The 273,441-nt window shown below is 49.1% G+C and overlaps 12 protein-coding genes across 13 annotated transcripts; 5 read left to right on the top strand and 7 right to left on the bottom strand.

Moving 5' to 3' along the window:
- Positions 1 to 6,265: 6,265 nt before the first annotated feature.
- On the bottom strand, positions 6,266 to 11,260 carry ALDH4A1 (aldehyde dehydrogenase 4 family member A1). The gene is made up of 15 exons (XM_088529602.1): positions 11,227 to 11,260; positions 10,724 to 10,820; positions 10,553 to 10,645; positions 10,428 to 10,475; positions 10,193 to 10,348; positions 9,940 to 10,089; positions 9,783 to 9,857; positions 9,330 to 9,517; positions 8,778 to 8,851; positions 8,467 to 8,663; positions 8,056 to 8,103; positions 7,363 to 7,515; positions 7,124 to 7,245; positions 6,494 to 6,612; positions 6,266 to 6,402 (listed from the first exon to the last, which is right to left on the bottom strand). Exons 1-15 carry the CDS (start codon positions 11,250 to 11,252, stop codon positions 6,290 to 6,292), a joined length of 1,659 nt encoding a protein of 552 aa, XP_088385728.1. The 5' UTR covers positions 11,253 to 11,260; the 3' UTR covers positions 6,266 to 6,289.
- A 4,895-nt stretch (positions 11,261 to 16,155) lies between these two features.
- Positions 16,156 to 47,324, bottom strand: IFFO2 (intermediate filament family orphan 2). The gene is made up of 9 exons (XM_010213904.2): positions 46,672 to 47,324; positions 27,029 to 27,089; positions 26,624 to 26,719; positions 24,214 to 24,354; positions 22,335 to 22,477; positions 19,572 to 19,692; positions 17,723 to 17,812; positions 17,008 to 17,138; positions 16,156 to 16,779 (listed from the first exon to the last, which is right to left on the bottom strand). Exons 1-9 carry the CDS (start codon positions 47,274 to 47,276, stop codon positions 16,674 to 16,676), a joined length of 1,494 nt encoding a protein of 497 aa, XP_010212206.2. The 5' UTR covers positions 47,277 to 47,324; the 3' UTR covers positions 16,156 to 16,673.
- A 3,053-nt stretch (positions 47,325 to 50,377) lies between these two features.
- UBR4 (ubiquitin protein ligase E3 component n-recognin 4) lies at positions 50,378 to 121,424 on the bottom strand. 2 transcript variants are annotated; one of them, XM_088529603.1, is made up of 106 exons: positions 121,283 to 121,424; positions 118,139 to 118,236; positions 117,300 to 117,403; positions 116,609 to 116,738; positions 116,374 to 116,513; positions 115,921 to 116,023; positions 115,172 to 115,313; positions 114,892 to 115,016; positions 114,046 to 114,170; positions 113,697 to 113,756; positions 113,385 to 113,575; positions 113,064 to 113,163; positions 112,840 to 112,977; positions 112,250 to 112,367; positions 111,618 to 111,805; positions 110,934 to 111,093; positions 110,748 to 110,833; positions 109,336 to 109,505; positions 108,538 to 108,820; positions 107,794 to 107,926; positions 107,593 to 107,672; positions 106,982 to 107,110; positions 106,260 to 106,442; positions 105,907 to 106,029; positions 105,591 to 105,820; positions 104,919 to 105,043; positions 104,219 to 104,316; positions 103,929 to 104,086; positions 103,063 to 103,275; positions 101,984 to 102,085; positions 101,707 to 101,807; positions 100,965 to 101,163; positions 100,594 to 100,782; positions 100,360 to 100,423; positions 99,964 to 100,155; positions 99,273 to 99,343; positions 98,989 to 99,136; positions 98,214 to 98,441; positions 97,769 to 97,939; positions 97,481 to 97,663; positions 97,018 to 97,176; positions 96,327 to 96,479; positions 95,851 to 96,078; positions 94,801 to 94,958; positions 93,971 to 94,142; positions 93,413 to 93,614; positions 92,959 to 93,122; positions 92,268 to 92,484; positions 91,680 to 91,896; positions 89,138 to 89,201; positions 88,482 to 88,616; positions 87,642 to 87,816; positions 86,953 to 87,090; positions 86,445 to 86,566; positions 86,079 to 86,190; positions 85,224 to 85,354; positions 84,905 to 85,082; positions 84,603 to 84,707; positions 83,533 to 83,670; positions 82,892 to 83,060; positions 82,091 to 82,187; positions 81,758 to 81,865; positions 81,250 to 81,366; positions 79,841 to 80,050; positions 78,932 to 79,081; positions 78,440 to 78,667; positions 78,258 to 78,336; positions 77,582 to 77,824; positions 76,698 to 76,866; positions 75,953 to 76,097; positions 75,175 to 75,260; positions 74,681 to 74,768; positions 74,365 to 74,558; positions 73,026 to 73,265; positions 72,143 to 72,281; positions 71,604 to 71,729; positions 71,302 to 71,430; positions 70,484 to 70,827; positions 70,205 to 70,295; positions 69,734 to 69,818; positions 69,236 to 69,363; positions 68,536 to 68,665; positions 67,875 to 68,032; positions 67,643 to 67,752; positions 67,294 to 67,435; positions 66,392 to 66,473; positions 65,628 to 65,801; positions 65,127 to 65,248; positions 64,535 to 64,732; positions 64,338 to 64,418; positions 62,514 to 62,601; positions 62,018 to 62,145; positions 61,467 to 61,574; positions 60,867 to 60,986; positions 60,269 to 60,459; positions 59,749 to 59,922; positions 59,128 to 59,227; positions 58,464 to 58,682; positions 58,081 to 58,194; positions 57,322 to 57,464; positions 56,867 to 56,992; positions 56,498 to 56,692; positions 54,881 to 55,105; positions 51,932 to 52,022; positions 51,458 to 51,620; positions 50,378 to 50,769 (listed from the first exon to the last, which is right to left on the bottom strand). In XM_088529603.1, the coding sequence occupies exons 1-106, from the start codon at positions 121,414 to 121,416 to the stop codon at positions 50,705 to 50,707; spliced, it is 15,495 nt and encodes a 5,164-aa protein (XP_088385729.1). In that variant the 5' UTR covers positions 121,417 to 121,424; the 3' UTR covers positions 50,378 to 50,704. The 2 variants fall into 2 exon arrangements, with proteins under 2 accessions (XP_088385729.1, XP_088385730.1); XM_088529604.1 differs by having other exon boundaries at positions 103,066 to 103,275.
- A 1,367-nt stretch (positions 121,425 to 122,791) lies between these two features.
- Positions 122,792 to 133,463, bottom strand: EMC1 (ER membrane protein complex subunit 1). Its single transcript, XM_088529605.1, has 23 exons — positions 133,378 to 133,463; positions 133,019 to 133,143; positions 132,682 to 132,747; positions 132,431 to 132,524; positions 131,911 to 132,039; positions 131,228 to 131,354; positions 130,715 to 130,864; positions 130,315 to 130,482; positions 129,598 to 129,669; positions 129,065 to 129,124; positions 128,726 to 128,848; positions 128,412 to 128,508; positions 127,698 to 127,814; positions 126,505 to 126,704; positions 126,123 to 126,272; positions 125,706 to 125,867; positions 125,376 to 125,495; positions 124,980 to 125,117; positions 124,417 to 124,590; positions 124,044 to 124,254; positions 123,719 to 123,803; positions 123,092 to 123,221; positions 122,792 to 122,971 (listed from the first exon to the last, which is right to left on the bottom strand). The coding sequence occupies exons 1-23, from the start codon at positions 133,461 to 133,463 to the stop codon at positions 122,792 to 122,794; spliced, it is 2,964 nt and encodes a 987-aa protein (XP_088385731.1).
- A 94-nt stretch (positions 133,464 to 133,557) lies between these two features.
- MRTO4 (MRT4 homolog, ribosome maturation factor) lies at positions 133,558 to 135,600 on the top strand. The gene is made up of 8 exons (XM_088529511.1): positions 133,558 to 133,622; positions 133,850 to 133,908; positions 134,008 to 134,111; positions 134,185 to 134,266; positions 134,395 to 134,462; positions 134,540 to 134,691; positions 134,960 to 135,036; positions 135,374 to 135,600. Exons 1-8 carry the CDS (start codon positions 133,595 to 133,597, stop codon positions 135,527 to 135,529), a joined length of 726 nt encoding a protein of 241 aa, XP_088385637.1. The 5' UTR covers positions 133,558 to 133,594; the 3' UTR covers positions 135,530 to 135,600.
- Positions 135,601 to 136,192: 592 nt separating this feature from the next.
- On the bottom strand, positions 136,193 to 139,818 carry LOC104576213 (aflatoxin B1 aldehyde reductase member 2). The gene is made up of 7 exons (XM_088529601.1): positions 139,605 to 139,818; positions 138,908 to 139,095; positions 138,368 to 138,472; positions 137,355 to 137,451; positions 137,001 to 137,100; positions 136,474 to 136,603; positions 136,193 to 136,359 (listed from the first exon to the last, which is right to left on the bottom strand). The coding sequence occupies exons 1-7, from the start codon at positions 139,813 to 139,815 to the stop codon at positions 136,198 to 136,200; spliced, it is 993 nt and encodes a 330-aa protein (XP_088385727.1). The 5' UTR covers positions 139,816 to 139,818; the 3' UTR covers positions 136,193 to 136,197.
- A 121-nt stretch (positions 139,819 to 139,939) lies between these two features.
- On the top strand, positions 139,940 to 143,687 carry SLC66A1 (solute carrier family 66 member 1). The gene is made up of 7 exons (XM_088529510.1): positions 139,940 to 140,115; positions 140,743 to 140,872; positions 141,152 to 141,239; positions 142,440 to 142,588; positions 142,861 to 142,953; positions 143,176 to 143,361; positions 143,554 to 143,687. Exons 1-7 carry the CDS (start codon positions 139,940 to 139,942, stop codon positions 143,650 to 143,652), a joined length of 921 nt encoding a protein of 306 aa, XP_088385636.1. The 3' UTR covers positions 143,653 to 143,687.
- Positions 143,688 to 147,617: 3,930 nt separating this feature from the next.
- On the bottom strand, positions 147,618 to 206,261 carry CAPZB (capping actin protein of muscle Z-line subunit beta). Its single transcript, XM_088529495.1, has 9 exons — positions 206,175 to 206,261; positions 183,557 to 183,646; positions 172,228 to 172,349; positions 168,134 to 168,247; positions 157,929 to 158,070; positions 157,269 to 157,385; positions 150,417 to 150,482; positions 149,415 to 149,491; positions 147,618 to 148,215 (listed from the first exon to the last, which is right to left on the bottom strand). Exons 1-9 carry the CDS (start codon positions 206,259 to 206,261, stop codon positions 148,113 to 148,115), a joined length of 918 nt encoding a protein of 305 aa, XP_088385621.1. The 3' UTR covers positions 147,618 to 148,112.
- Positions 206,262 to 206,410: 149 nt separating this feature from the next.
- Positions 206,411 to 220,451, top strand: MICOS10 (mitochondrial contact site and cristae organizing system subunit 10). The gene is made up of 4 exons (XM_088529600.1): positions 206,411 to 206,497; positions 216,618 to 216,665; positions 217,249 to 217,357; positions 220,209 to 220,451. Exons 1-4 carry the CDS (start codon positions 206,431 to 206,433, stop codon positions 220,219 to 220,221), a joined length of 237 nt encoding a protein of 78 aa, XP_088385726.1. The 5' UTR covers positions 206,411 to 206,430; the 3' UTR covers positions 220,222 to 220,451.
- Positions 220,452 to 228,460: 8,009 nt separating this feature from the next.
- NBL1 (NBL1, DAN family BMP antagonist) lies at positions 228,461 to 234,822 on the top strand. The gene is made up of 4 exons (XM_088529509.1): positions 228,461 to 228,541; positions 233,968 to 234,156; positions 234,269 to 234,380; positions 234,535 to 234,822. Exons 1-4 carry the CDS (start codon positions 228,465 to 228,467, stop codon positions 234,787 to 234,789), a joined length of 633 nt encoding a protein of 210 aa, XP_088385635.1. The 5' UTR covers positions 228,461 to 228,464; the 3' UTR covers positions 234,790 to 234,822.
- A 3,110-nt stretch (positions 234,823 to 237,932) lies between these two features.
- On the top strand, positions 237,933 to 239,887 carry HTR6 (5-hydroxytryptamine receptor 6). Its single transcript, XM_088529494.1, has 3 exons — positions 237,933 to 238,634; positions 239,315 to 239,491; positions 239,561 to 239,887. The coding sequence occupies exons 1-3, from the start codon at positions 237,933 to 237,935 to the stop codon at positions 239,885 to 239,887; spliced, it is 1,206 nt and encodes a 401-aa protein (XP_088385620.1).
- Positions 239,888 to 241,551: 1,664 nt separating this feature from the next.
- TMCO4 (transmembrane and coiled-coil domains 4) lies at positions 241,552 to 269,482 on the bottom strand. The gene is made up of 13 exons (XM_088529493.1): positions 269,243 to 269,482; positions 268,105 to 268,279; positions 264,602 to 264,629; positions 262,959 to 263,091; positions 258,554 to 258,651; positions 257,719 to 257,862; positions 257,472 to 257,591; positions 254,945 to 255,109; positions 254,285 to 254,421; positions 252,933 to 253,017; positions 249,899 to 250,016; positions 247,692 to 247,809; positions 241,552 to 241,788 (listed from the first exon to the last, which is right to left on the bottom strand). The coding sequence occupies exons 1-13, from the start codon at positions 269,419 to 269,421 to the stop codon at positions 241,552 to 241,554; spliced, it is 1,737 nt and encodes a 578-aa protein (XP_088385619.1). The 5' UTR covers positions 269,422 to 269,482.
- Positions 269,483 to 273,441: the final 3,959 nt, after the last annotated feature.

Genomic DNA, 273,441 nt, shown 5'->3' with positions numbered 1-273,441 from the left:
GCAGCATCCGAGACCTGTCGCTTCTTTCCAGCCATAAAGTCAAACTGCCCCTGATAGGGAGGCTTTGCTCATTGCCCAGGGGAGAATAAAAAGCTGGTGAGATTGGCCAGGAAATATGTATATAAATATATATGTATATAAAATATATACTTTTCCCTCCTGCCATTTTTATTTAATAAATATATTATTTTAATTTATCCCCATTTGCTTCTAGAAAAATCTAGCCACTCGTCCAGCTTAATACTGAAACATATATATATATATATATATATCCACTGTAGGATATCAGAAGAAAAATATGCATCAGTGGCTAAAGAAAGTCCTGAATATTATTCTTTATGAAGATTGCAATGGTAACTGTATTTTTTTTTCCAGGTTTTTGCTTTGGCAAGGCAAATAATTGGTTTAACCAAAGCAGAAACTGGGGGCCCAGCCCGTATCTGCTCCAGAGGTGCTGGAGAGGCCCCGGAGATGCCGGACAAGGAGCTGGGAAGGGGATCCCAGCACCGTCTGGTGGAGGAGACGTTGCTGGTGGGACAGGCTGGGGCCTGCAGAAGGTTCGGCCCCAATTTGCTCCCTGCTCGTGTTCAACAGGCGGTTTTGCTCCAAGAGGGAATCCTTCCTCCCCAGCAGCAACCGCTTAACGTGACTGTTACACAACCTGGGAGCCCCGCGGCCCAGAGGGACGGCGGGCGAAGAGCCCAGAGCAGGAGAATTAGTATTATTCATTATTATTATTATTATTAAAATTGCAAAGGAATTCATTATAATTGCAAAGATACAACTGAAGAAGGGGAAACGTAGCAATTTGGCTGATTTCATGCCAAATTGCACAGGCAGCGGGACGAGGCCAAAAGAGGGATGTTTTTGCCCCAAAAAGCACGAGCGCAGGGAAGCGGCCGCCCCGCGCGTGGGGCCGGCGGCCCCAGCTGCGGCTGCCGCATTAAGCGCCGTGCGGCCAAAGCAGATGCGCCCGAAAGCGGCCTCTTTATGCATTCATGAGCTGTGTGGAAGGGAAATAAAAGGATTCATTACCACGCAAACTGTTACTAATGACATGTACCTGGTGCCGAGCACCTCTGGAAATGCAATGCGACACAGCAGAGGGGAAAATGTATTCGCTCGCGCCGGGGCCGGGGCCGAATGGAAAATTTCCCCTCCTTGGCCCCGGCTCATTCGGCATTCGCTAAAAGCGGCGTTGACAATTCTTCTGCCATTATGTCCTACCAGGGCCTCTGCGCTCGCTGTCACGACCTTGATATTAGCTGAAAATTGGAAATTCGCTGGCGGAGCGGAGGCAGGGAGGGCGGCGGAGCGCCTGGCTTTGCTGTGCATGGGAGAGAAAGAGAGAAGGAGAGAAAGGGAGAAGGAAAGAGAGAACGGAGGGAGGGAGGGAGGAAAGGAGGGAAGGAGGAAGGAAGGGAGGGAGGAAGGGAAGAAGGAAGGGAGGGAGGAAGGGAGGAAGGGAGGAAGGAAGGAAGGAAGGAAGGAAGGAAGGAAGGAAGGAAGGAAGGAAGGAAGGAAGGAAGGAAGGAAGGAAGGAAGGAAGGAAGGAAGGAAGGAAGGAAGGAAGGAAGGAAGGAAGGAAGGAAGGAAGGAAGGAAGGAAGGAAGGAAGGAAGGAAGGAAGGCGGGCAATGGCACTGGTGCAGAGTGAGGCTGCACCTTGGCCATGAGCTCCCCTGCACTTTTGAGCTCTTTCAGCCCTGCCCTCACCAGCGCCTTTCCACTGCCTGGCTCTTGTTTAACAGGAAAGAGCCTCTTCCTTGGCACGTTGGCCAAGCCTTGGCTCCTTGCGCCCTCCATCCCGCCTTTCCCTGCCCCGCGTCCCCTCTTCTCCCGGCTCCGTCCTGGGACCGGCTTCGCTCCCGCTCTCCTGGCAGCCCCATCACTTGTCAGGTTGCTTCGTAGCCACTTCATTAGCCCCCGCTCCCTCGTTTACTGAGGGCCGCTTGTCTTTGTCGGAGAGCTTTCTAATTTAATCAAGGTTAGAGACACAATCCCGGGCCGTGTTTGCCCAGCACGCCGGCCCTGCTCTCTGATTAATTCCCAGGACGTCACATGTGCTGTTCTGGTTTGTTCATCATGGCTTTTTCCCCATGGCATCCGATTCTGGAGGCTGTGCACCAGGTGTCTGCAATGGCCTCGTTTCTCTCTTCCCTTCAAGGACTGCGCGTGGGCTGAGGGAGTCTGGCTGGAGGGCCGTGGTCCTTGAGCACCGCATGGATTTAGGAGCGTCGTTCTTGGCAAAGATGCTGCATAGAGCAAGGTTGTCCTGCTGAGGATGATATGAGAAAAAGCAGGATAAAAATGGGAGCAAAAAAGGGGAAATTCTGTTAGAAATGTTTAAGAAATAATGAATTTCTGAAACCCAGGGGGTTAGCCATCTCTTCACCTCTTTCCCTTTGGCGATGTTGTTGGATTCACCCTTCTCTGCTCTTCCATACCCAGATCTACAGTAGGCCACATCAAAAAAGCGCCCACTTCCCTCCATAGCAGGATCGTAGCAGTGCTGCCCTCCCTTCCTCAGTGTTAGGAGGCTGAGATTGGGCTGAGAAAGAGCAAGAGGTTTCTGCCTGGTCAACACGACCTGGTTGCGGGTTGACCACATGGCCCACTCGGGGGGCAGCTTCCGCCTTCGCTTCCCTGCGGATCACGCTCGGCTGCAAGGAACAGCGGACCTTGATGCTCTTCAGCAACAGGAACATCAGGGCTGTTCACTTCGGAAGGAGCAGGTTCTGTGGGAGGTTTCCATGGGATATTCGGCATCGATGAGCTTCCCATTGGAGCTGTGCAAGAAACCCAACCCTCGTGTGGCCTGGGCTCTTCTCGAGGCCTTGGAGACCTCCCGGGGCCGCCTCACGTGGGGGCTCCACGCTCCTCTCCCCACCCGGCGCTTTGCCCCGGGCGGCCACACGCCAGGGTATCGGCTACGGCTGCTGCAGGGTCAATTCAATTACCCACCCAGTGTGAAGAGGACCATAAACCCCCTCCAAAGCGTTGGCCTTCACAGCCCCCTGCCCCATTTTTCACACCGCCTTGGTAGGGAGGGGAGGAGGCCAAGGGAGGGTGCAAATTGGGCACAAATTGCACAAATCTGAGGTCTGGGGCATGTCAAACATATCAAACATGAGCAGGGACCTCCTTTCCATAGTGACTCGATGCCACTCAATAGCCCCTCCATCCATCCCCTCTAGCCCCAATGATCCAGGATGATCCAAACAGGGAGACAGGGAAGGTGTGGGAGAAGTCAATGCATAAACAGCGAGTGCCGGGCTGGGAGGAGGAGCGGGAGCATCCGCACGGATCCCTGTGGCAGTTCACAGCTGCCTCCTCCTATTGCCATGATTAGGCCCTGATTAACGAGCGTCTTTCAGCCATCAGCCTTCATTACCGCCGCCTTTCCGGAAGCCTCCGGCTCCTGCCGCCTCGCCGGAGCGGACAGGCTGGGTCCAGCGGAGCCGCCGGTCCCTCCGGATGCCGCCCGTGTCCTGGGTTCAGCTGTTTTCAGGAGGGGGAAACGCTGGACCCAAATGAGGAGCCCCCTATATCCAAACACCCCCCCTTGGGCAGCATCCGTGCACAACCACTGGCTGGTGATATTGGAAAGCTGGGAAATCTCACAGTTCATCTATGAAACAGGGATAGTGCCTTTTTTCTGGGAGGCTAAATTCCTTGGAAGATCTTGGAACTTCCTCCTCGTGGCTCTTTACCAGGCCTTGCAGATCATATCCCCTAAGACCTGTAGGAACATATAGGAACGTGTCCAGGAATGGCCCCCTGCTCAAACGGCACAGGAGCGTGTTTGTTAGGGCCTGTCTTGGAGCCACTGGAATTGCTGTCCGAAGGAATGGCAGGACGGAGAAGGAATGGGTTAATATTCCTGGGGAAAATGGGAGAGGGAAGAATACGGCGCTGAGGCTCCAATGGGTGCCCTAATGTCGCCTCTACCAAGGGAGGGAAAAATGCTTAATTTTTAAATGCGGCTCTGGATGAGGAGGGAAGAGTGAAAGGGAGAAGAGGGAGAAGGCGGGGGGGGAGCCAGAGCCTGCGGGTGCTCAAGTTTCAGGGCTCCCAGGGAACCGCAGAGCCCTGAGCTGTTTTCCCAGGCTGCGGGAGGCGGCGCAGCTGGATCCCCCCGGCCGGGAAGGGGAGGGAGCCTGAAGCGGAGCCAAGGCCCCGGCGGCGGCTGCGGCCCCGAGCCCAGCGCGGCCCCGCGCGCAGCTGCTCCCCGCGATCCGCACGGGTTATCCGCAGCCGCCGACGGGTTATCCGCTGCGGATACAGGTCCCGGCTTGGCCAACGTTCCTTCCTCGCTCAGAACCCTGCACCTTAGAGTAAACCTTGTATTAAACCACTCGCTTCACCCTGATTCACTCAGCCGCTCCCTGGTTTTGACAGTGTGGAAAGCGCCTGCTCCTCTCCTTGGCCGGGTGCTCAATTTATGCCTGCAACGGGTTTATTCATTTCTAAACGCTCCATTTGCTGACATGGGCTGCGTAAGCAACCGCATCGGGCAGCCTGGGACAGAGTTTGGAAATGGGAGCAGCCTTGAACCTCTCGAGAGGAGCATTTAGGATTATGCCAAGAGACCCTTGTACCCTAGAGCATCACCCCTCTGCCCCGGGAGTAACTCATTAACCAGGGATGTGGCTGTTAATTAATCCTTCCTTGGCCTCCTCCAAATTCTGCTTCCAAAGTTTCTTGGGAACAAGTTTCCCAAGGTGCCTGGGGGTGTTCTTCAAAGAGCAGTGGAGGTCCAAGGTCTTTGGTGTCACTCCAAGCATCCCTAGAGAGCCTTTTCCATAGGCAAAATGAACCCCCCCGCCATGGGGCGGGATGTTAGAGCCATGATCACGTTGTGCCTGCTCCTTTTTGGGAAGGTTTTAGACCATTTCCAAGACCAACAAAGACAGAGAGGGAGAAAAGGGAAGGATGGGACTGTTGCTTGGGTCGGGGGTTGGCAGACAGCCCCATGGCCATCACTTCCCTTGGTCCCCAGGCCCCCTGTGCCCCTTTTCCCCCCTGAATTCCCTTGTGGGGCTGGGCTGGTGGGGAACAGTCTCCCTCAGACCTCCCCATCCTGCAGCATCATCTATGTAGTGAGCTTTGCCCAGCCTCTGCAGGGCAAATGGGGCAGCAGCCCCATCCCGAAGCAGAAACACCCTCCCACGGAGAACCGCGCACCGCGGCGGGACCCCGTTTAACTAAGGGCCCGTTCGCTGCCCCGCTCCTCGTGCCTCTGACACCCAACGTGGCCGCGCGCCTCCTGGTGCCCATGGTTTAATGGCTGCATTCGATTCCACGAGAGCAACGCGCCCGCGGCGGGCGCCGGGCCGCCCGCGTGCAGCCGTCCCCCTGCACAAGCTCAGGTTCCGCTGAGAAAATAAAAACAGGGGTGGGATGCGATGGAGCGGGGCCGTTTCCGGGAGCCCTGTGGGCCCTTGTTCACACCCGCGGCCTCCGCCCGCCGCCACGTGCATCGCGTTAGCGCCCGGAGCGCCCGGGCCGGCCCCGCGGCGCCGCGCGAGCCGCTAACGGGAAGCAGATGGGGCTGCCGGCCCCGCTCCCGTCCGCGCTTTCTCCCTGTCCCTGCTTGCGTTAAAGGATGGTGAGATGATGGTGATGATGATGATGATGATGACACTGCAGTACCCAGCAAAGGGACCCCAAGGTGGGACTGAAGCTGGTGGCAGTGCTGGCCCTTGCGCTACAGCAGAGCCTGTTGCAACCCCCTGAGCCCCAAACTGCTCCTGGGGAGAAGGGAGGCTGCATCCCCCCATGACGGGCACAGAAATGGTTTGGGTGCCAAAACCTCTTTCCTCTTCCCCTCTCACCAGGAACAAGTGTGAGCCTGGAGGCACGCTGCTATTAAGCCTGGAGATGATAATATTAAATGTGAATCCTCTTGCCTAGTAGGGGATTAAAGCTTCCTTCCACATGCATTTCCCCTCTTAACTAGAGGGAAAAATCACATGGCAGTGGTCTCACTCCCTTGCAGATTTAGGGCAGAGCAATTGGGAGGGATCCAGCCGCTGGGATCCAGCCTTTGCCCCCAGAGCCAGGGTTTTCCTGAGCGTGAGGACAGTGCGCAGCTCCCCAGGACGCTCCCACAAACAAGAAATCAGAGACTTACTTTTTTTTTTTTGAGTTATCCATTTAATACAGATTTTTTTCTAAAATAAAAATCTCCGTTCCTTGCAGTGCAGCTGAGTGGCTGTAAGTGCTTTCCCGAGGCTGCGGCGGGGAGGCCGCAGGTTGTGCGCGGGGCGGCGCGGCGGGCGCGCGCCTCAGCCCATGTAGCCGTAGCGCCAGTGGGGCAGCGCCGCGTGCGTCTCCTTGACGGCCTGCGGCGACGTCCAGCGCAGGATGTAGTGGGGGCCGCCGGGTTTGTCGTTGGTTCCTGCGGCGGGAGCAAAAGCGGCCGCCGTGAGCGCGCGGCGGAGGCCGGGGCGGCCGCTCTCGTCTCCTGTGCAGGAGTTTTCCCCTCTCACCTGAGACGCGGGAGCCCCCGAAGGGCTGCTGGGCCACGACGGCGCCCGTCGACTTGTCGTTGATGTAGAAGTTGCCGGCGGCGTTCCGCAGGCGCCTCCGCGCTTCCTCGATGGCGCTCCTGCGAGGAACAAAAACAGCTGGGTCAGCAAGGTGCATGGAGCACCTCATGCAAAGTGCCTCCCAAAGACGTTCCAAAGATGGCCCAGAAAACAGCTTAAATAATTGCAACTGCATATTTTTTTTCCAGTTACTCTCCTGCATTTAAGTGTTTTGCTACGAGGTAAAGCTAACTCTATGTACATGCAAAAGCCAAGCTAACTTAAAAATCATCAAGTCTAACAAGTTTTATTCCTCTTAACCACTTGTTTCTTTAAAAAGAAGAAATTAAAGCCTCATCATGAATTTCTGCTTCACACTCAGCCGAGGTTTTTCCCCAAAAAAAGCAGCACAAAAGACTGCCCTGGCTCTGGGCAGCACTCAGGAGGGCCAGCAGCTGGAGGTGCATCCTCCCAGCCGCTCTGGCCCTGGTTTCCCATCCCAAAAAAGCCCATTGGGAGCAGGCAGCCCTCTCCTTCCCACTGGAGCTGCAGGAGAGCAGCAGGGAAAGGGCGAGCGGATTTGGGACTCACTTCTCCCGAGCAAAGACTGCCCCCGTGAGGCCGTAGGGCGTCGTGGTGTCGACGAGCTCCAGCACGTCCTGGAAGCGCTTCTCGGGGTACACGAACACCGTGAGGATGGGCCCAAAGATCTCCTGAGGATGCGGAGGAGTCAGAGCGCGGCCCCGCGCACCCAGGGCTGCAGCGAGGGGGACGCAGCGGCGCCCCGGCCGCCCCGTCGCGCGCGCGGACACCGCGGGCGCCGCTCGCACCTCCCGCATGATGGGGTCCCGGGGGTCCTTGCTCTCCACGATGCACGGCTCCACGAAATAGCCCACGCTGTCGTCGCAGCCGCCTCCCGCCAGCACCGTGAGGCTGGCGGACGTCTTGGCGTGTTCCAGCCACTTCTTGATGCGGGCAAAGGCCTGGAAGAGGGAACCAGGAGGGAGCGGGGCCGGGGGGACGCGGCGGTCGCTACCCGGCTCTCAGCTCTCTCCTAGCTCGAGAGGGCCAAGCGCTCCAAATACAGTCCCGGAACACCAGATTCTACGTCTAGGACACTTTCTCAGCAAAAATAAAATAAATAAGGCACTTTTCACTGTTTGAAACTGCCATAAGAGGAGCAGTCGCTGCACTATAGATGCCAGGCCAGGTATGAAGGATTCCATGGTGAGGGACACGGGAATACAGTGAGGAGGAGTGTGGTGTTCGGGCAGCCCTTCACACTTGCACTGCTCTCCCTGCTGCTCTTGCAGGGCTGGGAGCCAGAGCTGCAGTCCTGGATGCTCCAAACCTTAGGCAGATGATGCTTTCCCACCAGGAAAAGTATTTTTCAAGAGGGGTAGTGCCAAAGGGATGCAGCACTTTGGGAATGCGACATGCCCCGTGTCGCCAGTGCCAAGATCCGGACTAATCATTGACCATGAGGGCGCTGCTCCTCAGCAGAGGCAGGACACGGCGCTCACCTTGTCATCGATCACCGCTGAGAAGAAGGTCCCGAAGTCCTGGGCAGGCTGTGGGAGGAGGAGAGGAGACCCCGCTGATGGCAGCTCCCAAACGGGGGCGCCGGGACTCCCGGACGGCCCCTTCCCGCTCCGCGCGCAGCCCTCGGCAGGGACACCCCCACCTTTTCAATTACCCCGCGCTATTCAGCCGCTTGCACAATCCTTCCTGCGGACCAGGCTACAAGTTAATTTCTAATCACTAAAAAAAAGATGACGAGGCTGGGGGTGGGGGGGCCGGCAGAGGGGCGAGGGGGGAGCAGTGGATAAAAAGCTCCCTTCAATGGGAATTAGTAGCCAGTTACCGCAGTCTCTAATCCCATCAGCCACCCGCTGAGCCGCAAAGCCCTTCAGCAGCCCAGCAGCTCCACTCACGTCTCCCACTTTGATCTTCCCGTGCTCCTCCAGCAGCTTCTCTTTGATCTGGGGCCACAGCGAGTCCGGGGCGTAGAGGCGGGAGCAAGCGGAGCATTTCTGGCCGCCGTACTCGAAGGCCGAGCGCAGGGTCCCGTTCACCACGCTGGCCACGTCGGCCGAGCTGTGCACCAGGTGGAAGTTCTTCCCGCCGCACTCTGCTCTCCACGGGAGGAGGAAGCGGCGAGTGGGGAAGCGTCCCGGGCACAACCGCCTTTCGGCACCTTGGAGCGCCCGCGGCTCCTCCCCGGGGCTCCGTGTCCTCCACCTACCTCCGGCCAGACGCGGGAAGTTGCGGTACCGGTCCAGGTTTTCAGCCACCTGCTTCCAGAGACGCTTGAAAGTCCTGGAAGAGAAGACAGGAGCTGGATGGGAGCTCCTTGGACACAAGGGAAGCATGGAAAAGGCAAGTCCAGGTCTCGGAGCCTGTGCTAAACCCGCAGACCCAGCCCCGAAGGAAGGGCCACGCTGCAAGGAGAGGAGAGGCCCCCCGACACCAAGGTGATGGGCACTGCCAAACAACCGAGAGTTTGCCAGCGGTGTCAGGGTCGCAGGGAAGAAAGAGTCCAGCAGAAGTTTCCCCTTCTCCTCCTTCCCCCCCTTCTTTTTTTCATTCTTACTGTGACAAAACCCTTGGCTGCAAAACAATAAAAATGCTAATAAAGTCCCGCCAGGAGGCCCAGCTGCTAATACTAATTTATGAGCTTCCCACCTTCAGAGCACGACGCTCATCGGACCGTGGCATTTGCCACTCGAGACGGGTTTGACAGCGGCAGCGCGGCGGTGCCGCCGGGAAGGGACGGGTGGATCCCGTCCGCACTTACGGCACGCTGCCGGTGAAGTTGAGGCCGCAGAGGTGCTCGGAGGAGGTGACGGCGTCGCCGAAGACGGGCCCGTCGGCCGGCACGAACTGGATGACGTTGGGTGGGAGCCCGGCCTCCAGGAGCACCTGGTACACGGCGTAGCTGGCCAGCATGGCCGCGTCGCTCGGCTTCCACAGCACCACGTTGCCCTGCGGCGGCGGGAGGCAGCCAGGGCAGCGAGAAAGCCACCCAGGCCACCAAGAGCCCCGAGGAGCCCAAGAGTCGCAAGGAGGAATAGGGAGGAAAGAGCCCATTAATTGTATCAATCCATGCAGTTATCCCGGCAAGCAAAACGTTCAAACACCCCTTGCCCGGGCACTGACTTCCACCCAGTACCGCGAGCTTTCCGCACACATCTGCCGCCTGCTGCCCCTGGGATTTCCCAGGATTTCCCAGCTCCCCGTCCCAGCTCACCATCAAAGCCGGAGCGCCCGCCAGGTTCCCGCCGATGGCCGTGAAGTTGAAGGGCGACACGGCTGCCACGAAGCCCTGTGGACGGGCACGGGGAGCGGCGTCGTGGCGCTCCTGGGGTCCCAAAGGGAGCTCCGGGGTGCCGGACCCCCGCGCTCACCTCCAGCCCCCGGTACACCAGGCTGTTGGTGCTGTCGTCCGCGCTGAGCGGCTGCGCCTGCTCCAGCTCCATGGCGTACTTGGCGTTGAAGCGGAAGAAGTCGATGAGCTCGGCGGCTGCGTCGATCTCCGCCTGGATGACGGTCTTGCCCTGCGCGGGAGGGGGACACGAGAGGGGACGGGGGGACGGACCGCGGGGCTCGTGGGCACCGGGGGGGTCCCGCCGCCACCGTCCGCGTCGCTGCCCCGCTCACCTGCCCCACCATGGTCTTGGCCAGCACCTGGGCTCTCCGCGGGCCGCTCAGCAGGTCGGCCGCCTTGAGGAAGATCTGGGCCCGGTCAGCGACGGGCTTGAGGTCCCACTCCGTGCGGGCGGCCAGGGCAGCGGCGATGGCCTCGTCGATGAGCGCCTGCGGGGCAGGCGGGAGAGCTGCGGGCCCCGCTCGGCCGCAGGGACGGGGGGCGCGGGGCGGCCCGCGCGGCGCTCACCTTGTCAGCGTAGCAGAACTTGGCCACCTTGTGCGCGTGGTTGAAGGGCTGCGGGGACGAGAGGCGCCGCCGTGAGCGCCCCGCGGGGCCGGCGCCGCGGCCGCCCGCGGCCTCCCCGCACTCACCGAGAGCTGGTAGCGCACGGCCGCGGTCCAGACCTCGCGGCCCGCCACCACGCAGGGCACGGGCTCCGTGCGGCCGCGCAGCTCCGCCAGCGCCTGCGGGCGGCGGCGGCGGCGTCAGCGGGGCCGGGCGGGCGCCCCCGGGAGCCCCGGGAGCCCCGGCCGCCCCGTCACCTGCTGCAGCGCGGCGCGCTCGGGGCTGCCCGCGCCGAACTCCAGGATGGGCTCGTTGCTCACGTCCAGCGCGGCCGCGCGGTGCCGCCATCGCCGCCTGCGGGGGAGGAGAGCGGTGCCGGCGGCCCCGCCGGAGCCGAGCCCCGAGCCCCGAACCCCGAGCACCGGGAGCCCCGAACCCCGAGCCCCGAGCCCCGAGCCCCGAGCCCCGAGCGCGGCGCCGGCCCGGCCGCCCGAACCGCCGCCGCGGCCTCCCCGCGCCCGCACGTGGCCGCGGGGAGCGGCGGAACCGCGCGCGGGGGTCCCGGCTCGGCCCGCGTCGCCGCTCCGGGGCGGAGCGCGCGGGGGCTACGGCCCCCGAGGCCGAAAAACACCCGAAACGGGAAACAAACAAATAAAATAAAACAAAATAAAACAAAACAAAATAAAATAAAACAAAACAAAATAAAACAAAATAAAATAAAATAAAGAGCCCCGGGGGGGGGTCCCGGGCCCGCACTCACCCCGCGCCGCGCAGCGCCCGCCACATCGCGCCCCAGCAGACCACAGCCCCGCCCCGCCCACCCGCGCAGCCAATGGGAGCGCGCGGCTCCGCCCCTCCCCTCTCGCGCAGCCAATGGGAGCGCGCGGCGCCCGCACCGCCCCCCCCCGCGCCGCTCCGCGCGGCCGGGCGCGCACAACAGGAAGGGCGAGGCGATGAGAAAAAAAAAAAAAAAAAAAATCGCGTGGTTGCGGCGGCGGCGGCGCGGGCGGGCGCGGAGCCGCGCGCCGCCCTCCGGGAGAAGCGAGGTGCAGGGGACCGCGGTCTTTTGCCATAATGATTAAAAATACATGAGAAATAAAGCGAGCAGGTGGCACTCAGGGTATAGGTGTACAGCGCAGCAATGCTAACCCCGGACGGCGCTTGCTGCCTCAGCAGCGCTGTTAAATAGGAAGGTCGCTCGTTTTCAGAGCGCACGGGCACCCCGAGGCTCCCCGGGCCTCCCCCCGGGATGGTCCCGCTCCCGCAGCCCTTCCCGGCCGCAGGGGAGGGCGGCCAGCGGCCCCAGTCAACGCACGCACACAAGAAGCGGGAGTTTGGCATTTATTGTGATTCTTTTTCCTTTTTCCTTACCACCAGAGCGTCCCCGCGGCCCCTTCCCCTCGGGCGGCTGCGGCAGCCCGGCCTCGGCCCCGAGGATGAACCAGCGCCCGGCGCCTCTCCTGAGCAGCCGAACGAGGGACGGGGTGGGAGTTTTGGCACTACGAGGAAAAGGGAGCTGCATCCAGCGCCGATCCCGACGCCCCCGGCTCCGAGACGAGCGGGGTCGTGGCAGGAAGGACTCTGCAACGGAGGAGGCGGATTTAACCCGGAGCTCAGTGGAACGTGGGCCCTGGTTCATCCTCGGAGCCCTTTCCTTATCGGAGACCGAGCAACATCATTGCTTACATTTTCTTTAAAAGAAGCTAATATACAGAATATAAAGCACAATATTTACAACAGGACGGTAAACAGTTTCATTTCCACACCAATCAGTAGTCTGGTTTCAGGTGTATAAAACAAATTTTTTACATGAGCTAAGAGAAACGGAGAGGAGAAGTGACACAGCATGGGGAGAGAGGCATCAATATCCTCCATTTAAACACTTTAAATAATAAATAATCTCTTTTTTTTTGGCAGAACCGAGCTACGTACACTTTAGCCACAGGCAATGTGTTTCCGAGACTAAACGGCGTGTTTCTTCTGGTGAAACCACATTATGCAGCGAGCGTGTCTGGTGACCAAGCTTTTCATCACCCGAAACACTTTCTAATAAATAAATTCAAAAAAAAAAAAAAAAAGGTAAAAGACACTTTTAGGACTTTTCATTTAAATCTGCTTAGGGATTGTCAGTTTGGCCACCCGTTCCTCCACAGACTGATCCCACGTGCGGATCAGGCAGAGGCACCTCCACTTCCAGCAGCAAACAGCCATTTCTGGCAGCCCAAGATCTGCTTTGTCAAAAAAGCAGCAGCTCGAGAGGCTTCTGCAAACGCAGAAGAGTCTCCAGGACCCCGAGATACACGCGAAAACAGACGCAAAAAAGCACGGGGCTTCTCCCAGCACTCGACCGAGAGGCATTTCCAGCTCACCTTTAAACCCAGCGTTTTTAACGCAAGGATATTACACCTTAATGTTGATAAGGCTTCAAGTCAAGCGTTCAGGCGACTTAACACTGACAGAAAAAAAAACATCTCAAAGCCGGCGCGTTGCCCTCCAACCCAAGTCCTGAATCAGTGCAAAGGAATCCCAAATCCCAAAGTGAAATGTGGAAAATCCTCCGCAGGGCATTCCTGCCCCGGCAGCGCAATGGGAAAGGATCTTGTTCGCCAGGTTCGCAGAGTTAAGCGGTGATTTAATGTTCGTTATCGCTTCTCCTGGCCGGCTGTTTTTGTGCTGTCGCTCAAAACCGCTCATGAATCTGGAGTCTCCTCAAAGCAGAAGCTGTTTTTCCAAGGGAATAACTATTTGCTAACAGAAATCCATTTGCTCTTTAAAAACCTCTAATAAAAATAGAATATATACTGTGGTATTTATAAATACATTACACATTTAGCTTAGTTCAATTCCATTACATCCCACCCCCCCCCCGCAAACTTTTTAAAACAATTTTGATTTTTTTCTGTCTGAACTAATGTGATAATTACTAAATCCTTGAAAAAAAAAAAGTTTGTATCATGTGGTTCTTTGGACGGTTTTGAACAACATGCATCCACAAAAGCGATTGCCATTTGTGTACTGAAAACATTTTTGTACAAATCCATTTTAGTAATTTGATCTATTATTACACTGCTAACAAGCAAAAAAATTTGCTTCCTTGAAATCCCCCTTTTAAAAAATGAGAAACAATGAAGAGGGATTTTTCTGATTTGAAGTCTAAAAAAGTGTCAATGTGACACCACATTAAGAATAGAAAACGAAAATAAAGTATTTACAGCTTTACAAAGGAAAAACAAAAAGAAATCAAAGAGGTCATCAAAATAATTTCCAGCATTTTTCACAATTTTTTTTTTTCTGGCAAGCTTTCGATCTGGTTGCTACAGAACAGCTGAACACAAACAGACCTGGACCGCTGTTGGATCCATCAGCAGCATCACTGGAAACTCAACTAACCAGAAACTTGCTAGGAAACTCCTGAGGACCGACCCTCCTCATTGACCACCAGCTGTGAAGTCCTGTACAGCCTACATGAAAATAACAGCCCCCCATCCCAGGTATAAAAGCTTTTCTCTTTAAGTGGATTACATATGGATATAACAAATAGAGACACCAACAACCATGGTAAACCTACTATCGTACACGTCACCCTCATACACCTGATTTCTATACTCCTGACTACAGTCCCACACCCCCTATACGTACGAACAACCCTCTTACAGATGCTCCTCGTAATTATGGCTACGAGACGAGCGCAGGTCGCGGCTGAGCGGCCGCTTCCTCCTTTGGCTCGCGCTGTCAGACCGAGGTTTTCCTTCCCTATCCCACCGTAGCAGCTCCTGGTTTCAGGAAGGCTCATCCGTAACCTCCACCAAAAGCCCCTGAAGCGTTTACAGATGCTCTGCTTTGGCAGAAGGTTTCTCAGCCTTGGGAGAAACCACATGTTTAGCAGCTGAAGTTCAGACCTGCTTGAGGACCTTAGGAATACTTGAAGGAAAAAAAAAAAGCTTTTTTTTTTTTTTCCAGTCCTCTCAGAGAAAAAGTTAATATCTCAACACCTATTTCTCACCCATTGCCCACCCACCCCAAACTTGCAGCCTTAATGAATGCAACGCTTACCACTTTGGCCATAAGAAAAATGATAGGAATGAGCACTTTGGAATAAGGTTTCTTTTTCAGAGAAACATTATATATGTCTATGCAATGAAACAGGCTTTGAGAAAGCCACTAACTCACTAACAATACAAGAACCCAGGGATCACTAGCTACTCTACAAATACCTATGCTATTTCAAACATCAAGGAAACCCCAGGAATACCCCTGGGATATTTATATGGACGGAAATCACTGGTGGATCCCCATGGATCCGGCTGGATCATTGCGGTTCGCTCCGAACAAGCAAACGGAGCCCACCTGATCGGCACGGCCTAAAAGCGCCGAGCGTTGTGTCCAAGCAGAGGATGGATCTAAGCAGAGATGGAAACTCCACGAGGGAACGAGCAAAACCTTTTCTGTGCCTGCAGAAACCCTCTGGCAGGAATTGCACCTAGAAATGCAGCGTCTGCTGAAACGCTGCGGCTGGCTGCTTGCTTGCAAAGCAATCCCATGGATTTCCGATCAATAGGAGAGGATTGCAAACAAATACCTGAAGGCTAAAAGCTTGGCCGTCTTCACTGACCCCCGGGAAGGCGCCTTGCCCTGGTGTTGCCCTGTCCAGCCTTAGCACTGCTCCTCCGGGACAGCTGCCAAGTGTTCTGGCAGGAAAAAGGTACATTTGGTATTTCAACTCACATCTTGCAAGTGCTAGTTAGCTGTACAGTAACTTCTAGGCAGTATTAACCGTACTTTGAATCTTGCCTAAAATAAAGTGTATTGGCTTAGGTTTACACCCTGTTTTTACCTGGTTGAGGTGCTACAACTCCCCTGAATAACCATCATGCCAGAGCTTCCTTCCTTACCAAGAAATCAGACTTTCAATGCTGCTTTCCCACGTATCCAAACTGGCAAATAATGCCTAGGTCTTCTCACAGAGAAAGCACTGGATTCGTCTTCCCTGACTCTTAACAGCAGCAGCTTGGGATTGGTTTTCCTATGCCCTCGAAAGGACTACAGTATTTTCCAACGCTCAGCTTCATGGAATAGCAGTGGCCTGGCCCTCTCCCTGCGTCTTGTCTTGAGCCTGCAGCATGTCAGTTTATCCTGATTCTCTCACTATCCCATCTAGACATCCTAAAAGCAGGGAAAAAAACAAACAAACAAACATAGTTATCTCCCAGTCAGCAAAGTAAAATCAGCAAACGCTACAGTAAAAATAAGGAAAGACAGCGGGGAACTGAAGGGCTGATTCCTTTCCTAATCCAGTCGCTGGGAACAAAGGTGTTGCAACAAGCCCTTCCTCCTCCAAGGAAGCTCTGCAGGTAACGAACAAATGTGCAAACGTGGGTTTAGCTTCCCTTCCCCAAGAGATAACGGCAGCCCAGCAAGGACCGAACATTCCATATAAATAAGGCGAGCTTTTTTGTTTGTTTTGCATAGTAGTTTATCAGAGATACTCCCACCCCGCCGAACCCTCCTCCTGCCACCCGCTTTGCCACCGAGCTGAGACCTGCGTCGGGTCCTCGAGTTTAGCAGAGAGCTCGGGCAGGGCTCCAAAGCTCCTTCACCCGGAAAGGTGGAATGAAGAAATTCCTTTAAATACTCTGTAACTGCTTAATCCTAAAAGCTCTCTCTAAACCCACTATTATTTTTTTAAAGTGTTTACGGTTCAATTTGGAGGCATTCTCTTTTTCTTTATTTTAATGCCAGACATTTTTAATTGTACCTGAATTGTCCTGGATTCACTTCTCAATCTGCCAGTGCTCCTTTTGCCAATCAGTGCAGCAATTCAATAAAACCATAAGCTTATTGAAATACCCAGAGTCTTTGCAGCACCAATCTCTGCTGCTGCCAGATTTTTTTTATAGTATTTTTTTTTAATATAAAAACACCTGCTAATAATATTCCACTGGAGCTCAAAGTGGCTCAGCTTGGGGCAAAGGCACAATTAAAACACCGTGTTTTCTTACAGGACTCTGCAGTTATGATTTGTATAACAGTAGAAATTTACAGCACCAATCCTTGGGTGGGGTGGGGATGCGTGTAGGAATGAGTCCTCAGAAACCCTGTGCATGGGCTTAAAAGTTTTTTTTTTTTTTTCTTTTTTTCCTCCATCCATGTGTCACTTTTTAAGCTTTTCTTCGTTATTCCCTTTTGCTGGAACGCGTCTACCCCGTATCAGCTGACCATGGGTTCCACATCCGCCTCTCTGTCCAACTCGTCCTGAATTTCATCTGTGTTTCCTGAGTCGCTGCTGGCTACGGAGCTGGGAGACGGGGAATTCCTGTAGAGGAGATTCAGAGAGAGGCTGAGACAGAAAAACTAAATGCCAGTAACAAAGAAGTAAAGAAGAAGTCCTTAAAGAAAAGGCTCTCTTGGTTGAACAAAGTTTCTTTTAAGACTGTCACTTGTCCCTGAGCAAGACCAGATCACCCAAAGAGCAAACCTTTAGGCAAAATGATTCTGTAAAATGACAATGTCGACACGAGCAAGCACAGTAGCTGCATCCTACCTGTCCGCAGAGCCTTTGATAAGTCTACGGCAGGTCTCCATTTGCACATCCAGGCCCCGTTTCATGCTGCACATTTCCATGTATTCGTGAAGGTGGCGATTCATGTCACTCTTTGCCGTAGCCAGTTCCAGCTGTGCAAAAGAAGAGAGAGGGAGGAACCTCAGAATGCTCCTTGGTGCTTCTCCTGGTCTGATTCACAACTGGAGAGGCTAAAACTGCCCAGAAACCAATCCAGAAACACCTGCAACCCCCGAATACCCCACTGCAGTCTGCAGTGAAGGGCTTTTTGGAGCTCAACACTGTTTTTAGACACCTCTTGACCTGTTTGCCACCTGGTATCTTTTTTGTTGATGCTCAATAACCAAAGAAAGAAAAATCTAGGAAGAATAAAGCTGTTTATTCTAGCAATCTCATTGGGCATTTCTTAAAAAGTGTTTTCCAGTGAGATGCCGGATAGATAAGTCAGTGGGGAAAAAGGATTAGAGCATTTTTTGTTCCTTGTCCTGAAGGTTACAGATTTATGCTTACTCACTAATAGTGCTATGGAAAGAGTTGTATTTAGAAAAAATCCCAAGGGTAAGAAAGAGGAAACCGCTTTTGCCCTTTTACATATATATGCACACACTCCACTGTGTGCGCGTGTGAACCTGAATAACCTCACAGGATTTTCTTCCATGTAAAACAATATGCATTTTCTCACAAATCATTTCCTTACCTCTATTTGTCCTATTGTTTCTTGGTATTCTTTGTCTCTTGTTTTAAAGAAAGATTCTGTTTCGTGGATCAAGTTTCCCAGATTCTCCTCCTGCAAGAGAAAGAAGGATACAGACTAATTAGGGAGAAATCACAAAAGGGCCCATGCATCAAACGATCTTTTTTTTTTTCTTTTTTCCCCAGGTATTGTGCCGTTTTTCCCACAACAACACAACCTTTCAGCATTATTTTCTAGCAATATTATTTCCTGTTGTTCCTTTGTATCCAAAGCATATAATTTGCAGTCTGTGCTACAAAAGTCAGGCATACAGCAGTGTTTCACACAGTCGGACTGAATCAACTGCTTTCTAGTTTAACAATGTCACAATTCTTCCTTTCATGTTATTACCTACCTCACTCTTTTCAGAAAAAAAAAATGTTATCGTCAGTTTGATGCCACCACCCTGCCAAGCATTAATTATGTCACCAGCCTCTGGACACATCTGTAGCAGCTTTATCAGGATCCTACCTGGGATCAACGTCAGGCTAACCAGCCTATGGTAACAAGAATCATTCCGCTTATCCTTTTATATGCAGAAGAGCTTTAAGGAAGAAGGTCATAAAAGAAGGTGGCTAGGGCACTTGCAATAAGAACTTGAAAGGAATAAAGCTAGTAGAAGACTCAAGCATGTAAAGCACTGTGTTAAAAACCAGGCACAGACTGAGCAGTCTTTATTCTGAATCTCCATCTACAAGACAAATCTACCCTTTCCTTGTATAATTTTCATTTAGAAGGATTTAAGCTTCTTAAAACCTTTAGAGTTTTTGCAGGGAAGGGCTGAATTCTGCAATATTCCTCTGATAGCGGTGCTTATACATGCACACAGGGGTATATGCAAATGGATGTGTCACTAATTCCGGCGCGGAGCTCCGTGTTATCCCTCCGCCCGGCTCAGGCACCGCTCTGCTCTCCCGGCACTTCCGAATAATCTCGGCAGTTTCGCTCCGCGGCAGCCGATAAACAACGGCACGACGTGCACCCACGCCGGGGCTCGCTGCCTCCGCGTCCTTGCGCTGCAGCCACGGTGGAAGGAGGCAGGATTATTTCTCACCTGCTGCTGTCAGGCTACTCAGTGATCAAATAATAACATCACGTTTAAAATTGCCCGCACAAAGCCAGATCTTGCCATTCAAATTTCTCTTTAGGACTGTTTAAAAAGGCTCGGGAGTCACTGCATGTGGCCCTTGGTTTACTTTGCATGGGATCCCAGGGATTAAAAGGAGGCTCTTTATTATCCACCAAAGCCAAGAGATGCCTACTGGCAGGGAAGATGGAAGCACAGGATTCATGGGTGCAGAAGGTCCCTGAGTTTTTCTGCAGTAACAGCTTCTTTGTTTCTGACAGGCTGTATTTTAATATCACTCAGGGACGAGACTGAATTTATTTTTCTCCCCACTAAAAAAAAAAAACATGTGGGATGGTGCTGCCCTATGTGCATCATTTCTGCACCAGTAAAGGTGCGAATGACAATCCACAGGGAAAGCGAGATGTTGTGCAAAGGATACAGGGCTCTATGTACATGGTGGGGGTGACAGATTGCTTCTGCAACAGTTCCTACATACCGGATCCCTTGACAGTCGCTTGTTATTTTAAAACTCGTTTTGAGAGGGCAGCAGAAGAAATGAAGTTTAGCAAATAAACTGATTGGACAGACTGCAAAGCAACCATAGAGAGGAAGCACTAAGAGGATTGGAAATCAAAGCAAGTTTGCCTGGCAGTCTAGACCACCAGCCAAATACCCGAAGGCTGAAACGGCTAAAAGAGCAGCTGGAGGATTCACTCCTATGGAGAAGAGCCTAAGAAAACTCACCTCTCCCTGGAGGTCGATGGACGGATTGCAATTTGTGAAGTCTTCCCAGAGAAGCAGTGTTTCCTCGTTCTCCTCCCATGTTAAACTATCGCAGTCATCATCAAAATCAAAGGTCTCACGTCTGTTGAGATGACAGTGGGGGAAAAAAATTAGGAAAAACAACTCCCCAGGCTTCAATGATCTTCTACAGCAAGAGGCTATGAGAACCGAGCGAAGGAGACAACAGGACTGTGGAAAACCTTGGAAGTTTTTAAAGACAGGCTGTGCCGCTGCCTAAAAGCCCCTGGGCTCTCTGCCACCGCCCTGCACAATAAAGGGACCTTGGGAACATTCCCAGGCCATGGACACACTCCCAGCTTCCTCCTCCAGATGGTGCTGCAAGTTAGGCTCCCCTCCTTGCAAAACCACACACAAAGAACTGAGTCACTTAAAATATGCTTTTTTTTTTTTTATATGTGGGAAAAGGAACCAAAAGGCAGTTTGAGAAGTTGTACAAGAAACGGCCACTGGAAGACTCCCTGCTGGTTTTCATGCTGAAACGTGGCCAACGTTGTCCCCGCGGCACTTATAAAAGTTCCCTCCAAGGCAGCTATGCAAAAAAACCCCAAAACAATGCACAAAAGAACATAAATATTTATCGCTGAATTGAACAACAAGGTACTAGTAAAGCCACTTAAGGCTAAGAACAAACACAGACAGCAGCAGCCTGTAGCACCGTTAGGAGGTTAGGCGGGTTGTGCAACTAAGGAAAGTTTCTGGAGACGCTGGATCCGCTTGTGGTTCCAGCAGAAGCGGAGCCAAGCCCCAGTAGCCGCTTCTTGTCCTCGTTAAGGAGGTCCCACAGCAACCTCCAAACATTCACACAGCAGCCTGCGCATTCCAGAGCGAGGCATTTTTGTTTCCTTAGTTCACTTCCGCTGGAGCAGATAACATCTGAAGCCAGAAGCTGAGCACAGCTCTGTCTTTCGGAGACTGAAGAGCTTCCCAAAAGCAGCAGTCTGTGACTTCACTCAATCTGACCAGAAACAAACAAATAAACCCCCCAAATATGCTTGGATATAAGTGATTCAACCTTGTGCAACACAAGTTGTTCAAATCAGCCTCTTTTTGCAAGAGTTATCTCTCTCAGAGAGCACAAGGTCTCCCAGTTTCAATGACAGTTTACTTCGGTCATGCAAATTGTTCCAAAATGATTGCATTCTGACCGAGTTTTGCTAAACTCTTAGTTCTTCATTGGGTAACAAGAAAGTTGTTTTGATTTTCTGCTAGAGGCAAGTAGTGCCTGAACATTCCTCCCTTCTATGCAAAGTCCCCAAGCCTGCGTCAGAAGGTACCATCTACAGCAAGCCATGAACATCCACTGATGATTCCTGAGGCATTGCAAGACTTTTTTTTCCTCTTGCTGCAATCAAGAAGTACATGAAAGTGTCCGTGTCTTAGTAACAGAGTTATTTTATTGGCAACTTAAGGTAAGTTGCCTCTCCTATCTCATTGAAAAGACATCTGGTATTGCAACTGTGTATCTGTAGCACAAGTAAAAATTGCAAGTTTAGGGATGTTGTAAAATATTCATGTGGTCTATAATTATTGGCCAACTAGGATAGGGCAGGGACGTAAACATTTCATCAATAAAATCAATAAAACCTGAATAGCAGAGGCCAGGTTTAACAACGACACTAAAACCTACGTGTGTTACTAACCCAGGGACTGAGCTGGAGCCTCTTGATTTCCTGTCTAAATTGAACCCACTATTCGTTGTCATCTGGAATTGGAGGGAAGAGATGGAAAATCTACATTTACTACACTGAAATCCAGATGCCTGACTTGTGAAAAAGAGAAATTGGCCCGAGGAAGAAATATTAGTAAGTGCTTAAAAACACCTAAAACCAGAGTCCTAATAAGAGGGGTTTGGGCAAAGAGTGCCTTCCTCCACACATGAAACTGAGGAGGAAAGGAAGACACACGTACCCTCAAAATAGCTCTTTTGGCAACAGCTGACAGCAGAAGAGGAGCTCGCGATCCTCAGAGAATATCTCATTTACTTGGATGCAATAAACAATGTCCCGCTTTCCCATGTGCCCACCAGCTTCCTGAACTGCTCTGCGTAGCGCCAAGGCACGGAGTTGCCTTCATTTTGGTTTAAATTTTAGGAAAAATCAAACAGGATTCTTCCAATCTGGGAATTGCAGCACTGATACTCTCGGAATCTATAGATTGTTGTCTACTGCTAAAGTGATCGTTCTTCTGGACACGTCCACCACTACTATTTTCATACAACTCAACCAAGAAATCATGTGAAATAGTATAGGAGTTGGTTTTCGTTTTGAACTGAGCTTTTAGTGACGATGTTCTCAATTTCTATCCACCCAAATCAGCTGTGAAGTTCTAGAGATCTCATATTAAGCCAAACACTCGGACAAATGCTTCATACTTTTCCCGTGCTTCTTTCTCTTGCTACTGGTACAAGCTGTAACAAGGGGAAGGATATACATGTAAAGAAGTGTCCGACTATACTCTTACATTCTCTATAGTCACCTCCTTGTTTAATGGAGAAATAAATTAAGTTTAAGGAAAAAAGTTTTGTTAATCTTGTTTGAATTTCCTGCAAACCTCTGAAAAAGCACAAGGCTGGCAGTTCAGATTCAACTCAGAGTGGAAGGAAAAAAGACACCCGGATTGGAAGCCCATAGAAATATCTCAGTGCTTGAGTTCTGGAATTATATTTCAGAATAAGTTTTCCCCCGTGTCGCCCAGGATACTCACAGCTGATTAAACATACGCTTCATTTCGTCCGTGATGTTCAAAGAGCAGCTGACCTCATCGTCAGAGAACCTGCTGTTCTCCCCATCCTGTTCGGAGAGGTCGTCGTCAGACGTTAGCTTGCGCTCCTTCTTCTTGGAAGCCACCTGAATTGGAGAGAAGGGCAATAACTGGAAGGTTCAGCTGAGGCACAGGGTAAGAAAGATGGGGAGTCTCAGTGCATGTAACTGCTCATCAGCTCCCAGGTGGTTCAATGATTGCACGTATTAAAGACAGAACTGCATCTGTTAATGAGTGGTGAACAGAGAGCACGAGAAAGCCGTTCAAAATGGCAAAGAGCAAAGCAAGCTGCAGGCTACCAGCGCTCTCCGCGTGTTCGTACGGTCATCGACAACAGCCTGTGACCTCCCGGAGAACATGCAGAGGTTAGAATGAGAGAGGGAAAAGCAGAAGCTGGCGAGAGTGCCCAGGCAGCAGGCTCGGGAGCGGTGACAGAACTCTCCCCCTCCTGCCAGCACCACCAGCCCGATGCTTCCACCGTCCAGCCACCACCAAAGGGCACAGAAGAAACCTTTCTAGATAGTCTTCACTGCAGGGTCGTTCCCACCCCGTAACCAGAGGCATAGGCTGCTAGGCTTCTATTTGAGAGAAGAAGGGTTAAACTGAACCTTGGGAGTTCCTGGACAGCCCCAAAGAAGTCAGGTTTACAGACGGGTGGAGAGAACTCAAGTAATATTGCAGAAAAGAACATAGAGGCTCGTGCCTTCATCTGAGGGTTGCAAACGTAACAGTATTCGCCGAGGTTTACAGATGGAGCCACGTACACACAGCCCTTCCCAAAGCCACTCTAGTTTTTCATTAATTGGCAAGTCAGCCATCCCTTATAGGTATTAAGCTCCACAACAATCATTTTAACCGCTGCATGCTTGACCAAAAGTTTGCTTTGCAGTTACCATTGTGCAGAAAGACACAGCAATTCCAGTCAAGGAGAAGAAAGAACCGCTAGAAAAACACAGTGGCTCAACATGCAAGAAAAAATAATTGTCTCCAAGTATGACATCTGGATCTATTTCTGGATATAAAACCCAGGAAACATTTAGGTAACTTCACAAGAGCCAAAAAGCACAACCAGCAGAGAGACCACAACCATATTTACAGTGCTTTTGTGTACAGTGTTTAGCACAACACACCCTACATGGCACCATTACACAGAAAAACAAAAAATATTCGGACTTATTCAAAGACTGAGCAAGACACATTCAGATCAAAGTGGAAAGAAGCTGGGTTAATCACAACTGAAAGTGCAGTCAGGACACAGCAGCCACTGCATTAGGAGTTACAGGTTTGTTCTGTATAGAGCTGCTTTTGGAGCAAATTATATGACTTTCTCCACCTAGTGCTAAGGAACAAAAATAGCTAAAGGAAAGCCAACTGTGAGACTTTATTGTAGTCTCACAAAGTAATCACAGTTCTCCACCACAGAAGCGTTATTTCTGGTCATGGAGCCCAAGCCAGAAATAAGAACTTTTGGATGACAGCTCTACAGGCTTAAAACCTCTCGGCTCTGAAGAAAATAGATGTGATGAAGCCACTTAAACAAACACAGAACCTTATATATTTTTTTCCCCTGCATTCATTGTAGACTAGCATCAGTCGTCTCGAAGATCATCTTGAGGCTTAGTTTAAACTCTCTGAATTTTGAGATCTCAGTGCTGCAGCAGCGCCTGCAGATCAGAGCTACACGCGGGAACTGAAGAAGCAAATGCACCTACTTAGAAACACCTCCAAAAGTCGTGAACAACCTGGACCACCTTCCTCAATGCTGCTCCCTCTTGTCCCCTCACACTTGTACTACCCTGGGGAAAATTCACGGCCTAATCACCTGGAATATCTTGGAAACGTCTTCCGAGTTGCGCTGCTGCGCTACATCGCACAGCTTGGCTGTGATATCGATTCGCCGACAGATGTCCATGTCCACCTTCATGGCCTTTTCTTGGATCTTTGTGTCCAGGTCTGTCATGGGCTGCAGGAAGGACAGTAGTGATTATCTTCTATTATTATACAGTTCAGGAAAGAAGAGATACCCCACAGTATCTCTCTAACCCCAGGCTATACCATTCTTAACCAATATTAAACCTTGTTCTGCAGGAAAGGCCCATGGACGGCCTTGACAAGCAGACTTGACAGTTGAGAATTAACACTTGCATCCGACTCCAATGAAATTTCTATTCTGAGAATGATGTCACACAGAAAAACTTATACTCACCCCCCAAAAAACTCCTGGATTTGATAAAAATGATCTTTTATAGGTCAGTAAAATAAAATTTTAAAATTTAAGGAAAAACAGAACAAAACAAACAAACAAACTTGTTGAGCGAGTACAGAATTAAATCCAAAAACCTGATGAAAACTCATCGCTTCCCTATTCCAAGCAGGAAAAAGATGTGCCTGCAAGGAGAAGCTGCTCTCAAAACAGAATCCGGGGTACACAGTAACTACTTAGTAGTTGCCATAAGGAAGTTAAAACAAGGTATAATCAAAAGAGGTCCATGAAAGCCTGTAGCACAAAAAATAATACTCGTATTGACATTAAACTGCCTTCCAACCTAGCAAAAAACAATCAAACAAACAAGAACTACACAAAAAATACTTTGTACTGCTTCACGCGGAGCAGCAATTATAAGCGTTAATTATAAGAGATATTACCCCCTCACAGACAGTACTGTTCTCCTTACAAATAAACATTGTCATGTAAAAAGGATATTTTCCAGCCTAGAAAAAAACGCTCCCTCAGGAAACACCACCTCAATGACTAGGCACTGCTTCCACTTTGACAAAAAAAGCAGAAAAACCCTCTGCAGAGCAGAGGATTCTTTTAAGTACCAAATCCTCTTATGAAGAAAGAAAAAGGGGTTTTGTTTGTTTGTTTTATTTTATTAAGTTTTTGACAGGGTTCTTCTCCAGCTCATGTCAAGCACCTTTGGACAAGTCTGGGGGATTTTTGTCTTTCAGACCCTGCGGAAAAGGCATTCCTAACCACTGAAACACTCATCCCAACCCTGAAGCACCATCTCATTGACTGATTAGGTAATAACGATTATTAACGGGGAGGAAGGAATCATGTGCCAGTGTTTGCCATTTCTCCACCCTAAATATTTAGGCAGTGGGATTAGGAACAAGCATCATCACTGCTTCCCGTAGGTGCCCTTCTACCTTGCAGAGTCTGCAAAACCCAAAGTACTTTCTCAGGTTGAGGAGGGTGTTTGCATTCACCACCCCGCCTTTTGTACACACTAAATAACATTTCTTCCTCAATGAAATAAAAAAACCTATGAGGGTTGTAGCCCTGACGTGTTTCTCCCTTGCACGCTGCCTCCGAGCAGGCAAGCTGCCCGCTCTGAAACACCCAAGGAAGAGACAGCTTCTACACGAGCAGATCCAGCGGCCCCATGAGACCGCATGGGAAACCAGGGTGCACGTTCTGCAAGCTGGTATCAAACAGAAGGAAACAGCTCTGATTAAATAAAATAAAATCACAGACTAAATAAGCATAGTAAAAGATCTTCATCAGACAACTGGCAGGAGCAGTGCTTCCATCTTACAGGGAAAGGCACCTTCCTGAACACTCACCTGGCTTCCTTTTCTATATATCTGCCTGAGCAGATTTGCTCAAGCACAAGACTGTTCTCCTGTCGTATTGTAACAGATCCCCAAGTTTTGAAGGAAAGCTGATATGTGATATGAGTGAACTCCCAAGAAAACAGGGGTTTGTTGTTTTCTTTATTATTATTATTATTTAAGGCAGAAGCAGGCCTGGAAACCAAGCCAGAGCCTGAACTACTGACACTTTGTTCAATTCTTCAGAGCTTTCAGAGTTGCGAATTCTTTTTTTGACATCAGTTTCTTGTGCAATTCAGAGCAAACCCTCCATCAGAAGTACCAATGGCTGCACGGTGCCCAAGCCTTTTATCCTAACGTGCTGGGTCTCCAATATTTCTTTTCCCATGGCTGCAGATGTGAAGGCCAGCACTGCCAGCTGTGGCAAACGGGGAGGGAGGGCAGAGTCCAGGTTATGGGCTAAGCAGCAAGTTAATGCATCTCTGCACAGAGCGCACAGGAAGCAGGGGGAAGGGAGATCTGTCTGATGCATTAGATCAGAAAGGCAGCCATAAAACTAACTACCAAGCAGCGCTCACTAAGACCATAACCTTCTTATGAATGAAGCCGTCTGCATGACGCATACATCGCACAGGGGTGGCGGGAGCCGGCCTCTCTGCTCTCTGTGTACTTACATCACTCATCAGACCCTTAAACACGACGAGTTCGGCTTTCAGGCGCTCGATCTTTTCATTGAGCTCCTCCTGGAGCGCTTCCGCTTCCTGCGCCTCCTGCGAGAGAAAGCAGGGAGAGAGCTAAGAGGCGACGGGCTGACACGACACTTGGCTCAGAACGGCTGATAGGGCCTGTCACCACCCCCTCCCTTTCACTTTGTCAGGAATTTCAGCACCTTCCCGCTCCGATTGGCGAGCGTTAACGCTGTCCCCCAGCGCGCAGCAGTGCATCCAGCTGCCGCAAGGGCCACAAAATGACAAGCTTTGTTACAAAGGCTACCAGCATGTTAAAAGGTGAGAGCAGAAAATCCGTGACGTCCAACACCCCGGCTCAAAAGACACGGTCCACGTGCTGGTCAAACCTACCTCCCGCAAGGTTTCCACCAAAGATTCCAGGCTCATCCTTCTAGTCACTTCCTCTTCCCACCTGAAAGAGGAAATTTGCAATTAAAGCATTAACCGTGGGGGAAAGAAGAGGGAGGAAAAGATTTCTCCAGTCACCAGTCCTGCCACAGCTGCAGGATGATGACAGCTGTTTCAGAGGCCAAGCGGATGGCCTCCCTTGCTCCTCCATCCTCGAGCATGTAACAAGGGTCTGGTAGAGAAACTAGATCAGCTCTATCAAGGATCAGCTCCCTTCCTGCTCTTTGGGGCATTACAGGGTTGCAAATCACAAATGGGATGCATTTGGTACAACAGAGCGTTGTAAAGTCTGCAAATCTTACTGTTCTGATATATCCAGGCCTCACTATTGACTCGTTTGGTCCGATCGATTCGTACCTCTAGCTGCCTCTCGTGTCTAAGCCCTCAGGCCCCCGCGTGCCCGGCCGTTTCCCAGCACTGCTGCGAGCGGAGCGCTCAGACAGGCGCTACCGGACGTGGGGTGCTCCCGCCTCCCGCGGAACCGAAACTGCAAAGCGTTCCCGAGTCCAAAACTGTATAATTAAACATCATAATAAAGCGTTATTGTGTTGGCGTTCATTATTGGATTAAGTGTACGAGTCGCTGGCAGCTCATCCTTTCGTGCGTGGAGAGTCTTTGAAGAGCACAAAACAGCACTTGACAAAACTAACTCGAGAGCTTCGACAACTCGCTTCGTACGCACACAGAGCGCGTCTTGGCGCTGCCGGAAAGTGAAGCGTGTGCCAGGGGGTTTGAAGGGGCCGTAGTGCCACGGGAGACTTGCTCAGCCTATTCAGAGCAGGAATGTTTAAAAAGAAAAACAAAAAAGCAAACAAAACCATTGCCTGAAGCATTTAACACACCAGACAACCAAGAAACAAACCCCAAAACAGCAGCTTCAGCAAGCAATAAGGGATCCTCCCAACAAGGCCCTCATATATTTCTAGAGTTGAGCAGCAGCCTGAATTTGGCACCTGCAGTGCCAAGGAACCAGCCTCTGCTGACTTAGTAAAGCATTGAAGGTTTCTGTTCAGCAGAAGTGGCAAAATATGGGTCTGGAAACGCATGAAACCATAACATTCTTGAAAATGCATGGTTAAATCTGCCAAAACCATCATCATCTGCCATCAGAGGCACCTGGGCGATCCACATCCTCACGCTGATCCAGCCGCTCTTTCCTGCTATTGTGGCACAGGAACAGCCAGCGCCACAGAACAGGAATTTGTCACCCCACAGCTGCATTGGGATTTATGCAGGGCGACTCGTTCAACATTTTTTTTCCCAGCAATGATTTACTGCCAAGCAGAGTAAAATATTTGGGCTCAAATTTGCATTTGTCATCAAACGTTCGAGCCTGAATTTCAATAGCCTGTTTGTATGTTGCCTACTAATTACCTTGCGTTCCTGTAAAAATAGTAACTCCATTTCTCAGACTTTAATATTGAAGCCAAGAAGGTGAAATTAATTAAAGCCATCAATTATATTCGCAATCTGTGAGATGGTCTCCTTCTGTTGCAGGAGGAGTGTTGCATGGCTTTAATCATTCCTTCTGCTCTTCCTTGGCAGCAGGCTGTCGCTTATGGATTTAAGTCAAAGCAGACATTGCAAAAATTGATATGCGGCTTCTCAAGATTTTAGCTGTTGAAATGAGGCACGCTGGTGGCACTCAGGTCATCCTGCTTTTCTGTGCACCCTTGCAGGGCGCTGGGCATTCTGCAGAGAGGGATGTGTTTTTGGAAGACATCGCATCTGCATTATTTGTACTGACTACGCCAGAAAGCTAGCAAATGGATTTGCATTCCTCCCCGGCAGTTCAGCCGCTCTGGGCAGCCGCCAAAATCCTGCATCTCAGAGTCTGCTGCGACTAACCTTCCTCATCCAGCAAGAATTTCAGTAGTTTCATTTCTTCTGCTCGTGCCAGTTAAAACGAATTTCACAGAGCGGTGATTTACAGCCTTAATTTCTTCCTGTCAGACTCGACATGGGATCTTGGTGAGAGCGGGGAAAGGACGCCTTCTTCTTTGAAGAAACTGATTTTCTCTGTTTCTCTTAATTATGGGGACAATAAAACAATCAGGCCATTTTTAATCAAAAAGTTGACATGTGACAGAGGTTGGACCAATAAAAAGGGTCCCGGTCATCTTGAGCATCACATCCTCAAACCTCAGACTGCATTATGCCCACCTACCCACCACCAAGCTGATTAACCTCACTTAACAGCTAAGACCCTCAATCTTACTCTGTCCTCCCACTTAAACCTTCAAAGACCATTTGTAGTGAAGAGAAGGGAAAAAGGAGGAGCAGAAAGGAAGGGATGACGACGAAGGTGAAGATGAATCCGGCTTTAGCTTCCAAGTGAGTGAGAGCACAGGAAGGTTGCTCATTCAGACGATCAGCCTGGATTTTGCTCTAACACACAAGACTTTAAAAGGGACCTTGGCAGCTGCTGCTGCTACCGGCTCCAGCGGCTGCGGCAGAGCCTGCGTGTCCCCGCGGGGACGCCGATGCCTGGAAAGGTTCAGCTCCTCTGACACGGGTGACGCAGACACGCGGGGGCTGCGGGGCGCCCACACTGGGGTGGGAAACGGCTGCATTTTCCGTAGGCTACAAAACCAGCAGCCTTCCCGTATCCACCGCAGGGGATTAGCTCGGCAGCAGCTTCTGCGAGTCGCGCGGACAGTTATTTCTTGGCTCACAGAGGCATCGACTGCTGTGATTTCCAGCTGTATCCAAACTTCTTTCTCAGACCTGGAAAGGCAGATGTCAAAGCACACCAGACTTCAGGGTTTTTAATTCTTTTCTTTACTTTCTTTTATTTTTCTCCAGGAGGAGAAAAGACTTCAGCTCGACTTCAAACCTAAGCTTTTTTCCCCCCACTCCATCTTTCCCATGGACCAAGGGTCTTTTAGTTATAACCACAGCCCTAAAACCACAGCCATAAAAGCAGCCCGCGTCACAGTTGACTGAACACGAGGGTTGGTCTAAGGCTGAAAAATTATGGATCTACTCCCCCTTTTCTAGATGTGACACACTACATTCCTGTGGCATTCAGTCATTGCGGCTCTGGGCCCCAAAGTGCGTTTGCCCTCATGTGATTAAGAGTAAGTGTCTGACATAGCTTAGGGGAGAACAAAGGCTGCTTGCTTTCTTTAAAGGGAATAGTTACATTACGAGGCTATTAGACCAACAAAACACATGAATAGTCAAGTTCGGATTAACGTTGCTTAAAGCAGCATCCTGGTACAACTGAGTCACACCACAAACTTTGCATTTCCTTTGAAATTGCAACAGGAGCTATGAGATCACCAGCTCCAACATCTCTTGCCAAGCCAGAGAAAGTGGATGAAGACCTGGAGTAATAGGTAGGAGCCTTTAAAAAGTCTCTCCAAACTTCTAGGCAGTCCAGGGGCTTAGGTTGAGCATTGTGGACAAAATAAGGAATGTTTGAAGCACTTTCAGAATCCCTGAGTACCTGCATGGATGAACATGAAGATCTTCCTTTCTTCTCTCCCAATATACCATCAGAGCAAATGGAAGAACTGATAGCAAAGAGAAGTGCCCATTGCAGCAGATTAATAAAATCCCTTGGAAATGAGGAATATTTTGACTATTAGACTAAACTATTCAGAGAAGTTTGCCTTTCAGGAAATTGTTTGGTAATTTTCTTAAGAAAAAAAAAATCCAGAGTTTTTATCTTTAAGGCAGTATTAAGGCAATAGGCCCTAAGCTTACAAATTAGGCTAGCTATAGACTTAGCACTTTAAACTCCCCCCATCACAGCAGACAGACACAAATGGACTAGTATCAGGCATCAATAACCATCTGCAGGGTTATTTTCTACATTAGAAATATCATTCTTCAAATAGACAAATATTTCTCAAGAATTAAAAAAAAGAGATTTTTTCTCCCATGAGAAACTCTTTAAGAAGCAAGACCCTGTTTCCCAGTAGTTTTCAGTGAAGTCACGCCAGAGAAGGAGCAGAGATCCTTCAGAAAACAGAAAAATAAAGTTTTTACCCAGGAATAAGCTTTTCCCCTTGCTCTTCCCTCAAGTAAAATGTTGAAGTTCTTCACTTGGTTTTCTTACTCTTAGTACCTCTGTCCCCCAGTTTACGGTGAGGAGCCAACAGAAGGGAAAAACCTAACAGCTCCAAGTGCCTCAATCCAGGGTAGGAAACAGAAGTGTCGACCTGAACAATTACTGTAGCTGCTTGTGAAAACACTACCCACTAAAGGTGCCTCGAAATGTTAACGTACGGGGGTGCCGTTCCGGAGAGGGCACCTCGCCGCTCCGCGCGTGCTGGGGCACCGCGGCCGCCTCCCGGCGCTGCCGCACCTCGCCTTGCTCAGCGCTCTCAGGCGAAACATCTGCGCCCTCCTCTTTGATGCACCACACCTGCAAAGGCAGCGCTGGAAAAAGCACCACGGCGGGTGGCAGGGCGAGTAATTACAGCTCAGGTGGTGCCCGAAAGGGATCCGCTCTGCAGCCGCGGGTCGCAGACGCGGTTTTGGGCTCTCGCTCCTGTTCCTGCGTGCGCTCAGCTCCTTTGATGCCCGTGCTGTGTTTACCTGGCTCCAACCAGCAAGGCGCAGCTCGTGGCAGGAGATCCGACCCTCTGCGGGTGCGAGTTGGCTGAATCACTGCACGTTACTCAGCGCCGTTTCGTGCCGCCGCTCACCGCCGGCCTGTAGCGACATGCCCACTAATCCCCTCTCCAACACCTAGATGGTAACTATCAACATTACAGTTTATAACTCCGCTTATTACACGCCGATTTCATTCCAATTGGCTTAATGGCCTGTCAGCAGTCCGAGCTTGCGTTCCCATAGAAAAATTAATAAATAAAAACAAAAAGCACAAGCTAATCCCATAATTGAGAAAAGACAAAATGCTGGCAGAGCATTTTGTTCGAGAGGAACATATTTGGGCAGGTTGGGATGAGGCTACCTCATATCCAAGACTTTGGGAAAGATGTGAAGAAACTTTTAATACATTAAAACCCCACTGCAGCGTCAGTCCCTGACAGTTTGCCTGATATCAAATGATGTTTCTTAATTAAGGAGAAAATCTACATGTACCATCTCACTAACCAGTCCCAGATACCAGGAGGCAATTCCTGGCTGCAAACCGCAATAGCTGTCTGCAGGTTCTCATTAGCTCCACAAAATCCCATCACTCAGGATGGATTTCATTAAAAAAACAAAAACACGCAGCTCTATAAAGGTGCCTGGTGTTTTGTTAAACCAAAATGTCCGTCAACAACTCAGAATCCTTGCTGCTTTAGGAATCCTAGCTTAATAAATCTTCCTATCTGGGCTTAGGTTTGCCTTCTCGTGCCATACAAACTCCTTTCAAAGTCTGGCGACCTCTTCAGTGCTTTTTCTGTAAGGAAAATGTATTAAATGAAAACAACCACAAGTCAGACCAGCTTTCAGCAAGTACCCTGCGCCTTTGGTGAGGGGCGTTTGTACTTGCACAAAAGGAGTGGTCCAAAGCTTATCCAAGCACATTATCAGAAGATGCCTCAGGTATAAAACTGATCTTTCATTTTTCCCCTTTGGTGTTTACCAGAGTACATTTAGGACTTGTAACTATGGTTAGCTGGAGCTTAAAGCGTGTTTAGTGTTGTTATGAATATTGCACAATTACACGTGGATGCTCCTAATGTGTCAGGTATCCGCGTTCCCTCTCTAAAGGAACGCCACCACGGCTGTTGCTTTTAAGTTGTTAGACTCCTGTGACACTAGGTGCAGCTTTTGTTTCAACGCCAGCGTGGCCAGGAACAAAACACAGCAACAGGCAGGTGATCTTTTAATGTGGTGCCAGTAACAGGCTCCAGCATCCTCCCAGGTGAACATCATCACAAGGCACCTTGATGCAATTTTCCAGCATCGTGAGTTCTTTCGGTCGCTCTTTTCACCAGGAATAGCTGTTGTTCAGAGGCCTGGGTGCTGTTACAAGCAGGACACAGCTCTAGAACAAGGCTGTAATATCCCACTTGCCTTTGTAACAGACCCTGTGTTTTAAGAGCAAGAAGAGCCCGAGCCTGAGCAGTGTTATGTGACCTGCATAATCCAGACCGTTGCCCGAGGTTCAAGGGTGCTAAATGCTCCTAGGTTTGGGAAATCAGATGCCGCAACGATGACTCTTAGCAAAGAGCCTGGGACTTTGCAAGGAGGATGTTTCTAGCTCGCAGCAAGCAACAGATGACTTCATTCAAGAGCGCTGCTGCTGCTGCTGTGTTAGAGCCAGGCCTTAATGGAACCAGGCGTTCACATTAAATTAATACATTTTACGTGGAGTCCATCAACTAACATTTAATTTCTTTCAATAAGAAGCTAGGGCACGTGACAGCGGAATGATCTGTCTTTGGGATAGACTAGAAGAGTTCCTGAAGAACAGGGTCTTAAAAATGGTCTCTTAAGAGGTAGCATTTGCAAATAAGCTAATTTCTTAATGCAATCTTATATCCAATTTTCTGCAAAGCTAATATTGGATAGGAAAAACGATCTATTAAGACTTGGTTAAGACTAAAATAAAGCTTTTACTGAACATCTTTAAAGTTGAGCAAAACCAAGTTCAGATAATCAACTTTATTACTTAACTTCGTTATTCAACTGCTCCCAATTCCAAAAGTTTGATTCAACTTGCACTCCAAACACAAGGGGGTTTCAGTTCTGACCTGGAAAAGTAAAATGCCATGCAAGGAATTGTTTTATTTCCCTCATGCTTATGGTATAGTCAAAATCCTCATTTTACGCCATTCCACAACGATGGATCCAGGACTTGTGTTAAGTAGATTTATAAATTCACTTCTTGGAAGTGAAGGAATGGAAAGAATGCTTTTGCACAGCTTCATTCTCAGGGTCCTGCCTGCTCCTGCCTCCTCTAAAACACAGCTCATATTCACCTAAAGAGAAAGATCAGGCCCAGCACAACACACCCCAAACCTGCTTAGCACTGACCAGGCTATTCTACGGCAAAAAGATAATTTTAAATATAATTTAAATGGGATGGCCGATATACAGCCTCCTGAAATGAACCCGACCAGTTCCTTTTTGCATTTGCTCATGGCTGATCCGCTCCTCCGGGTAAGGGCAGGCAGACGGAAAGCAGAACGCTTTGGAGCAGCTTTTGGACTGCAAGGAGCAAAACCACAAAAGGCCCCTGTCAGTATTTAGTATTTCAGTATTTATTTATGAAGTCTCCATACTCTAGAATCAGATGATAATTAAAAGCATGTCTCAACACTAGCGTTCCACTTCCTGTTCACAGGAATACAACCCTTTTCCACTGCAAACAGAAAAGGTCCCTGATAAGTTATAAACTGCTCTGGCTGATAAGATAACATCACACACACACCAGGAACAGAGATTAAGCATAATCCACGATAATGCATAAGGTAAACTAAACATTTCTCTGCATATCCTCCTCTGCTTGCCAGTGGGACAAGACAGCATTGCCAATCTGCACCCAACCTGTCCTACCAACAGCAGTAACAAGCACAAAAACAGCTCCCAGGGAAGGGGAGAGGGAGTTTGTGCAGCGACATGAGAGCAGGGATTCCTGCCGGCCTTTTTCCAGGAAGTTTAGCCGTAACTGGAGTTAGCCCTTTTCATCTGCGAACAAAAGGGCCTTGTGGAAAAGCAGCTCGGGGAAGCGCAAGGCCCGTGAGTTTGGCCTGTGGGCTCACTTTATTTGGGGGAGGAGGGGAACTTCAGCATTTAATCTGTGCAAGAAAGAAGTCAGGAGAGCAAGGTGAGGGTAAAGCTGCCAAGGGTAAAAGAAAATATAGTATCACTAGCTCAAGACGAGGCCAAGACTTAGAGTGTAGAGACATGGAATACATATAGAAGAGGAACTGCTCAAAAAACTACGTATAACAAGTTCCTTACCACAAAAGGGGAGAGTTACAATGAACTGAAAGCTTGCCGTTGCAGACAGCAGTCCTTAGTCATCTTAGAGAGCCGTGAAGCTACCAAAAACATCCACATATCGTGACATACGAGCGGCAAAGCCCCTATTAAATGGGCTAGGATATTAACCTGTTGCAAGCTGCTCCTGGCCACCAGGTAGAAGCTACTGCTTCCTATCCCAATGGGATGCTCCATTTCTACAACTGGCTTGCACTGAACTGCAGCTGGCTCCTGGATTCAGTAGCCCAGGCCCTTCCCGTGTGTCCAGGAGACCTGCAGCAACTTCTCTGTCTGAAAGGCAGAAATTGGACAGTTTACTGTGCAGGTCGGCACTGAATTCAGGAGCGCGACACAGCCCACACGTGGCATAAGCGTGATTAGGCCTAAATATCAAATATTTACTAACACTTACACCAAAACACCCAGTCGACACATCCATGCAGCATGACACTTTTGACAAGATGAGGATTGGAGCACTGCATTTTGGCTATTTTAAAAAAATATATATTTAAGCTTAGCTAAGCAGAGTGAAGTCATCCTTGTAAATATTTTATTGTAGCATATGTAGCCGTTATATAAGCACTCCTTGGACAATACTCAAATTCTCAGTTCTCCTTCCATTTTAACGACCTTTTTTAAGATATTTTCCACCTTTTGATGATTTAGCCACTTGTTCATACGTATACACATGCCACACACATACATACTCACAAACACAAGCATGTCTTCATATACTCCAAGCACAGCTGACAAGACATCCAAGGCAAAGAACACTGCATTTCTCCAAAACTGCTGTCATAACTGGGGAAGAAAAGTAATTATTCTGACTCCTTTCAAAACAGGTAACCATTCTGGTAATCTGAAAAGCATGAGACTACATTACTGCACACAGCTGCTAGCCACAGGTTAATTGCCAAATACTGAATTCCCATGCAAATAAACCTCTTGCAAAGATCCTAATTCCACGAATCCAAGCCCACTGCTCACCTATATAAATACATTTGACAACTCTGCCCATCAACAACCTGCTGTTTTTTTTGGTATTTGATATGTCGAACACTCAGGAACACTGTCCTGCTGCTTCGGCACTGGCATTTGTAGGAAATTACTGTGAACCTTCAGCCAAGTAACCACTGCTGCTGACTAACAGTCATTCTCATCAAAGGAAACGCTGCTGAGTGACAGTTGCTATAAAACTGATGCGAGGGACAAACAGAAGAGTCACCAAGAACCTGGACAAGCCCCATCTGACCTTTTAAGGTCTGTCCCTGCAAATGGCAAGAAAAGCTGTCCATTTATCTCTACCTTATCTGAGCAACTGCTAGTGCTTATTTACTTGCCGGAGGCAGGGCAGGTTGCTTTCATGCTTTCTTATTCACGGGGCTGCATAGATGCACATTTGGATCTTGGACTGAGGAGAATGTGGACCTCTTATAACAGCTCCTTTTCCCAATCCTGCAAGAGAAGGGTGGAAAACAGCAGCCCAGCTGACACTTTAAAATTCCACTGTGATTATTGCAGAGGCTGAAAAGATGCTTAATTAACACAGGGGAATAGTCTGCTACAAGTGTTAATGCAGGAGGCTGGGCCACCGCGCGATCCGGCCCCTCTCCAACAGCCGCAGCCTCCTGGAAGAGAGGGAGGCCGGAGCTGAATGGAACGGAGCGAGGAAACCAGCCTGCTCGCTGGAATACCGAGGTGGCTTGGAAGCGAGGGTGTTCAGAAGGGAGTCACCAAGAATCCTGCAAGGCTTTCAGCAGCGAAACTGCACGGTGGAAAGGGGTTATTATAACTGACTCATGGGATAACCACAGAAAATCCAGCCCCTGTTTAGGGAAACTTAGCAGTTGCTTCATGTTCTCAATTTAATCAAACGCATTTCAATGGCACAAGATAGGCACCAGCATGCCCGGCCCAGAGTCTGAAGCCGTGCTGGCAGAAAAAAAAATAAAAGGCAATAAACTGCTTTTGATGGGTTGTGTGTATCAACAGCCTTAAACCTGCACTGCATTTTAATAGCTCCTTTCTGAAGATCTAAGACGACCAGCACCAGTATTTTAGGATGAATCACTAGCAGTCGTGAACTGCACCCTTGGTTGTGTTAAGGCATTTTTTTTCTAACAAATAGAACTATCTGCAGCCCATCATTAACCATGATTTTTTTCAAGGCCTACCTACGTTAAAATGTAACTAATGACCTATATGTGACACGCTGGGCTTCAGAAGGCAGGAGGGCCCCATCCTGTTTCCCTTTCCCCTGGGGCACCGACTAAACTCTTAACCCTTTACCTGAACTTTAGCTCTCAGACTTAAGTACTTAAGTCTCCCAAGGAAACAAGGCCCAGACTCACATTCCTCATGTCCCAGTGGGAGCAATGACCATTAAAAATCAAATGCTCCTGGTACTAAACAGTAAATATTTCAGGATCTGTAGAAAACTTCTACAACTAGAGTGACCCTCAAAACCTCCAAAGACTCCTCCATATGGGATCCCAGTTCTGCCAGGTACAGCCAGTGCACCAGAATATGTTATTACCTTCACAGAAATCACTTGCTTGTACTGCTGGAAGACATAAAAGCACTTTAAAAAACATTAATACCAACACTAGCATTAGAGGGGGTATAAAACAGCATTATTCATGCCGTCAGGTTGGTAAAAGCATTACCAGCACAGCTGACTATGCCGCACTGTCGCATGACTTGTTTATGAAGCCAAACATCCCAAGACCTGCACATCACCCCAAATAAACCCAGCGCAGGAGCTTCGGCCGGTTTTCAGTTTGACAGCACAAGGAGAGTCCACATCTTGCACATGATAACTCCTTCTGCTCATTTTTTTCTTTTTTCTCCAGTTTTCATCCTTGTTTCCTTTTTCCTTTTTATCCTCAAGAATGCAGGAGACATTTGAAGAGTTGACAAAACTACTAGTACAGGGGAGAGCATTTCCAAAGAGGAAGAAATAGGAAGAAAAAGAAAGGAAATAGAGCATGCAATAGGGCCGATTTGAGACCCACTCAGGCACAAATGCTTATTGCAACTAAGGAGTATCCTTCTGTTTAGTTCTGGCCATCATAGCAACGTTCTGAAGGCATCATAGGAGCATGTTCTAACACACCATCACATTTTTAAAAATACATTTGCATTTTTATGGTACTCGGGACATTTTGCTTGTAATTTCTCGCCTCCAAGTGCTGCTGAGGACTTTGAGCAAAACACAGACACCTTGCCAAGAGCTGGCAGCCGAGGAGACAAGTAGTTACAGAAGAGATTTAATGCCATAATAAGGTCTAAGACTAAGCTGTCGGAAAGTACAGGCAAACTTCTGTGGCATGAATTTCCTCTCTCTTTTCTATAAACACCTCCTGAAAGTGTTGCTGAATGTCAGCTCGGAGGCTGCCACGTTAAAATAGCACATTATCTCAGCCCATGCACATGACTACACGGCAGGCTCGGACCATGGCTCCAAGAGAAGCCATCTAGCATGGCTCTGACTACAGGAAATTTTCCCATGTAGGGTGAGGATTTCTTCTTTTTCAGAACTGCCTTATGACTTCATGGCCATCTGTTACCAAGGGGAAAAGCTACCTAGATGGTTTGATGACTGCATTTACAATTTGGGTCTCTTGCTACCCAGGAGCAGGGATTTTCTGGCACTGTGAAACTCATTGGCCTTAAAACATGGCTTTAATGCGGGCTTAAAATCAATTCTATCAAATGGATTCCCAGGTACAACATCCCTGAAGAGGGTTTACACAGAAAGACTGCATGGAGCCCAACAGTCCACTGGAGAGTGAATGAAAGCTCCTCCTGCCTCAACTCCTAGTCAACAGCTAGAAGAATCCCATTAAAGCAAGAGAAAAGATTGCTTGCAGAAAGACATCAGAGTAAACAGCACGTGTGACACTTGGCTGGTAGGGAACCTTAAAAAAAGTCACCATCATCAGAGATAGTGCTTTATTCCAGACCTGCTGCAATGTACTAAAACACAGAACAGACATGAACATCATCTCTACTTGCAATATTCCCACCCATTCTGAGAAAACAGAGGCATTTCTGTTAAGAAATACCCAACTAAAACTAGCTAGAATGCAACCTGCTCTAACCTCAAGACATGGATATTTTAACACCCTCCTTCGTAACAGTCGAGGTGTTCAAGTCTCCCCTTTCACTGGTCACGCCGAAATCGCCGTGCCGTTATCAGCTCAGGCTACGTGCGCTCCGATACGGGAGGGCGATTGCTCTTCCATGGAAAGGAAGCGGAGATAGCGCTGGAATGCAACCTGTAACCCGCTGTGTGCAGGGATGCCAAGAAGTAGAGAGCTCCCTGCTCCACTTACCCTTTCTCCAGCATCATCTTTATCTCCTCGGCCTCTTCCACATCCGTCAGGAAGCAGCCTCAAAGCCAAGAGCCAGAAACCTGCCTCAATCCCTGCCCCAATGCTGAATGTCTTTAGTAGTTTGGATAAAGATTAAGGAGATCGTTTTTCAAAAAGAGATAGTGTTGATCACCCTTCAGGAGGGAGGAAGGCAGCTAAGATAAGCGGCTGGCGTGTAAAAAATAGTGCTCTGCTGCATCTGTTTTTATATCTTATCTATGTTTTGAGAATCAGATTATCTTTACAAAGTATACTTAAGTCTAGTTTCTACATTCAGTATTAGAGATACAAACAAAGTAAAAGTTACGTATATTTTAATATACAGATATACATACAAGTAATATTACTAAAAACAATAAAAATAGCTAAAAATCAGAAGTATTAGGAGATGGAAGGAAATCAACTGATCTCCAGAGACTCATACAAAACGTGAGGAAATACATAGCGCTCCTTACGTAGCCCGCCAAGAAATAACACTGAGTTCGAGCTGCTTTAACCACATCCAGCACAACGGGGTGATCAATAGGTTGGGTATTCCCAGTTAATTGTGGGGACTAGTTTTTACAGAGCTTCCATTGCATGAATGAAAGCGAAGCTCTGACATTGGGAAACAGAAGACTCCAGAGCAACCTTGGTGGGACACTGGACCAGCAGGGAATCATAGAATCACAGAATGCCCAAGGTTGGAAGGGACCTCTAGAGATCATCTAGTCCAACCCCCTGCACTCGCAGGGTCACCTAGAGCACGTGGCACAGGGCTGCGTCCAAGCGGGTTTGAAGATCTCCAGAGAAGGAGACTCCACAACCTCTCTGGGCAGCCTGTTCCAGTGCTCTGGCACCCTCACTGTTAAGAAATTTTTCCTTAAGTTCCTGTGGAACTTTGGGAAAGTGGAAGCAATCCCATCCAGCTGCTGGTCCTCCAGAGGAGGCTTCAAATGCTTGAAGTGCGCGTGCAGCTCAAGTTCAGTACGCAAGTTATGGAAAATCTCTGCCTAGTTTTAGTGACATGTTACCTACTTGCTGGGAAGGAGGTGAGGGAAACCGGCCATCGGAAGCACCGCAGCCAGCCTTGGTTTTCATGCAAGAGGCCAGGCCAAAGGAGCAGATGACTGAGGCCGTGACCTCGCTGCCCTGTCTCGGGGCTCCAGGCAGTTTCACAAGAACCAGGCTGAGTCACGCGCCCAAACGCCACCAAGTCGGAGCCCGTTCGGCAGGAGGGCCTGGAGGATCCCGGCTGCTCCGCGCGCCGGAGCCCAACCGGCAGCACCCGCAAACGCGGAGCCCACAGCACCTCTGCCGGGGCCCTGCCGGGCCGGGGCCTGCGCCCAGCTCCCACCGACAACGGGAAGCCCTCCACTGCGGCTAAGAACGCGGGTTAAGGGGAAAAAGCGCTTTCCTGGGTAATTAAAGCACTTTAAAGCACTTTACACTCCTTTTTCTCCCTTTCTTTAAACAAGTGTTTTTCCCAATCGCAGGGATGAAAGGAACATAGAACTTGGCATTGTTCACTTGGGAAGAAATTCAGTAAAGAATTAGGAGCAGAAAGCCCAAATTGCCCAATGCTACCAAACAGCCAAGGCTTTATTCAAAAGGTTAGAGAGGAAATAAGGAGATTTTAGCGGGTTTATATACTTGCAAGTGGGATTTTGGGACTTTTTTTTCCCCCCTCTGCACTGGTTTTAGTAACAGCAGCTATTTGAACCCTTGAGATATTCCAATTACAACACAGTATTAACAAATCCACGCTATTCTGCAGAATTATGTAAAAATTACATCACCACCTCGTATTTTTATTAACTAGATTTTACTGGTCAGGAAACAACTTCTTGGATTGAAAAGGAACGAGCCTGCTAAATTTGAAGGCTGTTCTTCCTGTCATACAAACGTTTCTGTTTCTTTTTTCTTCCAGAAGAGTGACCCCAATCTATTTTCCTCCTCAGAGCCAGGTAGCCCAATTTGAGCTGTAAAAATCCAGAGACAGGAAGGCATTTTCCATGGAAACCACGGATTTGGAATGAATACCAGGATCCCTTTGCTCTCCTTCATGCCTCAGTCACTGCATGGACTGAAAACATCCACTGCGTTCAAGGGTAAAGGGGAATCCCAGAGAATTACACATCACCCCCCTTTCCTTCCACATCTGGATTCTCTGTGTTAAAGAACCATTGTGATAATCTGCTACAAATTAACAAATTTGCAAGTTAGTTCTTCTCTGTATCATCTTCTCTGCACATCAAATGTACAACAATGAGTTGGGAAGAACATATATATTAGCAATCACCTTCAGTTCCTCCTGGCTAGCATTCCTCTTGTCAATGCAAGCTGTAATGTCTTTCATCAACTCTTAATTTTCACAATGCACACACAAAAACAAATTTGCAATGTTGTGGCGCGCCCGCTACTGATAGTCTGAAGTTGCTCATTGCCCAAATGACAGTTAAGTTTCTCTCTTTGCAAAAGCTTCACCATTTCGATTCAGATCTGTGACAATTTAATTTGGGGAAATCCAAATATTTAGCTTATCTATGGCATCAAGGGATTTGTGAAGTTAGGTGGAATTTAGGATGAGATGGAAATGCCAGATTTTGCTTTCAACTGTGTTTTTGTGCAAATTCGGAGTAAATCCGCTGAAATTAACATCAGATTGAAGATTAAACCTGGAACCCCATGACAAACAGCAGCAATGCGAGCCATGCGTTAAAGCACATGCATCTAAAGTGCATTCCCTTCAGCAAGGTGCACTGGAAGTTTCCAGGACAGAATCCACAAAATAAATGAATAAATAAAGAAATAAGGAACGTTTATCCAGTGCAATACATGCTAGAGTGCAAACCCCACGAGCCGACATTGAAATCCCACCTCAGCTACCTAGACATTATGCTTTCTTTCTACCTTATGCATGTTTTTGGGGGGTACAGCCAAAAAAGGGCTCCAGAATTGATCTAAAAGCACCGCGTGGATACCTGTGCCTGGTGCACTAAGCCAAATCCTTCTTGTTCTGTTTATTACCGCAATCAGTTCAGGGGTCTGGGAGCTACATAATCTTTTATTATGAACTAGAGAGCAGGCTGCAAAAGAGCTTTACATAAGTGCAACGGGGAATACCCATGGGGAGGGTTTTGAACAGTTTTTCCCACCCAATAGCAAGAAATGTCTTCTCTTCTTGTAGCAACATCCATGCACAAAAGTCCTCCCCCTGGTTAAACAGAGGCTGGACATAAACAAGGATGATGACTTAAGCCACAAAGGGCTTGAAAGATTTTCACGCTGGGAATACTCTCTCAGTTTAAAATATTTTAAAAAAATAAAATTGCAGAAAATAAACATGCAGGAAGCCAGGGAATCGCCAGGGACCTCAAGCCCAGGAAAGCGGCTGCCGAGGGGCGCGCGGGCCCGGTCCCCAGCGCGGCCGCGAGCCCCTGCGCACGAGGAGGAGCCCGAAACCTTCTGTTCCCAGGTTTGTCCTCCCCTCGGCCTTAAATTGCAAGGAGCTCCAGAGATTATTTGGCCTTCAGATCAGAAGTATTTGAGGATTCTGTTCCTCTCCCACGGACCCGCTCGCTTCTTAAGCTCCACTTTCCAAGTTGGCTTTTTTTCTTCCCCTCCGTGAGCCACAGCTGGAATCAAGGGGGAGATTCCAGATCTTTTACCCCACCAGAGCCATTTTAGTTTGTCCGTGGATTCATTATTTTAATGAAAATGTTGATTTAGCAGCAAAGATAAAGTTCAGCATAAGTAGTTCAGGAAACAGCCCCAAATCAGACTTGGCATCTTTGCCCTCTCCAGTTGCTCCCATCACAAGGCAGGTTAAGCAAAGCACCCGCCGAGTTTTATCTGCTTCAATATTTAACTATTGAATTATTGAATATTAGCGCCAATCCCATTGAGAACGTGGAGCACTATTAAAAAGCGGGATCAAAGGGAAGCAAGTTCCTCTCTTTCCAAAAGTTTTCCTCCTTTACTACATTCCAGAAATCCCAGAAATCTACTACTATTGAGACCAAAAATTTTTAAAAAGGGTCAAAGATTTATTGACATGCAAGACAGCATCTTTGTTGAAGAGAGAAAGGTTGCATGATTTAAGGAAAAAACGTGGCCAACACCTACATATTCTTCAGGTGCTTAATTTTCACAGCTCCATGGGATTCAACTATCCAACTATAAAGATTTGTTTTTATTATATGGACAAGTTTTTTTCACACTAGGCAATTTTCTTCATTCTTCACAAAGAAACTACAAGTAAATACCCGCTCAACACTGAATATCCCGTTTCAAGAGGGCCAACATTTAACATCAGACTTTACATCCCAATAAGGGGTAGCCAGGAGCTCCGGTGTCGGGATGCGTGACCGCTTTGGGAACAGGACTACTAAACAAGCCTGGGGAAAAGCCACACTGAAGCATAACTACGACTTTAGGAGGCAAAAAGTAGAAATAGCAGAATTAAAAGTATATGAGCATACACAGAGAGCGCATTCTTACCAACTCTGTAACCAATTGAAACGTGGACGGCAGGCTAGCACGCTGATTACATTCCTCTCTGCGCCTAGAAAAGTTGTTTTTTAGTGGGTCTGCGGGCAACATTTGCATCTAGTTAGCACTGATATTTTAGCTTTAACCGTTTTCAGACATTCCTCCAGGGTTTGTCTTAAGCACATTTTTATTAAGTCCCCTCTTTAAAAACCGAGGGCCGGTTAGTTTTGACGCGCGTCGCCTCTGACAATGACAATCTTTGTCCCGTCCAGCTGCAGCGAATTTAAGATAATCTCTTTTTCCAGAGGACTTTATTAATCTTCCAAATGAAATCCCATCCCGAGGTAACACAATTATTTCCAGTTCAACCGTTAGTAAGAGTTAAGACCCCAATGGAAAAAAAGGTGCCCAACATCTGGCAGACAGAGGATCCGGAGCAATTGAGCAGAGTTTTGACACCGTCGCGCGCCCAGCTCATTGCGGGGACGGCTGCAACCACATTGGAAAACCAGAAGCAACCACAGGCAGCACAACTGCACAAGCAAGACATCAGAATCAAGTAGGAAAAGGAGTTGAGGTTATACACCATTTTTCTAAATTAATATGGATTTTTTTAAGACTAAGTTTTGTTTAAAACTGCTGCTAGGCTCTTAGGGAGGCCTTTTCTCATCTACACTTCAGACGCAAGCAGAATGTGGTTAAAATATAATCCAAGTCTGGGAAAAACAATTTGCGAGGACAGAACAAAGAAGCTGAACATGTTTTCCTAACAGAGAAGCCATTTATAAGCACAAAAATGGCTTTAACCCAAGCGCAGATTTTTGGGAAAGAAAGAATATTGGTGACGACCCCCCAGCTCTCACTTGCTAAAAGCAGCAGCAAAGTCGCCTGCAGAAACGTCACGTCACCCCTCGCGAGCGCCGCGGCCGCTTCCCGCGCGCCGTGACGGAGCCGGCGTCCCCGTGGGACGCAGCCGCTCACGGGCCCACGTGTCAGGGCCACCCGAGGCACCCGCACGTCCACCCACGAGCCCGAGCGCAGGCGGGGAACCCAGGGGCCACCCGGGTTTTTGCAGGGTGCAAGACCCGCTGCGGCCGCTCCGGTTACGCCGAGCGCGGCGGGTCCTGCCGCGGCAGCGTGCGGAGCGCCCGGGGCCCCGCGCGGACACGGAGCCCAACCTGGGGCCTCTACATCATCAGCGAAGGGGGAACCGTCGCTCCAGTTACGTGGTAATGAACATAAAAGATACCGCTGATTTAGCAAAGAGACACCGCGGATACAGCCCTGGCACGATAAGCGTTATTATACGTTAACCAAGTCTTATCTCCAAGCACTAGGAGAAAACCTTTTTCTTGGAAAAGGAAGGGCTTTGACGACAAGCTTTTGTAGTCACTTATAGACATCCCCCACCGCCCAGTAAATCTGTTTGGGTTATACAATATCCACAACCATAACTGTGCAAGCAGCTACAGCTGAATAAGGATGCGAGACACAGGGTTTGCTGTACACAAAACAGCATTAACCACCCGCGAGTAGAAAAACCTGACCTCAGACCACCCTTTTGCTGCCTCTTATGTAAGGAGGAAAAAAAAAAAAAAGAGAGAAAAACCCTACAAAAGGGAGAAGTGTCACTAGCTTCTAGCACCAAAGCTCGCACGCAGGCCACATCTTCACCAGAGGAAATTGCTCTTGGTGATGCTTTTGATACCACTACGCCCGTCTCCTTGGTACTGCTACAAAAACACCACCTTGGTGTTTCCTGGATGTAAAACATCCTCCCTTTCACCCCCACGTCCAGGCACAGTCCTAAGCCTGGAAATGAGGGCATCCAGGCTTGAAGACGATGCGCTGGAAGCAGTACCTGACTGGTGAATAAATACACTGGAAAAAAGCTACTCGTACAGCACAAGTCTGTGCAGAAAACTTGCCTAAGCCAGGTGAATTCACAGGTTAGAAGCTGCAGATGCAGGGAACACACTGCAGCCCCGTGACGCCGGGCAGGAGAATCAAGACGCGCTTCGCAGGCCGCACGGCCAAGAAGCAAAGGCTGCCTCCAAGAAGAGGGGGAAAAAATAGGCGCATTAATTAATATTTTTTTCTGGAGAACAATAAACGAGGAACGGTGCTTTAGGAAGAGGGGGATAAAACCCGGAGCCGCCACGGGCAATGCGGGAGCGAAGCTCCCCAATCCCGCAGCCACCATCTCCATCACAGCCATGTCGGCCCGAGCGGAGCCTCAGCAACCGCTAGGGAAAGAGCAGTAGAAAGGGGAAAAATCCACCCGGGGCTACACAATAAGCTGAGAAAGAAACACAAGGTTAACGAGGTTTGCAGAAATTACTGTTCTGGGGGTGGGCTGGGTTTTGCTTGCGTTCTTGTTTGGGTTTTTTGATCTCGTAAACGCAAGGAAACCTCCTGGAAGGCGAACCTTCCCCCTGCAGTATTTGCAACCCAAATATTGCAGCACTGAGCTAATTCAGGAGCGCTGGCAACCAGAGCGGCTACCAGAGCCATCAGCTCAGGGAGGGGAGCAGCAAAAAAAACAGAGAACGAGCTAAATTTAGTGCAATATTAACAGATTAACTCTCTTCTGCCGAAAGGGAGTATTTTGTATTTTTAGTGTTTTAGCTGTTCTCAAGGCGAGCGGGCAGCGCGGCCGCGCAGGCCCCAGGGGCTCCCGGGGAAGCTCCGGGCGCCGCTCCCCGAGCAGGGGGTGCCCTGAGCCCCTTGGGGGATCCCCAAAAAGCGGGGGAAGGGGGCGAACACCCCCGGGGGGAGGGGGGAACCCCAGCTTTGGCTGGGGAGGGGGATGCGGCTTTCTCCTCCCAGGGCCCCACTCACTTTCTCTTGTACTCGTCGCGCTCCCGCTTCACTTTGGCGAGCACGTTGTAGAGCGCGCGGATCTCCGGCGTGATGGTGTCGATCTGGACGCCGACGCCGTCCGGGTGGAGCCAGGAGACGCCGGGGCCCTGCAGGGTCTCCAGGGCGCCGCCGCCCGTGCGCCGCACCTGCGTGTAGCTCCAGATGGTGCCGGGCAGGCGGCTGTAGTGCGGCGGCGGCGGCGGCAGCGCGGCGGCGCCGGGCCCCGCGCCGGGCCCGTCCGTCTGCACGGCCTGGTCGCGGCAGAAGGTCTTGTAGCGCAGGCGGCGGTCGCGCTCGCTCTGCTGCGCCGCGAGCTGCTTCTCCAGGAGGCGGTTGCGCCGCTCCAGCTCGTGCACCTTGGCCAGGAAGCAGCGGAACCGCACGTTGAGCCCCTTGAGCAAGTGGATGTTGGAGCCCAGGTCGTTGCGCAGCGCCGCCGTCACGGGGGGAGCCCCCGAAACCGCGGCCGGGCCCCCGGGGGAGCCGCCGCCGCCGCCGGGCGCCAGCGGGCAGGGCGCCCCCGCGGGGGCCGCGGCGCCCGCCGAGAAGGCGCGGGCCATCTCGCCGAAGAGCAGCGAGTTCATGGCGCCGCGCGGGCCCGGCCGGCCGCGACCGTTAACGGCCGGCGCGACCGTTGGGGGCCGCTAACGGCTGCGCGGGGAGGGGGAGGGGGCCGCCGCCTCGCGCTCCTGCGGCAGCCGCGGCCGCCACTGCCGCATCCGCCGCCGCCGCCGCGCACTGAGAGCCCGCGGAGCCCCGCCCGCCGTGGCCCCGCCCCCGCCGCGGGCCCCGCCCCGCGCGGACAAACCACGCCCACGCGCAGCGAAACCGCCGGCCGCGAAGCCACGCCCTCCCTCGTCACCACGCCCCCGCGCTGCTAAACCACGCCCCTTCGCGCCCCAGGCCACGCCCCTCGGCGCGGCAGCTGCCGGCAGCTCCACGTGGCCCTGCCGCTCGGCTGGAGCGTGTGCCAAAAATGAGAATAAATTGGGATAAAATTTAAAAATGACAAATTTAAGCTGCCCGGCAGGCCGGCAGGAGCAACTTTTTTTTTTTTTTTTTAGGAATAGTCGAATATCGGATAAATAATCATATTGAAAAAGTCATTAAAAAGTGAGGAAAAAATCATTAAAACTGGCTCATGCTTTTGTGTCCTCACCCGACGGGACTAAACGAGCGAGGGTGACACGTGGTGACGGGCACCTGGGCGCAGGTGCTACCTCAGCACCAAGCTTGCTCTGGGGCGGCAGCGCCCTGGGCGGAGGTGCCCCATTAAAGCTGAAAATGCAGGAAAACGCCTTTAATACCTGCCTGGGTAACCAACTGCTGCTGTTGGGCAACGCGGAGACGCTTTTCCCATCGGAGAACTCCGAGTCATCTCAGGCCATTCGTTTCCCAGCTTTTCCGCTTGGGACAAGGCAAGACTTTCCACCAGTGGGATTTGATAATAACCCCCTGTTCCCTGCTTTAATCTTCATCTTCACCACAGAGACAAGTCGCTTGGCCCAAAAGCAGCGTTTTTTCCATCAAAACTGAGCTGAGTGGAAACTGCATTACTACATTTGTGCGTAACTTTGGGTTTCCATCCCATCCACAGAGAGACCCCTGGATACCTGGTCAAACACTGCCATGGATTAATTTTAATTAGCAACTTCTGGAACATTTTTGTCTGTGGGTGGATTTTTCTTCTTTTCGAAGCCCGGAAAACCCTTAAGGTCAGCTTAAGAGCAGGGGAATATTCAGGACTTAGATGCTCCCACTAGGTCTTTAAGCCTGATATTGGGCCTTGAATACTAGTAACAATTAAAGGACTCACTGGGTTCATTAAAAAAATAAGATTACAAGGGGGCTTTGGGAAAGAGCAAGAATAGGGGGAAAAGGAAGAAAAAAACGACCTCCTCAGCGTGCCGAGGGCAGACAGGACAGTTTCACCCCACTGGCTGCTCATCTATGTGTCACTTAAGACCTTAAACATCAATGGAGAGGGCAAAATGCTCCCATGAAGCTCCTAAAGGAGCCTCTGCTCTCTTTTTTTTGTCTTTTTTTTTTGCATTTTTTTAATACAAGTGGGGAAAACAGCTGGAATTGCTCCAGGGTACCAGGAGGCTGTTGCAAGGCCAGAGCTCTGCATCAGCCGCGTGGGTTGGGAAGGAGGCAGCGCCAGCTCCCCTCGCCCTGCCAGGGGGATTCGCCCTCGGAACAGGCGGCAAAATTGATCCCAGGGCTCAACAGTGGCTTTTCTGCTACCCAGGGAAATTTGGGAGGTTAAAGCCCCCCTGCTCAATCCTAGCAGCGCTCAGCCGTAGGTCCCATGCCGAACACAGCGCTATCTCCCTGCAAAAAAGCTGATTAAACACTAGGAAGTTAACATTCTCTGGCAGAGCAGCACACACGAGGGCTTCCTCCGTTTCCAGAATACATGTGTAGACGTTCGCAAAACCCTTGCAGTGGTTTTGAGAGGCTTCGTGCCAACCACCCTTAGGGAAAGCGATTTATAGGACACTGGCCCCCTTTGGAGATCTTGATTTCTCGGGGCTGTAAAAGTGTCACGGAGCGAAAGAGAAGCCCGGCTCAGCTCCCCACGTGCTTAAGGATGCGTCAATGCAAGTGCATGGGTGGTGAAACGATGCAACAAGGGATGCTTTTGCTGCTATAAACTGCTAGCAGTAACAGCACAAGCTGCTTTGGCCAAAGGCCCGTGCCAGCATCCACAGGGTGATTCCTGGAATTGCATCTGCACGATAATCTCAGCAAAATGACGCAGTGGAAGGGCAGTGGGGTTTCAGTCTGCACTCTGGGTATGGGGAAGTGGAGCTACACATATACAGTACACGCACAAGTATACAATTACTGAGTCAAAAGGTCCTTGACTTTTGGAAGAAGAATTTTAGTAGTGTTGGGTGTTGTACATCTACCCCTAAATACGTTGCACAGGGGTGAAATCAGCAGCCACAGAGGCGGGAGGGGAAAACCTCGCGCGCCGTCGCCCACCTGCTCATCACCAGGTCACGGCGCGTGCAGGAGGCATCAAACAGGCGGCCGGGTTATTCAGCCGCGCTGCTAATTACTAGTTAGGGGGTTGATGAATGGGGCTGTGTGAGGATTGCGGAAACGGGAGTTCAAATGGAGAGGAGGAAGACGGCGAAGGCTTTACTGGAACGCGGGCGACGCTCGGAGAGCCTCCGCGGCCTGGAGCCGGGGGAGCTTCTACGCCCCAGGCACACGCTCTCCGTTCTCCATGCGCTTTGCTGAAGCCAAGGTGATTTACTGCATAAAGACGAGCGGTGAGCAGCATCCCTCTGCCCCTCTCGGGGTGACGCTGCCGTCGGTGCGCTACCGCGGCGCTCGCGGGCTTGGTGTAACCACGGCGGGAATAACGTCAGCGAAGCCACCGTGAGACACAGGGAGCCTCCAAGAGCCACGACGACGGTCTGCAGAGGGGACAGCTCCCCTGGGTGGGTTATGGAAGGCAGGGATGGAAACGTGGCCCTTGAGAGCCACGAAGGTCTCAGCCATCCGTCCCCCGTGAGGAAACAGGGTCAAACCCGCTCTCCTGCTCCCTGCAAGTCTCACCTCCCCCGTGCTCCTTGTCTGCGGCTGCTCTCAGCCCTAAGACAAGCAGTTCTGGAAGAAAAGACGGGAAAAGATCCTGGCTACTGAGTTGTTAAAACACTGGTCGAATCCATCGGACCCATTCGTTCGATTTATTTAACTTCAAAGATGTGCACGCTAAAGCATTAAGATTTTCTTGGTTTGGATTCCTCTCTGTACAAGTTCTTTCAACCAGCTTGAATACACAAAGCTTTACAGTTAGAAGCGCTGAAACATGGGATAAAACAAATCTAATTCCAAATCACTCCGAGAAAAAAAAAAGTATAAAATAAAATAATAAAAAAAAAAACGAACAAACTGCAGCACTCCTCGGGAAGGGACAGACTGCACAAGGAGGAACACGAAGGGATGGAAGGCAAGCTAGTGTCGTCCTCGCCCTTGGCCTCTCTGTGCCCGCAGCTCAGGGGATAGAGTTCAGAAGGTCCTTGAGAAAGCTCTCGGCGTCATTGATCTCAGATAAGAGGCCTTTGAACAACAAGAAAAAGATGATACGGACTCGTTAGCGCCCCAAAGCCGTTTCCCCTGCCCATAGGAGGAATCTGCGCGAGGGCCACCGTACCCTGAGTTGTTAATGACAGCTGCAACGTTATTTTAGGTAGGGACAAGACAAAGATAACCCCTCGCTGGACACGCGCAGAAGGCCCCAAGGCGCGTGGGGATTAAACGCACGCGACACCGATCCTCGTGCAAGAGCACTAGGGCAGGACGCTGCTCGCCGAGGGGCTGCCCAGGGCACTACTGACTCTGAGCAGTGGAAGTGACCTCTCTGCAGGTGAGTTCTCAGCATCTCTGTTTTGGGGATAGCAAATTTCCTCCTGCGGGACCAAACCGTGGTCTGCAGCACCCAGCCATGTTCCCAATCCACACCACAGTGGCCTTGAGGTCACGCGTCCCCCAAGCACCCAGGGCACGATGCAAGCTGGAGGGTTTTGCAGGAGCAGTTGAGAGAAATGCCCCCGTCTGGGGATGCTCAAGCAAGCCTGCCAGCTGTTATTGCAGGAGCTTGGGCAGCAGCACGAGCCCCGAGGACTCCTCCTTCCTCCGTCTCACACAAACAAAGCGCCGCGATGGTGCCTGGAATGCTCTTGTCTCAAGCCACTGGCAGTCACGAGTTGCATAAGGCGGCCTATAAAAGGTAAAAGCAAATGCTTACCAGCCACGTCCAGAAACTCGGAAAATGTTTCGACTGGCATAAACTCCTCCTGGAAGGTTTTCAGGGCCTTGTCTGCAGCTTCGTGTATTGGCATGTCGTTGTGTCGTATGAATTCGGCCAGAGAGTAGGACCAGCCTCCCTCCGTGTTACTGGTAGGCACCTTCTGGAGGGTGGAAATGGCACAGGTTAGTGCAAACTGGCCCACAGAAATTGGGAACAACAGCTCCCAACTTCTCTTGGCTACCTCCTCTACAGCTTCTTCATGTTTCCCCATAGAGTACATAAAAACGTTGTGGGCATTTCCTCATCCTAATGATTTAACCCACCAACTGCCTCATGCAGCTTTTCTGTCCGTATGAGCAGGTAAAATTTCAAGTTTGCAAGATGGCATTTCAGACACTGCCGTTATTAAAAGCACATGCACCCGTTCTCAGATTGGAAAGCTGACGGAGATTAACGCTAACGTTTCCTTACCTTGAACATGTTGTAAATGAGATCTACGAGGGCCCAGAAGAGAAGGCCAGAGCGGTAGGTTGCATATTCCTTCACTGCCTTATCCGCCAGCCTAGGAAAACAATGAAATCCATCTTTAAGTTATCACTGCTTTTGTCACCCATTGATGAAAAGCGTGAAAGCTGAAATGGCCCCAAAACCTACGATAATTCACACCAGGATATAGGTCTAAGTGAGCTTTGTCTTGGTTCCCCTCAATAGTTGGACAAATGGAGGAATTTCAATGCAATTTCTGCTCATTTTTTTCTATTGCCATGTAAGGGCTTTTCAAAGTCCACCGCCTAGTTGGAGAAATGCTATAAAAGGTGCTGAGCTGGGCTGGGATAACAGTTCCCACAATTTGCTGAAGGTTACAGGATTAATCACCAACAGGTTCTGGCAAGGTGGAACCTCCTGCCAGCGAGTCTAATGGCTTAGGAATTTTCTTGCCTTTATTCAGCAGGTACATCAGGCTTTAGCACATGCTGCCTCCTGTCTGGGATTCAAAGGCTTTGGGAAAAAGCAGCTTTTTTTTTTTTTTAAATAGATCTAGAGCTAGTTCTGCAGCTGCAGACTCAAGCCCACAAGACAGAAGGGCATCAGCTAACCATGCTCAGCCTGACCACACACCTGCGTTTTGCCAAGCTGATGCTTTGTGCGACTCCGAGCTCTTCCCTTCCCTTAAAGCAGCCAGCTTGGTGGGTGGCAGCCAGCTCGGCAGCCGGGCTTAATTATTTAAAGGAAAACCAATTAGTAAAGGTGACTAAATTTCCACGGGAAGAAGAGTAACTTAGAGCAGGGCTAATTCCAGCCTCCCAACTCCTGAAAGATGGGATTCCTTTTCATGCAAGCTTTTTTTTTTTTTTTGAGCTAATTGGACTCTATTGCTTTAATTGAAAACCCAAAGGCCCTTGTGGGTTAGGTCGACATGGCCACTGAATCCAGCAGCTTCATTGTAGAATAGCTGCTGCCTTTTCATTAATGTAAGCTGGTCTGACTGCTTCTGCCGTGCCTGGATTTCCAACTGAAAGTTAGATGTTAACATCTGGGAAGGCTCGCTGCTCTCATGAATATTTTAGGAAGGTCAGACAGGAGAAAAGGAAAAAAGAAAGCAAAAAAAAAATCAAGAGGACATCGTCTCCTCAGACTCCATGAAGCAGCTACACCGCACACGGCCTGCGAGGCGGTTCGAGCCTGAACTCCTGTGGTAGCCACGACAAGTAGATAAGCAGTAAAGTGACCCTTTTCTTTGGGGTTTGTAGGTGGCATTTGGAGACATTAAAACACACCAAATCAGGCCCTGTCCACACTGGTGGCTTCACCGTCGTGTTTCAATAGGAGTTGTTCCTAAAAACACTTGGATCTTGCGCATAACTGGCAACAGCTGCAATGCAGGGCCAGGATCCTGGAGAGGGACCAGCGCTGGGGCAGGCTCCGGCAGCGCATCCTACTCCTTTGCTACAGGCCGTGGTGTCACACTGCATCTTCTCCAGCAAGGCTTCCAGCCCATTTTTAGGACCACGAGTTGATCCTCAGCTGTTTCCCGATACAGCGATAGTTGCTATAGCAACTTCTCTCCAGCTTCCCTGGTAAAAGTGGGAGTGAATCCTTGTATCTCTGTAACCTTCAGCGCACACCACCCTGATGCGCTCTGTATGGCTGCACTGCATCTAATGCAGAAGGCTAAATTTCATCTTTTGTATGCAGGACCATCACTCCAGCGTTACAGATGTTGCTCAGTATTTGCAGATGTTACTGGATGTGGCTTAGGCTACAAATTCAAGGTGTTGGTACTTATCTGTAGAGCGCTTCAGCATCCATCTCCCTCTTCCTGCTTTACTGCAAGAGTAAATAAGCTAAGAGAATCAAGAATTCCCATATTTCTATTTCTGAAAGGCATAATCAGCAAAGGCTGCGTGTTCTCATAGTCTACAGGGTTAAAGAAAGCCCTCAGATAAACCTTGGCATAACTATTTCGCAGTGTTTTCCCCTGAAATCCCCTAGATGAGGCAGCTAGCGGGAAGTTTCTGGCTATTTCACTTCCGATATGCTTTTATTGCTCCACATGTTTAGAGATAACTCGGGAAAGAAACCGAAATTATTTGCAGAAGGGTTTTCCAAAAAACACCCAAAGCCCATAGCCACCCCCCAGGGCCTCTCCTTCACTAGGCTCTCTTTCAGGCCCCATGAAAGACGGCCTGTCCTTGCGCCTGGAAAAGCAGCCGTCCGGGATCGCATCTCCCGCGCCGGCCCTCCCAGAGCCGCGCCGGGATCAATACGGCGGCCCCCGTAAGGGCAGGGAAGCTCTCGTGCTCGTGATGCTCTCACAGCAGCGAGGCCTGCTGCGTGCTGTGCTGCCACAACGTAATGACTTTATCAAACATGTAATTATGCCACCACACGAAGAATGCCCTTTAAGGCGACTTAGAGTAATAATGAACCTATTCCTAATTATGACAGCTCTTTAAAATCATCCTTTCATAAACTGGAATTCCCCTTCCTTCCCTGGAAATATTTCCTTTTGTCAGGCAGTTGCTTATTCTTGTACTTCTCAAGTGCCTGACAGCTGCTATTGATTTTTCCTTTCTCTTTTTTTTGAAAAGCAACAGCATTTGATTTCTATTTCTATTTCTTTTTCTATTTAAGGAAGCTGTTGCGCTGATCACAAAGAGCAAAGAAACACTCTTGTTAGTCAAGGCAAGCACAGAGCCTGCTAAAACAGAAGAAATAGATAGATAAATAAAGAAGCGCTGATCTCCTGATACGTCCACTCCAGAAAGGACCCTGAATTGGCTTCTCCTGCTCGTAACGCTGCAAAGCTGCGTGCCAAGCTCAGGGGTTAAGCACGGGTTAGTGGCTGCTCTAACGCACGCAGGGTCCGCAGCTCCGCACAACCTGCTGCGGCAGCCGCGCGGCGCGGGGCCACCTGACCTGCTGGCACCGCCTGGTGACACCAGGCGCGCGTGGGAGGTGACCAGGAGCCTCTTGAGGATCTCCACGCGCATGGCCCTCCACTTCTCGGGCGACGAGATGTGCAGCGCCAGCACCGTGTAGTAGTGGGGCCCGTCCACCTCGTAGGCGCTCTCTACCCACTTCTCTTTGGGATGTTCCATGAAGCTCTGGAGGTTTTTCTCCTCCCTCGAGGTTGCTCGAGTTCTGAAATGAAACAGAAGCATCAGCAGCTGTTCTGACCCAGGGGCTCCTACAGGTCATTTGTTACTTTGCAGCAGCTTTGAAGCACTGCACTAGAGCAATTTTACCTAGGAAATAGAGTGGCGCTCACTTTGCACTGCCAGTTTCCCCCAGTTCATGCACTGGCCATCATTTGCTCACGGCGAGACATACAAACCTAGGTAAATCCCTCAATTTTGAAGTCAGGTCTGCCCTCCCTAACAGAAATACATAAAGCAGTATATCCCTAGCAAATAAAGCTCTGCCTATGTGCCAGCACCCCAGGAACTTCTCATTTGCTAAGTTACGCAGCTGGTAGCATAACTAACAGCTCTTCGTCCTCTACATTTAATATCAAACAAAGAAATTCTGGAAACTACGTAATGCATTTTCACACAACAGTGATCAAGTAGGTTCTGGGCTCTCTAGTGCCACCAAGCAGACTTATGAAATTAGATGAATAGTTTCATTCATTTGTCCCTCAAGGGAATCAGTAAACAATAGCGCAGGGATCTGGAGACAGATACTAAAAACAACACACAAATTGTGTAAGAGCCAAAATGCTGATTAGTTCCAGGATGGAAAGTGAGCTGAGATTTATTTAATTCCATCTGGAGGGATGATGGTTTAAGAGACATACATTTTCACACACTATATGTTGATTTAATTAATATTATTTTATCCCACTGTGTACATAAAAGGTTAATGGGCACTTGTTTTTGCACAGGATGCTGCATTATGAGAACTTGCTCAGGTATTCAAAACTATTCAGGCATCTATGCATTTATGCACTTACACATAGTGTGAAGCCAAGGTGTGACAGATATTTATGCTTTGTATAAATAAGTTCTTACACAAACAATTCAAGGGAAGTGTTGCTATGCTGCTGTTTCTTAGTAAAAACAAACTTAAAAATCGGAGTCTTAAGAACCTGAACACTACAGGAGAAATGTAGTAAGTCAAAACTTGAGGCTGACTGGGTTATTCTCATCTTGGGTAATAATATCAACCAACAGTGATTACTTCAGAGAAGTCTTTCTTCTGCTTTTCCAGAAGAAACTAAACTGATAATGTTCCTTTAATCTAATAATCTCATTGCTCAACCCAGAGGTAACATGTACAACTGAAAAAGGAGACACCTTCCAATCTGCTTCTGTTCAGTAGGTTCCCTGTTATCCTGCACGTTCACGGGCCACAAATGTTTCACTGTGACCAATTTAAGCCCATAACATTCTGCTTAAAACACGCAGTTTGGTTCCATCTGAAGCCTGGGAGGTTTCCCACTTTCCTGGCCACATGCATGTGCAAGTGCAGATGGCACCTGCTTTGAGACCACGTGAGGGAAGGACAGGCTGGTGGTAGGAGCGAGATACTGACGTGTTGAGGACGTAGAGCACCGTGTGGATTATGTATGGAATGAGGTGTATGTTGCTCTCCCTTCCTCCTCCTCCAGTGTCTACGCTGAATGATTGCTCCATTGCGAAGCGGAGAAATAGCAGCTTAATGTCATGGACATTGAGCTGGTAGGTGGGTTCCCGCTGCCCCGTGCACTCCTGGAGGTACGTGTTGTGTCTGAAAAACAGCAGAAAGCGTTACTTTATTAAGTACCATTTAAAAATGCTGATTAAATTTCTTCTTCTGCACTACAAATAACAGCTTTTCAAGCAACTTCCATGCCACTATGATAACATACTGTCTCACCTACCCCAACACAAAACAGTTGGAGAAGTAACTGGCTCTACCCACCTTGCCAAGCATGTAGCAAAGGCAGACTCTGGCACATGAGGCCCCCAGACTGGCAGGAGCCCGTTGCACTTTGTGTTGGCATTTTGCAGGGCTGCGCTCTCCCACTCTTCACGGCCACGAGCCAGCCTGCACGTAGAAAGAAAGCAACACCTCACAGCTTACCAGTAGGCAAAATTTGGCCAAAGAAGCCATCAGGAATTTGGCAATTCCAGAGCTTCTTTAACCTATGCAGCGGTTATTTCTAATGATAACAGATTTGACTTTTTGGTGGCCAGGCCTGGCTTCTGAGTGTGGTATTAACAAACCACAACAGAGAAGGTGGTGGCTGTCTCCAAGCTACCAAGTGACCAGCTCATGGGCAAATCTGTTTTGAGTGACAAGGCTGAGTCCCAAGCCCCCCAAACACCTTGAAATGTAGCCTCAAGCACTACTCCTCGCCTGCAATCGGAGCCTACCTCACAGCTGCAAGGTGACAGTCGTAATGGACGATGTTGAAATGAGAGACTGTGCTGTAGCCCTGCTGTTTTCGGGGCTTGTTCTCAAACTCCTCCAGTGCAACGCGCTTGGTGAACGTATAAATACCCAGGACCTTTGTTGGCTGCAATAACAACAGCTGTGTTAGAGTTTATTCACATCTCTGCACCGTTCACGCTTTATACTGGTTTGACTGACTCTTCAATGGTCTATTCAGGCCACTGAGCCAACAACCTTCCTACTTCAACCTGACACCAGCCATTTTTTTTTTCCAGTAGGAATGAGTAAAACACTGTTAGTTTCAAGGGGGGCACCAAAGAACTCAAATGAGCCTCTGAATATAACACTAGCCCCAAAGGCAATACCTGCAGTTAAGAACAAGCAAACATGTCAGAATGACCTGGCTATAATAAACTACAAAAAGAAATAGCAAAGCTTCTCTGATGCTTCTAGCATCCTAGAATTGCTCTGATTGCATTCTAGGGCTGAGGGGTGCTGAAAGAGCTCTACAAAGTTCAGCTGGTGCAGAAACCACTTCAAACGTCTTGTCCAGAGCCATGGGACAACATATAACAGGGTTCAATACACACTGATGAAGCCCTAAAAGATGAAGCTTTAATAAACATATATACCAAACCTGCTAATTCCTGCTCTCCCAGGGCCAAAGCACCAAGGCTTGCCCAGCTCTTGGCAAGTTGCCTCCCTAGATTAGAGGGCTTCACAGACCTATCTCACTTTACCTGAAACTTGTAGCCTTCCCGGCAGATGCAGCAAGTCAGACCCGGTTCTTCTATGAGCTCCTCCATCTGTTTAAGCAGTGCGGTCTTGGTCACTACCTGACCCTTCTCATTCGTCTGAAAAGGAGAACAAGTCAAGAAGGTTGAAAAGACCATAATGAAGAGCACCGTCCCCACCACTGTAACGGGAATGCCCAATCCACTTCCCAGACTGCTAGTAGCAACCATATTTACTCTCCCAGGGGTGCCAGGCACATCACAGGCTCCAGCTCTCCAGTATTTGTCAATAAATCATTTTATACAATTCCTCATGTGGCAGCTTTAGCGAGAGGGCAGTGAAAAGGTCATGAGATCACGAGTCTGCCGTCGGTGCAAACAGACATTACCGTCATGCCCAGAGTGCCCAAGGCCTTCTGCCTCATCGCCATAGCCATGCGCTTCTTCTCCGCACGTGTCTCCTTCCGGGCAGCGTCGATCTTCTTATTCACCTCTGGATGTTCCCTCAGCGCTTCCAGAAGATTCTCCGCTAGTGTCCCAATCCCTTCGTCGCTAGACACCTGCTCCAGCTTGTGCAGGTTTGTGATGGAGTCTGTACCTATTAGCACCTAGGAAAGAAGGAAACACAGCACCTTTTTCAAAAGAGAAAGAAAAAGGGATGTACACGACAGTATTCGTTTCCCTCTAAACCCACTCACAGCAGCTGCCTCAAAGTACTGCAGTGGTTTACTTTTTTCTCCAGCACTCCCACACTACGGACCCTGGACCCTGCATACAAGAGGGTGGCAATTTGCTTCTACACTGGATGTTGGGCCTTCTCTTCACAGAATACCCATGTTACCACCTCACACCACCCAGCATGAAGTATACTTAAGGCAAAATCTCAGTCTTTACCTGCCTAGCAGACTACATCTGAAGCCAGTATCTCTCTCCAAGCCCAACCAAAGCATCTGAGAATTAACTACTACTGAAATATCCGTCTAGCTACGACCAGAAAAAAACACAGCAACAAGCCAGTCCTGTCCTGCTCTGCTCCTAAGAGGGCCTCCTTACCTGCGTGGCAGGGTGCTGCGTGGCAAGTCCTCGGAGCAGGCGGAGGATAAAAGGCAGTGCAGGGCGAGATAGGAATTTCTTCCAGATGTCTGCATCCAAGCTGCGCAGGGAGCAAGAGGTGGCAGTTGAAGGACAGTCGGCTGCTCTGGGAAGGTGCTGGCAGCCAGCAGCACGGTGGCAGGACACAGGCTGCAGGCACAGCCAAGCATCCCCCTTTCCACACTCCTCCTCCGCCAATTAACGGAGTGACATTCACACACCCACTTCCATGGCGTGCACACTAACAGCCACAGTGCCAACTGCGCTGTGCCTTGGGATTTGTTCTGGATTTACGGGCTGGTCATCACCATCAGAAGCTCTGATACAGTATACAGAGGGTAGTGAAAGAAACACACAGATCACAGCATCCAGGAAACCAGCCCAGAAGGACGTCAGAGGGTCCTGGACTCTTATCCCATCCCAATAGCAGCAGCATCCTAGACCCTCTGTATCACAGCTGTACCAAGTACAGCTTCTAAATGTGGCCTTGTTAACAGCTTTCCTGGAAGAGAGCTTTATTGGATGGTGTTCAAATGAGACAGGGATGCTCAGGATTACCACACACACGAGGAAGCAACTCACTTTTTTGCACTAGGAATGTGCTTTTTCATGTAGTCAAGGGCATTCTGCGTGATCCCCTTCTGGAGGATCAGATCTTTCAGCTGATGGCCGTTGCTGTTATTCTTTATCCCAGCTGCTATTTTACAGAAGCAGTCTAGGAAAACTTTGTCATCTCCGCTGTGCTCCTCATCATACCTGAGTTAGGAGGAGAAACAGTCACTTGGAGGTTCCTCAAAGATCTGCCTGTATAATGATTCTTATTTTATTACCACTGAATGCAGAAACATGCTCTACCACCTCATAGCCTCAGAACACCCAATCCTGCCACTCAGGCCCATCATTGCAGAATATACTTCAAAGCCATATTTCCTGAGCTACAGTCATATATTTCTCCTAGAAATGGCTTAGAAGTGAAAAAATAAGCTGAAACTTTGGAATCCTGAAACTCTGCATTACACTGAAACGAGTATCAATGAGAAAAGGTATGAACTTCTCCATCCACCCCATTTTGCGTGATTTTAGTTGAGACCTGCCAACTTACTTATCAAAGCTACAGTACGGTTTGAATCGGTCAACAAGAATCTGCATTTTCTCCATTTCCCCGAAGGACAGGTAAGGAATGATGCGTAACAGGCCTTGCAAGACGCTGAGATTGGAGCGGACGAAAGTGCTGTTGATCTGATCGAGCAGCATCACCAGCTGATCCTTGTCACCAGTCAGGAGAAGGTTACCCTGCAAACAAAGAGCATGGTTTACGTTTGGGGATAGATCTACATCATCCAAGGAAACACTTGCTTTCCAGTAGCTGGTACTCTGGTCTTGATGAAACAGAGCTCTTGACCCTGATCAAACAGACTGATAAAGAACAAAAACTTCAAGTGTCCAGAGAAATGGCTGTTATCATCTAGTCTAGTGGACACTTGTCTTCTTTCATCTCCTGTTAAAGAATTCTCTAGTTGATTTTAGCCCCAAAGGAGGGCTTTTGGTTGAGGGCACTACCTCCAAGGCCTGCTAAGACCTTGCTGGCATATGTGAGACTTCCATTCAACACAGCTCTACAACTCCTGAAGCTCTGAATCCCTATAATAGCAGAGGTATCGGCTTTAAATCCCAGGCTACACTCCCGTTCAGCCCCTCACCTTGTCCTCGCTCAGAGGTTCCGCGTTGGATTCATCCAGTATGATCTCCATTATACTGAGCACTTGCTCTGCCACAGCTGCTCCTCCACTGTCCTTGCTTTCCTGCTCAGCCACGAGAGCCTGAAGAAGGTAACAGTACTCACAGCATCAACAGGAAAAGATTTAACTGAGCCACTTGATTCCCATTACTTGTAGATAGGGAATGCCCAACAGAAAATGTGCTGGGTTCATCCAGCAATATTTAAGATCTTTCACAGTTGTCATAAGGAAGCAGGACAATCTGAGGTACTCGAGTCCATGGCAAGTACTTTAAGGAAGTCCAAGCTCCCTTGTTGAATAGGACCCCTTTCATTAAATAACCAAGAATTTCAGCAACACAGGTAGAAATAAAACCCAGTTATCTAGAAATTCACAGTGCAAAGACCTGCAGATCACCCAAGACCCTGCTGAACTTCTGAGCAGTACATTAACCCAGCATCCATGTCTGTGAGGCCATCGAACAACAACAGTTTTGAAAATCACTTAACCAAACCACCGTTCAGCCAACATTACCAAATTCCTTCTGCTTAACAAAAGGCTCAATGCCCCTGTTATCCTTACCAAGTTAAGGGTTCCCAGCATGACATTCAAAGTGTTCATCTCAGGCTTGACCAGCTGCTGACGATTGATTTTCACCTTCACGCAGTAACTGAACAGTTTTAACAGCACCTACAAAATACAGAGAATGGATTCTCCACTGTACTCCAAACGAGTGTCAAAATATTACTGAAATTAAAAGCACCTGATCACAGAGCTACTTTCCAAACTTGGGGGGTAAATAACAAGTCAGGATTTTATGCTAATATTAACCTTGGACAGCTTTGTTTTGTCATTATAACCAAGGCAGAAAACAATCACTCCAGTAAGGTAGGTTTCAGTCCTATCAACAATTTGACTTCTCCATCTTTTTTTTTTTTGTATAAAACTGCTAACTAAAGAGATTGGGAGGGAGAAAGAAAGAACTCCTCAGGTTTTAACAAATGAGTGAAGTGCAACCTCTGCTCCAACACTTGAACTGAAACCTAAGACAGCAAAAGCGGAAATTTCACTCATGCCTGTTGTATTTTCTGCCGTGTATCTCTGAAGCCCAAAGCAGAGCAGCTCAGACTCACCGTCAAGAGGTGCCGGCCTTGTTTGAAGTCCTTAATTCCTGTCAATCTGTTCAGCATGCACTCCAGGCCACCACACTGGGCCATCACCCCAGCCATCTTGTACACTTCTTCCTCATCCTCCTCCTCATCTACAGGACAGACACAGGTTATGAAGAAAGGAAGAAGCCACAAAGACAAGGCACAACACAGAAGGCCATGTTTACAGGCAGCTGAAGTTATACCAGCTGTGTCAAATTGTCAAAAAAAAAAAAAAGGGATGAGCAGGAATATGAAGGAGCGCCACAGTGAACGGTCCCATGCCATACAAGCATTCAGCTTGAAAGCCCAGACATTAAACTCTTAAAATCAGCATCCACTGTAGGGGAAGCAGGTAACTGCAGCAAAAGAAACGTCAATCAACTTTAAGCCTGCTGCTGCAAGGATAAGAGTGTCATTGCTCTACAGCAAACCTCAGATTTCAAATCTAATCCCAGCTTTCAGGAGACAAGTGCATTACCAGTAGTGGAGTCTAGGGACTCGATGAATTCCTCCGTGGCATCTCCTAGTAACCCCCGCATGCGGTAAATGATCCTCATGGGCTCCCCCTGCGAGACAGAAGACTGTTACATTAACTCGCCCTATACAGACACACATACACAGGTGTGGTTTTCTTTAGGGCATGTAAAACACTTAAGTGTTCTTCTCCTCTGTGCTCTTTTCACAGGAGATGACACCAAGACATTTTTCACTCCCTCCTCCTTCCTTGGTTGTGATGAATTAAAAACAACTGCAAAGCCAGGACCTGCAAAAACGTTCAATAAATCATCAGTTGCTCTGTCCTGTTATGCCTCACATTGTCTATTAGAGGGATAACACAGTAATAAGCAGTCTTGCCCCCTCCCTTAGCACCAAGGAACAAGGAACTATCCAAGCACAACGCGCCCTCATCCATAGGCATCCATAGGGAAATGCATCAGCCTTCTCTTTCCAGTGGAGGCATCTTATATACCTGGGATATAGTCAGATAAGGCACAGCCCAATAAATGCAGTGGAGGAGGCTAATTGAAGCACTGCTTTCAAATACAGAAAAATGTGCAGCGATGGAAAATGAAACAGGAGGAGTAAAAGGCAATTTAATGAGCTTTTGCTAAGATGGTGTGTTATTATTGCAAGGAGAGAGCCTAAAATGGGAAAGGATTGCACTTTTACCATGGAAAGGGGGTGGCTTTCTAGATGTGTTTCCAGCTGGAAATACTGACTGCCTATCACTAAACTTTCCATTTTAATCCACAGGTCTAAATAAAAAGCAGAAAAGAAAAAAAATCCCAGATTTGGGAGCAAGAGACCTTGTGAGAGAAAAACCTGTCAGAAAGCGCACTAAGCCTAATGTGGAATAAGCAGTGCTTAATGTCATAGCAAATACATAAGCATCGGGAAAGCCCCGGGGGGAAGATCTGCTCAAAGGCCGCGCTAGAGACCAGCAATTAACACCGCAGGGGCCCTGGTAAAACGGCAGATGAACAAGGAAAAAAAAAAGCCACGGAGAGACAAGGGGAACAAAAAGGGTCCCGAGGCTGGCTTCTCGTGAGCCTATTTCCTAGGGAACGCGAGCGGCGCTCCAGGAGCGCGGTGCCGCAGCGCGCACAAAGGAAGCGGGATGAAAGCCGGAGCAGACTGTGCCCTTCCCGGCCGCTGCCGCCCCTGGGAGCGGAGCACGGCGGCTCCAGCGCCAGCAGTCCGGGAACGGCCGCGCTCGGAGCGGCTCTGCAGCGCCCACGAGTTGTTGTTATTCCCTTTGGGTAACACAGTTCGGGCTCGGATCAGATCCGAGAATCCCCTGTGTCACAATTCACCAAAACAGGCTTTACATCTGATTTCTTCCTATGTGCACGACCAACAAACAGGGGAAAGAACAAGAAGTGTTAGGTAAATCGGTCATCTTTTATAATCTCCATTATTGCTTATACTAGCAATAAGTCTAGAGAACATATTTGGAATGGGTAAGATTACAAAGAGAACGGCTTGTTCTGGGCTCTGCATCCGTCCCTGGAATGAGCTTGTTGTGACACTGTTGGGCCAGTCCCTCAAGACCTCTGTGTCCACTTCTTCATCTGGAGAACAGGCCATACCCGCTACTAATAGCAAATTAAATGGGCTGAGTACCTGAGCCACTACTATGCCCTTTTAAATCATTTTTGTTGCAGAATTGAGCAACAATGTATCCAATAGAGCACCCCAAAAAAGGGAAAAAAAGGTGCTGAGCAATTGTAGCTAGGAAATTATATGTCATGGAATAAATCCTGATTCCTGTGATTTCCATTGAAAACGAACAGACACATACCTCGTTCGTGGGACACCACACCTTCTTATAGACCTCGGCTACAGGCAAGTCCAAACTGATGATCTTATTATTCACCAAAAGCTGAAAGGAAAAGAAGCAGCGTTCTAGAACAGGTTCAAAGTATGTTAGCAACTAAAGCTGCTTAGAAATGAGTCCGCCTTTGTCAGGGCAAGAAATCCACACTTCAGCATCCTCACCTCCATTCCGCTGTCATCCTCCAGCAGAGCTACCAGGTCACAGTCCTGGCAGATTTTGTTCTTGATGTCCCTCATGAGCGGCCCGATGCCAGGCTCATTACTGCTGTAGGGATTGCCTGGCATTCTGCCCTGCAAGAAGTCTTCCTGCTGGGGATCTTTCTCCAGCGTTACAAAGAACTCAGTCACTTCATTCTCCTCCTAAAGAACAAGAGCAGAGGCCGAGTGACTTGTTTTTTTTCCACCCTAAACACGCTCCATTTCCCGCACTCGCATGTTAGTGATTTGCAGGGTGTCCCTCAGCCCCAAGCCCTTTCACTGCTGGTGTATCCTGCTCTACGTGGCCTCACGCAGACTTTAGTACTCACATTCTACAGCACAGAGTGACATTGCTACTGGTTGTCCTTGCGCAGAACAGGCTACAGTAAGGAATCTGAATACTAAAACTTCAAAATTGGATGGCACATTAGTACAGTTCTACACTGGCTAGTATTAAACCCTTATTGTCTAGGCTACTATTTTGTTTTGCTGAAATGTAAACTTTATTTAAGAAGTCTGATTTTATAAGAGAAGTTACAGCCATGGATATACTCACAGGATAGATAATACTGCAAAGTCTCTCGAAGATGAACACGGGTGTCCTGTAGTCATCAAGGCTGTAACGTTTTGCTGTCTCTATACACACTGCCATAAACGCCTTTGTTTCGGATTCTGTGCCTGCCAAGAAAAGGAAAAATTGAGACACACACACACCAGCTCCCAAGGGCTCCGTTTTAGCTCAATACGGACAACAAATCCCCATGCAGTAAATACCAATTCGGCGCCCTCTTCTTCCAAGGACAAGCTACCTAGTAAAGAGGCTGTTTATTGGTACAGTTACTAGAAAACTACTTTGCATGCTTGGGCTGCAGTAAAACAGTCCGGTAAGGAGGAGGCTTAAAGCCCTGGGAAAGAAGAGATGATTCCAGGAACATTGCTGACCTTTCCAGTGCCAAAAGGAAGTATTAGAAGGCCCAAGCCATTAAAACAAATAAAAACAAAACAACAAAAAAATCCCAATAGCTAGTCTGGGTTTCTGGTACTCCCGTGGTTTTACCTGTCGTCATGTCCTCCAGCATCTCCAGCAGCATGTCCTGGGTTTCATCGATCAGCTTTGTTCTCTGCACCACTAACTTCCTCAAACACAGGTAACCATTGAGGACTGTACCCACCAGGCGGCTTTTGAAGTGTCGTTTGATAGACTCTACCTCCACGAAGGAAGAGAGAAGACCTGGGCAGGAATGAGACATACAGGATGGAGGAAAGAGCTTCATTTTGTTACCTTCAAGTTTTCTGTGGCCAGCAAATATGAAATTATATCATAGAATGGAATATGAAAAAGAGTGACTGAACTGACACAATGTAATCTCATTTCAGACAAGTTTTTGAAAAAAGTCTACCATAGAAGGCAAAAACCAAAAACTGCCATTATAGAATAAAAGTAGAATAAAAGGACAAGGTGCTAAAACATTAATAACTAAGGCACAACAGGGAGGAATAAATTAGTAGCATTACAATGGTGCTGGGAACTATACTGTTCAACAAATGTAATCAAGACACGCAGAAGAACAGTGCTATGACAAAATTTGCTCATGACACAAAATTAGTTCAAGGTACTAAAAACTAAACCTGTTCAGAATGACCTATGGGAAAATCTATTTTCCCAATCTATCAGAGAGAAACTGATGGGTAAAAATCCAATGCTGATGATTGCAAAACATTGTACCACATCTGTTCAAAACTCTGCTACATGCTGTTCTGAAATAACAGTCACCCTGTCTCTAATCCTACAGTATGACTTGTGTGGATGCCAGCAAATACCTGTGAGACTCTTCAAGGCATATCCCTGCTGCAAATCAGTGCTGAGTGTTGCTTCCTCCAAGGCAAGTAAACGAGCTATTTCCTGAAAATAATTAACATGCCCATTAGGATAAACGACAGTGACAATAATGACTAGCTGGCCAGCGTCCAGCACAGTGAAAACCAACTGACCTGTGTGTGAGCACAGGGGGCAAAGGAGCATAGCAAAGAAACAGAGCCAACCACAGAGAAATGAGAACTGCAGCGTTGAAGTAGCAGGGAAGAAAAACTGACCCAAATTTTCTCCTGATCTTCTCCCTCTATGAATCCCATGACTATTCCCACCCATTCACTCGAGGGACCCACGAGACCAGCTCCCAGCGCCAGGCTCTGCTCCCTGTGCTCCTCATGCACTGGACTTAGGGTCACTGTTAAAGCAGACGGCATTATCTGCATCGGAACTGAGTTTTTCTCACCAGCAAACTGCTAAGCCCAGCTATCTGAGGATGGCAACTTAAATGTGCTCTTCCTTCAACAGGCTGTAATTTGCACCGGAGGAATGGTAGCACACCTAATCCTCCGTTGGCATTAAGGGCTTTTGGAGTCCAGGCTGGCAGCTAAGACTGCTTCCAGCCTGGACTCAATGCCAAGTCACAGCAGCAGTATTTACACCCCTTAGCAAAGCTGCCCAGAGAAAAGTTACCTGATATGAACTGGCCAGTTTGCACTGAGGCTGAATCCAGCGGGGTTTATTCTGTGCTTAGAGGTGACAGACAGTGCAAAGGGACAAACCTCCTAAACCAGGCATGGGCTATCAACATCTCTGAGTAAAGAGATGCAGATGACAAGGTGCTAAACGAGCTGGCTGCCAAGGCAGGGACAAGCTTCCTGCTGCTCTATAGCTCCTCCACAGAGATCCATACCTTAGTGATGAGACTGCCGATGTAGGGCAAGACCCCTCTCGCAGCCAGGTAGACCTTCCAGTGGGCAGGTTTGATGAGTTTCTGGTACAGGGCCAGGTACTCAGCAGCACACTCGCCAGCAACGCTCAGCTCGTCCAGGTAGCTTAGAGAAGAGCAAACACTGGTTGACAACTGCTTTGTGGCGTTATTGTGAACATATTCACAATATTCAATTAAGGATAACATGGAAAATAGTTCAAAAAATCCAGAAACTTATCCAGAAAACTCCCTATTTTTAGTGAGAAAAGTTCTCTTGGGAATCAGAGAAACATCATCTTGGAGCTGCCGGGTGTGGCATCCCAAGAAATACCTTGTAAGGAGATCAAGGACCTGCTGTTTACGGCTGGGGATGGTAGCCAGAGCTTCCACAATAGTGCACGCAGCCTGCCTTGCAGCTTGGGTAGCAGGAGTAAACAGCACCTAAGGGTAGAGCATAAAAAAATAAGATATTGTTCGATGTGCACATAAAAACTAATGGTTAACTCTGTCCTAAGCTGTTGCGTAGGCTGGTGCATCCCAGCCAAGTTTTCACTAGCACTTACCTGACGCAGCCAATTGTTGTGTCCCAGCTTGAGATCCAGTGGGCAAGTTCTCTTCCCACGGCGACTCATAAACTGTTTCCATTTCCAGACGTATTTTTCCGACAAGTAGAGCTGGTGAAGCTCAGCTTTGCTGGGAGCTTTCCCATTGGCATCTATACCTGCAAAATCGAAAACAGCTTAAGAGAACTGTCAACAGTTGGTAATTATTAACGCTACTGCATTTTATTTTGCATGCTGGACCACCTCCAACTCCAGCAGGAATTTTGAGAAGCTTCTCATTTCTTTTGGCTGCCATTTTCACTTCCAGTTGGGATCTTTCGCCTCTAGTCCATATGCAAATCCCTCAGCTTCTCAGTCCATGGCAGCTTCTCAGTGAATTCAGTTCTACATTTTAGTTGGCTGGTTTAATTTTCAGTAAAAAGTAAGTTTCATTTTTGATTATCCCCTGATATTCTTCAAGCACAGCACATTTTCTGCTCAGAGGCTGAGCCTCATAGACAAGAGATATCAGTGCTGCAAGGACTACAGTTAAAATGGCATCCAATGCCACAGGACAGAAGCTGACACCTCTACAAATATACATTTCTTATTAAACCTGAAGGACACGCATATTCTATCACAAAGTGAGCTAAACTACCCCAAGGTGAAAGCACAAGATTACCTCTGGCAGGGAGACACTTCTTCCATGCTTCATATGATGCTTTGGGGTCCCTCTTGAGCCACAGTTGAGCTTGCGCATGGATTTCATTGCTGTAAGGCTTCACAGTGGTGAGTGCATCCACAGGCACATCCTAACAATCAAAAAAAGATTTGGGGAAGTCACATTCTGCCCTGGGAAGAGTTACTCCTGTACAGGTAACCACTAGCTGCGCTGCCTCAGTGAATAGGTGAAGGCAGCTCTTGCCTAATAGCAGTACATACACACTTGTTACCCCTAGAGTGTAGTTATTTCCAATTTTGCTGTAAGTCAAGGACTCTCCTTTCCCACTTCTGAGTACAATGAACTGAGAGAGATACCTCAGTCTAAAAGAGACACCAATACTACTGAAATAGCAGTACACTCATCCTTGACACCAGTGTGTGATTATCACATAGCTCGGCCAGAGGAGACACATGCCCTCCCTTTGCAAATGTTACCCCAGCTTCAAAGAGAAGAGCAGCCAACCGATATCACATCAGAACTGCAGCTGTATATTTAAAAACCAGAGCCAAAGGAATTTGATTCTATGAAGTGGTGAAAGAACCAAGAGTTTGCCAAAAATATCTCTAGCATCCTCACAAAGCTGTTCCTTTTTAAAGGCTGGTGTGCCAGGCTTCAGTCAGCTCGCTTTCACATGCTCAGCATCTGTGCAAGGCAGTACCTTATTTTTCTTGCTGGTTGGAGCAGGTGGTTTGATCAGCTTTTGAAGAATGCGCAGGCACATGAGGGTGATGTTTTCCACAACCACGGGGGTCTTAATGTTCACTGCCATCAGAAAGAGGCTGAGAGCTGAAAGGAGGATATAAGGGTTCATATATAGGATCTGCAGGTGTACAGCACATCAGGAGTGCTTAGAATAAAGTAAGAGCTCACGTACTTGGCCAAAAGTATCACAGTGTCATGGAATTAAACATAAAAAAATATATTTTTTATTACAGATTAGAACCTTGCCATCCTTTCCTTCCAGTTTTACTCCTCCAACGTTTTTGTTTCTCAGCACTCACTGAATATCCCGAGATGAAGCTACCTGGTGCTAACTGCACTTTTAACCCAAATCACAAGCCAGGATCACTTCCCTTCTTTAAAAATCTTTGTTTTGTGCATGGATCTAGTCATAAAGTTTTAAAATAAAGATTTCACATTGGTCATCTGAACCCACCACAACGTAGTCGGAGCTCCCAGCAGCTGTCTTCCCGCGAGATGGAGTCTGTTAGCAGCAACATTTCATACTGGAGGCTGCTAGCCTGCAATACAGACACATATTCAAACTCTTAGGAAGCTGTGGTGATGCAGCAGCCATTTTTGCTTTTTGATATTTAAAAGTCCATTTTGATATAAAAATACAGACACTCCAATAAATATAATCCCATGCCTCTCTGGGATAATTAGTAACCTGCGAGAAGCCTGCAAGGTAAGCAGCAAGACACTGCTGCGACAGGCAGAACTGCCTGAGGAAACTTGTGTCTATCATTTTGTGCTTTGCTCTGATGCATATCTTAATTCCCACCAAAACAGAAATGCCATCCATATTACAAACAGGCCCTGATAATAGAGCAGATGTAATAATTACAGCACACCAGCAGTTCAGGAGGCCAGTAGAAAGAGATAGGAGAATACTGCAGTTTCTCACCAAGTCTGGGTTGGCCCAGTGTCCTTTCAGAGCTGCAGAAACCTTCCCAATGATCAAGTCATTCATTTGCTGTGTGGCCTCTGGATTGTCCCTAATTTCAGAAGAGAATATTATTAAGCTTTGTAGTTAGTATTATACATACTAGACACTCAAAGCTCCTGTGATTTCAGCTTAAATGAGGAAAACTATACAAGTGCATACAGCGAATGCCAGACATCCACCATATAAGCACGTGGCTCTCCAGATTTCCCTGGATTCAAACCCGGAATCAGAGCTAACCTGGTCAGAAGGCACATGAGCTGCCGGACCTCCTCCCGCATGGCGGCCGCGCCGCGGCGCAAGTTGTAGTCAAACAATTCTCGGATGAGGCCCTGGGACACAAGGATGTGCCTGATGGCCGAGTTGGTGGCCAAGGCCCGGAGCAGTGTTATGCAGTGCTCAGTGACAGCTGAGGCACAGCCGTAGCATTTAGTTGAAGACGTGTGACCACAGCCTAAAACAGACAAGGCACGATACTGGCTGGCAGTAAATGTGGGTTGGACGGTGGTTCGTGAGGACTTCGTTGCGGCCTCTCTCTGTTGCAGATCATATTCCAGAAGCTCCTTTCGAGAGGCAAACACTTTCTGCAACACAGAGAAGGAGAAATTAAAATTATGGAATTATGAAAGGGCACACAATTGATAATTCTATTCCGCAGCACTGTTGTTTTCATTTTCACTATATATTTTATGGAGGAGCCTTGCTAACCAAATATCTCAGAACTTGAGATCCTTCAAGCCAATGGCACACTTGGGAAATCCATTAAAAATCCCAGCTTAACTCCCAGTTATCTGCTCTATACAAAGACAGGCTTTCTGCATTGCAATTTCTGCACGCAATACAATACTGCAAATGTAACTAATTGTATACACAGTAAAGGCAACTTTTCCTGATCTTTCTTTTTTTTTTTCTTCCCTGAAACTTTGCAATTGAGCACCTACTGTTTGCTACATCACTGAACACAGAATGGCAGCATCTTACTTCCTGCCTCTGATGTGCACTGTAGCTAGTAAAATAGGGTAACAAATGGCTTAAACTCAAATCAAAGAGCATCTTACCTGGATGATTTTAGAAAGTTCGTCGAAAGAGTTCTTACAGTCACCACAGTACTCCTGGGCCAACTGGAGTATGTATCTATTCACACTAGCTGAGGTAGAGCTGATCCCTCCACTACTGCCAGACTCATCCTGGAACAGAGGGGAAAACAAAAGAAATCATACACAGAGACTGCACACAAGCGACAGCTGCAGAGCAGCACCTGGGACAAGGACTTTGTGCTTTTTTGGGCAGTGTCAACAGTTGGTGTCTCAAACATGTCTCCCCCATGGGTTCTGCACAACTTGCATCTAGCCCTGGTTACCTGGGGCTTTTCAGGAGCTGCCTCGTTCACTTTACACAGCAGGTTTTCCAGCTGCGGTCGGTGTCCCATTAGCTGGTGATACACTCTGTCGGCCTTGTCCAGGAGGGTGTTGATATTTGTTACTGCCTATAAATAAAAAGAAAGGGAAAGATCTTATGCCTTTGGGCTCCTGGAAGTCACGGTGGCCACATATTGAAGTCCAAGCATGGAAAGCCTAGCTACATTTCTGATGGAAAGCACAACATGGAAGCCAGAATCTTTGATACTTTGCTTCCACATGCCAGAGAAGCTCCTAGGGCTAATTGCAAAGCAAAGCTGCCATGAAGCTTCCTCCAAATTCATCCTCTTGCATAGGAAGATGGAGAGATGCTGTGCTAGATAGCTAGCTTGGGAGAAATAAGGCACTGAATAACATCATCTGAAGAATTATCTATTTGGTGGAGCAACTAGTAGCTAAGGGATTGTACTCCATGTCTCTCAGAAAAACAGAGATTGAGATTTTGTGAGACCACAGTAAATGAATCCACTCTTAGCCTCACCTTCTTTCGATCCTCTTCGTTCTCTATAGGATCCACTGCACAGCAGGGCTTGGCGTACAGCATGAAGTCAAAGCGAGCGTATTTACAGAAGCCACAAGCGTTGCAAAGGAAGGGATCCTTCTCATCGTAATTAATGGATCTGAAAGGCAAGCCAGAACGGTCACAAAAATGCTGCTAAGCTTCTAAAGATGACTAAGGGAATGACATAAGCGAGCTATGAGTGCGCTCAGCAAGTCAAAGAGAATGATGGCCCATAAAACGGCTCATCTTCCAAATTGCCCTGCGGAAGCATCACGAGCAAAAGACCCAAGATACACGTGAATCACAACCTGCAAACCAGGCACTCCAAATCCTTACAGAATACGTACTGTATTCTGGCCAGACACGTGTTTGTTCCTAACAATGCTACTTTAACTACACCATTTCCGCAGACCAGGGCACTCTGCCCTTCACATGCTTACACATAAAATGAATCTATTCTGTTTTTTAAAGTCTAGGCTTTGAAGAGCTTATACTCTGTGCATGCTGCTGTAGGACTGGCTGCAGCACACTTAGCATCTCCACATCCCTGTAACTGAACCCCAGCCTCACGTCCTCAAACAGGCCAGCCAAAAGTAACCTTAGGCTGGGAATCTTCTTCTGAAGACTTCTGATTCGAAAATTCTATGTTCTTTGAGCATTGTCATCTTGGGTTTCTTTTGCTCGCCTGCATTAATATTAAATCCCTGTAAGCCTGTTTTATACTTCTGAACTAATTTGATTGTGCAGTGGTATTAATCAGAAGCATGTTATTTAAATAGCAGAGCATTTTGCTGAGCATTCAACACGGCAACAGCACAAGGGCTGAAGAACCCTCCGGGGAGAAGGCACGAGGGGGACACACCTGCACTTGTGGCACTGGTACACGTTCTCGCCGCAGTTCCCACACACGCCCGGGTTGGCCGGCACGGACGCGCTGCACCGAGGGCACTGCAGGGTCTCTGTGGAAGCTTGGTAATTCTCGTAGAAATCAGCAAATTCGATCATCAGGTTGGAAGCCACAATGGGCAGCGGCAAATCAATCTTCACCTCTGTCTGGCCTGGGGTCAGCTGGACTTTTTTGGCTTTGTGCCAACGGGCCGGCCTGGGAAAGGAAGACAGTGATAAGCCTTTTGGCGGGAAAGGGACACCAAGCACAACGGCCCGGCCACAAAATCTACTTTAAGAGGGATGACTGGAGAGCAGGCCTAGGTCCGTTTCCTTGGCTCCTGCCTTGACGTGATATGCAGCTAGAAATACATTTTAAGCCTTTATCTGCTTCGGAGCGGAGTTGAGGATTAAAGAGCTGTTGAGGCCTCATGGAAAAAACTTCAATTCTGCAGACATCTCGGAGGGATTTTCACCTCCGTGTTTCCTGCCCACCATTAGGGAAGACATTTTCATGAAAATGGGCTCTTTGCTTCCCAAGATCTCCGTGGCTCCCCCTGCTCGCTCCAAATTTGGAAGCGGACAGCCTCACTTTGTGATGTCATAACCCTCTCTCTGTGACATCACAGGGGGCCCGAGCCCTCTGTGACATCACAGGGGATGCTCTGTGTGACATCACCCGGATCTGAGCACCCTGAGTGATGTCACCAGGGACCCCTGAGCCCCTGCGTGATGTCATGGGGAATCTGAGCCCTCTGTAACCGCCTGGGGACCTGGGCGCCCCACGTGACATCACCGACAACCCAGAGCCCCTGTGTGACATCACTGGGAACCCCAAGCCCCTTGAGCGACATCACCGGGGAGTTAAACCATCAAATAAGCACAAACTGCAGGCACAGATTAATTTCCTAAGCTAGAGGGATCTGCTCCTGATGGGAACGGCTGGGGAAGGAGCATTTTTCACGGCTAAAGCAGTAGAGAAGAGTCAGGTCACCCAACTTGCAATTTCACTTCTACTATTGACTCGTTACATAGTTGAAACCATTAAATTAACAGTTTTGGCACTTCTGGACACACTGCAAGATGAATTTCAAGAATCAAATTCCCCTGGTTGTGGTTCTGGCACTGATATTGGTCTCCGAACAATTATGTTAGGTGCTTAATTTTTTTTTCCATGGATTGGAAGACAAAACTAAATGCCGTGTCTTGGGAAAAAGCCGCATCAATACTAGGAATCTATCAACATTATAGTAAATTTGTGTTCTTCCACCTCCCCAAATTCTCCTGCCCTGCATCAAATGCAGGGATGAACATACTTGTTCTTCAGCTCCACTATGGCTTGCACCGTCCGGTTGTTGTAATAGAGGTTGATGGTTCGGACCATTTTGGTGCGTTTCAGGTCTCCTATCTTCACGGTCACCTTGCTGATGGTGTGGCTGCCGATGAGCTTCACCACTTGCTGGGTGGTGGTGTACCGCGTGTCCACTTTAATGGAGGACAGCTTGATGTACTGGGAAGACAAAAACAAGGACACACTGCCACTGTGATCATATTCCCAAAAAGCAGAAGAGTTGCCAACTGTGCTGGGATCCTTGTGGGCCCCCACAGGGTTAGGGAGTTCCAGTTACTTACGCAGAAGGGCACCTCCGGATTGTTGCAGACCAGGCAAGGATCACTCTCCAGATAATAGCCATCAAATTCCACCAGTCCAGAGAGAGTGCTGGAGTGAGGGAAGAAAACATACGTTATTTGGCAGTCAGTGTTGTAATCATGAATCATTCAGGCAAGCAGAATAGTTTTAGTTTAGCTGCGGTCGCACCCTGTCCCTCACCCCAGGCCCAAATTTCATAAGAGTGTTGCAATGTAACTTGAAGAAATAAGTTTCCATCTATCTTTGCCACATAGAAAAGTGTTATTCTTCACTGAGCAGCATTTTAATATAACTATTAGATTTATTTTTTCCTGCCATACTCTAAAGGGCAGCTGCAACAAGCAGAAAATCTCAGTATGAGGCCTTCATCCACCACAACCTCATTAGAAGAAATACCCACAACCTCCCTCTGGATCACAGCTCATATTCTGAAAAGTTCCTTTAATAAAATGGATCAGAGTCAGAAGTAACTCACTTGTAAATATTGGAGTTGGGGTGATTGGTAAGAATGTGGTTTTGAGTCCGGAGAATCTCCACAGCCTTTTGGGAATATTCCTTCAACTGAAAAACAATTAGGAAAACATCATCTCTTCTACACTTTTTTTTTTTTTAATGGCAACAGAGATTTCCCCTCTTCTGGTATTCTATGTCTCCCAGATGATGCATACACTATACCCACAGGAATTTATGTGGTTAAATCATTACCCAGAAACATAATTGATCCTAAAATTAGATCTTTACTACAGTAATGACTATTAGCCAGACACTGACTGCAGATTCCTCACAAGCTTTTGCATAGCATTCCCTACTCTTTGCACATAACACATGCAATTACCAATGCATCTAATATATTTGTTCTCAGCCCACTGGTCCCTAGAGAAATCCTACCACTTCCTTTGTGCAAAAGTAATGGTTATAAAAACTTCTAGGAATTGAAATATCCCCCAAAAAAATCTATAAGTCAGACTTGGAAGAAAAATGTATTTTCTCACAGAGTCTTCTTGTGGGAACAGGAAATATTTTTGCTAAAACACCACCACAACTCCCCCAAATCCCCCATACTAAATGTTAACAATTTAATTCCAAGAAGCATTCCTCTAAGGAGTCCACAAGTTTTAACACTCAGATTTTGGGAATGAAAACATTTCTCCCAGAAGACAATTTTTCCTGTCAAAACTGACCAGCTCCATCATAAGCAGAATTCAGAAGCAGCATTTGGGAGGCTGCTCCTCCTTTGCAGGGTGCCACTCTACCTTTTTCTCCGTCTGCTGCGTTTTCAGAGAGAAGTATCCCAAGAGATCTACAAACTGGGCAGCCTTTCTTCCGTAGGCTGGAAGTTCTGGCCAGATTGACCACATGAGATCCAAGAGTAACTCTTGCTGGGACTTGTTAGAGTTCCTGTAGGACAGGTTGCATATTCATTCAGCTTGTGAAAACAGCTACATAGACTGCTTGATATGCAGGCTTGTTTCAAAAGGAAAATACACATGCTACAGTTAACCAAAACTTCTACAGATAGGCAACTATTATCTTTCCACATATCCAAATTCCCACAGCTAAACCTCATCTCTTCTTGCCACTTGCAACTATGGAACAGCCCCTGAAGGAGCTCAGCACCCTGCGCTCTGCATTCCCCTATGTAATCTCCACTCCCACCTTTTTGTGTCAGTCTGAGCCTGACTGAAAGAAATCCACTCTTCCCCAAACTACCTATTCCTGAAGGCGTAATGAGGCAGAAATAAAATCCTGCTTTCAGATGATCACTGAGTGGATCAGTAATGAGCAATGCCCCAGAAGATGCCATCTATCTGCAAGCCTCAGCACCCTGCAGGGGAGAGGCTCAAGTGCTAACTCTTCAGGACAGAGCTCGTTGGAGCTGAGACTGACTGGCCAATGCTCTCTGGAGACACCTGACAGAGAGCTAGAGTCATTAGGTTTGCACCTTCACCCAGGGTAGATGTTCACCCACGAGCCAGCCCGGGCCTCCTCCGCGCTCACCTGTAGATGTGCAGCGCGAGGCAGTGCGCCTGCCACCTCACCGAGGACGAGTTGGACTCCAGCAAGAAGCAGCGCAGGAACTGGATGAGGGTTTCCTTATCTGCAAACTTGTTCAGCTGGTTCACCAGAGCAGTGCACAGCTGGTCCTCCTGACTGCCTGAGCTCTCACCTAGGGGACAGCGGGTGGCACAAGAAAGATAGATGAACCTCACCAGAAGGCCACTTTTCTGCTTTACAGAACATTCACCAAGGATAAACGTGCATAAAGGACTGTGGTTTAGTCCATGTGCTGTAAATGTTCACAAGCGACAAACAAGTTCAATGCCAATAGAGTACTCAAGCCCAAGATTTGTAGAGGAAAGCTTAATTACTTTCCCAAAGTTTGAACATCTATTAAGAAGCGGCCCTGGCTCCAACATGGCTTAAAAATTGGGCAGAAGCAGCAAGTCTGAACACAGTCATTGAAAAGAACAGTTAACTAGGTGTACTTGTTTTAATCCCCAGGAGCCTTTCAGCCTCCTACAATGCAGGCCAGAGAGCTTACATGGAAAATACTTTGTCACCAGTAAAGGTAATTTTCATTACACAACCTTAAACTCGGGTGAATTAATAGATCCTCACAGTGGGCTTGGGATAGATCAGCACCTAATCTGAGCTCCAGTTTAAGTGCATACTGCTTATCTTTGACCCACTCCAGTCTATCTGCAGTAAAATTGCCCTTCTGTCCTAACGAATGCTAAATTCTGCAAGTGTTCTTGCCAAGAGCCCATTTCGCAGCAGGAGTTGTTAAAGCACAGCAACTGCTTTTATATAGGGACATGAAAAGATGAGAGAAGCAGGCCATAACCCTAAAAGCACCACAGAACTGGGCAAGCCAAGCTCACCCTCTCGCTCCTTTTCCTTTTCTTCTTTCTTGCTCTTCTTAGTGGAGGATTTGCTCTGTGTCGCTGGCTGCCCGGAGCCTGATGCTGCAGGAGCAGAGGCGGAAGAGGTGCTGGACGATCCCGAAGATGAAGTCACAGACAGCACTTTACTGCCACACAGAGCACAGGACAGCAGCTGCAGGAGAACTGGTGACACTCCTTCATCTACCAGGAAGCTGACTTGAAGGAGGAAATAAAGAACCGCTGCAGGGGGAAAGAAAAAAAAAAAAAAAGGCTCTGAAATCAAGAATTCCAAATCTGAATTAAGATCAGAACACGACAAAGACAACTCCACAAACTCTCCATTTCTACTTTAGGAAAGCCCAAAGTTTGGGTACACCAAGATAAAGCGTTTCATCCCAAATTGCACGTTGGCACAACAGCAGAATGCACATCTCATATCTCTTATTGCAAGTTATCCAGTACATAATAATGCCCATAACTGCAGCCTAGGTGTTCTTTAGCTAAGGAACAGGTGCAGTTAGAGCACTGCGATAATTAGTGTTAGAAACAAGTCAGTCCTACTCAAAATCTTTTTCTCTCTGTTGGATTTCCTTATGTGAGAAGACACGAATCAAACCGAGACATAAAAAACAAGCCCCTTGCGCTATGAAATGCTCTAAGAGAAACAACTCACAGTCATCTTTAATGCAGAATTTTTGCCAGTTTACTGTTCGCTGTGTGGCGATCTCTGCGCAAGCCTTTAAATGTTCCATCTGAAAGGCAAAATTAAACATCACATCAGTATTTCCACTACTGATACCTTACACAAGTGCAACAACCTTTTCTTCCTTGGTACAATCACACGGTTTTCCTTACCAGGCTGATCAATGTATCATACTGCAGGGCAGAGCCTGAACTTGCTGTGACTACACTGGCCCGAAGGAAAATGCCTTGCTCTTCTAGCAGCTTTTTAATTCCCCGAACATGAGAGTCCAAGGTGTGAAGGTCTCGGAGCTGCCGGTATTTCTCCTTCGATCCACAGATAAAAAGCAAAAGCTTGCGGACTTGGCGGCGCACAAATGGAGTCTGCTGGATCATCAGGTACTAGACAAGGAATGTAAGGCTACAACATTAGTACTGTGAGCTCGCCCACAGGCCACCTGCAGCACTAAAATATGCTTTCAAATACACTTTCATACAGATTCTTGTTCAAGAGGGATAAAACAATGTCAAGAGTTGACTTTTCAAGGAGCGGGGAATGAAAGAAGGATCTGAAATAGTCCTACAGAAGCTCATTTCTCCCACGAAGCAACAATATTACTGATAGTTTTCAGGTAAAACCTGCAGGACTGGCACATGCTCACCTACCTCAGACAAAAAGTAGAACCAGGAGTGATCGAAGATGGGGGGTGGGATGCGGGAGTTTGTGTCTGCAATCTTCTTGATTTGATAGGGCAGCCGCAGGACCATCTCGGTCAGAAGCTGAGTGTAGGCCTCAAAAACATCTGCAGCATGACCCTGGAAGCAAGAAAACTCCATCAGCCCCTAGCACACAGCACTCCCGCTGTGTGGTCCTGAAAACTATAGGGTGCATTTGTTCGTTCTCTAAAAACAAAGCTCTTCTGCACCTTTGTGGCCATGAGAAACGTTCCTGACTGATCAACGAGTGCAAGGCCAACAAATCCATGCCTGGACTTCAAGTGTTGGGATGCAGTAAGCTTCTCTATAGCTCTAAGGCATTTTAATATACTAGCCTTCAACTTAGGAGACATCCTCACCTCTAACTAGGCTTATTTCACTGCACCTGTGCATATATCAAAGCCTCCCTCGACATCAGTGAAATCTTAAAATAAAGGCACCATGGTGGCTGAACAAGCCTGGGATTTAGTATGGAAATCCCCATCAGCTGCTAGGCTGCCTTGCCGCAATAAGTAGCAGTGGTTCAGAAATTCTGCCTGCCAAGCAAAAGGAGTCGCACGACGAAGCAGCTTCTCTTCAGGAAGATTAACATTTCAGCCAGAAACAATGACAGCAGCTCCGCAGAACTGCCTGGTTCAGGAGTGCATCAATGGATCCAGCAAGCAGGGCTACTCTGTCAGGGAACTCAAAGCAATCCTAGCTGTAACGAGGCTGCAAGAGAAGGGATTTTACTTGCACAACTGCAGGGCAGATGCCAGTTGACAGCACAGCACTCCTGCAAAGACGCTGGCGTTCGTATCTGCAAGCAGAGCTTCCAGGCGCGTTGCCCAAACGCTAATAGCGCGGGGCAGGGCTCACCTTGACGTACTGGCGGAGGAAAAAAGGGCTCATGTCAGGTGGAGAAGAAGTAGTGTGAGGTTTCAGGAGCTGGCTGGAGGCTACAGGCTCCTCGTCGTTCTGCTGGCTTTTCCAGTACTCGAGCAGGGACTTCAGCACATGAAGGCAGTAGTCAACGGCACCAGAGCTCAGCAACGCGGCAGCGGTGGCACTAGAGATGAGGGAAGAAGACTGAGACAAAGAGGAGATGATTACTAGAGCACCTAAGAACAAATTCCAGAAGAGCAAGGGAAGCCAAGAGCGTCAGATGCCATTTGCTGACAGCACAGATAAAAGAGCAGGTTCTTAGGAAACTTTACAGGCAGCTTTTAAGTTTGGGGTTTGTTTGAGGTTGGGTTTTTCTTATTTTTTTTTGTGCGTGTGTTTCAGAAAAGCAACTCAAATATTTACAGAGACTCTTTTGAACAAGCGCTTAGTAAAGGAAAACAAATAAAATCTCCTCTTAAGTCTAATCTCCCCTCGACACATGTGCCAGAGGCCACTGTGCTATGGATTAGACGACTAGGGTGCTTTTTTTTTTTTTTGCCCTTTTTTTTTTTTTTCCTTAAGTTGGGATTTCTATTTGTTTATCTGGGATTTGGCCAGCTGGGGGTGAATTCCGGTACAGAAAGAGTCCCTGTTTGCAGATGCCGCTCAGAGGCTCTGCTCCACCCAGGTATTGCTCCACCTGCATTCTGCAAGACGAGGAGCTTTGATTTCTGTGGGAAGCTCAAGTGAGTAACAAAGGCTGCAGAAAAAGCTACTGTAAATAAAACTATTAAAGCAGCCCTGTAAATCCAAACAAACCCCACAGCTCATAAGCTCATTAAAATTTGATGCAGTTCAGACTAAATTTTTTAACCTCTATGCTTTTTTTATTAATCTCCTTCCCACCACACATACTGCTTTTTATGCCTTATTACTGTACCTTTTAGCAACAAATATCTAAGGAATCCTCTTAGCGACTTTTACGTTGACACAGCAGCATATTGCTTTCCAATAATCACATTACAAATCCCCTTTAACTCTTTCAGCACCAGTACGATTCAATGGAAAAAAATCTGTCGAGCCATTTTAAAAAACATTATTTATGTGCTGCCTTGAGACCAGTTACAAAGTGCTGGCAAAACTAGGGAATCCAGTCATCTTTTCCTACTGGTTTTCTCCATCCTGAGTTTAAGCTGAAACTTTTTCACAATAGTTGAGTAATGGCAACATAGCAGATTCCTCACAAATTATTCCAAAGCATATTTAGCTTTATTTTATTTTTATTTTTTTTAACTCTTAGGCTAAAGAGTAAGTAACTAGAGTTACTGCTTTTTAGACTATCTTTGATGAACAATAGTTCCCCAACCCCATCACCTCCTGAATAGGCGGTTTGAAGAATGTACCTCACAAATGGAAGACTTGGATCCTGACTTTGTTCTTGACATGAACACACTGAGCAGTCTCATCACCACCAAATGGACTTCGTTCACAGGAGAACGCTCATTTTTCTTAGACACATCCTGCAGGGAAAGAGCTTTCTCACTTACAGACCTGAGCATAATGTCTTAGACATCAAAATTTCAGTGCTCTGATCCCCAAGAAAGATTTCTAAACGAAGCTCAAGTAATAATAAAAAGAGAACACCATAAATTCCTCAATAGAAGGGTATAACAGTAGCCTGAACCCCAGAAAAGAGAGTTACAAAAATGAAAAAGGTATGTATGTATGCATCCTTGATCCTCCTGAATTGAGGGAAACAAGTTTTCACAAGAACCAGGTCATTTTTCTACCTCATATGCAAAAGAAATAAACTCTGTAAGTACACTGGTACAGCAATCTATTTGTATGACTCCCTTGCACCTAATTCCTAAGAGTAGCAAATTCAGAGTGTGTACTCACTGAATAACTTACCTTTTTGTCCATGCACAGTTCTGCAATGAGCTGAGACAGAAGGTTATCCAAAGCTCCCTTGTCTTTCTCATCATCTCCATCTAGGTCTGTCGTGAGCATCAGAATAACCTGAAAACAGAGGTCAGAGCAGAAATAAAAGCCAGGTTCCACATTTGAGACAGATGCAGATTATTACCTGTAAAAATCCAGCAGATTTTTACTTTAGATATATGCTCTTTCCCAAATTCTGCCAGCACCATCACATCCTAATATGACCATTTAGTATAAATTAAACTTTTCTAGTAGTAATTAACTCCTTGATTAAGCCCTAACTCCTGAGCGTTCCTCAGGTACCTGCATGTAAGGAATGGCACGGACTCCTCCAACGTTCCTCAACTGGGGCAAGTTTTGCAGCAGCCTCTCCAGTAGCATCAGCCGGACCATGTGCAGCCTGGTAAATCAGAAACCAGGAATTAGACACAGAATCATAGAATCTTATAATAAATGGGACGCAGCAGGATCATCAGCAGAGCACTGGAATTTAGCACAAAAGAGCAAGAAGAAATCCTAAGACGATCAAGTTAGTAAGGACAGGAGAGGACTCTGTGAGAGCCAAGAGATGCCAAAGATGCAGAGCAATCCTGAGAAGGACACGGACGCTTCTTCACTTTAGAATGCTGCTGCTGAGTGCAATTACCTGCAGAATTAACTCTCCAGACATAAGTCAGTTCCGAACCACAGTGTAAAAATGCCTGAGCATGTTCCAATGCAATAAGAAATTGCAGACTTCTACCAAGGTGCTCAGCAAATATCATTTTTTTCCCTGGCACCACATTTTACTATCTCCCAAGTTTTTTTAACAAGCTTTAACAGACTCATGCAGGGCTTTTTCCTTACCTTTGTACCTGCTTAAGTTATATGAGATTCACATCAGGCAGGTGGCAATATGTTATACTGCTGAATGCACAGATGGAGTCACTTTGTCTCTACAATTTGCTCTAGACTGTTTCAGACACCTGCCAAACTCAGTTTTGACTTCTCTTTTCCAAAGCTGCTCATCATTTTCATTGCAATTAAGCACCTATGGTGCAGCACAAACAATGATGCTGCAGAATGTAGGTTCTGTTCCCGGAAGAGGAAAACAAAGTCTCTTGCCTGTTGCTGGTGTGGACATCTCCTTCAGCCTCGCCTTCTCCTTCTGATCCATCTCCTTCTTGCTGGCCTGTAGTAGTGCTTATAGCACCTGTGCTCGAGCTGACACTGCCTGGTCCAGCAGGGTGGCCCTCAGCTGTTGTGTCCCCATAGGCACTGCTACGGCCAGACACTGGAAAAGATCAAAGGAAAAAGGAGAAAAGAAAAAAAAGAAAAAGGGGAAAGATAATATCAGCAAAATGGAGCTTCATGGCAACCCACAAAGTTGAACTATCCAAAGTATGGCTATAACGAGATGGGGTCTGCAGTTATCTTCAAACTTAAAATCTCAAGTGTCACTTCCACAGATGCTATTCAACACCCCTAGCAATGTCCCCTTTGCCAACCTCATCTTTACAGCACAAACTCAACGGTTCCACAGCAGCAAGTATAAACTCACACAGAGCTGAAAGAGGGATGTCACATACAACAGGGACATATTTTTTGCAGAAGCCTGTGATTACTGATGACCTTTAAACTCTATCCCATCAAAACACATCCAGCAAGTTAGCGAATTCTTTCCAGGGATCATCCTCTCCCTCCCACACTGCAAAGTTGTGGCAGGAACCTGGTGTGCAGACACCAGTGCAGGCAGAGGGGCTCACCACTGTGCTCGCCAGCCACCGAGTCCACGGCGCTGCCGCCGCTCTCGGAGCCCACGCTGCCGCCGTGCTCGGCCGGGGACGTGCGAAGGGTTGAGCCGTCCGTCGCCGCCGTGCTGCCTTCATCGTCGGACGCTGGAGCTAAAAGAATAACGAGAGCTGTTACAAGTAAAAACAATGTCTTGGTATAGCTCCAGAAGAAGCACACACTATGAAAGAAAAGCCACAAGGATCCACAGAATCACAGAATGCTTAAGGTTGGAAGGGACCTCTAGAGATCATCTAGATTTGGTTTTGGTTTCTCGGTCAATTTTCAACTAAGAATCAGAAGAACTTGGAATTGTCATTGGTACATTTAAGCCTGCTAAAAAGCAGTGGAGGGAAATACTTTGCAAAGGAAGCCTTCTCAAAGAGACAGTTACATGGTTGACATGAAGCCAATAGTAACAACTGATCCTTCCAAACCTTATTTACCAGCAAATTTTAAGTCATCATTTAGATTAGAATTCATAGATGAGACTAAAAGAGAGTTGAGTAATAATCATAAATACAAGTGAAAACCACATGCTGTTAGCACCTGCTGGTATCAATAGCTAACACATGCACACAACATTCTGCTCGCACAGAAATGTCATAAATGTTTGCCCTGGGCCTGGAAATAGCCAAGCAAGTTGAGAGAACAGTGTTGTGTTTATTTTTAAATCTTCCTGCATTTATTTAATATTAGCAAAATCTAATGATTTAAAGAGCTAGCACACTGTCAAAACTGGCACCTGGACTCAACTTCGATCCTATCCACATGCAAGATCAAAAATTCAACCCAGACACTTTTCCTTATTTAAGTGCATTACAGCCACATAAGCACAGGAAAAGCAGAAACAGCCTTTAAGTCACAAATATCTAGAGGCATAGCTCATTTTATGGCAACGAGCAAAACAGCAGCCAGCTGAAGTGCTTTTTCAAAATCATTTTGAAAAAATTAAGCACTGCAAAAGACAGTACAGCACAAACAGGATAGCTGTATATTTCTTAAATGAGTTTAAGCAGTTTGATTCTTTGCAGTGAACAGTTACCTGATGCTGTAGTATCAGAGAGCGTCCCGGCATCAAGAGAAGAAGAGCTGGGTGCTTGGCCAGACAGTCCTAAGCTCTGAAGTCCAAGGGCACTACTGCTGCTCCCTGCAAGAGGAGGACAAATGATGAAGATTAGGACAAGAAAAAGCTTTCAGGAAGAGAGTTCTCTCTGGCCTTTCAGTACATTAAATTCTATTATTTCTGTTTTGTTGGTGTCAGATCAATAGTTTCTGCTCCATTTCTTTCTCAACATCCTGATATCCTGTTTGCCTTTTTGACTACCAATAATGCACACATCCTACCTTGCTGATCTTGTTGCAGGCTCAAGGCAATAGCCAGTTCCACCATCGTTTCATCATCTGCATCTGGAGGAATGTCCAGCATTGGTGGGAAACCCTCTGCTCCAGCCAGAAGAGCCTCCAGGGGTGAAGGGTTTCCATTATTCACATTTTCAGAAGTCTCCAGCACCATGGATTCAGACTAGGGAGAAGGAACACAGGGAGAGCTGTTGCCAAACTACTACTAGCCAAAGGAGCTCCACAGGTTGATCCATCATAACTAAATTCAATCCAAGCAAATAACAGACTTGAAAAGCTCCAAAGAGAAGCCCCCTGGACTTACCACCATCTCAAAGTCCCCGTGATCAACCTCGCTTTGTTCCTGGCTCTCTTGTCGGATATGCTCGCCATTTGCAATTCCAGAACTCTGCAGCTTGTCTTCGGCATCGTCGTCGTCGTCATCATCTTTATCTCCTGAAATTACGAAAGACTAAATCAACACACTCTTTCCCATCTCAAGAACTAGGCCACTGACACCATGAGCACCAACAGCACACCAGCTCTGTAACAGTGGGTTTCAACGTTGCTGCGTAGACCACCTCAGTATTAGTTTTTTAATCCCACTTCTACCTGTTGCAGGAATTGGAAGCTTTTGTGAGGCTGAAACTTTAATACCTCCAAGCCTGCAAGTCTCCCTAAGAGTATAGGATAAGCTGGTTGGGAAAAAAACTAAGCTGTCCTTCATTTATTCACAGGCTTTAACAGCTTCCATGACAACTACAATTCACATAAATGCTAAAACACAACTCTGGATGGAAATCTGATGTACTAATTCTAGTCTGCACACATTTTCAAATTGATTTATAAGGACTTGAGAGTATGCACAAAAATACTACAGTTGTCTGAACTAGTACACTCCTAGAGCAAACAGCTAGAGGTTCCTACCACTGAATCAGGCCTGTCTTAGATCTTGAATTTGAAACTTGTAGCATCAAGGGAGGGGTGAATGTTGAAAGAATATAGACTTCAGGGGACAAGAGAGAAGAAAGAAAGGAAAAGAAGGCAGAAAGATAGTTTTTGTTCCATTTAAAAGACTAGGGTTACAGTAAAAAGTGAGCCCCATATTGCCTTATATGATGACCTACAAAGAACGTGGCTCATGCTTGTTTACAGACAAAGACAAGTGGATCTTACACACCCATGGGAGTATTGCTCCGAGGGGAAGATGGCAGAGTCACGTGTCTCCGCTTGTTCCTTGGCCTCAGCACTCTGATCAAAGCTTGTTTGCAAGAAAAGCTCACTGCAGGATCCTATGGGATTAACAGTTAATTGTTAAACTTCAAGTTTTTACTGCTCCTTTGCTGTATGTGGAAACACAGCTAAAGACACACATGTGCAGAGCATGACAAACACTACTAAAACACAGGCAGAGGGAATTCTCATTCGTTTGCTTGTCTCCCAGCTGTGTGTTTTTGGCTGCACACTTTCATTTTACATGACCTTCTTAGCTGTCTGCACATTACCAGTGCTACAGGACAATGCAGAGCAGAGCAAGTCTACGTACAGGGCAAAGTAACATCTGCATGTAGATCTTGGATGCCGTGTGGATACAGTCCAGTTCACATGTGCAGTATCCATGAATAATATCCACCAAAGCGTTGACCGTGGCCTCAACATGAGTCAGACCTGAAGAGGAACGAAAGTAGAACTGTAACCTTCTATCTGGAATGACACACTTGCATGAAGTGTGTTTTGGTTCCAGTACAAAACGAGTTTATACATCAGCCTTGCCAGCCTAAGACAGCACATGTCACATGCCAGTGCCGCTGAATATCTTCTAACACCAAAATAACCATCCATAAAATCAAATACAAATAAACCATCAGTCATCGGTCCCCTAATATTTAACAAAAGCATTAGAGCAGAATTTGCAGGTGTATTCAGAATGCATACACGGCATCAAGATCTTAAGCCTAATTTGGAACAAGATTTTTTTTTTTCTATTTACAAGCTTAAAATAGGTTTCTGCAAAATATACAAGCCTGACAACAGCAGAGGAAGAGTTAGCACACCTGGCAAGCAGGCAGGAGCAAGGAAGGCATTTTTGGGTTTTGATGCATGTAGTTTCCAGAAGTGGTTGACCAGCTGGGTAATAAAAGTGCACCCTTCTCCTTCAGCTTGTTTCTGGGTCTCTTGTCCTTCTTCACTCTCTGTACAGATCAAAGAAGAGCTGTCAATTTGCACAGGCAAAAACATCAATCAGTAGAATAACACTAAGTTTACTTGAAACGGCTTCTGTGAGAGGCTCTGATACCCTCATTACAAGGACTATTTCATACCAAACACGTCAAGTCCTGTTTATACTTTAAAAACTGGGATTGCTCAAGAGACACATGTATTATTAACAGTCCTCTGCATCTTCTGCCAAAGCGTTTTTGTGAGAACCTTTATTTCCTTCCAGTAGCAATTGATTCCTTTTAATATCTTCGCTCTGAATCCATGCTAAGCATGCTCCCTTTCTGCCTTATTGCCTAAACTATGGCATTTTTTAGATTTAAATAGCGTAAATTCTGCAAAGATTGTGGAACAGTAGCCCTTTAAAGAAGAGAGGTGAAAGAGTCTGTGAACGTTCACAGTGTCTTGACCAATTTTAAGCTCTCCAGAACAAACTATTTATGATCACTCTAATGCTGAACCATGCACCGCATGACATCTTCAGTTATCACATGAGAAAACTGAATGAAAATCCAGACTCATCTACCTGATTCCAACTGCGGCAGCTTTGACTCCGTATAATGAACGAGATTGTTGGGTCTCATAATAGCAATGGATCGAGCAGTGATGACCAACCTCTGGAACACCTCAGGATCAAGATCCTTCCCTTCTTTAGTTGAGGAGCTCAAGTACTGAATGGCTTTACTGAGCAATGCTTGATCCTGTAAAGAAAAAGGCACTGTAGGCAAAGGAACAGGAGAGGCGGCGGCATCAAAACAACTGAAACACAGTTGCACAGGGAAATTCAGCACTTACTGCATTAACTCTTTGTCAGTATCATTCAGGTAGGACAACTGATATTAAAAAATCAACCAGTAGCAAGGAAAGAGTCTGGCCAAATAATTCATTTTCATGTTTTTTCTTCTCCACACACTTAGATGTGAATGGAAAGGTCAGTGTATAAATGTAGCCTTTGCTTGCCAACTGGCAAGGAAAGAGTTCTCAACAAGAATCTACATATTTATCTATGTTACGTTATTGTATAGACTAATCATCATTTACCCTTACGTTTTCCCACCACACCAAATCAGATGCCTGCAGAAATGGGAAGCAGATCTAATGGACACATCTGGCAAACAAACTTCACATGCTTAAAGACAAGGATTTCTCTAGATTAACTGGTACCACCTCCCACCAAAGTCTTCCAAAAGTATTTTAAGTAGCTAAGTTCTGGCGAAACACTGCCAGAAAGCCAGGCAGCAGAACCTAAAGGAAATTCACCCAGCAGGTATAAACCTGCATGGAAGAAGCACTTTCCAGGGGCAGGCTGCACCTCAGCCACGAGATGACAAGTGACAGGATGCGCTGAATCCCTCCTTGGGGTTACCTTGTGGTTATGGTACGCTGAGCGGCTGGTGTGCAAGCTAGCCAAGAGGCTCTTGGTTTGCTGCTGGACACTGGAAGGAGCTGGCATGGACAGCAGCATGGTAGCCAGTTCCTGAGCTGCCACCTTATTCTTCTCCTGTTTCCCAAAACAGACAAAAACCATTCCTCAGTACATTTACCATGAAGGTAACACAAAAGAATCTGATTTCCCAATGAACCTGAGGCTCCCCTCCTCACTTTGCTCTCCCCCCCACTGAGAAGGCAGGTTTCTACCTCCATTCAGCATAGTTTTGATATCCCAATTCAATTTATTAGTTGACATTTAAAGGACATTTCACATATCTGCACAAAAAAAGTGTTTCTGAGATCTGTGGGCTGCCACCCCGCTGTTTTTGCAAACGAGGTCACTCTACAGCGCACAAAAAAAAAAGGAAAAAAAAAAAAAAAAAAACCACCAGCAATAAATGCAAATGCCACTGTCACTCGAAACTAGTTTCAAATGCTTTTCGCTAAGTCAACTTCCAGATCGGCGCTCGGAGCCAAACGGATGCGGCTCTCGTGTGGTATCAGGCCCCCAGGGCTGCAGGAGGTGCTGCTGATCTTGCCCCTCCTCTCCCTGCTCGCAAAGCTCAAGCCTGTATTCACAAAGTTACTTGCCTTCTCGTTGACTGGTCCTACAGCAAAGCAGCTTTCCAGCGCTTCTAAAGAACTCACTACTAGCCTGGAGGGAGAAAGAAAAGCAGGCTTGAGTACAGCAACCCTTCTCTCTCCTTAGCACTTTGCTTTATGCAGGCTACAGTCACGAGTAGCTCAGAGACAGCTAACGAATGCCAAGTACAAAATCAAAGCATGATAAAACCTGCCACAGGCACCATGCATATCATTTCATTGTGTTACAGACCAGAGTTAAACCTGGCTCACGCTCACAGACAAACTTAGGACTGCTTTAATAATCCACAGCTGAAAGACAGGGGCTTTTCTCTACCAAAGAGGATAAAACATTTCCTTACGCAGCCTGCAGCAGGGATAACTTGGATTGTCTTGACAGTACCAATTCACCATGGCCCACAGACGTACATATGACTGCAGATCAAGGGTTGGCATGACACATGGGAAAAAGCGGAACCGACTTTTCTAAGGGAGCAAGATTCTACCCGCTTGCTATTTCCACACAGGTTGCTCCTTCCAATTTGGAGTTTCAGCCCAAAAGATTCTGGAGGAAAATTAACTCTGAGCACCGGGTATGACCCAAGCAAGGGATGCTGAAGTGCAAACAGCCTGTGCTGGGCTGCTTTTCACAGCAGGTTAGGGCAGGGTCGTCAAATACTTGCCCCAAGGGGAAACTTTATTCCCAGCTTGAAGCTGAACTGCCTCTGTGGAGCAGCGACCTGAAACGCCACCGGCCAGAGCAGAAGGGAGCAGTGTGAGAGCACAGATCACGGGGGAAGAGAGAGCATTAACGGGGGACATAACAACGAAGGAGCGATGCCAAGTAGAAGGAACAACACGAGGAGGCAGCAAATTCTCTGGTCTGGTGTGATAAGTAGCAGGACATTCCCCTACTCTCAGCCACTCTCCATAGAGCTAGCAGGGAAATAAGTGGGAGAAAAAGACATAAGGAAGGACGAAAGCCAGAAGAGTCTGTCAAACAAGCAACAGATCCAACGCTGGATCCAGCGGCAATCGGCAAACTTGCCTCCTCTTTACATTTTGCTAAATCATCTGCCATGCAATGACCAGAATGTAAAGAAGCAAATGGCACTTAAAAAAAAAGGAACAAAACAAAATAAAAAAGCAGAAAACAGTCAACAAAAGCCACAGCATGTGTTCGGGCTCTCTGACACACACTCATTCGTGCAGAGAAAAGGATGGCATACTAACCGGTCCAGGGTGGTTAGGGACTCAGTTTCTGAACTTTGGGGGAGCAAAGAAAAAGGAAAAAAATATATATATGTGTGTAAAGCTCACAGAAAAACTCCCTAGAACATATTCTAAGCAAAAGGCAAATTAAATGGGGGAAATAACGAAGCTGGCAGAGCAATATATACAGTAAAACTAAGCATGACTCTTTCTACCTGGCTAATAGCAAAAGAAAATTAAAGGAGATCCAGACCATCTAGTAGAGAGAAGCCAAGCGCACTGCTTAAAGCATCACTAAAGTTCAAATTCAAAGATGCAGACATCAAACTTCTGACAGGAAAGCTGCCTCTTGCCTGCTATTAATTGCTCCTGCTTAATAGGCCTGTTAGAAGGGAATGGCATTTTGTAACACCTAAGGAAAAAGAACTATTCTGGGGGTTCTGGGTTTTGAGGAAATAATGTCGCTGCTTCAGAAAAAAAAACACAACAGAAAGCATGTCTGTGCAGAGAGAGACCTCTTGTGGATATGTCACAGCAGAAGAGAGAAGAGCAATTACGTACAGGAAAAAAAATCCACGGACTCTTATATAAAATACTACAGGACAGCAATGGATGCTGAAAGCCTTCACCTGGATGCAACTGCCACTTTAAGCATGGCAGTTTGACTAAGACAAAAATCAATCGTCATTTACTCCACTTAGGTCAAGCAGGGTACACCTTAAAATCCTCATTCCTCCACAGCGCTGGTTCTTCTCGGACCCGTTTTCCCTCCTGTTCCTGCCAGCTTGCAGCTTTTCCCTGACCCTTACGGCACAGACAGAATGGGCTCCCGGAAGGGAAGTAGGATGGATGCTGAAGTTCTCTTTCTTTCGCCAGATACATGCACAACTCAGCCCCATAAAATACTGCCTCTGAGGTGAGTTGTTGGGAACCGCTCATCTAGGGCAAGGCCCAAGGCTGTCGCACACAGCATCCTCCTCCAAACTGAACCCAAGTTCAGAGAGGCCCAAGCTTTGCTGGGGACTGAAAAAGGGTGAACTCGAAATGAGAAAATGGCCCAAAGCAGCAGCAATCTCCTCTAGCTCATCAAGACAGCCGTAACCAGTGAACGTAGCCGCACGAAGCACGAACACAGAACTCTCCTCTGCTCCATCAGATACTCCAAGAGTTAAGTGGGAAGCCCTCTTGGCAGGAAAATCACTGAACTTTGCAGATGCTGTTTTGTGGCAGCGAGAAGGCTTCACTAACCCTATACGTTCTCCCAGTTAAGGGCACACAAGCGCATCTAGAGCAACTAGCTGTTTTTCAAAGGCAAATAAAAGCAAGAGCACAGAGATACCTCTCCAGAACGGTGCCGCTGGCCGCAGCGGGGGCAGTTGTCTCCGTCTCTCCAGTACCGTTCCCTTGGTTCAGGTTTGGGGGACAAACATTGCTCACGGAAGCAGATGGAAAATCCTCAGGGGGCTCGTCAGGCCACCCAAACTGCTCTTTGGTTTTGCCGTAAATCTTTACGGAATCAATCATGGTGACTCCAGCTGGATCCACAGAAGCCCCAACTGCAGCAACAAGAGAGGTTTCTTAGACACACACAAAATACTTTCTCCTGAATATCAACCAGAACAGCTTCAGGTCAGGATAATAATTACACCATCATATACATCCACTCACAGCTTCCCCTCCTTTTCCAGGCCACTTTGCTTCTGCATTACCTCAACACAAAATTCTCAAGTTGAAGTACGGCACATTTATTCACTATAACAGAAAACTAGGCCCTCAAGAAACACTGCACGTGCAGGGTCTGCACCTCAACCCTTTCCTGTGCTCAGGTCACAAAGCTTGTGGAAATCCACTCCGGTACCACACAAAGCCCAGCAGCTCCAGCAAGCTCGGCCAACCGCGAGTCCAAGCGAGCGCTGCACAGACTTACTGAAGACAGTGAGCTTCTTGTCAGCCTGCAGGGCTTCCTCCCGAGTGAAGGGGAAGTCAAACCAGCGAGCCCTGGTCAAGTTGAGCTGCATGGTGCGCCCAAATATCTCCAGGTACGAGGGCGCGCGCTCGATGGCCTGCGTGCCGATCTGGATGCGCATGCCCGTCATCACCATCGTGCTGTTGTTGTTGGTCACTTCGATGGCGAAGCCCCCCGGCTGCAGGAAACAAGCCACAGCTCAGAAAGCAATGCTTTTTGCTCTGCCCTAAGCACAAACCTAAATGACATCATCTCCCTGCAAGACCATTTTGCACCATGGCACAGTGAGCTGTTCCCTGAGAATTATCATACACTTTCCATGGTGTTCTTTTTAGGAGCAAATGCCTTGTTGGCAGTCCTGTGTGTGAAAGTGGACACACAGTTTGTTCTGTAGAGCCTTCCTATAGTGGAGGATTAATCCTCGAAAGCAGAAGATTGGCTGTAATTTGCATGCTGAGCTGACTGTTCAGATGTCTATATACGAGCATACAACGGAAATCTGTACACAAGTGCCTCCAGTATTTAACAGCATTACTGCTTTTGCAGGATCATTTAGAAAACAACGCAGACTTCTGAGAAAAGACACATCCATCCACCCTGCCAGTAATGTCACCCAGAAGCCTAACAGGGCCCCCCAAGTCGCCACATTTACCTTGGTGTTGGCCACATACATGCCAGTGGAATTGAGCCGGTGCTTTATCTGCTGAGCATTGTAAACCTGCAGCAGGTCATTGCCCCCGAACTCCACGTCCGTGAGCTGCTGGTTGTGCTCAAAGAAGTCAATAGGGAAGTTCACTTGGCTGGACGTACGAGTTGCTAAAAGAAGAGAGACAAGCAATTTTTGCTTTTTACAAGCAATTAATAGGTGAAGCTAAGGTACAAAAGCTGCAGAATGAGCTCACTTCTTCTGGAAATGCCTGTGGCTGCCAGGTATTCATTTATCATATATATCTATAAACACATCCCACCATGACTGCCTGTCCTGAGGTAAACTAGGAATTGTCAGAAATGAATGTCTGAAGTTTCTATGGGATGATGAGCGATTTTCACATCTGGATTTGCCACTGGTACCTTGAACAAGACACACATGAGCAGAAAGGCCTTACTAATGGCAGCTGCCTTGCGCTTGCGCACTGGCTTCATGATGCTGATGACACTGCTGGGCTGGAGTGAGGGCTGGAGCCAGTAGGAGGTATTTTCCACGTTGGCCATGTAGATCCGCAGGCTGCCGTCCTCGCACAGCAGGATCATAGTGGTCCTCTGCTGCTCGTTACAGGCGGTGTGGCGGATGGCCACCATGTCCTGGATCTGGAAAGGCAGCCCATGGAAGTCAAGGGAAGGAACTGACAACGGCTGCTTGCAGCCACAAACTCTTTGCATGAAAGAGGCCACAAAGATCAAATATAAGAAGCTTGAAGATGATAATAACTAGAGCAAAATGTTTGGAGGCAGGGGTAAAAATACATTCTGAACGCTTTAATAACACAGATCAGTCAAAAAGCTTGCAAAACAAAATAGTTGTTCCCAACAGCAGTTAAAAGCCATCAGGAGTGGGAATTTTCTTGAGGACGCTGCAAGAAAAGCTTGCATTAAAAAAACCTAAGCACAAAAGAACCCAAGAGAGCTTGTTTGAAGGGCCAGAAATGCTGGGAGGCACAACTGACCTTCGCTTTGGCTGGCAGCGTTTTAATCTCCTGGATGAGAAAGGTGTCTGGCTTCACCATGACCACGAGTGGCACCCCCGTGGTTTGCTGGACACAGCACACCAGGCCAGGGTGGTTCATCACCTCGGACCACTGGCACAGCGCCGGTGAGGTCTTACTGCCACCGTTGGAACTGCAAGAGACCAAGGGAGAATCTGCATGGTTCTGCTCCTTGAAACACAAAGCTGCAAAAAAGACTAGACCAGACTTGACCGGGGGTGAGAGAGTTCTGGAAACCTGAAACTTTTACAAATATTTATTCAAGACAGTAGCTTTGTTTTAAGCTAGTGAGAGCGCAGTAGACTGTCAGTGGCCCAAGTGCCCAGCTCTGGTTTTCAGAACGGAGCCTTTTTCTTGACATTTTCATAACACAAGAGATAGGTCTCCCTCAGGGAAGGCTGAAAATGAGCCTTAATATGCACAAGGTCCACTGCACAAACAGAAAAGAAACAAAGGCTTCCTGCTCTGCATCCTCCACGTGGGTGGCTAATCCCATCAGTTCCAGCTGCTGCAGCAGCAGCAGCTCCGTGCAGAGCAGCAAGGATGCTCTGAAGCCACCTTTGTGCCGTGAAATCCTAGCGAGCACAAGAAATGCACTCATGCCCCCCTGCCCACACTGCCAGCTTTGGTTTCAAACCATCTTGCAATTAGGGCAGAAACTACATGGAGAACAACATGAAATCATCGTCCAAGAACAGGAACTTCACAGCACAAGCTTTAGCCACAAGGAGCTGAGTTGTTGAGAATAATTCATACGAAACGAACTGCCGGAGTCTCCAGCTGAGCCTCACCTCTTTATGTTAATTGGGAAGAGCCGCTGGACCTCCAGATTGGCTCGGCTGATGGTGGCCGCAAAGGACTTGCCTTGACAGTAACTGAAGAAGAGCATCTGCAGGACATGGGAGTAATACACAGACACACCACCTCCTGCTACCTGGCCGTTGCTGTCCTGCAGAACCAGGGAAAAACAACAGCATTAAACACACACCTTTCAAAATACTCCCAAGCAGGCAGGCTTTCCAATTTCTCAAGTGACAGAATTATTTCCAAAGCCTCTTCCCCTCTCCCCAGCTCCCCCCACCACCCTAAACACAGCCCTAAATGACAATTTTATAAGCCGAGCTCCTTGGTGAACTCATCCATCAGATACTTCAAAGGCTTTTGAGTGGGATCCCGAGATTGCCTACCCGGAGGCTGCAGGAAACGCGCTCGGCTACAGTGCCTGCACGCTCCAGCGCCGCACGACAATCCCACATGGAGCCCTCCCCACGTTCTCAGCTCATAAAAGAGCTTTCCTGCCGGCCCTCTCATCTATCTCCCTGTTTAGGAGCCATCTGAGGGAAAAGCACCATAAAAATTTGGACAGATTTTAAAAGGCACCTGCATGTGTAGTGTGCACCAAGAGCACTACAGAGCTGCTGCCCACCAGAAACAGGCTCACAGCATCTGTGCAGCACCAGCAACGGCTGATAACCTCATCCATCCTGGTTCCTGCACCTTTTGAGTGCCTCGCTTTGCAAACAGCCCTGCTCTGAAACCATCTCCCTGCTGAGAGATCCTGCTGGGCATAACTTCAGACCCAACCATGGAAAACACAATCCGTTTTCTAGATGAAAGGATCAAGGGGTTTAATTTTCACCCCCACCCCCTTCCACTGCAAGGATATTTTCTCTCCTTAGAGGAACAGCAACCAAGCTGATCTAGATCAGAAAATTTTAAAAAAGAAAAAAGGAAAAAAAAAAAAAGAAGAGAAGAGAGAAAAAATTCTGCTTTTGACTCTCAGATGTACATGAAAGAAAACCACTGCAGCTCATACTGTAAGAAAGCGAAGTCGTCATTACCTTGAGGTCTTCATGGTTCACTTCAAGCACATTGGTGACGTAGAACGGTCCATGCTGGGCACTGCTCGCCTCCTCCATGAGCTGTGTATAAATGTACCCAGCAGAGGACATGATCACTATTATGTTCTTCCCCTCTTCGTTGAAGAGGAATGTGACATCCCTGATTTTGGAGCTTGGCAGCAGGAAATAGAACGTCGGGCTCAAGGCATCTACAGAAAGATCATAGATCTGTGGGAGAAGCAGGAAAAGTTAACGGTTAAGCAAGAAAACTGCCCTTTTTGATGATGCAAAGGGACACAAGTTGAGACAAAGGAATGTCTACTAGATGTTACGAAAAGAATCTTAAAAATGCAGTACATTTGTAACATTTCAAATTAATTTCTATCTAAGAAAACTGTAACTCAGCACTGAGATCCAGGCTCTAATGTTTGAAACAAGACAATGAAATATCACCCAGAGCTCACGACTAACTATACCTTCACAAAGTCTGCAGTCACGATAGCCAGCTCGGTTTGAGATCCTGGCAGCCACACAGCTTTAATGATGAAATTTCCAGTGGCTAGTTGGGGATGAAGCACCAAGTGATCAGAGACCGATCCAGAGCTGCTGAACGTTAACACATGGCAGTCCTAGAGCAATGACAAACATGAGACAAATATTAGAAACACTTTTTAAGCCAAGAACAGAGATAAAAGCCAGCGATCCTGTTGGCTCCAATGATTCACACAGTAAAAATCTAAACTTCTACATTTCTACAAACTATATTAAATAAATCCAAGTCCAATTGTTTCTCAGCTGAAGAATAGATTATGCCAACTGAACTGTAAAGGCTGAATCCAAGTTTTAGAGAATACGGAGAAGGGCCCTTGCTACAAAACACCAGAGTTGTCACAGATTAGTTCTAACGCATTTTAAGTTTCACACAGCTAGATCTTGGCTCCCTTTTTAATGTAAAAATGCACTAAACAGAAGAAATACTTCATCTGGGGAATTGTCCAATGTATTCAATTATTCATATGTAAATGAAGTAGTATCTACAGAGTGATTTGGGAGCTAAAATTAGTGACAGACCTTGGGAGCTTTTATTACTCAACTCCTCAGAAGTCAGACATGCTGGTTGGAGATGACAGCACCGGCTGTCTAGAAAAGGGCTTGTCAGACTCTTACTTTTAGTCCACACACTGCCAGGTAGTCTTCCTTGCAGGGGTTTCCCGTCAGGCTCAGGACGGTAAATGGAACTGGTGCAGATGCCAGGCGAGTAAGGGTCAATTTTCTTTTGCTGGAGTCTGCTTGTTTCAGCAGTGCAGAGAGCTGGAGAACTGTAATCTACAAAATGAATCAAACTTGAGATATCCAGCTTCAGCATCAGGGCAGCGGGAAAACACACTGCAATTTCAATTCAATGGTTACAACCCCCCGTCATGGGGTTTTCACTGTCTGCTGCAAGAACACTTTTCTCTGAAGAGCTTCCCCTCAGTTATCTAATACTTTACAGAAGACCCAGATTTGCTGACAGAGAGCCCAAATCTTTTGCCTTTTGTTGTTTAGTGCTTTAAGGCTGTTTCATTTTTCACAACCCAACCTCGACCTCTTTCACAGGGCTGGAGGCGCCCGTCCCGGCAGCACCCACCTTGCCCTTCTCGTGGCTCACGGCCAGGTGCTGCCGCCGCCCGTGCGGGGAGGACAGCACGCACATGGCCACACGCCGCAGCACGTGCGCGCTGATCAGCTGCCGGATCGTCTGGCCCTGGTCCCCGCTGTAGTTCATGCGGACGTTCTCAAAAGCCCCTTCTTGAGAGCCGAGAGTTGGGACCTTCATTAGGAACGAAGAGCACACAGGAAAGTCCATGACAAACTTTTCTGCTCAAGCAACCCCCTGCTCATACTCTAAATACTCTTAACACCTTTAGTATCGTACCATTAGCTGATCGGTCATTTCGACTGTTTTGTCCAAAGTGTGTAGCTCGTTGAGAGCCTGCTGTGCACGACTGCTGCTGCCCATGGCTGAAGCTTGCTGGAAGTTGATCTGAATGGCATCCATTAAGAAATTGAGCATCTCCAGCACCAGAGGAGCAAAGGAGAAGTTGGCCTACAAGAAACAGACACAGTCAGGCACAAAATAGTCCTGCTGGGAGTCTTCACAAGTGCTGCGTTTCAGTTATTCTTCAAAAGCTAATGCTGCTTTTATGATTCCTACTAGCATAATGAAAAGCACACACAAAAAAAGGGCAACTTAGCTGATAACCAAAGTGTGCTTACGATCCAACCCTCACTGAGCTGAACTGCTAGTGACAGTACTCGGATACAGAAATTAAAATTAACCCTCACCGCAGATAGCCTTCCCAGCTAGCAGATAATCATACCTGGGACTGCAATTCCTCCCGACAGCCCTCAACATTTCTACACAGGCTGCTTTTCTTGGGTTTTTCCTCGTCGGGACCCTTCCCCTCACTGATGGTGACCTTGGCTTTCTCTGCAGGAGACGTGCTGGAATGGCGAATGACGCTCTCGGGCACCCTGGGCTCACTCTGGAACGCGGACTCTTTCATGGTAGAGCTCATGCCGCTACTGGGAGTTCTCTTCACCAAAGCCTGAGAAGGAAACAGCAATACTGAAAGTCCAAAACAGACTCATTTTTTAACCACTGACAAAATAAATACAGGTTGTAATAGCAGCAGTAATAACATAATTTCGAAGACAGAATGCAATTGTAATGTAGCAAGAACAACCGTCCTGTATCCTCCATGTCGCTCTCCACCCAATCTTAGAAAAATCATTTCATATTGTTAATTAACTTAGTCACTTCTAGTGGAAAGCATGGGAAGAGCTGGTATCTGACAGCTGGACAGTTTAAGCCAACTTGTGAATTCTAGAGAAAGAAGGATTCCCATTTACCATCAGTAGAGACACTTGTCAACGCATTTATTATTTGGTGAAAAGTCACCAGACAAGCTGTAAATTAGGAGGAGGAGGTAAAGTTCATTGTAAAGCCAAGGCCTTCAAGTCTCTACTCTTATGCATTTGTATTGTGACATAAAAGTCCTGCAGAACAGAAAACTCCTCAGAAGTCCTTAAAAAACACAAAAAATCACTTTTGGGGGACCAAATTGCTTCAATTTTGATAAAAAGACAGTTTACCAGGCAACTGCCATCCTCTTTGGCTCCACAGTCACAGAAGAATGATCCATATTTGGCATAAGAAATTTCATGATCCTTGTGACAAACTTTAGCACAAACCGTACAAACACCAACCCCATCAACCATCTTGCAAGTGTGACAATGATACCTGCACAAAATAAACCACAAGAGTTAAAAATTACAGTGCCTCTGTAGAAAGACTCTACAGACTTCATTTTCCTCTTCCTCAACAGCCAGAAATATCAGGCTGCAATTCTGACCAGAAAGTCTTGAAAGATTCTTACCAATGTTGGTTCATGAATTCTTTCTGCGTGATGGTGAAGGTACAGAGCTTATTGCAAAGAGAATCTTCATCCTACAGGAGAAGAAAGGTGTTTTAGAACGGCGGTACAACTGCATAGACACAGTAACAGCACACGATACGATACGGAATGGGTTTCTCTTTTACTAAACGTGCATTTCAAAAGTGAGTTTTAGCACCACCTAGCCGAAAGAAGGCAGCTGGAATCAAGCCACACTCGAGAGAGGATGGGGCCTCACTTTACAGTAACCAGAAAGAATGAAACAATAAAGAGGGAATAGTAAAAAAACATTATTTTGAAATGACAAATTTTAAAGAATGAGTTAATAACAGCTTGCTTGTCACCCAGCAGTGAAAAGCTTACTCAAAGTTGCTCATCAATGTAAAAGCTAGTAATTGATAGCAATTAGATAAAAAAGATGTCCTATTCCTGCTCTATTCTTCTTCTCTTTTTCTAAGAAAAGTTTTTGCCTTTTCTTGACACTACAAAAGCAAAAGATTTATGCAAGAACAACACATATTCCCTTGCAAATCTGACAACTAAGGCTCTTCACTCAACTTCACATTAGGGAACAGACAAAAATATTTTAATTTATAACCTGAACCACTCTGTTTGGGAAGCTGCAACAGAAATGCTCATCTCATTTGCAGCATTAATTGTAATTATCACTTACTGAATCTTCAGCCTGAGAGTCTTCCTCCTCCACAGCCAACTCTTCTACCCAGTCTGAATCCACCTCAATAGCCCGTTCTTCTCCATCAACAGAAAGATGACTCGGCCCTTGGCCACTGCTCTGGCTCAGCGCGTTCGTGACATCAGCCAGGTAGGAGACGATATGGCACGTACACTCCAGGATAGTAACGTGCTATAAGCAAAGAGCAGCAAAAATGAGAATCAACACCGACACGTCGCTATCTCACAGTAGCTGCTATAAGGCAGGAAAACATAATGCACACAAACACACAGACCAGTCACACTCATTTCAACTCCCACCATCAGAGCAGGCCAGCCAACAAATCTCAGGAATGAGCTGTACTTCCACAAACCGAGTAACAGATATGAGTCTCACCTTCCCCTGCATGACGTTGGCATTCATTTTTTCTATCACATTCTTTTGAGACAAGTATTTCTTGCTGTAACAGGAGAGAGAAAAAAGCAATTATAAATAACAATCTTTGGGCAGTATAAACTCAATATAAACCACAATACCATCAAGCACTTAGTTTGCTTTCCATGAGCAATAGGAATGTATCAATGCAGTAATTGCTTAAATTATCAAGAGTGGAGAAGAGTTTGCTCTTACCATCTGCCTAGCCAATCAACAGCAGCACCGTGAAGCTGCAGATGTCCCGCTCCTTGTCCTGCGCTGGCCAGAGTGGCCATCACCACCATGAGCTCCGGAAAGCCGGCCCCGTCACCGTTGGCCAACATTTCGGTTGCCATCGGGATGAGAGTGCTCAGCAGGACGGTGCACACACCTTCTCCGACTTGGCTGGTCAAGAAGAAAGTTGCAGATGTGTCACCCACTCAAGTAAAACTAAACCCTACACTGTGAGAGGCACTTAAACAGCCACACAATTATTACTCCATTGGAAAGCAACTCATAATTAATTTGCCTATCTACAGAGCAAACCAAATTAACAGTGCACCAGTGACAAAGGCTGTGCTTCATACCTGTTTTCCCGAACAATGTAAGTTGTCAAGAGCTGCAGCAGCTGCCTGTTCTCTTGAACAACGTCCAGTTGATCCGAGTCTTTGGGTGGTGACATGGTCATGCGCGTTAGCCAGGCCTGCAGGCGCACAGGTTCCACACAAGCCAACTGAGCCAAAGAGCCACAAAGTCGCAACAGGCTGGGGTTGGGACTCTTCTCAGCTAAGGAAAAAAAATCACCAGTGAGAGACAGCAAAGGTCTAATAGGATGTTTTCAAAAATGGCTTTCCCTCTGTTCCTGATCTCACTCAGACACAAAATGCTTCATTCGGACTTGTACCCAGTGCAAAACAGGATAGACTCCACATGTTCACACAGAGAGCATAAAGCTAAGGGCTGCTCAGAAAGTCAGCCTCAATTTTGCTCCTTTGCTAGCTTCTCTCAAACTCCCGCCCTTGCTGTGATAAATCATCAGCTATGAAGAGCCTAAGGCATTTCTCCAAGATGTAACTATTTCTACACAAGCACTGTGAGCACAAAAAGCCCATCGATCTTCTCCCAGAGCTAAACTACACGGACAAAGAAAGAAAAAAGTGCAGCTGAGTAGAAAAGAGCAAAACACAAACACAACAGGAGAAAGTGTGAAGCTGTCACTTCCTTTCAGAGCTTCTCTCTCTCTAGAACCTTCCTATTGCAAACTCTCTAGCACAAGAACAACATCAAGTGGACAGAGGCACGATGCAGATAGTGAGTGCAAACACTTACTTAGCTGGAAGAGTTTGGTGAAGAATTTCAGCACCCTGTTACAAAACTTGGCTGAGAGGTTCTCATTGGCTGTCGCCATCATGATCTGGACCAATTCTCCACTGTTGGAAGGGGGAAATAAAATGTCACTAAAATGTCACACAAAAAAGTGCCCTGTCCTTACAGAACTCTGTATTTTCCTGTATCAAGGCTGTAACCTAAGTGTCAAGGATGAAAGCTAAGAGGAAAAAAAAAGAGATATAAAGTCCTTGGCCTACAACTTGCAGGATGGCCTTACCTTTCTGAAAAGAATTCCTCCATGGCTTTTCGGGCCTGGCTGCTCTCCAGCTGTTTCTCCAGATGCTGCAAACATTCCTCCAAGATGGTCTCATCCAGGCCACTGAGGAACAAAAATGCCTATTAACTAGGAGTCTATAAGCAAAATCTCAACATTTTCAACAATCCTGACAGCTGAGAAATGACCAAGATTCTAAACAAAACAAAATTCTAAATAAGCCCTCTGCTAGCTGAAAGCAATTCTCCTTCCGAGAGGCAGGAGACAAAAACCTAATCAACTACCATGATACAAATACCAACAAATCCACCAAATGATCAGAGAAAAAAAAAAAACAGTGGATGATGCTGTAGGAAAGATACACAGTCGGAATCCTGTAATAATCTAGACCTCTCAGACGTGTTGCATTACAAATTCCTCTAACTGGTGGCTCTTTTTACACTCAAGTCTCTTTTAGCTTTACTCCTCTGTTCATCCGCACTCCACAATACAACCCACAAGTAAAATCCAATTATGTTTACATTCTCTGCCACAAGGCATGGTAGAACTCCTGAATACCAGCTATCCAGAGGGGATCAGTGTTAACAAGATGCAGTATCATCACATCTAAGAGCGTTACAGTCCAGACTGGCGGATTCAACATCTGTGCATCAAGTTTATTCTCTCTATACACACAGCAAGCAAGGGGAGGGAAGAAGGAATCTGTCTAGTTTGCCATTATACAGAGGGATTAGGCACCCAAATAAGGGCAAGAGAGAGACAAAGGACTACGAAGCAAGCCAGGTTGACATCTCCAGCTCTGATTTTGCACTTCTATTTCCATAATTTTCTATTTGCTTACATCAAAAAGTATCCTGATCATGTGATCCATTCAGAGTTACAACAAATGCCTAAAATCCATACTGCCCAAATCGAAACTTGGATCAGCAAGTACAGTAGTCTTTCAAGAGATGAAAATAAGCTGTTTTTGACAGCTTATTTGTGCTGTTGTGCTGCTTTAGAAACTATAGTGGTACTTTAAAATATTGTAGTAATTCTCTTTGCAGCTTTGTATGCAGCTTGGTTGAAAGAGGACTACTTACTACCTGTTCGGGTCTGAGTGACTGGCCAGTATGTTATAGCAGCCTGTGATCAGTTTTTCATAAACACGTGCAAGGAATTCATCCGATTCTGCAGGGCCCAAGATCCTTTCCAGGGAGTTGCTGCTTATCTCTGCCACGCTCTCTGTGCTGCTCTCCAAAAGAAGGGGCAGTAGAGAATGAATCACCTGTGGTGGGTTCAAATCATCTGACCACCTTGAAAACACAAACAAAACAACCAAAGATAAGAATCTACATGATACAGCAAAGAAGTTTCATTACTGAATAAAAGTCACACAAGTATGACAAGTCCAGACGGAAGCCTAAATTAAAAGCCCTTTTCAAAAAGCAGGGGTAAATATAGTGTCAACCATTTTTCCCTTTTTTTTTTTTTTGTATATATACAGCTTCAACATTCTCCTAGGCATCCTATCCTAGTCCTATAGCTTTCAGGTATGTCTGCGTTGTCAGTACCCAGTTTATTTAAAAATATCTTAAAATTAGTCACGGGAAAATAAATGCTTTCATTTCATTTCTTCTCCATGCTTTGAAAACGTCACACAGCTGAGCAGTAAAAAAATACAAATTAATTAGATTGGTATCGTCACAGTTGATATTTCAGTTTTTTGTGTGCTGCTTCTGCAAGAGACACTACAGATTTCTCTCAGCATGTTCACTATCTGATAGAGACAGCATAGCTATTTTTCATTCATTTTTGAATTTAGAACTTTACAATGAAAATATTTCAACTAAAGGCTTTGTTCAAAATACACATCCCAGTTCAGGCAGTGCTCTATCAAGAGAGTCAGATGAAGACAGAAATTCAGAAGAGAAAAATAACTCGAATAAACCTAAAAAGAGTCGCTTACACGATGAGATCCCCGGTGAGCCTGACCAGGGAGAGGAGGGTGTGTTTGAGGGAGGCTGCAAGAGGCAGACTCTGACTGCACAGCGTGCCGAGGTGCGCGGCCTGCACCGCGCTGATGTAGCTCTCTGCGGGGATCGTGTCGTTTGCAAAGGCATTGCGCTAGGAATGGAGACAAAAACAACAAGAAGAACACCAGAAGTAGGTATCTTTAAACTGAAAAGCACATACCCCGCCCCGCAGCCCCTTGGGGAGTTGGGATTAGGTCGGATCTATCCACACAGTAGGACTCACCCACGAGCCAATGTTGGGAAACTCGTTTGTATGGATGTTGGTCCATGATTCACATAAAGTCTGCACGGCTGATGGCAAATTCTGAACGAGTGTTGGACCTGTAGTCAACACAGGCACATAAGTCATTGAGTAGTTTCATGGATATTCATGAAAAACTGGAATGCTGCAAAGACACTGTTTGAAACTGGATCCCAACTTGAGTTAGTCATAACTGTCTTGATCATAGAGAAATAGTGAAGTTTCTTTGAGCTCTAATTCTGCTGAAGGCTAGTTTCACGCTTTCCTACAAGTCAAAATTACCACTAAAGGTTGTGTGAGCTTTGCAGCTTCTTTTGCCTTAAGAGGGCAACAGTAAACAAGAAAAAAGCATTAATTCACAACAGTCTTGGGCATATGAGTATTTCAGAATTCTCTATATTATGTCACACTTTGCTGCTGGAGCATTGACATGGCTCTAAAAGCATTTGGAAGACAGATAATCCCACAAGATAGTTAGTCTTTCAAGGTCTCCTCTCTTTTACAGCTGCTACCATACTGAAAGGAAAAGACACCCGGTCGGCTGCTAACAGGGTGACACACTGATTTGAGGCAAGGGGTTGAGAAAGAGAAAGCATGAGGCAGCGCACAGCTTTGAAGTCAACGTTGGCAAGACTGCAGAAAGCCTCAGCCGTGTACAAAAGGACATCTAAACTACTCTCACCCAGGGTATTGGACTTGCAGCGGCTGGATCCGATCGCCAGGACAGCAGCATAACCTCGCAGCTTCTCTTCAGAAGGTTTGTTCTCAGGGGAGCCCTCTTCAGAGAGGCTCCGCAGCAAGTAGGATCTGCATTCAGCATGAAAGGGATTCATTTCAGGAGACAGCATTTCAAAACCAGGCGTGCCGACGCGGGGATAAATCGGAAAGCAAACTTCAGACGTCTGCTCCCTGCTTCATGGGATATCACTAAGGGCTTTTATCTCCTCTCAGCCACTCACCAGGAGCAGCTGCCCAAAAGAAAAAATGATTTACTTTTGTGTTTTACTACGTCGGAGCCAAAGAGAGTTTAGAAGACCTCAGACTCTCACTTTTAGAATTAACACTCCTTGGCAACCCTCCTTGGCAAAATGAGATGAAGAAAAGCTGTTTTTTGCAAGCTTGCAAGAAAGCCCTCAAAAATCAGGCAAGTAGATTACTGAGAAATAACAACTACACATATGTGCTTGAGAAGCTACTGTTGTTTTTGGTTTTTGTTTGTTTTAATATTCAATATTATAGACAACATAAGTTAGAATAAATATACTGGATTGTAAATAAGGCACCCACCTCTAAAAAACAGAGCCCTGTGCACAGAAGGAAGCCATAATCTAACCAGAGGTGCTAAGGGCAATACCTGGTAAATGTAGCGTAAGTGTCAATAAGCTGCAGTGTAGCAGGCAAGAGGTTCTTGGTTATTTCCGAAGATTTTTGTGGATCCGTTTCTGCAGCTAGCTTGGAAAAGTGCTCATCTAGAGAAACCTGGATCTTGGAAATTGCAGCATCGAGGGTGTAAATGGACTGTAAACTGGGAACTTCATGCAGCTGAAGAATAGTGGTGCAGTCCACGCCACAGAAAGAGGATATCTTAAAATACAAAGTGATGGAAGTGTGAGTGCAAGTCATAGCACAAAAAAAAGATGCTCCAGGTAGCAGCATTCACACCAGCCTACCTGCCGAGCAAAATACTCCTCTGCTATTTCCACATCATACTTCACTGAGCTGCACTTGCCTGAGGCCAATTCAGTGAGAGATGCAGCATGTTCTGCCTTCATTCCCTGCTTGGTAAGGTGATCCTACACATGTTGAAAAAGATTCAGCACACTCAACAATTTAGAAGAGCTATACAATTAAAGAACTACGCAATTAACCACTCTAGCAACTACCAAGCTAGAATGCTTTAGAAAATGCAGACCCAAGATCCCATTTCTTGTCACGAAACCCACATAGTTCCCATACACAGCCAGTGTAAATACCAGATTTGCAGATGCAATGCTGCAAAACAGCCCTATACACAAGACTGTACCTTGATCCACGCGACATAGGATGCGATGCGCAGACGGGAAGACCAGCGCAACGTGTGTAAAATGTCACATTCGCTCATTTCTGGCGTGTTCGTGGCCAGCTGATTCATGTAGTTTTTGGATGGAGGCAGAATCCCTAGTATCCGCCACAGAATCAAGAAGTAGTACTGAAGCGCACAGGCCTCCTAAAGGGAAGCACAGTTGAGTATATTAGTAAAGAAAAATTGCTAATGCAGGTGCTACAGCCACTGTAATGTTATCTCATCAAGACTCCTTGGACTTCCACGGATGTGCCAAATCAGAGGACACATGCTGGACTGAGTTTCTGACACACTGATGATCTCTGGAGGTCCCTTCCAACCTTAACCATTCTGTGATTCTGTAAAATTTAATTAAAAAGGGGAGGAGGGCACGGAGCAGGAGCAGATTCGGCAGAATTACCTCACTGACTAAAGACGAGTGAGGAAAAATAAAGTTACACAAACATATTTTGCCTCATCATATTTCAGTCAAACTTCTTGAAATCCTCAGGGACATACAGCAAGTCCAAATCATGTTGTGAATTAAAAATTCACAGAAAACTTACTGCTGCCAAAAGCATTACTGTTAGACATAAGATTTTTAATTTATTCATTCCTCCAACCACTGTCTAGACTAGCTTTTATAGAAGACAACCTCTGTTTTCTCCACGCCCACAACATTACAGCAGCACACAGAGCCTCACCAGTGCAGTGACATTTTTGTTCTCTTTCCTCCTCAGTGTATCAAACTGTGAGCCAGCTGCAAGGAGCGAGGTCAGGGCTGTGTAAAGCTCATCGTACTTCATAGTCCTAGCGAAAAGGACGTCGCAAACCTGCAAGAGATGCCAAGTTGGAATCGTTACCTTGCAGCTGCATCAGGGACCATTTTATACAGTCAAACCTTCCTGTTTCACTGCCTAGTGAGAGTGTCAGTGCAGTGTTAATACATGCTGCACGTTAATGACAACAAAACCCAGGAAAAACACAGAGCAAAAGGAAGGTAAAGCAGCTTCACTGCTTGGTGTCTTTGCCTTCAGCAGCACTGAAAACCAGTACTGATGCAATAGGGCCTTTGGTCATAGCACACTCGCATGGAATTGTGCTACAAATCAACAGAAAACCTTCTGTTGCCTCTTCAGCTAATCTTTATTTCAGTACAATCCAGGCAGCCTTGATTTTTCTCAAATAAGCTACCAAGACATCGGGACTAGATGAGCGAGGACTGCTTCACCCAAAAGCTTTTAAGTTTGTCTCTGCTTAGGTCTTTCAACAACATTCCCCCCCAAAAAAAAAGAATTGAAAAGAATTCCAATACCGAGCTATCTAGACGGTTCAAGTCATCTTCAGAAGCTTCTAGAGATAGGATGCAGTAGAACCTGGGCTGTGGAACTGCATCTGGAACAGGAGCAGAGAAAATAACATTCAAAGTGACAGATTTTGCCCTCTCCCTTCCATTTCCCCGAATTCTTTCATATTCTAAAGACTTAAATAGGTCTCTAACTTTTCCCTCCCTGACCTGATGAGCAGTGTTTGGTCCAGTTTTCTTCCACTTCTTTAAATCCATGATAGAGTGGGACAGAGCTTCGTCTGCTGCTCTCTGGGGATCCACTCACCCAGCCAATGGGTGGAGTCAGCAAATTATACTGCACCTAAGTGAAAAACAGCAAACCAAACCAAAAAAAAAAAAAAAGGCATCCTCATTATTAAGGCAGGGGATAGAATCCCGTAAATCCCAAACCACTCCACTACTAAAATGCAAACTTTCCCCAGCCTCGGAGGGAAGCCCTGGGCCAAACCTGGTAGCTTTTATTTTAGAGTAAGCAGTTTAAATCAACGGTCACGATTCCAACAATTAAAAAAGCCAAACACTAGCAACCCCTTTGATAAGCAGAGTGCCAAACAAATCCAACAGGGAAAAGCTAAAGTGACGACTGTGCACAAGGCATTCATGAAACAGTGCCTAAACACCCCAAATACTCATGCCTTTGAGGATAAGGTGGGCTTTCAACTTGCCCGTTGCCCTTGCTTTTGTGTTTTTTAGGACAGCAGTTATATCAGGAATTTACACTGTACATGGATCTACTACTAGGGAATTAGCAGCTGCAATTATTCACTCTTTACTAGTCCAAAGACTGTTAATAAAATCAAAACTGAGTTACTTTCAACGGCCTCAAAGAGACCACAACACGTCAGATGATTATCTGACAGATTTCTGCTGAACAACCAAATAAATACTCCAAACACGACCACAAAATCTTACCTGTTCAAACAGATACATAGGGGCTTTGGAATACTGATGGAGCAGGTAGTCAAACACCAAGAGCAGACGAGCCACAATAAGTGGTACAAAACACAGCTGCGTATCCATGTTCACTGTCAGCTCCAGGATTGTCTGGATACAGAGCGTCAAGATGGATCTGCGCCCCCGCTCTGAGAAATTGTGAAAAATCAGCAGCAGCAGCTGCAGATGTTCAACATTCAGGTCTTCTGTGTCACTGGGAAGAGTCCCCTGCAAGGCATTCTGCTTCAGTGTGCCCACAAACCTGGCAATAAGGAGGAGGGACATGTATTTCTCCTTGTTTAGACCCCTTCTTAAAGTCGCTTCAACTAGACATTCAAGAAACATTTGAATGATCATTTTCCACTTATACTTCTAAATAACATGGGCAATGTCACAAATAATTCATCACTGTAAGTCGGCTAAACCCCACTTGAGGCTCTCACATCCAGGTAAGGAGAGAGCGGGAAAAGGCTTGGGACCATCACCGGAGCCATGCCGAAATAAGACGTTCGCTTTTCCTTTCTAAAATCAGCACTGCTGTACTTTTTCCAGCTTCCACCCACCTAAATTCTAATTCCAGTGACTGATTTCATTTCCTATACAGCAGAAAAATAATTCCAGCAACACAGAATAGTGCTGAGCTCCTCTGAGTATTGCATAGCTATTACTGTTCAGAGAAGACATATCCAATAAGCTGGTCCAGGAGAATTGTCATTTAACAGAACATCAGGGAGATGAGAGAGGACTGCCTTTCAGTTTAACATAAAATTATCTCACCTTTCCCAAACTTTAAGGCACTCTGGGACATCGGGATCTCCCTGTGCACTGGCTTTGTGCTGCCAAATGAGGAGAAGTCGAGATAGCACCGATAAACTTTGAGGATGGATGTAGAGAGGCCATGGGCCTTCCGAGAAAGGAGCAACTCCCAGCTGCTGAAGCAGTGTGTTCTGGAACAAAACAAGAGGTCGTTGCAGAGGCAAGTCCTACCAGCTGCCTAAGTGCTCAGCATCCTTTGGATATACATGTTCAAAGATGGCAATAAACAGTAGAGATGTCAGTAGGACTCTCAGGGGTTATAAAGGGTTAATACATCACTATTTCTCCCATCTAGAGTATCTGGCATAGGTATTGAGAGATTTTATGTTTTCAGTTTACCACCTAAAATATAACCACCTTTCAATTACATTGCAAATGCAGGAAAAATTAAAAGTGGTATTAATGAGTTTTATTCATTTACAGTAAAATTCTAGCAGAAGAGATTATGCCTTGCAGGGTCTGCATTTACTCGTACTACAACTAAGCATTCTTCGAGTTGTAAAACATCACAACAGATCAGCAATGGCACTGGAGGATATAGTATTTCTCCAATGGTGACAATAAGAAACAAAGAGCTTAGGAAAGGAAAACACTTCACTAGACCCCCAAAAAAGAGAATTAAAAACAGTCCAGGCTTTTCATTCAGTGCCCTTTAAAACTGCCAGAGAAAATGTTGTTTGTATTTATCTCAGCATCAAATGAGAAAAATACTATGTTTAAAATCTAAGAATTTGGAAGACGACCCCTTTTTCTGATCATGCTGATGACTGCATCTTTTCAGATACACCACAAATGCAAGATTCTACCTTGAGAGTCTGACTGCTTAAAAAAGTATTTTAAATACAGTAGAAAAGAGTCATCAGAAAGATAAAGGGATTGAATTCACTGATTGGTAAGCAGATTTACAACTCCTACTTAATTTGTTAAGCCAGGTCAGCACATGACCTAGCAAAGAAACCTAGAGGCTACAAAGTTAGCACATGAAAGCAAAGGGATTAATTTGATTCTCTCCTGAGAAAACTCCAAGGCCTTTTGGTATCAGCTGTGATAACCAAGCAAGAAATGTCTCTTGGTAAAGGCATGGGTAGAGGCAACTCTGCAAAACAAAACCCACAAATCCATTTCCTTTTCAGTTTTCATCACCTTCAAAGTCCAGTGGGCATAAAGTTTACACTCTGCAGCATGTTTTGTACTGGATGACTGCAAAACTCACCCAACTTCCTGCATTCAAAATATCACAAGTTCTCTTTTCAAAAGAATATGCTGGGACCAAATGGAGTCACTGACAGACTATTCTAGGTGCAGATAGTCCACATGGAGCCACTAATCTACACCGAGTCTTTGTTTTATTTACACATCCATCACAGACTAACCTGCAAGGCAGGGGACTGAAGATCTGAGGTCACCAAGGAGTGGTTAAAGTGATACAGTGCAGCAGCAAACTCCTCATCTGATGTGCCTGAGACACAGAGATCAAGTCATTTACTACTGCTGTGATTAAAACTGTCACACAGAACAAAGAAAATAAATGTCTGTACATGCTGATCTCACTCACTCACCCTTCAGCCCATCTTTATCCACCTCCTTGATGATGCTTGCCAGGGTAGCCATGTGCTGCTCCGAAAGAGACACGCTCAGGTAGTTGCGAATGAAGTTATTCCTGGAGTTCAGCATAGAAGAAGTAATAAAGTTCAAAATGTTTGAAGCTAGGCTCAGAAACTGAAAAGAGAGAGAGAAATGCACTATAGAAGCAACAAAAACAGAAGGTGTGCAAGCAAGCATTTAAACAAAACCAAAACTGTCCCTAAAGCAGCAAAATAAACCAAAGGCCCTAACTACACCCTGGCAGGGGAATGCAGATTAGTTTTACTCACCACAATCCAGCTCATTGCACTCTTACTGTGTTCTTTATCAGACCTGATTTTACAATTCTCTGTAAAGTCTGCAAGCCCCTTATCTGCAGCATTAGGTTTCAGCTTTACTTGCTTTTAACAACTCCATTGGGTATCTTATTTATAGTTCCCTCTATAACGCAAATGGATACCGTCTCTCCCTGGCAATAACAAACACTAGGATATTTCTCCAGAGAGAAAAGTCCAGTCACCAATTCTGTATCACGTTTATCACAGTGTGATAAAATCGAGATGCTTTAAGTACATTATCTGTCAATGCAGCTGGTCACTGACGGGTACACAGTGCTAGGAAACACTGGTTATTTCACGATCTGTGAAGTTCTCCCCTACCAGCTCGGGATCTTTGCGGCTGGCCAGGATGTTCCCGTTCTCTCCGGCAGTCTGTTTGCTGGGGCTCTTCACGCGAGGGGAGCTCTCCAGCGGCGGCGGAGGCGGCGGCGGTGGGGGAGCCACCTTCTCCTTGCTCGGGGAGATGGTCTCTTCAAACCACTGCCCAAGGATGGGCTCGCTGTCATCATCTAACACAGGAGGCAGGGAAAACAAAGCACTGGTATTTTAGGCAACTTAACGTATTGTAAGCAACTACCTTCTACAAACTACTCAGCTTAGTAAAAGCCTGGCAAAGAGTTTCAGTAAGCAGACTTAAGGCTGCTGTTATCTTCATTTTTCCCTTCTAGTCACAAGGCCAAGCACTTTTACAGCAATCCAGCAGGAATTTACAAGCAGAAATTCTTCCAAATCTCCTCCTGAGCATTACTGCCAAATCCCATAGACTCTGGCTTCAGTTTACATAAAAGAATATACTCAGCATTACTTCTGCCAAACAGATCTGACAAACTGCTTCACATTTTCTGCACTCCATTTCATTCCAGCCCATGAAGGCGAAAGCCCAATAGCCAGGTTTCCACTAAGCCTGAAAGCATAAAATCCTGAGCTAAGTTGCTTGCTGCAAACTCTATTACCTTGGCTGCTGTCCTCCTCAGTGCTGCTAAAATCATCCTCGTAGTAGGTATTTGAATCAGTGGAGGCACTTGCATCACTGCTCATGGAGCCTTTCCTCTGACGCTGCAGGACACAAGCCTTAAAAGAAAAACAGAACAAGCGAAATTTTAGGAATATAAAGGACACGATTTTGAAAATATGACTATCTTCCTAATGCAGTTTTAATTTTCTTCTAGTGAAATTCTGCTCAGTTATTAACATTTTTTCAAGGCTCCTCCCTCTTAATATGTATCAAGATATATAGAATAGTTGAAAACAAGTAATCTATATCAAGTGTTGTAAGCAACATTCCAAATTGAAAGCATCTGTGTTGAATACAGCCTTTTCATCTTCTCCCTAAATTCACAAATATTGCTGAGCTTACAAAAAAATGTTTTAGAACAGGTTTATCAAATCTACAGTCTCCTAGAAGAGAGACCCCAGCTGACAGCTTGATTCTAAATTCAATGCAACATATTCATAGTTTGCAATGAGAGAATTTTTCCTGCAGCTGACACGTCATCAGAGCAGTTCAGCTCCAGAATTTCTGGAGCAGAATGCCAGTCCCTACCTTTCTGTAGGAAGTAGAGAGCAAAGTCAGCAACAAATTAGTGAGCGGTACAGAATCTATCAGCCGCTGGATTCTCTGAATCGATGTGCTTTGTGCCATGATATCCAGCACTGCGGGGGGACCGTCACTCTCCCAGCCCTGCATGACAGCATTGAAAGGGAATGTAAAGTGTGTATCAGTGCAGAAAGCAGCATTTCACAAGAACATATATACTGCCTACACACCTTGTGTAATGCCTCCACTTGCAGATCCTGAAAGAGTGATGATAACAGTTTGATGGCATGATTTGCTAGCACCACTGAGAGAACACCAAACCCTTGATGTCTACAGAAAAATAAAAGAAAAAATGTAATCTCAAAGAAGACTAAATTGAGCAAACAGACTAAGGAGGTGCTTTGCTAAACTGAAAAAGAACAGGGCAATAAAGAATCAAGATTTGAATTACAAATGCATAGAAAAAAATTATAGCAAGACTCTGAAGCACTTGCCTGCTGTGCCTCCTTACAAACACGGGAAATGATTTCCTCACAGAGATACCAACATACCCTTTCCCAGGTCCTAGTTTGGGAGACCCAACTCCCTCCTTAGTGCGAGCAATAATGTCTCTGACACGTAAAGCTGCCAGTGGATCTTTCTCCTTTCCCTTATCAGCCAAGGCCGTGGGGCTGAGGTTCAAGATGAGGAAGAGGCTGTTTAGCAAACACCAAGCCCCAAGCAGCTGGAAGTTCTGATAATGCTATCATCCCACAGGGGGAAAAAGGAGAGAGGAGGAAAAAAAAAAAGAAAGTATAAATCGAACTGCCAAAATACACCAGCACAAAAACAGTGAAAAAGCTTCCTGAAGAAAGCAATCTTACCTCACCGCCTGCACGGCGTGAATTGCTGATGGCTTGTCCAATCATTTCGTAGATTTCAAGCTGCAAATAAATTAAAAACCTCTGGTTAAGAACTTGACTTAAGAACTTGAAACTTAAGAATGTTTAAGAACTCTACTGGGCAGTAAGTAAACCACTCCAAGCACTTTTAAAACCCCGGTGTCTCAAGGAAGAATTTATTTCGCCCTCTACAGTTAACAACGCCATTGATATACCAGCAAGCCTAATGCCTAGCAGCAACAGAGATGGACAGCAGTCCAAATAAACACAAATTCTAGACATTTCACATGTCAAGAAATGAAAAACAACATTCTCTTCCTCGCCTACTTACACATTTCTGTACAATAGTGGCAGCATCATTTTCATAATCTTCCTCTTTGGAACTTGTTGACCCAGTTCGTACCTGCTGAGTACTACCCACGTGCAGGATGGCCATGCAGGTTGCCACGCTCACACCTGACAGTGGGTAAGTGAAGGCAACATTCTAATTAAGAAATGAACGTGGGACTACGCGTTCTTATTTAGTACACTAGAACCCGCAGTATTAAACATGTACATAAACCTAGGGGAGTTGAGAATACTCAGTATTACAACTGACAGACTAGAAAAATCTTTCCAAAGCACACCCAAAAGAGTAAAGTTTTGTCCAATAAATATGACATAACAATTGAACAAGCAGATGTTTCACTATTTAAATCCACACCGGTTTAAGGCAATATTCATACTCAATTGCTGTATCTCTTTAAAGCCTTACCTGTACCAATTAGACACTTCGGATCCCAGAGTACTTAAAGCACTCACAGAATTATTAAGGTTTCCCGCTTCTGGGAAACAGGTTGGTTTTGGGGCTAACACTAATTAAGCTAAAGTTATAAGCATCACAAAAGTATATTATGCTCTGAACATCACACCAAAGTGGCAGTCACAGGCTGATAAGGTGGTGATGAATCACTGAACTGTTTTTCTCTCAAATGTTGACAGAATCTTTATAGAATATATTAGGTTATCGGTGTCACTAGAACAATTTTCAAATTGTCTCACACTATACAGTCAGCTTTCAAGTCCCTTGGAAAATAAAGGGTATTTGTGGGTAAACCCTTTAAATATATAGGTAACAAAGCAGAGAAGAAGCAAGAGCTGCTTAAAGCTCTGGAGACAAGAAGGAAAATGCACTCACCTGCATAGAGACAGCTAAGAGCAAGAACAGTCACATCTTGGAGACGTGTGGGTGTCAGGGGCTCCAGTACAGGCAGAGACAGGGTATCCAGTGCCATGGTCACATCTATCACCAGCGAATGAAATCTACAGTAACAACCCACGGGAAAGTTCAGAAACGCAACGTACGCTCGGAAAAGGGCTTCTGCACCCCCAGCTCCCAGGAGCTGCACAGCAACTGAGACTGCATCGCTGGTCCACTTCTGTCCTGACCCCAGAGAACAGCGACTGCAGAACCTTACCCGTTGCGAACGGCGGTGGCATCTGCCACCGTGGCTGGCATAATGAAAAACGAGTTGGCCGACACGGCATCTTGGAAGCGATTGATGTATCGCAGGAAGTACGGCAGGTTCAGGCACACTCTCAGAAGCTTTTCAGAGCCACCTACAAACAAAAACAACAGGGTGCTACTTTTGCTGCTCCATGGGAGAGCTTTTAGCTCGAACAGATGAGCCACAGGCTAACTTCAATAAGCCCAGGCTTTCTCCCGTTGTCTCACGTCTACCATCCGTTTCACCTAACCTTCACTAATAATTCACTTAATTATACCTTGTGGTGAGAAAATACCATCACAGATGAGGCAACAGGATAAAGAGCCAAACCTAGTTCACAGGGCACAACCAGAGCGACGCTTTCAGCCCAACAGTAACGGTGTCAGGAGGCTCTGTGTGTGTACTGCAGGGCAAAGCAGCTCTGATTCCAGCAGCAAGCTCCCCCTTCCTCCCACACTTGCTCATTAACCCATCCCGTAATGCTGCTTAATACTGTCCACATTTTCCCTCTCAGAACACAGCTACTGTATATAAATATATTGCGCTCGTTTCTTCTGCGATGAAGATGAGGCCACATTAAAGTCACACCTCCCTTGGCAGTGACCGCATACAACATGATGACTGAGCAACCACTTCAGGTCAGACACTTTCCTCCTGCTCAAAGTCAGGACGGATGTTTCCTCTAGCACTTTTTTCCCCTTAACCTATCTGATTCTCACCAAGTTCTTGCAGGCTGGCTACATTCTGAGCGATGAAGATGCTTTTTGTCTTTGCAGCAGAGGTTTGATCAGTGGAAGCCTGGTCTTCATTTTCTCCTTCCACCTAAAGACAAGCACGTACTAAGTACACCATGGAAGCATTTAAAGTATATAGGATTGCACTGAGTCTCTGTGCAGGAGAGAGGACCGGCAGCAGTACAACCCAAGAGCTACAACTGTCACTGAATATCAGCTTCCATCAGCCATTAGAACAACCACCACCAGTACAATGCATATTGCATTGTCTGCTACTTCGTTCCTCAACAGGCAAGTAGATTTAAGCAGTAAAGACAGGTTTTACTTATACACATGTATTAAAAAAGCACCACCTACTGCCCACTGTCCTTCTCTGTGTAAGCATTATTAACACTAAAAAACAGAGCTGTTTGTTCTGTTCCAGGGCTATTTGTTCACCTGTGTCTCCGGCGTGGCTGACGACGACGACGACACTCTGGGATTAAACACTGATGTCAGCTGATTCAGGAAGTTCATCTGCACTTCCTTCTGTCTTAGCTCCGGGCTCACCGGCGAGGCCAGCTCCTTCTGGTCCTCTACTGCAGGGGAAGCAGCAAAACATCGTTTCATCATCGTTACTTTCTACGTTTAACCCCATTGCCACAACGAAATAATCACAAATGGAAACACCTACCATCAGAGAGGGTTTTGACGGTCTGAGGCAGCTTGGCTGATTTCATCATTGCTGTGAAAGTAATGATTTCGGTCCGATCCAGACGGCTGCAGCCTGTGCACAACCCCTTTATCAACAGAATCAGGTGTTTCTGCAGAGACAGACATCAAGTAAAACTGACCATGAAGGCTTAGTGATTGCAGCTGACTCAGCTAACGCTGTCCCATGGAACAGCGCCTGAAAAAGCTCTTTCTTACCCAGGCCTAAAGCAGGGCCTATCAGAAGCTACAGTGTCTAAAGAGATTTAATTAACAACGTAACACGCTTTTCCCCTTAAGGTCTTTTTAGATTGAAGCTCTTTTGAGAAGACTAAAATACAGCTGGAGAAGAACCAGTCCTGAAAGACTGAAGGCCTGGCAATAAGCTCTGCCCAACGCTGCCACATAAAAACAAAACAGACTACAGGAAATGGCATCAGAAACTCTTGAATCAGGCGAGGTTACTGAAGCAGTTTGTTTAAGCTTCAGGCCACACTGATTTCAGTGCTTGCAAGCTGAAATTCTGAGGAGAGAGCGAGCAGGGAAGAGGCAGCACCTACCAAAGTGCCAGATCACCAGTTTTTAGAACTTCTGTAGTTTTGCTTTATCCAACACAGAGGCAAATACGCAGCGATAAGGGGCTTTTTGCTCACACAGACAAGATCTGTGCTCACCTGCGAAACAGCACATGCTTCGTCCGGGTTCTCGAGCCGCAGCAGGGAGAATTCAATGAGAACTTTACACGCAGCTGCCACTGACTGCAGCTGGTTTCTTGGTACTGCAAAAAAGCAGATGCTTGAATCAGTCAGCAGGAGCTTTTAAATAGTAAGTAATAAATTCTTCATGCTTTCAGTATAACAGAATGCTATAGCATACACGGGCACACACAACCTATCACGCCTAAGACGCAGGTACAATATAAATTCAGTCTCATAAATCAGTCCCAAAAGAAACAAAACAAAAGAAACATCTGTAACATAAAAGCAATATCTACTGCACGGAGGCAGAGAGTAAAGCAAAATAGATGCAATGGTTTCTCTAGGAACATTTATGACTTAATACCAAACTCACAAGAAAACACAGAAGAACATAAAACAGATCAGCTCTTTCACAGAAATTATCAAGTTTATCTGGATAAAATAAGCTAAAACTTTTTTAATCGAAATGTTTTGATCATTAAGTCTAATGTGGTAAAATAACTTTAATTTGGTGTGCTAATGAAGGATTTTAAAGTACTGAAAATGCATTCAAGTGCTTCATTTGACCAAAAATAAGTGAAGTCAGGCCAACAAATGAAACACCAACTATTTGAGGCCCAACACTGATGTCCATGAACGTCCCTTTCCACCTGAATACACATTCTGCCAGAACAAAAGCCCACAGCACCAGCCTGATGCAGTTGCATTAACATCTGACACAGAAACAGAATCTGAGACAGGGAAACAATTCCAGTGAACTTATACCCTCGTCACGAGACAGGGCCAAAAGAAATCAAGGCAGGGTGAGCACTTACTGAGACCGCACACAGTCGTGATGTAATGCGTAGAAAGGGCAACGAAGGAAGAGTAAAAGGGCTCGTATTGTTTGTCGTGGTGCAGGATTTCAGATTCGCTGCGATAAGAGAACAGAAGACACGGCAATTAGATGCGAGAGTGGAACATGATATGTCTACAACGTACACAAGTAAGAGCGTCAAAATCACCCTTTCCAAATCCACAACTGGAGAAGAAAACAGTATTTCCAGACCAGGACAGGAGCCTCTGCCCTGGGTCCATCTCCCGCATCCTCAGGGCCGACCCCTCTGGCAGCAGGTAGATCTAGGCACCTGACTCACCCTCCACATAGGAAGTTTAAGGAAATAATTTTGGTGCTTGCAAGTATTTGTTATTTACACTGCCAACAGGTCAGTGTCCTTAAGCAACGGCTCTCCCGGTAGTCAGGGATCTTTGGGTTGCTCTAAATTCATCTGTGAAGTTTGCACAGTTTTTCTAGATGGCATTTGCCAGGGCTGGAATTACAGGCATTCGTGTCCCACCACGGCACATTGACAACTAAAGTTTATGCAATTCTGCAAAACCAGCAGATCAAACCAGCCAGTAATTGGGTAGTAACAACAAATACACAACATACCAACAAGCAAGCGGTAAGGCATAAACCACAGCAGAGAAAAACACCCACAAGGCAGGTTACAGTGAATAATACAGAGACTTTCAGCCTCTGAAACCTGCATCATTTTGCTATTCCCCTCACAGAAACTAACACAAACTGTGGAGTGAGTCGGAATTTAAGTAAATCATTAAGCAAAAGCATTAAGCAAAAATTATAAGGCAAAATAATTAACCAATACAGGCTTTTCAGGGAGGCTTCCTAGCCAAGGTGGGGGACATCTATTTACATGCAGAAAAGAGGCACTAAAGGCATCGCCTGCGGAAGACGGAGCTTCCCACCACATCCCACTGCAAGGGAAACCCCAAGGGAAGCAGGAACACAGCTCTGACTCGGGGGTTTTACTGTGATCACTCCAAGTAATGCAGACACTTGCCCATAAAGTGACTATATTCAATCCTTTCACTTTTCCAGACGACAGCAACTTTTATTCAGTGACACAAAGGGGCAAGTTCATCGCACTACTCAGCTTCGCCAACCTTTCCTCCTCAACACAGACCTCTCATCTTCAGTAACGGGCCCCTTTTTTAACCTTCTGGAGGGGAGGCTGAACGGAGATTTCTCAAGGTTTTAGCATCCTGCCCTGGCAGCTACGCTCATCGGGCAGAGGAGAGGAGGCACCATTCCCCACTCACCTCGATGTGGCCTATTTATGCCCAGGCACCTTCCCTTGCTCCGTCTTAAATCACCACTTCCTTCCTAAGAGAGAACGTTACTGAAACGGAACAAACCACTGGGTTTCTTTTCTCCCACAGAAAAAAAAAGTCAGAAATAATACAGCATGGAAGACCTTGGCAGCTCCTCTGTTCCACTGCACAGGTCAAGCTGAGCAACGTGTGAAACCCACAGGCTAGAGAAACACGAAAGCACCAAAACTTCCACAACAACTTGAAAACACGAGGTTTAATTCTACACAAATAAGTCAAGAGTATCTTATGGTAGTAAAGCAACCTTTAAAAGCGGAAGGTGACTGTCAACTAATAGTCATCATTGAGTCTTGGCAAGTAATCCATGATGTGCTGGAGTAATTTTTTTTCATATAATGAAATTTATTAATAACTTAAGCTTTGTATAGCGAGAGTTGCTTAAATATCTGCTTCACATAAAAAATACTTATGCTAACTCAGAAGCCTCCACACCAGTATTAAATATAATATGTCAGCAACAAATACCATCTCCTTTATCAGCTCTGCTTCCAAGCTCTAAATGGGCCAAAACTAGAGCCTTTATGTAAAGCAGCAGACACAAAAGCAGCGAGTGCCAGAGCGCTCTCACTACTGAAGATCCTCTCTTGAAAAATCAGTCTATTTGACTGCCCAAGACGTTGCAAACTGACCACATCAAGTCAACTGTGTCTTTCCAAGTTGGTATTGCCATAATTTATGTGAAAGAAGAGTCCAAGGCCTTCTAATTCCTGAATGTGCCTGTGAGGAGGAAAATTCCAGTGACCAGCTGGTGCTTCAGCTCAGAAGCGAAGCGTGCCACTTGTGAGGAAAACACATAAAGTTACGTATTTCAAGAAAAATCACGTTACTGACTGTGCTGCCATTACAACACACCGATTTTCTGAGGGTTACTTTGTGGATTATACCAACCCATGGCCTCATCGAAACCCCTAACAACTCTCTTCTGAAAATGAGCTGAACGGACACAGTCTTTTCTATTAAAAAAAAAATAAGTTACTTGTTGAGAACATAAAGAGCCTGGAGACACTACTCTTATCCTCTGCAATCTGCCACCTGGGTGCAAGATCCCCTTCCCCAGCCGCCACAGGCTTGGGATTTCCACGGATTGCGACGTGTTTGGGACACAGTCGGCATCAGGCACCGATCCGAACCCCGCTGAGAAAAGCACGACTCGCACAGAAACGTCGTGTTCACACAGGGGGAGCCAGGCCTGTCCGTGAGGCAGTTTAGGGATAGCTCAGTGACGCTATCGCGCTGAAGCGACCCAAGGAACGACAAGCAGAGTGGCAGTAGATGTGAGGGGGTCCGGAAAGCAGGGACTGGCCTGGATAGCGAACCCTTCGGCACCCAGGGAGGACAGAGCAAGGCCTGCACACGGGGCACCCCGGCCTGGCGTGTTGGGCCCTTCCCGTGGCCCAAAACAGCTGGTTTTGCCCAGGCCCAGAGGACCACCCAGACTCAGGGCGCTGGGCCCTTCCCATTGCCAAAAATAGCCGGTTTTGCCCAGGCCCAGAGGGACGCCCCGGCCTGGTGCATTGGGGCCCTTCCCGTCGCCCAAAACACCCGGGTCCCCCCCGTTTCACGACCCCTCGAGTGCGGCCTTTACTTCTCCCTAACGTGCAGGTGTGGTGGAGCCAAGGACCTTGGGGAACGAACGCAGGGCCGGGACGCGCCCCCCTCGCGGCTCAGGCCACAAGAACAAGACGTAAAACGCACTAAACGGCTCCAGGCACTGGGAGAAACCCTGCCCCCGGGCCGGCTCCCTCCCCGCCGCGGGGCCCGGGAGAGCGCCCGCCCCTCCTCACCCCTCGATAACCGAGGCGAGCAGCTGCGGCAGCTCCTTCATCTCGAAGGCCGAGTAGGAGGCGGAGAGCAGCGGCCGCACGGCCACCTCCCAGCCCGGCCCGGCCGCGGCCCCGGCGCCGCCGCCCGCCGCCATCTTGCCGCGCCGCTCGGGGGCGGGGGGCGGCGCGGCCGCGGCGCCTGCGCACTCCATGAGTCAGCAACTTTCCACTGTGGCGCATGCGCGATGGGCGCGCGCGGGCGCATGCGCAGGGACTCCTGCGCACACGCCCCCGCCTCCGCCCTTGTGTGACCCGGAGGGGACAAATGGCCAAAGCGCCGCGGCCCGCCCCAAAACGGGGCCGCGGAGCCCCGAAACGGAGCAGCTGAGCCTGGAAAGGGAGCCACAAAGCCTCAAAAGGAGGCAACTCAGCCCCAAAACAGAGCCCCGGAGCCCCAAAAGCAGGGCACTGAGCCCCCAAAAGGGCTGAGCCCCAAAACAGAGCCATGGAGCCCTGAAAGGGAGACTCTGAGCCCCAAAACGGAGCCCAGGAATGGAGCCACTGAGCCTCAAAATGGACTGAGTCCCAAAACGGAGCCCTTGAGCCCCAAAAGGGGGGCACAGAGAGCTGCAGAAGGTGTTTAGGACCATCTAAAGCCAGTCGGGCACTAAAACACACAATAAAAGTGAAGCGCAGGATGGGAGGGTGCAGGGGGAAAAGGAGCAGCGGCTGTTTTCCATTTCAAGGCCATTCACACCTCACCTTTTGGGCCCCCATTCTTTATTCTCTTTCACAAATGACATCAGAAGCAGCCACATAAACGATCCTGACACTGTAGAAGAAAGCTGGGATTTTTTTTCCAAACAAGGAAGAAACAGGTGCTGTAATAAATAAAAGACCACGCGAGACCTGACATGGAAACTCCTTCCCCCACCACCCCACACCCTTAACTGCCCCATGCCTCTATTTCCCACGACACTCAGGCACCGGCTCCTGCTCCTCTGCGGATGGGCTCGGCCGCTCCTCTTCCTCTCAGATGTCTCACAGCAGCTCCCACATTTTCCAAGTCCACAGCAGCCACCAGCAGCCGCCTGCGCTCGCCGAGACGTGAGGAAGGGCTGGCTGAAGAGGAGGGCAGCATTCCTGGACACTCATCCTAGCATGTCAGCACAGATCTTCATGAAAAGTGGGGGATTGCTTTGGGATGATAATGGGAGCATCAGATTCTAGGGCAGGGGAACTATAGACCTTTTGTTTGAAGGGTTGGGGAGTGTTGTTGTTGTTGGTTTTTTTCTTCCCAGTCACAGCAGACCCATGTCTCTCCCCCATCTCATTCCATCTCTCCTCGCAGGGAGGCATGCAGGCAGCACACTCCTGTGCCTCCTTGCAAAACATCTCCCCCCACAAATGCTCTGTCACAGGCAGGCCCAAAGAACTTCGAATCGAACCCAGCAGCGACAGCAGGTCGCAGATCAGCAGCCAGACGGGGTCTTGGGACCTTCCTCAGCAGCGTGGGCGCCGCTCGCGGCGTTACCGCCACGCGCGGTTCAGCAGCTTCACCTGAGCGAGTCTCTTGGTGATCATAGTGGCAAAAACCAAGCCGAAGAGGACGCTGCTTATCAGCACGTAGTCGTAGTCGTCTTTGAGGACATCGAACTGCTTCGAGGGGTATACTCGGGTCTGATAGATGTCCAGGCCATATGCAACAACCTAAGGAGAGCAGAACACGAGCAGAAAGGCAGGGAAATCAGAAAAATGAAACAAGAAATGACAAAGCAGGGAGCAACCACAGAAGCAGAAGCAACAAGCGCCCTGTCACCGAGCACTCACCAAGCACGTGGACTCCAGGCCGGAGGGCGCTGTGTAAATCCCCCTCATTTGTGATACGGTTTGATTGTAGTTGATGAACCTCTCAGCATGGATCTGCACATCAGGAGAATATGGAATCAAGTTCTCTTCTCTGAAAGGAATTGAGAGAGAAATCAAAACAGCGTGCAAGGGACATTTTCACCTACATTTTGTTGCCTACGAATCATAAGTCTGATTGTTCTGAACTAGTGACCTAAAGCATCAAATTTAGCAGCTTTTCCCAGTGCAGATTTATTTTTGCAACAAGCAGAAAACACACGTCAGCTAGGTCACCCCGTACTGCAGCAGGCTCCTCTTAGAGGTCTCAAGCTTTAAAAATAATCGAGTGTCATTCTAGAAACTTCAGTTACATAGACTCCGATTTCTAAAATAGAAGACTTTTTTTTTTCTATATTACATGCTGTATTACAGCTGCATTACAGACAATTGTTCCCTGTCATCATGAACGGGCAATGAATCAGCTCCACTAATGGTCAGGCAAGAATTGCCCTGAATCTATCCATGAAAAGTTGCTCTACTACAGCACATAACACACAAACTCATCACTCTAAAGGGGTCCATCAACAGTGGTAACTGAGTGTTCCTTACCTGCTTTGTTCTGTAGGAATTTCAGGACGGCGAGGATCCAGCAAAGCCTTTGGAAGGGAGAGGATGGCCCCAGAGGGAAGCCCAACTGCACATTAGAAAAAGAGAGGTGCATCTTAAAAAACAGTCTTCTGACAGCATTTTCTAACAACTAATAAAAATGCCCTCCTCATGCATGTCCTTGCATCTGACAAGAGACCAGTGCTGCCCAACAGCAGGCAGGATCTTGGGCAAAAAAAATGCCTGCGGCTGAGTTTGGAGCACGTTGCCTGGCTCGTGCAGGGAGCAGCAACCTCCAAGCACAGTGGGCAGAGCAGCGCGCACTTACTGAGCAAGTGGCGGCTGGTGATGCCTCGCTCGGTGATGGTGGCCTCCATGGCACTGATGGCAGACGGGAAGATGTAAGATTGCTGGAGGACCTGGGGCAGAAGCGGGCGGTCGAGGGAGCTGAAGGCCGTGGCGTTGTACTGCTCCGTGCCCTCGTACAGCTCCAGCACAGTGAACTCGTTCCGACGTGCCTTCGTATTCCAGTACTGGTACTGGAACAAGAGAGGAAAACGTCCTTCAGGACAGGATGAGCCAAGTTTGCAGCACAGAGGTAGCAACAAACCACGGAGAAATGCCGGAAAGTATTTTGCATGCAGCCTCAGTACCTGCCCCCACCTCCTAAAATTAAAAGACAGGCTGACAGGAGTTCTTACCACCACCCAGTTCTCCGAATGGACAATGTGGACAGGTCCCTTCGCTTTCTTCTGCACTGAGGAGTGGATGATCCTGCCCGTGACCCCATCGATGAGATATATTCCAATGAAAGTGCGTTCCGGATGGGTATCGGCGCTCTCCGTCACCACCGCAAGCAGGTTTGGATTCAAAGACTGTAGCAACACACAAAGTGAAAAGCAGCTGAGACCCCCACTTCAGTGTCAGAGGGACCGTTGGTATTTGCATTTTATCTTGGACCAGAGACATGATGAACAAAATATCTTTCTAATACAGATCATCTGGAGAAATCAAGCAGCAGTCCCTCCCAGCCTCCGCAGTTTGACTGGCTTTCAAACGCTGCATGAAAATATTTTGTATAAAAAAGTCTGCCATAAATTAACATCTTCCAGTGAAGATTCTGATTTTCTCAGGTTAGGGACAGTGATGACGGCATAGAAAAAAAATGACCTCACAGGGAAAAGATTTAACACCAACAGTGCTCAAATAAGGTAGAGGGATCTTGCAGTAACCTAATATACCAGCAAAAGAGTTCCCAGGGCACCTTGTAGAGAACGCTGCGATCACCCATCACGCGGCCCTGTGAGTGCACGTGCTCACTGGATCTCTTCCCTTTTACTGTCACTATCCTCTGCACTTCCACAGGAATGATCACATTCCAACTCTCCTCCGTTGTCAGGTCCTGCAAGAAACACAGGACATAGGAGAAGGTTTTACCTGGTCCTCTGAAGAGGGTCTCCACTCCCTCCATTAAATCCCAGGGAGATTCCTGTGCTTGGTGTTTTGAAAGCTTTTCAGGGATGTTTTGAGCCTCAGAAGTCTAAAGCCAGCTGAAATATTCACACTTCAAGCAAAACTCCGTATGACAAGTGCAAAGATCTACTATTATCTATAGAACATATACAAAAATATCAATTGTACTGTAATGCTTCTTCCATACCTTTTTCAGCCTGAACCCAGAAAGTTTTCCCTGATCAGCATCCACTAGATAAAAAAAGATAGAGTGGGCTATTTCCTCTAACTGGCGAAGAACATTCTTAGTCGCTGGGAAAGCTGTAACCTAGAAAAGAAGAATTGGCACACACATTAAAGATGAACTGACAAACAAGAAAACAACAACAACAACAACAAACTGGTAAAGACACTTATTATGAAGTTTTATCAGAATAACTTTTTTCTGAAGTGTAATTTTTTTTTTAAACTTGTTCTGAAAAGGGGAGAGTAATTAACCTGAATATGAAGAATGCTGCCTGGGGGCAAAGCAATTTACCTTGTACTCATCATCAATCAGGAGCAGCACTTTGGCATAGTCTTGATCCATAATAGGCAGAAGTAAAGTCTGAAGGACCGGACGCTTCAGCACAGGGGGAGCTACCTGGCTCCGCTTCCCAAAGATGGGGTTAAAGACATACAGAAAGCTCATTTTGGTTTCCTAAAAACAAATGAGATGCAAAACTTCTTGTAAAACTGACAAAAGAGCTTTTTTCCATCTGTTACCTACCGGTGTGGACTATTCACATCTAAGGTTCAACTACTCCAACCCTGAAAACATGCTCCGTCTAAACACACATACCAAAACAATCCCTCTGTTGAGGGACAGCATAGCTATCAGCCAAAAATTCCTTTTAAATATCCAATTTTCCTGGCTGTGGCTAAACAGATTCAGTGGAGGGGTACAGAAACTCACCTTGTCCTTAATGAGCAAGGTGCACTGCGGAGGGTGGGGGAAATGGGCTGTTGTTCTCTGGACCATCAGCTTGAAGGAGGAGCCGGGTCGCACATTCCTGAGGTACTGCTTCCACAGGATGGTGCCAGAGCTGCTTTCAATGCCAAAAAGCTAAGCAAGAGAGAGACTGCAATAAAGCCCAAGTGCAGATCAACATGTCTTTTAAACTTAAATACTGCAGTTAAGCTTGTTTGGGGGCTGACAAGGAAAGAAGAGCCTTAGTCTCTCTCCATTGCCACCACAAAACACGCTGTGCATCTTTTCAAGACATCCTTCGTGACTGCAGGAACAACTCGGTGGTGAGACCCTTTGCTACAGCCTAGAAACCTATTCCTGCCCTCACCTTGCCTGAAGCCGTGACCATCACCATCATTTTCTGGAGGTTGAATTCATCTCTAGCCAAATTATCAATATTAATCTCATTCTTAATCTGGCTCCGGGGTTTCCTGGCATCATAAAACATCTTCCAAAGATGGGCCATCCAGGCTTGCAGCAGGATAAGCTGGGAGGAGAGACGCTTCAGAAACATCCCTAGCAAGCCATCTGCAAAGGGACCAGAAATGATAACAAAGGGGGGAAATATTACATAACTGAAAAGTGTTAATTCCCACTCTGTAATCCAACTACAATTTAAAACAGTAAAACCACCATGGCCATGTCTGAACTTGAGAACTCTTAGCTTCTGCCTTCCTCTCCAGAACATCAGACTTAGGTTACCACTAGTTATCATCATTAGAGACTTTTTGGCATTTACCATCCTTTTCCCACTTCACCCTGGTGTAGCTCATTCCAAAAGCCACTCTCAGCAGCTGAGAGCAAACCTTCTTGCAGAGCACAATCTCCTCCTCTGAATTCCTTCTTCCTCCTTGAAAAGTGTCCACCACTTTGGGGTGGGTAAGTGCCCACCCAAAGCTAACCCACTTTTACAAGGGCTCAAGCTCTATTTGCACTCATTACTCAGAGCAACAGAACCACTCGTAGGGAAAAATCAAACAAACAAAAACATCTTCATTCTGCCCAATGAGAGTTTGTATTGCTTCTGTCAAGGTGCTAAAAACACCAGACTTAACTATATTTCATTATCAAGAAAACAAGTAGTGAAAAGAAAAAGAGCTACTAGAAAACTCCTTGTCAGAAAGATTAGGAAACACTGCATACAGTTTCTGCGGTTACCTTGAATGGCTGCATCCAGGACAGCAAGAAAGCAAAACAAAGCAAAAACAAAGGGTATTGCAAATGAGTCTTCCAGAAGAGGCAATAAGAGGATCAAAGGGAAATGTTTAAGAAAGATGGCTAAAATCTCTCTACCTCCATATTACACTGACAGTCTGGAATTAATTATGTTTGTGATCTGCCTTTGGCACTGGGCTTTAAAAGTGGGGACAGAAACAGGTTCATCTTCAGTTCTATTGATCGTATAGTGGAAATTTGAATCCAAGTAACTCATGGTTTAACAGAAAACTATATATTAATTCAGGGGAAAAATAAACAGAACCTCACCTATTTACAGATAACACCATTAAGTTTATGGCTTACCTGCTTTCTTTCCAAATTCTCCCTCCAACTCAGCCTGTGCCCCTGTCAGAGGTAGATCCACCATCTCCAAGCTTACCACTTCTGCCAGGGACTCCTCTCGACTCCACACAACCTTCCCTGGAAAGAAATACGAGCAGAACATAGCAAAGCAAAAAAAGCACAAGCATCCTCCACATCTGTAGTATGTCCTCTATCAAAACAGCAAAAGTAACAGAAGATCTTTTGAATTTAAACTCCAGGAACAGACTTTGGAAGCAGGATTCAAGTTGCTGAGATGGGACTTTCAAGTTTTCTGCAAGCTAACATTTTTTGCCTTGAAGACCTTTCTTGAGGACAAGTTAAGGAAGGTCTACAAGAGAGCTTAGGCCTCTCATTCTACAATGAGAGAAATGAAATCTACAAAAATCCATGAAACTCAAAGGCTCCCCCTGCACAAACACTGCTGCAGAACTAATTTTTCTGCCAAGTTGTCTTGTGAGTGTGAAATGAAAGAGAATACACGTTTCTGGCCCCCTTCACAGGATTTAGCTCAGGACTATCCTGTCTAGCTCAGTATCCTGCATACTGCAGCCACGCAAATTAAATCAATTTTGTCGCTTTCTGAAGAAAGTCATGATAATGTATGATAGCTTGGGACTGGATTCCACCACCCTGAAGAAGTCTCCTTGTCCTCTGGCGAGGAAACGGAGCAGTTGAACTGCTGCTGCCCACTACCTGGCTGCTGCAGGAACACGAGCATGTGGTCTTCTGTCTGCACCAGCGCTCGATAGCCCACAGAGTCATCCTTCTTCAGAAACACCTGGATGTACAGCTGGGAAAATAGAGCAAGGGAAAGAGTAAGACAACTGAGAGCCAACTCTGAGGCCTCACAAGCACAATAAGCACCCACAGGGGGACTGTATGCACCACACGGTGCACCAGCAGCGAGCCCTGCCCCTTGTCCAAGGGGCTCTGCTGTCCTGCAAACAGGGGGATGCAGAGCAGGGCAAGGCTGAAAGCCCCATGGCTGAAGGGAGCTCCCCGCTCACCTGCTCCGGTTTGGCACCGCTCTGATCCAGGCTAAAGGTAATCGTGGTATCCAACAGTCTTTGGCCAGTTTCAACCAGATAGAGATTAATATTGTAGGTGTGGTTGGAACAAGTTAATGATTCCTGAAGCACCATGGAGGGAAAAAAAAAAAAAAAAAAAGCCAAGTTAAACACACATGTCACACCAAATTCCACATGAAGGTTTCTCCAAAAAGACCCATCTCCAAAACCCTGGTATAATCCCTTTTTCATTCTGCTTTCACATGTGAATGAAAAAAAAATATGGACTATGGATCATCAAGAATCTCTATTGCTCTTGGGAATAAGCTCATTTTATACCTGTTCCTGGGAATTCTCCAGAGTACTTCCAGCATGAAGGCCATCAGAGCTTCCAAGTTTCTGCAGTGAGGACAAGAAGACATTATAGGGCTTGGGAACCCAACGAAAGCATGGAAAAAAAATGGTGCTTTGAATGCCTACCTACAGAAAGCTCTGTCTCTACACTTAGCTATAAAAAGAAGCCAGAGACAATTCCGAAAAAGATGAAAACTTGCCAAGTTCAATACTACTAAGAACAAAAATCCTCCATGGATGGATAGAGCAAATTCACAGGTTAACACACTAGCAGCTTACACAAGGCTAAAAGAGGCTGTGCAGCACAGCACCTTTCCTGCAACTAGAGGTAACTTTAGCTGGATGTGGTCAAAAGCTGCTTGAATTGTCTTCGTATGTCTGAGTAACCAAATCCTACTCTTTGTAAGTTAATAAACATCCCTGGATCTGCAAAGGAAAATGCTCATGGAACCCATTTCGAGCATGTGTCCGTGTTACAGAACTGTGCTGGGCACATAGTGCAAATAAATGGTACTCACCAGCTCACTCCTGCAGGTAAGGACAGCGGCCACAGTTTTTTCCCCAGTAGTTGCAAAGCTTACCAGAGCTGCCTGAAAAATAACATAAAAATATATATATATTTATATATACATATATTTATATATATGTATATATACACACACACATATATATTTGGAAAACTTAAAGCCAACAGAAACAACAGAAGTTACCCATGCAGGAAGTTAAACCCCACTGAAACTAACACTGGATCCTCTACAGCCAAATTCCAAATTTTGTCATCTCACCAAAGATAAAATCACAGCTCTTCAATGACTAGGAAAGGTTCTTGTAAAGAAGTAAATGTTTGACCTGCACAAGCTTTTGAAGCACTACCCCTAGTACCTCTTGTGCATGAGTAATGCATTAAATATTTTTCTCATTTCAAAGCTTCACAGCTGGTTTAACAAAAGTCACTGGTCGCGTACATGTATGTGTCTCTGCCCAGCTCAAAACCGGATTTCCCCCATGCTAACAGTTGTCAGCAACACAACATGCCTAAACTGATGTCTGAAAAAATATTTTGACACATAAATGAAAACAAAAAGTTTTCAAATACTGCAGCAGAAAGCACAAGGGGAACAGGAAAGGCAGGGGCTTTTGTACAATGCCTCGGGAGAGCGGGAGCTGTTCTGGGGTTTTTACGCTGCACTTGGCTCTGTCACTGACACTTCTGCAGCCGCCCTGATCCCCGTTACCTGCTGGAAGTCCCGGAGGTGGCTGAGCAGCCCGTGCCTGTACTGCAGCAGGAAGAAGCGGCTCGGAGCTGGCTGCAGGAAGAACTGGGTCCGCGAAGCACTCGCAGGGCTGGGCTGAGTGGCCAAGATCCTGGGCTCGAAGCCATCGGCAAACTCCAGGTCAAGTGACTGAGGAAGGGAGATCAGCACATACGTTCAAGGAAACTTCTCCTCCAGGGAGCCTCGTAACTTCCTTTTACAATGAGCAGCAGTGCTCTATAAAGAGGTTGCCCACATGAGGATAAGCACGGAACAGAGCCAGGAGGCTCGTGCCCACCCTGCAGCAAAGCCCTGCTGCCAGCAACCGACCACATGCAGTTGCACAACACATTTCTGAAGAAGCTCGGCCAGCAGCGCTCACCTCCAGCGGGATCTGCCTCATCTCCTGCTCCGTCTCCAAGGAGCACACGTGCAGCGAGCGCGCCGCCACGTCCACGCACACCAGCACGGCCTCTCCCACCACGCCGCACGCGCCGGCCACGCTCTTCAGCCACGGGCTGGCCACTCTCATCTGCAAGAGACAGGCAGAGCTGTCAACAGCTCTGAAAGCTTCCAAGAACCAATATGGTCATGACCAAGACATTTAAGTCAGAAGCATTTTTCACCCGCGACCCTAGGATAAACTGTCTGCCAGCACGAAATTTCTGCCAGAAGCCAACCTTTTTCTTTCAGAACGTTCAAGAGTGAAAATTTATTTCTTGGCAATGCCACGGTGGAAGGAAAGTTTAGTCCTTTCCTTTAGGAAGGAAAGTTTAATTAGGATAATTAATTGCTCTGTAATGATGCCACAGCTACCTAGCTAGAAGGACATTGAGAAACATCAAAGCCAAGCTGGCAACATATCCAATGTTTTGAATCCACATTCAAGCACTACCTGTTTTGTAATTTCTCCATCCTCTACGCTGAAGGTTAGAACATTCAAGTGGCTCTGAGGAACAATTCCAAGTACGTGGATCACTCCAGTCCCACGGGAATATAATAGCTGGTACCGAGCACTCTCACTGCAAGAGAAGTGGCTGCTGTAAAGTACCATCTTCAACTGTGCTCCAAATTCTCCTCAAGCTACACTATCACGGGTCTCCTGAGGAATGAGCAGCTCCATCCTAGCTTGCTTGTTCTAAAAGCAGCCTGTCTATCAGTACAAATAGTTTACAGACAGCTCGCCTTCAGTCACTGCTTTCTGCAGTGAAAAATCAGAAGGTGACAGAGACAAGCTGGTAGGGAATTTCTTCACCCTTCCCTTACACTCTCTCCAATATTCCTGTCTCTATAATTTTAAAAAATGTAATAGTTTGTGCTTTCAGAATGGAGGACCTCTCCTTTTTCTGGAAAAGCATTCCATTGGCAAAGCTCACAAAACACTTGGAAGTTCTCCCCCTCTAACTTCTGCTTTATCCTTTCAGAAAGTTAACTACCAGCTTCACTTGTCTTCGGACTGAACAAGTTTACATAAGTGAAAAGGAAGCTCAGGATCAGCATCCTCTCCTCCTCAAGCAATCAAGTTCCGCATCAGCTACTGAAGCTTCTACCTAAAATTATTATTATTATTATTATTACCTGTCTGGTAAATGCTCTACCCATTTCTGGTGCCCGTTGGAAAGGTAGTGGAGAGAGATGGCTGCCTTCTTCAGGACTGCCACGTACTTCACCGCGTCCTGCAGCCCCACCAATGCAGCCATCTGGAAACTGAGCACAGGCCAGAGACAGCGCATGAGAAAAGGCTGATGGCGAAGAACACACTCTGTATGGAGATCTCCTGCAAAAGGAGGCTGAAAATACCTTTCCTTACCCATCCCTAGTGATTTCAGCAAAGAGTTTAGGCTGGAAGAAAACACTCCAATCAAAGTGGTACCTTCCACGCTCTACACTGGGCAGGAAAATTTACCTATGAAAGATTTTGTCCTACCTGTTTGTCAAGGGCTGGAAACAGCATTAAACTTGACTACAAATTTACAAAATTACCCCAAATTCATCTATCTATTTTAGAGGACTTACACCCAACCAGCACTGCCCTAGAACACAGCTTCTCCTCCCTGTGCTGGCTCCAGGATAGGAAGGGGACGGGTCCAGGACCCACCTGCCGGTATCCAGCGGCATCTCCCAGTTCAAGCCCCCGATGTTGGTCTCCCAGGAGCGGAGGATGCGCCCACCGTTGGACACCGTGATGGCATCTGTGCCGAAAACAAACGGAAGGACATAAAAACAGGACCCCAAATCAGTGAGACCGCTGGCAGGAGCCAGCTTCACAGTTATGCCAGCTACGTGAGGCTGGAATGCCATGTGCAGGGACAGGCACTGATCCCGATGGGGAACTAACACTCTCCTTACCCTGTCCGTGGATCAGCATTGCATCTATTGCTCCTTCGGGAGTCCCCTTATCCACGTGGCGCCACACTGAAAGCACAAGGAGTTCAGTAAGATTTGCCTTCGCAAATGCTGCTGCCTTTATTAGATTTGAACCCAAGTTTTCTATAGCAAAAAGCGCCTTCAGTGCACAGGTCTGTCTGTCCTAAGCAATAAGCTCTGGAACTGCAGGCTCACAAGGCAGTCTGGGCAATATTAACTTAATGCTGGGGAAACACAGTGTCAGCCACCACAACAGGCAAATTCCTTTTGGAAGAAAAAAAAAAAATCCTGCTGGGCTCTAAAGCCCGGGTGCACTCACGGATTTCGCCGTTCCTGGAGTTCAGCGCGGCCACGACGTTCTTCTCCGTGGCCACCACGAGCTTCTTGGAGCCCTGCGAGGCCTCCAGGGAGGCGAACTTGAGCTTCCCCACATACTGCTGCCGCCTGGGGAGGGAAGGCGGGGAGAGGGGCATGAGAGGGGGACAGAGAGCAGGGAAAAGCCCCCGAGGGAAAGAGGCAGGAGGACGGGGAGAAGACGGAAAAACACGGTGAAAAAAACAAAGTTTTCCACACGCACAGCGCGGGGACGGGGCCCGCCCGTGCCGGACCGCGGACAAGGCGGGCCGGGCCCGACCCGCCGCCGGCAAAGCCGCCCCCGAGCCCCCGGCCCGCACCCACCAGTCGAACTTCCCCACTTGGTCCTCGTAGACGGCGGCCGCGGGCGGCGGCAGCAGCAGCAGCAGCGGGAGCAGCGCGGCCGCCATGAGCGCGACGGGGGCCTCGCGCCGCCGGGGCCGCCCGCGCCTGCGCGGAAGCCGCGGCCGGCGCAGGCAGCGCGGCGGGCGCACGGGAGCGCTCCCAGCAGCCCGCGCGGGGCCGCGGGGTCCTCGCGGCCATGCCGAAGTCCAAGCGGGACCGTAAAGGTGAGCGCCCCCCCCCCCCCCCCGCGGCGGGGCCGCCCCGGTAACGAGTCCGACCTCCCCCCGGGGCTGCTCCGGTAACGAGTTCCGCCCCCCGCCCCCGGTCGGTAACGCGCCCTCCCTCCCCGCCGCGTCCCCCCCGGTAACGCGCCCCGCCGCGGCGGGGCCGCCCCGGTAACGAGTCCCGTCCTCCCCCCGGGGCCGCCCCGGTAACCCGCCGCCGCCCGCAGTGTCGCTCACGCGCACGCCCAGGAAGGGGCTGGAGGCCAAGCAGACGCTCATCAGCGAGGTGAGTGCGCGCAGCCCCCCCGTCCTCTGGCCTGGCCCGGCCCGGCTCGGCTCGGCTCGGCTCGGCTCAGCCCGGCCCGCACTGACCGGCTTCGCGCAGCTGCGGCAATGCGTGGACACGTTCCGGCACCTCTTCGTCTTCTCGGTGGCCAACATGCGCAACGACAAGCTGAAGGACGTGCGGAGCGCCTGGAAGCACAGCCGGTGAGCGGGGAGCAGGGGCAGGAGCGGGAGCGGGGGGATGCGGGCAGCGCCCTGAGCCCCCCGCTCCCCCCAGGATCTTCTTCGGGAAGAACAAGGTGATGATGGTGGCGCTGGGACGGGAGCCGGCCAGCGAGTACCGGGAGAACCTGCACAAGGTGCGCACGGGCGGGCGCTGAAACACCGGGGCTGGGAGCCCCAACGCAGCCCCGGGACGGGGCGGGGGGTTTGCGCGGGGCTCCGAGCGCGGCGACGGGCAGATCACGGCCTGCGCTCGTGTCCCCAGGTCAGCCAGCACCTGCGCGGTGAGGTCGGCCTCCTCTTCACCGACCGCACCAAGGACGAGGTGCACGAGTGAGTACGCGCCGCCCGGCGCCGTGTCCCCTTCCCCCCGTTCCGGGGCTGCTCCCAGGGGCCGACCCTCCTCGCAGGTGGTTCTCGCGCTTCCGAGAGGTGGATTTCGCCCGCGCGGGGAACAGGGCCACGTACACGGTGAGCCTGGACACGGGGCCCTTGGAGCAGTTCCCGCACTCCATGGAGCCGCAGCTCCGGCAGCTGGGGCTGCCCACGGCTCTCAAGAAAGGTGAGTGAAGTGGCTGTGGAAACGCCATTCCCCTTTGAACTTTTAAGATTTCCCTTTAGGAGCTTGTGCTGCGACTTTCCAAAAGTTTCTGCCACCTGAGGTCTGCGCAGCTGCTTTTAAGCAGGTTAAATGCCGAGGGAGAAGTGAAGGATGGGGCTTGAGGCCTGTCCTCGAGCGCCGGTGGGACGGGGAAGTGGGACTGGCCGGGAGCGCCGACCCAGCGCCCCAAGCGCCTCCCTCGGGGCTTCCCTGTCCTCTCGCTCCGCAGGCGTCGTGACGCTGCTCTCCGATTACGAGGTCTGCAAAGAAGGGGACGTGCTGACGCCCGAGCAAGCTCGTGTCCTGGTGAGCGCTGCCTGCCTCGGTGCCTCCTCAACGGTCACACAGGGGGTAACGAGCAGCCCCATGCTGTTACCACCTAGAGAAAGGGGCGTTCTGCACCCCATTTCCTGAAGCTGCCTCAGGTAGAACGTGTACAGGGAGCCCATGGGGTGAAGCAGAAGGGAATCAAAGGGGAACAGACCGGAATTCATAGCCAAGTCCTAGCCCCAGGCATCCACAGTCAGAGTTCCTTTAGTTTTACATCTAACAGCTACTTTCCTGCTTGCTCCTGGGGGAGCTCCGCATCTCTTGCTGCGGAGATGGCCAAGCAAGAAAGATGGATCCGTGTTTCCTTTCCTAGAAACTCTTCGGCTACGAGATGGCGGAGTTCAAAGTGACCATCAAATTCCTGTGGAACTCTGAGACAGGAGACTTTGAGCAGCTGGAAGGAGAACCAGAGGTGGCGGCAGAGGAGGAAGAGGAGGAGGAGGAGGAGAACAGCAGCAACGAGGACTAATGGCAGCCCTTGTCTTTGGATACGGGACAGTTTTAAGGATTTCAGAGACAGAAAGGTGTTTTCCTTCTCTGCCTGCAGCAGGCAGGCAAGGCAGGCAACTCAAACGTGCTTTCCATAAAAGATTATCTAATTATGTTTTTTATATAAAGCTATATACAGAACTTAAAATTGTTGTTGCTGCTGCTTGTTACTGCTTGAGTAGTGTCAGCTCCAAACCACTACAGTTGGATTGAGCTGTGTCAACATAAAACCATAGGCCAGGCTACAACTCGGAGAGAAAGTCTGCGTTAGAAATTTATTTGTATTTGTAATTATTGAAAATCGAAGGTACCGTAAGAACTGGGAGGAGGGCTGGAGAACCACGGCCATCCCCAGCTCCGTGGTCTCTTCCTGCTAGCAGTAGTGTCTGTAAATGGTGACATGTGGAAGGGAAGGGCCATGAGGGGAGACACTTAAGGCACGGCCGGCACAGGCGAGGCGGGCGCTAGCGCGGGTGTGGGAATGGCTGATCCCATGGGCTTCATTCACAGGGGAAAATCACAACCGATTGGATTGGATTGGAGCAGAGAGCAGGGGAGATCGGGACATCTCCCCTCCAGGACACGTGGGACGTGCGCGGGAGGTGCGGGATAACCCCGGGTGTCAGCGGGCTCCTCCGTGCCCGGTTCCTAGCGGAAGTAGCTGGGGCAGTCGTGCGCCGTGAGGCTCCAGGCCCTGTCGAACGCCTCCACCACGGCCGGGTGCAGGGGACCCTCCTCGCAGCCGGCCAGGTTCTGCTCCAGCTGCTCCAGGTTGGACATGCCGATGATCACCGTGTCTCCGAGGGAGCCCTGCCGAGGGGTGAGGGGAATCGCCCAACACGAAAGAAACCCGGAGTCGCCTCCTGTGCCAGCACAGGCCACTCCTGAAACGTTTCCTGCCTGTGGGGCAGCATCAGCTCCTACCTGAAGTTCGGAGTGGTTGTACATCCAACGTAGAGCGGCGGCCGTCAGGCTGGGGGGACTGGAGCCATAAGCATCCTTCACAGCCTTTTCTACGACGGCAATTGCTTCAAAATGGTGCTTTTTCCAGTATCTTCAACAAGAGAAATGAAGGTTGCTGACTCCGAGACCTCAATTTTCCTCAAATGGATCGTACATCTATATTCTATCCTTTCCAAGTAGGAAAGGCTTTCGGAAAGTCTGAAGGACAGTAAGCTGGGAGGAAGCCAAGCCTAAAAGCCACTCCACAAAGCTCCAGCAAGCTGTTGCCCTCAACACCCTCAGAAGGAAGATGCTCAGTCCCCAGTCTGTTACACAAACCTCAAGCAGAGGCAGCATAAAGGCTGCCCCGCAGCACCCTGGATGCAAAGCCTGCGCCCATGATCCCTGGAGAAACTTTGGCCAATGCTGCTGCTTCCCAGCCCATTATTGAGTTTTGTAGTAGCCATCCCTGCTCCATCTCGCTGCTCTTCCCTTAGCCAAAGTCATACCTGTCCCTGTAGATCTCAGCCCAGTCATTCCCAAAAAACCTTCCAGTAGGCTGGCTTGTATCTTTGTCCTCGTACTTGTACTTGCCCGTCAGCAGTCCTCCTGCAAAGGGTCAGCCACACGTCAGCGCTGGGCTGGCTCTTTTAGAGCCGCTTTCCTGCTTTTCCGGAATTTCAGTCCCGCTCCCCACAACCCCTCAGCTCCACGTGCCGGCTCCGTCCAGCACGCCGGCCCGCAGGCCAAGGGAGCAACGGACCAAACGTGGCTGTTCCACCGCGTGGACTGGAGCCCGTCTTGGTGGCGTTTCTCTGTGGCCCTGCCACCCCCAGGCCACGCGCAGCTCCTCGCCCCCGTACCGGCCAGCGGGTTGTAGGCGTAGAACCGCAGGCCGAAGTGTCTCAGGCAAGGAAACAGCTCCGTCTCCACCTGGCGAGTGGTGGCGTTGTACATGCCCTGCCACAAACAGCAAGGACACAGAGGACTTCAAACACTCCCTCACAACAGCGGTGACTTGCACAGAATAACTTCAGGCCTCCTGGCACAAATCCTGGCTCGTAAGTCATGACTTGTGTCTGCTTATGGGATGGTGCCTGGGTACAATATAGCAGCAACAGCAAGGCCAGGCTGGGCACATCAGCAGCAGCAGAGTTAATGCTGACAGCAGGGTGTTTGCTGGGCTTTGTGCTGCTTTTCCTCTCACCTTAATTTCTGCTCAAAATTAAAACCTGGTGTTCTAAACACGGCCAAATAAACAGTGTGGGAAAATGCAAATCTGTTTAACCTTCTCACGAGTTTCTGAAAAAGCAGCAGATCTGTAGCAGCCACTTGTCAGAATTGTGAATACCTGCAGACTAGCTCCCACTGAGCTGTGCACGAGTGTCCCAGTCCATGAACCACAACTCCATCACTGCTGCACCAAACCCTTGCCTAACAGTTTTCCATCTTATCCAGAAGGGATCAGAACAGAGAGGTTCAGGTCATAGAAGGTTATAAATCTGCTTAGCAACAGACTCTCCAAGTTTTTGCTATTGAGCAATCATTTAAAGTTCCACATCAAGAGAGTTACTGACACAGACACCAACCACACACTCAGCTTTATCTGAGAAACGACCTCACTCCACTTTCTAAACATGTGTGTCCTGAAAGGTCTTCCCAGACTGCCGCAGCTTCCTGCTCTGTGCTGACACTCGCTGCGTCGGGGTCTGCTCCAAGCCGAGGGTCTCCCAGACCCTCCGCACGGGGAACTGTCCGGATGCTCCAGTAACAACACACACAACCTGCTACCAGCTGCTTTGACCTGAAACAACCTTCGGGCTGACTTGTCTCAGCCTCCGTGGAAAATAAGCCGGACCGTGGCCATGTCCCTCACCTGGTACACGGTTGGGATCACCCAGTTGTTGTGTTTGCAGAGGGTACAGATTTCTGCTACCTCCCAGGCCGCATAGTTGGATAGACCGAGCTCTTTGAACTTCCCCTGTGAAGGAACAAAAGAGTATTTAAATCCATTCCTAATGAGCATGCTTGTACACACACAGTGCAAATGTTAATTTACACCTTCTAATTTGAACGGGATTTGTCTGGTCTAAAAGACACTGACGAAGAAAAAGAGCTCTCCTTCTGCCATTACCAACATTGCTTTAACCAAGTGAATTTATATCATAGAAAGCAAAGTTCAAATGTTCTAACGCTTGCAAGGGCCCTTGAGAACAAAGTGCAGCACATGAGCAAGCAAAAGAGTTGTTTTGCCCTTCCGCATTGGGCTGCATGCACTTTTCCCTTCTGTTCCTTCATGGATTTCTTAATTTAATTTTATTTTTTTGTAACCTCGGGGCTGATGGGCAGCCCTGCTTTAAAAAGGGGGTAGGAAGGAATTAAGAGGTGGCCCGGGCTCGCTCTCCCCGTTTCTCACTTCTTTGTGCAGCTCATTGCAGGCCCGCAGCGTCTCCTCCACCGGGGTGCCGTGGTCGGGCGCGTGGAGGTAGAAGAGCTCCACGCTCTTCCTCCCCAGCCGCTCCAGAGACGCGTCCAGCTGCGAGCGGAGGCTGTCGGCCTTCAGCGTGTTGCCAAACCAGGGGTTGGCCTTGGTGGCGATCTCCACTGAGGAGAGAGGGGAAGGCGGCGGGGATGAGCGGGGAGGACCCGCGAGCAGCGTGTCGGCCCTCGCGCAGGAGCCCCGTCCCGCGGGCACCGGGCTGACCATGGCGCTCCCTGCCCACAGGCAGCGCGGCCACCATTAGACGATGACTTAAGGAGAAATTCCTAACACTGAGGGTGCCAGAGCACTGGAACAGGCTGCCCAGAGAGGTTGTGGAGTCTCCTTCTCTGGAGATCTTCAAACCCGCTTGGACGCAGTCCTGTGCCACGTGCTCTAGGTGACCCTGCGTGTGCAGGGGGTTGGACTAGATGATCCCTAGAGGCCCCTTCCAACCTTGGGCATTCTGTGATTCTATGATTAGACCCATTAGACCCGGCGACCATTAGACCCCCTTCCCTCAGGGGCGACCCTTCCCTCAGGGCCCAGAAGTGACCGTTAACCCCCCCCCCCCGGGGGCCCAGGGGCGCCCGTTCCCGCCGCGCGCCCCGTTCCCGCCGCTCGCCCGCCGTACCCGGGGGGCCGCCCGCCGCCAGCAGCGCGCCCAGGATGCGCTCGGACTCGCCGCCCGCGTACAGGGCGGCCGTGTCGAGCAGCCGGTGGCCGCGCGCCACGAAGGCCCGCAGCATCGCGGCGCTCAGCTCGGGCCCCGCGCGCCGCCCCATCTCCATGGTGCCCAGCACCGTGCCGGGCCGCGCGGCCGCCCTCACCGCCGCCATGGCCATGGCCGCGCGCGGGGGCCGCCCCCGCCGCCGGAACAGGCGGGGCCGCGGCGGGGCGGGCTCAAAAGCGGAGCCGGGCGGCGGCGGCGGCTTCGTGTCGGGGCTGCCGGGCGCCTTCCCGCGGGCCATGGCCGCGCGCTGGGCGCTCGTCGTCGTCGTCCCCGGCGGCAACGGCTCCGCCTGCCCCGACGGCGCGGCCTGGGTGCGGGACGCGTTCAACGAGTGCGCGCGCGGCCCGCGGGACGTGGCCAGCGTGGTGCTGGGCTTGGTCTCCATCGGCTGCTTCGCCGCCGCCTCCTTCCCGTGAGTGTCGCCCCGCGGCCCCGGCCTGGGCCCCCTTGTCCCCTTCGCCCGCGGCGGGCTGGGCCCGGCCGCCTCGAGGGGAAGCCCCCGGCCTCGGCAGTGCTTGTGGCCGCGGTGGCAGCGCTCCGAGGTGACTGCCGTGTCCCGGGGTGCAGGACAAGTGTCCCCAGCCTGGCAGGGGGTTGTGGAGCGCTTTGCCCCATCTCGGCTCATCCCTGGGCTCTCTCATTGCTGGAGAGGCTTCGGTGCAGCTTCTCCCGCCGGCTCCAAGCGCAGGATGACTCGGAGTCAGGAGGGCCTGAGTGCGAGGGCTGCGCCGGGCTCTGCTGCAAGCACCGGCTCTGCTCCCTGCGAGGCCCAGCCGAGGGTGACCAGTCGTTCCCCAAGTCTGGGGTGCCATGGCGAGTCACACGTGACCAGGGCTGCAACCAGGCGGGCGCTGTGACAATCTTGCGCCCTAGTGTTTTATGCTGTCCTAGCAGGAGGCACTGGCTAAATTGGAGATGGCAGCTGCACACTGCTCTGCCCCTACTTGGAGCAAAGGGAAAACTGTGGGTGGCTTTTTGGGTAATGCTCAACGGCTGCTTGGAGTTCATGGTCTGTGTCTGCTTCCATCCCTCTCTGCAGGCAGTTTTACCAAGCCTGCAAGACCGGCATCATGGACCAGGCTCTCTCCATCTACTTCCTGCTGGGATGGCTGGGTGGAGACCTCCTCAATCTCATCGGTTCTTTCCTTGCGAATCAACTGCCCCTGCAGGTACCTGCTGACCACCCGGGAGTGTTGGGAACAGCTCCCAGAGGCTCCAAGGAGAGGAGGGACCTGCTCCGTCTGCCTGGCTGCTCCTTCTTTGCTTCTGCACTGGGACCTGCCCCTGCCTAGGGCAACCTGTGCCCCTTCTCCCTGGGGATTTGCTGCTCAGGGCTGCTCTTGGATGGGAACTCGAAGCCACCGCTGCAGCTAGGGGCGCGCAGCCCTCCCTCAGTGTGCAGGGAGGTCTCCGTGCGGGAGCCCTCTCACGCTGTCCTTCTCCCGCAGATCTACACGGCCATTTACTACGTGCTGGCAGACCTGGTCATGCTGTTTCTGTACTGCTACTACAAAGCCAAGAACCGAAGCAGAGGATGTGAGTTGCAGCGGACAGTGCTCCCCCCTTCCAGCACCTTTAAAGACGGCTAATCCTTGGCTCTGGAGCCAGGAGAGCATCGCCACAGAGAGCAGTTCCCCAGGGACGCTCCGCCTGGGCAGGGGTCTCTTGCAGATGTGCCAGCACAGCCTCAGGTGCTCCTGCCTTCATGTGAGCCCTGGTGAAAGCAGTCCCTTTAGACTGTGCTGCAGGTCCTGGGGAGCCGCTGGCTCGCAAGGAAGCTGTGTGGTGCCTGGGCTGGAGGTCCCTGCGGGGTGGGATGAGCCCAGGACGAGGTGATCTGCCTGCGGTCAGCAGCATCTCCCATGGAGCTGCAGCTGGCGCCAAATCCAGGCCAGGGCCCGAGGGTGCAGCTCAGTCCCCCTCTTACAAAGAAGTGCAGACTTGGCACTCGGGAGAGGCCGCAGGAAGAGCTTCCTCCTGGTTTGGATGTGGCCGAAAAGGGAACAGCGTTTAGCTGCGCTGCAGTTCTCGTAAGGCTGATGCCGCAAGAGAAGCTGCTTTTTAATACGGTGGCTTCCCACGTGCTGCAAACAAGAATCCCTCAGGCCCCTGAAACTGCTTTAACTTGTGAAGCCTCCTCACAGAAAGGGCAGTGGCTGTAGCTGCATCCCCACTGGAGACCTTATTCACCGAATCCAACACAAGCAGAGCCCTGCTTGCTCCCGTGGCTGGACCAGGCTGGGCAGAGTTAGTAAGAGGTACCCAGGTCATTAATGTACAGAAGGGCCTGCAAACCCTGTTGGACAATAGTCATCTGAAGAGGAGGGCTAGGAAGGACAAACTGTGTTGCCAGCATTGCCAGGAGAGTTCTGCTGTCAAAGGGCTCCGCAGGGATTTGAATTTCACTGCTGTGATTTGAGGCAGTGAAAAGTCAAGATGGGTGGGAAGATTTTTCTTTTTTTCTTCTCTCCTTTAAGAACCCTCAAACCAAATGAAACTTTACTGTTTTGGTCAGCTCAGATAGGAACGGTTTCCTCCCAGATAAGCTGCAAATAGCCCTTATCACTGTGAGATAAAAAGCCCAGGCAAGTCACTGCCCCAAGTGCTTTGTACTAATTGTGTAGCCACAGATGAAGATAGAGCTTTAACCCCTCACTCCACAATACTCCGGGCAGAAGGGCAGAGCCAGGCGGGCACATGAGCCCTTCCTAACGCCCTCTGCTTGCTCCCCTGCAGTCGGGGCTCCCATCAATGCTGCCTTCGTCTTCGTTTTCCTGGGAACGGTGTCGACCGTGTCGCTGCTGGGCAGAGACCCCGACGTGGCACCGGTGGCCTTCCGAGGAAGGGCCCTCCTGGCCACCAGCGTGCAGGAGGCTGGGGACACGGTGAGCGCTCCGATACCCGCCAAGACGAGACACCCTGTTCGTAGGGCTGACAATATTAAACGTTAATAAATAGCAGGGGATTGCGTGTGCTGCTAAACATCCTTGTCAATGCAGCGTAATCCCACTTGGTGTGGGGGATTAACCAGGCGGGGAACAGTGGGAGGAAGAAGATACTTGTTTTGGTCGCTCTCTTGTCGTGCGGGTCGGTGGCTCCGGTGAGTGATGCATCCCAGGGGAAACACGGGTTGTTCACGGCCTGTCTTGCCTTGCAGCCATTCTCCAGGAATGAAATCATCGGCTTCGTCATCGGCTCCATCTCCTCTGTGCTCTACTTGTGCTCCCGACTCCCCCAGATTTACACTAATGTAAGTGCCATAGCATGTGCGGACGGGAGGGTGGTGGCCCAGGCTTTTTCAGCTTGTGATGATAAATTAAGGGGGGATAGTGGGGTGTTTAGTTAGGATTCTGATTTTTTTTTCCATTCCTTTTGAAATGCAATTTCAAAGCATGAGGCTTTCAGTTCCCCCTTCCTGACAAGCATAAGGGGGAGCGGAAAGGCGCGCGAGTGGGTGCTTTTCTTTCCTCAGTACAAGAGGAAATCGACTGCCGGGGTCTCGTACTCGCTCTTTGCCCTGGTGATGCTGGGGAACACGCTGTACGGCGTGAGCGTGCTCCTCAAGAACCCGGAGCCGGGGCAGAGCCAGAGCGACTACCTCCTGCACCACCTGCCCTGGCTCGTGGGCAGCCTGGGCGTCCTCTCCCTCGACCTCATCGTATCCTTCCTCCCTCACGTGCGGGTGACTCAGCCGCGCGGTTGTGACTGCTCAGTTGCCTGCGGGGTTGCGTGACGCTTCGTGCTGTTGCCACATCGAAGCAAACAACAGCATTCTCTGTTGGGGTGGTGAGGCTCAGTTTGTCACGCGGATTGCTGCACTTCCCTGCGTGGAGCCTTAACTGCTTCCCAGATTTCCTTCCAGTTCCTTGCTTACCGGGGAGGAAAGCCCGGTGCTCCAGAGGAAAGGGATGCACTTCTCGGTGAGCAGGACGAGCCCTTCGACAGCTGACGCGGCGCGAGGACAAGGAGACACAGGCGACAAAGGTGACCTTAGAGCTGGGCAGCCTGGATCCTCCATCCCGTCGCCGTCTTTGGGTGGCCCTTGGGAGAGGCAGGGAGGGACGTGTTGAGCTGCAGGGCGCCCTGCCCGGACCCTGTGGGAGACGTCGCGTTGATGCCCGTGACGCCGAGCAGAGGAGCAGGAGGAACTGGATACCTCAGCAGGCTGCTTGGAGCCCCGCGGCCGTGCTCGGTCACTTCTGCTTTCTGTGCGCCGTCTCCAAGGATCTCGAGCTTCTGTTACTGGCAAAACCAAAGAGAACTCAGGGAGCTGTGGGGCAGGGACGGAGTGAAGAGCGGCCTGACACTGACACGAGCTCCGCTGCCTCTGTCCTGCCCTCGGGGCTGCTCTCGTCTCCACTGCTGGAAGAGCCAGCGGTGAGGGGTGCAAAAAGGTTTTAATCTGCACAGATGTATTTTATTGGTTGTGCCTTGCACTTTGTAAAAACAAGCCCTGGCCCTTGTACCTCTATTGCCCTTTTTTGGCAGGGAGGGGGTTTATGTAGCTGTTGCTGCCTCTGTTAGCCTCATTTCCCCCTGTCTCTGAACTGCACGGATCCCTTTGGTTTCATCTCGCCTCCCCTCCTTTCTAACCAGGCCTTGCTGGGGCAAACTAGGGCTGCAGCCCCTCGGCTGAAGGTTAGAGAGGAGAAACCCTCTTCCTTTCCCCCTTTCCCACGTTCACCCCTATGAGCCGCGGCCTCTCCTTCCCGCAGCTCTGCATGCGGCTGCTCCTTCCCCATGGCTCTGCTCTGCCCTCGGCCAGGACAGCTGCCCTTCCCGACACCGGGATGGCGCTTCCCATTGGTGCTGAAGAGCCCAGCCACCCCCTGCACCGGATTAAGGCTGTGTCACCACTCTGGGACAGGGAAACTCCTCTGTGCCACAGGGCTATACGTTAAACTTACCTGAACGGAGATGCTCTTCCAGGGGCGTTCGTGCGCAGGGGGGCAGCTTTGCACAAAGCAACCTCAAAGCTTCCCCACTGCTTGTCCTGCCACAAGGGGAGTCAAACAGGGTGTCCTGGGAGAGAGCGGGGCAGCCCCGGTGCTGCACTGCAGTTCCTGGGCACCTCAGCTGCTTCCAGGGGCTCCCTTCTTCCCACCCGGCCCCCAGCTGAACCCCATTAGAGCCCGGAGGCCCCTGTGTGAATGCGTCAGCACGGGACTAACTGCCTGCAGCTGCGTGGGTGTTGAACAGGCCGTGCTGGCAAAGCAAAAGCAGAGCCCAAGCGGAGCGCGTGAGCGGCACCGCCGAGGCGCGCGCTTTGCTCGGAGGCTGCTGCCCGAGGCCGCGTGCAGCACGAGCCGGGACCGAGCGCCCACGCAGCTCGCGGCAAGCGGGGCACCGGCCGGGGGCCGCGCGACGGCCGCCTCCAAGCACCAGCACCCAAAAACCTCTCCTCTGCCCCCGAGGTGCCTTAAGGCCCCTGTTTCCCCCCGAACGTGCCTTTGCCGGGCACTGCAAATCCCAGCTCCTTCTCCCGCTGTGCGGAGCCGCCGCCGCGCGCCGAGGGCTGGGACGCCGCTCGGGCTACCAGGCAGTGCGGCCTGGGCCCGGGCAGCCGCCCCGCGGGCCCTCGCCTCCCTCCCCATGGTCCAGAGCGGCCGGGGCAGCAGGAGGGGCCTCTCGCGCTCCCTGCGGATGCGCTGCTGGCGTCTCCGGAGTTGCCTCCGCACGGAGCGATTCCAGCTGCTGGGAAGGAACCTGCTTACGGCACAAACCCCCAGTAACACAACCCAAGTAAAAGGGAGGCAAGAAGGATACCAAACTGCTCATGGGGTTGGTTTTTTTAATTTTTATTTTTTTATTTTCGTAATTTTTTCTTTTTTTTTTCCTTTAGTATGGAGGCTCAAGTATCAGATGTAGATTCCATTTAAGCTTTACAAAAAAAAAAAAAAGTCAAAACAAAAACCCCTTTAGCATTCCATAAAAATCGACAGAAAAGCGCCCTGGAACCAGGCTATAGAAGAGCAGAAGGTTCAGCAGGTCTCCTGGCCTCCTTGCACAGCTGCTTGCAGCAGTCGAGCACAACACGAGGAAACACCCTCTCTCCCTCCCTCCCACCAGCCAGCCCCTGTGCCCGGCCCCCAGACACACGTGGAATAGATTTCTTTTTTTTTTTTTCTTTTTTTTCCAGTTCTTCCTCTTTCACACACCACAGTATTTAATAAATTTTTGTTTTACATTTTTTACACCAATGTAACAAAAGGCAGGAGGGGTGGGGAGGAAAAAAAGACGAACAATGATCCGTGTTTATGCATATAAATGGGAGGAGGGTGGAAGAAGAGGGGCAGGGGGAAGAAAAAACAAATCCATGGCCTTCTACAGAAACAGCCTAAGGTCTCAATAGTAAAATGTGGTGCAAAGTAGGCCTCAGAGACTGCAAAAGTTTGTACAGCTTTATTCATGGGAGAGGATGGCGCTGCATGGATAGCACTGGGTGCGAGTCGTGACGTGACGTAACAGAAAAGGGGGGACCATGAGTTTTTCTACGAAAGGAATCTAATGAGTGCATGGCATGTCTCGTTAGCATGGAGAGGATTTTAACTTTGCTGCTTTCTCTTCAAAGCCTCCACCAGGTCATTTTTAAGAGCTTCTTGTTTTGATTTGTCTGCAAAAGTCTGCACAGACCTGTTGGGAAAGAGGAAGCACAAGATGAGAAGGGGGCAGCTCCCCGAGGTGCCCGGATCCGGGGAACGAGCCCGACTGGCCTGTTGGAAGCAGGGAGGACAGGAAGCAAAGTGAGGGCTTTAGCGACTACCTCAAAGCAAAATCCACTAGCAAGGACGGCGCGGACGGATGCGCTTCCCCTGACGGCGCCAGAAGGAGATTCCCAATTTTCAGGTGAAAACTGAAAAAAATCCAGCCGCGCGACTGGCCATGGGGGTTAGTGCTCTCCGCCTGAGCCCGCTCGGGAGGCCAAGGCAGCGCGTTCCGGCCTCTCCCCTGGAACACGGACGGGGCAGCGGGAGCTCCTGGACGTTCCCGCGGAGTTTCCCTGCACAGGGATGCGTGTCAAAGCCTCCCACCGGCAGTGGCTGGAGCTGCACGTCTGGAATTCGCTTTCTCCAGCAATATTCGCCTACATAGTCACCATTTCCAGCAATATTCACCTAGAGTGACTGGCAAACCAAAAAAGGTGAAGAACAGGGATCCTCCTGGCAAGATTACTGCAGGCCACTGCGTTTACCAAAGTTTGGTCACGGGGAAAAAATCCCATCTTTAAGGATTCCTCAGGGCTCGCTGCTCTCCAAGATGGCTGCGGCAGAACCAGGGCCTTCAGCATTGAATTCAGAGACTTCTGACTGAAACCACCATGTTCCTAAATCTGGTCATCAACACACTGACACTAGACTTTTCCGAAGACGCTAACGCACCAGCGAAGCGCGCAGCATCCAGCCCCTCGGATTTCTTCCCACATAAACTACAGCTCCCGCTGGCTGCTGCACGCAGAGCTCCCTTATTTTGCCCGGGCGCTGTCTCCTGTCAACAAGGCTGCTCTTTGCGCCTGGTATTTTTCTAACATTTTCACAGCAGTCTTTCCATTCTCTTGTCTCCGGAGAGTTCCGCTGCTTTCATAAAAATATATACGTTTCTCTATTGCGTTTGTCATAGGCTAACGAAGTGGTTCTTGGCCGTTACCAACAACCGCCGCCTTTTCCCTGCGCCAGCTCCAGGCGCTCCGGACGCCACCTGCACCTCATTAACGCCGGAGCAGGAGGTTGGGCCGGCTCCGGGTGCGCGGGGCATTCCCAGCTCCCGGAGACGGAGCGCGGATCCGGCCCTGCCTGGAGCGCACGCGGACGGAGGCCAAAACGGCTCCGGCTTTAGAGCCCCGCACGGGAAACGCGGAACACGCAGGAGGCTCCCGGCTGCTCTGAAGCCTCGGGAAGCACCACAGCCATCACTCTCTTTTCACAACTGCGAGGACAGCCCTTTATTTCCAAGATTCCTTGTCTTTCCACAAGGAAGACGGAGATTACAGGGAATGTGCTCATTAAAGCGACAGGCCACGGCTCTAAAAACTGACGGCGCACGAGGGACGCGGTCCAAGGGGGCTGGGATAGAGCAAGTCCAAGCTACGCCCGCGCGGGCGCCGCGGCCACGTGCTGCTTCCTCGCTCCCGAGCTAGAGTGCAGAGTGGTGAGTCCTGCCACATGTCAGAGCGTGACATTTCAAACGGATTAAGGGGCAGGGGGGAAAGAGGAACGCTGCAAAGGAAACCACAAGGCTTAGCTGGCCAGATGGAGCATTAACCCTCGGGTGACACCCGGATCGCAGGCCGGCTATCGGTCCGCAGGAGTTAGGGGTTAGTTCTGGTCTCGGTTATCATGCAGAGGTCTCGGCGGGGTGAGTCCTGGTTTAGTGCCGCTTGTCACACCTCACAGGCAGGGGTACCTGGTCGGTTTAGTTATCAGGCTGGATGTAGATCTGGCGCTGGGTCAACACTTGAGAAAGCTCCCTCTGCAACTGCTTATACTTTTGGTTGTCGGGGATAGCATCAATAGATCTACGGAGAGCAGTTCAGAAAGGAGGGAAGTAAACAGGGAGAAGAACAGTCAGGAGAACTCAGTAACACAGAGGCTGGGAACAACCAGGAGCGCCCGCAGCAGGAACGGGTGTCAAAACACAGGCGAGAAGAGACAGGAGAAAGGCTGGAGGCAAAGGCAGATGCTCCGCGCGTGACACGTGTGAGCGGGGCAGCTCCCAGCACAGAGAGCGCCAGGCTCAGGCTGAGCAGACGTCGGAAACAGATGCAATTACTGAAGCTGAAGGCAATGTTCACGAGGGGGAAAAAAAGGAGGCTGCATTACACGGTTCCCTTTAATGTTAATAAATGCTTCCTGGCTAAAGCCCTGCACACCACAAATGAAAATACAGGGCTGTTATGAAAGCAGGGGGCTGGGGAAAAAGAGCAGCTGCTTTCTTGGATACTGCCGGCTGCTTCTGCCCCTGCTGTTAAGAAGGCAGCAAAAATATTCCATCAGCACCATTATTCTACCACCTGAAAGAAAGGTTATGGATTTCTTTTTTTTCCTTTTACCTATTTCAGTACAAAGCGAGTGGCAGCACATGCACTTGCGCCAACTGTCTCTTCTGCATGACCCCACCGTGCAGGGGAGGTCTATTTGCAATGTCTAAAATGAGATGATTGGCATCACGGTTCTGCCCTGGCCTCTAGGAGCCTGAGAATGACCAGCTTGGGAATTCTACACAAAATTCCTGGCTGGGGGCTTGTACCGTGAGGTTTCCTTCAGAAAGGCACAGAGGACTCCTTCACTTATCTTTCTAGTGCGTCGTATTTCAGCCAGAGGTGTGGAGAGAAAGAATTCAAAACAATGTCTAAATCCTGCAAGCCGCTAATGTCAGGCCCAATTCTGGGACCTGTTTTTAAGGATACTAGAAAGGAGATTCAAAATTTAAGAACTACTTTTAGGCATGTAGAAAAAGAAAACACACAATTAAAAACAAACCCCAAGAACACGTGTCACTAACTGCTATTTTCTTCCTGTTGAGGGAACAAGGGATTAAAACACCGCTTCAGGTTGCTGTAGTGAAAAGGCAGGACAGCACCGTTCCCCGCACACCACACCACGAGCAGCTCCCGCAAACCGCGGGGACGGGAGGGATTTGGGTCGGGAAGGGGAGCTGCAGGCCAGGCCTGGGAAGGCAGCAGCGGTTCCGACAGCGAGCTGGCGAGCCCCTTACCTCAGCCCATTGACGATGTCCTTTGTTTTTCCAAAATAAATCTCGTTCAGCGTACTCCTGATTTTGTTTTCCATGTCCTGTAAGCAAGCGAGAAACCCGACTCTGAGGCACCGCGATGGTTTTTTAGCACCGCTGCAGACGCTGCCACGTGTCCCCTCCCGACGCTGCAGCCCGGGGCGCCCCAGCGCGTTCCTCTCCCGGGAGCCCCTGCAACCCCGTCCCCTCTGGCCTCCTCCATGGAAAAGGTTTAGCTCCGTCGCTGCCGGGGCGATTCCTGCTCCCGACTGCTGCTCGGGCTCCGTGCACAGGAGCCAGGACCACAAGAGGGCAGTTTCGGCCCAGCTATCCCATTTTTCGGCATCCCGCTGCCAAAAGGGAAGTTGTGGCTCACCCCTGCCTTCCCCGCTCATCTGCTGGCACTGAACGTGGCTTGAGTTGTGAGTTAGTCACTTAGCAGAACCGACAGCTCAAGAGTTCTGTGCTTGGGCGTTTGACTTTTTGAGCTATTGACTGACTTACCAGCCCTATGTGGCAAACAGATTTCAGAATACCTTGCAAATAAGCAGTATCAGCTTCTCTCTGTAGTCGTTTTCACTCAAGCTAAATACTTAGAAAAAGGACCAAAGAGAAATACCCACCTGCTTTTGAGTCACTAGTTTCTTTAATATACATATTATAATCTATTTTATTAGGAATTTTCCCCTCTCTTCCCCAGGCAGTTACAAAGGTCAAAGAAATTAATTGGTGATCAACTATATTACAAGAAAGTTACTACCGTGTGGAGTAGGAGAGTGCATGGAGAGGACTTTTTGTATCCACAAATTGTTGCAAGGCACCCAAGGAAGGGTGCTAAGCCACCCCGTGCAGTGTGAGAGACTAGACTTGGTACCACAGGGGTAAATAACTTTGTAAAGAGCAAGGCAACGCACCAAATTCTCAGGCATGGGAAGAAGCCCGGGCAGGAGAGCCTGCAGCAGGCCCAGCTGCGCCGGCTCCACTTACCTCTACCAAGCGCCCGATGTTGGCTATGTGCGGAGAGGAGTCGCTCACGGTCTCGTCCTTCTCCATCTAGAACAGAAAGACACGGAGCCACTTGGAAAATCGGCCAGTCGACATGTAACAACTTTACACACCGGGAGAGGGGAAGGAAGAATGTGGATGTCGACGTCTTCAAGGAGCTGTTCTTCCAACGTGCATGTAGGCTGGCAACATGATGAGGAACTCCCAGAAGGAGACAAACAACTCACAACTTGGTAAAAACAGGATAATGTGATGAAAACCATGAATCCAAGTAAACGGCGCTGGCAAAGCTGCTTCCACGTCACGCCAGGCGGAGCCAGGCACTACGGAGCGGTCGTTCCCGCCGGGCAGAGCCGCAGGCGCGCGGGCCCCTACGCTGAGGAGACACGAGCAAGTTTTGTGCCATCAGTTTAATAGCTGGGAGCTCTCCCTGCAAACCCAGCTGCTTCCTTTCAGTTCCACCTCGGTGCTGCTTCCTGCAGCGCCGGGGACAGTCTCCATTTCCAGGCTCTCCTGGTGAACTGCACCTTACACGTGACTCATGTCCCAGCACCAAGGGAAGGAAGAGCCGCAGGCGCCGCAGCTACCTATGAGGCTGGTGATGATTTAAACTACCACCAACTTTAAAATGACACCCGTATGCAATTATATAGGAAGAGAAGTATCACAGAATTTGTCTTTGGGCGTTTTCTTTTAGACCAAGAAGCTGAACCAACTTGATGTGCTTCTGCCTAACTGTCTGGGGACGTTTGGAGGGAGGCAGCAGCTCGGAGCTGGATCTCGTGGAGCGCGTGGCGACACCGCGCTCCCAGCTCTGCTGGGACAGGAGACGGGCACCAAACCAACCGAGCCCCAAAAACCCTCTTCCAACCGAGCTCACACCCAGGGGCTGGCACTGCCAGGTGCTCCCTACTCGAGCTGCCTTTGCTAACACGATGCTCTCACAGAGCCACGGCTGCCCCTCCACGATCCGGGCGCTCCTGGTGCTAGGAAAACCACCGACTCCCCCCGTCCTCGGGATGAAAATTCCTCTGACTAAACACAGACAAGCTGCTGAACACGGAGTATCAGTCCCAGGAAACTCAACTGATGCAAGATGTGCTGAGATGGCATGAAAACAAGGCTGAGAGAAAAATGTAGTGGGAAGAGCAGTCTTCAAAGGGTTTTACTAATCCCACTGAATTCTCTTATCCATCTGTTCATATCCCTCCCTCAGGGTAGGGTTTAAAAATCTGGGCCAGCTACAGGTTTCTTCTAATAAGCCAAGTATCTAACAGGCTTGGGGAAGCATGTAATTTAGTTGGAGGCCTGAAGGCAAGAGATAACCTAGAAGCGGGGGAGAAAAAGAACAAGAACGTTTAAGTTTTCTTTTAGATTACAGTCAGATTGTTTACACAGAGCGGAGCCACGCTGCTTGGAGAATGGATCCAGTCACAGCAGAGGCAGAATATAAATCCAAGCTCTGCAAACGCACACATCCACGTTGCAGGGAGTTTGGGAACTACAAATTGGCCAGATCTGGGGTGTCAGGGCAGTCGGCGGCGGGTGATTTCCTTCCCCGGGCTCCCCGCTGCGTCTGCGCCACACCTGGATGTGCCAAGCGCGGGGGCGAGAATGGAATCTGAAAACAGGATTATTTTTGGAAAATGCACGCTATTACATCGCCATAAAAGCAGCTGCCAGAAGGTTTTGTATACGCTGCGGAAGGCCAGATGTTTTGATGGAGTCGGAGCAGCTAGACGAGCAGCGCCGCTGTGGACGTTCGCACGGGTTCCCTCCGCAGGCTGCCCCTGCACAGGCCTAAGCAGAGCCTAGAGCTGCTTCAAGAAAGGGGTTAATTTGCTTAGAGGGGAAATTCCATTCTGGAAGTTGATGTTAACAAGCAGCTCATCTTCCCACTGTCACTCCCCATCTGCCGTCAAGCTCGGCCAAGACACCCCGGCGCTCCGAGAGGAGCCGAGCGCGATCCGCGCGGCTCTCCTGCCGCCGGAGAGACCCGGCGCCGCGCGGCCTCCCTGCCTCCTTCCCCACCACCCGCCCAGGTCCGACTCGGAGGGGAATTCGCTCTTCTGGGTGCACTGAGCTCTCGGTGGCTCCATCGTTTGCTGCGGGTCTGGGCTTTCTACAAACGCGATTTGGAGGAAGAGTTAATACAGAGAGAGAAACGTTGGCTAAACGCTGCAGTTTGTCATGAAAGTGCCTAAAAACACTGGAAGGATAAGAAGGAAACTCATCCACCATGTCACTGCAAAGAGCTGGCCACAACATCCACAGCTGCTCTGGCCACGGCACAACGTGAAAATCTCTGCAATGAAACACAAACAGAGCGAGGCGAGCCAAAGGCTCCCAAGGACACAGCCAGTGGGCAGACTGAAGTCTCCAGGTGGAAAATATGCGGAATTATTTGGATATCAGTGAGGCAAACTTTGGCCTTTCTCTCCAGCACGCGTTTCAAGCTCTGACCGTACACACGAGGGCTGTGAGCTCTGTGCAGATCTGCTGGAACTTACCTCATTCTTCCCCAGCCCTTGAGCCTATTTATTTCTACCAGCGTAACCAAGGCACCGCTCATCCTTTACCAGAGGTAAATTCCAAACCCTGAGCATAGCTGGTGACTGGGTATTAGGACTCCATTCTGCCAGTCTGTACTTGCTCACCTCTTCTGCTCGCTCTCTTTTATTCCAAACCAACCATTACGTAACTGAACCACTGGAAAAATCCATGTTTTTGCGTAAAGCAGAAATTATTTCCTGGGCGGTTGGTGTTCAGCCCCTCTATGCTCTCCTCTGTGCTCCAAAACACTCCACACTCCGTCACCACTTGCAGGGGGGAAGTTTAAGGATCGTGTCTGCTCTCCAGCTTGAAAATCCCTCTGTTGGAAACGCACTCCCCAACTCCTCGCCCTGTGCTGCAACATCTGGAAGTCACTGGGATAGGTCTTTACATGAAAGCTCAACTTGATGAAAATATATGACTCGTCTAATTGCAGAGCACAAGCCTCGGAGGATTTACCTATCATGATAAATGGCAGAACGTCTCTGCTGGTGTTTTATGGAGCTGCAATCTATCACGGCACACATCTTCCTGAGCGCGGGACAAGCTTGGTTTGCAACAGAACAGCCTTCATCCAGCCCTGCAAAATGTTCCACCTTTGCATTTCAAATACCAAGCTCGACATACATCTGTAGTGCTTTAATCTCAAATCCCAGGCTCCGCTCCCCCTGCAAATTCATATCCTCCCATTCCCGTACGGATGGACGTAAACAAGCCCCAGCTCCGGAGCCAAGCGGCGCCTCCTCGCAGCGCTCGCCTGGCGTGGGGAAGCGCAGGGGTTTTTGTGTGCAGCCCCCCGAGAGGCACCCGCTACCTCTGCCCCCACAAAGGGAGCCCCGGGAGTTTTCCAAGGCTGCTCTGATGATTTGCCAGGAACGGGAACGCGACCTCTGCTCCGCATGGAGTAGGACAGCGTGGCTGCTCTCGTCTCATGCCCGCAGCCCGACGAGTGCAGGAGAGGCAGCCCAGCGCCGCGGCGAGCCGCGCGATTCCCGTGTCTGCACCAAGGGGACGGAGCCGGCGTCCGTCCCGGAGAGACGACCACCTGCCAAGCACCTGACTCCCATGAGGAAGGGGCTGGGAGTTACCTGCAGCCGCTGCAGACGGCGCAAGGCAATGGAAAAGCGTTTTCCATTCCCGCCGAGCGCTGCTCTCACTGCTGTTCCTCGAAGGCGGCGCATCCCGTCCCTCCCATCGGACGCACACGGCTTCACTCACCGTCCCTCATCAGGGCAGGCGGCCCCGAGCACGCGGAGCGCTCCTTCCCGCCCCGAATTCCAGCCCCATTCCCTGTATTTACTGCAGGCTGCCAGCATCGGATGTGAGCTGGGAGCGGCTTCCTCCAGGCGGCCTGCGGGGCTTCAACGTGAGCTCTGCTGAACAGCGGCCAGCCCCGTCTGCAGCACACAAAGTGCCTGGGAAAGCACCACTGTTTAGGGAACTGTACCAGGAAAGCTCCCTGTCTGACATTTTGTGCCTTTGGGGAAAAAAAGTGAAACAAAAATCATCTTTCACCAAGTGTTCTCTAATGTCACCTGTACTCAAACCCAGGACGACTGCATCCACTCTGTATTTAGCCCTAAAACCGACACATGCTGCTGAAGACCAGAACAAAATGTTCACTAGGTAAGTACAAAATCATTCTCTCGCCCATACGACTGTTTCAACAAGTATCTAATGAAGAGCCCAATGTGAAGATGTCAACCCTACCCACTGCTCCTGCTGCAGCACACCACGACGGCCCTGGCAAGCCAGGGAGCAGCTCAGCGAGAGGAGAGGCAGCCAGTCCCACGGGGTGACGCTGCGGCGGACACGGAGCGCGTTCCAGGTCTTGCTTCCCCGGCACGGCCTGCCCGGTCCCGGCACGGGGCAGCGCGCGGCTCGCTCCGGCGCAGACCTTAGGGAAGGCAACTGTGCAGCAGACGTTCCTGGTGGACGCGGGTCTCCGCAGCTGCTCGCTCGGGACGCGTGACACGAGCTGTCCCTTCGTGCCTGCTCCCGGCCACCAAGCTAATCGCTCCAGTCACCGCTCAAAACCTGCCCGATCTGCAGCGAGGAGGCGAAACCAGTTCAAGGCGCTGGCTCTGGGCAGCGTCCCCTCTGCCGCCCCTTTACGAGCCAGGATACCACAAAGCCTGTGGACACTCCAAAGCTTCCACTGAAACCCACGGCCACCTGCTGTTCCCATTACAGGATCAAAGGTGCTCGCTCTGTAGCTTAAATGGGGAGTTGACCAAAACCATGGAGAATTTGCCAAACAAAAAGTTATTCAAAATTATTCTTAGGGCATTTGGTTTCTGATACTATCAAGGTAAAACAGTAACTGGACAGAACTCTGGACAGAACTAAAACCTACTTTCAATGTCCAAGTTCAGTGCAGGCTGCATGAAAAGTGCATTGAACTGCCAAGCTGCTGCCATCGCGCTGGGTGACATGGCATGCCCAAATCCCAGCAGGAAAACCCTTGAGCTCCAGGGCTCGGGCTGGCTCCTGCAAAGTGCAGGGCTCTGGACAAGCAGCTCCAAACGCTGCCTGTCCTGCCCCGGGCCCCGTGGAGCCCCGTCCTGCAGCTGAGCCTCCTCCGATGGCATCCACAAAGCCGACAGCTCCGGGGCCCAGGGCGCAGCTCCGCAGCTCCAGTTTCCACTGTTTGTGCAGCGGCAGCAGCGCATCGTTACCCCGGTGGCTTTTTTATGGTTACTTACATTGGAAGCAGGCCCCCGCTTTAATGCATCACATATGAAGTAAATGATCTGCTGTGAAAACGATGACAGAAGCATGAATCTCCCCAGCGCAGCTCGGAGCGAAAGTCAAAGCAAACAGGGCGCCGGGGCCAAGGTGCGCCGAGGACAGCCGTTCTCAGCAGGCTGCTGTTTGCCTTGGCGGAGCCGCCGCTCGCCACAAGGCTACGGCCAGAGTCAAGCCCTTGGCCTCCACTTCACAGCTACGGTTTAAAGTATTAGGAAGGCCTATGATTAAATATTTGTCCGGGTCACCATAACCCAGGTGTAATTACTGTAAACACTTTAAAAGACTAAGCAATGCTGAAAACTGTCTTCAAAGGCTTTTTTTTTTTCTTTTCTTTTTACCTCCCTCATTAGCTTCTCCTGCAAGTCAACATGGAAAGAAAAATCCTGCTGAGATCCAGGGTAAGCTGGTGAGACTGCAATGCTGAGGCACAACTTCAAGCCCTCTCTGCAATCCCAGGACCTTCCTCCCTTTGCCTGGCTCCAAGCTGTACCCGAACGCGCACCGTTTAACAGAGTTCGCATTGTCCTTTGTATGGAAAGCAGCAGTCTGCCCTGGAAGTCTCATAAAGGAGTTTTAGCTGCTGCCAATCTCTCTAAGTCACTCACGACCACAACAATACGTCTGCTGTGCCCTGGAGTTCGTTAGGCTGCTCAGGCCGCCGGTTTCCACAGTCCCAGGTCACCGGCACTTGGGGATACGGAGGAGCAGGCAGAACTGCTGCAACCTCAGTGACAGAGCACTGGAACAGGCTGCCCAGAGAGGTTGTGGAGTCTCCTTCTCTGGAGATCTTCAAACCCGCTTGGACGCAGTCCTGTGCCACGTGCTCTAGGTGACCCTGCGTGTGCAGGGGTTGGACTAGATGATCTCTAGCGGTCCCTTCCAACCTTGGGCATTCTATGATTCTATGAACCTCCCCGCAGGAGCCCGCGCGGCCCGGAGGCCGGCAACGTCCTTGCAGGAACCGGCTGCAGCGAGAGGAAGGCAAAGTCATTACACTGGCCCCAAAATTCAAGTGTTTAGAAGAGGTTTAACGTCTGTTGGTCCCCCGGTACAGCAGCAGCTAAATACTTAGAGGGATATGAACAGGTTGAAGGTTTTAAAGAGTATCTTATAGTCAATACAAAATAGCTTCAATCATGGTGGCTTAACTGGCATTAAAGAAAAAAAAAAAAAAAAAAAAGGAAGAAGAGAGATTGTCTCATTTTTATAACCTGATGGGACTCTTCTGGTAAGGAGATGGAGAAATCTGATGGATAAAGAAGTATCTGTCTGGACTATACATAAGAAAGTATAAAATTCAGAAATATCAAATACAAAACCATTATTTCAAAGAAAGACTAAGCTCCTGATGAATATTTCATATTTTTGACTGAAAGCCATCAAGTGAATTTCAAGGGGGGTCTTGGTAACCGCACATTTATGCATCGACTGATACGTTGCATGGCAAATGCAGGACTAAACACTGCTATGGAAAGAAGGAATGCCCTGGACCTGCAGCACAAACCAGTGCTCACAAGCGCGCAGACGTACCTGTCTGGTGAGGCTCCCGCCCAGGTTCATGGTGCCAGAGCCAGTTTTGTTGGTCTGCAGCCACAGCATCACAGTGGAGGTCAGCTTGTAATGAGCAGTGCGGCCGTTGGACTTCTCCTGAAGGTGGAGGGATGAGAAAAATGAGAGGCAGAAGGTGGCACTTCCTTGGAAACCCAGCCTTGCCCACTCTCCCGCCCCACGGCCACCACGGCAGACACGTGCAGCTCCGCTCACGCAGCTCCACTCATACAGCACTTTTTCCTTTTTTTTTTTTTAATGAGTAATTGTATGTGTGCACATTCCCCTAAATTTCCAAAAGCAAATCTGGTTATAGCAACTTAACCTCCCGTTACCTTGTTTTTATTACCTAATTAGTGATATTCATCTGCAGACCTTTATGTTTTTTTTTTTTAATTATCTTACGATCGCACGCCCAGAAAGCAGCATACTTCCAATTCTTCTGGGATTCTTTTTGATTACAGCCCTGACTTATCTTTATCCAAACTGCTCCAGGGAATTCTCAAAAATTAACAGGGGAAAGGAGTTTACGGCCCCAACACAATATTGCATTGTTCGCCGGAACACCTGTGCTCGATAATTGTCTGCAATTAACTGGGTTTTGTTTTCACGAGGGGACATTGGCAGCCCCAGAGGCTGTACCTGAACCTCCACCACGTGGATGGAGTCCCAGCATCCCTTAATCTTCTTTGATCCATCTCCAGCTTTCTTAATGAGGATCACACCGGCGAAGCCATGATCCAGATCCCAGAGGTAGACAGAGGAGACTCCACCTTCGAAATACCTGCAGGAAGCATCCGACGGGCACGTTAGCAGCCAGCAGCACCCACCAGCTCATGTAACCATCAGCATCATTTTAAACAGCCAAAGTCTCTACATGCTAGTAAAGACACATATTTTTTAAGACAGCACTCTCAAGAATACCTACAAACACAAGTTGAAAATAATTTTATAGTGATTGATTTTCTTATAGTGATTTTTTTTTATAGCGTATTGATTTTTTTTTTAAATGTACATTTCTCTTAAGGAGAATAGAAGTCTAGCGAGAAACAGCTAGTTACAGGTTTCCACAGTTCTTGAGCAAACAGTTCCTCTGATTCCAATTAACTGTAACAGCTGGTAAAAGGGTAAGTTACAAAGCAGGCTGAAAGTCAGGCTTTATTTTATAGGGTTTGGGTTTTTTTTTCACTCCTTTCTCTCCCTATTGGGAAAGTCTGGAAGGTTTTTACAACAAAGCCGGCTAATGAAGACAAAAGGGAGCAAGCAAGCAGTTTCATGCGCTGTCCCAGGAGTTTGTGTGAAGTTGTTTTGTTGATTTATCGCAAGGGGGGTTAAAGGGAAACCCCTGCAAGCGCGGCTCGGGACGCGGAATACGAGGAGGCGGCGCAGGGAGCGGCGGCCTCCACGCGCAGCGCTCACATCGGGAGCAGTCCGGAGCAGTCCGACGCTTCCGCGCTCGCCCTGGACGCTAGATCCTCCCAGCACACACATAAAGCAGACAGAACACCTGAGAATTTAGCGTCCAGAGGAGAGCAAGAGCCTTTCATCCCCAGAGACGGGCACCTTCTCCGGCTGCTGGGCTGGAAAAGTGTCCCGTGGCCTCGGCAGTCCCGTCCGTCCCTGCTGTCACGGGCCCTGCGAGCACCCACGACGCTGGTTTAGCCACCAATAACGTTAAAGAAGGGGGGACTCAAACCTAACAAACCAACGTGCACCTTTTTTCACAGCTTCCCAAGAGTTCACACATGGATTTTAGCTGCCCAGTTAACAGGAATTTCAGGCCCTCAGCAGACCTGTGTTCCAATCTGATGCTTCCTTGCACAAAAGAGCAGCATGGATGAAAGGCCAGCGAGCAGAAACTATTATCTATTTCCAGAGGAATTCTGCTTAGAAAAATAGGTATCTAACTCATAAGTGACCCAGCAGCTGCCGCAAAAGCTGCAGTGTGTACAGACAGTTTCCCCATTACCCGTTTTATGAGCTTGCTATGAGCATGAAGTATTAATTAAGAGGGGGACTGCAACAAGGGTTTTGGAAATTTATTCTTACCTACTGTACTTTGATCCTAATGACATGAAACAGGAAAAAAAATCATTTTTATGTGCTTCACCTTTATGAGATTTTACATAAAGGCTTTTGTGGGTATTTTAAGAATGTGCTAAAATGTTGTCTGAAACCACATAAAACCATCTAAGGAACCTCCCGCCAGAACTAACAGCGCACACATGGAAATGCTTTAACTTGCCTTTGTATACTTAATGAATCAAATATAGTATTAATATTGTTTTAAATACTAACATGCTATTTCAATAAAGTTGCTTTGACATCGCCAAATCCAGTATCTTGAGCCTTGAATAACAGTGCCAGCGACGAAACAGCTATGGATCGAAGGCACGATGGGATAAACATAAGCCAAGGTCTGCCGGGTGCCTCACCAACACTTAACCATACCAAAATAATGTAAAATAAATGAAAATCACACATCTTTCATGAGGAGAAAATATACAGCGTTGGGCACTTCACCTTTCTGCACAGAACAACGAAAATGAATTTAAGTGGGAGATTTCTGATGACTACTTAGAAGCAGGAGAGCAATGCTTGAGGAAGGGGACGTTCCCTGCAATTCGTTTTCTCCATGAAAAATAGAGCAGTGCTACAGGTTAATTGGCTGCTACACTACAGAAAGCAGCATGGCAGGGACATGGGTAGGAATTTAAGGCTGAAACGTGCGGGCAGTGCAGGGCAGCAGCCGGGAACACCGCGCGCAGCGAAGCCTTTGGAGAGCCCTGCGCCATTCCGGGATCGATCCCGGACTGCCTGTCCGGACGCCCCTGTTCCGGACACATCAGCCTTGCCGAATTCCTGTACAACAGCATTTCTAGCGGCCTGTGGCAGAGAATCTCTTCTAAAATTGCCCAAAGTGTTTCCTAAAGCATCCAAGGGCCAACGCAGATCGTGCCCAAGGGCTCCCTTTGGGACAGGGCAGCACGGGAACAGCTCCGAGCGCTTCGGCTGTTTCCGAGCCATGATCAAAAGCCCAAGCCTGGGAGCCGTTATTCATCAACCGCAGCACTCCTGGAAAAAAAAAATCCTTTTTATTAAAAAAATAGAAAGTCACACCGTGGAGTGTGACCTACTTTTTGAATGTGAGAATAAAAGAAAATATTTAAGCTAAGAGGGATCCAAAGCTTTATGAAGTGTTTGAAGTTCAGGCGGGTGGAGACACAGGATGGAAAGTTGGTTAAGGAACAAACTCCAGGAAACGGGGAGAGCGTGGCCAGAGCAGAGCCCAAACTCCACCGGGGACCTGATGGGGAGGAGATCCCCCAGGTTCCAGCACCCCCTCCACAAGGAGGAGGGATGAACTGCTTTGTTTGCCGTGAAGAAGAGACGGGAAGAGCCCCGGAGCCTCCCCAGGCCCCTCCAGCCTCCCACAAGCCTTGCAATGAACGCTGCCCCATACGCCGGGAAAACGACTTTCCACCACAGCGCAGTAAAAACAAGCCCTGACTCTCAATTACACTTTAGAACCAGATCATTCATCCATAAAAACACTTGGGTATTTTCCAGTAAGCATCCGAGAGCCAAAGACCTGGGTGGGTTTTTGTATCTGGATTCTGACTCTTGCAACACTCAGCCACCAAATCCTGATGCCAAGTACCAGTACCTGGAAGCCCAGCTTGGCTGTTTGAGTCTTCCAGAGAGCTGCACAACGTTTCACACTGGGTCTCATAAAGCTGCTGAGTTTATTTCCCTTTTTCTTTTTTTTTTTCCAGAGGTTACATAGATACTTCTTCCGACTGCTGAAGTTTTAGCATGGAAATGGAAGCATCCCCCTCTATCTATATCAGGCTCAAGGCATTGCTCTTAAAGAAGCAAATCTACCCCAAAGAAAAATTTGCAGCATTCACCTACAAATGTTTTCACTGGAGTGACAGCAAATCACAAGCAGAGATGCTGGTGTCCAATGGCCATCCAAACCCACAGAAAGCATCACCTAAAGATCACACGACTCAGCAGACACGTCAGCAGCCACTAAAACACACGACTCTGCGCACGGCAAGTGCCTTAGAACAGTTTCGAACCAACACATCAACCGTGACAGAAATGGGAAGGAAGGGGCTGTCCAGAGACCCACCTTCCACCAACCCCCAAATCCTGCTAAGGGTTTTACTCAACTCCCCCCCAAACTAATAGCAAGGGAAAAAGCCTCCTCAGGATATCACCAAGGGACCGGAGGTGCCTCTAGCCCCAGGGCAGCTCTGCCCGCTGCCCAGCACCTTGCCATGAGCTTTGGGCTGTGCTAAGAGGCCAGGTTGGCAGCACGGAGCAACATTTGTACTCGCCCGAGTGCAGATGATTTAAAATTCCTCCTCCCCCGGAGGGCAGCCTGTAACACGCCTCAGAACCGCGTATTCAAACGAGGGCGAAACGCCTGCGTCCCCGGCGCAGCTGCGTGCAGTTTACGAGCACAGCCCCGAGGACGCCGGCCGGCTCCGCGCAGGTATTTTACGGAAATTCTTTCCGGCCGACACAGGTGCACGAGTCCCCCGAGCAAACATACCAATCTCCTTAGGTCTGTGCAAGGTCCGTGCCAGGGGTGCTCGGCAGCACATCTGGAGCGCCGCGGGATGGCCCGAGCTCCGCGCGGGGCAGCAACGGGCTGTCGGCAGGGACATCCTGAAGGCAAAAAGCTTCTGCAGCCTTTTAATACCTTTCATGATTAAAAACTAACCCCAAAACGTATTGCTCATGTTCTCCTTGCCATCCAGGCACTCTTGGCTGGTGGAACCTAATGATCAAATCCCTCTGCAGAAGTCATGCTTAGGAGGGGAAAAGATGGCACGTATTACGTCCTACAGAGTAAATATATACATCTAAATTTAAAATGCATATATCTGTGAGATACGATGATGTAAATTCCGGAAAACACAAGTAGGTGTTTTTAGTGCTAAGCAAACCACAAACTCCAAACCATGATGAACTTAACAATTTTGCCCCATTTTTCATGGCAACAGCCCCTTTTGAAGGGCCGAGAGCCTTCCCCGGAGCTGCAGGACGCCGCCGCAGCACCAGCGCCCATCTCCCCGCAGAAGCTCCCTGTCCCCTGCCTTCAGGTCTCATGTAATTCCATAGGAACCCCGGGTAAAACCTCCTCCTCTGCTGAAAATTGGTGACTGGGAGCGTAAGAATGCGGTCGTACAGCGACACTCCACAATGAAGCACCGAAAAAGAGAAAAGAATGAAACGGAGACGGAAAGCTAAGTTAGCGTGCACAGTATGCTCCATTTTTCCCTCTTTCCTAATAAGTTTGCTCCGGTCTGTGCACTGCATTCCAGCAGCTTCTCTCACAACCCCTTCCTGAGCTTCAAGCTGGCTATGGGCAAGTTTACGAAGGGCCCCCCATCCTGCTCTTAAGCCCAAGCAGTTTCCTTGGGAAAACACCACTGTTCCGACCTTCAGGCACGCCGGCGTCTCCGGCCGTCTTCCAAGGCCTCCTCCTCCTCCTCCCGGCCGCTCCTCCATGAGCTAATCCCGCTGTCCCACCCTGTTGCGCGCAGCCGTCGCCAGCCCGCCGTGGAAAGTCGGGTTTCCTTAGCGCTGGGACGCACAACAAACGCATCTGGCTTCAATCTGCAGGGCCCTCGCTGCGCAAACCGCAGCGGCCAGCGTGCCCGGAGAAAGCAGCGCGAAGGGCCGGGAACCGGTAACGAGGAGCACCGAGCTAATGGCAACGAGGGCATCCAAAGCCTCGCGCCGCGTTCTCCGTTTCGGAAACGCGGCTGGCGCGCTCCGCGTTGCAGCGCGGACGCCGCGGTGCTGCTCCCGCTGCTGCTCCCGCGGCCTGCGCGGTGCCAACCGCACCATCCGCGTTCCCTCCACGGAGCGAATCCAAGGGGGCCAAACCCAGCAGCTGCCCTGCCAGGAAGGCCAAGTGCTTGCCCAGGTCAAGGGACACACGATGCCAGAGACGCACGCACGCAGGCAGGGAGATGGCGGGTTGCAAATACAGCCTCTCATAGAATCATAGAATGCTTAGGGTTGGAAGGGACCTCTAGAGATCATCTAGTCCAACCCCCTGCACACGCAGGGACACCTAGAGCACGTGGCACAGGGCTGCATCCAAGCGGGTTTTGAAGATCTCCAGAGAAGGAGACTCCACAACCTCTCTGGGCAGCCTGTTCCAGTGCTCTGGCACCCTCACTGTTAAGAAATTTTTCCTTAAGTTCCTATGGAATTTTTGATGTTTCAGTTTCCGGCCATTTCCTCTAGTCCTATCAGTGGCCACCACTGAAAAGAGACCATCCCCGTCCTCTGCACTCCCTCCCTTGAGGTATTTATATACACTGATTAGATCCCCTCTCAGCCTTCTCTTCTCCAGGCTGAACAGGCCCAGCTCCCTCAGCCTCTCCTCACAGGGCAGATGTTCCAGGCCCCTGATCATCCTTGTAGCCCTGCGCTGGACTCTCTCCAGCAGCTCCACATCCCTCTTGTACTGTGTCTCCCTGTAAAAGACAATTTCCAAGGACAGCACAGGGAGATGTGCAGGTTTTGCACATCAAGATGAGTGGACGAAGGCTGGAAACCAAGGTGGTTCATGTACACGGTGCAAAACAGAGAAAAAAGGTGAAAACAGCTAGAAAGGGGAAAAGCAGCTCACAGGGCTGCTTGGTGGCAGGGACAACGGTGCCCACTTTGGTGGCCAAGAGCCAGAGTTGAGGCAAGAGGAGCCTGTTCAGCACTGGGCTGTCTCGGGGATGTCGCAGCACAGACAGCCAGCAACGCCTCTGCACTAGGAGGCTCCCGGAGCTCCCGATTCCCAGGGGAACATCGTGCCATAGACAGCGGCAGCCCTTCCCCTGGGGCGGCTGCAGGCAGGGCCACGGCGCGCCGGGCACGGGCATTGCTGAGGTGGCCACTGACACGAGCCCCCAGCTCCGCTTTGGCCACAATCCCAGCCCCAAACTCAATAACAGCAGGATTACACGCAGTGAAGACATATTCCAAGAGGTCAATCCTCCTCCAGACCTCCTTCTCTTCCTAGGAATTTCCTTGTCCAGAGCCTTAATACAACCATTTTGAAAACGGATCGACTCGAAAACAAAGCTAGAAGGGGAAGATCAAGGCTCTTTGGCTTACTCTGCGGAAGGAATTCAAAACCTTAATCAACAAATATATTTTCAGAAGCAGGATGATTCAGATGAGAATTTTGTCTTTTTTTTAAAGCTATTAAAAATCAAAAGCACAATAAATCCAACTTAACCCAGGAAACGGAGGTAAGAAATAGCCCTCTAAATTTATGCCAGCTTACTAAACTAGTCAAAAGCTGCCACAGCTCATCTTGTTTGTAGAAATATTCACATCCGCAGCATCCTTCCCCGGGGAGGTCTATTTAATCACTTCAGAAACAACTTCTTCCAGACAATAAAGGCCGATTAGATTACTTCATTAAAGGCCTGATTATCTCGTACCCCAAACGACAGAGCACTGAGTCTAAAATAGATAGATTTAGCCAGGCTCCCTGGTCCTCATTACGCTTTGGTTTCAATCAATTGCACACACCCGTCAAGCACAGGGCGATAAATTACAACCATGTGTTTGAAGAAATTATCTTCACGATATTGGAAGTGCAGAGCCAGGGCTCCAACAGAACGGTGTAAGATGTTAGCCATCCATCTGGGAATAATAATCTCCTGAACAAAAACATACCAGGGCATTAGCTGCAGGCAATGTCTGAGTTAAACCTGGCAGCAGGAGATCAAAATTAAACGGCCGGTTTTGGGGGAGAAAGCTACATGCATTTTCGTAAAGTGGATAACTAGGAAATATGCTGGTTTAACATACTTATTAGAGAGCAAATTTAAACTTGGCATACTTCCTTTTTGACCCGAGTAGAAACCAGAGTGTGCCCAGAAATAAGAGGTGGGTAACCTCTTATATATAGGCATACTTGGGAACAGCTTGCATTAAAACAGGTTCTTGCAAGAAGGAGCTCTGATGGGCAGATCCTGCACCCAGCAAAGGTTTTCCTTGTAAATATTCACGATTTGCAGCAATGCCACGTGATCCTACAAAACTGCTCCAAGCTGGCTTTCCCACTGCACTGGCTCCATACGCGGGCCTGCAAGTTTGGGGGGGACAAAACCCCCAGGCTGGTGACCAGTGAGCACAACTCCGTGCGGGATTCCCTATGGCTGTACACGGATATTCCGCAGGCCGCTTCCCTCAGACACCCCCGCGCAGCCGGCAGCCCCGGGACAGGGCAGAGCGGCGCTGCCGGCTCACGCACGTGGGCGGACGCTCCTGCAGCTCATCCGAGGAACAGTCCGAACGGGAACGGTACGTGGGCCAAACGGGGCTGGCACGAGGGAAAACTGAAAGCGTCTGAAGCTTTGAAAAAAGCCCAAGATGAACTCGGGGAGATATTATCATTTCGTGTGCTCAGAAAGTGAATTAATGCAGCTTTTCTTTGCTTACTTGCCCACAAACTGCTCCAAAAAACTGAGAAGAAATCCTCATTACAGGAAAAAAAGTGTCCAACAGCCTCAGATACTCAAGCACACTAGGGCCTCGTGTTCTCCATGAATTACTGCTGCCTTAGGATTATTTTGATATAATCTGCTGCCTCCCTAGCACAGGCCGTAACAGCGCGGTTCGAGGCCACTTCAGAAATATCCACCCATGAGAGAGAAGGAAGAGAAGGAGAGAACTCCGGCCTTGGATGTGGCAGCCTGGATTCTCACTGTAAAACAAGTCCCATCGAGGCTTATCTACCAAGTAGCATCTTCGCCCGCGACGCCACCTGAAAGTCTAATAGTGCCACAGCTGCTCTACTGGCAGTCACATCTTTTAAGAGGGAACTTGTACAGATTAGACGTGCAGCCTGCAGACAAAGTGCACATCATTACCAGCTAACATCGCTACTAGCAGGTGGATCTGTTAGGAGTCTTCCCAAACGAATCCTAAAAATCCTAATATCAGCAGAAGATGCAGTATTGAAGACTGCCAGCATACTATTTTTTCTTGATTAATACATCAAGATTTTTGAACAAGTCTGAAGTATTTTACAGTGCTACGAAGTCTGTTACCTGCTCTGTAATTTGAACCTACATTTATATTTTCTATTGGAACCGATGCACCAGTCGGTCCATCCCAATTGCTGCAGGCTGGCATCTTTAACAGACATCACATGAACCAGACCTGCCTTTGCACGGGTGCAGATTATTAGTTACCAGCTCTAGCAGAGCATGGAACCTGCAGCCCTGCAATTCCCATTGTGTTCCTGCTACAGCCGTCCCCGCACTCGGACTTCTCCGAAGCGTCGCCTCTAGCAGGCTGGGCACGCTGGAAGATCCAGTCTGATACAAGCCACACTCACTCTCTCCTTTTCCTTCTGCACGTTACATCAAGCTACTACCAAACCACTCGCTGAGCAGGGCTCAGCAGACTCACCCAAGTCAGAGTAACCTGGACTGCACTTGCTTCCTGCACATCAACTTATTTACAAGAGTTATTGCATCTGACCGTGATTTCACAGACATCTGATCAGAGAGGGATTCAAAAAGGCAGCTGCAGTTCCATAAACCTGTTCCTGTGCATTCTCACAGATAAAAACTTGTGGTTCTGGCATGTTTTTCTGCACCAGGGGACTAGCTGCAAACCTCTGCTTGCTGCAAATGCCCAAGTCCATCCTCTCGATATCGCGCTGAGATACATATTAACAACTGTTACGTATAACAAAAGCATCTCTAAAATTAATACACGCAAATAAAGTAAAATTTGATGCTTCTACCTAAAGTGTCACTGTTAAATATTTAGACAGAAAACGTTTACATTGAGGAGAAGAGCTGGTATAAAGCTTTTCTACCTGCAGTTATTAATGCTATAATACTATAAATTCCAACAGTAACACAAACAACATCGCCTAAGGATGTATTTTACCTCCAATTTGGGGCAACATGAAGCAGCAATGAAGTCACTTCACCTTTTTTAAGGTTGTTAGGGGTCTCCAATTAGAGAGCATCAGTTTGCAACAGACTTGTGCTTGTCAGATTAAACAATGGTGTTTTTTCCCATCCAAATGCTGCTTTGGAGACTGCATCTATTTGGGTGAAAGCTAAAGCTGATGTCGGGAGGCCCCAGACATGGATGCAGTGCAAGACCCAGCACAGTCCCACCTTTTAGATGATTCTTTTAGTTGGGAAGTCCCCTGGCCAGTATGCAATTGCACTGGAAATGGACCCTGCCTAACATCTTTCTTACATATGCTCTGTTAATTCCTTTGCTTTATATCTAACAAGACAGGGCCTAAATCATAAGCCCCAGAGAAGGGCCTTTGCAACAGAAGTGCATTACTGCCCACATCGGCTGCCTTTGCGCATACTGGCACGTATCATTTTACAGGAAGGTGGAACCTGCTGCTACTTTCTTTTCTGTTTTTTTTTTTTTGTCTTTTGAGAGAGGCTACAATCTTGAGGGAATGGGGAAGGCAGACGGTTTAAAAATGAACTTAGCCAAGATCAAAGAGAACACAGGTCATTTCAGGACAAAGATACCATTAATCTGCTCAAAGCGGGGAAGGGAGGCAGGAAAGCACTTCAGCGTCTGCCTTGGCAATCAGCTGACAAATGGGGTCATAATTTCTTAATTTCTTTCAGCTCCACTTCGGTGCAGGTTCACCAAGAGCAGAGCAGCTGCTGCCTACCCTTCTTCCTCAGCTACGCACTGGCCCGCCGCTCTCGAAGGCGGCTAGCGACCACGTTTGAGACTCGTGTGTGTGAGACTCGGGCGTGTGGCGGGAGGCAACGAGGGAAAGCAGAGGGCTGTGGGTGGGAGAAGGGACGTACAAGTCTCTGTACTGGTCAAAGGCATTGTTGGCTTCCACCTCCAGCTTGCGCAGGCGGGCGGATGGCATGGCACCGTCTTCCAGGGGAGGGTCGTACTTGTTACTCCACGGCGACCTGCCAAAGACACAAGGGACACAGAGACGTTGAGGTGACGACGGCCAGCGCTGGCAGGGTTGGGAACGGTGGGTCCCACCCGATCCGCGGACGGGAAACTTCCAAAAACAAGGTCAACCTACATCAATCTCACCATGAACAGTCACCTCAAACACGGACAAAAGGGAAGATTACCTGCTTAACTTCACGGTGCTTGGGGGTTGTCCCCTGACTTCAGGTTCCTATTGCACAAACAATCAATCATGCTAGGGTTTGAATTTCTGCTGTTATTTCTTAAATATTCCAAGATGAGGCTTTAGCTGATACATATTAAGCATTTAAATAATTTTTATACAAATACAGATAGATCAGATTTGAGCTAGACACCATCCTCTACTATTCAGGTCCAAGTTCTTCTCTACTATTTTAAAATAAATCTGCTTTTAGCACGTTAGGAAAGCATCTGAACAGTTAATCGTAGAGTTTAAATTTCTACTATAAATTTCCACAGGTGTGAAAGAGATTTGGGGCTCTTAATGAAAGATATGATATTAAAGGCCTAACAGAACCCTCTGTCCAGCTGCTGGAGCCCTGTCCAATTCCCATTCTATAGAGCTGTCTTCCCCTTTTCACCTCCTCCAGGGATAAGCCACCAATATCTATCACTGCTGGCGTAAAGTAACAGCAGCACCAGCCTTTGCTGCTCCCTTCACAGGGCTCCGGTCCGCGGGCGCCAGGCCCTAACGCAGCCCACACGTCAGGGCTCTTTTCCAAGGCCTTTTGTTTCTCGCTGCCCAGAGAGGTACCTAGTTCTGAGATCTGCTTAATGCCACGAACAGGCTCCGCTTCGCCTGGTCTTGGGCTCCCCTCGCCACCTCTGACTCCGAAGGGGCGATCCCGGGGCGGGTTATTCGTTATGTTGCACTCACCTAGGGCACTATTTCTCAGGCAGTCGTTCCTCTTTTAAAACATTTGCTAAAAATCTCAGTTTCTTTGGAGCAGGCAGCTCCAGCAGGCCTCACCTACCACTTCTCCTTAAGCTGGAAGACACCCACAAAACAACCAGCAGCACCTGCGGGAGCGCCAGAGCAAGCCCTGCACAAAGCAGAGCCAAACGCAGAGCACTAACTCACAAACACATCGCTGACCTTTCCCATTGGCAAGTCTGGGAAAATCCAGGCAGGATTTGCACACAGGGCAACGCAGAAGCACACTACTTAGCAGCATTCATACGATGAACGTTTTTTTCTTCCTCTTCTACAAAAAAACCCTAAGATCTGCTGCTTTCTGCACACTCAAAAGTCTTTGTGCTTCTCCAGCAGGCGCAAGGAAATTGGTGAGAAAGGAATCCGTGTAAAAAGAGAAGGTGCAGATGGGTTTCGCTGCTAACATGAGATCACTATAAGAAGGACATGGAGGTGCTGGAGTGTGTCCAGGGAAGGGCAGCGGCGCTGGGGAAGGGCTGGAGCACAGAGCTCACGAGGAGCAGCCGAGGGAGCCGGGGTTATTAGAGAGGAGAGGAGGAGGCTCCGGGGAGACCGGATCGCTCCCTACAACCACCTGGAAGGAGGCTGCAGTGAGGCGGGCTCGGTCTCTTCTCCACAGTAACTAGCGACAGGACAAGAGGAATCGGCCCCACGTTGCACCAGGGGAGGATCAGGTTGGACATCAGGAAGAATTTCTACACGGAAAGAGCGGTCAAGCACTGGAAGGGGCTGCCCGGGGAGGCCTCTGGCAGGGTTTGAGCTCGTGCAGACGAGGCACTCGGGGACGTGGTTTCGCAGGACGGTGTTGAGGGGCTCACACTTGGACTCCATGATCTCAAAGGTCTTTTCCAGTGCAATGAGTCTATGATTCCAGGATTCTTTTGCAGGCTCAGGTAGAGCACTTAGGAGAAGCCAAGTAAGGTACATTTTTCTAGCATGCAGATTGTGGCATTTTCAACCTATTACAGCTGGTGCCAGCAGCAACTTTACGTTGAAAGAAATTCCTAAGATTGCCCCTTTTTTTTTTTGTTCTTTTTTGTAGAAGAGGATTTAGAACACGTTTAAAAGCTTAAAGGGTGGCTATTTGAAGAAAGACAGATGGACAAGAGTGCTTAAATTTCAAAAGTCAGGCCTCTAATTTCCCTAAAAGAGAATGTTTTTTGTTTCAGCTAATGGGTTTCAAACTGTGTTGCTGGCACCAAGCTCCCCATAAGGATTCCATTTAACAGAGTGACCAAACACACTTTGAATGGAAGAAGCCAGAGAAGAAGCAGACATTTTGGAAAGCCCCGTGTAGTCCAGTGCCGTTGGAGACGGCCCACAAACCTGTGTTCCTGCAGGAACAACGTGTTTGAAAGAGGTACAGAAGGCTGCCCCCAAAGCAGTAGCCCGACAGCATGAAGAACTGGAAACTATCAGCCCATGAGGGCCCAAGAGAGACCCCAAAATGCACCTTTTGGACTGATCCATGTTCCAACTTGGGACCAGGACAGCTAAACACCCTAGTGTCTTTTTTTCCAAGCTACCTCTCAAGCTGTAAAGCCTCTCTTAGTGAGGTGCGAACTACAGAACACGGTTCCCAGCAAGGAGCTCGCTCTGCCTTGCTCGTAGAAGCAGCAGGAGCCTCAGCCGTCTCCAAGGTGCTTTGAAAACCTTGGATGAGAGAGCACAAATTCATACTAAAACGCAGAACAAATGCAATTAACAACCTCTCTGATAAGAACGACCCTGAGGTCTTGTTTGAAGCCAAAGTTATCTGGGACATAGAATTTGCCAGGCAGCGAATACTATTTCCTGCGTGTTTTTGCATCTAGCACGTGGCTCTGAAAAACTTATTGGAAATATCAAAGGCTCTTAAAGGCACTTTCAACTCCTCTTATGTTGTGGCCTAATTGATTAAATAACAGCCACTTCCCCACAACGACTTCAAATTTTATGAGGTAGAAATAAGAATGTTGGAAATCAGGCACAGAAGGGGATTAACACGTGCACGTTAGGCTGTTTCTTTCTCTTTTTCTGGTTTTCAAAAACATTTGCTCTGTGCTGAATGAAAGAAAGAATTCACTTCCCAAAACAGAACCAGGGCCAGTCGATCTCAGAAGGAAGCATCACTTCGATCCAGAACACCTGGAACAAGTCCTGAAGAAGATGCTCTTTAATGTCAAGACATTCTGGCTATCCGAGATGAACGAACAAAACGCCTTTTAATATGGCCAGAAATTTTCTAAGCTCTTTTTCTTTTTGAAACCTAAGTCCTGTTTTCTTATAAATTTCACCATCTTTTCAGCAAGAAAGATTGAGCAAATTTCAGAGGCAGGCTTGAAAACTAACCTTAAATAAGCTTGAAAACTAACCTTTGAGAAAGAGCTGCCAAACACACTAATGAAACAGCGGGAGGGGAGTGAGCGCTACCAGCCGTTGCGGGTTGCCCCGGGATTGTTTGCCAAGCGCCTCTTCATGTTTCTGCCCCAGGAGAGACCCCAGCAAACCTGAGAGATACATCTGCTGTCAGCAGCCTGAAGGGGAGTCAGGGAGCGCACGGGGAGCCGCGTCGTGACCTCCGTGAGGAGCGTCGCTCCAAGGACCCCCAGACACCAGCACCTGCCCGAAGGCTGCGGCCGGGTGCGCGGCGCCGGGTGGGAATGAAACTCAGGAGGAAAAACTCTTCCTTTTTTAAGTCAGCTACGAAACGAGGCCTGCTAAAACGCACGCAGCTACTATCGTAGACCTGCCTAGCTCTGACATAAAAGCTTAACGTGCAAATGCTTTTAAAAGGCATCAGGCCTCTTTTTAGAGGGTTCAACCAAGGTCCTGTGTTGGAACAGTGTCCTCAAGAACAGCAGGGAATACTTCACCTTAGAGGTCTTCTCACCCTGGTCCGCTGCAATAGAGGATGTGCAAAAACCCTCACCAGGGTTTACACAGCGAGGCACAGGCAGACTGCACCCAACGTCAGCACGTAGCCACACTGTGAAGAGAAAACCCATCCAGTCCCTCCTCTGAACGGGAACTCACCTGTAAGAGTCTCCATCTCTGTTGTAGTCACACAATAGATAGTCTTTTCCCACCACCTTATCCCGAGCAATCTTCAGGGGCTGATCCACGGAGGAGAGGAGATCTTCACAGAGGCTCGGGACCTGTTGGCCATGAGGGAAGGGAAAAAAAAGGAGGGGAAAGAGGAGGGGAAAATTTAAAATACATTAAAATTAAAGGGTATCTAAGAACAGACTTTGTTATGAACAGCCCACCTCTATCCCCACACCAGGAACCCTGAGTAAAAAAAGCTACACTTAAGTTACAATACCATCCTATGCCCCCGCCTCTAATAATTTCACATTTAATTACCTAACCACTAGTGTGGTCCGGCAATTTTAAATACGTACACTTGTACTGTTAGCTTCTTGCCAAAGACAGCCAGTAAAGTGATTGTTGAGAACTGATGGATAAAAGTAAATATTTATAATGGAGTGGAAACTGGGGAACTGCTAAAAGAATACGCCATCCATACGCTAGAATTTATTTTTCACAAGCTCCCACTCTGGGTAGAGGCTAGAATAGTTTCCAGGCAGCTGGCCAAACATTACCATGCCGCCTAATAAAAATATGTGTGTGCGTGTGAGCATGCGTCCCTATGAAATGAGCCGTCTCCTGCACAGGTAGCTTTGAGCGGGTTCCTAATCCCGGCCGTTCCTGCGCTCCGTGCGGACACGGGCTCCGAGCGTGAGCCCGGCCGGCAGCAGGATGCGCTGCAGAGAGCGGCCGCGCGCTGCAGGGCGAGGGGGCAGCAGGCAGTGCAGTGCAGTGCACACTGCGGCACCACGGGGTCATGTCCATCCTCAACACAGGAATCTGCAACCTCGGGGAAGCCGGGGGAAGGCAAAATGAGCCTAAAAAGCTGCTTTCTGCCCTCCGAACCACTTCGGTGAAGCGGCTGGTGTCATCTCAAGGGGAACCATTGCAACAGGTTAAGGGGTGCAAGCAGCTTCCAAAAGCCGAAGAGCAAATTGGATTAACACACGGGAAGCACAAGGAAAGATCAAACTATCCCAACTCAGTCAACAGCCCACAGGTACCCAGTGATCACGAGAGCAGGGCTCTGGCCAGAACAAGGAGCAGGGCAGCGAGCGCGTACAGAAACCTTCCTCGCAGGAGCTCCCCATCTGGCGCCTGGAGACCTGGCTGGACCCAGGACCATTACACAGGCACTGAATAATAAGAGGAAAGGAAAAAAAGCAGCTTCTAGGAAACTCCTTCCTTCTTCTGAAGCAGATCATTCCAACACTCTGAAGCAGATAATTCAACACTGCGCAGAGCTGGAACCATCCCGAGCATCACGGCACAAGGCGGGCGAGCAGCTGCATCTGCGTTCCCAAGCCCATCTGCTTCCACTTTGCTTCTTCCTTGGCTTCTCAACTCACCACTGATTTTCTTCAGGCCACTGGAGGCGACGGCTCCGGTGCCAGCCACGTCCGAGGAGGCCCCGAGATCCCCATTCCCAGAGCAGAGCGCCCGGCACGGCGCCGCGGGGCTCCACGGACAGGATCCCCGGGCAGAGAAGCGTTAGCCATAAAGAGGGATTCCGAGAAAAGGGCCGTTTTTGCCAGACGCCATTTCTGCCGAATTGATTTGGGAAAAGCCCTCGGGAAAGGGAGCAGCCCAGGTCTCACCGCACAGCTCCTGCGGCTCCAACACACGGACAAGCGTCCTCCAAAGAGCCCCTAGGGTTGAGACACCCAAAGGCTGAAGTCGGCTCCCCTGCAGAACAGCTGCTGTTGGACATCTGGATTTAAGACCCTTACAAAAGCCACGCAGATGAGAAATCCCAGCAAGCCAAGAGAAAGATATTCAAAGAAAAGCACGTTGTGTTTTTATGGAGCAGGGAATTTAATTTCCACGTCGTCCTGATGAACTAAACTTACCTCTGCATCATCACATAATGCAGATGGATGTTAATACAACCACGTCTTCCTTTCCCAAGAGCTGTGTTTGCTCTTAGGAAATAAAAATGAATGTACTATATTACATACTAGATTACACCAAGTACAACGCTATGTACGCTATTTTATATACGTGCTGCCCTTGTTACGGATGCTCCACAGCACTTCATGCTAGATGCTCTGTTCTGTTTCAGTTTTTTTAGCATAAACCAGGGAAGAAACCCCAGGCACCTTCCTAGGGAGAACCAGATTAATTTCAAGAGTGTTATTAAAAAAAAAAAAAAGGAGATATTCCAGCTGCGGAGCGACTTGTGTAATCCTAATTATCAGCAAAACACCCACGGGCACAGTTATCCTGAGAGGAACTTCTGGGCCTTTTACCCCCCCAGGTTTCTCCAGCCATTGCACTTTAAGAACAGGTTTAAGGGATTTACGCCGCTCTTCCCTGCTATGACGCGAAGCCGCTTACAAGGCAAGGGCCGTAATCCAGGAAAACAACCTGTCCTCCAGACCCCTCGGCCACACGCCCACGGGAACACACGATTCCTGCCGAATTTAGGTCCCTGGCAATTCCGAACACGGAACAACAGGATCCTGGGCAGAGCCAGGCTGCCCAGGCTGCTCCATAGAGCAATTCCTGTCCCCAACCTCCTCCACGGGCCGAGCACCAACCTCCCCCAAACGGCTAAACTACCTCTGTGCCTAGCCAGGCTCTTCTATAACTAGGAGTATATAATTAATAAGCAATATAATGTGTAATATAATGAGTAATACTCAGTTGTAGCGGATATTACTCTGTTAGTCATACAGGGTACTTGAACTTCAATTTCTACACAAGAACTTCCCCACCCTCCCAGACCAAATAGTGAAATGCCAAAGCAGTGATTTGATTCAATTTATCACGGAACTATAAATAAGTGTCACTCTGAGACAAACATTGAGTGGTTGTTTTATAAGCACAGAGCGCTCTCCCTCTCCCCTCGCTGCCACGAGGCTTCTCCTCTGACAGCAGCGGAAGGTCAGACACAAACTATAACCCTGACTGCAGAGCTTGCACTAAGGCTCGTCCCTGGGTTACCTGGCTCATAGCAAGTCCAGCCCCAACGCACCCGCATTGCCCCAAACCAGCACCAAAGGGCTATAGAGGAGGCTGCACGTATAGCTGCAGGGAGAGACCACCCTCGCTGCACATGAAAAAAGTGGGAAAAAAAGGAGCAATCCCAAGGGTCTGGATTCAGCTGTTCAACCCAGAAGGGAAGAGCGGGGCCATTCAGGAGCACCGGCCGTGCAACAAGCACCGTGTTCCAGAGGGGTTTTGCCCCCCTCTGAGCTGCACAACCAACATGCAGTACAGGAGCAGAGGGGGGAAGAAAAACCTGAATGAAAATGAGTTCAGCATCTCCTCCCGCATGTTGAACAAGGATGCTGTTGTCTCGTGTAACACTATTCCCCATCACAGTAAGCCAGGTATGTGGACAGTGTTTTAATTAAGTCAACTGCTCTGCTATCAAGACAAATAATCATTTGTGGTGGAGCAGAAACCGTACCCGTTCCGGAGCCGCTCGCCTAATAAACCTCCCTGCATGACTCGCCCTTTGGTCGGGCACTATCTTATCAACTACACTATTGTTTCTGAGTCATTTTCTAAAGATGATTAAATAAACTTCCAAAAAAGCTTTAAGGATACGCAAGAGCAGGAGTTCCCATTTGTTTTGATCATGCTGGTTGAGTTGCATTTAATTCTCCACCTTATCTGGCCTGAACAGGGTTAGTATTTTGGTTTGCTAGCCCTGCAGTTCAAGCACACTAAGGTAATTGAATTTTTTTTTTCTTCTTACAGTATGGGCTAAAATGAACTATGTTTATAACAATCTGCAATGCTGTTAAGTGTGAGCTTATGTGCTTAGAAATACCTGCTTTTCCGTGTTTATCCAGTGGCTGCTTCACGAGCAGAACATGGCACGCTGTGCTAAACGCAGCAAAGCTGAAGACAAAAATTCCCCTTTCCTCAGGAAGGAGGAGGAAGATCTGGTGAGTGTTGTTAGACTCGGTTCAGCCAAGCTTCAAAAGATGAATCCCACAAGCACGCAGACGCATTCGTGTGTCGAATGCATCCATGCCATGCAGGTAGCAGTCACAGGCATGACTTAGCTTTTAAATAAAACTCACATCCAAATAGAAAAAAAAATTAAATACTGGTAAACTCTTAAGACTTTTATTTTCCTTATTTTTAGGGGCAGAAGGGAGATAACTGATGTCATTACAAAAGAGAAAAGAGATTGTCTGGGAAGACCCACCCAAATGCAGAGAGCAGCCCAGACTGCTCAGTTAGGAGGGGTCTGGCTGCTGCCCTCACCCCATCCCGGATCCCTCCCTCGGGCACCCCTCCAGCCTCAGACCTTGCTCTGAGTCATTCCCCAGCCTCCGAATTCCCTGTTCCTGCCCAACAGGGCCGCGGCTCAGTGGATGTTGTGGGCGCTCGGGAAGGGGGCTGGCTCCCCTCGGCGTGGGCCTAGACCCACCAGCAACGACACCCCCGCAATCCACACGATACTAAACCCTCAATTTAACTCCTCCGATGTCCCCGGAAAGACATTCTGCTCCAGTTTTGTTTATTAAATGACATTTAAACTGACTTTTGTGCTCCAGACCAGCTGTAATTCATATTTAACAGCAATGCTCTATCCTGGTATTTGAGCTGAATTCCTGCACAGCAAAGGGCAACCAAAGAGCAACAGGGTTGGAGGGCTGATTTGGCCTCATTAGCAGCCTCACACTGGGATTGATTACTGAGAATTTTTCAATTTGTCTCAAGGACCATATCTAAAAAACTCTGAAATGCGACTGCTCAAAAAAAAAAAAAATCCCCACAGGATCCTTGACACTTTTTGGCACTTTGCAGGATAAAGCAGGGCTTGTGCTCGACGTGGCACTCCGGAGCTCAGCGCGTTACCAACGTGGCCACCTGGCAGCACGACCGGACTGCCCAGCGCCGGGCTAGCAGCCTCCGGGGAAGCTGCTGTATCCCATCAGCAGCCCAGCCCCGGGAGCCATCCCGGCGGATCGGGATCTGGGGAAGTTGGACTATCTGTGTCATTAGCCCAGCTGCTGCCGGTCACATCCAGCCGCAATTAAGGAAAACACAGGGACATTCACTCTCCAGCCCTTTACCATGACATCTCCAGAGTCTACCTTTTCTCCCTGTTTAAAATAGATTTGGGCGAGTTCCTAATTAGACTTCAAGCTAATCAAGTCTCTCCCTTAAAATATTCCCCAAATATTCCATTAGAAAGGCTATTTTTTTAAGGTATTTTGTAACATCAGTAATGCAATGGTAGGAGCCTGGAGAGAAAAGAAAAGACTGCTTACGCTTATAAAAAGAAGGAACAGCGAATATGAAACAAAGAGTGAAGTGGAAATTTATGTAACTTCATGTGAGCAAATGGGGGTGGCTAACTCGGAGCCAAGTGTCACGTTAACGATTTACATACATTAATTGCTATCTCCAGTTACCGTGAAGGCACGCAGAGGTGATCTGCTAGCTGGAAGTGCTCCTGCTCACGCCGCTCCCCGCATGGAAAACTGGCTCTCAGCAGCCACCCGCTTATCCAGAGGACAAGATTCCTGCTCCGCCACCGCTGGAAGCCCGTCCGGGTGCCTGGAGTCGGCTCCGGGCCTGTCGCCCAGGCCGAGCTGTTCCCAAAGGGCTGCAGCTCGAGGGAGCTTCAACCAGAGACCGCGGGGCTGCAAGGCAGCTCTGCTTCCCATTTTCACCAGGTCTGATTTGTTTTTAAGTTACTACTATTTTTTAAAACCTTCTTCCACCCTCCCTATCAGCCATCTGCATCCAATTGTGTTTCATCTTCCTCCTCAATAGAGTGCTGAGGCTTTGGGATGCAAAACACAGTTTCAGTCACATTCTCATGTTCTGCAAGGTCTGTGCCCAAGCGATCCAGCTTTCCTGAGGAGAAATTCTCATCCCTCTGCAGGTTCCACAGGCAGAAAAGAAGCCTGCCAGGAAGCACACTGCCCACATGAAGCAAACTCAGCATTGTTCCACTGTCCCAAAATGTGAACACGTTGGGAAATATTTCTAAATTCATCACTGTGACCTTCTGAAAAGTAGAACACATTCCACTAAAACTTCTGAGCAACTGAAGCACAAGATGAGCAACCTCCCAAATCTTTTAACTGTAAACTGACCCTTGAAAAATAACCGCCCGGCTTCCCGGGCATTGCATTGATGCAGAACTTGAGCTTTACTGACCCTCCCATAGCAGCATGGGCTCGATTCTCTACTTCCACAGAATTGCCATATTTAACACAGAAATAAGAGAAATGGGACTAGGTAGAACATTCCCTAGGCAGGCGATGAGGAATGCCGTGGTTGGGAGCAAAGGCCACCCTTGGGCCAGGCTGCTGGCCCGCGGCTCGAGCCCATTTTACGAGGATGATTCCCTCTTCCCACTTTCTGCCAGCAATTCGATCTCTCCGAGTCAGCTGGATTTTTCATTTCATTTATACATATATACACACATACACATATATATATATAGGCTAACATCCAAATTAAACACTCAGCAGGAATTTCTTATTTGCAGAGGAACCTGCTTCACTTGTGCCAAGACTGGGAGCACATTAACTTCCACAGCCAGGTCAAAGTCAGCAAGAAAGTCTCATCAGAGATCCCTTATTTGCTGCAGCTGGTCCACAAGCACAGCAAATCCCAATGCCCACCTTCCCCTTCCATTCCCTACCTCGCTCCGAGACACATCCATGAAGCTGATGCTCTTGGAAACCCGGAGGTGCCACGCCACATTCCCTCCTCCGCCTTGTTCTCCAGGCTGTCCTTGGGGATCCTCCAGCACTGCCTGAAAGGCTCCAGCTTCTCGGGGCTTCTCTTGGAAAGGGCACAGCTAACAGGGCTCCACTCACCTGCCCAGCCCACGCTGCCTTTCGCAGGAGCCGGGAAGGGCCACACGGGCAGAGCCTACAGCAAGGCCAGGCCCTCCATCATCCCAGGACTCCGGAATCCCCGGGACTCATCTCAGAATCACATGCCATGATGTGTCTCACAGAAAAGCTCTAGGCTTAAGTTCAGGATAGACTGGAAGAACTCCACATTTATGGGATATTTCTGTGGAAGGTGGCACTTATTTCCAGTTGAACAGAACTCCGCTGTCTTCTGGCCAAAGCAAATGGATTTGAAAACCCTTGCAAGAGACAAGGGCTGCTTATTGCAATGAAATCCTCAGAAATCCTGCTTGTCATCGTGCTGTTCCAAGAGGAAGCAGGACAAGGCTTTAGGATTGTCCCCATCTTTTGATACAAGCCATTTGGTCACTCGGAATGACCTCCAGCAGCTTCCTGCCTTGACGCCACCTGAGCTAAAATTGAATCCTGCTCTTCAGTGATACCAGCAGTATTTCCATCCAGAAAACGCCCTCAGCATTCTCCTTCCAGACAAGCTTCATTACCTCTATGGTACGTACGGGATGTCGACAGCCTCTGTCTTCTGGACAAGGCAAAGCAGGAAAGTGAGCTGGTCCCACGCAACACTCAATTAAATCCTCTATTACCATGACAAGTGCTGCAGCCTGGGCTCTCTTGATGCCAACACCGTCTAAAAACCAGTGCAGACCCTTTGGGAACATTCCTCTTACGGGAACTGCATTACTCTGCGGGCCCATCCTACAGCTACACGTGCCAAGGCCTTCAGAAGCGCTAAAAAGGAAATGCCTCTGGTTTCCATCAGTTATTCTTAAAAAGCACATGCCTACCCGAAACTCTGCTCTTTGTAGTATGATTGTGAAATCCCAGGATACCCCCGACAGCCTCCAAATCACCTTTGTGCAACTAAGGACTAATTAAACTCCAAACAGAGCGTTTCGTGCCAAGGCACATTACTAGCACCACGCACCATTTCTTTCAGGCAGGACTTGGGGAGTCCCATGATTGACAAGGTCCCTAATGAACTCTAATTGAAGACTCTGCAGCCTGAAAAAGCAACAAGAGACGTGGCAAAAGGGCAAACCACAAACTGTTTTGCTAATGAATGAAAAGTGTCTGGTCTGATGAGGGCCACTGACCCAAAAATTCTCCTCTTCCTCCCCAGTATTCACTCCATGTTCAAGCTTGGACCCTTTCCCTCGTGAGCTCAGCACTTGGGGGCAGTACCGCAGTCCTGCTCCACATACACACTGGCATCCACATGTTTTTATCAAGAAGCCACAGGACCCGGCTTGATAGAGCACCAAGAGCCTGAGCGAGGGAACTTCAGCACCGTTATCCTTCCCGGCAGGATGACAAGCCTTGAAAGGTGATGGCAGGTTCTCACCCTATTGGTTTTGGAAGCCTTTTTGCATATAAAGTCAGCAAAGTCGTCATCGTCATCTCTGCTCGCTGCATCTTGAAGCCCAGCATGGAACAGCAGTTGCACACACTGCCTGGATGGCAGTTTCCAGCCATCACAGTGAGCCTCTGAAAGGGGAGCAGGGAGCAGCGCAGGAAACAAGCTCCACTTCACCCAGGAGAAACGAGCCGGGCCGCCGGGTCACTCTGCTCCGGCATGGAAGTGCAATGAGGCAGGGAAAGCAAACACAAAGCAAGGGAAGTCACGGTGCCATCTTTTATGATTCTATCACAAATTTAATGAGCCTGCTCGTGCTCGTCATGCCTTTGGAGGCTGACCTCTCACTTCAAACCTCTTTACTGAAAGGGTGACTGAGCACTGGAACAGGTTCCCCAGAAGCTGCAGTCCCCTTTCTTGGCTTTACTCAAAAGCCCTCGGGATGCTGCCTTGAGCAGGGGGAGGAGAGGCTGGACTAGATGCTCTCCAGAGACCCCTTCCAACTTCAACCCTTCTGAGCATCAAGGACGTTATTGTCTCATAACGGTGTAAAGAGCATAAAAACGTCAACTGCCAAAGTCTGCATGAAACTGCCAAAGTCAAAAACTTCATTTCCTCGAACCTGACTCATGATGTTTTTGGAACTACTACAGGTGCTATACTGCTATAGCATCAACTGCTATAGTATCAATGTATACATTGCTTCACCTAACAAGAGCGCAGGTCTTGTGAAGGTCGGAGTGAGCTGCAAGAGAGATCTATGGATGTCTCCGTGACAAAGGAGCCATTCCGGATTCCACGGATGATTCCATCTCCATCCAGAGCAGGGAGCGCAGGCAGCAGAGTGAGAACCACAGACTCAGGAGCGCGGTTCAAACCGCTCTGATTCACATTATGCTTCCAGCAGGAGCAAGAAGCCAGAGCATGTGCTGCCCATGGGAAGCATGGAGAGCACTAATGAGCACCATCCAAAAGGAATTCCAGTGCTTAGAGGTAACCAGCAATTTTCCGAGTCATTAAAAAACCTTATACCAATTACACATAGCCATATGTATAACCATACAATTATACATGCCATAGTTCCCCAAGCAACACATTGTTCCAGATAGTTCTTAGTCTTGCTCAAATCTTCATCTTTGTGCACTCCAAGCTACACCACAAGTCAACTGTCACACACAGTCATCTCAGGTTGTCCTTCCTCCAGCAACAGCCACGAAATGGTGCTTAGGTTGCCAAGAGTCTGAACAGTGCAGATGTAGCCAATTACTAAGTGCTTTCAAGAAAAAGAAATACTACCTTCCTGCACAGGATAATTTCTTCCCTGACCCAGTTTTCTTACCTGTACCTTGACTTATGGAGCTAAAAGCAGTATTCGAGTAGCATTTGATACATTTTAATCAGCCACAGCTTTTTGACCATTGCTCCCAAGCTCACTAACACCAGCTCCAGTATCACGCGGAGAGCCTGCTCCCATCACAGCACCACGAAGCGCACAACAGAAGCGATTCTTATTTTCCTGAGCCATTAAAAGAAAGAGTCTTTGGCAGAGGGGACTCGAGGCATTTCACCAGTTCACTCATGTTCAGCGTGGCTTGTCTGAAGCTTCTCTTGAAGCTTTGTTTCTGCAGGGCTCCAGCTGCTTAAGGAATATGCCGAGAACAGACCGGATCAAATATCGGTTTTGTTGGTCAGGTAGGAAAGGCTTTTCTTTCCCTGCATCCTCGGTGAATTCCTGAGCAGTTCTAAGGATACAAACACTTCACTGAGACTCCATAAATCCGAACAGAGTATTCACTGTGATGTTCTTACACAAAAGGTCCAAGGTCATTCAAGGGAATCCTTTACATATGGATCTGTTCAGCAGCCAAGGAGCCGACCTCCAGACAGAAGGGTCAGCTAAGATTTCACGTGAAGGCTGTGAGTGAAATGAAAGCAGCACATCTTCTGCACACAGACACCACGGAGGGCTCAGGCCCCAAACAAGGGAGAGGTACTAGTTCAAGCAGCTGCGATGTGCAGAACTGCCAGATTTTTAAGGTCCCTCATCAGAAAAGACACCGGGTTTGTCAGCTTCACATGCAAGACTAAGTTCAGACAGCAGAGGAATGCATGGAAAGGTAAGAACAAAGGCTTCATTGAAAGGTCAAAGACCTCTCTGTGTTACCCGTCTGCGAGAGCTGGAAGCTTGGGTTAGGAAGGGGTAACCTCAAGCAACATACCTGCACTGGACAGGGAATTTTCCCCTGCTGCCCACCAAGTACCTTATATCCCCACTCCTACAATGCCCAAAGCTGCTCCAAACACAACTGTCACACGCTGTTTGCAGGGAGAGGTTACACGAACCAGCCCGCCAGGCCGAGGCCAGCTCCGCGCTGCAGAGCAGGGACAGCTGGTGACAGGCACCTGCAGCGCCAGTCCTTACAGGTTCGTTTCCATCACTAACGATTTACGAAAGGAAAGTGTTTTTGTGCACAGGGAGAACCCAGCTGTTAGCACGAGGTCAAACAGGTCTGTTGTTGTTGTTGGCTTTTTCCCCCTTCGGGTATTCACTGGGGAGCCTACCACCACACAGGACATAATTTATAAATAAAGGAACTTGGGTATTCTCCAAAATCTCCATAAATTCTGAAATATTATCTCACGGTCACATCTTTGGAGCACATGTCACAGCACGTCCACAGTACTGACAGTAGAGCAGACGCAGAGGCTGGCGGCCAGATTAGCAGCAGACAATACCCACATACAGGTGTGCATCAAACTTGGGTTGACCACTTCAAATTAGTTTTGCTAACTAGCCTGCAAACTGGTGATCTGTTCATTAAAAAGGTGCTAATGACCATTCATCCAAAGCATGTCCGTGCATAAACTCTAGCATTTGCTGGCGGGCCCAAAATAAATACCTAGATTCCAACCGTGTTTTGGCAGTTGCTCTATTCCTTGCCTGGCCAAAAATCCAGCAGAGAACCCCAGATCATCGCAGCCCAGAGGGGCTTCAGGCCACCTACTTCCAGAACAGGCCTTGGCCACGCTGGCACTGGTTAAAGCGTGCAGTACTCACCAAGTCGATGAGGTCGCTGAGGTTCTTCTCGATCTGCTGGGGAGGCAGCCGCCTCATCAAATCCAAGGCACAATCCAGCTGCTGGTCACTCTGCGGAAACAGCAACAGCCTTTGGTCACAACACATACAGCAGAGCACAGCACGTTCAGCGTGCACAGAGGTAAAACGGCCCGAGCCGCACGGGATTGTGCTCAGCAATCCCTCCAGCAGGAGGGAGGTAGAGCTGCTAACACCAGCTGCTGCGTTAACGCCAAGACACAGCAGGGAAGCTCAGAGCCACTGTCCTCATACTGCAAGAGGCTTCCTGGAGCGGGGAGTTGAGGGCATAGCTTGAAGTGCCTCCAGTTTAACCCCCCGATTCCAACGAGGTGGGTCCTTTCCTCAAAAACTTTCCAACAACAATCCTGTCACATACAGCAAACAGGTTTCCTTTGCAAAGCCCCAAGTCAAGGGTGCAGCTGGAAGGGAGGCAATTCCTTTATAGAGTCTCTAGGTATTTGTCTTCTCTGGAAGACAAGGTATTTGCATGCTTGGCTCTGCACTGCCTCCCTCTGCGGGGAGGGCAGCAGAGAGCCTCACCCACCAAAACCCGACTTCACCGCTGCCTTGTTCTGCATCAACCCACTTACTGCTTCGCACACTGTTTTTTTCCACACTATCTTAACTGTGATCTGCACGGGGGAACCGAAAGTTTCTCCTTCTCAAGCAGTTTTAGTACTTCCTTATTTGTACTGTGCAGCTCTGTTTGAGATAATCAGTAGCCAAGACAAATTCTGTTTCGACACGGAGCTCTCCCCTCCTTCAGCTTTATCAAATACCAGATTGAAACACACACACGATTTGCAGCATTATTTCGATTTGCAGCATTATTTCCTTCTCCCTACAGAACACGAACTAACGCCTGTGAGAAATCAGGGCTTCAATCATTTGGAGAAGCCACAGCAACACACTCCAATAGGGCTTGTTGCAACTGCTCTTATATGCAAGTTTGACAAGAAGAAAAAAAAAAAAAAAAAAAACTTAATTTCAGAGAGAGTGAGTATGTGCATAGCCATTTCCGCAGACACTCGATCAGCTGAACCATGTTCCTGACATACCCTTTAGCTCTACTTCTTGCCAACAGATATAAACGGATACTCTCCTGCAATCCCAACAGTAGCCAAAATCTGCAGCAGCCCCTTTGCTGAACAGGTCACCAGCCAGCAGCAGCAGCAAGTTTGTTTTTGCCGCTTCCCACCTTCCGCTTTTTGTGTTTCACTATTTCTAGCCACCCATACACAACGTGCTTGGCTTTAATGGCTCTGAAAGTTGAATTTTGAAGCCTTCCTTAAACACGAGCAGTTACGTGATTAACTCATTAAATAAAGCAGCACCCACACGCACGCCCTGTGCCAAGGAGAAGCAGGAGGTGCTTCCTGCCATGAGGCTCTACCCCAGCAGAGAAGATGGGAGCAGTTCTCTGTTTGGCAGACATCCATTAGCAAAGGCCCTGCCTGAAGAATTTTACAGCCAGCAAGTTAAGACCGCCTGGCTCAAGGAGATGATTTATTTCTCATCTACTTTATGCTGCGGGACGTCTCCTCAAAAATACCCCAGAAAGGGAGTAGGAATGAGCTCCGGTGCTGCCCCAGTGGGCTGAGGGTGCCAGCCTTGTCCCCTGCTGAAAGCCAGGGGTACGGACACTGCAAGGCTGAAGGTGCCACTGCTGAAGTCGCCACTGCTGCGAGCAAAGGAAGATCTACTGGAGAAGAAAGCAGGTAAAACCCCCATATCCTTCAAATACCCGAGTAACACAGCAAGGAGCTGCTCGGCTACCCCGAGTCTGGAGCGAAGGCTGCTTCTCCTCACCATGCTCATGTACACAAGGGGTGGCTAAGGGCTCACGAAGTCCAAGTGCCCCCTCATTTTTATGACATGTGCAGTAATACCTTTTTTTTTTTTTTTTTTTTTACCCTCTCCAGTAAAGGGATGCCCTGTAAAAGGCAGGTTTCAATGAAGGCCTGCACAGCTGCCTTTTATCACCCACAGAGATGCTGCGGATGTGGCACAGCAGCAGCAAGGAGGGCCACGCAGCTACACTCACGCTAGGGCTCCACCGAGCACTAATACCAAGAGCCTCAACAGCTCTCAGCAAGCTGTTTTTTTTCCCCGTTGGCTGATCCTGCACAGTTGGCAAGGGCAAAAGGAGGAAGCTTCTCCAAACACCGTTCACGAGGGCTCTGGCAAATCACTTCCTCTTACTGGAGCATGCAGGAAACAGCCCTCTTAGAAGAGGCCAGTATTTAACATCAGCTGGAGATGAAATATCAGTCTGTGCTAATAAAGGTGCTATTAAAGCGCTGACAAAAGGGCCTAGCTGCAAGACAAAGGACAAACCCCCACAGCCAGAGACAGCAACGTTTTCTTTCCTTCAAACGTGGCTAAGGGAGAACATTCACTTTTCACTCTTTGATACTCCCTGGTGGCCCGTGACAGCCCAGCTCCAGCAGCCGAGCTCCGGCAGGGATCCTTCCTCCCCAGGATTGTCTTTACCTCCCACCATCCCTTACGTCAAGGGAGGGAAGCTGGCATGCGGCCGCAGGGTCACGTTCCTTGCTCGGGGATCGTGGGAACGCCAGCGGAGTGCTTGGTCCTCCTCTGCCAGCTGGAATTGTTTAACAGGAGCCAGGAAAAACCAGGGAGAGATGATGCTAAAAATCATCATTAAAGTAGTAACCCCAAAATAAGTGCTTTATAGCACGGCAATTTTGAAACAAGCTATACTCTATGAAGCAACAGCTTCACTTGCTGCATTTTATGCATTAATCACTTGGGCTAATCAGTTTCATAGCAATATATTAAATAGCAGCTGTAGAAAAAAAATATATGAACAGAACTGTTTAAGGCAAAAATTCTTTAAGGAGTTTAGATACAGCTAGCGTAAACTGCAGCACACAATAGGGCAAAATATGCAGGCACAGACGCAGCGGCTGAGGAGGCCTTGACTAGCAGCGGAGGGGACATGTGGGAGAGCTGAAGGGGTGACGGTGCCGCCACGCTGCGCCCTGCGTGCTCTCGCTGCAGGAGGGGGAAGTAAAAAACAGCCACCACCAACAGCACCGCCCGGCCCCGGGCTGCTGCCCCAGCGCCCGCGGTATCTGCAGGTGGGCACACACACAGCTCAGAGCCACACCGGAGGAGCCTGAACGCACAGGAAAGCACACTCCCAGGGAGGGCTTTTCACCAATTTTGATAGAATTGGCGTGTTAGAGCCATCGTGGGCACTTAAAAATCCCCAAAAGTCCTTAAAAACTTTTGCAAACTCCGGTTATGTTTCACCTTGCTACAACTGACCCAATCCACTTGTTCTAAGGCCCCAACAAGTACAGAGCTGATCTGTCTCTACAGGCCAATTCAGGGTTTCTCTTTGCTTAATTTCCAGGGTAAATTAGACACCGAAGACCAGGGATCCTTAACGGATCTTCAGACAAAACCCTCGTACTGAATTTGGGCCTGTGGACACGGAGAGGCTTATCCATAAGGCCCTGCTCCCGAGAGGGCGCTTGGACAGCCGGCTGCCAGCCCGGAGCCCACGGGTCCCAGCGAGCTCAGTGTCGACTCCCCTGCTCCACGCAGCACCGAACTCCTGCGGAGGAGCAGAGAGCTCACACAGAAACCAGAATGACGTTTTATTACAGCTCTAGTCACTGAAGGATTTAGAGATCACAGGAATCGCAAAGACTAAAAAATATTAGCTTAGATGGAAGCTCTGAAATAAGTTTCCTCTAAAGATGTGTTGCTATCTCAAATCTCCAGTTAGGAGTCTGCTGCAGCGTTTCCACAGCACGAGCACATGGAAAACGCTAGGAAGGTGCCTCCAAGAGCGGCTTGGTTTGTTCAGCTCTGCCGGCAGCTGCTTCCCTCTTCAGCCCCTTTGCCTCGGCCAAAGGTGCCCCACATCTCTGGCCATCCCAGAACTCTATGTTGAGGCTCAAACAAAAATATGTACTAAAAATAATTAGCTAGAAAGGTGCACAGTTACACAGATGCACAGTTGTATAGATTTTTAGCGCAATATAAGCAATATGGTTCAAAGGACGAGTTGGCACGAATGATGTTCAACGCATAACAGCCAAACAGGTAAACCCAGGTAGGCCCTACCAGTTTGTTTTGAGGACAAAATAAATGAACACGAGCCCGTTATCGGTATTTAGAAGCAAAGATGTGCTGCTGGCACCACGTGTCAGGCCAAGAGCCTGCAACTGACCTTGTGCTTGCCGTGGTCACCACTAAGAAGGATGCAAAGTGCAAGAACTCTCCGAACTCCCTTTTCCGCCCACTCCTAAACCCTGTTCCCCAGAACTGGCTAGAGTGACACAGGCCAAGGTCTGTATTTTTTAGCTCTCTCCCAGCCATAACGCTGTACGCGAGCAACTTTTTCTTCCTTTTATACCACAGATAGTCTCCAGACTGTAAATCATTATCTACTAACAGTTTTCCTCAAAGGAAAGCCCAAATTATGCAAACCTTTCCACATGTTCCAGGTTTCATCAGGTTTCTAGTGTCCTTAAAAGAAGAGTTACAACCTGCAGGTATTTTGCAGTTCTCCTTCTAAATGGCTCCACATGAGCGTTTCGCTGCAGACAATTCCAGCAGCTCCCAGGCTTCCTGCATGGGTTTTGACAACTACTCATTGCTAACGAGCAGAGATTTCACCCACATGAGAGTTAAAAGCGTCTCTTTACCAAACTGCAGCTCTAGTCACCTCAGAGGCCGGGTAAAAGATCACACTGAAAGCTCCAAGCCTTATGGCCAGGAAGAATTTGCTTCTATTTATCACCCAAATCTGCGGATTTACTCGCATGGTCTTCACAGCTCTGCTAGCTCCTGCTCACTTGCCTACGCTATTGCTGGGCATAAACAGAATTGAGCAGTTGGGGGAGCTAAAATTATCTTAGTAATTGTGATAAAAGTGAATAATATAAAATAAAGCAGGGGTATGTGTAGTACTGCCTACGCGGGGCTGGTGCTGCTCGTGGCAGCTGGATGTCCTGCTCCGACTCCAAAGCTGGGAGCTGGCCAGGGAAGCGGCGGCCCCCAGCTGCCGGGTGCACAGGCTCCGCTCGGAGCGGTACCTGAAAGATTACCCAGACCACAACTGCAAAGGGGCAGCTGGGCTTTCACAGAGCAGCACCAGAACAGAGGCAGCCTGAGGAGATCCCAGGGGCTGAGCATCTGCTGGAGTCACATCGCTCGCCCTTTGGATCCCTGTTAGTTTATAAGCAGATTCCCAGTAAGCCAACGCACTGAACCAGGCACTCCTCGGTGGAGACAGCAAGCTGCTTGGTCTTCTTTTACATTGCAGACCTTCTCTGGGATTGTAAATCATGATTTCCTGCCATCTCTCCCCAAAGGGATGTCCAACTGCTCAGCTCTCTGGTACTACCACTAATTCCAATGGCCAAAGCCCCACAGGCAGAGGATTCCCTTTTCAGATCACTGCCAGCAGCATGGTGAAGGACTGAAGGATTTAATCTCCACGTACTGAAAGCTACGGCAGCTTTCCAAGCTGCAGGATTCCCAGCTCAGCTCCTGACACAAGCAGCTGCCGTGTTTGCTTCCTGGGATCCTGGATGGGGCCGGGAATAACGCTGCACCGTGCACGTGTCCCAGACACGTCCCGCAGCCGTGCCTGCTCCACAAACGGTGCATAGCCCAGGAAGCTGCTTTCCTACAAAAGTTCTCCCTTGCCTGCTAACCCTCTTCTGGCCAAGCCTATTAAATCCCTTTGTAACACTTAGAGCTTCCTGGCAGCCAGGTGCTCTGTTGGGAGGGAGAGCAAGAGCCTTGCTTTAAGAAGCAGGTAAGAGTAATGCAGCAACACCCTCAGCATATTCCAGACTGGAGATATTTTTTAATCATCTTTGACCTCACTCTCTAGGCTGATAAAGATATGATGCTGATGCAGACCAAGTTTTTCTTCTCTTCAACTTCTTCTAGGTTTGGTGGGGTTTTTTTTTGTGGTTTCTATTAGCACTTGAGGTATCTGTGAGCATGCAGTATGGTGGGTACCGTGCAGTTCAACTCTCCAGTACGTTACTGCTGTGCTAAAGAGCAAATAACACAGACTGCCCAGAATGCTCATTCTAACGTACACAAAGGAGAAGGATTAAATATTCCATTAAATAAGGCCTGGATGGCCAGGCGCAAGCAGAAGCTCCTGCCCTGTCTCCCACACCCCTCTGCAACCTGCATTTACCCACGCAGCAGCTGCATGTGTCGCACCACAGCCAAAGTCTTCTCAAAGATGCTCTCCAGCGGAGGCTACTGCCTTATTCTAACTCTGTTCCTCCTTTTAAAACATCCAGGTGTGCTGTGCAGAAAGCACCGCTAGCACTAAGTGGCAGCCTGTTTTGTGCAGTTAGGTGCAGGGGTAGCGCACACCAGGAGGACACTGTCATGCTTGCCAACACACGAGAGGTCTACCCCAAACCCCAGCACTACCACCAGGCTGTTGTTCTACGGTGCCCAGCAATCAACCCCCCGGAGCAGGGATTTGCTCCTGAGGGACGGCCTCTTCTGAGAGGGACAAGCACCTGACACACCTGCACCCAGGGCCCACGCGGGGACTGAAGTCACCTACGGGAAGGTGGCTCCCCTGCCACCAGCACACAGTGCCACCCAATACTGACCACTACTGCAGGCTCCTTCCAAGCGGCAACGGTCACCCAGGAACGACCAGCACAGAGGACGTCCCCGGTCAAAATGAAGCAGCACCTCCAAGCTTGAGAGCAGCGACTTGGCAGCCTTCTCCATTTCTTTGGCTCCAGGCAGATGCTTTCAGGTGTTTTGAATCACAAATTAAGCTTTGACTTTTCTTCCTCCTCCCTACCTCTAAATGAGGCAAGCTTCACGTGTCACCTGCTGTGACAGCAGGTGGGACACCCACAGAAACTAAAGCCCTTGGTAGTCTGAAGCAAAACATTTGACTAGAATGCATTATTTTGCTTTATACGTAAGAATACGTATAAAGGCCTTCCTGAAGCATGTTCTGCAGCTATTTTTCCACCAGATGCATTTCAGCTCCTGCTAGGACATCTACAAAGATGTACAGCACACAGCGGAGGGGAAGAAAAAAAATACAACGTGCTGTGGCATCTCCTTCCCACCAAGAGGAGGTTTCAAGAGGCCAATACTCACATCTTCTTTCAGAACCAGTTTAACATTTATCAGCAGAGTTTATACAGACCCCAGTCCAATGAACAGAGACATCAACTTGGACAGAAGGGAGGAAACAAGGCAGAGTTTGTCATCCCGCCACAAGCCGGCCGGTAACGAACCTTTTTGGGAGCAAATCGCTGGTCCTGACCTTCCACCACCATCACTAATGGTTTCTGCACCAGTCTTTGTCTTCTGGCTAACCGAAACAATGTTTTATTTATTAAACTTGTCACTGAACATGACAATGTAATTTAGCAGCTTTCATCTGGTGCCAGGAATTCCTGTAAAGCATAAAGTTTGCAAAAAGCCTGTTTTCCAATAAATCAAGGCATCAAGTATATACGCAATCTATTAGGCTCACATAAAAGAGTAAAGGGGGCACAGCAGCGCAGCTGGGGAGAAAAGCTGCCGATTGCAACACGGTACAACTAGCTTGCAGTAAATGGGATTAAAGGCACTGAACTTGACGCTGCAGACGACTGCCTGCTCTCAGTGAATTTAGAAGAATTAATCACACCGAAATTCCTGTGCAAAAGTGCACTCGATTTATGTCCTCCGTCTGAATTTAACACAAGTTTTGTTTGCTAGGCATTTCTCAGACAGGAAATCTCAGTTAAAAACCAAAGCGAGGATCCTGCTACAGCACAGCACGGAGATAAGAAAATTAGCGTGGCCCTTGCAAACCCTTCCCAGAGGCAGTTCAGAGTCCGCTCAGCGGTTTCAGTGTCGGCGCAGGCGCTGGCTGGAGCGCACGCGCGTGTGCAGCCCGCAGGGGAGGCAGCAGCTGGGCAGGGGCTGCCCTGACCACCTGGGCCACCCCGGCACGTGGGCCAGCTCTGGGCAGTCGCTGACCCCTCCGCTGCTACCAGTCGGGAATCGCTCCCCCGACCCGGCACTGCCAGCCTGCCACCTCCCTCCAACCACTCCGCACTGCTCTTGAGGCTTTAGCCCCGCTCATAACCCCAAATTAGTTCCTCCTTCTCCCCAGCTCTCCCATTCACTGATTCATTTTTGTGGCTTCTTGAGTTATCTGCTACTTGCCACTACCTGGGTAGGAGCAATCTGCGAGTGAAAGCAGTGCAGCCGGCTGCTGCCCCGTGGGGCTGACACTGGCACGTTGGCTTCCTGCCTTGGTTCGGGTAGGTCATTGTGGGAGTTTCCGCATCAGATTGGTCTTTACAGCAGGACCACTGAAGTTTTACTGCGGTCTAACAGGTAACCATAAACCTCAGCAGTGGAAAGCAGTATCTGAGCTCAGCTCTATCAGGCCATGCTGCTTTTACCTAGGAGAAACACCATCTCCAAGATACCCTGTAAATGCTTCGTGCCTTCAGATATGTGCATGTGATTTCACAGCAACTTGCAATACTTTAACTCTCAAGCACAAAGAACTACAAACACTACAGCTTTTGAGAATGGATTTTGCCACTTGTCACCCTGAACCTCTGTGCACACGTTTGTGCTGGCTGGCTTTTAAAACGCTGCCTCTCAGATGTGCGTTCACTCTCTCTAGAGCTTATTTCACATTTGAAACGTCTTCCGATATGCTCGTGACCAAGTTAACTGCCTTGTTCAAATAACACAAATACAAGCATAACCTGCACGAAGAGCCTACAAGCATCTTTACTTAAAAGGGACTCTTGAACTTGGCAAACTGCCTCCCAGAATGGAAGATCCAGGTTCTTTTTCCAGTCAACTGCAACCTAGATTTCTTCCTGCTGTGAGATGTTACTTGCAGCAAAGACCTTCTGGAAAACACAGCTCGAGATCCACAGAAGACATTCACCAGAAGCAGAACCAGCTTCCACGTTTCCGAGAGCTGTAGTTATTTAAATCCTTGTTACTATATTCACCAACTCTTCGTTTTAGAGCAGCAGAGGCACAGGGTCCATCACCAAGACTACAACCGGAGATCTGCTTACCGGAAAAATGCAGGAACGCCCAGCGCGGCGCCGGCAGGAGGAGGGTTTCTGCCCGCCCGCCCGCCCGGCGCCCCGCTCAGCCGCGGCAGGTAAGCAGGCACCGCGCTGCCCGATTTAGTTCACAAACTCAGCACTTTCCAGCCCTGCCAGCGAGGGTGGCAAATTCCTGGGATAATTCTGGCAAGTAATCAGATCCCCAGTAAGGAAGAGAGGGAGAGGTTATCTAATTAGTTCTCATTCCTGACTCTTCTCCAATTCCCTAAGAGTTTTAAAAAACAGGTTACTGCCTTTTCCTTGCGCCTAGTGAGATGCACCTTGCTGACGGGGGCCTTCCCGAACCCGCAAGACAGTTCTGCGTTTCCAGAGTGGCTGTTTTAAGCCAGAAGGCTAATAGCTGTGCACAGCATTAGGTCATATAGGAGAGGATCATCTGTCTCCCTGCAAGGATGTCCACGTTGCCTGGGATTCCGCTCCCACCCCATAATTCCTACATCTTCCCATCCTTCCCAGTATTTCAGCCTTCTCACATCTCCCTTGTTGTTTCCGAACGCACCTGACCTGGCTCAAGTCAGACAATATGAGACAACCCAGCAACACGCAGAACTTCTGCTACCCTTTTCCTAAGTTTAATTAGTAGTAGCTTATACACTCGCCTGCGCCAAGGGCGATCCGGGCCTCCTGCTGCATCCTCCAACTCGCATTGCAGCTCAGACTCGCTCCGTTTGGCCAATTTTCACCTTACCAAGTGCCAGCTTTCCCTCAGCATTCCTAGTTTGAGGACACTTGGAACTGTACCAACAACTACACACCGGCTGTACTGGACCATCCAGCAGAGCCCGTCAGTGCTGAGCCAAGATCACATCTGTTCTCCGTGTTACATCCCAAACTCTCTCCGATGAGCCCTAGATTTGCAAGCAACCCAACCCAGTGGATAATGTTGACAGAATAGCTGCATTTAACTGCTGTTATCAGCATCATGTAGCTGATATCTTACTGCATTCCTCCATTTCACAGCACTCTCATCATTCGAATTAACGTACAGCAGGACCTTGCTCTTCTCTCCCTCCGGAGCCTGTCTCAGATTGCACGCTCAGGCTGTGAGACCACTGCCAGTCACCTTTGCTAGCTATAGGCTTTTTTTAAATCCTGATATTTACTGCAGCAAAAATAACTGGGGAAGGCAGGTAGCAGGACATCACTTGCAGACTCAGCACACCCGTGGAAGAGGGAACAAGCCTCAGCTGAAGAAATACCCCCCAAAAAATCCTTGAATAAAATTCTAGAATAGAGAGTATATTATTCATGGTGACTTATATTGGTGGCTTAAGGCAACCTAAGCTTATATGTCTTCAATGCAGTCTCAACCTTTCTTCCTTCCATGCAAAATCCTCTAAAGTGCCATTCTCATCTCTCTGATGCAGCTAGAATCGGTAGATCCTGGGTTCTGCTTTCAGCAAGGCTGGAAACCCTCCCGTTTTACAACGGAGACACGACTTCAATTCCTACTCCACCTACCAGGAAGTAACGTGGCTTCACTTTGTGTAACACCAACAAGAGTCACACGCACGACGCGGCCTCTGTGCCTCTTGGAAAGAGCTTGGAGGGGCGTCCAGCAGAGAGGCAGCTCTCCTAAACCAACCCTGTGCTGAAAAAGAACCCAGGCTGCACTGGTGAAAGACAAACGACTAAGATTTAATTAGCAGAGGGCAGAAATAAAACAGATAATTTATGAGATGGCAGTCACAAGTGTGCATAAACATTTTGCGATTCTTTGGGCTCGTGCTCTTTGTGCAGCCTCTAGGCTGGGCTGACCACAGCAAGCGGCACCTTTCCTCTTGGCTCCGGGAAGATGGAGACCAGGAAAAACAGCAGCACTAGGTAGTGTAAGGAAATGTAGCTTGCTAATTGATGTGGCCACTCTGCTAGAGAATGCGGCACACGTTATCAAGTACGACTGAGTTAGTTCTAAACATGAAGCAAAAGTGTAATTCGGGCAATCACAAGGAAAAAGAACAGATCCTTTGGCCGATTCCTCACTTACAGTAGCAAAAGGACTGGATTGCTATTACACTTATTATCCAGACAAGACAGCAAACAGACTAAAAAGGAAACTTTAATTAGAGAACAAGTGGAGCAGCTTCCCCGAGTACGCTACATTTTCCCCTCCTCGGCTCAGCTAACAGGGAGCTGCAGCCTGAAACCCGCTCCCGGCGCCTGCTCTCAATGCTGCTCCAGGATCCGACACCACGGGAGGAGATTTTGAGCACCGAAGCCGGCTGAGATGACAGAAACGCAGTGTCACCTGGTTCGGCTAAGCCACCCTAACTCAGCCGTCTGCAAAGGCGGTGCACGTGGAACTGCACTTGGGCATCTACCCTCAGTGTTTGCTCAGTTCCCACATAAAATTAACACAAACATCTCGTGCACTGGACTGTTATGTACTTAAGAAAGCACTGCACCAAAGACTTCAAAAATAAGCCTTCAAAACTAAGATCAGTATCTCAACGGGATCACAATCTTCCACTGCACTAAACTGAATTCTTGACTTCCACGTTTGAGGTTGTGAAGCCTTTTTTAATGACAAAAGCTATCAGCAGACAAACCTTGGGCAACAACTCAATTCCAGAGACTATGCAGCACAGGAGGGACTTGGGTTGTTTGGCTGCATTAATTGCTTCTTCCGTCCACATGAGTTTCATCCCTAAAGGAAATTTACAGTGCAGGGCCCACGTTTTAAATGAGGGTTTTTTTTTTCCCCCACTATTTCCTGGAAATAAACTCCAGCACTTTCGCTCTCCATTGACGTCTTTGGAAGTATCCATCCACCCCGGCAAATCCAAACCAGAGCAGCACACAGCACCGGTCACCACTGGTGCAGCCCTAGACCCCACAAGGGAGCATTTTATGCTCATAAAAACCAACTGACAGAAACCAGAGCTGCCAGCCCTATATGTTGAATAGGGCAGTAATGTTTCTTTCCCAAAAAGAGTCAATGCTCTCTGTGAGCACAGCAATGAGTACTAAAAATAGATTAATTCAATAGAGTTGAAGGCACTTTCTGTTTTATTCCCAAATGTTGACTGTTAAGATATCAGCCTATATATTTACCAAATGAGGAAATCCTGTTTGAACAACTTGAGCTTGAGAATGTGTTTCCTTCACTAATAAACCACAAGATTAAGCATTGCTGTAATAGCAATATTCCCTATCCCAACGATATCCTGCAACTTGATTATTTTGGGAATTTGCCTTTTAAGATAACATTTAGCTACGCTTGCATACTTGGCTTGGCTAATAAGCCATGGGCTCTACAAAAGAGCCTTGGTCAGGGCTTCTCCAAGAGCACAAGGCGCAGAGAGCTCCCAAGCGCTGCAGGCGCACGCCGAGCTGCCCCGCTGCGCACGTGGGCTTCCAGAGGGACACGAGTGGCTCTGCCAGGGACACGGGCACTCAGTGTTGGGGCATCTGGAAGAGCACCACCTCGGCGTGTTCCATTTTCAAGTCATTTAGTATCATTTTACCAGCAGCTTCTACAAACCTCAGCGACGGACTGGGCAGCAAGGGGCTTGCCCGAGATGAAGAGCCCCTACCTGGAAACATTACTCTGACCAGCACTCCGGACGAAGCACCTGTGGGGCCGGGGCGCATCCTGCACCGCCGGCCCCGTTTCAGTGCTGCGAGTGGCCTCGTAAACTCTAGAGATGATGTGCAGCCAATGCTGCACGAGACATGGCTATCTGACACTTGATTAAACTACGTATTTTCCTAAGACTGTCTGCTTTTTACTGAGGAGTTGCACAGCACAAGAAATATCTGCAAGCCCTATCAGGTCACTTTTATGACCTGAAAAGGCTTTATTTTTCATTTGTATGGACACTGACTGGGTTTTATGCACTGAAGCCCACAATTCCACAGCAGCTCCACCTTCCCTATCAGCTTATTTTTAGCACCCAAGACCAACCTCTACCTAGAGGGTTTTCAAGCTTCACCCGCTGCCATGCCCCATTCCACAGAGCAGCTGAAATTCTGACACGCTCCCGAACGCCCTTTTAAACTCAGCAAGAACAATTGAGATCCGAGATGATCGCGAATGACTGCGTAAAGGAGAAGGTCGCTCCCATCCAGCTGTGTGCAGATATTGCTAACCCCAGGTACCAAGAAGGTGCTGGGCACAATATCCTGGGTCATACGGACTCCTCCTGGCTGTGGGGAATGGCACCACGGCCTTCGGTGCCGGGACAACACGGTGCTTCAGTTCCAGTACTGTGTGTTTGCATCCTGCAAAGGCAAAAATCCTGGAAGTCTCCTACACACTGGCACTACGCGGTGCGACTGCATTACCCACATTGTATGAGTTAATTTTCCAGAGCTAGTAAAGCATTACAAGGTTTTCCAATAGACATCACCAACATCAGCACTCAAAGCTCCATCCATGCTTCCTCTAACAATATGTGTTAGATTTAGGTCACTTCTGCATCCTGTCTGGATTTGGAACCTTTTTGAACACAATCAGTAATTTACCTTATGTGCTTCTAGTAAACCTGGGCAAACCACACAAACTACTACATCTTTTAAGTGTGTCTTTAAACCTGTAAGAGAGCCACAGGGATTCACGGACAGAAAAGCAAGCGCCAATGACCATACCGAAGCTCCACGCAACAGGTGGGACCTGCCAGTGCTGCTGGAAGCCCCGCTCCAACCTCTCCCATTCCTGCTATTACTAAGAGCGAAAAATCACGTAAGATTCACAGAATGCCCCATAGGTTTGTGTTCTGCCTACGCAAAGAACAAATACCCCTATGTTTAGACCCAAATCAGACCTCTATTTTCACAGCCTTTGCACCTCTTTGAGGACGGCCCGCTCATCCCTGCCTTTGCTTTGTGAGGACCTCTCCTGCTTCCCTCGCCCTCGCCCCCGCTGTCAGGGCTTCCACCACGGAGAGCCGCTTGGAAACCTCCTTCCGGGGCCGCGTTTGGAAGAGAGGAGCGCCGGAGCACTGCCAGGGAGCTCGTGCAGCCAGGGGCGGCAGCGCCGGAGCCCTGTGCGCCCAGACCGGGCGAAGGCGAGCGGGAACGCAGGGCCCCGAGCCGGGCCCTTCCCGGCCTCCGAGGCGGCGCCCCGGGTCGCAGAGAAGCGGCTGCCGAGGGGCGCCCGCCTCGCCACGGGGCCCCCGCCTTCACCCAGTGAGGCGGGAGCTTCCTGCCGCTCTGCCGAAGCGTCGGGGCGAGCCGCCACCCCCAGCCCCCGGGCGGCCGTTGCCTCCCGGGCCGGAGGGAACCGGCGGCGTCCAGGGCCGCGGCCGGCGCGCGCGGGGGCCGCCCGCTCTCACCATGGCGGCGGCGCGGGGCTGCGCGCGGCTCTGGCGGCGACGGCGGCGGCGCCTCCCGGTCCCGTCCGCTCCGGCTGCGAGGCAGGCCGCGGCCCTGGCACTTCCGCCGTTGCCTAGGAGTGAACATCCGGGTCAGCGGCGCCCCGCCCCGCCCCGCCGCGCCGCCAATCAGCGCTCGCCTCGCCGGCCATCGCCAAGTATGGAGCGCGGCGCGCGGGCGGGCGGGACCATCCTGCCGCGGGGGGGGGGGAAGCGGCGGCGGGGGCGGCGGCCGCTACCAACTGCCGCGGGGGGGGGAGCGCGGGGGGGCGGTAGCGGGAGAGCGGGCGGCCAATCAGGGGCGGGGCCGCGGCCCGCGGGGGGCGGGGCTCCCCGTTCCCTCCCCTCCCCCTCCCTTTTTTTTTTTCCCCTTTCCCCCACTTTTTCTTTTTTTTTTTCTCTATTTTTTTAAATTATTTTTCCCTTTTCTCAAACGAAATCAGCGCGGGGCCCGCGTTTAGCCCGGGAAGCGCCAGCCCCGCCGCGGGGACATCCGCGGGGGCCTGCGGGGCCGGGGGGAGGCAGCGGCCCCCGCGCCACCCGCCTCCCGGGGCGAGTTGTGGGGAAGAAGCAATCAGCCTCTGGCTACTTAAGGTCGGGGTTAATTAATTGCAGAGGCTCCTCTGGCAGCTGAGCCTTTGATTCCGCAGAGCGTGTAAGTACCTGCTTCCAGTTAGGCAGAGCCTGAGCTATTTTGATGACTTCAGGGCTTAAGCAGCTGTGATACAAATCTCCAAACCCAGCAAATCTGGCTGAATATGTAAATACAACTTTTTTTTTTTCTCCTCTGTTATTTTGTTTTTCAGCCATCTCAGGTAGAACTAACCCCAGTTCCCGATTCCGTGCTTGTACCTCCAAATTATTAACAACTTCACATGCAACTTAAACCCCGGGAAACCAGCTGATTTATTACGTGGCAACATTTTCCGCTGGCTTTTGCGGAACAGTTATTTGGCCCGAGTTTCACCAAAGCCGGAGCTCCGGGCTCCAGAGCCGGTGCCACGTGTGCCAGCTGCGGCCCTTGCGAGCCCAAAGCCCTTTGGTTCCGGTTACTCTTGCCATGGAGACTGGAAATGCTGACAGCAGGGCCTGCTCCAACGCAATCCTCCCGGAAAGGTGGGGCGCTCAGACAGCGTGTGCCATGCTTGTGTTAAAGCTTTAATAGCAGTTATGTATTCTTGGGGAACGTCCCCCTGTTATTTGCTTGACTGTAATACTTGGTGGTAAAATAATCTGTAAGGAAACCCAGGACCGGCATTACTTCACAGGAAAACAATAGGGCAGATTTAGGAGAAAGCTGCTATTAAATACACCATAAAATTGGAAGCAATCTTACCCTGCCCGCCAGATAGGCTACATGATGTCAGACGGCATTTCCTTCTCCAGAACTTGGAATCAGCTTCTTCACCACCTTCCTAGCCTTTTGGAGGCCACATTCAAACGTGTGGAACCTGGAGCGGCTTCTCTTCTGCAACCCCAGATCCATGAGTCCTTACATTCTCTCGCAGGCACCTACAAGCAGTGATTAAGAAAAGGAGCCCATTCATTGCACGTTAACACATTACTCATTTGTTCTAGAGGGGTCCACACTTCTGACATGCATTTTTCCTTGGGGCAGGGCCTGGGAGGATAAAATCTATCAACTTGAATAACCTAAACTCTATGGGTTTTGTCACAAAACTCATGTGAGGCTTGCAGTGATCACCGTGCTTCCCATTCAGCCCATCTTATGTTTGGGGCAACAATTGTTTCCAGCATCTTACTGGAGAAACTGAGCAAGAATCACACAGGCTGGTGTAGCTTAAACCATTTCAGATCCAAATGCATGTTCAGGCCAAGGGGATGTTTTTCTTAGTGGAAGAAACACAAGCACTCTGGATTTTATTTTCCTGCTAATAGGTACAGACAAGAATAAACAGCTGCTTTTTGTTTTCCCCCCAAATATTTGCATCAGGATCTGCAGATTCCTTTTGAAACTGATGGAACATCTTCTCAAATGAGGACCAGCTGCTGGCTTTGCTCGTTTATAGCAGGACATGCTGAAGGGAATTTTGTTTGTTCACTGAGATGTAGGGCCAGGCTCTTCCTTATGGGCTGCAGTTTGCAGTGCAGCGTGTCTGAGCAAGCAAAGGTTCCACATTTCTGACTGCAGCAGTAGCCCCCTAACCTCCTCTGGTGATTTTGGGGGCATTGGCAGCTCAATAAAGCCAGGTCTATGTGAGGATGACACACAAAAAATCAGCAAGTGTTGTTAACCACATTGTTAGTTATGTTCCTCTACGGAGGCCATGTTAGTTTAGGGCTAAGTAGGATGACTCAAATATGATTAATTATTTTTTATCTAATCTACTTAAGGAAAATAAGTACCGCTTTAGCAGTAGCAGCAATGTAAATGGTACACTGATTTTAAGAAGCGTAGGTGAAAAGCACTCGATAGGCATAAGGACAGCAGCAGTACCATGTCCTTTGCTTAGGGCAGGTTTTTTCCTCTCATAAGTAAATTCAGTTGGGATTACATGAGGCTTAGACCTGTTTAGCTGGGTTTTGTTTGTAAATTTGTTTGCTCTGACAACAGAAACTGAAATAAGTTTGTGCAGTTCCACTTTGACAGTCAAAAAAAGGTGAAAGCCACAAAGCAGGTGCAAGAACCAGGTACCGGAAAAAAATCTCTGCTCAAGGAAAGCCCAATTTGGTGCTGTGGCAGCATGTGTGAAACCTGAAAATGGCAATAAAAGGAAGAAAATAAAGAGGTGAAGTTTTGCCATAAAAATAAACTTCTCAATATAGCCACAAAAGATGCTTTGCAAATGCAGCTGATGAGGCAATGAATAGAGCGGTCAGGAAGCGAGAGAAGGCTGAAAAACATCGGAGGAGCTTTGAGCCTGGAGGGCGGCTGGCGCGAGGGCCCAACCTCTGCGTAGCCCTGCGTTTGGAACAAGCACAAATGGACTTTCGACAAGTCCGGTAACAATTTCCTTCCATTTTGCAGTGCCATAGAAACTACAGAACCCTCAAAACAAAAGATCTAACACGGCAACTGCTGGAGCTAGTCACAAAGCCAAGGTGTCTCACGAGCAGCAGGTTCAAAGCCCAGAGCCCCAAGTTTTCCCTGTATGCAGCTGTATTTCATACAGCATTTTTAATTCTTCAGATGAGACTTATTTCTAAGTTAAGCTGCTTGTTCTCCTACATTTTCCAAGTTAAGAGGATTCACTACAATGCAGTAGTATATAGGTTAGTCCATACTGGTGCAGATTGCTAAGACAGGAAAACAAAACACATCCTGTGATCCGTGCCCCAGGGCGCTCTGCGGGAAACTCATTACAGTGTTGGCATTCCCAGGCTCTGGAGAGCCGGAGAAGGGTAGGGGACTTGCACCACTCATCACTCCCAGAGCAGTTTCCAAGCACTCAGCTCCTTGGGATGTAGTCATCTTACAGGCATTTCCCCACATATCAGGCAGGACACGAGGATCACGGACGTGAGAGGAAAGAGGGTGCTCAAAGGGCTCAGTGTCAGGCATTGCGCATCTGTAAAACAAGGCTCTATAAACAAAGGAAGCAAACAACGCTTTGACGCTGACGGCTTAATAGCCCTACAACACCAGATTCATCTGCAATTAATAACAGCGCTTTTGATCTTGCAATCAGCAACTATAAAATACATATGCTTTCCCTGTATGTTTGATTATATTCAAGGAAGCCAAAGGATAAATACTTTTTATTAGCATTACAGGGCACTTTTCACATTAAGCCAGAACTTCATAAAGAACTTCTGCGGTCTGACATGATATGCTTTTTATTTTAGCCCCCCGCACAAGTCGCATGCATGGTGAAATGCTGTTTTGTTTATTCCATGTTCAGCCAGGACCAAGGATACTCATGAGAAACTATGTACTCAGATCCTCGAGAAAATGCGTCAGGCTTTACTGAATATTATTTTTTCTATTTAAAGGTCAGCTTGGGATTTTTTGGGGTCATATCACCCATTTTCCTCCATGTCAAGCTTGTGGCACTGAAAAAATGCATAAACCTTTAATAGGGTTTCTCATAAATCGAGTTCACTGCTGCAAGAGTCTCCATTTCCAGCAATGGTAAAGTTTAGTTCCCTGGGTTTTATTACTCAGGGTCAGGAAACCAGCAGCATCATCTGATCTGAGCTGAAAACCAAACTTTCTTGGAAACTAATATAGGAAAAAGGTACCTACACTACTACCCAATGGTTTGGAATTCCCTAGTCAAACCACAGATATTTCTCACTATGGAGATCTTTATACACACTGGCAAAATAGCACATGAACAATAAAAAAAAAGTTTCTCTCCTATTGCAAGGCACTTTTCTAAGGGTATTCTTATAACACTTAAAACTCTTATGAGAGTTTTCCCAATCACAGCATTAACTGATGAGTAAATCAAAATACCATTTTTAATAAAAACAACATATTTCCCATCTAGAATTATTTTAGAGGCATTTCCCCTCCCATGCAAAGAATGCTAAAAGCAGACCCCAGAACAATTCTTTGCACTTCATCAACGCCCAAACAGATGTGCTGTCTTAAGAGCATATGTGATGAATGGAAAGGACAGTAAGCCTAGCAGCCTACCGTGTCCATATACCAGCCAAAAGACTTACTGTCCCACCCTGGCAGCTCTTTAACAGTAAGGGCAGGAAAGTTCAAGGTTACACATCACTTGCATGTACAGCCAGAGGCACTGGGCTTAGCAGAGGTTGATTTTTTAAAATAAGGTATTTAGCCTTAATAGATGGGGTAGCATCACGTTTCGTACCTTATTTGTTTCATACCTTACACGTTTCGATCTTTTACAGATCCAAAACTGATACTCATCTCTCAGCTAAAGCTGAGGGGCCCAGAGATGGGCAGGATCATGTTAGAAAGTCACATGTGCAGTCCCGTTGGTACCTCGGACATAAGGAAACTCTTTTTTTCATGCATTAACTAACATTCTCCTGCACTATTGCTTTATTTCTGCCCAGGAGTGTCAGTCCATATTGAGAGCATCGTCTGTAGACGTGCCTCAGTGTGTCTGCAGCCACACTCAGTTTTCACACATCCCAAAGGTTATTGTACAACTTGTGCTTTGCAAGACGTGTAGTAGTAAATGAGCGTGACCAAAAAGTACCTGAAATCCTCCCTGAAAAATGGCAAAGCCTTTTCAGAAGAGCACTATGAAGCTTTTTCTTTTGTTATCAGTCCAGAAGAATGAAATGATTTCCAGCATTTGCCTTAGTTCCATATCCTAGGATGCCATTTACTCCCATGCTTGAAACTGCTTGTATTTCTTCTTTAAGCATAGAAATCTTTATAGACAGGAGCTTTCACAAATGTTTTTAGCCTGAGCAAAGGGCATACTGAGAACATTTGTCAGGCTTGGTCATTAGCAGTAGAAATGATGTCTGCAGGCTGACATTATAAAAGAATCAAGCTGATTGTACCAGAAAGAAACAAAACTTTCCATTCCCTTACTTTTTCCTTGCACATTGCACTTCATTTGAAGCTCACTAATATACCAGCCAAAAGAATTACAAGGGCTGGATTCCTTCTTAAAACAATAGTCGTGGTTCACTAGTTAGAATCTGTATAGAATTAGTGACATGGACTAATGGAAAAATGTACTTAAAGAGCTGACAAAAGTAGCACTCCCTTGCAGGCTTGTTCATTAGAAATTTCAATGCAGCACATTAGATCTTGTCCCATTTCTAACAGGAAACTAAGAAGTGGATCACTGAAGAGTAGATCAAATGAAGATGAGAAGTGTCATAGCAGCACTGTGTCCGTACTAGAGAGAACCAAAACTAGCAAAAGATCAGATTGGTCTTCCCATGTAAGCACTTTCCTCTGTGGAGATTTGGGGGCAAACTTCATTTTCATGGTGAAAAGCAGCTTAAAAGAGAATTAGCACAAGGAGCTGTGACACATCTTGTTCCATTTTGCAAAGATCCACTGCCATCAGCTGCACCTGACAACTGTAACCAGTAGTACCACGCTATTGAGTATCACATTACATCAGCTTGGCAAAACTCATGAAAAGACATTAGCACAGACACAAAATGGGCTTGCTTATTAACATGAATGTGGTCACTATGTGAAGGCTGAATGATATTTTAGCCTGTATCATGTGCTTACTTTCTTAATGTAACTCTATCTAAGCCTTCAGACTATTGTTCATCCCAGCAGTATCTGCCTGCCTTCCACATAAAATCAATAAGAATAGCAAATTAGACTTAATGGAGTCTCTGGCACTTTTCCCATTTTAGGGCAAAGTCCTGCTGAGTCCTGCTGAGGTTTCTCTCTCTTGACTTTGGCTTTAGACTTTTCTGTTGTTGTTGTCTGAGTAGCATAAAGTTTGTAAAGAAAAAGAAACCTGCATAACTGTCCACTAATGTTGATTATGTGCAGAAAGGAGGGGAGGAAGAAGTCACCTGGCATGGGGCCAGCGGAGAAGCTTCCTGCCCAGGCCTGGTTCTTTCCATAACGTGAAAGAGCTGGTTTGGGAGTACGATGGAGCAAATGGGAGGGCCACTGCTCAGCCTTTGTCAACTATTTCAAGCAGATAACTCCCACATTGCTGCCTCCTATGCAGATTATATGTTGCTGTTGGCAGAAGATGGGGGAAAGTGTGTGTAGGAGGGGATTCATGTTATTGAAAAAATATGAGAGAAAATACATGTGTATTCTTTGGAAGAGATTAGGATGCAGTGGAGAACATACAGAAGGTTCTCTGAAAAATGTGCCTGCCACCAGGCATCACAGTAAGGGACTATACTGTCATGCTGGGGACAGAGGGGGAATCAAGATTCCTCAAGTAAAGAAAATCTGCTTGGAGTTTCCGAACAGAAGCTACTCGAGGACGGTCTTGCACTTCTCCACAAAGCACCTGGGAAACTGCAGTTTTGCAAACAGCAGCAGCACTCTCCATCCGAGATTTCCAATTCTGCCCGCTTGGTTGTTGGATTAGCATCTGTTCATTTACTGAGCAGCAGTGTGATTAAGTAAACACCCAACCTTTAGTCTGCGAGTAGACTTATTGACTTAAAACATAATTAGTTGGGCACATGATTTAGCAAGCCACTGACACAGCTGCTGACTCTATGAGAATTTAGCATCTATTAGATAAAATCAGGGAGGTTTGAAGTTTTCTGTCTTCTTTCAATCTTCAGCCTGTTCTATTTTTTCAGAGACCTATAACACTGACAAAAAGACAGAACAGAAATGAGAAGACGGAACATGAGGGAAGCAGGGAGGTAAAAAGCCTCTGGACAGCACATGCAGGGCCACAAAAGGGAAAAAAAAAACTTTTCCAAAACAGTGTGTTCTAAAGGTCACCTTGGAGTCATACGGCAATAAATATTAAGTATAACATTGAAAGGATCTCATTGCCAGTAACTATAGCAACAGAAGGGAAAAGCCTGTCTCTGGACACATTCCCTCCCACCTTAATTTTGCCCAGGGAAGGGAAAAAGGAAAGGGGGTGCAAAGAATGGCCTCGCTTTTGTTAATGGATAACATTCTCCAGCACCCCTCTTCTGATCACCCAGGGCCTCCAGGATTTACCAGAGGCAGGCAGAAATCCCAGAAACTCACGTTAACAACTACACTGAACTACTTCATCTCTCCAAATGGGGTGTAGTGCACCGGGTTCCTGCTGTGAAGTGCTTCAAGAGCGGTTACAGAGCTCCATGACCCTTTAAAAGGCACCTTGCTTGCAGTCCAGCTGCTCACCGCCTCCTCCTTCATCCCTGAAGGTGCAGAACTTTCCAGAGAGCCTGAAAATGAGTAGGTGTGAAGTGAGACTACACACAGGCCTCCACGAAGGAATTGTTCTCACGAAGAGGCAGACTGCATTTCTGCATCATTTTAGAATATTGATTTCTGGAAATTTACATTTTTTAGGGAAAAAAAATCATATCTGGAGGCCTCAAATATCTTTTCATTCCTGATATTTTCCAGAATTGAAGAGTGCTTGGAAATGGAGGGAGGAGCTGACACACTGGAACACACCAGTAGACCCACGGTTCAGAAAACACTTCTTTATCTGGTCCAGGAAAAAAAAATGCACCACCCATTGGTACTTTTAATTAACTTGATACATTCCTTAGCTTTCATACCGCCAGTTCAGTAACACAAACTGGCTTGAGTGAGGAAATAGGAGGCAGCTCTTGTCCCCGTTCTCGGGGCTCGGGGCCGGCGGCCATCGCGGCCTTCCCCCGTCCCCTCAGCAACGACCGCGCCCGCCGCCCCCAGCGCGGGAAGGGAAGTCTCGCGAGACTTGGAGGCGGCTGGGCCGACGCGCCGCCGAGTCTCGCGAGAGCTCAGGGGGCGCTCCGGGGCGGGGCAGGGCCGAGGTGGGCGGGGCAGGAGAAGATGGCGTCGGAGAGCGAGCTGGGCAGGAAGTGGGACCGGTGCCTGGCGGACGCCGCCGTGAAGCTGGGTGAGGGCCGCGGGGCCGGGGCGCCGCGAGGCGGCGGAGCCGGGGCGGGAGGCGCAATCGGGGCGGGGGGTGCAGCCCGGCAGCTCCGCGGTGCTCGGCCGGGCGCGCCAGGGAGGGCCGTGGTGGGCCCGGGCTCCCCCCGCCACAACGGTCATCGCCGCCTCAGGGCCCGGTGAGGGGCGGGGGGCGCTCCGCGACGCGGCTTCCCCTCAGGGCCGGCGGCCCCTGTCCCCTTGGCCGCCGCCGAGGCAGCCGCGCGGCCCGGGCCCGGCAAGGTGACCTTGGGCTCAGCCCCGCTGCGGGCGCCGGCGGAGCTTCCCCTTGCCTGGGTGCCGGGCTCGGGGCTCGGTGCCGCCGTGGGGCGCTCGGGGTGACGGTGAAGCTCCTCGTGCTGCCGGGGCGAGGGGTGGAGGAGCGCGCGCCGCGATGAGCGCCTTGGTGTGTGCTGCTGGCTGCAGCTCGGCTTGACATTGAAACCCTCCCGGGACGTGCCAGCCCCGCAGGCCGCTATGTGCTTGACTATGAACTGTTCCATTAGTGTGTGTGTGTGTGTGTATATATATATATATGTATATATTATTTATTTTCCCCGCTGTATTTCTGTGTCCTTAAGGTTAGGAATGTGCCCGTGTCCTCAGACAAGCCATACATAAAACTTCACTAAAGCTGATAGAGTGGCTATATGACACGTGTGTACTTCAGTGCTCTTCCAGTGACACAACAGGCTGTTAAATCATTAAGAGGAAAGCTGTGGCTTTAAAGAGTGTATTTGCCTAACACAGATCTTTAAGTACAACACGTAAAGCAAGCAGCAGAATATCTGATGTGAAAGGAAGGCCTTGCATGTTGGTGCTGGAGTTTTTCTTAAAGCCATAAATAATATCTCAAAAATGCGAATGTTTATGTTTTGCTGCAGTGGCCTTTTGCTTGAAAGCTGGGGAGGAATTCTGTGTTTTGGTTGCCTAATGCTTTTCCAAGCTGATGAGGAACTCTGTGTTTTGGTTGCTTAATACTTTTCCATTAGAAAAGATGTTTAATTATTTGGAGTAAACTGAAACTTCCATTGTTTATACCAGGCCTTTGAAAAGTGTCAAGTGCTCCAGAGCAGTGTTTTGTCTTATGAAATTCTATTCAGGTTTGTCTGACAAACATGTCAGGATATGTTTATGTTTCTGTAGCATTGCTTGCTTTATCATAAAAAATTCAGTATGCCAAATTATAAACTAAAACTTGGTCCATGCTGCAGCTGTGCATGGAGGAATCCTGTACACAGAAAGCCTCTCCGGGAGGTCAAAAGAGATGGATTCAGACTTGGTTATGATGCAGGATGTCACTCCAGCAGGCTGTTCCTTTCCATTCAGTGTTCCTTTCCATCCTGCAGTGGTCACGGCTGAAAGAAAGTGCGATTAGTTTTTCTGCACTAAAATCCTAGACCAAGAATTTCCGTCGTTGGCTTCATGGTGACTAGAGGTAGTGAATAGAGGTCTCAGTAAAATTCAAGTTCTTCAATAGGCTGCGTAAAAAGGGCATGTGGCTGCAGTACTTAAATTGGGAACCATAGCACTAGATGTAGTGTGACATGCTCAGACACATATTTCTCTTTCTGTGATAGTGTTTTTCTGTTTGGTCCTTTCACCCAGTAACCGACATCACAGCACAAATGGACAAGCAACAACAAATGGATCGAATGTGAACTTTGACAGTTTTAAGAGATCCAGAGTTGCTTCTCCCCAGCAGTTAGTGACTGAAGATGATGATGGCCTGGAAATGTGGAATGAGCAGGTGGCTGAGCTGTGGGGACTGTTAAATAAGGGCTGACACACACTTTCCCAGAACGTCTCGGTGGAAATAGTTATTTTCTTTACAAGGTCTTGAAAGACTTGTGTGGTTGTGATGACTCTCTCCATAACATTGCTCTAATGTTTGGAGTCTGATAAACAAGAGCAGTTGTTGTAGAAAAAAAATGAACAAAATTCTTTGAGACTTCTGCCACTTGTTATGTGGGATATAAAATTTAACCAAAACCTTAGTAGTTTTTGTCAGACTTTTTCTTTGGGTAGCTCTAGTTTCCTTCCTGCATGTTCCCTTACATCCTTCCTGAGCGTGATCACAAGATACTTATTCCCAGGCAATGGCTGGGGAAGAGAAGCAATGTGAATAGCCTTGCATTGTCCCATTTCACGCCTGTAAGTAAAGGCAGGCACTGAATTTCTGAAGCCCAGCGTGCAAGATGATTCCCTGGTGTCTGTCGAAACTGCAAACACAGATAACGCCTATGAATTTAGTTTGGGGGTGGAGGGGCGGTATTATGTTTTGATCTTCTTACTCATTCCCTGTGCATATCTTGTAACTTCATATTAAAACTCTGTTTTTTAAAACTAGCAGGGAAAAAATAAGAACAGAATATGGTCAAGGCTTCATAAGAAGGTATTTAATTAAAAAGAGCAATTGATATTATAAGCCTTTAGGTATGCCCACACAAGACTTTGAAACAACATTATACGCAGTTTAGGTGCTAACTTTCTTTTATTAGGGCTGACATAGATTGTTTACTTGTTTTGTTAATGTATGTGGGTAGATTAGATTATTTTTTCTTACCCTTCCCTTTCTAAACCTAGTTGTAACCTCATAGGGGGAAGGTTTTGTGTGTAACTGGTTAGTTTGTGCCTTCCTGGCTGACCAAGGTGTTTCTCAGCAGTCATGACCACACTGACTCCAGCTGTGCGCAGGTTTCAAAAGAGTTTCACTTGTAGTCACCAATATAATTTAACCTTCCATTCTGTCTCATCTCCTGATACTGTTTTTTTTTTTCCTCATCAGAAAGTTTACTTGCTTCATGTAACCGTTGTACTTTTAAATGACTTAAATGTGATAATTTACCTGCTAGTAACAGGTAATCCTGGGAAAGCTCTTTGCTTCCCAGTTTGTATGTTAAGTTGCCAGGTTGAAGTTTACTTGCAGGAGGTGCAAATGTTTTGATATTTGCCTGCATCTGACTGAAGTTCAGCCTGGAAGTTTGTAAATAACTTACTGTAGTAATGTTCATTTTTCTCTAATCCTGTTTTGACATCTGAAAATACCTTTCTCTTAAATAAAATTCCTATTAAAGGGAAATTGGGAGAGTTAACTTTAAAGTCTGTTGCAGCTTTATGGCTTGCATTTTCTTGCCTGCTTAAGTAGATGTTTTTTGTTAATGACAAGGGCAAGCATGCATTGTTTGTGTCAGTCCACAGACCAAATTTTTCAGAAAGATTCATTGTCTGGATTTCAGCGTCAGTATTTTTAAATACTGCTTTACATGGTTATGAATAGGATAAAGTCATCCTATAGAATGATAAAACTTGATTGCACTTTCTGAAAACTGAGTTAGGCTTTTTCTAAATACATAAAAATGCTGAGATTCCTATTCTGAAGTGCTTTTTTTTTTTGCTTATCATAATGTGACTGAGCTATGGAGACAGACTTGATTTGGGATTTTGTTTTTAATAATGGGAGAACATGAATATTATGCAAGCACACAACTGCATTAGTATTTGGGCTTTTTGTAATCCTAAATAATTTTCCTCTATCATACAGGAGAGCATCCGACTCTAACTGTATCTTGGAGTGGACAAACTGGCTGGACGCTAACTGCTTATGGCTTGCTTGGGTTGTATGGGAGGCAGCACAGCCAACAAAGATGACTCGCTGTGCAGAGCTGGGCAAGCACCATTTGAAAAATAGACTTTAGAGGCTTAATAGCAATATTTAATTACATTATTAGCAGAATTTGGAATACATTGCCCACCTAAATATTAGCTGACTCCCTTTGGAAAAAAGAGTCTTTTCTTGTGGCAGGACCTTCTATGAATCTAACTCTCTGTTCCCCTACTGCTCTGTCTCCTGGTGTTCTTAAAGGAGGCTTTTGCTTTGAATTTTAGAGCTCATCTAAAAAGTAGCTCTGCTGTTCCAGGGAAGGACTTTAAAAGTCAGAGAGCAGCTCTTTGAGCTGACATTTAACAGACCCCTTAAGTTGGCACTGCCTGTTCTCCCCAAAGCATCTTAATCACCCAACTAGCCCAGGCTGCAAGCAAAGCTGGGGCAAGTCCTGCTTGTCCCTTGTTCCAGGCCGCTGGGCAAAACAACCTGCAGAAGAGCTGACACTCATTTGACAGCGCAGCCATTTAAAAATCCTAACCTGAATAAGATCTGCTCTGCTGGAAATAAATCCAAACGGCACTGACCTTGTCCTCTACATCAGCACGTAGATAAGGCCAACTGTGTCTTTAGGAGTTGGTATGTGGTGACCCTGTGCAGGGCAAGGGGACTCTGTTGGCTTTTTGGTCATGAGACATGACAGCACCAGGCAGGAACGCTTCCCACTTCTTTGGTCTTTGAAGCATTGAATTTAGGTGAGAAAATTCTGAGGGACCTAAGGGCTTGCTGGTGATAAACTGGTAGCAAAATTTGAGGAGGAGTCAAGCTTTTTTCTGTGGCATTTCTGCTAGGGAGATGCCCGTGTGAGACTTCTTGCTCCGAATTGTTTCTTAGCAGGACCAGTAGACGTCAGTAATGGTCAGCCTATATTGGATGAGGGTGGAGACGCGTGATCGCCACCCCTCGTAGCTATGCTTGCAAAGCCCTAACTGGGAGTGTGTTTACTCCAGCCAAACTTTTATTTTGGCAATATTATTGTTGTCACTAGTAGTGTCATTTTATTACAGTTGGACAAGGTAGAATTGTACTGTCCATATGATGAATATCTCGCTGGGCTGGCATATGTATGTCCTGGTGTGCATCCTTGAAGAGCAGCTTTCCTTTTCCTTCCCCCTTTAAAAGCAGGAGGAAATACACATGTCCTCTTGTCTCACCATCTCCTTCAGCGCTCTGGCTATGAACCATTCCTGCCTGGCTGCAAGATTCTTGTGTTCCAGGGCGAATAGCGATACCTCCAGCTGCTGTGTGTCCATGTGGGAAGGTCCTGATGTTTATCTAACATCTGTCCTGATGTTTTGGATAGCCATTGAACTGCAGGAGTGCTTGGGGGTGAAAGTGTCCGCTGAAAGATGTCAATTTTTTTACACTTTACTAGAATTTTGATACTTTTATTTTGTCGTTCCAAGTATTCAGTGTTGCTACAGTCAAACGCAAGAACAAAACACTTTTTTCTTTTTCCACTATTACTTCCTAGATTACTTGGTACATAGCTTCTCTGTGTTTTCTTCTAGTGTCCTTGCTCATTTTTCTTTCTGCTATATAAACAAGCCACGCGCTAGGGGAGATGAGAAAGCAAACTTCAAAGTTGGTATTTGAAGAAAATCTGATTCCTGCTACAAAAAACATTGCTAAGAGCCTGTTTAAAATTAGTTCTCTCAGCAAATAATGGGTTGAAGGTCTCAATTTTCTAACTGATGTTAGGTGCTGTTCTGTAGAAGCTCTGGTGTAAGAAAAAGGCTGTCTTCCCCATTTTTTGCACAATAATCGTGTATATCTTGTCAAAGTGAGTGGATAGTTTGAAAATTAGTTGACTTTTTAAAGATCTTCAGTTTTGTTGATACTTCTTTATATGAAAGAAGTTCTAGTGCTGTACTGAGCGGATGCTTGGTTGAAACCTGCAGTGTGTCAGGCCTTTGGATGAGAACTGCTGTTACACCTTGATGCTGTTGCTTTTGCTGTCCCGAAAGTCAAACTAAATAACTGAGCAATTGCAGGACTTCTTGCTGCTAATGCAAGCTGTCTTTCTACATGAGAAGAAACTGCTTATCTCCTAACTAGGCAGGGATAGGTTGCTAAAATCCTGTTGCAGAGTCTAGTCTGTACAGAGTGTTGCCACTTTTAGATTCAGCATCTTCCAGGAGCTGCTACTTCATTTTATTCTAATCATTGTTTAAGTGTAAAATAACAGAATATGAAAGAGAGGAGGCTAAAGTTGTCTTGTATTTGTGCATAGGGGAGGGGAAGAGGAGAACTGTGGACAGGAAGACAGGAATTGGAAGATTTCCAGCTGCCATAGTTACAGCAACACCTCTGCCAAATGCCAGGGAGCATGTTTTAATCCTCCTGTCTTAAGTTTCAAGCTGCTGAAGACAAGTCTGCCTAGGTGTGGCTGTCTCGATAGCTGCTCCAGCCTGTAGCTGCTTGGGTAGCCTAGGGAAGAATTGTGCAGTATCGCTGTTGGAGGGGCCGTTGATTAAATTTATAGGAGGGAAAAAAAAAAACTTTTCCCAGATGTTCTGCTGAGGCAGGAGCCCATCACGAAGATTTGTGTTTCTCCATGAGACACTTTTATGATGTCCTGTAGGGTATATGGCACGTGCTCGTCTGTATGTTGGATTGATTTGAGGTACCCTGACATTTTTCTCAGAAGGTGTAGCAGCCAGAAAAGCTGAAAGAAAAAATGTGAGGCTGGGCACGCTGCCTAATGCCGATTCCTCCTGCTTCTCTTGGTACAGAAGTGGCCAGGAAGACTCATTGGCGAGTGCAAGGAACACGTCCAGAAACCATCCCGTCCCTTGGTGATGGTGGCTGTAAATGAGTTTAAGCTGAATTGTTAGAGGTGGGGTGGAAGAGGCTGTTTTTCCAGTTAAACATTTTAAGCTGTCAAGAGAAGGTGAAAAATGTGTTGTACTCTTTCCTGTGGCCTTTTTCCCCAGTCTGTCATGCAAGCAAGGGAGGGAGCCTGTGTCCAGCATGGATCAAGCCCTTAGCTTTGCCATGTTCGTTTGTTTTTATTGTAAGATAAACCTTTCATGTTTTATTGTTATGAAGTTAAAGCCTGGCCTAGAGGTGCTGCTCTTTAGTGGAAACAGCTGCAGACTGAGTGTCCCCTGGTCAGGTGGGAGGCTCTTTGAAGCAACATGTTGCCTCTTTAAAAGGAAATTGAGCATGTGAGAATTTAAACCTGTAAAACTCATCAGCGGCTCTGCCCTTGTTTATCTCTTGTGTAACTTTATATAGAATTAAAGAGAAACACATTACTTCGTTTCCAAGAAAAAATGGTTTAGCTCCCCTTTTGTCTTGGAGACGCAGGAAATGACCACACAACCTCAAATACTTCCTAGTGGAACAAAGATGAGTGACAAACTATCCACAGAAAGAGCTTTTTAACCAGGCAGGGTAAGAAATTACAAGTAGCTAAGGCTTCTGGTTTAAAATTAAAACCAAAACAGCTCTTCAAGCCACATTTAAAAAAAGCAGACATCTCTGCACTGGCCTGGACAAGAGGGAAGATGGGAGCGTTTTTTGTTGAAAAGGATCTTTCAATAAGCAACCGTTTTCCATGTCATTTCTAGCCCATTCCCCAGTCGGAATTGGAATGAACTGAACTGACACTGGATTCAGGGAAGTGAAGAAGGCTTTTTTCAATTGCCTTCCTGTAGAGAAAACGCACACAAAAATTACTTGCCAAATCTCTTTTATTTCCCCATAGCTTTGCATTAACTTAGAGCAAGGAACCAGATCTCTAGCCATCATCTTTCTAAACTAATCTGCCTCCCCGCTCCCCTACCTGTTGGAGTAAGGTGGAGTGACGGCCTGTAAAACTGGCACCAAGGTTTTTTTCTTGTGGGAAGTAATTTAAAATCTCTTTTCCTAGAAGAGGATTATAACTTCTGAAGATGTTTTTAATTGTGTGCAACTCCCAAGAACTATAGTAGTACAGTCACCTGTGGAGACTGATCTACTAACAAAGATACTAGGAAAAAAACTTAAAAAGACATGACCTTCTGTGTTAGAAAGTCAATCATATGGGACCATGCTCAGCAGTGGTGCTGTGCCTTAATGTGGGGGAAGACCTGTCTTTTCTTTTAGGTCCAAAATAATGTTTTCCAGATGTAGAGAGCAAGATAGCAACTAGATTAAGTGTAGTAGCTTCCTTAGCACAACCTTTTTTTAAGACCAAAAAACAAGCAGTTACCACCACCCTGGTAAGCTGGCTTGTGGGTTTGACTGGTAACATGGAAAATGTGGTGACATTAGCAATTGCTTGGGCTCCGCAGCTAGATGAGGCACAACTTGTCATCCTGTAAATCATTTCTCATTGATTAGCTAAACTGTTTGGGTTGGCAGAGGGAATCTCTCCTTGGAAAGGAAGCACAGAGCAGTATCGCTCCCTGCGTGACCAGCCGGACAGTTCAAACGACGCCTAGCGCCGTCTGAACTCAAAGGAGTTACCTCCAAAAGTTGTGTTTGGACCTAAAATACACCAGGCCAAAACAAAAAGGCAGCATAACCACATATTGTAGAGGATTGTTGGAGGGAGCCAGGTCAGAGGCCCAAACAGTTGTCCGCTGGATGAATTCTTGCAGATAGTAATTATCCTTAATAGCATAAACACTGGGCTGGAGCCAGCACCAGCTGCGCTATAGCAAAGGTGCGGAAGGAAGGCCCTGCTTGGCGAGGGGAGTGGAGGCCTCAGTGTGGATGAAGGGCTGCTCTTGGCAATCCGCGTCTTTCCCACTCGGAACGGGAATGCTGGGCTGTGCTGCAGGAGGAGAGTGAGTTTGTAAACACTTCTCCAAGTATTGTATCCCTTTCGGTCCAAAATGCAGAAGGGGTCTGTAGCTGTGACCGGACATCTGAAGGACTGAGGCGCCCCGTGGAAAAGATCAGAGTGAATCCATGGCCTGCTGCGAAACGCTCCCTTCGGAGCAGTGGGAGCCGCCTGGCAGGCGGGCAAAGCTCGTCCCCGCGGCGCGTGTTCATAAACCTGCTCCAGAGCTGCAGTGACCTGCTAAAGCAGTTACCTCTGTTGCAGTTGGATCTAATGAAAATAGGCAATAAAATGAGAAGAGTTTGCAAAAGCACCTCTGCTTTCCAGTTCTCAGTGAATACGGATTGCAAAGTCAACTGGAGAGGGTTGACTTTGTTTAGCCAGGCGTCTCTGCTCTAATATTAAAGGGCTTTTGAAAAGCATAGGGTGCTTAATTTACTAGCTACTTCAGTGAGTGTTGTTTCAGCAATCTGTGCTTCAACTGGAGCTACCTTTAATTTACTTTTTGCAAGAGAAAGGAAAAAAAAAAAAAGTTTAAAGACCCAAGGAAACTTAAAATTACTCCTGTATGCCAGGAGGGTATAGGATTCTTTGGCATTGTTCTGGGCTTGACCCACTTGATAATGCATTCAACAGGAGCTTAAAGAAAGGATCACATACTTTTAGGACTAGTTTAAAAATAAATATTTTAATAAAACTCAGTGCATGTCAGATTTCATGCGTTAAAATGAGAGAATTCAAACCCATAACAGGATTTCCTCCCCCTTTCCCCCCTCCAAAATAAACCTGAAACTGTTAATATTTTTAGGGAGCATAGGTATTCCTTTTTTAAGGTTGTCTTTATTGGATATAACTAAAGGTAGAATTTATGCACTAAACTCAAATTTTTTTCACTGTTATTTATTGGGTTTTGAGAAGGATTTTGCCGACTCGCCCAACTTCTTACAAGAAATCATAAGTGCACCGTCCAAGGAAAGCAAAAATTACTTTTAAATATGCCAACTAAGTTCTTTAATGGTGCTGGATACGTTTTTGAACTGCTGCAATTATGTCTAAATATAGTATAAGGATGTGAAAAGTCATTCTTTCCTAGTGTGTTTAAATATGCTCTATAATGAATGTTGTGGATGTGAAAGATAAGCAGCCTGGAGCTTTCTTTTGCAAGGTATAGGGTAACACAAAGCTTCAAAGCTTTGCTGCCCTCCAGACACACATTGAAGTAGTTAAAGTAGTGAGATAAATGAAATACAGTAAGATATTCATCTGCAATATCCAAAGCTCAAGGACATGATAAGTTCTCATTTGAGTGTTTCTCATTTATTGACAATAAGCCAAATAAATCTTGCTTCCACATTGTTGTTGGTGACAGAAATTCAGTAACTTTCCCTGGCATGAGGGTTTAGTTTGTCTTCCCAAATCTTGCCAGTTATAATGATCTTGAATGGATGGGGATTCATATCTGATGTAGCTGATTAAATTTAAGAAAAGTATTCAAAAAGTAATTCTTATTTTTAGGAATACCTTTTTGGTGTGTTGAAATGCCATTATTATGGTATTACTGGCCAGAACAAAGCACTAACGAACATTACTAAATTATTTTCAAATCCTTTGCATTATCTTAGTCCTCACTTGCTGTGTTTCTTCTTACAGGTGCTGGATTCGGGTTAGGAATTGTTTTCTCAGTCATATTCTTCAAAAGTAAGTAATTAACCTTGGCTGCCTGGTTTTCTGACTGGTCTGTTGTGGGTTCACTTTAAAACCAAGAAATCTTTGAGGCGGGTAAAATGCAATTGGAGTGTTTTTCCAACTCCTTCATTATTGCTCATTTCTCTTCAGTCGACACGCAGGTACCCAAACTTCTAGCTGTTGTGTAACAAGGTTATATGTGGTGTGTCTGAACTCCTGCTGTGCTCAGGTCAAGTTTTGGAATCGCAAAAAACCCTGAGCCAATTACTGGATCCATGTGTCTAAACATCTTATGCCAGTCTTGCTGGGCTTATAATGCTAATCTCTGTTCTCCTTTAATTATGCTTTATTAACAGAAGATATCTCCAAGATATCTAATTGCTTACTCTTCTTTTTCTGAAGTGGATTTTTTGTTTTTGCAGAATGTTGTTTGCTTCTTTTTAGATGTTAGGATTTGAAGAATTTAAATGCCTAATGTGCATCTTCATGGCTGTTGATTCATTCTAGATATTTGCTTGATCAGTTTATCACTGTAACATGAAATGAAGAGGTTTCTTGGAATTTTTTTTTCTCTCTCTGCTTATCTTCCCCACAGGAAAGACATGGCCTATTGCTTTTGGGTCAGGGATGGGAATAGGAATGGCTTATTCCAATTGTCAACATGACTTCCAGTCTCCGTATCTTCTCCATGGCAAATTCATAAAGTAAGTACCAGTAGTAGTTGTAACTAATTACTAGCATTAAATGATGCATCTACACAGCATTTAAATGCATAATCCTGTCCCTTTTCCCTAAGTGCCAGTTAGAAGAAACTTCTCTTCTCCTGCTCTTAAGTTATTTTGAGTATTTGGTGTGTAGGATTATCTTAGCAGATCCTGCGGGTAGGTTTTCCCACAACTCATAAACATGTCTAATAAAATACGTATTAGAAAAGCTGAAAAAATAAGAATAACATTCTGTCTTCAGTTTTGGAAAGAGGGCAGCTAAGAAGAATCTGTAAGTCTTGTCAAGCATGTGTTTCAATGGCTCTGCTTGTAGAAGCAAGGTTTTAATCTTTTGTGGGTTTTCTTGCAACATGAAAACTCTAACCATTCTTAAGTTTTGTGGCTTGTTTAGCTGGATAGTTGTGTAGTATTCCAAAGAAACTGTACATTTCTGAAAGTATTGAAGAGGAGAATTTAAATGAATTCTGTTGTAATCAATGCTGAGATTAAATATTTTAAAATAGGTTGATTAGAAGGAACTATCTGCATGCTTAGAAACTACCTGTAATTACATAGAGTGCACTAAGTCTACCAGTTAACTCCATAAATATTTGCCATTTCTTCACATGTAGAATTTGCAGCCATTCTTGTGCTATATTAATTGCTGTGGCATATTGAAAAATTGTGTGTGTTGAACCCAAGAAGCCACGTATTCTGCTAAAAGCGTTTAAGTGCTACCACTGGAGAGGCATCAACCAGGACGTATTTACAGCTAATTTATTACTTTAGAAAATCCTGAGGTAAAAATGTTCTGCCAGAAACTTTTCATGGCAAGCAAAAAGAAAGCAAAAATTGATCATGTATCTCTCTGGCATAATAAAAGAGGCCCGAAGATATTTTTAGTCTTCTGGATGCATCTAGAGGTGAAAGCTAAGTCATGTTATCCTTAGATTTATTGGCAGATTGGCTTTTGCCAGCCCACAGCAGCTTTACTAGAAATACCTGCTTGAGGAGAGTCTCTCCAGCTAACTACAGAACTGCAAACGGCTTCAAGATTCTTGAGCTTTTGCTCCAAAATAAAACACACAGTAACTGGGCCTTGCATCCAGCTTTCTCAGCTGCATCCTAGCAATATTCTAGAACCAGCAGTCAGTGCAGGACTCTTCTGGTCAAATCTTATAATATGAAAAATACATTAGCTTTCTGCTTCATTCTGAGTCTTCTTCCAGCTTAGGTCCTCAAAATAAACTAGAGAGAAATGTCTGGTTTTGTGTGGTAAACACCTTGTTAACATGCTCTGAAAACACCTTCCACTGGCAGATGCCTTTTACTGGGGCTGCCAGGCATCAGCAAGGCAATTTGGGGATCGGGGGGCTTATTTGAACTAAGAACTAAGCCGTGTTCTGGAGCAAGGGTGGTCCTTGAAGGCATGAGGTAATTGAGAGGACACTTCCCAGAAGCAGCACAGCTGCCTGCATGGCACAAGACTAGACAAATAGTTTCCAGTGCTCTGTCTCCACTAGCTTTCTCTGACATGGAGAGGCTGAACATGCTGAGGGAAGCAAGAGGCAGATGAAGCCATCTAATGGTTAATGTCATTAATTCTCTCCAAAATGTAATGTCATGGATAATGGCTCCAGGGTTATTACAGCAAAATTATTTCATTTCTGGTGGTTAGGAGTGTAGGAAAATATTGCATTATCACTCATCTGTTTTTTCCTAGCAAATACTGTTGTAACAAAACTCTTTAGGACTTCCTTTACAAAGCTGGAGTTTTGTTCAAATTAACTTGACAAAACAAGAGTCTGCAAGACAGATCAGCTTTATTAAAAGAAATGGAACATGGATTAACTTGAAGTTATTTCTAGTCTTCTGAAGCTGTCAAGTTCATGGGCTGCTAGGATAACCGACGTTGGCAGGGACGGGGAGGACATCCTGTCCAACCGCCAAGCACGACCTGCCGTGAAGGCGGATGAGGGGCTGTGAAGGCAGGGCCCCATCCAGGCAGGAGTCTGGAGGCTTCAGAATCAAGTTCTTAGTTCTGAATCCCAGGTGAGGACAGGACAGGCAGAGGACCCTCGTGATACCAAATAAGCAGGAGATTACCAAGCAACTTTGCACCCATTCTGGGTAGAACTAGCATCCCACTGCCCCTTCTCTGGATTATTAAATTGATGGTGGAGCCCTGGCACCAGTAGAAGAGGCCATTCATCTAGAGCAAGCAATCACTTAAAATGCAGTAGAACTCAAATAGTAGTGAGTGCTCAGTAGTGATAAAAATCTGAGGGCTCTAAATCATGTCCCAGTGAAATTCGTTTGATCAAATAATTGAAGTTAAATTTTGCATCTAGCAGTAACCCTTAGGCTGAAAACTGTATGGCTGAAGGCTAAGTTGCCTAGCTTGCCTCGCAGGATGCGAAGGATCACTTTCCAGACACTTAGATTGTGTATTTATCGCTGCAAAAGCACACCAATACTCCTGTAGCAATGTGGTTATATGTCTTTGCAACAACTTGAGAAGCTCATCCATTGGAGCCTTTTCTTCTGCCCTTTGTGGAGGTGATTTTTCTATTTGCAAATGCAGACTGAACAGTTAATTTGCAAGCCCTGTAATTCCAGGGGGTTCTGAAGTGCCCGGTTAATCAGAGTGGAGGCTTGTGTGCATGCAAACACGGCGTGTTTCTTGATGGGAAGAGCAGCTTAGCATCTCTGTGATCCAGCCAAGGACAAAGGCGTTAGCCCACCTTCTGGAAGTGCTCCGAGGCCGAGGGGCTCCCTGTGCATCACACAGCGCCTTCCACGTAAGGAACCCAAATGGCTTTTTAATAATATAAGCCTTCTTGCTTTACAGGAACAGTGACTAATGGCTAAGACTATCCCAGTGGGAAGGAAGGAGAAATCAATGATTATTCCTCAGGAATACTGAAGTGCCCCTGGAATAAGCCAACATTCTTCAGTAACGATCACCAGTAACTCTTTATACTCCAACAAACTGTTTCTGTACACGAAACAAAGTTCTGTTCCTTGTTTTGTAACTTGTGTCTGGAAAGTGCAAGGAAGAGCTCTTCTGGGAAATAAATAAAACAAAAACGGCCTTTTCTGGTGTGTTGACTCTGTATGTGAGTGAGAGCGAGGGAAGGCGAGGAGAGGACTTCAGTTTGGATACCCAGCAGCTGTGACCACCTGGGTAAAGCCTCTGTGGAAGTTCTGCAGCGAAGACAGCCGTCGAATGTTCCTCTGCACTCTTGCAAGGCAACCCCCATCAAACACGCAGTTCAAAGAAGCATTCCCACCTCATAAATCACCCGCTAGACCCCTGCCGCTGGGGCTGGTGTTTGGAGAGGAATATAAATACTCCTGTGTCCTGTTTGTTCAGTTGCCCTTTAGAACTGAAAGTTGGTCCACTCCAAAGAGGCATAATGGAAAAGGGCAGCTCCAAGCCCTGCGACCGCTCGCTGGCTGCTGCTGTCCCTCGAAGCCTCGAGCGCTGGCGGGAGCAGCGTCCGCAGCCTCCCTGCCGCGGGGGGTAATTGGACAGATGCACCGGGCAGCTGGCGCGGCGCCTGCCTCGGGGGTGATTGTTTTTTCATCCCTCTTCTGTGGGAGACCGTTTAGATTTCAGCGTCTGGGAATGGGTCGCAAATATTTAAAGCTGTTTCTTGCCTTGGCAAGTCACTGATCCAAGTACTCCCTCGTACTTTAGGTTTACCCCAGCCCTTGTAATTGTTTGTTGGCACGTAGCCTCCTGCTCTTCTCCTGGCTTGAGAGGTCTCCTGCAACAGTTCTTTGCTTGGTGCATTTCTGTAGCTGTTGAGATGGCTCTTAAGGACTTTTCTTCCCTGCAGTTAAGATGCTTGCTGTGTTTATGTCCATGTAGCACAAGCTGCAAATACAGGTCTGCTGAAGGAGCATTAAAGGTTGATCCCGAGCTTGCACTTACTTAAAGCCTGTTCTGCTCCATGGTGAGCACAGGCAGATGGAAGAATGACAACAAATTCCTCTCCAGAAAGGGGAGACAATGAAAAGCAAGTTGTGCAATGTTTGTTTTTTAAACCATGCCAGAAAAGGGGGCGGACTGAGGGGCAGCCTTTTGAGTGTAGAAAGCTTGAGAAACTCCTTATCCCGTTGAGCAACGGACCTGGCGTTTGGTGCCGGTGTTCCAGGCGTCCTGCACCTCTTTGAGGCCCTTGTGTGTGGATCCTGCACCCCGAAGAGGCACCTTGAGCTGTGCCCAGAACCAACAGAGGCCAGAGAGGTAGCCTAGAGCCATGGACTTGTGAAACAAAATAGCTTTAATGCCAGAGCAGCATTAAAGACTGTCAAAGCATGATACCATCCAGGACCATTGCTCGAGCATGTCCTTGTTTTTCCACCTCCTCCCTTGCCGGACTGCATTCATCAGTCAGGTCAAAACAGCTTATTGGAAACAGGATCTCTTTCTTTCCCATTTTGAATCATTTTATCTGGCCCCAATTTTTAATTTGAACTATGTACTTTGGAGCCACAGCTCCTCTGCGGTTTGGAAAGTGTTTTTATTGAGCTCTGTGTGTATGTGCTGCAACGCTAGCAGTCTGGGAAGCCAGGGGACTGGGCTGGAGAGAAGAGCAGCGACCTGGGCAAGAAACTGGAGACTAAAGCAGAAGCGGCCCCTGGTTGTATCCCCCTCCATGCAGAAACAAACCCCTTGGCGCGCTGCGTTTGGGCTCTCCGTGGTGGCTGCTTCGCTCACTTGGTGTCCTGGTAGTTAGGGGATCCCATGAGTTGTTTCTCTCTGCTGCAGCTCAGGTACCGGCGCTTGTTCCTAGTCCTGCTGCTGGGGACAGTGATCGAGCGGTCCCTCCTGGCCTGGGATCCCAAAGGGAATCTGTGCTCCCCACAATGTGTTATTTACTGCTGCCTTGCAAAGGACGGAACAAGTTTTCCTGCTTGTTACTGTACAATTCACTAGTGTAAGTGTGGAAATGCTTTACATGGTCTTGCACAATTTTAGAGTGGAATTTAAATTTTCTCATTTTTCTTTAAAGGAGGTAAGCGCTGAATGTGTTTGCTTTCCACAGCTGCCTTGATTTTGCACTGTACGTATGTATGTATACACACACATGCACATAGCTAGTACATAATTCATCTGTACTTGGTTCAATTAAAATTCTATTATTCAAAGCCTATTTTTGAACCTGTCCATGTAAGCTGTGCAAAATATCTCCTTTTGAGGACAAGTCTCCTGTTTCCCTCTATGGGAATGAGACCATAGTGTTCCCAACTGAGGTTGGAATAGGAATGGTTTCCTGCTGCTTGATTTCTAATTACATAAATGGAAGAGGAAAAAGTGGAAATTCTAAGTACCAAAAGGCATGTTAAATTTAGTATAATACACTCATCTGGAAACTATCACATTTTTTCTTCTTCTTAAGCCTGCTGAAATCATTGCTTCGTCTAACTGTAGCATGATTTGGACCGGTACCAAAAAGTGCAAACAAGACAGGCCTAAAAAAGTCAGGTGTCCCTACCCAAAACTTAATGGGACCTTTGAATGGAGAAGTTACTCCATCATCCTGGAGAAATTTTAATAGGAAAATGGTAGGTATGAAGTGAATAAAGAAACCACATCTCTATCTGGGGGAGGAAAAAAAAATGTTTGCTGAATAGAACTGGTTTTGAGCATTTAACAACTCCCCGAGTGTTTGACTGGCCACAAATGTGACTGAACAGCTTGATTAGATGTCTGCTGAGGCTTTGAGATGAATAAACAACTCACGGAAAAGCAGAGACTGCAGGAAAAAAAAATCAAGCTGCTTTTCTGTTGTTTATCTGAGTTCTTCGTGTTTGATCAAGATACCGTCATTTCTTTGTATTTCAATCATGCCTAGCAGGCCGAGCCAAGAGCAGGACCTTGCTGTATGTGGTGCTGTACACACAAATAAAAACCAGTCCCTGCCCTGGAGAATTTACAAACCAAACAGATGGGATTAAGGGAGGTAGAAGGGTTTATAATTCCCATTTTAAAGATAGGCGAAGCTGTAGCCAAGGTCAGCGCTAAGTCTTGGAGGGAATGTGGCATGCAGCTGAGGCTCTCGTTGGAGTCTGGAGCCGTTGACTCCATCGCCTTCCTTTCTGACTTGTTTTTTGCTTGGCAGGTCATGGAGTCTCGGGGGAAAGCTGCCCGCTCCGTGCTCTGGGAGACTCCCGCAGGGTATGTGCTGTAACCATTCGCTGTCCTCACGTTGCCCCAGATCCCTCGTAGCAAATCCCAGGAGCTGGGAGTTCTGTTTTCTTGCCTGTTGGATGATTGCTTCTAATGGGCACAAAACGCACATGTCCTCAGTGTTGGCTTCAGTGTAAATCTGAAGATTTACAAGCTAAGATGTAAGGAGATAAGGTAATAAGATGTATTCGAACTTTTTGTATCACGACCACGTCTAGAAGCCCTTCTTAGGCACTGGAAACTGCTGTGTTAGGTGCAAGGTGAGCGCAGTGCCAGAAGATGGTCCCTGCCTTAGGAGCTGGTCACCACCTGGACCGTAGTCTTAAATAGGAAGTTCAGTAACATGGACAGAGGGGGACATCAGGGGACAGTAGCCTTGGGACAGCCAAAGTGCACTGGGAATAGCCTAACTGGTAGGTCTTCCAGAGAGTTCACAAGGCTGCTTCTCCAAAGGAAAAGGAATTGGGTTTTCCACATGTTTTCCGTGTGTTCCCCTCGCGCTCCTGGAGCAATGCAGGAGGCAGCGCGAAGGCGCTTGCTTTCACAAGCAAGTGCTTGGGTGGGTGACTGGGCTCAAGGAGGCTGCAGTTATCCTGGTGGTGAGAGATGGGTTGGAAACGATAGGAGAAAAAAAAATAGAGCTATAGCTCTTACACCTTGCCTAGAAGGGGGAGGCTAGTGGGGAGCCGGAGAGGATGTGCTAGGAAAGCCACGGCTTGCAGCCCTGCTCTGCATCCGCCAGACGTTGCCGAGCATTTCTGCTGCTCTGTGTTTTGCTACTGGCAGGGCTGGCCGCGTTTTGTTGCTTTCCCCTCAGCACACCCATCCCAAAGCAATAAACCGGCGTTGTCTTCCCCCTCGCGCTCTCCCGCCCCATCCCTGCCTTTGTGAGCGGGGCTGGTGCGGATTTTGGCACGCTGGCCCCGGTAGGCAGCTGGATGCGAGGCAGGCTGAGCCTCAACTGCTCGGAGAGCCCAGCGCTAAGGCCACCCACGGTGAGTGCCTGACTGCGAGGGAAATGGAATGGGAACGAAGTTTATGGAAATTCAGCTGGGGGCTGCTGCTTCTCCTGTGACTTCTGGCTGTCAGCACTTCGCTGTGCGCAGAGCTGCGTGTTCTGGTGGTGGACACTCACCTCCCGCATCTTGTAAAGATGCTGGGAAAGTTGGCAGTGGCTAATAAATCACTCTTCATCTCTCCTCTTTGTTGGGGCTGCTTGTAGGGACCCCAGCTCTGTTTTAGAAGTGTCTTCCCCTTCCTAGGAGCGGTCATGCCCTTATCAGTTCAAATTCAGTTCATAAATCTCTAGTTGTATGAAGGAGTGTGTTTCTTTTTAGAAGGTCTAGAGGGTATTCTGCCTCCCCCCAGGTCTCTGCCTGAACTAGTGACTGACAGCTTAACCCCAAGCCATCACTAATCCCAAGAGCCATGCATTCCCTGCGGATTTAGGAGCCAGTGGTGACGGAAGGTTTCTAACTCACCACCGAGGTGCGTGTCATTCCCTGGGGCATAATGTGCATTTTGGAGGCTGCTTCAGAGTCAGCTCGGCTCCATGCTGCCTTGCAGTGCTTTGCTGCCCAGAGGACAGTTGTGGTCCTGCAGTTTGCCCTGCTTGTTTGCTGACATCCACAGCGTTTTCAGAGGCCCTTTTTAAAAGAGTAACCAGCACTGCTGCTTGTGTTGGGGCTGAGGTGTGGGCACTGCAGCTCGCTGCAACACCCGAACGCTCGAGGGCTGACACGGGTAACCGGTGACCCTGAGCAAGTTCCTCCGCCTCTCCGAACCTCAGCTTTCTGCCCTGTAAATAAGAAGTGAGGAAACGCTCTCCTCTTGGTTGTGGCATTGAGACCAGCAGGTTATAGCTAGGGACTGTAGGTCCCCGTTTTGTGAAAGACTTGCAGGGGTTACACCTGGTAAGGGACTAAACATCCCATCCTCACTGCAAAACAAGGGACACACTGGTCCTTAAGCAACAGGAACATCAGGAATGTGCGTGGAGACTGATTGGGTGGCCAGCTTAAAATATGGAAGAAGCTTCCTGGAAGGGAAGGAAATGCAAGAACTGAAGGGTTTGCAGAACAGGAGGAGGCAGAACGAGGCGGTGGCGCGAGGCTGAAGAGCAGCCCACGCAGACGGTCCGCGGGGCGCTCAGGTGCATTAACGGGGGGTTCACCCCTACTGTGTCTGAACCAACGCTGGAGCTTTTCTGGAGCCCTTTTCTACCCAAGTTTCTGCGCTCCACCTGGGAGTAACGGGGTGAAATGCAATGACCTGTAACACACATGGATTCAGAGCAGATGATCTAACTGTTCCTGCGGGCCATAAATTCTCCTCGACTTCTAAGGCCATAAAGGTTGACTGCATCATTCTTGGTCTCTGTCCCGTGGCTTAATCTGGAATGAACTAAAGGCAGAATTGTTTCAGCTCAGAGATCCTGTTGGTTAGAGGCTCCCTGAAGATGTCCCTGGCCGGGTTCTCAGATGGAAGACAACCTCTTTCCATACTTCCATGCCGCTGGTTACCTCTTTGTTCTTCCAGCTCCTCCCTTTTGGATTGTTTTCTCTTCCTCCGTTTTGTTTGAGGGAATGGTTGATGATATGTGTTTTGTTTTGTTTTGTTTTTTTCCTTTTTCCAGGCATGAGGCCCAGGTTTGGTTTTTTTGCTTTTGTTTTTCTCCGGATTACATGGTTTCCCAGATAATCTGTTGGGAGATGGGGTATTTCGTGTGTCAATAAATACATCTTCAAACCGTAGCTGGGTGGAAGCCTAGGGCTGGGCTTGCAGGGGTGTCTGAGGCTGGAGAAGCACGGGAAGGACTTTGGGAAAGGCCTTTGGTCATGCACCACGTCACGCTGAGCAGAGACAGCGAATCCGCGGGAGGTTTTTAAGGCCTGCGGAATGTTACCTCCAATCCCTGGGAACATCCTCGTGGGGGACACACGGGAGGCTCCAGTTTACTATCTGCTAACATGTGGATTTTACATCCATATTAGGAATAAATGGAGGTAGGCTGGCAGGCAGAGAGGAGGTCAGGGTGACTCCTGCGCGCGCGGGATGAGCCTTGAGCAGCGGCTTCCCCGTCTGGCCCGCGGAGGAACGTGAACTGCAGCAGCTCCTGCAGCCGCCGTGAGGCCCTTGCAAAAATTGAAACCAGAATAACGAAGAATCGGTCCAACGCTAACGCGGATCTGCTGGCAGTATGAGCTGAAGATTTCTGGCCCGGTCCCCCTGGCAAGTTACAGTCAGCCCCTCATCGGCTGCAAAGCTCCGAAATCACAATCCTGCTCCAGGGCAGGCGCAGAGGGAAGGAATGAAAACAGGCTTGTCCAGGTCCCGCATTTCTCTGATGTGATAAACCACACCCTCTAAAATATGAAAATGCAGTTATCACCTTAAGGTTTATATTTGCATTTACCTTCTGGGATTAGCTGGGGAGCAGGAGAGTTTAATCCATTGGGACACCACAAAAGGAGCCTCGTTTTCTCTCTGTTACCTCTGCTTCCCAAATGCTGAAATTCCCTGGGAGTAACCGGAGCGGGGAAGCCGGGACTGCTGGTGTTGGGTGCTTTCCCTAAAGGAAAGTCCCCTGCAAACTGAGCAGGGGAAGGAGCAAGGCCCCGCTGCTGGGGAAGAGAGGGAAGGAGGGAAGAAGGCACCTGGGCAAGGTGGAAAGGGAGCGAGTAAACACTCTGGGGCTTGCGTGGAGTTGGGAAGGGTGCTTTTCTTTTTCTTTTTAATATATCTCTATACACGGCTGCCCCAGGGCCCTGACGTGCTGCAGGGAAACAGCAGCGCCCGAGGCAGGGACGGCGCCAGGAGCTGCCGGAGGCACCACGGCGGGATCCGAGGAGCAGCTGCCCCGAGGGCTGCGGGGCCGCGAAGCGCCTGCGGGTCGGTCCTGCACTGCCAGCAGGTCCCGGCGCCCCAGGAACGAGGGACGGGAGCTGTCGGGCAGCGCCGGGGGGGACAGCTCAGCGCTTGTTCAGGCACAAACCCAAACTCCGAGCGGGAGGCGGGAGCCGCTCGCGGGTCCTGCCCGGCCAGCGGGGCCTGGGGAGCCGCTGCGCGTCCTGGGGAGGGACAGGGTCCCGCCTGCTCCTCCGGACACCGGCCCGCGGACCTCGTGTGCTCACATGGATTTCGCCTGGAGGCCCCCAGGCAGGTGCTTCAGCACTGGCCGGATCTGCCACGTATTTTCCCTTGCTCCATCCACAGGCTAAAGAACTGGCACCGCGTCTCTTGCAGGACTCTGCATGTTCTCTTCCCGTTTTTCACTTCCTGCAGAATCTTTATAGACATATAGATCTTATAGATCTTCCTGTGCAGATCTTTATACTGGGAGCCAGCAAAGCTCCCCAGGCCTTGCGGGGAGCCGTGGTCTGGGTGCTGCCGCGGCGGCCGCCGGGACGTTCATCCCGTCTTCGCAGAACTGGCGGCTTTCGGTCCCCAGCGGTTACCTTAACTGGAAGGGAGCGGTGAACAGGGTCCCCCGGGAACGAGGGTGGCGTGAGGCTTTTAGAGAAGGCCGAGGAGGAAAGAAGAAGGAAAGAAGGAAAAGCAAAAGGAAAAGAAGGAAACTATGAGACAGTGACAGAGGGGACAGAGACCCCGCCGTGCGGGGGGGATGGAGCCCCTTTCCTGGGGCTCCCCCAGGGCCGGATCCCGCTCCGCTCCCGGCTTCCTCCCTCGTCCTCCTCCTCCTCCTTCCTCCCTGCCCCGATCCCTCCCCGCTCCCCCCCGGCCGCTTGTGCAATCGCGAGCGGCGCTGGCGGCACCGCCCGGAGCCCGGCACCGGCGGGGGGGGCGGGAAGGAGGGAGCCGGGCGGGGAAGGAGGGAAGGGGCGAGGGAAGGGGGAGGCGGGAGCCGCCGCTCCGCCCCGCGCCTCCGGGGGCCGCGGCGCCGAGATGCGGGAGCCGCCGGGCACGGCCGCCCGCGGCCCCGGCTGCGCCGCCGGCCCCGCTGCGAAGCGCCCGCCCGCCCGGTGAGTCCCGCGCCGCGCCCCGCGCCGGCTCCCGCGGCGCCGCCGAATCCTCCCGGCCGCGCGAGCGGAGCGAAAACCGGGCGGCCGGCGGGGCGAAGCGGCCGCGCGGCCCCGGTCCCCCCGCGCTGGGGCCGCCGACAAAAGTGCGGCGGGGAGAAAGCGGGGACTTGGCGGCGCTGGCCGGGCGGGGAGGCGGCCGCACGGCCCGGGAGCGGCGGCTCCCGGGGATGGTTTTTCCAGCCGCGAATCCCGCCGACGGTTCGGGGGCTGCGCGGGGTCTCACAAAGGACCGCGCTCGGTGCGGCCGAACCTGCTCCGTGAGTCCCGGCTCGGCGCTTGGCCCGGGCTCCGCACCGGGGGCTGCTCTGTTCGCAGCGAGATCTGGGGAGGGCAGGACCCGACCGAGCTTGTTCCGAGCTCACGCTAGAGCCGATGCCTCGATCCCGGTGCTCTCCCGGCGCTCTTGTGCGGGCACCGTCCACTGCGCCGGGCACCGCGCGCGGGGCGTGCGTGGCCTTCCCGGCTTTGCCCCACGGGTGTTTTTTGGGGAGGAAATTTGCACCGTGCCAAAGCAAGCGGCAGAGATCCCCGCTGTGCAGCCCGGGCTTTCCCTTGCGCTTTTAAGCCAGGAGCTTCACGTCCTTTTTGGAAAGTCCACGCAGCCCCGAATGAGCTGCGCACAAAGGGCATTTCGGCTCTTCCGCCTGCAGTTTCCCGGCTGCAGAAAGGCAGCTCTCCTCCGGTTTATCAACTGTGGGATGGGAAACAAGATTTGCCTCCAGGATAAGAAATCCGAAGAGTTTGCAAACAGCCCGAAGAAGATCCTGGGAGCTCCACGCCCTGCAGGGGGTTTCGGGGCCCTGTCGGAGCCCCGGCAGCAGCGGCAGGATTGAGCCCGCGCCGCCGTCGCTCTCCGGTGCGACCCGGCCTCCTGCTCCGCAGCCGAGGGAAGCGGATGCTGAGCCCAGGTGTGGGAAGGGGTGGAAAAGTCCCGTGCTCCGTTTGTGTTTGGTTTCTCCCTGCTTCCCGGGCCTGATCCTGCGACTGCGAGAGAAATGGCAAGTGCTGGGCCTGGTCCCCATCACGGCTAAATGCAAGTGGAAGCCGGGCTGCGACTGCCACCGCGTTTGATACTTTGTCATCAGAGCTCACACGGATATTGGGAATAACAGAGCTTGAGGTCTGTATCATCAAAACAGAAAAGGCCGGTGCGATATAAAGCAGCAATTAAAGAAAAGGAGCGTCAAAGAGCAACACTGAAGTCACTGGGATTTGGCTGTCCCTGGAATATGGCCCACGCGGGTGCAAAGGGAGACGGTAAGAGCGAGCCTGATACGTCGCTGAAACTCCCCAGCTTCGGGTTAAATTATAAATAATGATAATAATCAAAAGGCTGCAGGCTTTGCAAAGAGCTGAACGCCCTTCCTTCCTCTGCGTGACGTTTTCCGAGGATTCGTATGTGGCCTGGACACTTCTCCGCGAGCGCTCGGCGCGGGGACGTCCGCGTGGGAGACGCCGGCCGGGGCGGGAAGGGCGGCGGGCGCCGTGGGGCCCGGGCCCCGGCGCGGCTGCGCTGGCGGCGCCGCTTCCCCCTCTCCCCGGGGCTCCCGGCGCGTTCCCAGCAGGTGTGCGACCGCGCGCGGCCAGGAGGGATTCCCGAGCCTGCGGCAGAGGCGTTTTCCCGGCAGGGATTGTGCTTAAGGCTGAAGGAATCGAGCGGGTGAAATAAATCACCAAAAACTCCTTATTCCGTGGGCATCAGCAGGGCGCTTCTCCAGCAGAGCTCCCTTCCCGAGCTGCTCGCAGCCCACGGGGAACTTTGGAACAACGTTTCCACTTAAAGCAGGGTCGTGTTTTCTCTTCGGCGGCACAAAGTGAGTTTGCTGAGCGCTCAGCACACGCTCGGGAAGCCAGATGGAGGCTCCCGGGGTCCTGAGCGCTTTTGAAATCCCGGCCAAAACGGAGAGGGGAGAGGGCTTGTGAAACCGCCGCGTTTCCCCCTTTCCGCTTTCTTTCTCGGTGATTCACCCGGCCGCGCTCGAGTGGAAATTAATACGTTACGGCAAGGGGAGCTGGCGGCTCGGCCGCTTCGGAAGCGGCTCAGACGGCCGCGCTCAGAGCGAGAAATGACCCGGCTTGGGGGATCGGATCTTGCGCACGTTAAATTACAGACGTCCCCCTAAGGTTGCTCCCTTTTTTTATTTTATTATAATTTCTTCCCCAGTTTTGCAGTGCAGCAAAGGGAGGGCTGGGTCTCCGTGTCGCGCTGAGCCCTCGTCCTCTCGCTGCTCCGGGATCCGCTCTGGCTTCCCGGCGCTCCGTTCTGCTGCTCCCTGCCGGCTTCGGCGCGACGCGGATCGAAGGGGTTTGGGGCACTGCAGCTGGAGACCCCCAAGGAGGGGGAACCTGGGATTTTTTTTCTTTTTTGCAACCAAATTAAAAATGTGAAATATTAACATTTTAGCTAAAAATGAATCTCAAGAAAGGGGAAAGCATTGAACAAATGGAATTGCTCTGTGTTTTTATTTTTAGCCCACAGCAATCTTCCACATTGTGTTCAGATTCAAACTTTTTTTTCACTAAGACTAGTCCATAATTTTTTTTTTGTTTTCTGTGTAAGCAAACATTATTTGAATTGCGATTCCGAAGAGGAATTCCCTGTCATATCCAGGAACCCAGCGCACACAAAAGCCTGAGCGTGAGGAGCCCCGGACCCTCGATCTTTCTGGGACAGGTTGCATTTTTCCCAGCTGTCACCGCACTGGAGAGCTAACGTGCCTTTGCTTCCCTGGAAATGCCAGGAGTCTCTCAGGAGTTTTTGGAAGCTTCGTCTTCCTCTCTGTAACATCTCGCTCACAAAGTTCCTCTCGGAAACTGGGGATTGGAGAGCGTCTCCAGAACAAGCGCTGCCCTTGAGGGACCTGAGGAGCAGCCGAGCTCTTTGGAATAACCCAGCCCGATGCTTGGGGCTTCTCCAAGGATCTGCTCTGAGGATGTGAGCTCAGATCTCCCGCGTCTCCCCTAAGGGCCCCAGCCTTGGCCCGGGCTCCGTCCCCGCGTGTCGGGAGCGTCGCGGAGGCTGCGAGCGGCCGCGAGCCCCGCGTCCCTGCGCCTGCCTTTGTATGTCTGCGGCAACACCGCAAGATCCCAGAGGAGCAAATACGCAGGGATCTACTGAACTCCCTGAGAACTGTTCCCTGTGTCCACCTGTCTTGCATTACGGTGCACACTTCCCTCTGGAAAAAGAGGGCAAAACCGATCAGGTCTTCTCTTTTTTATTCTTTTCCCTCCAGAAGTGTTTGCTTTCCAAAGGGCCAGGAACAGCTGGAGGCTGCCTGGTGGGAACGTGGCCCCCGCGTAATCCCGGCCGTTTTCCTGCAGCCTGCAGCACCGCGGAGATGTTCCCAGCTGCTTCCGAGGGTTGGTGAGAGCCATCCTCCTTCCGATCCCCCCCGGACAGCGGGAAGGAGCCGCTCCAAGCGCTGCCGAATGCCCTGGCCCGCCGCCGGATCCCTGAGACGCTGTTTGTCTGCGGAAGGGACTTAGGGAAGCAACCGGGTCGTGATACGAGTGGGGTTTTCTTCCTTGGGGACATCCATACGTCATCCGTTCAGCCGGCAAGGGGGAAAACTGCAGCGTTCCCTGGTCGTGGCTCTGGAGAAAAGTGAGTGATTCCAACCCGAGCCGCTGGGCCTGCCGGGGCCGAGCTCAACCTTCTGCTTGAACAATTTGGACTGGCAGGAAAAAGGGAAAAAAAGAAAAGGAGAAAAGAGCCACAACACGGAGAGGAAAAAGAGAAAGAGCCCCCGGGGTGCGGGGAAGCGCCTGGGCCGCAGCACGCGGGGTCGGCAGCGGGGACCTCTATTGAATCCGTGACTCTATGGGATCCGCTGCTGGGAAACCTGCTTGGGGGCCGGGTCTCCCTCTGCCCCTTCCCTTTCCTCCCCAGCCGGAGCAGGGCCGGGGGTGCGCAGGGAACACGGAGCTTTTGTCTGCGGCTGCTGCTGGATGGACGGGGCGAGGAGCAGCTCCGCACATGGGATGGAGCCCGCGGCGCCAACCCGGGAGGCCGGATGCTCCGAGATGATCCGTCCTGCGGGGCCAGTGCTGCAGGAGCACACGCACACACAAACACACACACATAAAATGTGCTGCAGGGAAGCAAATCCATCGGGACCAAAGCGTCGGCCTCTCTGCCCTTGGGTATAGACGCCGAAGAACCTGGAAACAAATCCCCCCGGCGCCTGCCTTGCGAGGAAGGAATTTGCTCTGCAGTCGGGCGTGTGGAAGTGAACTTGCGCGCTGCCTCCGGAGGAATTCCAGCTCTCCCAGGGGGTGCGTGCTGGCTGTCCGGGCCAGCTCCCAGCGCTGCCCTGGCCTTGCCTCTCGGGAGCGGGATTCCTCGGCACAGAGCCGCTGGCATTTGAGGAATGAGCAGCGCTCCGTGCGTCGCCGGAGCGGACGCGCTCTGCGGGAGCGCGGAGCCGCCCGGATCGCTGCGGAGAGCCCGGCGCGACGGCGCGGGAGTGCATGGAGCCTGGGATGGAGCCTGCGGAGGCACCGTCCTCCCGCTGCCAGCTCTCCCCATGGGCAGTTCTCCAGCCCCATCCGAGCAGTCTGCACTCCGAACGTGCCACATTCCTGCCCCATCGCGACCCTGGACGTGGCTGAGCTGGTCACAGCCGTGGTTTTGGCTGCGGCCCCCGGGCCAGGGAGGTGTCCGTGCAGGTAGCCGGAGCCCGCGGCGCCCGGCCGAGCTCTCTTCACGCAGAGCCGCTCTCTGCCGCCCGCCTTGGCGTTTCTCCGGGCATTTTTCCTTTCCATTTTGCCTGCCTTGGCAAACCATGGAGGGCTGGAGCCAGGGGAATCAGTAAGAGTCTTTCCAATATGGGCTTTGGATTGTCATCTGGGTAAATAAGCAGAAGGAAATAACATAATGTGGCACAAACAAGTATTTCAGAAAGCCTCTGTCTCTGCCTTCCGCTGCGGCTCCATCCAAACCCTGCAAGGGAAAAAATGTCCTTCTTTCCGTGGTGCTTTTCCAGCTGCCTTTTCCCAGCGACTGAGGATGTTGATGTGGGCGCCCGGACTGGCGAATCCCATAAAGGACGTCGGGGGGGGGAACCCCCCGGCACACCAGGCTCCCAGAGGACCCTGTCCCGGGAGCCGCCGCGCGCCGGCCTCGCGCTGCAGCTCCTGCCCTCCGGAATAGCGGCCGGTTGGGCTGTTCCTCTCTGGCCCGGGAGGGTTTGCAGCTCCTCGCGGCTGCCTTGCAGCGACACCTGCTGCGCGCGGCTCCGAGAGGGGAGCTGCCTCCCGGGAATGCCGCGCCGGGAATGCCGGCTGGCCGCGCCGGCCGCCCCGGGAGCAGGCAGGGCCGCAGCGTGTCCCGCGGCCGCGCTCACGCCGCGCTCTGTCCCTCGCAGGCCCCCGGCGCAGCTGGCCATGATGCTATGGTGCGTGCTGGGCGCCCTGCTGCCCGCGCTGCTGCTGGCCGCGCCGCCCCCCATCAACAAGCTCGCCCTCTTCCCGGACAAGAGCGCCTGGTGCGAGGCCAAGAACATCACGCAGATCGTGGGCCACAGCGGCTGCGAGTCCAAGTCCATCCAGAACAGGTACGAGCGCCCGGACGCAGCCGCCGGAGCGGCCCGGGAAGCCGGTGGCCACGTCCTCCCTGCGCCTGTCGCGGCGGGAGCTCAGATCCCCGTCTCCCTCGTGTCTCCGCAGGGCCTGCCTGGGACAGTGCTTCAGCTACAGCGTCCCCAACACCTTCCCTCAGTCCACTGAGTCCCTGGTTCACTGCGACTCCTGCATGCCGGCCCAGTCCATGTGGGAGATCGTGAGTATCCGCGTCCTTTCCGGGGCTCCCGGCCCTTTGGGCAGGTGGTTTGGGCCAAACTCTGGCTTCGCAGCCGAGCGCTCCCATGACGCGGAGCCGCGGGCGTCCGAGCCCCCGCGCCGGTCCCGCACACTGAGCGCCTCCTCCCGCCCAGGTGACGCTGGATTGTCCCGGCAACGAGGACATCCCGCGCGTGGACAAGCTGGTGGAGAAGATCCTGCACTGCAGCTGCCAGGCGTGCGGCAAGGAGCCGAGCCACGAGGGCGCCCTGTTCAACGTCTACCTGAACGCCGAGGAGAACATGCCCGCCGAGGGCCCCGCGCCCCACCACTACGGCCACCACCCGCAGGAGGTGGAGGAGCCGCCGGCCTCGAGCCACCACCAGCACGAGGAGGAGGCCGAGGAGTGACCCGGCCCCCGGGACTGTCCTTGCAGCCGCGGGCCGGGGCTGGGGAGGGCTTGGGGCGCCCTCGTCGGTCCTTCCCTCGCGGCTTCCCTCGCGCTTTGCTCTCTGGCGCAGGCAGGAGGAGGGCGCGGGGGCTGCTCCAGCCGAACGACTTGCACAAAATAGTAATAATATATTGAGAGAAGCGGGAGGGCGAGCGCCGCGCGGGGCTGCCTGCGGCCTCCCGGATGGGCTGCGCCGTCCTGCCGGAGCCTCCGGGTTTTCCTCCCGGGAAAGGCTCTTGGGGTGGAGGAAGGAAGGCGGCGGCCGCTCCGTGCTCCGGCAGAGCTGCCGGTTACACCGGGGCCACCCGTCCTGCCTCCCCGGCTGGGCGTCCACGGGCTCCGCGGGCCGCGCGGCTCCTCCCGGCGCTGGCGGGATCCCCATCCCTCCCCTGCCCGGGCAGCTCCGGGCGCGGATCGCAGCCCCCGCCCTGGCTCCTCCGGCCGCGCTTTGACCGTGGCCGAGGGAGAAGGGGGACAGGGGAGGGCTGGGGCGGCCCCACTGCTCCCCTCTGCTCCCCTTGTACAAAGCTGATTTCCCTGGCACTGTCCTCACCGGAGCTTCCAGAGCTTGTAAGCGATGCCCGCCTGCCCCCCCTCCTTTTATAGTTGTTTTTGTTTTGTTTTGTTTTGTTTTGTTTCTTAAATAAATTAGATCTGACATCCAGCCCCTGGGGGCTGGCCTGGCTGGGGGGAAGGAGGTTTTGGCACCCGGACCCGGGAGCAGGAGGGGCCAGGGCCTGTGTGAGCGGCACCTCCGTGCGGCCTGTGGTGAGGAAGAGGAGGATGAGGAGGAGGAGGAGGAAGAGGATAAGGAGGAGGAGGATGAGGAGGAGGAGGGAGAGCTGCTGCCCAGCCGCCCCCACAGGGTGCGGGGGCACCCGGCCGTGGTGCCCGCAGCCTCTGGGGCTCCCCCATGGCTCTGTCCTCACCCACCTTCACCAGTTCTGTTGCCACTAGGTGACACTCTCGATCCGGCGCCTCTCGCAGCCTCCGGACGTGTGGCCTCCACGACGGGAATCCGGACAAGGATGCAGACGTCGCTGCCATGAGTGAGGAGCAGAGGACGCTCCCTTTCCGGAGCCCAAGCCTTAGGAATGGCCCCTCTGCTCCAGGAGGGATGGAGGCTCTTCCCGGCTCTTGGAGAGCTGGGATGGGGAAGGTGGAGATGCCCACGCTGCAGCAGATAAACGCCTGGAGCTGGCGCTGGAGACATCCCGAGCGAACAGCTCCATCCCCTCCCGTACAGCGGGAGCCTCCCGGCACAGCCCTGAGGTGCCCGTTGTGCGGAGCGAACCTCACGGTCGCCAGCTGCTTTCCACATCCACCCATTTTTTTCCAAATCTGCCCAATTAAGGATGCAGCGGGCCCGAGGATGGGTCGCGCTGCTGCAGGCTGCTGCGTCATGTTGAGCAGCCTGGGCTCCCTGGCGGGGTCTCTCCGTCGGCCGTGGGTGGCTCTTGGTGACCTGGTTTTGCTTCCGTGCTAGCGGGACAGGCGAGCGGAGCTGCCGGAGCTTCACGGAAGCCCTGCTAGGATTCAGTCCTCATTTCCAGGCCACTGTTTTAAACACGTGGTTTTGATCAGTTGCTGCTTTTCCAACCAGCACGTCCAAACAGACCATGCAGAACACCCCGCGTACCCCGCTGTGGAGGAGCCAGTCCCGATCCAGGCCCTGGAGCAAAAGCTCCGGAGGGAAACGGAGCTGCTCCCAAGCGGGGCCGCAGCTGGGGCGTGGGAAGCAGCCGTGACGGTCACGGCAGCGGCTTCGCGTGGGGAGGTCCTGGGCGTGTGGCCTCGGGCTGAGTTCCTGCTCCCTTCGGTGCAGATGGCCGAGGACGGAGCAATCCCGGTGCGGGCGCTCCCTGGGTCTGCGTCTCCGGCTGCACCGTAGCCCCCTGTGCTGGCTGGCCCCGGGAGTGGAGCTGGCCAGGAGCATCCGAGGAGAGGGAAGGCGGGAGGGGATGGATCCCGGGAGGGGATGGATCCCGGGAGGGGATGGATGCCGGAGAGCGTGTCCTGGTGCGAGGGCAGCCTCTTCCCAGCAAAGAGCCCGGAGGGGCGCTGGGCAGTGCCGGGGCTGTATCCCGGCGCGGAGCTGAGCCCTGTTTTGCACCTCCCTTGCTCCGATGTGGTTTTCAGCCTCCTCGTCTCCCTGAATCTCCCTTGTCGCTTGTGATTCCGGGGCTGTCCCTGCGCTCCCGCCGGCGCGGCCTGTCCCTTTAAGGCAGAACGGGGACCTCTCAGGCTGCCACTTTGCGGAGTTGAGCCCAGATCCCCGTTTCCAGCAGCTTTCTGCTCTGCCGCCGCCTCTCCCTGCCTCCCCGCTCCACCTCTTCCGAAGCGGCGCCGTCTGGGCATCCTCTGCAGAGCGTCGCAGCGGAGCAGGTGGCAGCGGCCGCCCCGCGGCTCCGCTCTCCCTCCCCGTGGCCCCGCGGCCGAGCTCGGGCACAGGCGGCTCCAGAGGCTCCGGCGTGCGGGGATGGAGCCCAGCAGCTAGGCAGGGGGAGGCGGCCAGCGCGGCACCTGCAGCCGGAGCATCCCGGAGACCGGAGCATCCTGAGGACCAGAGCATCCCGGACACCAGAGCATCCCAGGGACCAGAGCATCGCAAGGACCAGAGCATCCCGGAGACCAGAGCATCCCAAGGACCAGAGCAATCCAGGGACCAGAGCATTCCAGGGACTAGAGCATCCCGAGGATCAGAGCATCCCAGGGACCACAGCATCGTGGAGACTGAAGCATCCAGAGCATCCCAGGAACCAGAGTATCCCAGAGACCAGAACATTGTGGCACCTCAAATGCCGCAGCACCCTGGGCATCCCCAGCATTGTGGCTCCCTCAGCATTGTGGCATCTGGAGCATCCCCAGTGTCCCCTGGCATCCAGGATTGCCCTGCAGGGACGCTGGAGCACACGGGGATTTGCAGGGACAAGGAAACACCCGGCTGTGAGTGACGGGCAGGGAAAGGTCTCCCTTGCTGCTCGGCTCGCGGGGCAGAGGTGGTGGAGGAGCAGAGGACGGCAGAGGACGTGGCGAGCGCTGGTGGCCTCGAGCTGGCCATGAGCTAGAGGGTCCCGCCGGCTCCGCGAGCCCTCGGCCCTCATGGAGGGCACCGCAGGGGTGCCCAACGCCAGCGCACGGGGCGAGCGCGCGCCGCCGCCGGGGAGCGGCTGGGTGGCCGCTGTCCTCTGCCTCATCATCCTGCTGACGGCGGCGGGGAACTCCCTCCTCATCCTCCTCATCGCCAGCCAGCGCTCGCTGCGCAGCGTCTCCAACTACTTCCTGGTGTCGCTCTTCATGTCCGACCTGCTGGTGGGGCTGGTGGTGATGCCGCCCGCGATGCTCAACCAGCTCTACGGCCGCTGGGTGCTGCGGGGCGACTTCTGCTCGCTCTGGGCAGCCTTCGACGTCATGTGCTGCAGCGCCTCCATCCTCAACCTGTGCGTCATCAGCCTGGACCGCTACCTGCTCATCATCTGCCCGCTCAAGTACAAGCTGCGCATGACGCCCGCGCGGGCCCTCTGGCTCATCCTGGCCACCTGGAGCGTGGCTGCGCTGGCCTCCTTCCTGCCCATCGAGCTGGGGTGGCACGAGCTGGAGCGCGAGGCCGGCGCGGCGCGCGGCGAGGAGGAGCAGTGCCGGCTGCTCGTGAGCCTGCCCTACGCCCTGGGCGCCTCCTGCCTCACCTTCGTGCTGCCCTCCGCGGCCATCTCCTTCACCTACTGCCGCATCCTGCTGGCCGCGCGCAGGCAGGCGCTGCAGGTGGCTTCGCTGGCCTCCAACGCGGCCGAGCCCTCGGCGCAGGTAACGCGTGCGGGCGCCTTCCCGCTCCGGGACAGCCGCCGTGTTGAGCTGGGGAGGAGGGATTGAACAAGGGCGAGCGGGGAGCAGGACGGAGCGCCCGGGTTGGTGCCGCTGGACCACAAAACCCCCCAGATCCCCGGGCTCGTGGGTGTTACAGCCACGAGGCGGCCGCGCTCAGGGGTGTTTCTGTTTCTTCATGAGAAATCGCTGCTGAAGCCACTGGCAGCTCTAATTCGTCCGTAACCGGCTCTACTGGCATCGTGTGCTGCGGGGAAAAGGAGCTGAATTGCCTTTGCGGCCCTTGAGGTAGTCTGTTGTCCTCTCTTTTACGAAAGGAGACGGGACGCTCCGACCCAGTCAGCTCTGCTCCGCAGGGGGCACACTGGAAAATGAGAAGCAGAGGCTAAACAGCCTCAATATTATAAAATATTTATATATATTTTTGCCTGCCTGTGTGCAGGGGAGTTGGACTAGATGACCTCTAGAGGTCCCCTCCAACCTTCAGCATTCGGTGATTCTATGATCGGGGACCCGACAACCAGCCCTGCGGCCTTCCCGTCAGGAAAGGATTTAGGGCCAGGGATGGGAGCGTGCGCCACCCTTCTGCCCCTGCCAGGAGGGAGATAACGGGAATAGCGGTGGAAGGGAAATCCTGGGCACTTCCTGCTTTCTCCTCGCAGGACTTGCTGCCGCCGGTGCCACTGTCCCCGGGCGGGCGGCGCGCGGCGAGCGGCGAGGGCAGGCGGTGGGGCAGCAAGCACAGCAAGAAGGTGCTCAAGGCCAGCCTGACGCTGGGCGTCCTCCTCGGCATGTTCTTCGTGGCCTGGCTGCCCTTCTTCGTGGCCAACGTGGCGCAGGTGAGGCGGGGGGCGCGGGGCCGCGCGGCGGCGCCGCCGGGGGGTAACGCTCGCTGTGTCCCCCGCCAGGCCGTCTGCGGCTGCGTCCCGGCCGGCCTCTTCGACGTGCTCACCTGGCTGGGCTACTGCAACAGCACCGCGAACCCCATCGTCTACCCGCTCTTCATGCGCGACTTCAGGCGGGCCCTGGGCAGGCGGCTGCGCTGCTGCCGGTGCGGGGGGCAGCCGCGGCCCCGCACGCTCTCCCCGTGCACAAGGAATTCCAACAGCGGCGCCCGCGCGGCCGCCTCGCTCCAGACCGGCCTGGCGCTGCAGGCCGAGAGCGACTCCGGCCGCTCCGGTGGCCCCCGCGCGCGGGAGCATCCGGCCGCAGCGCGCGGCTCCCCCGTGGCCTGAGCGGGGCTCCGGGTACCGGCGCGGAGGGCGGATTCGCTCCCGGCTGCTCCGAGACGTCGTCTTTGCCCCGGTGACGCTGTGTGAGGGCTGAGCAGCTCCGGGGGCCCTTCCGCTGCTTATCCTGCGCCTTGGACCTGCGCCTTGAGCGACGGAGCCCCAGAACCAGGTGGGTTTTCCCGCTCGTGCAGCTCCGTGGATCCCTCCCCGGCTCCCCCAGAGAGGAGCCGCGGGGGAGGCCCCGTCCGGAGCTTCCCGGGCTCCGGAACCCGGCGAGCGTCACAGCAGCTCCCCGGCCAAACGGGCCCGGAGCTGCCCGGCCGCCCAAGACAGCAGCGCGGCCGCGACGGAGCCGCATCCTGGATCGGGAACAGCCGGCACCCCCGGCTCTGAGCTGGAGGCAAACGGCTCCGCGGCCGCTCGGCAGCGCGCAGGCGTGCGGGGCACTGCGGCCATCGGGGTGTCCCGGCGGGAGCGAGGAGGGAAATTTGCCTTCATCCCACAACTTGGTATTTTTGGAGCAAGATCAGGATACTCTGCTCTGAGGACCCGTCTGTGTGCAGAGCGTGCCACTGGAAAACAGGCCTTCTTTTCCTAAAATATTGAAGCAAATTTTTAAGCAACAGTGGCCAAGGTGCCCCGCCACAGCCCTCCTTGCAGCCATGAGCGGAGCGTGAATAATGTGAAAGTGGCACCTGAAACCTCCAAATTTCCCTCAAACGCCTTTAGCTGCAGAGCTTGGGCAGGGGAGATCTCCTGCCATGTCCCCCTCCCAGCCCGCCCCGTTTCTCACCCTTCTCGAGACCAAAACAAGGGTTTTTAGGCCCAACTTGACATTTATTTGCTACAAAAGCCCTTGTGGCAGGGCTGGCGGCCGGCGACCCGTGACCACAGCAAGCAGGGCACCAACTGCACGCTCATATACCAGAGGGTTTAATCCCTCTCGCCCAAGCAGCGAGTTAGCTCGGTTTGGAGCTCAAGCATGAAAATAAATAGGCAGATTTTTTCCATACACATAAAAACAGACTTTGGCGACGGCCAGGGAAGAGGGGAGCTGAAACCAGCCAGGGCAGTCACAGTTCTACCCCCATCGTGAGTTAATGGGAACCTCCAGCCCTGGACACGGGAGCTGTTCGCGGAGCGTCGGGGTGTCCCCCGAGGGGCTGCTCCGTTGTCACCCGCTCAGCTGCGTCTTCCTGGGCTGCCCCCACGGGCTGGGAAGGGAGGGCCCTTTCCGGACACGTGCCCAGTCCCATGGGATCTGCAGGACAACACGGGGCAGGGGACGAGGGCAGGGGAGCGCGGCTGGCAGTGCGATGCTAGGGAGGGAGTAGGAATCGGCTGGATTTATGTCTACCCTACGCCAAGCACTGATTGGATTTCCAGCCAGTCAAAAACCGAGACTAGAGGGGGCTTCTGAGGCCAGAGATGTGTGTGGGACCTGGAGTGAAAGGCCCTGCAGAGCCCCGAGGAGCTTTACGGAGGCAGGAGGCCACAGAGCAGGTCTCCGACAGCGCGGAGGCCTCCGGGGGCAGCGGCGCCGCTGCTCTTCCCGCCGTGCCGAGGGGCCGTGGGATGGGGCACACGGGTGTCCCCAGCCGAGAGCGCGAGCACCAGCCCTGCCCTGCGCCCGCGGTGCCGCGGGGAGAGCGGGCGGCAGCGCGGGGTCAGCGCGGGCTGCTGCTCCCATCGCCTGCCGGCTCCGCGGGCGCCCCGGCACAGCGGGCAGCACCGGCCGCGGCGCCGTCCCGCGCGGCGCCGTCCTCACCGTGCGCGTCGCTGCCGGCCGCGGGGGACGCGCGGGGGACGCTGCCCCTCTGCTCCAGCCAGCGCTCCTTGGTCTTGATGCCCACGGCGTTGAGGATCGTGTCCATCTGCTTCATGTAGTCCAGGTGGCCGTTCACCTGCAAGCGACACCGTCAGCGGGTGGCAGGGACCTGCGGCGACAAGCGGCCGCGGGGGTAAATCGGCCTCCCCTGATGCCTTGGCCTGCAAGCGCGGGGGGCAGTTATGGTGACTCAGGGCCCCCCGTTAAACCATCACCAACCGCGATGTTGTTGCGGGTCTGGAGGGGCTCCGAGGTGCCCGTGGTGGGAAACGGGGACCGCGGGAGGTGCGCGGTCCACGCCAAACCGCCTTGCAGCAGCAGGAGGCCGAGGGCAGCGCGGCCGCCGCTCCGGCTTCGGCGCCCTGTCCCTCTGGGCTTCCCAAGCGGCTCCAGGCCAAGCTCCTGCCCCGCGGGCTCCAGCCGGAGCAGGAGGGAGGGCCGCGGAGCGGAGACACCCGGGGATTTGCAGGGGGTTTTTTGTGGCTCGCGGAGCCGCTGGCCCTGCAGGTTGTGGCGCTGGGGTCACATCTGTCCCCAGCGCCGCTCGGGGCTCTTTGGCAAATGGGAACAGCTTAATTCCTCCCCTGAAGAACCAAAAGGTAAGAGCAATGTATCCCGCCTCCGCCCTCAGCTCCCTGCCGCTCCGATCCGTCCTGGTATCCGCACGGCGCTTCCTGCCACGGCAGCAGCAGCTCCTCGGCACCTTGGCCCAACCGCGCCGGCCGGGGCCCAGCCTGCCCCTCGGAGCGGCCCCGTTGGGACGCGGGACCGCGGGCCAAGGCGGAGGGGGCAGCAGCGCCGCGGGGCGCTCCCGCTCCGGAGGGCTCGCCCTGCTCCTGACGTTCCCACGGGATCTGGTAATCAGAACCGCCACCCGCGCTGGGGGCTGCTCCGACGTGCACACCGCGGCCTGGAAAAGCCAACAGCCCTGGAGCGCTGCCGGGGAGCCGGGAGCAGCGCCGGGAAGGGGACGGCAGCGGAGGGCTGGGCACGGCGCTGGAAACAAGAACAACGCGGATTTATGGAGCGTTCATGGCCCAAATGCGGCACCGCCCCGGTAGGAAAAGGCAGCAATTCCAGCGCTCGGACGCCCGTTTTCCTACGCCATTCACCGCATTCCTCCGCTGGGCGGGCCATGCTGGAGAAGGGACGAGACATCTCCAAACCTTGCAAGGGACCATAAAAACTTGTAGGTGACACATTTGCTCGAACACTTGGGAGAACAAAGTGCAGGAGCGAGGCCAGAACAAGCGGGATGAACAAGCTGCTTTGGTAACCATGGCGAATACAAGTGTGTTTGCTATAAGGAAATGAAGAGAGCCCATTTGGGTGACTCCTCATCTTTTATATCCAGTTTTATGGTTGTTTTAGCTCATTGGGAGGCACAGAGCAACCGTCTGTGTCACTGGCTCTGCTGCAGGAGTGGAGCAGGGCGCGGGGAGCTCTCCAAAGGGCACCCGTTTGCCATGTTGTACTGGAAGGAGCCATCGTTCCGGCTCCTCTGGAAAGGGGTCCCAGCAGTGCCAGGAACGGCCTTGGGACTGCTCGGCTGCGTCCCGTAAACAGCCTCGGGGTAGGGGCTCATAAAAACCTCTCTACATTTACGGGCGCTTTGCACACACGATGCCACCGTCCCTGGGCATGCAGCTGACCTGCTGCAGCTCTCCCTGGCGAACGACGGGTTTCGCTGCATAGAAGCGGCCACGTAGATTAACAGGAGTGTTGCCGGGTGGAGAGGACCAGGGAAGAGGGATCGGCGGGTCCGGGAAGGGCTGGGAATGGCATCCGTGGGCGCTCGGAACGGCTGCTCCTCGGGCCTCGCTCCTGAGCGAGCGTCAGGGGCTTCCTGCTGCGTCAGGGACTTTGCGCATCCCCTTGGGGACGCTGCCACCTCCAAGGTGACACGAATCCGTCGTCGATGGAGAGACGCCCACGACAATCCCGCGCGCCGAGGAAACGCGAGCGGGGAGACCGGCTCGTGGCGGCACTGAAAGACAGGGCAAAGCCGTGCAAAAACCTCCGTTTCCTGCCCCAAACCCTGAACCAGTGCCACCGCGTCGCGATCCTCCTCTTCCCGAGCCGGGCCGGGTCCCGGGTCCCCTGCACGGAGCCGGCAGCTCCCCTGCTCCGAGCTCCTTGTGCCGGGTGCCCAGACATCCCGCGGGCAGCGCTCGGCCAGGCCTGCCCACATCCCCCCACCTCTCGTTTTCCGCAGGTTTGCGGGAAGGTCCTGACCCTGGCGAGCCAGAGGAATGCGGTTGGACTTGGAAAAGCCGGTGGAAGAGCAGAATCTCCCAGCAGAGTACCAGCAGGGCGCTGAACAAGCCTGCAGGTGAGCTCGGTTCAAGTGCAAACAAAATGCTTCTGTCTGCAGCCGTAGGGAACGCTGCTTTCCACAGGGAGGAAGGTGGATGTGCTCGGAAACCCCCCAAGCTGGAATTTAAAAGAACTATTAAGAGCTGCAGCTTTGGTATCTGGCACAAGCATCCTCAGCACTGCAGGCCTAGCCTCAGCGGTAGCAGTGCAGGCTTCCAGCAAAGGCAAACTAGCAGAAATGTATTTGAGGGGAACCTTATAGAGCTAACACTGTTTTGAAAATACTGCCAATGTGATCCGTATTCTTCCTCTCTGACGTTTCCATTCCTGCCCTGAGAAACTGACGGAAAGGATCGGAGCGCGGCTCCGGCGACGCTCCCAGGCTTTGCTTCCGGCTCATCCCATCGCATCGTGGCAATTCCTGGGAGCAGAGTACGGCCCTCGGCCCTTATTTTGCTCCTTCTTTCAAAACTGCCTTCACAAGTACAAGTGCTCCTTTGACTGCAGCGACATTTCCTGAGCAGGATGGTCCTTTTCATGTGCAATTCCATCTCAGCCAGAGCCACTTGATCGAGATGCAGACGTCCTTCCCAAGACTTTTCCCAACAGCCCTTGAAACGTTTGGTGAGAACCTCTTGAGCGAGAAATCCTGAGCCAACAGCAAGCGGCAGCCCTGGGACGGGAGACGGAGAGAGGCCCAACTCCCTCCTGCCCCGTCCTGGAGCAGCAGGACAAACTGTGACAAATCACAGCCAAACCTACCAGAAACGGCTCCCTCCAAGCTGCCTGGAAGTGTCTTCCCACCCGTGTCCCCAGGCCGGACCAAGCAGCGCACCGGAGTGTTTGGATCGAGCGCGGTCACCCGTGCCGCTGCTGCCCCGGTCAGAGCTGCCCTGCTGCTGCTCTGCTGATCCCTGTCACCAGGGGAGGTGGCACTGCTCATTGGAAACAAGTCTTTACATCTGGGGATAACGAGACATATCCAACCTTTTGCCTAATGAATGCCACTGGCTTCTTAATTAATCCACATTTCACAAGCAGAATTAATTAGTTGCTGCAAGTCTTGGGAATCCAGGGCGAAAAAAAATAAACAGCAGCAGAATTTAATGCATTTTAGAGAAAAAGAGTGATCACGAAAGTGCCAAATGGGCTGGATTTCACAAAGCTCAGAGTTTGCCTCTCTTGTGGCATTTCCCTACACCGTGTACCTGCCTGCCTGAAGGCCAGGCTGCCTCTGACTCTGTTTGCGTCCCCTCCTAGCACTCCTGGGAGCACTAGAACGTATTTTCTTAGAGAGCATCTGCAGACACATCGGTAATTCCTGTTTTTTAATCATTGCCATAAAGAGTGCTTTCCCACTGCTTAGTTACAGCAGCAAAGAACTGGAAAAAAAAAAAGCTTTGGAAGCAGCTCCCAAGGAGAGCCAACGCATGACACAGATTGTTCCAATACGGAGCTCTTCTGCTCTGCCTTCTCCTGCACAACGGCCTGAGACAACCGCATATTGCACTAATTGCAAGCTAGCAATTAAGGACGATTTGCATGTGCCTTGAAAGTAGAAGATGCACTCAGATGCCTGGATATTCTGCAAGCCCATCACGGGGCTGGTGCTAAACCCACGTGTGCCCTTTCCCTCTTCTCAAGAGTGGAACGGAGCCGACTTCTGCACAAACCACCAGCTACATTCACGCTCTTTACTGGACTTCCAGCTGTGCTTTCATTTCATACCTGATCTTGTGAGTTCCTTCCCAATTTCTGCTGCAGTAAAATTGCCCAGAGAAACCTGAGCCCCGTTCCTTGCTTTCAGGTGCCTGCACAAATGTTCTGCCTTCCCTCTGTCTCTGAGCTTGCAAGCGTTTGTGCAACATCCAAGTATTCGTGCAGAATGTAATCCCCAGCGTCCCATTTCAACAAACAGCAATCAATCTAATACACCACAGCCCAATTACTCCCATGGTTTCTGTAACAGGTGCTGTCAAATAAATCCACGGAATAAATCAGCCCCATTGTAACCATTGGGAAGGCTTTTATAACTGCATTTGCTGAGTGGGAGGGCGTTTCTTCTGAGTTTTCTTACTGACAGGCAGATAAAAAACATATTAATCAAGAGAGATGTGCAATAAGTGCCTTGGAGGTGAATTCCCGTTTATACTGAGGTCTCCTGAGGGGACCCTCATGGTACCACCGCAGCCCCGAGATGGTTTTCCCCACGGATGGGCTGTGCTCCCCAGCCCAGCTCCTCGGCATCACCACTGCTTTGCTCTCCTGCTCCTTCCCATTGCCGCCGTGGACAGGATTCCATTCCCATTCTCCAGATCCACCCGGGACCCCACGGTCCCTCCAGGAGCTGCGTTCCTCCCAGCAGAGCCCAGCCCCCTCCCCGCCTGCCTTCCCATATTCTCCCTTTCGTGTCTCTCCCAACATAGGCTGCATTTCTCCAGCCCCTCTGTTTTTAACGTGCCAAAAACGCTTAACCTGGGAGACAAATACAGGGAATGGCAGAGCAATTGGCTCCAGTAAATTACTCCTATTGCAACCGGCACTCTCGATGGTTTTAACAAAGATCTACTGCTTTTGAGCAACGCTACCGATAAGCAACTGAGTCCTCCTGTCACTTCAAGAACTTTTTCTCAGAATAAGATTCAGCGTTCCCAGTCCAAAACATGCCACATAAACTAAAGATGATCCAAATTTTCTTATGAAATTTAGGAAAGGTCCAAACCAGGCTCTTCTGGGAAGTCAACCCCTTGGGAGGCATTTAAATAATCCTTCCCTTGAGCCATGGTGCTCCGTCTCTCTCAAACACACACAGGTAGGAGCCTACTGCAAGGTGGACATGAACTGCCTCATGTTTACGGCGCCCCTTTCCACCCCAAAATCTCTCTTGCTGCTCCTGGTGCTGTGGTGGCACTTTAGAGCCAGAGCAGGAGGATGTCCCATGGCTGTTTGGCTTTTAATGGATGTGGTCTGAATTAGTGTCCAGGATATTCTGTTGTAATGGTTTTCTTTCAAGCAGAGAGTCGCCGGGACAGGCCTAGTGGGGAATGTCACCCTGGGGCCACCACTAGTTGACTGGTCTGGCCATTCTAATGCCCTCAGCAGAGGCACTGCCTGCAAGTGACTAATGACATCTCCACAACAGTGAGAAAACGAGTGCAGGAGCACGTGGAAATGCTAATCAAGGCAACTTAGTAAGACCCAAGAACAACCAGAATGTTCGACCATGTTTAACAGCCTCCATCCTACACTTCCCTCTCGCATGCCCATGTTTTGACATCTCATGAAGCCCCTGTTTTATCTGTCCAGCATTAAGCATTTCCTAGCAAGAGATGTGCACAGCTCAGTTGTTATGAATGAAATGAGCTGGGAATGGTTGGATATTTATAGGCTCACCAGGCTGGTGCTTCAGAAATTCTGAAAGCATTTAAAGAAGAGCCTTTGGCTCCAGAGCAAAATGAACAGGTTGATCCCTACCAGCTCGTGCAGACATTTGGGAGAAGCCTGGGCAGGAAAACGGCCACGGAAGCAGCCTGGGCTGTGGGCCAAGCACCTTCCATGCAGGTCACAGAGGGAGAAAGAGGCACTAAATCATGATGATATAGAAAGTGCTGCAAAGCACAGATGGAGAACAAACCAAACCAGAGTATACGAAGTGTCACTTACTACAGATGAGAGGTCCATGTTTACCATCCTCCTGTCATCCAAGTCAACGGGCTGGAGGCCGGCGACGTTGAGCTGCGCCGAGGAGGTTCTGTACACGAAGCCCAGCAGCCAGTCCCCCCTGGGAGCAGAGCAGAACAAGATGGGAAGCAATCCTGTTGCCAAAGCCATGGAGCACAAGACTACCGAGGCCGTGAGGAGAATGAAAGGGCATGGGCCCATGGCAGCGTCCAGACAAGTGAGGACCTAGTACCAATTCAGTTCTAAGGCTCCTCAGAGCACTTCTGATTTAGGGGTGCCCTTTAAATGGAAGGTTTCAATGACAAAATCAACCGGATCAGCTAAATTCAGACCTAAATACAGCTACTACCAAAGTGACAGAATGAGGCCAAAGTCTGTGTGAACCTGACAGCAGTGAAATCCGCCTCAGGTGGGAATGTTTGCACGATCTCTCGTGCCTAAGAGTCTCACAGGAATTCTGCATTCCTCTCGGCTCCCTCCTGCAGCTGCCCCTCGTGCAAAGGAACCGCCCTCCACTCGAGCAGCTTCGAGGACGGTGCTGAACCAGCCCAGCAAAGGATTTTTTTCCTCACCTGCTTCTTCCTATGTGTGAGCCCCAATCTACAATTTCTACATCGTTGTGCGTTCAGCTTTTGAGACGGGGGTTTGCCAAAAGCAGAGGGACTAACCAAATTAGGGGACACACAGAGGTGCAAATAGGCATTTTATTTCAGCAGCACATCCAGGCCCTGAAACTACAACATGATCGTTTATTTTTTGTTATAGGGCATGGATATACTGAGCTTTTTGCAGAGAAACTTTTGCATAGCCAAGGGAGGAACAATGTTTGCATGGCAATTGCAGTTATGGGCAACAACTGTGCTCACTTATGACTTCTTGGAGGAAAAGAGAAGCTCTCCTGGGTCCCCACTCACTAATCTACAGGAGGCAGCAATTGCTTTTTGCTTATGCTGCAGAAAGAGCTACAGCCACTTGTGTGCACATGCAGCATCCACAAAACCTCCCGGGACCCGCAACAGACAAAAGCAACATTTTTCAGCTTAGCCAACAGATGGGCTTAATAACTGGTTCTTTTAATCTTGAGTGCTTTCAATTCTTTTAGTTATTCTTTGTAAATTAATATACTGCACAAGCTGCACAGTGATACAATACTTTCCCATGTAGGCATATGAGTACCAGCAGCATTTTGAGCTGCCCTTGAGCTGAGGGCTCGTGGCTTTGAGCTGTTATTTGCAGGTTCATGCTCTCTCCTCATCTTGCTTGGCTATTTCTCAGTTCATTTTCCAATGCCCTCAGTCTCCCTCAGTGCATCCCTTCTGTTCAATTGCTCTCTCCTAACGGTGCTGGTAAGCAATGTCCCTGTCACATTTATCTTCCAACACACAGGCATTAGATTTTATGTTGTCCCTTGAATTCTTAATAGCTTTTAGAAGTTGTTCCACTGCTTCTGGCCTCTGAGTTCCCTCTTTTCCTGCACCCCAGCTCTGCATGGCAGCTGTCTGCTCACTCCTGCTTTCTGTTCCTCCACATCCCTAGGAAGTTCAGTGCAGCTACTCCAGCTGCACCTCCTTTGCAAGTAAAAGAACTTGTTCATGCAAATTATCTTGACCAGAAGTTGAGGCTAGATATAAAAGCTCTGCCATTTGCTCAAACTCCTTCACTTTTCCACTTCTCACATCTTGCTCTCCATCAGCACGTTCTAATGAACTGCATCTCAAAGTTTCACAGGTCTGAATTCATGTTCTTTATTTTTAACTGTCAGTGAAGTTAATGGCTGCATTTATAGTCCTTCACATAAAGCTGAAATTTAAGGAGACCTTAAAATATGTGAAATTATGCACACAGACAGACTGACCAAGCTTTAAATTGCTGGGGTGCTTTAAGGCTGCCTCTGTATGAATAGGAACCAGGACTTACATACTGAGAGCCTCAGGCTTCCCATTTACTCTGCACTGCAAACAATCAAGCTGGCAACAAAGCAGCCTTGAACTGTCTCCTGAAGACTGTCATCTCCAATTAATGTGAGGGAGAGACCTCCAGAGGGAAGAGGCTCTGACACTTGTGCTGCTCCCAACTCAACATAATCACCAGCTCAACAAACATTCCCTCATGGAAGATTTACAAGGAAAAAGTGCACAGACTTGTTTCAAAGTGACCCCGGGATAATGCAGCAGGGAGCATGTACAGACCTGCAGTAGCCATTTATGATCCTGCCCGACACCACTTTTGTGATGGTTTTCCAGCACTTGGCTTCTCCCTCCACAGGAGCTCCCAGTAAGACGGCATCTTCAATGATCCCTTGCGAATCTGTTCAGAGGAAAGCAGAATAGCTCAGAGGTGGAAGACACAGCACTAAAACACCGTGACGTGGAGGAGGGCTGTGGTCAGATGTGCGCTACAGAAAAAATCATCATTTCCGTGCTTTAAACTTTAAAGGCAGAATTCGAGAAAAGGAGACTACCAAGAGGCAGCCCCAGGGTGGGTGCTCAGTGCTGAAGCACCTGTGGACACGGCGCTCAGGAGGAGCCCAGGGCTGGGCACGTCCCCCGGCCTGCGCGGGCCCGTCCTGCCAACGCCGCCCGTCTCCCCATGCGGAGCTGGGGCTGCCGTGTGCGGTTCAGACCACAACACGGGGACCCTCCTGGGGAAGGGGCTGCATGCCTAGGAATGGAGAGGTGCTGCCTGGCCAGACTTCTTGAATTCCCATCATTCGGTTTCCTTTCCCTAACAGCAGCAAAGGCCCCGCGTTGGGGCATCTCCGTGCGCAGCGCAAAGCCTGGCTCCTGCCAGCGCTCCGGAGCACTCTCGTGGCATTAATTGCAAAGCAAATTTCACACCAATCAAGGGTACAGCAAAGGGCAATCCAATTTTGTTACTGTAATCTGGGAGCAATAAAGTTTGCACAATCTTGTGCAAAGGAAAATAATAAACCCTGGGCCTTGAAAACAGGGAGCTCCCTCCAATCAATGTACTAAATTGCCTGGCTGCAGCATGAGCTAACTGAATAAACAACCAGGAATTCACCAGGATTCCCAGCATTTGGGCAAAGTATTGGAAGCTTTCATCTCTCCAGTGCTCTGCACAGCTTAGTTCTTGCTCAGGACAAAAATGTTCAACCTTGGCTGTAAACTACTCACTTTATTTGAATACTGAAGGAGCAGGGAGGAAACCTGAGAACAGACTGGTGACCTGTGTAGTTGCTGGCTCTCCACACAACTATTCCAGTTTACAAAGCTTTTATGCCAATGAAAAATAATAAAGCCCATATAAGCAGCCATAGGAATTAACACTTTTCATTAGTTATGCTTATTTACTTAAGAGCAAGGGAATCTTAATGAACAAATGAGAGCAATGATCTTCCTACGTAGTAACTTGTCTCCAACAGGGTTATTACTGCCTGTTCTTATATATTGTAATTTTCTGGAAACCTACTAAGCTCTGGCTTCAAAAGTCGTTTGTGCTGAAGCATCCCAAGGGCTATTTAATTGTTTCGCAGAACAGTATTTACTTTTAATGGGCTTTAAACTTCTGCCATGGTGTTTTTGCTGGCTAATCCGTGATTGTTTGTCCACAGAAATGCCGCAGCCACCTGGATCCGCGAGGCCTGCACGACGGGCCGAGCCCAAACCCGGATCGGACTCCGATGTGCCGGGTCGCAGCTCCGCTCGCTGCGGCTGGCGCTGGAATGTGCCCGTGAGGGCGGCCTTGGCAGCGTGCACGGAACAGGCTGCTTTTCATCTCGGCAACAGCTCAGCTCTCGTAATTCAATTAGGGAACTGAAAAATCAGTGTACAGTGGGGAGCTGCTATGATACATCATTATGATGCTTAGATTTCTTTAGAATAGCAGCCAACCTTAAAGACCCTTAATGATTTCCTTTCATGTGTTACTTAGCTATGGTCCCACGTTATTGCAGTGAGAGACTGCAGGCCACTAAATAAAAGCCTGAAAACATCTTAGCCTCAGGTTACATTCTCGAGGCACAAAAAAAACAAATCAAGGGCCAGATTGGGATCTGGCTTCAGCATAACTCCATTAGGATCATTCTGGATTTGATTAAATTTATCCTGAGAACAGAATTTCTGTATTTCACTGAGGACTTCCATCTTAAACAAGAAGCAAAACTGTCAAGAGAGAAAACGCTGACCCGCGTCCTCACCTGACTCCATTCCCACCTTCTCAGACTTGAGAGCAAACAGTTACCTTTATAAAAAGCTCCTTATTTATTGATACATTCTGTGAGAGTAAATGGTTAATGAGTTCAGCTGGCTGCGTAGGGGGGAAGGCAGGCTGCAAGCACACACTACTGACTCAGCTCCAAGATGCGATTTACATCAACTAATCATAATGATTTTATTCTTTTTCTAAATTAAAAATAGAATCTATTAATAAACAGAACCACAACGGGTAATAAATTGACAGATGGTTTTATACATGGCATTGGGGAAAAATTACCATGAAAATAGCAGATGACAGTGGCATTTCAATGACTTAAATGGAAGGGAGGACTCACGGCACCAGATACAATAGCTACAGAGAGCTTCCAATAAAGGCAACGAGTGCTCTGCCCAGCACGGGGTGGCACAAGGGCCGATCAGCAGCCGAATGGCAGGAACTGCCACGAGGGCTGTTTGCAGAGCAGCGACCAAACGGCGCTGCCGGCCACAGCGCAGCGGCTGGAGCGAAGACAGGGGACTTGCTTCAGCCAGGGAACTGGTGGAAGCGACCAAATAATGTTTTCAAAACCTTTAGGGGTTCCTGTCCTAAGCTGTACTTCAGAAACCAAACCCTGGTGGCCACAAACCCACCAGCAGCACCTATAAAACCGAACAGTAATAAGCAGGAACTCATCAGGCCAGTATTTGGACTCGTTACAATAGCAACCACTTATTAGAAGGCTACTTACTCTGAGTTTTATGCCTGGAAGCCAAAACACAGCGTTTCAGTGGAGGTGGCCCAGTAGAAGTGGCCTGTGACATTTGTGTGCTGCGTGTTCACTGTGATGACCCAACAACCCACTGAGACCTGCGGGACAAGCTAAGCCACAACCCCCCAGAGACCGTCCATGCAGAGCAAGGGGGAGAAGCAAGAGCAACACAAGAAAGCCCCTACGCTATCTCTTTCTCTGTGTCTCTCCTAAAAGACCCAAGCTCTGTTCCAGAATAACTTTTTTGGAATAAAAGCAGTAAAGAAAATAAAAGAGAAAGGGGAGTTGAACATTACCTTTTTCTCGAGCCATCTCCTGCAGGCAGAAGTAAATGACTCTTGCACCCAGACTGAAGCCGATCAGTGTGACAGGTCGCTTGCCCTAAGAAAGAAGGAAAGGCAGGAAGGGTCATCATGGATTCTTGGAGACTTGGAAAAGGAGCCTGGCCACAGGATCCCCAAAACCCTGATCTGCAAAGCACTTACGCTCATAGAGGCCTGCACTGAGCATTCAGAATATCCAAGTATTTTGTATTTTTTGACAGTCAGGAAATTAATCTGAAATATTCAGTAACTGCAAGTTACCACAAAAAAAGGTGTTTCAAGCAGAAACAAAACCAACACTGTCACTCTTTTGCAATTTCCAAGTGACAAACTAATTCAAGGAGCAAAACTGGCAGAAAAAAAACCTGCAGTACAAAAACACCAACCACGTACAGACTGAAGACTGAGCGGCAGCAGTGCTGTGTGGCTGTTAGAGAAGGGATGTGAGGTGACGTTTTATTCTGACTAGCCCAGTAAGGCTTTTTTTTTTAATGAGATGAAGGGAGAGCCTGATATCAAGGGAAAAACTTCTTTTCATGAACCGGGGAGCGGGTGTCCGACGGGCCCCCTAGACATCATGCTAATTCATTTTACACTGCAGCACACTGGGATGTGTGTTTGCACAGCAACTAACACCTAAAAGGCGGTAACGAATGTCCCAAAGCAAAACTAAGGGCTTCTTCGAAATAAAGTTTATTGCCTTTCCTGGGACAGGGCTTTTATCACAAATGAAGTTTTGTTCCTGCTCTGCTGTTTCACACTGTTATTTACGACACTCAGCTCTGGTTTTCATAGGGTTGCTCTGTAACAGATGCCGAAGCAGCCTGATCCACGGCCTCCGTGCCAGGAGAACCCCGGGAACGGCGGCAGGCGCTTGTGGAGCAGAGGTGACTCCTGGGCGCTTTCTTTCTCGTGACTATTTTCAACGCACTCTGTCCTCCTTTTCTCCTACCCCTCCCTTCTGTTCTCCAGTCTCCACTAGGTGAGTTTGTCCATCTGCCTTGTGAAACGGTGAAGCCAATCTTCATTTATGACCTGGCTATCTCCTTCTTCACAAAGAAGAGTTTGAGGCGGGGTAAAATGGAACAAATCTTGCCTGGAATTATCAGATTAACTTGCAATCTCCTATCTTTTCTCTATGCAGTAGATAACTACTGTTGACATTCATGCAGTGATTTTCCATTTTCAGTTTGTTCTTCCTGGTCTTCTCCCTGGACACATATGCCTTGCTAGCTAACTCGTGCGACTATGAAGCTTCACCCGCACCGACCCATATCGCTCCCTTCCAGATATTTATTATTCCTGTGGCGATTCCAGGCGGGTACCTGCTGGCGGCTGAGCAGGAGGTGTGCCAGGTGCTTGCCAACCTCGGCGGAGCGGTGCAGACACACTCCCCACGGGTTGTCAATGACACTGGCAGCCGTCAGCAGGGACGCTGGCCAAGTCAAGGCTGTCACAATCCCTGCGAGGCAAACACAGAGCGACACAGTCACATACCAGGCCTGCTCTTAGGAAATGGCAAAAGCAAGACAGTTCATTGAAGTTAAAACTCAACACAGGATTTCTGTTATTTTCAGTTCTTCTTTCCCAAGAGCTGATCTGAGAAATGTTTTGCTAGACTGAAGATGAGAAGGAATCTGATGATGTGACATAGAGGCAAACAGACACTGTGCATCAATGTAGGCTGCGTGTTAAAGGGTTTGTGTAAAGCACTGAAGCCCAATATAACAATACAGAGAAATCGAGACACATGCTCTGAACAAAGGTGTTTCCAATGGGATTTTAAAAGTATGAGTCAATGACAGGGAAAAAGCAATCCAGGAAAGCAACTCTGAATTACAGGCGTGGTGAGGAAGATTGTTATGGGTGCCAGTGCTGCTCAGGACAACGGTTTCTCAGAAATCTTCCCTGTTTTGGAAAACGCCTTTAAACAAACAACAACAAGGAGGTACAAGAGGCAGATCTGATCGGATATAGGTGTTGACCTGACAAGACAGTGAATTTCAGGGCTTCTTGAGCCATCAGGTTGACAAACCCATTCAGCAGGGACTCGAAGGCGTTGCCCAGCTCCATCAGGTACTTGGACTCCCAGGCCAGGCAGTACTGCTCGCGTGACTGCAACATGCTGCTCCACGGCGCCGTGAAGCTCCCTAGGAAACACAGCAAACAGGGACACATCGTCACCAAAAATACAGCAGCAGCCAAGTCCTGGCAAGGAGACACCACCAAAGAGGCAGCGGAGACCCTGTGGGACACCTGAATGCACTGTCAGACTTAAGAATTATATTTAAAAGGACTCTTAAATTTAGACTATGGATTTCCATTCTTTTACATTCAATTTTGGCTTTGTTTCCACTGCTTTCACTGCCCTGGCAAAGAGGGCCCACTCATGACCCATTCAGCTGCTTTGAGACTGTGAAAACAGAAGTCAATTAATACTAATTATGTCAGGCACTGAGGAAATCCCTGCTATCATCAGGCCATGTTCTGCAGCTCTTCTCATACAGACCCCAAAGAACTGAAGTGCTGAATGGCTGCACATGATGACTTCAGTGGCACCACAGACATGGAAAATATGTAAGATCTGGTCAAAATCTACCAGCGAGCACCTTCCTAGCTGCAGCCAGGTAGGCAAGGATTGCATTAATGGCTCTGTCTGAAAGGAAGGAAGAAGAGCATGTGCAGATCCAGAATGGGCATTAATTTCGTGTTGCCATCTATCTTCTTTTGGCTTAGTAATTTTTCTCTCCCCAAATGCTAATCAAAAGCAGTGCCTGGATGTTTGCAAGAGAATGCATCATTTACACCGTGCAAGCTTCTTTCTTTGCTGGACAATTTTTAAGCTACCTCCTATCTGCAGTGTGAAGCTTGTACTAAGTGCTCAGGAGGGCCCTGGCGATGCTATTATGGCAGGTAAAACTCTGAAGGGCAGAGCAGAATTTGCATCTCAATTAAACAAACTGCTCCCACACTGTCCCCTCCTCAAACACAGCAGGGGAGGCTGAGGCAGCCTCTGGCCAAAGCAGGCTCCAATGCCAAAGCTCACCGCAGCATCTCGCCAGGTTTGTACATGTGCAGAATAGCAGCTCAGACATCAAAAGGCAGCAAATTCCCCCAAAATCTCCTCTGCGCTCCCTCAGTGTTAAGGACTCATGAAGGAAGAGTGCGGACAGCCGCAGCTGGAAGCAGGAAAGCGGACAACAGTTTCAGTTTTACAGCAGATTGCTAGTTATGGAAGAAGAATGTGTGTCATTTGTAACTCCCTTTTAAGGGCAAAGAGACAGGGATGGAGTAAAAAGGTTCCTGGAGGGACAGGCTTGTCTTGGTTACCGCCCCAGGGAACCCTCCAACCCCAAGGATTCAGACCCCTGCCAAGAGGACCCCAAAGTGCAGAGCACTGCAGAGTGAAACCACCCTGCTCTGACAGCTAAGAGCAGCTTAGCCAGCAGCAGGACAGAACTAGATCCTTCTGCATTACAGATATCAAATGCTAATTATGATGCCTTTGCATAACTTGTCAGCTGCTCTGCCAGGTTGCTGAACACATCAGCAGACGGCTGACACATTTCAGGTGACAAGCTATCCTGGAAACGAAAATGTTGCACTCTGCAAGGTTGCTGCTGTTAGCTCACTTCCCGAGTGCTGTGCTTAACAGCGTTTCCTTACACAACTTTCTTGGCATAACATGTCATTAGCTGGCAGACACCCTGGAAGCCAGGGCTTTCTGTTAATTCTGGAGGATAGGTGAGACGCTCTGTATTAGTGCTGGAAATCATCCAGCCCAACTAGACCTTCTCTCGCAAAACCAGAGAGGATTTATTAATAGAAACAATCCTGTTTGTTTAGCACAGTTGTCACTACTACCAATTTGCTGTCATCTCTCCTTCCTCTGTTCTGGCTGGAATTGCAGACTGGATTACAAAGTGTCATAAGCAGAATTCAACTGCTCTGGCCATGTCAATGTAGGAAGGACATCATGCTACTCGAGAGGAAACACTGCCTGGAGCTGGGTTGAACCTCCCACGTTGACCACAGCTTTCTTCCAGAACTGGTTCCGTGGTCTCCATCCAGCTCTGAGGGACTATTTCTGCTCAGTGCAGGTGAAGGGACCACAGCTGGAGGAAGCCCCAGTTCAGCTGGTTCTCAGTTCTGCTCCTAGAAAGGTCCAATCTGGGACCTAGGTCCACCTAGGCTTTAGTCTAGGTGGGTAAGGTGTATTGTTTCCCACCCATTACCAAATACTAGTACCAAGTACAGTTGTCTTCCTGGTACAACCCAAATTCACCTACTGTAAGGTTGTTAATGAATGCATCTCCTCAAGAAGGCCTGGGATGATGCTGCTGAAGCAGCTCCATGCGGTGCCCCACCGTGATATTTATGCCTTCCACTCACTCAACAACTGTGACGTGATCAGATGCTTATATAAAAGCACTTATCATCACTCCTGTCATTTTCTCCATCGCAGACATTGCTCTCCAGACACCGCTCATGGTTTCCCCGCGTTGCTCTTACCGTATCTGCCAGTGCAGAGCCATCCAGTAATTGCTATGGTGATGTGAAGCTGCTTCCCTTCAGTCAGCGGGAGAAACTCAAACTCCTCGATGGCTCCCACACGTTTCTTCATCTTGTATCCTACACACAGCAGCGCAGAAACACGAGTTGCAGAAACTGCCCAGCAACAGGGAGACTCTGCAGTTCATATGAAGGCAAACATTACCCCATGCCTCCGTAGCTGCAAGATGTGCAGTTGCTCTCTTACCAGTTAGGCCCGCTCCAGCCGCTCCGAAAAGGGATGCCATGACAGCAATTCCAGCAGTTGAACCTAAGGCAGCTGCCCCAGCACTTCCAATGATCGTAGCAGCCCCAGCAGCAACCAGAGGGGCAGCAAGACCCCCTGTCAAGCCTGAAAAATGCAACAGGTGAGATCTCCAATCTATGATCATTCACAAAAACCAGGCAGGTTTTTCCTCCGTGCTGGGTGAAGTCCTGCTAATGCCACCAAGACCAAATGATGCTCTTGTTTTGCCTCGCCAGCAAAGGGACTTTCTGAGACCCTTCCCAGGACTTGAAACTCTACACAGATTCTTGGACTGACCTAAAAATGAAGAATAATTTAAAAGCCCAGGAAAGAACTTGCAGCAAACTAGGGTGAGCTGTGCCCTCTTTGCTTGGAATCACCAAGCTAGTTGCACCATATTCTGAATTTGGAATCAAAGACGACAGTCTGACCCTCTTCTAGCACAAGAGGAAAGGATGAAAAAACACTTTGTAAGGGTCTCAGCTTGGTATTTGCCCCTGCTGAGAACTTGGGTCTTGTGATTTTAATTCAAGGAACGTACAAAACAGTACAGGATTTACACTAGAATAACTTTTCCAGCTAATCCTGTTAGTTTTATTTTGGTGTGACTAAGAATGCTTTTCTTAGATTTGGTTTGTGTAGTTTTTTTTTCTTTTTTTTTGTATCTGAAGCAACATAATATTACTTTAAAATTACAGCTCTTGCTAAGAAGGGCTTCTGCAGCTGCAGGTGCCGCGCCAGCCGCGCGCCGTGCCCCCGCGCTCTGCGCACAGCCGCAGCGCCCGCGCGGCCTCACCGATCACCGTTCCGCCGCCGACGGTGGCCAAGCCGATGAGCAGGTACCGCTTCAGCTTCCTCCTCCTCTCCTTCTTTGTTCGTGCTACTTCTGCAGTTCTGCGGGGGGATAAGAAGAACAAAAGCCGATGGAAAAGCTTCACGGGTAAGAATGCAGCATCAAAATCTGCTTATATTCTCCTCAGTGTAATTTCCCTACCTGGCACAGTAAAAATTACCATGCAGGTGCGGACTGTGACACCACATTCAGATTTATGGGCATGGAAATAAAACCACAGATTTAAAGTGAAACAACTTAATTGGTTACAAATTCAACAGATGTTACTTACTTGGAAAACCCTTCCTAATAGGGCTGAAGCTTGTAAAGGAAAAAAAAAAGAGTGAAACAAAAAATCAAAATCATTTTAACATCCATATACAGCCTATGTGCATATGCTTTAAATAAAGTGTATCGCTGTTTTTAGAAGGATAAGAAAAAAAACTGACAAATACCATTCCTCCTCGCAGACACAGGTATAGATAGCCCAGGTATAGATCAGCATCCAAGGCTGCAGAAAGGATATTTGGTCACATTATGCAGAAATTATTGTAACAAATGTGTTAACCTCGGGCATCATTCCAGACTGCAGCGGTTTCCCCTTTTTCTTCTCCAATTCTGCATTTGGGATTAAAGGTATAGGCTGCTCTTGCTACCTGCTCAGGCAGTAGCAGTTTGTCACTATGTGACGGTATAGGGGGAATTTTTTGACATTCCTTTAAAAGAAAATGGAAAAACGAATGCAAACAGGACTTAGAGCAGCATTCATGGTATCTTCAGGCAGGAAAAAAACCTGCCAGGACAGTCAATTCTCACATTTTAAGACACAGTCTGTAGATGGGTATTCTGGATGCAAGCAACCTAGGCTAGATAACGGCTGCATCATGCCAACCTTAAGTCATCACATGTAGACTTTGTGCCACAGCAGCTTTCCTGCATGAAGGACTCCCTACAAATGTAAAGGAATGCTGGTGCACCGGCAACAGGTTATTTTCCATGGATGCCAATCTGGGGAGGTTTCCAGTTCCCATTGGTGTTTTAATCCCCAGCCGCTAATATTAAAGCTAGCCAGTTAAGAAAGAAGGATGCACCTTGCATTCAGTGCTACAAAATTTGGGATAAAGCTCAGTTTGCAGCCACCACTGGGTTGAAGGGCTGGAAAAGCAGGCACTTTCCATTTCACCTCTTGCCTAGCGTGGAAAGGGGAATGACCTTGACAGACTACCTGGAAAGAACAATGTTACCTCACCCGGTCGTGCAAAATGAGCTGGGATTTCACAAAAGAGCCTTAGGAGTTGGTGTAATCCCTCAGGGGAACCTGGCCTGCGAGGCAAGGAGCAAAAACTGTGGCTTGAAGATGAGCAAATCCTTCCTCCCTGTGAGCAATGCAGCTCTCCAGTCGCCTTGGAATTGTTCTGCTAAAGACTGAAGGTCATAGTCCATTAGACTGACAGCCAGTTGGGTTTAATAAAAATCAGAATTTGGTCCTGAATGCCCTGAAAATTGCCTTAGAAGACATTAACCCCTCCTCCCAACCCTCTGCTTTTGGGAACAAGACCTGAAGCTGAAGTAGCTAATTGAAACTACAAGGGAGTTAAGTGGAAACAGAGAAAGTTGCTGGAAACAAAAGAGGATGGGAGTAATTTGTGCTAACAAGGAAAGAGAAGGACTCAAACTGCATTTACGGCATTTAAACTCAGCCGATTTCTAATTATCATGATAGTTATTAAACACAGTCATTAATTCATTTGCAAGTGTTCATTTAAGCTATGATTTAATAAGCTTATCAGAAACAGGTGAACTAACCTAGAAGAAACAAATGACACTTATTAGTAGGCAGCACTTCTGGCTTCTCACCACTGTCTTTGGTTTAGATCTTCCAGGAAGTGTTTTGTACTTCAGAGGAAAGTGTGAGCAACAGAGGATACTGGAATAAGCAGTTTACAGAGGAAGTTGCCTTCTAGCCCGCTTACACAGTGGTTCATCTAGGCCTTGAAATAGCAGAACTTATCTTGCTTCCAAACTTGGATATTTTCCCTCTTCATTCTAACCTAATTGTGGATTTTCATTATCCGTATAATTGCCTGATCCTTCCTGGAGCCCCCTACGCGCACTGTAATGTTGATAAAGACAATTTGCGACGAGTCCCTGCCAATACCCGGCTTTGTGCCGCGCGGCGGGAGGAGGACGGAGCCCAGCGGGTGAAATCCCCGCGCTCGGACAACGCGGAGGCTCCGGCTCCGTGCAAGCTGGCGCAAAACGCTGCCTTTCCCCTCCCTTTGCCCCTTCTGCAACAGCAAATGTGGCTGTCTGCAGAGGGCAGCGGTGGAGCCTCCAGGGGAACTCAGCAATTTCGGCAAAACCCTGTTCGCTTCCTGCGATTCCGTGGACAAGCTGTTGTTGGGCTGCACGCAGGCTCCAAGACGGATGCCTGGCTTTGGGAAATATCGCTCCCAATGTTTCTTCCAGTGCTGTAGCTAGATTTTTAATACCTAAGTTGGGACTCCAGAAGGGATCCAACCTCTCCCCCAGGATGTACAAACTACGAGGCATCCTAATGCGTGGCAGCAGATGCCAAGGGTCAGCCTCTGTGTTTTTTGTCCCCCAAGAACCTTGGTACCTCTCCCAAAACAATTCAGCCAGCTCTTCTTGGCGGATGCTTCTTGCTCTAGGCTGGGCTAACGTTTCCCTGCTCTCCTGCTGTCTCTGCTTGGTCCCGTAGGAGCTGAACACACACAGCACACGGCTGTTCCTGCTATTGGCAGGTCTCCGTGGAGCAGGGAGGACCATTTTGGGGAAATCTCTTCACTTTTTAAGAACCAGAATGATGTCAAGAGAGCTGAAACTGCCAGTCTGCCTTCGGTTGCAGTAATAAACAATTTGAGTTACATGAGGAGAAAGATTGTAGCTAAATCTTGTCTAAAGACACAGTAAGTAAAACCACTATCATGAGAACTTTTACTTGTCCTCACTTTCTGGCTCTAACTGCCATTGGCTGCATTTGACAGTCGCTTTCCTAGTGGCTTCTGCATTATAATTATCCCAGCTTTTTTTTTTTTTTTTTCTACTACGGTAATTTTAACTGCCTCTTATGGTCCTCTTCTACCCTAAGTCATTTGCAGCTTCTTGCCCGAATCACAAATTATGTTCAGAATGATTTTATAGGTAAGATTACAGATCATTTTCCAATGATGAAAAGCAGCACGAGTAGGTTTTAGTGAGCAGCTGACATCACATTTTCCAGTTTCCCACTGAACAGTATACAAAACAGAGCTTCACACCTGCTAGTTTGAGCACATTTGGCCCTAGTAAAGCAGATTTAAATGTCTGGCATATTGTTTGACAGATGGCTTCCAGCCCAGTATTTGCAAAGTTAAGTATTTGATATGGTCAACGCATCCACAGCAGCCGAGCTAGGAGCAAAACCTCTTATGAATATCTGTAAAAAAATGCAGGAGCTACCAAAAACCGTCTTGGTTGTGACAAAACCTCCTGCAGTGGATGGTCAAAGCTGGAGGGATCCTACACAGATGCTGGTGTATTTCCCACTCTAAAATTCTGCGAGGCCAAAGCAGCAGATGGGTTTAGAGCCCACTTTTATTCTGCACTGAGTCCAGCTTCAAAACACAATCCAGCCTCATCTATTCCCCACTAAATCTCAGCCTTGCAATCATTTTGGCTCTGCAATAACCTGTTTGGCTCTTCTTTTTAACTGCAGTAGGGGCCTGCTCTCACGACTCCTTGTCCTTTTATATGAGTTTTCACAGGCTCGAGGCCCCGCACTGAATTCCATTTTCACAAACCACAACAGAACAGTCCTCCCGATCACCAACCCTTGCTCCTGTATTCTCAACGGCGTCCTCCTTAGAAATCAATAATCTTTGAGATTATTTTGACTTTCTCTTTTACGGTAAGCTATAAAGTAGCAAGCTTTATTTAACAATAAAGTCATTAATGAGAGATACTTGTCACATGCTGCTTGGGAGCCACACGATAACACCTGAACTCTGCTGCCTCAGACACAGTGATTAAATCATTTATTAGCACTCAGGTTAACCTCAAAACCCCTGTTTGCTCAGTTTATAGATAAAATTATTAAATGGTCCCCTGAAAGTCTACTACAAACACGTTTCCTGCCTGACATATTGCTAAACACGCACACATTTCCTGTCTAAAAAGTATAAAAATATCTTATTTTCTATAGATACCACATTTTTGGATGAAGTTAAACAAGAAGAAATAAGCCATAAATAAGTAAGTGTCATGGAGGGAATGGTCAGAAGACTGGCCCTGGGCACATGTAGTTCACGCTAAGCTCTCAAGCACCACCAGTGCTTTTTCATCCCGTGGTCAACTCGAATGATCTTACTCTGACTCCTCCTCTTTCTGCTCTTTCAGGCTCTCAAGTAAAGATTCCTCCAGGGCTTCCAGCTCCTCCAAGGGGATTCTCAGCAACCAGCTGATATGGCAGATCAGCACCCTCGCTCGAGCGTCGTAGTATCCTTAAAGAGAAGGAAACCCTGGGAATCAGCACTCATCATTGCACAGGATTTAAAGGCAGGTCGTGCACTCAGCCTGGCTGTAGGACTGGTTACAGGCAACACAGCTTCTTCCCTCAGGTCCTCCCAGCCTTTCCTGTGTTTGAAAACCATTACTGTTATTTAGAGGTGAGGATGCTAACTGGAAAACCCTATTCCTCAAACCTCATCCATCAACAAAAAGTAATCATAGCAGGTAATTGCATCCTATATTGCACACCATCAACTTAGGCACCAACACAACATTTAGTAGCTTGTAGGTGCATCTCTCACTACCACCTGCTGCCTGCTGATGATAGACTCCATGCAGGGTTTTCTGGGCACGCTGCAGGGAAAATTGCAATTGCTTTTCCAGGGCTGAGTGAACACACGGACTAGACACATCTACAAAGTACGTGTTGGTATCTGCTGCACGCATGTGACTCATGGCAGCTGGCAATCTAATAAGTTCATATATTTATTGCCATCATTATGCAGATATCAAAGGACTTCGGTAGGCTTTAATGAGGCCACCTTTAAAATTTGTGCTTAGTTAGGAAATAGGATAATATTATCTTTACTTCTTGCCTCAGATGTGCCACGTCTTGCATACCCAAGTGGGCATTTTAACAAGCAGCTTTCTTGCTACCTACCTGCTAATACGCACGGTAGCTTTTTACTTAGTCAGCAGGGCACCAAGTCAGCAAGACTTGCAGCTACTGTTTTTGTTTTTAAGTCCAGCTTAATATAATAAGCACTTTTGCAATAACAGACTTCAATCTTCCATCAAAAATAAATGCAAAGCAAAAAAAGACACATTGCTGTCACGTGAAACTGGATAGTCACTAAGCAGTGAGTTCTTTTTTGTGCAAACATGTTAAAACATGGAGATTAAAAAGATTTAAGTAGTGATATAAAAGAGGCTTCTTTTAGAAATGAATGTTTTGCCCAGTGGGCAGTCTCCATTTAATGGACTTTATCAGACTGATCCATGTTTTCGACTGTAATCCAGAAATCATTTTTACGGGTAATATAGTATATAAAATCACGTTTATTCAAAATAGGCTTCATGGGAGTTTATTCCTCGAACACTTTTTTTCTTTTAGGCAAAAAACAATTTGCAGATTTTTTTCTGGATGTAATTTTCAAACCATATTCTGGCCTACCTAAAAGAATAAGTCACCTCTACCTCTTCAAGCAAAGGCAAATGACGACTCCAGGGTAAGTATTTAACTTCAGACCATTTCTACCTTCACTTGCATTTGCATGCCACTACAAGATATTTCATATTTAGGAGCTTACCAACACTTCAATTTTTAAATAATCAGTTATCATTAACCATTTCAATTACAATAGCTGCCTTTCCTGCAGTGGAATTGGGGGGTAGAGTGTGCTGCTTCTGCTAGGAAAGGAACTGAGATAACATAGGATGGTACTTTGAGCTGTTCAAGCAGAAATCATCATTCGTCCAAAGAAAAAATGCAGACAAACTTACCATCTTTAAGAGAGAAGGACAACAGATCCTAAAAAGAAAAAAAAAAGAGGTAAGTGCTCCTTAGATGCGACGTGCCAGTGAGCACAGCATGTACACAGTAAGTTATGTTGGTACTGCTCTGTTCTCTTACTGACACCTAATAAATTGCAAGTTCTTTCTGTAAGTACAACACGCAGCGCCGCCTCGGCGCAGCTACTTCTGTCTCCTACGCAAGTAAAGAGCAGCTTTTTACAGGGGCTCTCTCAGGCTTTTGGGAACACATATAAAATGCAGCCAAAGAGCTAGGATTCTGCCAAAGAGTTTATGACTATTAGTCCCGTAGCTCCTAAGCAAATTTTGTATCAGAAAAATGTCTTCAATCTTTTTCCTATTGCATGAGAACAGCAGAAATACCAGGGGCCTCACTGGGTATCTGCTCCTGCCTGGCCTGGCTGTAGCTTGGTGGTGGAAGGGCTGGTGTGGAGGTCAAGCAAAGACCCTAAAGTGCAAAATAAGGGGACGCTTGTGACAGTTATTCCCTCCAAGCTGCTGTGGACACCCTGAACTGCTGGTTTGTGCACAGCCTTCCAGGGGCATCGAGGTCTCCCCTGGTCTCATGTGCTCAGTGTGGTCTATGGCACCTAACGTCAAATACCTCCTTTTAAAAATCTCGCTTAAACATTTACATGACCATATTTCCCAAGCAGAGGGGCAGATTGAGCAAATCAGACGATAAACCAGAGCTACTATTTGATTGCATCTGTGCCAATGAACGTACTCGACTGTTTCTAATCGGTTTAGGCTTTGCACTTTATTGCTTTGCAAAGTCTCCTGGAATATAACCTATATTGATTAGATTAGTTCACATGTCTCTCTGTCTCTCACTGCAGCATTTATTTTTCAAACTTATTTTGAAGATTGGTGATTCCAATTTCCCTGCAAACTCTGCGTGCAAGACTGCCATCCTCCAGCTGTGCCATCACACACATGCACGAGCAAGACCTGACCAGGGAAGGGAAGCTATGTTTATTCAGACTCTCTGCATTTTCTGATGAATTGCTAAGAGTTCAAAACCCATTTCCTCAATAATAGAGAGCTTTAATCCATATTGCAGGCCTTCTGTCTGTAAAATAAAAAAAAACAAAGCGGGAAAATGGTCATTCTAAGTGTGTCCAGAGCAAGGACCCTGATTCCTACTGAGGACTTTAAGCCTTTTTTCACCAAGAAACAGCGGTGGGCAAAGTCAACCTCTTCCCCTCTGTGTGTTGTCACTGAATGCAAACAGAAATTGCCTTCCTGTACGTACGCTAAGCACTGCTGTCTCATACAGCACCTGCAGCCTGTTTGTTATGACTACTGTCCTTAAAGGATGCAGCTAACTGGCATTTGTCTGTATTAGTCATCCAAAATGAATGCAAATACAGATAAAAATCCACAATCCTCCAATGTTCACAGGATCAATATTGAGCCCAACGCTCAACCTCATGTCTCATCCCTTCAGCACCTTTGAGAGAGAGGGCATCCAAACTGCAGCCCCAGTGCCCACAGGCCCTTCCTTGGAACACGAGGAGCAGTCCACGTGCATGCTTGCAATGCCCAGTTAAGCCTGGGACTCAGGAGCAGCTGAATACAAAGAAGCCAGAGTACCATAAGGCAACACACGACGAGTCAACAAAGCTGTGTCCCTTGGCGTGTTTGTTTTCAGGTAACAAGGAAAAAGCTTATCTCAGCTTGATACGCTGAGGTTTCCCACCCATCAATATGTTTTCCCGGTAACGTCTTGCAAGCCTCTCCTGCCTCACTTTATAATATCTCTTAATGATACATTTCTCCTTTGACAAAATCAATCAACTCGTCCATACAAGCCAGTGCCTGGGGCCCAGATGTTGAGACGTCAGACTGATAATCAGTCCTGACCTTTGATTTCAACTAATCACGAAAGTCTTATCTAAGGCTTCTGCATCCTACTTGCTTCAGGGTGATGAATGCCTCCATTCTCTGATTCAAACAGATGCTGCTGATCCAGAGACCCAATTGTAACAGCATACAGAGCCCTTAAGCAGTATAAGCTCAGAGCAAGCAAAAGTCAAATTTCAGCAAAATTTTGTCCTTGATGAACTCAGCGGTAATGTAGGAAGACTCGTCTAGCTCTAGAGAAACCAAGGAAATAAGCAGGTAGCTACTTCCAGGTGTGGAAGGAGCTGGGAAGGAATTCATTCTATTGCAGCAACCAACATCTAAAACAGCTATTCTTATTTTTAAAAGTTCATCTTAACTGGCTGATTAAGTCCAAGGTTCTCCATCACTGTCCTCATGCTGTTAAGGATTGTGAGCACTGTGATTTACACCTTTGGGACAGATCCTCTGAGGTCTTTTATGACCTGGCTAGGAGACAGGAAAGACCGTTTAGATTATGGGAGTAGGTTATGGTGACCCAGAAGGTTCACTCTCACCCTATCTTTACTTACATGGCCTTGCTCTTGCATTTGTTGTTCTCTCGGGTCATTATTAAAGGTGACCCTGTCATAATTATTACTCAATACTGGAGCACTGGCGGCACGTAGGATGCCTTGCTACTTCGTGTGTGCAACGTACAGTGGAGGCAGCTTGGTGACACCGGTCACGTTTCACCTGACCCCAGTGGCAGCTGGCTCTGCTCTTCGCCCTGCGTGGCATGACATGAGAAAGCACAAGGAGAATGCTTTCCACAGCTGAGACTCTGCAGCAAAGGTGAGTGCCTTCAGAACGCTTTCCTTCAGTTATCTGGACATCATTTTTTACATCAGAGTATTTTAGAGTAGTCCCAGTCTCACTAATGCTTCCATAGTAATTTTCTCCATGAATGAAAATAAGGTTCCAATAACTTGCATTTCCTCCTGGCCAAAGCTGACTCTGGGAAATGTGCTATTTGGATCACCCTGTATGTTGCAGTAGACTAGTTCGTTTTTCTTTATCAATAATCTTTCTGCCTGCTTCTCAAGTTCAAGAAGTGCTTTATATCATTGGGGAAGGACCCTTAGAACGTCACACACAGTCTAAAAACCCTTTCTTAAAATGCTGTAGCTATGTAAAGCTAGAAGATCTAACAGCCTAAACCAGTCCTACCAATGTACATGCTCCTACATAATACCTCTAATTCAGGGTAGGGTAAAGGAAACAAATGACAATCAGGTCTCTCATGTTCAGTCTTTCACCCAAATCTGTAGAACACACATATGAAACAACACCGCAGCCAAATGGTCAAGGAAAAAGACTGAAAATTCTCTGTTCTACAGAGCAGAAGGCATCAAAGACAGCAAATGTTAATACAGGTGACTTGAACTGTCTTCTGTTCATCACTCCCATGAGCTGTTAACAGATAGAGAGACAGCCAGTCACTCACATTGCTATGCAAAGGCATGTTCTTACCAGAAACCTGGATTTTATTTCCCTGACTCTACACACACAACTTTATTTGCAAACAGACAAACCTGACAGATCCTTTCTGCTAAAGCAAGTAGCACGAGAGGAACACATGAACTTACTTGGGTAATGACAACAGGACTATCTTTCAGTATGGGGTCCTTCAGCAAAATCTGGGCAAAAGTCTCTGTGCCTTCTCCTCCTAAGCCAGCAGCAAATGCTGTCATGGCAGGCAGGACAGCGTCAGGCAGGTCCAGCCACTTCACCAGGCCCTCAATGAACTCTGTCCTGAAGGAGCTGTAAGGCAAGAGTCATATTTATTAGTCGTATTCGTTTAAGAGTCTCAAGATTAAAACATTGACTGAAAATCACTCAGGCTGTGTCTTTAACCTTGGTCTTCCCTGTTTCCCCCTTAGAAAATGAAATGATGACAGCAAAAGGATATTTCTTCTGTGCCCCAGCTTCCCTGTCAATACTCTGGTGTACTGTAGTGCTTGAGTCTGTCTCATGGGAAATGTGTTGGGCTAGTACAGATATACAGCTTTGGGTCCCATAACTGGATATTTCTGCAACTCGAGTGGTCCCTGCTTTTCTATATTGATCTATCACTTTGCACACAAAATCAAAGCAGTGAAAGTCAGCGGAAGGTGAGTTTGCTACCAGGCTTACAAGCAAGCAATGTGAATGGGGTCAGACCTTTCCTCAATACGTGCTTTGAAGTCTGCAGGATTATGGGATGCAATTTGTGCTGAAGTATAAAGTCCCAGAAGTTCAAGAAAGAGTCAGTACAATTAAGAAAACAGCTGAGAAAACAGCAAATGTCAGTGTGTCCTTTGCATTTCAGGAGGTCTTTTAATACAACGCTGACAGGAAGCCAGTGGGTAAATGTCAACACCAGCAATTAATCTGCAGTGTTGGTGCCTTTTAGACTCTTTCTGTTTCATGTCCCCTTCCTGAACTTGCAAATTCATCTTCACGAAAGGGCCCAACACCAGAAAGATCTTCAGCCCTTGTAATTTTGGAAGTCCCCAAACTAGCTGGCCCAGGAACAAGTGCCAGTGACCAAAGTTGCTCATCGGCATATAGTAATTCAGGGACTTCCCTCAAAACACTTGGAGGAGATGCTTTGGGCTGGGACATGTGCTTAACACTCTTCTTTTTTACCCCAATCTATCCCTGTGGCACCAGCTCAGTCTGAGCTGATACCCAAAAGCCGCCTCCTTTGCCCACTGCCTTGTTATTAAGCAGAGTATTTGGTACCTTTGCTCTTTTTCAGGAAACAGCCACGCTAGGGATATGCCGCAGAGCGCTGCGTAAGCAAATCTCCCTGGTTCCTCCAGCCGCTGGCCCAGGAGCTCACACGAGTCCTTGTCGCCCTCCTGATCCACTGCACCGCGCTCTTTCCAAGCCCAGCTTTTCCACTTCTCTTCTGCAGCCATTTTAACCTGCAAATTCAAAGAGGAAAAAGAAAACAGATGGAAACGAGGAAGCAGGGGGACAAATTGCTTTCGCTTTTTTACTTTCTGCCTCTGTGTTAGGTCGGGTCTGCTGAGGCCCATGCTCCTCCAGCAACATGATGCTGTGATCAAAACACTTTTCAGGAGGCTTTTGGGAACACTCTTCCAACATGACATGCCATTGCCACACCAACTTGGAGCTGGGACTTACTATTGCTTTTCAGAGTGCAGAGGTGGATGCACCTTTTCACTGCGCACTTCCAATTTAACTGCTTTGAATCACTCCCTGGAAGCTCCCTTGATTACAATGGAGTCTGATAATATAAACACCTAAGTGAGATGACTAAAATTGGGCAGACATCACAACAGCTCATTTCTCTGCAAGTATGTCACTATTTCAAAGCTCCATCAAAATTCAGCTCCAAGAAAACACATATGCCATTAAATACTTTCTATGGAGGTGCTTCCTTTCCTCTCAACCCTGCAGAAATGAAGGTGGCTAAAAAGGCATCAGCAACTCTTGACTCTTTGTCAAAGGCAACAGTTCTTACTGTTAAGAGTGCCGAAGCTCAGAGCATGGTGACACCATTGATGTGCTAATTCTGGAGTCCCAGAAGGAAATGCAGCAGCAGAAGCAGCTCTTTTTAAGATTTCTTCACTATCTCTGTGCTGCCTGTCATTGCCTGTCAAGAAAGCTGTCTGTATCTTGCCTTCCTGCTCAGAAATTCCTTCAAAGCCATTCATATTTCTCACTATTGACCTGCCAACATATAAATACAGTGAAAATTTGTCACCCCACTCCAGAGTTGATGATTACTGTAACGCAGGCTGGAGAGAGACCTGGCCCCTCCACATGTGTCTCCTGGAACCGTGACTTTAGTTCACAGCTCTAAGGCATCTCAGTGCATTTCCATTGAAACATCACAGGGATGTTCTGGCAACACAGGGGCACGAAGTCCACAGAAATAAATAATCCAACTTATTTTCTGTACTAAGCGAGGCAAGGAATGGCCAGATTATGCTCTGCAGGGAGAGCAGTCAGTCAGGCCAGCCTCGTCTTGCATCTAGTGCAGGGCACAGGCAGTATTTGCTGAGTTGCAGATGGAGCTGACACTTTTCTGTGCTTTCCATGAGTTTTCTAAGAAATCCCAACTGTGTTGGAGTCCCTCCAACAAAATGTCCCCATCAAAGTGGGGCTAAACTTAAAGTGAGAACAGCTCAGCTCATGCTTTTGCCCCACTGCTTTTGGTTGTTTATCTCTACGGACAGGCACACGTGCTTGCTTAGATATCCACATCTTTGAAATCCCTGTTCTGCCCAAAACATCCTGATTTACTGGCCAGTTTGTCTAGAAACTTTATCCAGCCCTCAAGTTCACAGGTTGTTCTTAGATCCCATGATAATGGCCTTAAGAAAAAACTTAGGAACAACAGATCTAAGAAAAGAGGTAATAGCATCCAGATGGCTCTGCGGCAAGAAAGAGAAATAAACGATCCTCTTTTCTCCCTGATCTTTGCTTTGGTTTTAAAATACGATGGCTTGACCCTCTTTTCAGAATCATGCCTTGGACCATAACCACATAGCTCCGCTGTAAAAAAGTACCTGGACCTTTGAAAAGCCAGCTAAAAAGCAGTTAAAAAGGGTCCAGAGACAGAACAATTGCACAGTTGTATTTATTTTCTGACAACATAGGAAAAGATGAGACCAGTTATGAAGTGACATCAGAGTGGCTTCTTGCACACAACTTTATTGCCCTTGTGCAACAAATAATTTACAATGCTGATTTCTTCCACAAATTCTGAGGATACCCTAAGAAAGTGTTGGAAGGACTTAACTTTAACTTAACTTTAACTTTTAACTTAACTTTACTTAACTTTTTAAAGTTAAGTTAACTTAACTTTAACTTAACTAACATTTCTTAACATTTTTACATAAATGAGTGGTCTGGAGATATTCTGATCAACGTGTGCAGTGTGTGTCTCACGACTTCAATATTTCCCAAAGAGTATTTGGGAAAACAAATTGGCCTGGATTTTCAGAAATGCAATGTAAAAAATAGGAACATGTGCTTTAGTGATATCAACAAGAACCACCGTAACTCAGAATTGGGAAAGATTATGTTGGTGCTACAGTTAGAAAGAAGTTTTGTCGCTAAATCCAAGGGGAGGGAGCTGAGACCAGAGCTGGACACGTATCCTGGCAGTTTTGTGTCTCCCTCAAACAAGGTCATTCTGCAACCTATGGAGTTTCTATAATCTGATCTGTCATTTGAAGGAGAAATGTATCCCTTGCGTGCGACCCCCTTTGTTTTTGTGAAGGGCGTCATGACATATTTTACCTCATGGTCCCCACAGGCCTATTACATATACATAAATTACATACATATGTTATATAGATAAATACATACATACTTGAAACAAATGGCTAGATTTTGGCGGGAGAAATGTTTGTGGCACAACTGCGAAATGAATGAAATTTTAAACGTGTCAACACCCTTATCCTCACACCTTGGCTCTCTTCGCCTCTTCCCCGAGGGTCTTTCCCTCCAATACCTCTTTTTTTCTGATTAATTTTTATTTTTATTTATGACAACCAGCAGGCCTCAGAAGAGCAGAGCGGCACCCGCCACAGGCCTCCCCTCAGCGGGGACGGCCTCGTTAAGGACGGCGAGCGGCCCGCGCACCCAGGACCGCCCCGGCTCGGTCCCGCTCGGTCCCACCCGGCCCAACTGCCCCCCGAGCGACCCAGCCCGGCCGGGACCCGACCTGCTCCCGGCCCGGCCTTAAAGAGGAGCCGCCGCCGCCGCCGCCCTCCTGCACCGCCTTCCCGCCCCTTCCGCCTTCCCGCCCTGTGCGGGCGGGCGCTGCGCACTTTGCGTAAGGGTGTCCGGCTGCGCTGCGCTGCGCTGCCCGCCCTTGCGTAGCGCTACGCAAGTGGCGCCAGCCCGCGCGTCGCTGAGGTGGCGGCGGCCGCCGGGGAGCTCGGCTGGTCCCGCGGCCGGCAGCCAGCGCGGGGCTTACCCTTCCCCCGGTCCTGCTGCCTCCGGGGGTGGTGGCTCGGGTAGGGGTAGGGATAGGGCCGCTCAGAGGGTGGGCACGGCTGCTCCTGCCTCAAGGCCTGGCCTGCCGTATTGTGCCCTGCACGCCATGTCACCTGCCTCCTGCTTCCAGGCCTTCCCGGCCCCTTGGCTTCCTGAGGAGCCCCCATTTCCTCCCGAGACACGTCCCCTCTCCAGAGAAGGGGTTGGGAAGGAGGGGGGATGCCGGGTGTTGGATGAAGCTGCCCTTTGGCTGCTGCCCCGAGGGATGAAGGTGCGGGTCTGCCCTGGCTGCACCCGGGTTGGTGCCTCTGCTTGGAGCTTGCTCTGAGGAAGGATAAGCCGAGGTGTCATCCTCTGTGTAGTGCCTGTAATGTAAAATGTGACCAGCTGGGGTATAAAAGTTTAAACAAGCTAAAGGGATGTGTGTGTATAAATGCATAGATACTTCCCCATACTTATATATGTAGGTATGGCCATGTGGCTGTTGCTTCTGGTGGAAGCAAGGTTATAGACACAGCTTGAAGAGATTTTGCTTCGTTATGATGCTGCGGAGCTGTCGGAGCTTAAGCTTTCGCATTATGTTTTGTGTATTCTAGCACACGTCTGTGCTCTGAAAGTGGGTTTGGGCAGAAGCCTCTGCTGAGATATGTGGTAACTCTTGGAGAAAAACTATATATTTTTTTTTCTTTGCGGAATCTAAATCTTTGTGTTGGATGCTTGTTAGCTAGACTAACTCTAGCTTATACTTAAGATGCTACTTGGCACATTAAGGATGGAAAAAAAACCTTTGAGTGCACGTTCTGCTTAAAAGCCAGTTTGGGTTCTATTTTGCTTGATAGAAATAGTTCAAGACCTTGGCTTTCCTCACATAGGCATGCACGGTTTTTAGTCTTAAACATCATCTTATAGTCACTGAAGTTTCATGTGAAATACATGGCGAACTCCCTGCTGATCCCAGCTAG

The sequence above is a fragment of the Tinamus guttatus genome, unplaced genomic scaffold (assembly GCF_059628265.1).
Source record: "Tinamus guttatus ecotype Peru unplaced genomic scaffold, ASM5962826v1 Tinamus_guttatus_pri_ptg000332l, whole genome shotgun sequence".
In the NCBI taxonomy this organism is placed as follows: Eukaryota; Metazoa; Chordata; class Aves; order Tinamiformes; family Tinamidae; genus Tinamus; species Tinamus guttatus.
This window is presented reverse-complemented; position numbering and strand designations above follow the sequence as displayed.

Excerpts from the sequence above, each read along its gene's own strand:
- ALDH4A1 (XM_088529602.1), bottom strand. The coding sequence starts at position 11,252 with ATGTGGCGGGCGCTGCGCGGCGCGGG. Across the intron at positions 7,516-8,055 it reads CAGCGGTGATCGATGACAAG|GCCTTTGCCCGCATCAAGAA; the intron begins GTGAGCGCCGTG and ends TCCCTCTTCCAG. Across the intron at positions 6,613-7,123 it reads GCAGTCTTTGCTCGGGAGAA|GAGCGCCATCGAGGAAGCGC; the intron begins GTGAGTCCCAAA and ends TGTTCCTCGCAG.
- IFFO2 (XM_010213904.2), bottom strand. The coding sequence starts at position 47,276 with ATGAACTCGCTGCTCTTCGGCGAGATGGCCCGCGCCTTCTCGGCGGGC. Across the intron at positions 24,355-26,623 it reads TTAAGGGTCTGATGAGTGAT|CCCATGACAGACCTGGACAC; the intron begins GTAAGTACACAG and ends TCCTTCCTGCAG. Across the intron at positions 19,693-22,334 it reads AAGCGTATGTTTAATCAGCT|ACGTGAGACCTTTGATTTTG; the intron begins GTGAGTATCCTG and ends TCATCTCAACAG.
- UBR4 (XM_088529603.1), bottom strand. The coding sequence starts at position 121,416 with ATGGCGGCGGGCGGCGGCGCCGGGGCCGCGGCCGGGCCGGGCTGGGAG. Across the intron at positions 115,017-115,171 it reads GCCACCGCCGTTCGCAACGG|ATTTCATTCGCTGGTGATAG; the intron begins GTAAGGTTCTGC and ends TTGTTACTGTAG. Across the intron at positions 101,808-101,983 it reads GAGGAATTCTTTTCAGAAAG|TGGAGAATTGGTCCAGATCA; the intron begins GTAAGGCCATCC and ends CCCTTCCAACAG.
- EMC1 (XM_088529605.1), bottom strand. The coding sequence starts at position 133,463 with ATGGCGGCCGCGCTGCTCCCGCTGCTGCTGCTGCTGCCGCCGCCCGCG. Across the intron at positions 129,125-129,597 it reads TTACCTGCAGGAGTGAGCTG|AAACTTGGAAGCTCTGATGG; the intron begins GTGAGTACCATT and ends TCCTCACTGCAG. Across the intron at positions 123,804-124,043 it reads CACCAGCCGCCACTTGCTCA|TTGGGCTTCCCTCTGGGGCC; the intron begins GTAAGTGCGCGC and ends TCTAATGTGCAG.
- MRTO4 (XM_088529511.1), top strand. The coding sequence starts at position 133,595 with ATGCCGAAGTCCAAGCGGGACCGTAAAG. Across the intron at positions 134,112-134,184 it reads AGCGCCTGGAAGCACAGCCG|GATCTTCTTCGGGAAGAACA; the intron begins GTGAGCGGGGAG and ends CGCTCCCCCCAG. Across the intron at positions 134,267-134,394 it reads ACCGGGAGAACCTGCACAAG|GTCAGCCAGCACCTGCGCGG; the intron begins GTGCGCACGGGC and ends TCGTGTCCCCAG.
- LOC104576213 (XM_088529601.1), bottom strand. The coding sequence starts at position 139,815 with ATGGCCATGGCGGCGGTGAGGGCGGCCGCGCGGCCCGGCACGGTGCTG. Across the intron at positions 139,096-139,604 it reads GGCGGCGGGCGGCCCCCCGG|TGGAGATCGCCACCAAGGCC; the intron begins GTACGGCGGGCG and ends CTCTCTCCTCAG. Across the intron at positions 136,360-136,473 it reads ACAACCACTCCGAACTTCAG|GGCTCCCTCGGAGACACGGT; the intron begins GTAGGAGCTGAT and ends ACCCCTCGGCAG.
- SLC66A1 (XM_088529510.1), top strand. The coding sequence starts at position 139,940 with ATGGCCGCGCGCTGGGCGCTCGTCGTCGTCGTCCCCGGCGGCAACGGC. Across the intron at positions 141,240-142,439 it reads CAAGAACCGAAGCAGAGGAT|TCGGGGCTCCCATCAATGCT; the intron begins GTGAGTTGCAGC and ends GCTCCCCTGCAG. Across the intron at positions 142,589-142,860 it reads TGCAGGAGGCTGGGGACACG|CCATTCTCCAGGAATGAAAT; the intron begins GTGAGCGCTCCG and ends CTTGCCTTGCAG.
- CAPZB (XM_088529495.1), bottom strand. The coding sequence starts at position 206,261 with ATGGCCGCCGGCCCCGAGCCCCGAGAACGGGGACAAGAGCTGCCTCCT. Across the intron at positions 158,071-168,133 it reads TTTGACCAGTACAGAGACTT|GTATTTCGAAGGTGGAGTCT; the intron begins GTACGTCCCTTC and ends TGCTTCCTGCAG. Across the intron at positions 157,386-157,928 it reads TCCACGTGGTGGAGGTTCAG|GAGAAGTCCAACGGCCGCAC; the intron begins GTACAGCCTCTG and ends CTCCACCTTCAG.
- MICOS10 (XM_088529600.1), top strand. The coding sequence starts at position 206,431 with ATGGCGTCGGAGAGCGAGCTGGGCAGGAAGTGGGACCGGTGCCTGGCG. Across the intron at positions 206,498-216,617 it reads GGACGCCGCCGTGAAGCTGG|GTGCTGGATTCGGGTTAGGA; the intron begins GTGAGGGCCGCG and ends TTCTTCTTACAG. Across the intron at positions 216,666-217,248 it reads CTCAGTCATATTCTTCAAAA|GAAAGACATGGCCTATTGCT; the intron begins GTAAGTAATTAA and ends TCTTCCCCACAG.
- NBL1 (XM_088529509.1), top strand. The coding sequence starts at position 228,465 with ATGCGGGAGCCGCCGGGCACGGCCGCCCGCGGCCCCGGCTGCGCCGCC. Across the intron at positions 234,157-234,268 it reads TCCAAGTCCATCCAGAACAG|GGCCTGCCTGGGACAGTGCT; the intron begins GTACGAGCGCCC and ends GTGTCTCCGCAG. Across the intron at positions 234,381-234,534 it reads CCCAGTCCATGTGGGAGATC|GTGACGCTGGATTGTCCCGG; the intron begins GTGAGTATCCGC and ends CCTCCCGCCCAG.
- HTR6 (XM_088529494.1), top strand. The coding sequence starts at position 237,933 with ATGGAGGGCACCGCAGGGGTGCCCAACGCCAGCGCACGGGGCGAGCGC. Across the intron at positions 238,635-239,314 it reads CGGCCGAGCCCTCGGCGCAG|GACTTGCTGCCGCCGGTGCC; the intron begins GTAACGCGTGCG and ends TTCTCCTCGCAG. Across the intron at positions 239,492-239,560 it reads TCGTGGCCAACGTGGCGCAG|GCCGTCTGCGGCTGCGTCCC; the intron begins GTGAGGCGGGGG and ends GTCCCCCGCCAG.
- TMCO4 (XM_088529493.1), bottom strand. The coding sequence starts at position 269,421 with ATGGCTGCAGAAGAGAAGTGGAAAAGCTGGGCTTGGAAAGAGCGCGGT. Across the intron at positions 264,630-268,104 it reads GTCCTGTTGTCATTACCCAA|GATCTGTTGTCCTTCTCTCT; the intron begins GTAAGTTCATGT and ends TTTTCTTTTTAG. Across the intron at positions 258,652-262,958 it reads CAGAAAGAGGAGGAGTCAGA|AACTGCAGAAGTAGCACGAA; the intron begins GTAAGATCATTC and ends ATCCCCCCGCAG.